The following is a 288,358-nucleotide window of genomic DNA, read 5'->3' as shown; positions in this document are numbered from 1 at the left end:
TAGTTAAGTGGAAGATAGACTATAGATGGGGAGAGACTTAAGTCTGGGAGACCAATAAATAAGATTTTCCTCATTCTGTTCAACTTATAAAATCCTGACTTAAAGCCCTTCACCACCAAGACCCTTACTACCTTTCCAGTCTTTTTATTCTTTACTCCCCTCCATGTCAAACATGGCACTCCATATTGTGGCTGAATTTTCATTGGCTTTCCCCGAGGCATGGAATATTCTCCCTCCTCATTTTCAACTCCCAGCTTCTCTGGTTTCCTTCAAGTCTCAACTAAAATCCCATTGTCTATAAGAAGCTGCCTTTAATCCCCTTCATGCTAGTCTCTTCCTTTTGTGATTATCTCTAATTTATCCCAGATACATGTCATAGGTATTTAGGTGTTTGCCTCATTACACTTGTGAGCGCCCTGAGAGCAGAGACTGTCATTTTCCCTTTCTTTGAATCTCCAGTAGTTAGCATAGTGCGTGGTACATAGAATGAATGTAATAAATGCTTGTTTACTTGACTTGAATGTCTTCAGATAAGATGTAATACCAATTGTCTAGATTGGGGTTGGACTAGATTTCCCATGAGATCTCTTTCAACCTTTTTTAATATCTTTCTACTTCTTCATGTGTTTTGTTGTATTTTGTTGGGATAGAAAGCCAAGAACCCCAAAGGACTGTTGTGATACTCTGTACTCCAACTACTATTATGTAGTAATAGATTTTGCCCCTAAGGAATAGAATGGGCCAACCTAAAGTAAGCCAGATTCAATCATCTGGGATGGATGCCTGAAGAAAATTGAGCTTTTAGTGTAAGAGGTTAAGTGATCTTCCCAGGGTCACATAAGATGCCTTAAAAATAATCTGTTAGGTGGCAGCTAGGTGGTTCAGTGACTAGAGAGCCAGATCTGGAGATGGGAGGCCCTGGATTCAAATCTGGATGCAGATACTTCCTACCTGTGTGACCCTGGCAATCACTTGACCCCACTGCCTGGCTCTTCCAGCTTTTTTGCCTTGGAACCAGTACACAGTATTGATTCTAAGATGGAAGATAAGGATTAAAAAAAAAAAAGAAACAAGATATAAACCCAGGTTTTCAGGACTCCAAGTCCAACCATCTATCGACATCAGTGCCATGCTACTGAATTAAATGTTATTTCTATTGATATCTTTTCTTCCAGTTCTCTCAGGGACAAGTTTCATCAGGCTCAAACAATATATGACCCATAAGCTCTGAGTGCTTCACTTTATCAATGGTTCTATAAATTACTGGGAAAGCAAGTATCTGTAAGAAGAGTGCTCCAATTCCCTAGAAATGATGGTGAAGAATAGATAATGCAATATATAAAAAACTTCAAAATGGAAACTGCTTTGGGGCACTTGGATCCTCAATTACGGAAACTTCTTAGCAGCTTTTAAAGCATATTTTTGGCAGTTAGCCAACTTATAATGATATTTGTATCCTCTAGTTAGTTATGGGATACATTCATTGCTTATTTGCCTCTTGGCACCTTTACAAAATGATTTTTTTGTTTACTAAGGGCTCTTTCTTATGTTTACAGCTTTTGATCTGTAAATGCCAATATAAGAAAAAAAAAATTAATCCAACAAGAACCATAGGCGCATTTCATCCAACTCACAAAGTCCCAGAATTCTAAAAACCTCATTAGCCAAGCTTTTAAACTCTCACTTAGAAGACTGCTTGCTGGTGGAAAAAGTGAGTGAGCACCAGATGTTGACCCTGCAAAAAAGTGTCTGAAAAAAGCTTGAATTTGGTACAGGTTCAATCACTACTTTCAATAGCCATTCTAGGGGCCAAAGAGGAGGCTGAAAATGTGATGTCATGGTGTTGTATTACATCCACTGGTGTTCCAGGATGACTCACACCTGGAGCAGTGAAAGAGCCCATTGTCAGTGTTCTCCTGGGTGCAAGGGGAGCTGACTCACTGCTTAGTCTACCAATGCACACACCATTCTGTCTGCTGACATTAGCAGAGAAAGACAAGGGAATGCAACTGGGTGGAAAGTAAGAGGTGAAGAAAAGTGAAACTGGCCCATTTGGGTTAAATGATAGGTAGAAAGATAGATTTAGTGGGTTTGGGGAAATAATCAGTAAAATGAGGGGTTGGGACTGGGTGACCTCCAAAGTCTCTTCCAACTCCAGATCTATGATTGCATGTGATTTTATTCCTGTAGGGAATGCTGGAAGCTCTTGCCACTAAAGCCAATCAGCCATTAATCTGTAATTTCTAGCTATAGTAACTTGCCTGTAGCACTGAGAGCCTGAATGACTTGCCTGGGGTCAACACAACTGGTATGTGTCATAGGCAAGATTTAAACCCTAGTTTTCTTTCTGACTCCAAGGCCAATTCTCTGTCACCTATATTATACTAGGAGGATATATTGGAGGTTGTTCCAAGAGTCCTGGGAATGGCTCTTTTTCAAAGCCTGTGTTTTATTCTCATTCTCTCTTCTTCTATCTGTGACAAATTGGCTTAGTAGAAGTGATCTGGCTACTTACAAACCATCCTAGCCCTCTCCTTTTTTCACTGTGCTTGAAAAAAGTAAATGAAATTGAGAAGAAACAATCCTAGTCTTTTTAAGCATTCAGGTTCACTTACATAGCTTAGGGGAAAAGTCATCATCAGAGACAAGATATTTCAATAGTAACTTAACTTTTTAAAAAATCTCTTACCTTTTGTCTTAGTATCAAGTCTAAGACAGAAAAAATGTCAAGGGCTAGGCTATGGGGGTTAAGTGACTTGCCCAGAGTCAGACAACTAGGAAATGTCTGAGGCCTGATTTGAATTCAAAATCTCCCAACTCCAGGCCAGGTGCTCTATCAACTGGCTAACTAGCTGCTTTGTGCCTTAACTTAAAAATTATTTTCCTCACAGTTCTCTTGTGAGAGAAGTCATATGTGTGATTATTCCCATATATCTTTGTATTCATCCTGTGGGACCAATACTTTTTTTTAATCCAGTCCAAAGATCATTCTTCTTGGCATAGAGATCAGAAATAGAAGCCAAATAACAGCTGGGCACCTCTGACTTCCCCCCCCCCACCATCAGTGATCAAACTATCCCACCCCTTCTTTGATATTCTCCAAAATAGATGAAACACAATTTTTTGTCTTCCTTAGCTAATCTGAGTCAAATGAGCTAATTGAGTCTAAGTTTTCTTTAGCCATCCTTAGAACTTTAGCACACCTGGTATGATACTTATAAGGTGGTACCACTTGCATGATTCCTGTGCTCATCGAGTTAAAAGCTGGAAAGGACATTAGAGATCACATAGTTAATTTTCTCTCATTTAACAAATAAGGAGAATTAATTGTGAAAGGGGGAGTGACTTACCCAATATCAAACAGGTAATTAGTACTAAAGCTAGTTTTGATTTGGTTTTGTTTTGGTCCTCTTATCCCTTTTTTATCAAGGTGGTATAGTGGATTGAGTGCTGGACCTGGAGTCAGGGAAGACCTGAGTTCAAATCTAGTCTTAGACACTTATTAACTGTGTGATCTTGGACAAATAACTTAACCTCTGCTGCCGTGGTTTCCTCAACATTAAAACAGGGGAAAAAACTTCTTGCAAAGTTATGAGAATCAAATAAGATAATGCACGTAGCAGAATGTCTTAACAACATCATAGGTTCTTAATAAAAGCATATTCCCTTCTCTCAGATTGACTGTTTTTTCCATTACACCAAGTTACCTTTCTTGCTTTCATCTCCTGTACATGCCAGTAAACCTAAATTCATTGTTGAGGTCCCTGCATCTCCATTTCATTTTCTTTAGATGGGAATAAACCAGAGTCAGTTCGTACCAGCTCACAAAAGCTGATTATTAAATTTTCAGTGTGAGTATTTACACCTCAGAAATTGGCAAAGACTACAACTCAGAGTTTGATTTATTGTTTTATTGATTATCTCAACTTAAGAAAGTAATGGGGATGATGTTAGTATCTACAAATTAAACCTAAGAGTGTGCTGAGCCTACATAAAAAAATAATCCTCTGTTTTAAGTGTCAATTTAAGTATCGATTCTAAGACTAGTCAATTGGGGTTAAGTCACTTGTGTAAAAAATAGACATGAATCCTTTGCTCCACTTCCCCAGAGTGCTTTGTAATCACACTGAATTCTCCCCTGGGCGAGAATACAAATGATTATATAAAGGAGTTCTCCGCTTACTGAGGGGAATTTTGGACTTCCGTTTTGGATCAGACTTGGCTCTTTTCATAATGTAGGTGAGGTCTTGTCTAGGCCTCTCTGGCCTAGGCACATGTTTCTTATTCTGTATTTTCTTTAATAAACCTCATAAAAATATAATACTCCTTGCAAAGAGAAACTAATTTCTACCTGCTTCAGTTTCCTAAATTTTAACTGTTATACTTGCCACGGTCACACCACACAACTAGGAAATATTTGGGGCCATATTTGAATCTAGGACCTTCCCTCTCTAGTCCTAGCTTTCTATCTACAGATTGTCTAAGCTGCCCCTTGAGCATACATTTTTTTTCCTGGAGAGTCAATTATTAAACATTTACCCTCAAAATCCTGCTTTTAGAGAACTTTCCCCTTTTCTTACTCAACATGAGTGAATAATTTCTCTTTGTAACTCCCGAATATGCCTTCTTGAAAGTGTGCTACTACTTTTTAAAATTTTATTTAATTAATTAATTTAGAGCATTTTCCCAGTATTACAAAAATTATTTTCTTTCCCTACCCTGTCCCCAACCCCCTCCCATATCCAACATACAATTCCACATACATGTGTCTTTGGTCAAGAACTATTTCTATATTATTGATATTAACACTAGGGTGTGTGAATCTTTTTTTTTTTTGAGGGTTTTTTTTTAAACATTATTTTATTTGGTCGTTTCCATACATTATTCACTGGAAACAAAGATCATTTTCTTTTCCTCTCCTCCCCCCCCACCTTTTCCTCTCCCATAGCTGACGCACGATTCCACTGGTTATCACATGTGTTCTTGACTCGAACCCATTTCCCTGTTGTTGGAATTTGCATTATAGTGTTCATTTAGAGTCTCTCCTCAGTCTTACCTCCTCCAACCCTGTAGTCAAGCAGTTGCTTTTCATCGGTGTTTTTACTCCCACAGTTTATCCTCTGCTTGTGGGTAGTATTTTTTAGATCCCTGCAGATTATTCAGGGACATTGCATTGATACTAATGGAGAAGTCCATCACCTTCTATTGTACCACAATGTATCAGTCTCTGTGTACAATGTTTTTTTGGTTCTGCTCCTTTCGCTCTGCATCACTTCCTGGAGGTTGTTCCAGTCTCCATGGAATTCCTCTACTTTATTATTCCTTTTAGCACAATAGTATTCCATCACCAACATATACCACAATTTGTTCAGCCATTCCCCAATTGACAAGCATCCCCTTGTTTTCCAATTTTTGGCCATAGGGTGTGTGAATCTTAAAAATTCTCAGACCCTACTTTATAACATTTGGTTAAGACCATTCCCCATTTAAAACAATGAAGGTACTTGATCAGGGATGTGAGAACTCTACTCCACCCATACTTAAGCATACTTTAGGGGAAGATAAAGTTGTAAACTCCTTACTGAACAATGAAAAGTACTTAACCCATACTTATAGTGAGGCCAAGCACTTAAGCTAAGTCTATTTTTAGATCTAATACAAAAAGGTGCTAAGTACCTATGAAGGTCAAATTAATCACTAAAAGGTCAAGCAACTTGCAAACTTGCAAGGGGCAAAGAGGTGTGAACTTACTCAGAGGTTTTAGTCTACTCAGGTATGAATTACTCAAAAGTTTAGTCTACTCAGGTGTGAATTAAGAATGGTCTGTCCTTTGGAAAACCTCTACTGTGATTGGTAGATGTGAGAACTTAGGGGAGGTGACATAGGAGAAAATTCTCTTTAAAAGGAGCTCAAAAGAGGTGGCTGGGTGGAGATTCAGTTTGCCAAAGCTGAATTGGAGAGAGGTAGCTTGGCAGAGCTGCCTTGAAGGGCTTGGTGGCTGGCTGAAACTTCAGTTTGCCAAAACTGAATTGGAGCTCAGACTAGTTGGAGTAGCTGGGTTTCTCTGAACACTAGAATCTTGCTTGGGACAAATCTTGTGGTGAGTGGATTAAAGACTGACTGATCTCTCTTAGGGCTTGGGCCGAGGCTGGCCTAGGCTGGCCTGGGCTGGCCTACCCCTTTTCTCATTATTTCCCCTTACTCTCTCTCTCTCTTTCATTAATTCCTTAATTTGTATAATTAAAATCTCCATAAAAATCCAGCTGACTTGGGTATATTTCATATTTGGGAATTTTCCCCTGGTGACCACTTTATATTTGATTTAACTCAAGACAATATCTTGAAACCATATTTCTGTGGTCACAGTTTATACCAACCACTCTTTTAATTGTTACAGGTGATCATTTAGGGTGTATAACCCCAATCATATCCCCATTGACACATGTGATCAAGCAGTTGTTTTTCTTCTGTGTTTCTACTCCCACAGATTTTCCTCTGAACGTGGATAGTGTTCTTTCTCATAAGTCCTTCAGAAATGTCCTGGATCATTGCATTGCTGCTAGGAGATAAGTTCATTACATTTGATTGTACCACAATGTATACATCTCTGTGTATAATGTTCTCCTGGTTCTGCTCCTTTCATTCTGCACCAATTCCTGGAGCTTGTTCCAGTTCCCATGGAATTCCTCCACTTTATTATTCCTTTGAGCACAATAGTAGTCCATCACCAACAGATACCACAATTTGTTCAGCCATTCCCCAATTGGAGGGCATCCCCACATTTTCCAATTTTTTTGCCACCACAAAAAGCACAGCTATGAATATTCTTGTACAAGTCTTTTTCCTATTATCTCTTTTGGGGTACAAATACAGCAGTGCTATGACTAGATCAAAGGGTAGGTAGTCTTTTAGCATCCTTTGGGCATAGTTCCAAATTGCCTTCCAGAATTGTTGGATTAATTCACAACTCTACCAGTCATGCATTAATGTCCCAATTTTGCCACATCCCCTCCAACATTTATTTCTTACCTTTGCTGTCATGTTAGCCAATCTGCTAGGTATGAGGTGGTACCTCAGAGTTGTTTTGATTTGCATTTCTCTGATTACAAGAGATTTTTAACATTTTTTCATGTGTTTATTGATAGTTTTTATTTCTTCATCGGAAAATTGCCTATTCATGTCCCTTGCCCATTTGTCAATTAGGGAATGGCTTGATTTTTTTTGTACAATTGACTTAGCTCTTTATAAAATTGAGTAATTAGATCTTTGTCAGAGTTTTTTTGTTATGAATATTTTCCCCAATTTGTTTTTTCCTAATTTTAGTTGCATTGGTTTTGTTTGTACAAAACTTTTTAATTTAATGTAATCAAAATTATTTATTTCACATTTTATAATTTTTTCTAACTCTTGCTTGATCTTAAAATCTTTCCTTTCCCAAAGATCTGACAAGTATACTATTTTGTGTTCACATAATTTACTTATAGTTTCATTCTTTATATTCAAGTCATTCACCCTTTTTGAGTTTATCTTGGTGTAGGGTGTGAGAAGTTGATCTAAACCTAGTCTCTCCCATACTGTTTTCTAATTTTCTCAGCAGTTTTTGTCAAATAGTGGATTTTTGTCCCAAAGCTGGGAACTTTAGGTTTCTACCCAACTGCCCCTTGTGCATAGACTGTCTGGCTAAGATCACTTACCCCAAGACTATTCCACTGATCCTCCCTTTTGTCTATTAGCCAGTACCATATTGTTTTGATGACCACTGCTTTAGAGTATAGTTGGAGGTCTGGTACTGCTAGACCACCTTCCTTCACATTTTTTAAAATAATTCCCTTGATATTCTTGATTTTTTGTTCTTCCAAATGAACTTTATTATAATTTTTTCTAATTCAGTAAAAAAAATGTTTCTTGGTAGGTTAATGGGTATGGCATCAAATAAGTAAATTAGTTTAGGTAGAATTGTTATTTTTATTATGTTAGCTCATCCTACCAATGAGCAATTAATGTTTTTCCAATTATTCAGATCTGGTTTTAATTGGGTGGAGAGTGTTTTTTAGTTGTGTTCAAATAGTTCCTGTATTTGTCTTGGCAGATAGATTCCTAAGTATTTCACATTGTCTAGGGTGATTTTAAATGGAATTTATCTTTCTAACTCTTGCTGCTACAGAAAAAGCCTTTGACAAAATACAATACTCAGTCCTATTGAAAATACTAGAAAGCATAGGAATAGGAGGGCCTTTCCTAAGAATAATAAACAGTATTTATCTAAAACCATCAGCAAGCATCATCTGCAATGGGAATAAACTAGAAGCCTTCCTAATAAGATCAGGAGTGAAACAAGGATGCCCATTATCACCTTTATTATTTAACATTGTACTAGAAATGCTAGCATGATACCCAGTGGAATCGTGCGTTGGCTATGGGAGGGGTGTTGGGAGGGGGGAAGGAAAAGAAAATGACCTTTGTTTCCAATGAATAATGTTTGAAAATGACCAAATAAAATAAACATTCTAAGCTGAACCTATTAAAAAAAAAGTAAAATAAAGGTTTTCTTTACTTATAAGAGTCCCATGACCCCCTTTCTCTAAAAATGGTCACCACCACCAGATTTGGCTTTGAATGGTATGTCTACTGCATATGAGGATAGGGTATGTATCTATATATATATAATAAATATGTACAGGTCAGAGTACAGAGTACAGAGTCAACTTCCCTCATGATAAATATTATGTTTTTTATTAAGATCATATTAACTCTTTGACTGTTGTGTCATAAGGTTGACTCAAGCTTATAGTTGACTAAAATTGACACAACATTTCTCATAAATAGACTATTACCTTTTTTCTCTTACTCCTTTCTTACCTTTAATGGTTTAGCTCTGATCCTTTCTAACTCACTCTCATTAGGCCAATAACCTGAGAAACTCCCAGAGAGTGATCACACCTGAGGTATGGCAAGACTAGGATAGTTAAAAGACCCTGTGTCTGTTGTAATAGGCCTTAACTCAGTATTTTAGTTCATTGAAGCTGGAAGGAGCCTTAAATGTCCTACGGTTCAACCTGCCCATTTTTCAGTGGAAGAAATAGAAACTCACTAAAATGAAGTGAATCCACATTCCAAGAATCCATAGCAAAGAGAGAGCCTGTAGAGCCTGAATGAGGAATTTTAAGGTCAAAGAAATAAATTTCCCAGAATTCACATAATAGACATTGGTACAAAGTTACAGTTGCACCAACTGATTTGTAGGTATCAAAAAGCCATTGATCCTGCTCCTGTCTGTTCATCCCATGCAAGTAGATCAAGCATTTATTAAATTGAATAAATATTGATCATCTCGGACACATCTCATCATGTTGACAATGAAAAATGTTCCATGTCGGTAGAACCAGGATTAGAGTCTAGATTACCTTTCATTTCTAATTCACAGACCTAGGGGGACCTTCTTGGGAAGAGACACCCACCTTCTAGTTATCCAAAACAACTGATGATAATGATCACTTTTTTTTAATATGATCACTTATATGAGTTACATGAACAAGACAGAAAATATCAAGATGACTAAAGCCAATTGTATTCTACACTAATACAATGTCTTCTCCACACCCCAGAAGCCTGAAGGGTTTAAGAACCAATATTGAACTATACTTTATGTCTAATCTGTGTTTGAATTCCAGCTTTGGCATCTGTTAGCTATCAGAGCCATTTTTAGCAAGTCATTTTGATTTTCTGATCTTTGGTTTCTTTATCCTATAAAATGAGGAAAATGATAAGTAAAGTAGTTATCTCCTTTCTGGATTCCAGTATCCACAACCATAAAATGATAGTGTTAGACAATATGGTTTCCAAGAGTCTAGAAAATCATTAATGTTCTGCTGTTACCTTCCTTGGTTTTTAACAAAGGTATCTTTATTTAGCTGTGTCAATTCTTTCAAACCATGGAAATATAAGTACATTAGCATATATACCCCATTTTTACATGATATCAGTTTATAGTTGAGTGATTACTTTTTTTTAACCCTTGCCTTCTATCTCGGAATCAATGCTATGTATTGGTTCTGTAAAAATGGAGATTTGAACCCCGGACTTCAACCCCCAGAAGTCCTTGCTCTAGTTCCCAAGATGCCCTCTAATCTCACTGAGATTCCCACCTGGGCAAGATCAAAATTTCTATTTAAACTGGCTGTAAAGCCTACTTAACTCTCTCTTCCTGCTTCTGCTTCCAAAGACTCTCTCTCTTGGCTTCCGCGTCTGGGAACACATGGCTCTACCAGGTAGGATGTAGAGTGAGTGATTGTGAATGGGCTCTCTGGGCCTAGACACGTGCTTTCTTATTTTGTATTCTCTTTATTTCTTAATCTTTAATAAATCTCTAAAATATATAATACTTTTAGCAGAGAAACTAATTTTAACTGTTACAGTTCTGAGACAGAAGAATGGTAAGAACTAGGCAATTGGAGTTAAGTGACTTGCCCAGGGTAACACAGCTAAGAAGTATCTGAGGTCATATTTGAGCCCTAGACCTCCTGTCTCTAGGCCCGGCTCTCCATCCACTGAGCCATTTAGCTTCCCCCAGATAATACCTTTTTTAACAAAAAGGATAAACTTCAACAAAAGATACAAATATATTATTACTACTACCTAACATTTATATTACTCTTACTATGTGCCAGGTACTATATATACTCAGCACTATAATTAGAGCTTCATGCTTTTAAAGTTTGTTTGTTCGTTTTCTGATAGGGATTCACAAAAGAATTTAAAGACTATTGTTTAGATACTAGAGGAATCTGGATCATTAGGAAAAGGCAAAAGCAAGAACTGGACCCTTTGATTTCATTCCCTTGAAAGCACCTCCATGTTTTGCACTAATTCCCCTGACATACGATGTTCAGCAAAAGCATGAAAGTCACCTTACTTATGATGGCCAGGGGGCTTTGTTCAGAATGATGAATTTCTAGAGTTGACCTGCTAATTGGGATGACTGTATAGGGTTAGAATAGGAACATATTGTTGAGGAGCTCCTAACATTTCATGTCTTAAGCAGGTCTATAAACCCACTATGTATAGCCTTGGTGGAATCTATCATGGCATTTTATCCACATTATCTCCCCTTAGGGATCTTCCATACTATTTCAAAATACTCCATATAAATGTATCATTTTTTGGTTTGTTTTATACATTTATCTTTTGTCTTAGAATTGATACTAAGTTTTGGTTCCAAGGCAGACTTGCCCATGGTCACACAGCTAGGAAGTGTCTGAAGCCAGTTTTGAACTCAGGATCTCCCACCTCTAGACCTAGCTCTCAATCCACTGAGCACCTAGTTGCACTCAGATACATGTATCTTTAAAGTTCATAGCCAGTAATAGATGATTTGCTCTATGATATTTGTCTAGGGTAAGCTTAGGAAAGCAACAACAAAACAATGTTCATTTTAGTCGCATTGGTTTCCTCCTGTCACTAACCAGCATTGCCTTTGTAGATCCATCCTAAAAGTGTTTACAGCTGAGGAGAGACAAAATGATGAAAACAATTTACCTAAAGTGACCTCAGTCAGTTCATGTATGGAGCCAGGATTAGAAAGAAGTGTCACTTCTGTTTTCTATTTAATTATGTTTCAGAAACTTTAAAAATCAATTAAAAATTGAGTATTGATGACAGGAATATTTTAATGACTCTGAATATGAAAATAAAGAATGAAAAATAGGAGAACTGTTAGATGAAACCTATCACAGTGGATAAATTGCTAATGGTGGAGTAAGGAAGTTTGGGGTTCAGATCCTACCTTCAATACTTACAGGCTATTTGGCCCTAAACAAATCTCCTAACTTCTATCCTCCTAAAAAACTGAGGATTAAAAATAGCACCTATCTCATAGGTTTGAGAGATAAATGAGATCATGATGCTCCCCATGGAGCACTATGCAAATAGAAACCATTTTACATATAATTGGACAATAGTCAATCATTATTAAGTTTCTATTATGAATAAAGAGCTTTCTCAGTATGTGAAGAAGACACAAAGATAATAAAAATAGGTTACATGGGCTGGTGGATAGAGTACCAGGCTTGAAGTCAGTAAGACTCGCCTTCCTGAGTTCAGATCTAGCTTCAGACACATTCAAGTCACTTCACCCAGTTTGCTTAAGTTTCCTCATCTGTAAAATGAGCTGGAAAAGGAAATGGGAAACCACTCCAGTATCTTTGCCAAGAAAACTCTCAAGGAGGTCATGAAGAATTAGACACTGAAAAACAACTGAACCCACATCTTCCTTCAAAGGCCTTCTAATCTAGTTGGAGAAGCTCTGACATAAAAGGAGCACTTCAAAAGTGATGTCTTCATTCAGAAAGTTTATTAACAACTATTTATTTTCTGTCATTTACAACATTTTAAGTGGTAGCATAGGCATTGTCTTTATTTTGCAATAATTCTAATAGCTGGAATTTTTTTTTATAACTCTTTAAGGTTTGCAAAACACTGTATGTGTCATCTCATTTGATCCTCACAATGACTCTGAGAAGTTAGTCCTACTATTATGGTCTCCATTTTATAAAGAAACTGAGTCAGAGTCATTTGAGTCATATTGGTTTTCTCCTTTCACTAACCAGCATCTTCTTTGTAGATCCTGAAAGTGTTTACAGCCAAGGAGAGACAAAAAGATGAAAATCTACCTAAAGTGACTCTAGTCATGGCTGATAAATGTTTAAGATAGGATTCAAACTCAGGTCTTGTTGATTCCAAGTCTTTTGTTCTAACTACCGTGCCACCTACCTATGAGAAGAGAAACAAAACCAAAGTTGATTTGCCCAAGATCCCCTCATTAAGTGCTAGAATCATAATTTAAATCTATCACTTCTGTGCCCCACACCCTAGCACTACTTCTGACATTTTTTGAGGGGCCCTGAGAAGATGGAGCACTCCCAGAAGATGATGAGGGGACATGAAATGATGTCATATGAGGATTGAGTGAAGAAATTATGGATAGTCAACTTGAAGAAGGAATAAATGCCATCATTTATATCACATGTTAAAATACAAAGCATCTAACATATTTTGTCTCATTTGATTCTCACAACAATCCTGGCAGGGAGATACTTCTGCTCCCTCATTTTACAGATGAAGAAATTGAAGGTGGCAGAGTGACTTGCCCAGAGTAACACAGCTAGTAAGTGTCTGAGGCAAGATTCTTCCTAAAAATATATTTTTCCAATTTTACATGATGCATTTTCTCTCCCTCCCCTCTTCCTTCCCCCTTCCTAGAGCCAACAAGAAATTTCACAGGGTTGTACAACTGTTATCATTTGATACCTATTTCCATACCATTCATTTTTGCAATAGAGCAATCTTTTGAAACCAAAACCCCAAATCATGTACCCATATATACACGTGATTAGTCATATGTTTTTCTTCTGTGTTTCTACTCTCACAGTTCTTCCTCTGAATGTGAATAGCATTCTTTCTCATAAGTCCCTCAGAATTGTCCTGGATCATTGCATTGCTACTAGTAGAGAAGTCCATTACATTCTATCATTCCACAATGTCTCACTTTCTGTGTACAAATTTCTTCTGGTTCTTCTAGTTCATGTGGAAATCTTCCAGTTCTTCATTCCTTTGAGCACAATAGTATTCCATCACCATCATTTACCACAATTTGTTCAGCCATTCCCCAATTGAAGGGCATCCCCTCATTTTCCAGTTTTCTGCCACCACAAAGATCGCAGCAATGAATATTCTTGTACAAGTCTTTTTCCTTATTGTCCCTTTGGGGTATAAACCCAGCAGTGCTATGGCTGGATCAAAGGACACAGTCTTTTAAAGTCCTTTGGGCATAATTCCAAATCGCCTTCCAGAATGGTTGGATCAATTCACAACTCCACCAGCAGTGTATTAGTGTACTCTATCCACTGGGGTAGATTTCCTTCAAGGATCTAGAATTTCAACTGTATCCGCCCTACTACAACTTAATAGACAATGTTCAACAGTTGTTGAGATCACACTCAGGATCATCAAACTGAGGCCAATCTGGTGAGTCTCTCCTAAACTTATCTTGGACAGTCCTCAGAACACTTGGCATGCAGTCTCTCAGTGGATCCATTCTCAAAACTTTCTATAACTCCCCTCTACTTTTTTTTTTAAAGACTGGGCTTTTCTATCTTGCCCAGGCTGAAAAGTACAATACTAGTTGGTATGGGAGTTCCATTTCCACCCTGGGATAGTTTGCTCTTGCTTCAGGAATCTGATGGCCTCTCTTCCCTCTCCCTCCCCATCACAGGTTTGTCATATTGGTGTCAGACCTAGTGTAGACCCCAAATTAGCTTAGCATACTACAATTTAGAACTACTGAGCTGAAGAGATTCCACCATCCTTATCCTTCCATCTCCCATTGCTACCACACACAGGCACCAGCTGGCATTACAGGTGGGCATCATTGCCACACCTGGCTCATTCTCAAAATGTTCCCTGTTTGGTAGTATTCTCCAGAGTTTGGGACCCTATTGAAGTTTAGTAACCAGGACTACCTCCTGGCCATAACTGAGAACTAAGAAGAAGACTTTCATGAAGGAAGGAGAGGACAGACTATACAGGCCTTCCAAGGATACAGGCCAGGAGACCATACAGATATTTGAATGTCTATCACAGAGAAGAATTAAGTTCATTCTATGTATGTCCAAAATTCAGAGCCAGGACCCCTGAAAGTCAGCAGGAGACAAATTTTTGTTCAGGGTAAGGAAGAATTGCCTTACAATCTGGGCCACCTGATAATAGGATGAGCAGCTTTGAGATAATGAATTTAGTCATTATGAGTGGTTTAGAAGGGGCCTTGGAAGCCATCTAAAAATTCAACTTCTTCGTTTTATAAATGAGTAAATTGAAGTCTAGCAGATAGCCAGTATTCTGTGAGAACTATTTTTATATACTATATTAATTTCTATATATTAGAAAGAATTACTGTGTACCCCTATGTCTGGGATCTGGGTCAGAGATAGCATCTAGTCTTCTGATTTTTGCATTATTTTAGGCCTTGGGAATCTCAAAGAATGTCTAACTTGATAACAGTATTTGGTTAGTAAATGGAGACAAGAGTTCTTTTCCTGTGAATTTGACTATCTATCTGTCAATTTGGGGGAGGGCTGAAGGATTTGATGGAACAACTCTTAATTAGCTATCACCAATTAAAGATGTCTTAGAATGGCCAAGGGAGGGGCTGAATAATAAATTCCTAAAATATATTTATTATACAGCCTGTTCTAGCTTAGGTCTTCACTGGTTATGAGAGACAACCATGGAGATCTATATTACTTTTTCAGTTGTGATTTTGATCTAACCAATAAATTTGATGTAATCAATAAACATATTCTTACCCAAAAATCAGTCTCAAGATAATTTTAATTATAACAATTCAAACATGGGTTTTAAATTCCAAATCCTTTGATCTTACCATGAGGTCATGATGTTTACAAAGAAGCTGGATAATAACTTGTTGAGGAAGTTGTAGAAGAATCCACGAAGTGAAGTGGATAACCTAAATTGCCAGTAAGCCCCTTTCAACTCTTAAAAGTCTAAGAAACTGTTGACAAATTCTCATTTGTTTCTAATCTGTTTTTTTAATGTACTGTAAGACCATCTGACCTTTCATAGTTCCATTCATGCTTACAATTTGTTTATTGAAAATTTGCCTGGAGTCAAGCACAGATTATGCATAACAAAAACCATTCTTGAATCTTAGAAATAAAAAGACTTTCAAGAGATTTTAGTATAACAAAGCTCGCATTCCTGCTTGGAAATTTATAATTATGCCAATGTGCATTTTTAAGAATAATCATGTGAGAACTGTAAAGTTCAAGGAGGTATGGTCAACCATTTTCTCTGGGACCTTTGAAATCAAGCTCTTGATTTAAAGCACATAACAACCTCAAACTGCTAAGGATAAACTTTGTCTCTCATTCCCCCTCCCCTCAAGAGTTATCTCTTTTAAGATTCGTTTTAAGTTTTTCTTTACACAATTACAAATAAACCAGAAAGATGACGTAAGCAGACATTTTATACCAGGATGATTTAGTAGCCCTATTTGAAACTCTAGTTAAAGTAGGGAAGGTATATTCTGGATGGAGAAGAAAGACAGATCCAAATGCTGAATAAGATGCTAGATGAGTGAGCCTTGGGAGATATCCTGGGAGACATCTGCAAATCGTATAAATAATGATGGGAAAAGAAGGATGAAGTATGATTTAGCTACCGCTTTGTTTCTGAAGTGCTTTATACATCATCAGAATAAACTTGCACATACTACCACTGTCTGCTTCTAATTATACAGTTATACAGAAATGCAATTTAACGTTGTGACTCCTGATCACTATCTCCTGCCCTCTCGCAGTACCACTCCCCTCCCCACTTCTCTTGATGCCCCCTTTTAAAAACACATCCAAGACAGAAAGGAGGAGAGCATGGGCGGCTATGGTTCTCTGAATTTCCTGAATTCAGAGTTAGAGCAGCTGAAAGGAATAAAGGCATTGGCTACAATAACTAGGGAAAGGGTTGAAACTTTGGAACCACATAGAAAGGATTTTAGTCCATTAAATTTACTTCATCTTTAATTCCTTTAGGTATGACCCACATGTGGGGCAAAAGACCTATGACTTGTAGGGTATGGAGTCAGAGACAAAGGTCTAGAAGTTTTCCATCAATTTACTTTCTTTCACTTATTTTTTCATTGTTTATGCACTTTTTCCATACACTCCAATTATCTTTTTTTTCTTGTTCCTTAGTAGAGAGAATCATGAGAAGAAAAAAATAAGACATGTCAGAGATTTTCACAGGGTCTTTTCACTTCATGTCCTACCTGATTGTAGAGAAAAGTAATTTATTTTGCTCTTAGTATATGCCAAGCACTGTGCTAAACTCCAGGGATATGGTAAGTAAATAGTCACTGCCCTCAGGGAGCTTACATTTTAACAGGGGAAGGTGATTCAGGAAGGATATTTGGAAACAAATGAGGTAGAGTAATAAGGCTAGTAAAAGAAGCCATGGCAAGAAATAACCAAGAATATAGGTAGAAACCTGGAATCCAGCTAGATGTAGCCAAAGTTGACCTTTCAAAATCCAGGGTGCCTTCCAGGGACAATCTCATTCTTAGATGGAAAGGGGATGGAGAAGACAGTCTAAACAAAGGTCAGACAGCATGACTAGAGGTGCTTAACTGTTTGGGAAATGCATTAAATCTGTCAGGGTACCATGACCTCTAATTCAAAGAGAATAGAAAAAGATTCACAAAGGATGAATTCATTGATGACCTCATAATATATACAAAATCTTCATCACCCAGGCCTTTGGTATATTCTGTTCCTAAGACTTCCAACAGCTTATAGGAAATCTCAATATTCAACATTTTCCCAGGGATACATATGACAAAGGATAATATAAATGCAGACACATAGGGAAAATCAGCTATTGGATAAGGCACTGGACTTGGTGTCAGGAAAACTTGAGCTCAAATCTGGCCCCAGAAACTCACTAGCTATGAATCCCTGAACAGTCATTTAATTACTATTTGCCTCAGTTTCCTCATCTATAAAATTGGAATAATAGTAGCATCTACCTCCCAGAAGAATTATGAGGATAAAATGAGATCATATTCATAAGGTGCTTCAGAAACCTTAAAGTCTTATATAAATGTTAGTTATGATGATTATTATAATCACCCAGGTAAAGCCAAATTCTTCAGATCTATTCTATTCTACCACAACAAAGTATTACCTGATTTTTTTTCTCTCCCACATGGCAGTATACTTAACACTAAAGCCAAAATATAAGTGATAATGTAGAAACTGAGTCCAGACTTGAGCTTAACTTCCTTTTATTTGGAAGAGTGGCTGATAGTCTTCTGAAGCTATTGGCAAGAGCTGCTGCCTTCCTTTTCCTATAGTTCAAATGATCACAATAATAACCAATTATAATATTATATTATATTATTACATAACTGACAATAGCAAATAATTATTGTGAAAATAATTGTGACAAAGTGTGGCAATAGCTGATTCTATGTGATAATAGTTATTTATATATCACATGATTAGGTAATAATTATTGTGGCAATCAACTAATTTTCTGATTATGATAAAAATTAGTTATTTATATAAAATTATTATGTAATAATAATAATTGTGAAATAATTAATTCTCTGTGATAGCAATTTATTTATATTATTTTATATAATTTTAAATAATTGTGTAAAATAATAAATGGCAATCAACTGATTTTCTGATTGTGATAATAATTAGTTATTTATATAAAATTATTATGTAATAATAATAACAATTATGAAATAAATTCTCCATGATAGCAATTTATTTATATTATTTTATATAATTTTAAATAATTGTGTAAAATAATAAATGGCAATCAACTGATTTTCTGATTGTGATAATAATTGTTTATATAAAATTATTATGTAATAATAATAACAATTATGAAATAAATTCTCCGTGATAGCAATTTATTTATATTATTTTACATAATTTTAAATAATTGTGTAAAATAATAAATAATTTACAATAATCAACTGATTCTCTAATTTATATTATGTTACATTATATAATAATTATTGTGACAACCAACAGATTCTCTGTGATAATCTATTATTCATATTATATTAAATTAGTATGTAATAATAATGCTATAGATTCTCTAATTGTGACAATAATTTTATCTTAAAGGTCTGGGTTTTCTGCCTTACATGTGCTTTCAACCATATCAATTTGCAATCTCCAGCTCCTCTCAGGTGACTGACTTCTTTGTGTTCCTATGCCATTTCCACTGCCATTAAAAATGTTTCATCCTTTACCTTTATCCCACAGCTATGTACCTTGTGATGCCTCTTCTGACTAGTTCTCGGCAGAACAGCAAAGCCTGGTTAATGAGATTCATCAGATCAATATCCAAGCTAATATCAACAAAGAACTAAGACCTAGCAGTCTGGTGTAGAAGGTCCTTCGTCATATACATATGGAAGGGAGAGACCAAACTCAAGAAAATGAGCTATTATAGAAAACCAGGTGTTTGGGCTGGTGCCCAGAATTTGTTGTTTTTTCTTCAGTTGAATGTTTTTACTTTTCAGGGCAAATTCCATTTACTAAAATGATGTCTGGGGGGCATTTTTCATATATCTCTGATATAACTAAATTCTAAGCAGAGAAATGAAGCCAGAAAAATTAACAGGCTTCTTTTGTCTACATGTTGCAAGTATGCTTTGGAAATGTGGAATTCTTCCAGAATGTTTCTACTAGAACCTCACTGCCCTCAAACTACACCTTGTTATAAAAATATTTATATTAAGGGGAGCCTGAATATACCTTTTCTATCCTAAAAGTAAGCAGTGCTAGCTGAAATTCCACTTTAAGGCCCCAAACCAAAATGGTGATAAGCATATGGATTTTTTGATTAGGTAGGAATTTATCTCCTAAGCAAATCTCATATTTGAGGGTAGTTAGCTTTAAAAAAAAAAGCCACCCCTATGAAAAGGACTGATGTAAACTCAGGGGTTGTCAGTAAGCTGTTTTTCATAGAATTTTCCAATTTAGATATTTTATTAAAAATATTTTTTCTTTTAGATCTAGTATTTCTCCTTCCTCTTCCCTCTCTCCCCCAAGTCCCACTGTTGGAGAAAGCCAGGAAAACAAAATCAAAATCCCTATTACAAACATTTATAGTCAAACAAAAATATTCCTAGAACGAAATCACATGATGCACATGGGAGCCCCTTTGGATTCCAAGGGAGCTGTGTGTATAAGTGTTCACATGTGTAGTTTTTCATCAGATTCCATGTAAGTTAATTCTAAACATCCTCTCAATAAAGGTTTATTAATAAATTATCTTTATATTAACAGAACCTGATGACTAAACACTTTGAACCCTCTTCTCCTACATTTGCCTATAAATACAAATACACAATTATGGAAAAAACTAAAAGACTGGATTAGTCACATTCTTTCTTCTTTGACAATCATGGCGGTGATAAGAATCCCAAAGAAACTCAAATATATTTTTGGAAAAGAATGAATAGTAGCTATTTAATATACAAGTAATTTGTGGTTTCATCAGTTTGGGTATCTCCCAATGTGGTAATCTCCCTCTGCCAAGACAAATAGCAACCTGTCTATGACTTCTTGTCATAGACTCGAAGGAGTAGAGTGACTCAAACAGACTAACACAGTAAAGGTCAAAGGTAGAATTTGAACCCAGACCTCTACACATCCTACCACCCTGCTTCTCATCTATTAAATGGAAAATATTGAAATAACTATCATGTGAATGTAGAAAGTAAATGGATTGGGGCCGTTAGGTAGCACAGTGGATAAAGAACCAAGAGACCCTGGGTTCAAATTTGGCCTCAGACACTTCTATAGCTGTGTGACCATGGACAAATCACTTAATCTCAATTTCCTCGCCCTTATTGCTTTGGGACTGATACTTAGTATAGATTCTAACACAGAAGGTGAGGGTTTAAAAAAATAAAAAAGGGGGGCAGCTGGGTGGCTCAGTGGATTGAGAGCCAGGTCTAGAGACAGGAGGTCCTAGGTTCAAATCTGACCTCAGACACTTCCCAACTGTGTGACCCTGGGCACTCTTCTGCCTTGGAGCCAATATACAGTATTGACTCCAAGACGGAAGGTAAGAGTTTAAAAATAAAAAAATAAAAATAAAAAAGGAAATGTATTGTCTGCTGCTCCTTAGAAGTGAGGTATCCTACACTGACGGTATTCAGATAACAGCCTCACTGCCTACTAAACCAAACCCCTTGTTCTGGGATTCAAATCCACCTCCAATCCATCTTTCAAGTCTTAGCTGTATCAGTCCTCTTGACACACTCCTTGTCACCCTGACAATCTGCATTAATCATATTCCTTGCATTCACTGTTTCCTGCTCCCAAGCATTTGCTCACAATGTCCCTGATGTGTAGAATGGAGATTCATTTACCTCCATCCCTATCTCTACCTGGAGAAATTCTGCCCATTTTCCAAGGTCTATCTGGGCAAGTAGAGAGAATTCTAGACCAGAAATCGGGCAGAACTCATTTAAATCCTATCTCTGATACTTACTAGGGGTCTAACCTTGGGAGTCTGTCTAATCATTCAAACGGAGAGCCGGAAGTCAGGGGCCTCCAAGCCCCTTTCCAGCTATAAATCCCTGGTTGTCCATTAAATTTTTCCTGATTAAAAATACTTTTTCTTCTGCCTTGGATCCAATTAAGAATAACAATAGTAACTGACTTTAACAGGCCACTTACAGATTTGATTCTCACAACAACCCTCTGAGGTAGATGCTATTTTTACCTCCATTTTTGCATAGAAGGAAACTGAAGCATGGATAGGTTATATGACTTGCTCAAGGCCATCTAGCAAATAAGCCTCGAAGGTGAAAGAGAGGAATTTAGCCAATCTGTGCAAGAAGAAATCTCTGATAGAAATCAGCTGCAGAGAGAGAGCAGGGGAGGTGCAAGAAGAAAAAATTCAAGATTCCAGTCAGAGAACCAGAAGCTGGGAGAACTCCGACTGCTCTTTCACTCCTTCAGCTGGGAGCCAGAGAGAAGGGGCAGATCTCCTAAGCTGGGAGGAAGGTTGGGTCTCTCTGGAGATCAACTGCTTTCTCTTTGAACCCTGAGTACCTCTCATTCAGCTTAACAACAGCAGTCAGAGCCATCTGAGGACATTGTGGACTGGGACTTTGAAGGAAGCCGTCCACAGAGTCCTCTCTCCCAAGATTTATTCTTCATCTCTCTCCCTGACCTGTTCCTGGACTCCTGAATTCAAAGCTAGTTAACTTAGGAATAGGGATCAGCTGGCAGCTAGCAAGAAAAGGGATCAGGGCTGAAAGTTTTGAACCCCAAGACTTTGGTGGGCTGACTTGCCAGAGGGGACAAGTTTTAGGGATTCCTGCTCATCCACTTCCCTTGCCTGACACTTAACTCTCCATTTCCTGTGTGAACCCAAAGCGTCTACTACTTAGAATAGTTTCTGAGACTAGGAAGGGGGACAGAATATTTGGGGAGAACCATACCTCTCCCCAAAAAGGAGGGTTAGCTCAGGATCCCACGGATCCAAATAACCAGATCCAAGGAGCAACCATTTCTCCTGGGCTGTGGAGTAATCCAAGGTTTGGGGGTGGGGTGGGGTGGCAGTTGGTGTACCTGAAAGATCCAGAGGCAGAAGAGTCCATCCTGCCTCTCAACAATGACTGCGACCAAAAGGGAGGCAGTGTGTCATCTTACCAAAGCTTATCCCTCTAGTTATTATCCCCCATCTCCCAGAACCATTCTCTGAGGAGACACCCTCTCTCAGGGAGATAAGACTGGGCTACCTTCCCCAAAGGGAAGAGAGAGGAAGGTCAATCTTTCCCCTCTTCTATCTCTCAACTCTTTCTCTCTCTCCCTCCATTTCCCCTGTGCTTATGTTTCCCTTTAGTCCTTACATTACAGAGGCTAGAATCAAATTATGTCTTCCTAATTCCAAGTCCCAGTGTTCTATACTCTGTACCACCTAATTGCCAGTTCAATTTGATAATGATTTTTTTTGCTTCAATTCTGGGTAAGATACTGAGTATATCACAGAACTTTGTACTTCCATTTCATGTTTATGACATCTTGTTTTGTATTATACAGTTTCTCAAAAGTCTTAGTGCAGTTTTAAGGTTTAATACCTTTATATTCAATCTTTATTATTGTTAAATGTTGATATATTTATGTTAAGTAGCTTTATATATTTTTTAAGCTTTCATATCTTAAAAACTATACTAGGACTTCTGAGAACTCCTATATATAAATGTAGGCATGTCTTATCTTCCCCCAATAGATTAAAAACTCTTTGTGGGTAGGGACTATGTTTAACTCCTCCACTGTAGTCCAGGTGCCCAACACAGATCTTTGCACATTGGAGGTACTTAATAACAGTCAAAATACAGAGTAATTCTGTTGTTAGGAACATGTGAAAGAGCTAGCAAAAACAAAAATAGAATTTTCTGTCCTAAGGTTTTCATGGCGGCATTCTCTATAAATGTCAAAAAAAATTTTTAACACAGAACAAAAACTGGAAGAAACCTAAATATGCAACAGCAGAAAAATGGTTAAGTAAATTTGGCTATATTCATAAAACAGAATAATATAGTGTGATTAAGAATAACAAGGACAAAGAATAGAAAGAAATCTAAAACTATTTATAGGCATATGGAAAAAAAAAAGCTCCAAATCAGAACTGATTAGAGAAATGCTAATTAAAGCAACTCTGAAATACCACCTTTACACCTACCAGATTGACTAACATGACTAGAAAGGAAAATGATAAATGTTGAAGGGCATATGGGAAAATTGGGAAATTGATGGTGGAATTGTGAATTGATACAACCATTCTGGAGATCAATAATGAAGTAGGCTCAAGGGCTCACAAAACTATGCCTACCCTTTGATACCCAACAATACCACTATTGGTTCAGTATCCCAAAGATATCAGAGATAAGGGGAAAGTACCTATCTGTACCAAGATATTTTTAGCAGCAATTTCTTTATAGTGGCAAAGAATTGGAAACTGAGGGGTTGTCCATCACTTGGGGATTGGATGAACAAGTAGTAATATGGCTGTAATGGAATACAATTGCAGCATAAGGAACAATGAACAAGACAAGTTCAGAAAAACCTTGAAAGATTCATATGAATTGATGCAAAGTGAAGTGAGCAGAACCAGGAGAACAATGTATACAGTAAGAGAAATACTATACAATGCTCAATTGTGAAGGATTAAATATTTATCAGCAAGGCAAGTCTCCAAGATAACCACATTAAGAAAAGACTATCCATAACCAAAGAAGGCCTATTAGAATCCGAGTGAAGATCAAAACATGCCATCTTCCACTATTCCACTATATATCCTTCATGATATTTCTATTGTCTCTGTGATATGTCTTCTATCATGACATGAGCAATATGGAAATGTGTTCAATGAAAGTATGGGTATAACCTATATCAGAATATTCACCACCTTAGGGAAGGGATAGAGAAAATTTTCATTGTAAAATATCAGAAAACAATTGTCAGAAATTGTTTCTATATGACAATGGAAAAAAGTTTTTAAAATTAAAAAGAATATAAAGAAATCTGGAAAGAACTTTTTGAAATAAAGCAGAATGAAGAAGAATGAGACTAACTATAACCATATGAGGTTACCTTTGGTTTTTTCCCTTCTCATCATCTTTCTTTGTTGTTCATTCATGTCCAACTCTTTGAGACTCCATTTGGTGTTTTCTTGGCAAAGATACTGAAATGATTTGCCGTTTCCTTCTCTAGCTTATTTTACAGATGAGGAAATTGAGGCACACATTAAATTACTTGCTCGGGGTCACACAGCTTCTAAGTGTCTGAGGTCAGATTTGTACTCAGGAACATGAGCCTTCCTGACTTTGGGCTTAGCTCTCTCTCTGCCGCCCCTTTGGCAGTGGACAAAGTTATGGATTCTTGCAACACTAAAGCTGGAGGAAGTCTTATAGGTCACTGAATCTGAGCCTCTCACTTTAGAGAGACTTAAATTGTGCCTCACACCAAATATACATTATTAACATTTGTTGAATGAAGAAATTAACTTTACAGAGACCTGGGTAGCTTATATGACTTGTCAACAGTTAAATGGCTAGTTAGCGGTAGAGTTGAGATTAGATTGCCCATTGGGCTGTTTCCACTACATCATCCTGGATTTACTAAGCTCTAATCTCTTAACCCAAGGTTGGAAATGCCAGTTTGACCATCTGGACTTAATGTCAGAGAAGTGACTAATGGCCCATTACCTAAGCAGATACTCCCTGGAGGTCAAAGACAGACAGAAAGGCCCCATGTATTCCAAAATATTCATTGCAGCATTTTCTTGTAACAGTAAAAAGGAATAATAATAATAAATGGAAACAAAAATAGGAACATATCTATTGGGATGGTACTAAAAAAATTGTGGTATATGAATGTAATGCACTATTATTGTTCCATGAGACATAACAAGCATGATAAATTCAAAGATTCATGGAGAGCCTGAATAATAAGGAGTCAAGAGAGAGGAATCAGGAAGACAATAAACATAATGACTAACTAAATGAAAAAGAAAGAAAAGAAACCCTAAAAAGAAGGGAATTCTAAGTAACTGTAATGGGCCATCTTGGTATTGGAGAAAAGATAATGAAATATGAGATCATAGAATAATGGGTAAAGATGGAAGGGACCCTTGAGTTCATCAACACCTTCACTTTATAATTCAGAAAACTGATGTTCTTCAGAGTTAAATGACTTGGCAAAGGCCACTGAAGTAACCAGTGGCAGAATGAGGATTTTATTTCCTCCATGGGATCACACAACTAGATTTGGAAGAGATTTCCAAGTCCAAGTCCAATGCCTTCAATGTATGGATAAGGAATCCAAGGCAAAAGGAAGTTAGGTAACTTGCTCAAGATCATATAGGAAGTATCAGAGGTGGAAAGTGTCAACCTGAAAAATAATTAGAACAACCAGAGTAATATTAAAATCAAGTTTTTAATCAGGACAAGAAAGACAAATGATCTAAGACACCATCGGGGAGATCATCCTAAGATCGCCACATCTCAGGGAAGACCAGCAGTAATATAATTACAAGGAATTTCCACTGAACTAGAGAATGAAGGGTGCTTATATAATTTTAGGGATAATAAGGGATGGGCGGTATATGAGTTTGCAAAAGCTTGGAAACTAAGGGATAGCTAGTCCCAGATGCTTGGGGGGAAATGCATTGGCCTAGTCCTAAGTTTTGGGGTGATTGAGGTGTGATTGCAGATGTTTAAGAGTTAATGGTTTCTCTTAAACTCAGTCCCTGGGAAAGAAGTAAATCTGATTTATAAACTTTTTCCTGAAGAGTGGCAAGAGAGGCTTGGAGTGGTTCTCTGGTACTTCACATTTGATTGTCTTCTTTGAAATTCAGTCTTCCAGTTTCTGGGGACCAGGTAGAACGGATTCATTGCTAATTTACTCAATTGATTACTTTGTTTCAACCTTTGGGAAAGTAAGGAATGGGATTAACTAAAATAAGGTTATCATTGATGAACCTAGGTTCTCTGACTCCAAATCCACTGCCCTTTCTCCTACAAAAAGGTGGGGATTTTGGAGTTGTTTGCAGAATGTTGCACTAGGTCAGTGATGGTGAACCTATGACACAGGTACCAAATATAGCATGCTGAGTGTTCTCTGTGGGCACACAGTTGCCCTCCCTACCCCCCAAGTTTATTACTAGAAAGACAGAGTGACTCCGGTGGAGCTGCTCCCCTCCTTGTCTCCACCATGCCTGATGACATTTTTTCATATCCCCTGCCCCTCTGCTCAGCAGCCAATGGGAGTGCATGACAGGTAAGGTGGGCTGCTCACAGGAAGCAGAGCTGGAGGGGAGCAGAGCACACAGGTCACCCCTCCTCCTCTTCTGTACACTTGCTGAGGACATTCCTCACTTCACCCACCCCTCTGAACAGCAGCTCAATGGGAGTGCTTCTTCCCTCCCCTGTATGGTATAAGAGGGGGGCAGGGAGGAAGGGAAATGAGGGGACATGGTATTCAGTCTATGGGGGAGGTGGGCATGGCATTCAGTCTGGGTGTGGGGGGGGTAGGACTTGGCACTCTGTCTCTAAAAGTTTTGCCACTACTGCACTAAGGTATCAGATTTAGTTGGCATATTAATTGGTTTTATTGTTCTTATTGTTGCTATTCAGTTGTATTTGACTCTTTGAAAATCCATTTGGGATACTGAAGCAATTTGCATTTTCCTTCTCCAGTTCATTTTATAGCTGAGGAAACTCAGGCAAACAAGGTGAAGTGACTTGCCCAGGGTCACACAGTCAGCAGGTATCTGAGTCCAGATTTGAACTCATAAAGATGAGTCTCCCTGACTGTAGGTCTAGTACTTTATTCACTGATCACTTAGCTGACTATAGTTGGCTTTATTTATTTGTTTTCCTTTGATGCAAGAGAGGGTTAATTCAGTAGAGCTGGGGGTATGTCCAGAAATTACTGTGGTATAAAAACGAGTCATATTTTTTTTAATAATTCAGGTTTGGAAAGATATACTAAGTGCTCTAGATGGTTCAGTTTTCTTTTCTTTTAAAGCCTTTGATGAATGAAGTTTTCCTTGTTCTGAAGAACTAAGCCCCTAGTGTAATCATTTTAGTTCCCTAGAAGCAATTGTTATAAATAAGACTTTCACAAGATTTCTCTTGTACTCTGTTTTCATTCCATTTAGCTCTTCTTTAATAAAGTAACACTATTTAATGGACAGAAAAAACAACAACAACAACCAAGGCTAAGAGGCATGGGCTTGTCTCCACCTACTTTGGGCTTCCGGTGGGAACTGAAGTCCTTCAGCTTCTTTGAGACCCCCTCTTCCAATCTGTAAACTCCATATGTGGGAGGTAGTGGAAAGAGTGCTGACCTTCGGTTGAGGAAGATCTGGATTCAAGTTCTTAATAGAAACATAATTACTTAAACTGTCCACCTTAGTTTCTTACCCTATAGGGTTTTAGAAGAATGAAATCATAGGTATATGGAACTTTGCAAACTTCAAAATATTAAATAAATGCCAGTTATCGTAAGAATAGGGACTGTACCTATAATTTAATTTGTATAGGGAACTCTCAGGTTAGGAAACTCCCTCCATCGGTGCAGGTTGACCTTCTCTGCAATGTATACTCTTAAAGACAGAGACAGTTAGTTTCCAGAATTAAACACAGTAATATGTATCAGAGAGAACTTGAACTCAGGTCTTCCTAGTGCCAAGGCTGGCAATCTAGCACTAATGATAAAAACAGCTAACATTTACATGATGCTTTAAGGTTGAAAAGTGATTTTACATCTGTTTCCTCATTTGACCTTCATTTACCTGTAAGCCAGGTACCTTCATTATCATCTCCATTTTATAGGACCAAGGACAAACAATATATATATTTATAAACTGAGGCTGAGAGATTGAGTGACTTTTCTTTCCCAGAATAAGTTGATCATCCTCACCAGTGCTGTTTAACTCCACCTCAAAGACTCAACACCTTCCCCACCTTGCCCACCTCCCTTAGCTCCCTTTCCCCTCTGAGCACTAGATTCCTCTCCAAGCTTTCTTTTATGGAGGGCAGGAGCTTTCAACTCACTCTTCTCTTTCCATTTACAGTTCTGCTCAATTTGAACTACTTGGAACAAGCTATCCCTAAGCCAGATACCCCCTGGTTCAGCATCCCCATTTCCATATTGCTTTTGTGTATTGTCATTCCAGCATTTGTTTGTGACCTCCTTGAGGGAAGACTGGCTCTCTTTTTCTTATTTGTATCCCCAGTTTTAGCACAAAGTGGTACTTAAGAAATGTTTATTAAATTGAATTGCCAGGGAGATACCAAGAGTTTATAAAATAGGATTTGAACTCAGATCTTCCTCATTCCAAGCCCAGTGCTTTATCCCCTGTGCCTCCAAGCTACCTTGGAGTACATAATAAATATGTAATAATGCCTCTAATTGTATGATATTTTATATTTCTCTATACACTCTATAAAGCTATTATTATATTATACTTTATATTTTCCCATTGTCTCTAAAATTCCTTATATCACCACCTTTAAAGATTCTCAATTTCTTACATTTTTTTAAAACCCTTACCTTCCATCTTGGAGTCAATCAAGGCAGAAGAGTGGTAAGGGCTAGGCAATGGGGGTCAAGTGACTTGCCCAGGGTCACACAGCTGGAAAGTGTCTGAAGTAAGATTTGAACCTAGGACCTCCTGTCTCTAGACCTGACTCTCAATCCACTGAGCCACCCAGCTGCCTCCTAATTTCTTACATTTTCCAGGATGTTATTTCACCTTTACCTAATCTTTCTTTAACTCACTGTCTTTTCTTTCTTCCTTTCCTTCTTCTCTTCTTCCTTCTTTCCTTCCTTCCTTCTTGTCTATCTCTCTCTTCCTCTCTTACCTTCTGTTTTAGAATCAATTCTATGTACTGGTTCCAAGGCAGAAGAGTAGAAAGGGCTAGGCAATGGGGGTTAGGTGACTTGCCCAGGGTCACACAGCTGGGAAATGTTTGAACACAGGACCTCTTTTCTCTAGTAGTGCTCTCATTCCACTGAGCCACTTAGCTGCCTCCCTCCCTCTCTTTTCTGTTACTTCTTGGGTCATCCTTTTCAGCAAGAAGATATGGACCTAATAATTACTTCCTACCCCATCATCCTTTCAGATCTGTATCCCTGCCTTTGATGTTCTTGTTCACTGTCCTACAATGTGTTTAATCCTGGTAGTAGTTCTCAGTTCAAAGTCCCTTTAAATTTTCTATAATTTAGAGGCTTCTCTATAAAACCCCTCATAGAGTGTCCATCCAAAATATTTTCTTCTTAGACACAAAACTCACTCCAGAGAAAATTGAATTATTGGGGGCAGCTGGGTGGCTCAGTGGATTGAGAGCCAGGCCCAGAGACAGGAGGTTCTGGGTTCAAATCTGGCCTCAGACACTTCCCAGCTGTGTGACCCTGGGCAAGTCACTTGACCCCCATTGCCTAGCCCTTACCCCTCTTCTGCCTTGGAGCCAATACAATTGACTCCAAGACAGAAGGTAAGGGTTTAAAAAAAAAGAAAATTGAATTATTCATATACTACACTTGCCCTTATAGAATAAAGGAAAGGACAGAGGAGAGATTTTGCAAGGCAAAGGTATTAAAAGGGAGATCACATGGCTGCAGCAGAAAGATTGCCTTGCTTTAGAGTCAAGAAAGCCTTCTCACCTTTGTCTCATATTACCTGTGTTACCTTGAACAAATATTGCCACTTCTCTGGGTTCCCATTTCCTCATCTGTAAAATAATAGCATCAGCCTGACAGGCTTCCTAAGTCCCTTCTAGCTCAGTAATGGAACCGGGGTCTCTAAAGGTTGCTTGGCCAAAGCTTCAGTATCCAGAGGACCACAGATGCTCTCTGAAGGCTTGGATGTCTCCTGCGATCAGCTTATTCTAAATATATCATTGGCAAGAACACCAGCGACTGGCTCCCTTAGGTCCTATACAGTTAAGGCAGCAAAGGATATGGAATAAACAAGAGGAGGGAAGAAAAGCCACTTGATTAATAGTAATACTGTGACTATGCCTCCTCTCCATCACTGACCTACTAATGCAATCGTTCTTATACATTTTGTCTAGGCACCCTGCCCATCCAACCTCCTCTCGATGCTGCTTGTTCCAAGCAGTTACTATCAGGAGATGCTTTGGTTCATCAGCTCTGTGTCTCAGGACGCCTGTTATGTTTTCATTTCACTTGATGGGAAACAGCTGGGAAACCAGAACGCTTAAGTAACCTTGCGATGATGCAGAAGGAAAGTATTTTAGCAGTGACATCACCACCACTCACCACTCTGGTTTCCTTCACGAGGAGAAGGCTCTGCTTTTGATTCAGTCTCAGAATCATGAATCCAAAACCCTGCTTCCTTGCAATCTTTATCTCAGGACATTTGGACAGCTTAATGCCACTGCCCTGCCTTTGATGTCATAGGATTACACAATGAGTTACTAACTTCCATATTTTGTTTACCAGTGCCTGTAAGAGCCATTCGTGCCACTATCAGATCGCTAATGATCCCAAGAACAAAACAGCTATCAGGCCAAGGGAGGATGAGAAGGTGGTGATGCCCAGAGGCAGATAAGTAGGTCAAATACTGATGGATGTTGCCATAATCAGGAAGGTGGTGGGAGAAAGAGAATAAATATTTATTAAGCACCTTCTATGTGCCAGGCATGTGCTAAACACTTTACAAATATTACCTCCCAATAACACTCTGAGGTAGATGTTATTCTTATCTCTATTAGACAGTTTAAGAACCTCAGGTGAACAGAAGTTAAATGACTTGCCCATGGTCACACAGCTAGTGAGTGTCTCAGGTTGGATCTTAACTCAGGTCTTCTTGACTCCAGGTCCAAGGCTCTCTCCACTGTGCCACCTAACAGATGAATTATGAGGACAGAAAGAAAGCAGCCTTTGTCAATGGTTATAACAACTTTACAAATTATTCTCCTATTCATGACTTTCCATTAAGGCAGTAAATAAAAGTTGGAGGGAGGCCAAGAATTTCTAGGTATTTATTTACATTATGACTTGTAGATCAGGGTGTGGTGAAAGGCAAAAGAGCAAGAGACATCTTGTCAGAGTGTAGCAGTGTGACTCTGGAGTGTCTGGTTACTTAGTTCCCTATATGTGTCTCTGTTTATATTCCTCTGGGGTATATGCTCCTTGAAAATGCCTTCTGTGCTGGGCTCTGCTCTGTGCTGCCTGAGGCATATAGAATATCAAAAGGTTGGCTGATGGTAATGTGCCACAATACAAGTGACAGCTATTTCCTTGCCAAACATTTTTAAAACCTATTTCATTTATTATTTTTTTTTACTTTTACAACACCTTTATTTCCAAATAAATCTCTCATTCCCCTATTTGGCCAGCTACCTCTTATAAGAATAAAAAATAACCAAAAAAATTATTCAGCAAAATTAACCAGCACACCATCTAAGTCTGATAATATACAGAATGCTCTATATACATAGCCCTCTACCTCTGTGAAACAGGGAATAAGCTATATTATTTCACATATATTCATAGGATATAATTTTGGTCATTATATACCATTCAATTTAGAATAATTTGTTAATTTTAGTTTGTTTTTTTTCCATTTAAAAATAGTGTAGTCACTATTATAATGTTTTCCTGGCTCTTTATTCTGTATCATTTCATAATCTTTTTCTGATACATATTCAAAATTTCATATAGTATGATATTTTATTATATCCTATCCAACAATTTGCCTAGTTTTTTCCACAATCAACTGACATCTACTTTATTTTGAAGTCTTTTCTACAACCCCAAGTGCTACAATAAATTATGTGTTTGAGACATTTTTTTTCCTTCCATCTTTAACATCCACAGGTTATATATATCCAGCAGTGGGACCTCTGTGTCTAAAGATATGGATATTTAGTTACTTGTTAAGTATAATTCCAAATTGTTTCTGAACAGTTGGATCAATTTAAAGTTCTATTAACAATGCATTAAAGTGGTCCTATCTTTTGCAGCAGTTCAATATAGACTATTCCATATTTTGTCATCTTTGTGAAGTTTCTGATAGTGAGATGAAACCTCAGAGTTGTTTTGATTTGCATTTCTACATTTTTTGGTGGGGGATGGTTAAATTTATCTAGTTCTGAGGGACAAATTGAGGTTCTCCCAATTATACCATTACTATCTATATTTCCTTGAAAATTATTTAACTTAACTAACTTAATTTAAATGTTATTCCATTCATTGCATATATGTTTAGTATTGATATTAATTTGTGATCTGTAGTATCTTTAGTACAATGAAGTTTTTGTTTCTCTTTTTTCATTAGGTCAGTTTTTATCATTGCTCTATCATTGAAATCCTGATTACTATCCTAGCCTTTTTTTTTAACTTCATCTGAAGCAACATAGCTTCTCTTTTTTTTTCTTTTTTCTTTTTTTTTAAATATATTTTATTTGATCATTTCCAAGCATTATTCGTTAAAGACATAGATCATTTTCTTTTCCTCGCCCCCCCCACCCCCCATAGCCGACGCGTAAGTCCACTGGGCATTAGATGTTTTCTTGATTTGAACCCATTGCTTTGTTGATAGTATTTGCATTAGAGTGTTCATTTAGAGTCTATCCTCTGTCATGTCCCCTCAACCTCTGTATTCAGGCAGTTGCTTTTTCTCGATGTTTCCACTCCCATAGTTTATCCTTTGCTTATGAATGGTGTTTTTTTCTCCTGGATCCCTGCAAGTTGTTCAGGGACATTACACCACCACTAATGGAGAAGTCCATTACTTTCGATGATACCACAGTGTATTAGTCTCTGTGTACAATGTTCTCCTGGTTCTGCTCCTCTCGCTCTGCATCACTTCCTGGAGGTTGTTCCAGTCTCCATGGAACTTCTCCACTTTATTATTCCTTTTAGCACAATAGTACTCCATCACCAACATATACCACAGTTTGTTCAGCCATTCCCCAATTGATGGGCATCCCCTCATTTTCCAGTTTTGGGCCACCACAAAGAGCGCAGCTATGAATATTTTTGTACAAGTCTTTGTGTCCATTATCTCTTTGGGGTACAGACCCAGCAGTGCTATGGCTGGGTCAAAGGGTAGATATTCTTTTAGCACCCTTTGGGCATAGTTCCAAATTGCCCTCCAGAATGGTTGGATCAGTTCACAGCTCCACCAGCAATGAATTAATGTCCCTATTTTGCCACATCCCCTCCAGCATTCATTACTTTCCTTTGCTGTTATGTTAGCCAATCTGCTAGGTGTGAGGTGATACCTCAGAGTTGTTTTGATTTGCATCTCTCTGATTATAAGAGATGTAGAACACTTCTTCATGTGCTTGTTAATAGTTTTGATTTCTTTATCTGAGAACTGCCTATCCATTTCCCTTGCCCATTTATCAATTGGAGAATGGCTTGATTTTTTGTACAATTGATTTAGCTCATTATAAATATGAGTAATTAAACCTTTGTCAGAGGTTTCTATGAAGATTTTTTCCCAATTTGTTGTTTCCCTTCTGATTTTAGTTATATTGGTTTTGTTTGTACAAAAGCTTTTTAGTTTGATGTAGTCAAAATTATTTATTTTACATTTTGTGATTCTTTCTATATCTTGCTTGGTTTTAAAGCCTTTCCCCTCCCAAAGGTCTGACATGTATACTATTCTGTGTTTACCCAATTTACTTATGGTTTCCTTCTTTATGTTTAAGTCACTCACCCATTTTGAATTTATCTTGGTGTAGGGTGTGAGGTGTTGATCTATTCCTAGTCTCTCCCACACTGTCTTCCAATTTTCCCAGCAGTTTTTATCGAATAGTGGATTTTTGTCCCAAAAGCTGGGATCTTTGGGTTTATCGTATACTGTCTTGCTGAGGTCACTTTCCCCCAGTCTATTCCACTGATCTTCCTTTCTGTTTCTTAGGCAGTACCAAATTGTTTTGATGACTGCTGCTTTGTAATATAGTTTTAGGTCAGGGACTGCAAGGCCCCCATCATATGTGTTTTTTTTCATTATTTCCCTGGATATCCTTGATCTTTTGTTCTTCCAAATGAACTTTGTTATGGTTTTTTCTAAATCAGTGAAGAAGTATTTTGGTAGTTCAATGGGTATGGCACTAAATAGATAAATAAGTTTGGGTAGGATAGTCATTTTTATTATATTGGCTCGTCCTATCCATGAGCAGTTAATGTTTTTCCATTTGTTCAAGTCTAGTTTTAGTTGTGTGGCGAGTGTTTTGTAGTTGTGTTCATATAGTTCCTGTGTTTGTCTTGGGAGGTAGATTCCTAGGTATTTTATTTTGTCTAAGGTGATTTTGAATGGGATTTCTCTTTCTAGTTCTTGCTGCTGAGCTGTGTTGGAGATATATAGAAAAGCTGATGATTTATGTGGGTTTATTTTGTATCCTGCAACTTTGCTAAAGTTGTTGATTATTTCAATTAGCTTTTTGGTTGAATCTCTAGGATTCTTTAAGTAGACCATCATGTCATCCGCAAAGAGTGATAACTTGGTCTCCTCCTTGCCTATTTTGATGCCTTCAATTCCTTTATCTTCTCTAATTGCTACTGCTAGTGTTTCTAGTACAATGTCAAATAGTAGAGGTGATAATGGGCATCCTTGTTTCACTCCTGATCTTATTGGGAATGCATCTAGTTTATCCCCATTGCAGATGATATTAGCTGTTGGTTTTAGATATATACTGTTTATTATTTTTAGGAATGACCCTTCTATTCCTATGCTTTCTAGTGTTTTTAATAGGAATGGGTGTTGTATTTTATCAAAGGCTTTTTCTGCATCTATTGAAATAATCATGTGATTCTTGCTAGTTTGCTTGTTGATGTGGTCAATTATGTGGATGGTTTTCCTAATGTTGAACCAGCCCTGCATCCCTGGTATGAATCCTACTTGATCATGGTGAATGATCCTTCTGATCACTTGCTGGAGTCTTTTTGCTAGTATCCTATTTAAGATTTTTGCATCTATATTCATTAGGGAGATTGGCCTATAGTTTTCTTTCTCTGTTTTTGACCTGCCTGGTTTTGGAATCAGTACCATGTTTGTGTCGTAAAAGGAGTTTGGTAGAACTCCCTCTTTGCTTATTATGTCAAATAGTTTGTATAGTATTGGGATTAACTGTTCTCTGAATGTTTGATAGAATTCACAGGTGAATCCATCAGGCCCTGGGGACTTTTTCTTAGGAAGTTCTTTGATGGCTTGTTGGATTTCAATTTCTGATATGGGATTATTTAGGAATTCTATTTCCTCTTCTGTTAGTCTAGGCAGTTTGTATTTTTGTATATATTCATCCATTTCTCCTAAATTGGTGTATTTATTGCCATATAATTGGGCAAAGTAATTTCTAATGATTGCCTTAATTTCCTCCTCATTGGAGGTGCTGTCCCCCTTTTCATCTTTAATGCTGTGAATTTGCTTTTCTTCCTTCCTTTTTTTAACTAGATTGACCAGTACCTTGTCTATTTTGTTTGTTTTTTCAAAGTACCAGCTTCTTGTCTCATTTATTAAATCAATAGTTCTATCACTTTCGATTTTATTAATTTCTCCCTTAATTTTTAGGATTTCTAATTTGGTTTTCTGCTGGGGGTTTTTAATTTGATCGCTTTCCAGTTTTTTCATTTGCATTTCCAATTGATTGATCTCTGCTCTCCCTTGTTTGTTAATATAAGCATTCAGGGATATGAATTTACCTCTGATTACCTCTTTGGCTGCATCCCAAAAGGTTTGAAAGGATGTTTCGCCATTGTCATTTTCCTCGATGAAATTATTAATTGTTTCTATGATTTCTTCTTTAACTAAACGGTTTTGGAGTATCATATTGTTTAATTTCCAATTGGTTTTAGATTTGGTTTTCCATGTACCATTACTAATCATTATTTTTATTGCCTTGTGATCTGAGAAGGCTGCATTCATTATTTCTGCTTTTCTGCATTTGTGTGCTATGTTTCTGTGACCTAATGTATGGTCAATTTTTGTGAATGTGCCATGTGGTGCTGAGAAGAAGGTGTATTCCTTTTTATCCCTATTTATTTTTCTCCATATGTCTATTAATTCTAATTTTTCTAAGATTTCATTCACTTCTTTTACCTCTTTCTTATTTATTTTTTGATTTGATTTATCTAAATTTGATAATGGTTGGTTTAAGTCTCCCACTAGTATGGTTTTATTGTCTATTTCTTCCTTCAATTCTCCTAGTTTCTCCATTAGAAATTTGGGTGCTATATTATTTGGTGCATACATATTGATTAATGATATTTCCTCATTGTCTATAGTCCCTTTTAACAAAATATAATTACCTTCCCTATCCCTTTTGATCAGGTCTATTTTTGCATTGGCTTTATCAGATATCATGATTACCACTCCTGCCTTCTTTCTATCAGTTGAAGCCCAGAAGGTCTTACTCCATCCTTTAATTCTGACCTTGTGGGTGTCAACCCGCCTCATGTGTGTTTCTTGAAGACAACATATGGTAGGGTTTTGGATTCTAATCCATTCTGCTATTTGTCTACGTTTTATGGGTGAGTTCATCCCATTCACGTTCAAAGTTATGATTGTCATTTGTGGACTCCCTGGCATTTTGATTGCCTTCCCTAATTCTAACCTTTTCTTCTTCGGCTCTACCTTTTAGTCCAGTGATTTACTTTGAAACAGTCCCCCTTGTCCCCTCCCTTGATGTTTCCCTTTTTAGTCCCTCCCTTTTTGTTCCCTCCCCCTCCCCCCTCTCTTTCCCTCCCTTTTTGTTCTCCCTCTCCCCCTCCCCCCCTTGGTTTTCCCTTCTCCTTACCCTTGTTGGGTAAGATAGAATTCAAGATCCCAATGGATCTGGATGTTTTTCCCTCTCAGAGCTGATTTCCCTGAGATTGAGGTTTAAGTAACCCCCCCCCCCCTCTCTTCCTCTCCTTCTTATAGGAGTTTTCTTCCCCTCCCCTTCCCATGTGAATCTTTGTGTGAGAAAGATTATTCTATTTGGTCTTTCTTTACCCCCTATTTATACATTACATTTTCCCCACATGTTAGTATACATAGGTTGATATAAATGTAGTCCTTATAGAAGAGAGTTTGAGTAAAAGAAGAAGATAACATTTTCCCCTTTCCTTAATATTTACCTTTTCAGGTATTCCTTGCTCTTTGATTTTCGGTATCAAACTTTCCACAGAGCTCTGGTCTTTTCTTTGCAAAAAGTTGGAAGTCTTCTATTTTGTTGAATGCCCATACTTTCCCTTGGAAGTATATAGTCAGTTTTGCTGGGTAGCTGATTCTTGGTTGGAGACCCAGCTCTCTTGCCTTTCTGAAGATCATGTTCCATGCCTTACGATCATTCAGAGTAGAACTTGCAAGGTCTTGGGTGACCCTGATTGGCATTCCTTTATATCTAAATTGTCTTTTTCTGGCTTCCTGTAGGATTTTTTCTTTTGTTTGATAGCTTTGGAATTTGGCAATTACATTCCTGGGAGTTGTCTTTTGGGGGTTTAGTGTAGAAGGTGTTCTGTGAGCTCTGTCAGTGGCTGTATTGCCCCCTTGTTCTAGAATCTCTGGGCAATTTTCTTTGATTATATCTTGTATCACCATGTCCAGTTTGGTGTTTATTTCTGGCTTTTCTGGGAGTCCAATTATTCTTAAATTATCCCTTCTCCCCCTATTTTCCAGATCTATCACCTTGTCGGTGAGATATTTTATGTTCTCTTCTAATTTCTTGGTATTTTGGCTTTGCTTTATTAATTCTTGCTCTTTTACACGATCGTTGTCTTCCAGCTGCCTGATTCTGGCCTTTAAAGCCTGGTTTTCTTTTACAGTTTGGTCAAACTGGTTTTGTAGATGCGTGAATTTCTTTTGCATTATTTCCAACTTTTCCTCCCAGAAGGCTTCCATCTTTTTGGTCATTTCTGATTCAAATTCTTCATAGGTTTGTGGAGAGTTTCCATTTCCTTTGGAAGGTTTTGGAGCATTTTCTTTTATATTATCTTCTGTCTGCTCTGTATTTTGTATTTTGGCTCCATAGAATGTGTCCAAAGTCGCCCCTTTCTTCTTATTTTTCTTGGTATTTTGGGGCTTCTGTGGTTCTGTGGAGTTTGCCATTTCTGAATGTGGAGGATTAGTTTTTCTTGTCTCTGTCTGGTGTTCAGAGGCTTTAGTCCTGGGCAGATGGTTCTATGAGCTTTCCCTGGGTTAAACTGAATATGCCTCACTGGAACTGGAATGGAAGGGTGGGACCACGAGGCCACACTCTCCCCCCGGCTCGCTTTCCGGAAGTTGCCTTCAGAATCGCTAGCCGTGAGGCTGTTTCGTCAGCCTGCGGGGGGATGGGCTGCAGCTTTCCCAAGCTCTAGGGCAAGGACTTTCACTGAGACTTGGATAGCAGGATCCAGCCCGTGAGGCTGTCTTGCCCGCCCTGAGGGTTGCTGTTGTTTCGACCAGCTCTCTGCAGCGGAAGCCCCAGGCAGTAACTTTCACCGGGACTGTAGAAGGCCCTGAGGGTTCTGCTCTCTGAGCCCGGCTGGGCTGAGGCTTCCGGGAGCCTTGGACTCTGCGCTCCTACCCCTGAGGTCCGAGGGATCTCGGGTTCTGGCTTTTAAGGGGAGCCGTACCTTTTGATCCGGGTCCAGGTCCAGGAGGAGGGTTCCCAGGGTCTGTGCTGTTGATCGTTTTGAATTTCGGCGCCTTAGGAGCTTATCGTTTGAGATCGGTCGGGAAGGGTTTTCAGGAGATCTGAGCTTTAGCTTTCTCTAAGCCGCCATCTTAACCGGAAGTGCAACATAGCTTCTCTAGCCTCTTATTTTAACTCTGTGTGCATCTTCCTGTTTCAAGTGTGATTCTTGCAAACAACTTATTGCAGGATTTTGGTTTCTAATCCAATTTGCTATTTTCTTCCATTTCATGGGTGAGTTCATACCATTCACATTCACAGTTAGAATTATTAGTTGTGTTTTTCCTTGAATTCTATTCTCTTATACTTTTCCTTCCTTTTTATTTCTCACTCCCTCTTTATGAGTTTGTTTTATTTAGGGATAATTCTTCCCTAAATTTATTCTTTATAGTTCCCATTTTCTTCCAATACCTCTCCCTTCACTGTTAAATGAAATCCATTTCTATACTCATCTGTGTGTATTCTTCCCTACTTTAAATCAGTTCAGATAAGAGGGAAATTCAAATGTCTGCCCAACACCACTTGCTCTTTGTTTGTATAGACTTCTAATTATGTACCCCAATTATGTGAGATAATTTCCCCATCATTTCCCTCGCTTCTCCCTCAAGGTATTCCTCTTTCTATCCCTAACCATTCTTCATTGTAATATAACCAAAGCATAACAGTACAATCTCCATACCCAAATTGTTAATTCTCTTTCCATATTTTTCTTCCAAAGCTCTTATTTTATTGCCCTTTTTTTCTTCTAGCATTTTCACTTGTTGTTTTTTTAATTTTTAATTTATCTCTTAAAAATTTTTTATTTATCTGTTCAAGCTGTGTTTATTGTTGAGGATTTGCTTATAGACATTTTAGAGTTATTTTCTTCTTCTGAGTTTGTATCTTGACTATATCTGACACCACAATAGAGCTTTATGTTGGGATTCTTTTTCCTTTGCTCATTCTTCCAACCTATTTCCCAAATTTGGACTTTATATGAGGACCAAGCTTTGTGCAGGAAGTGGTGAAGATGTGTGGGCAGAATAGAACTGTAATAACTAAAATTAGTTGCCATATGTAATAATAATGGTTAAAAAAATAGAATTGTGGTCAGCATATATAAAATTAACTTCTTAAGTCAAACTGTTGTTAGTAGCTCTTAATAATTTAATTTAATATAAATATAGAAAATGGAGGGAAATATATGAGGGAAATAGAAAATATTTCCTAACCTACCACCCTAGAGCTCCTATCTAAAGAAATTCAGCTCACTCCCCAGCAGAGTTCCAATCTCCATATGGACATCCAGTAGTCTCTTCAACAACGGTCTCACCAGTGTAAGCCTCTTCCTTCAGCTCGAATCACAACCCTGAATCTATGCAGCGCAGAATGCTTCTTCAGCCCAACTCACCAATGCTGAATGTATCTTCATAAAGTTCCTCACAGAATGAATAGCAGAAAATCCTCCTCTTCAGCCAAATTCTTCCTAAAATGTCCCCTCAGGAGTCCTTTGGTTGGCCTTTTATAAGCAGTTTCTCTATCACTTCCTGTCTCTCTCCCACTTCACAGGAACCAATCACAGCCTCCCAATTTGCCTGGCACTGCCCAGAGTGAGGGTGGGAGTACAGTACTTGTGGCCTTTGCAAGATTTAAATTAATGTGCAGTACTTCAAGTAATATTTTTATAAAGTTTATTATCTGACAAAATAGAACCACATGACTAAGTTTTTCTACTTGCTCAAAAATCCCCACTCCACCAAAGCCTCAACAGGAAGGAAAAGTGCCAGCGATAGAACTACACCCACTTTATATCCTGTCTACATCAGCACATAAGACAGGAAGTGAGTAGGGTGCTGGGAATCGTTGTTTTGCTGGGGATCCTAGGCTTTAGGTAACAGGTTCTAATTATACACTTTTAAGACATGAACTTTCTTGTTAGTGACTTACTAAGTATTAAGTAGGGTTACTTTAAGTTCATGGTTGATTAACTTAAAATAGACAAAGGGAATAAAAATTCCCTTTCACAGGACATTGGATATCTAAGCTAAGATTATGTCCTCTTGGATTCTTCTGTAACTTTCTTGGGGGGTTGGGGGGGGGGGGGTTGAGTGTTGTGATTCCAGGATCACAAAGGCAACTTAGACTGGGGTCTGGTAAGTTTTTAATGCCCCCAGAGTTGAGTGATTCAGGGCAAAGTCTGATCATTGCTCTCTTGGTCTGAGCCAAAAGTTCCTGGCCTGAGTTTGAGTCTGAGCATCATGGCTGTGAGCTTGTCCCCACTTGGAAGATCAGTTGACTGTTGCTGTATTCAGGAACTATCAAACCTCTGGAAGGCTCTGCAGATTCAGCATGGTAGAACTGCATGCTCCCCTGTTGGGATTCCTAACCTGGTTATTACACCATAGGCTTCAGACTAAATTGTTCCTGTGGTCAGAATCACACAGCTACTCATTGCTTCTGAACTAGCTCCTTTGCTCAGTGTTCAGCCTAAGGTTCTCAACCACTCTTCATTCCAGACTAATCTTCACCCTAGAATACTACCCCTACGTACAGGTCCCATTCTCAGGCCACATTATATCTGTACCTTGAAATGGATGGTGAACAAAAGAGCTTCCAATGGGCAGCTTTTCTGTTTCCCACACAAGACTAGGGTTCCCTCTACTTAGGGACCTTTTACTGCCTCAATGCTTCTTGCCTCAATGCATAGCTTATGTATTCTTTCAGTTCCTGAGACTGTAATACTCAATAAATATACTGCTGGCCAGATCCATCCCCAATAACTACAGACCTCTCTATCTGTGTTTATCTGCAAATCTTGGCTAGCAAAATGACTCACTGTGATTTTCCCCCCCTTGGATTGCCTAATCTGGACTTGCTCTGGTCTTCTAGATCTTTGTGGAAATATTGTTTGGGAGAAATTAACCTATATCTCTTTTTACTACTTTGTCATCTTGAATGTTCCCTAATTTCCATTTCTTTATATTATTCATCATCTAGAGTGACCTTTTATATTGATTTTAATAATTTGTATTTCTTTTTTTAGAGAATTATTTGTTCAAATCCAATGAAGAATGTCTCTTGGTCTTATGTAGTTGTGTTGGTTTCCTGACTATCTTGGATATCATAACCTTTTTAGAAATATTTGATGCAGGATTTCTTACCATTTGAAAAAGTTTCCTTTTTCATTATCATTGCAATGATTGTGTTTTTGCAAAAGCCTTCTAATAGCACACAATAGAAGTTATCAATTTTACCTTTTTTGGTCAGTGCTATTCCTTCTTTTGAATAAAATATTTCCCTTACCATAACTGTGAAAAGTACCTAAGTTCTACTAATATTTTAGGGTATGGCCTTTTATATTCAGTTGAATATCTATTTTGAGCTTGTTGTTGTATATGGTATAAGATATTGGCCTATATATAATTTCTGCCAAAATATTTCCCCCTTTTCCTAACAGCTCTTGTCAAATAAGGAGTTCTTCCCTGAAGTAATTTATGTTCTCAGTTGTCAAATACTGAGTTCTTGAGTTAAATAATTTTTGGTTTTTCTTCTCTCATCTGTTCCACTTATATAATTTTCTGTTTTTTAACCAGTACCAGATAGTTTTGATAGTCACTACTTTATAATGTAATTTGAGATCTAGAAGCACTATTCTTCCTTTCATTCCGTCTCTTTCTTTCCCCATTATTTCTTTTGAGATTCCAAACCTTTTATTCCTCCAAATGAAAATTATTATTACTTATTCATAATAACTTTTTTCAGTTTCCCTTTGTTCTATCAGGCAGGCCCACATCAGAGGTTTTGGGCCCTGAAATTCAGGCCTAAAGAAAAAGAAAATTTATGTGTGACTGATTTTCTGACCCTGCCTCCAAATGTTAGTAAGGCAGAGTGTACGACTCAGCTGGAAGATTATGATGAAGCCTAAAGCAGCTATCCCAACTATACCCAGGTGTCCCATACCTATTATGTCCCTGGCAGGAGGCTGCACTCTAATTCTGCTAAATTACCTAACTCTACAAATTGGCCTTATAAATGCATTTAACAATGTTTTATCCATTCATTGATCCATCCCAAAATTGAAGTAATGTTTTTTCTAGTCCCATATAGTAATCCTATAGATGTATAAAATGACAAATGAAAATTGATTGTCCCTATGATCAGAAATTTTCCAGAAATGATATACAAGTTATTAATCATTCACTGCCTTACAATTAGTAGGAAGCAGGAAGTAGGGAATTTAGTAGAATTCTGTTGACTGAGAAGCCTCAGTCACTCAACACTGGAGCAAACTGAGTCCTGGGTAGTGAGGCAGGTTCTCATTCATCCTCTTTTCCTCTCTCTCTCTGTCTGTCTGTCTCTTTCTGTCTCTGTCTCTCTGTCTCTCTCTGTTTGTCTGTCTCTGTCTCTGTCTCTCTCTGTCTCTCTCTCTGTCTGTCTTTCTCTGTCTCTCTCTGTCTCTCTCTGTCTCTCTCTGTCTCTGTCTCTGTCTCTCTGTCTCTCTGTCTCTCTGTCTCTCTCTCTCAGCACTCCTGACTGAATGTAGCCACTTCTTCCACTTAGAAGGTTGTAAAAAAGGATTCTTTCTTTAGGTAATGGATTGGACAGGTAATAACCAAAGTCCTTTCCAGAACTAAGAGACCATATCTATTTTTATCTGTATTTTTTGTGCCTCAAAATGTTTAAATGCAACACCCCTGAAAGTAGGAACTTCATTATTAAATCGCAAGCATGTTTCTTTCCAGCCAGATGATGAAATGGACACAGAATAAGCATCTGGATGGTGAGGAATGGGACACCAGAAGTGGGGAAGCAGTGCTGAAAGGGGTTGGGAGGGCTTTAAAGGGAAAATTCACCTAATTCTCCTTTTTGTTGACCTCAACCCTGGCAAAGCTTTTGACAAGTCAGTCAAGAGTTCATCAATAAACATTTATTAAGCATTTACTATTTGTCATGAACAGTGCTAAGGATAGAGCTTCAAAGAAAGTTAAGAGCCAGATCCCTACCATCCAGGAGCTCAGAGTTTAGTGGAAAGGGTTACATGAAAACAATGTCATACACAGCAGAAATGGCAGGTAATCTAAGAGAGAAGTCATTAGCATTAGAGACCTTGCAGAAGATGAAATCTGAGCGGAGTCTTGAAGGAGGACAAGGAAGCCAACAGCTGAGGGTGAGGAGGGAGAGTATTCTAGATATGGAGGACAGCCAGTGAAAATGCAGAGTTGGAAGATGGAAGATAATAAAGAACATCAAAAAGGCACATCTCATTGGATTACAGAATAAACAGAAAAGAGTAAAGTACAAAAACACCAGAAAGGTAGGAAGGGGCCAGATGTTGAAAGGCTTTAAATGTCAAATGAAGGATTTTATATTTAATCCCAGGAAGAATGGAAGGCCACTAGAGTTTATTGAGTAGGGGGATGGCATAGTCCACCATCTCTCTCCATGAGTTATCTGTCTCAGCCCTTGCACTGTCTAGAGGTGGGTTAAACTTTGTTAACTTCCCTATGAGAGAGAGCTTCTTAACATCAGAGATAAATGCTCTTTACTTGATTCAAGCTTGATTTGGGTCACCCAAAATGATGGCATTAGTTACTTTTGGAAGAAATCCTTATACTTTAAGTAATTAATTAGCACTGGATCTTTATTCTTGGGTAATAGAGACATTAATTTGTCCCTAAAAGGAATAATTTTTCTGAGGAAATAAGAGCTAATAAAAATTGCCAAGAAAATATTATGCACCATTAATTCTGTCCTATCTTGACCTACAAATATATAGGGCCATCAAATGTGTCAGCGTCAGAGGGGTGGGGGTAGGAAACAGCTAGTAAAGTTTTTCAAAAATAATAAAAAGTCAAGAGAGAGAATGATGTGGATAGAGAGATAGCCTTGGAATATCACTGACACTAACTTTGTGACCATGGGCAAGGGACTTTACCACATCATCTAAGACTATAAGCATAGAGAAATGGCTTTTCTGTCTCATGGATGATGAAAAGAGTTTCCACACCAGGAGTTCTTTAAACCAATATGAAATTATAAATCATATCAGTCAAGATATAGATCTGGATCCTTCCTCCTACCCAATACATGAAATTCCTATTGTGCTTTTGTTTTTAAAACACCTACATAGATGTTATCTCACAATAACCTGTGCAAAACAGGTATCATATCCACTTTATAGATGAGAAAGCTGAGGTTTGGAATGGTAAAGTCCATTTCCCAAGGTAATGTGGCTAGCAAGTGGCAGAACTGGGACTTGAAAGCAGGTTTCCTGACTTTGCAACTCGTGAACTTAGGGGCCAAAATTGATGTTCTGAATCTGTCAGAGACTGATTTGCCCAATTTTTTTCCCCTGACTGACCTAATTGCCTTTTTGGTGTATTTGGAACTCAACAATGTTTGATAGAGCCAGCATGACATAAGGTATCCAAAGGCCCTAGATCTATTCTTGGACATTCTATTAATTTACATGATGACCTTGGTGAATCTCACAAGCATTCTGCTGTTCTGAATTTGTGTCTTACGCTTTCTCCATGCTTCGGACTTTGTAGCCACACCATGCACATAATTACGTTTGCTAATTATATAACACTTTATATTTTGCAAAATGCCTTACAAATATCATCTCATTTTATCCTCACAACAATTTTGGAGGTAGGGCTATTAATCATCTACCCTTTACAGATAAAAAAAACTGAGGCTAGGAAAAGTTAAATGACTTAGCCTAGATCACACAACTAGTAAAGGTCTTATACCAGTTGTAAACTCAAATCTTTCTGACTCCAGGTTCAGTACTCTATCCACTATGCCACCTAGGTGGTTACTATAAATTTGGAGAACTTCTGACTATTGATAGGAAATTTTATTTAAAATATCATTAGGGTGGCAGAAATTTTGTTGTTTAACTGTTTCACTCATGTCTGACCCTTTTGAGGTTTTCTTGGCAAAGAGAGTGGAATGGTTTGCCAGTTCCTTCTCCAGCTCATTTGATAGATGAGGAAACGAAAGTGAACAGAGTTAAGTGACTTTCCTAGGGTCACACAGTTAGTAAGGGTCTGAGGCCAAGGAGATAAGACTTCCTGACTCCAAGGCTGGCTCTCTTCCATCGTGCCACTTCAATTTTATTTTCAAAGATGTGGCAATGTGAGGAATGTCATTGTTTAGCTTCAGAAAGAACATTAGAAGTGTTCTTTGGCAAAGCAACAATTTTTAGGGAACTGAAAGATGTCGTTTTTTTCCCCGTCTGAGTTCATGCACCCCCTGAATTCTATTGGTTTCCTTTTCAGGTTCAGATCCTCTGCAGTAGTTTTCTTCAGGTTCCCACCAAAGGGGAGGCAAGAGCAAAGAGAGGCAGTTAGGTTCAAGGTCTTTGTTTCATGTCTGTGATAAGAGAAGACATTATAGGGTGTGATGATGGAAACAGAATTCTGATTACTTGTGTGTTATATAGAGTCATGCTTTTTCATAGATAATTAGGATTCAGTGTGTAATACAAGTGGGACCTACTTTTAGGATGCCATGCATTCCTTGACTTATCATCCTTGCCTCCTTACTTCCTTTCACCCCACTCCATATCTAATTAGTTGCCAAACTCTATAATATCCCTTGTATGCACCCCCTTCTCTCCTCTGACCACTCTGGTACAGGCTCTCATCACTCTACCCCTGGACTACTGCAATAGCTTCTGATTGGTCTTCTGACCTCAAATCTCTCATCAGTTTAGACCATCTTCCACTCACTCAGCTCATCTTCCTAAAAGCTTGATCATGTCATCCATACCACTTCTACCATCATTAAATAAACACCCTTGGCTCCCTACTACCTCCAAGAGCAAACTTCTGTATGATGTTCAAAGTCCTTTATAACCTGCTCTTCTCCACCTGTCCAACCTTCTTATACCTATGCCCTTGCTCCCTCTTTACCAGGTCCTCTGTGATTCAGTGAAACTGGCTTCTTTGTTCATCCTCCTGAAACACACCATCTCCTAATTCTAAGCATTTTGAGTGAATGTCCCCCATGCCTAGAACTCTATTTCTCTTTATCTCCATTTCCTGGCTTCCTTACTTCTTTCAAATCTCAGATAAAGTCCTACCTTCCACAAGAAGCCTTTCCCAGTTTTCCTTAATGCTAATACCTTCTCTCTGAGATTGTCTCCAATTTATCCTGTTTACATCTTGGGAGGGCAGAGTTTTGTGCTTATATGCACATGCATTAGAAGTAGATGGTAGTACAGTGGATAGAGTGCTAGTCTGTAATCAGAAAGATCCAAGGTCAAATCCTTCCTTAAATATTTATTAATGTATATGACCCTAGGCAAATCATTTAGCCTCAGTTTCCTCAACTGGGATAATAATAGCACCTACCTTTTTTTAAATTTTAATTTAATTTTTTTTAAGTTTTCCCATGGTTACATGATTCTTATTGTCTCCCTCCCCATTCCCAGAACTGACAAGAAATTCCACTGGGGAATCAGGCATTGGCTATGGGGGGTGGGGGGGAGGAAAAGAAAATGATCTTTGTCTTTAATGAATAATGCTTGGAAATGATCAAATAAAATATTATTTAAAAAAAAGAAATTCCACTGGGTTATACATGTATTATCACTCAAAACCTATTTCTATATTATTCATTTTTATAATAAAGTAATCTTTTAAAACTAAAATCCCCAATCCTATACCCATATAAACAAGTGATAAATCATATGTTTTTCTTCTGTGTTTCTACTCCCACAGTTCTTTCTCTAGATGTGGATGACATTCTTTCTCAAAAGTCCCTTAGAATTGTCCTGGATCACTGCATTGTAATAGCACCTATCTTGTAAAGATTGAACGAGATGACATTTGCAAAAAGCATTTAGTACAATGTCAGGCACAAAGAAATATTTTCATCCTTCCCTTTATTAGACTTGGAGTTCCTTGAGAGCAGGAGACTTTTTTTGTCATTCTTTGAATTCCCAAATTTTAGCATAGTGGCTGGTATACATAAGGCCCTTATTAGATACTCATTGACTTAAAATGCCATCATACAGCAGATCTCTGTCAAAGGAACTAAGCATGAGCTCTCTGTCTTGTTTAGGGATTCATGTCACCAACAAAGACCCAGAAATGAATAGGGTAAAGGCAGCATAAATTGAGACAAAGCTAAACTGCTCAATAGTGATTGATCATGGAGGCTTCCTAGGTAATGAAGGTGACATAAAGCTCAGAAAGGCCACCACCAGGTAGAACCACCCAGGAAACAGAAATAATGCCCTGCTATACAGAAAATATAGAAAAAATTTAGAGTTCTGACAAAGGTAATACAACATTATGGCCATTAAGTGGTGAGTGAATAGGGTGTTGTACATAGAATCAGAAAGACCTAAGTTCAAATCTAGCCTCAGGTACTTACTAGCTAGAATACACTGGACAAGTCATTTAACCTTCCTCAGCCTCAGTTTCTTCAACTGTAAACATATATAAAATGGGGTTGATAATGCCTCTCTGTAAGGGTAAAATGATATAATATATACAAAGTATATTACAAACCTTTAAGTGTGACAGGAATGCTAGTTAATCTTGTTATTAACATTAACACTAGAGATGAGGTTACAGACTCTTCATCTTGGTATTTAAAACTCTTCAAAATCTAGCCCCAACCCACCTGATAGGTCTTGTTACACATCATTCCCCTTTGTGTACTCTATGTTCCTGCCAAACTGGACTACTTGCTATTCTCTGAATGCATCATCATCATCATCATCATCATCATCATCATCATCACCATCATCACCATCTTCATCACAATCATCATCTTCTCCATCATCCACATCATCATTATCAACAAAACTACCATATATATGGCACTTTAATGTAATCCTCACAACTACCCTGTGAAACAGATATTGTTATACTTATTTTTCAGATAAGGAAACTGAGGCTAAGAAAAAAGGTTTAGTGGTTTGCCCAAAGTCATGCAGTTGCTAAGTGTCCATCCCCTGCCTCCATGCTCTTCTGAACCATAATCCTTTCTCATGTATGTCTCTTCAAATCCCCACCTTCCTTCAGGTCTTAGCTCATGTCTTCATTTTCCTCTGGGAAGCCTTTTCTGAACCTACCCCCACCAAAATATCTCTTCTTCTACCTCGATTGATCACAAATATATTTATATTTTGTGTGTTTTTACCACCCTCTCCCCTAATAACCTCTTGGAGGCAGAGGGGCTCTATTCAGTTTTGTCTTTCTATTCCCAGAACTTCATATGGCACCTTGAATCTAATAGGTACTCAAGAAATGCTTGTTGGACTGGACAGGACCAGACTGGATTAGAAGAATTCAAGCCATTGTAGCAATAATCACTATATATAAATACAAGAGAAGGTGGGGGAAGGGGAATTATTTAGTATGGTACAAAGCTGTATAAATTAAGCCAAATAGATGAGCTGAATCATGGTATAATTAGGGCCAAATGATGAGAAACTCAATTAAATCATGGAAGTTTCCCAAGGGTAATGATGGAAACACCATTACTCAGAACTGGGAAAATATTATTATTGCTGAATATGTTATAAAAAACTATTCCACATTGACTACAAGGGACTAAATGAAAGTCCACTTGCATGTTTAATTTCTCTCTGTCTCTAAATGCCACAATTCTGTAACATCTGTGATCTTTGCTTGTCCATTTGCCACAATTATAAGAATTAAAATTTTCTCATTGTCCTAATTGGAATACTGAAGAACAAAAGCCTTAATAACTCAGCTGCAGGGATCCAGATTATAAAAATCACATGTAGCAGTTCAATTTTTCATTCTTTGAAAAAATAAGAATATAGCCACTTGATGCTACCTTAGTTAAGAGTGTCAGTCTAAAGCAATGGATGATGAGCCCTTACCACATAGTCAACAAGCAACAGATGCATCAGAATCTACTGGGTCTTAGATGCATGTTTTATGACTACAGGGATCATATCCTCACACTCTTATGAATGTGAATGTCAGTGTAGCCAGGTGGCTCAGTGGATAGAGAGCTGGGCCTGGAGAAAGGAGGTTCTGGGATTCAATTTGGCCTCAGCCACTTCCTAGCTGGGTGACCATGGGTGAGTCACTTAACTCTAATTGCCTAGCCCTTCCTATTCTGCTTTGGGACTGATACTTGATATCAGTTCTAAGACAGAAAGTATGGATTAAAAATAAATAAATATGAATGTCCTCTGCTTGAGTCCCTGTGACCAGCCTCTCTGCCCAGGAGAGGAGTCTGGAGTCTGGGAGTATTTCTCTCCTTTTCCGAACACATCTCTTCTTCCAGAAAAGGTGACCCTATCAGAGGAGGATGAGAAGTCTAATCAACCAACTGTAAAAATCCTTTACTTGCAAGAGACTGACTGGATAAAGCTTTGTTGTTATTCAATTGTTCATAATTGTGTCTGACTCTTCATGACCCCATGAACAATAGCAGGCAGATCCATTTCTAAGATCTAAGCTGCTCACACTTTGAGGTGGCAAAAAAATTGGAAAATGAGGGGAATGGCTGAACAAATTGTGGTATCTGTTGGTGATGGAACACTATTATGCTCAAAGAAATAATGAACTGGAGGAATTCCATGTGAACTGGAACAACCTCCAGGAATTGATACAGATTGAAAGGAGCAGAACCAGGAGAACATTGTACACAAAGACTGATACACTGTGGCACAATTGAATGTAATGTACTTCTCTACTAATATCAGTGCAATGATCCAGGACAATTCTAAGGAACTTATGAGAAAGAACATTATCCACATCCAGAGAAAGAACTGTGGGAGTAGAATCACAGAAGAAAAACAACTGCTTGATCACACAGTCTCTAAATGATTACCCTAATGCAAATATCAATAATATGGAAATAGGTCTTGATCAATGACACATGTAAAACCCAGAGGAATTGCTCATTGGCTATGGGAGGGAGTTGGGGGAAGGGGAGGGAAAGAACATGAATCTTGTAACCATGGAAAAATATTCTAAATTAATTAATTTAAAAAATTTTTCCAAATTAAAAAAAAAAAAGATCTAAGCTGCTCTTGTCTATGATGAAGTAGTTCTCAGATGGCTTTTTTCTCACCTAAAGGCTCAAATGAATCTAATATAAGAGGATATTGAATATAATCTTATGGGTTTGATTCCTTGTGTAGCCCTCAGACAGCTCAGTCAGAGTATAGTCAAGATAAATTAATTCATTTATACTGACTACTATACACTATACTATAGTGACTATAGCATATACACCTAGTATATACATCTACTATTATACTATATAACATTCCCTCTAGGGTTGCAAAGAGACAAAAACAGCCCTTCTTTTCAAGGAGTTCAGTCTAATGTGGTGGACAAAATGCAAACAACATGTAGAAACAATGGACCAAACTGGAGAGACTCAACTGAGGGTAGGTGCTAAAATTTAAAAGGATCAGTAAAGGCTTCTTTTGGAAGGTGGGGACATGAGGGAAGTCCAAAAAAAAAAGGAGGCAGAGAAAAGGAGGGAGAGAATTCCAGACTTAGGGACCAACCAGGGAAAATGTCCTAAGTGAGAAGAATGTCTTGTGCAAAAAAAACCCCAAAAACCTCTCCTTGGGCACTAAAGATTTCAAAGTACCCTTCAAACCCCCCAAATTCCACTTAGCTGGGCTTGTAAAGTCCAAATGCTTATTGAGGGCCACCACAACCTTAGGATCTCAGGGGAAATCTGCCTGGGTGAAGCCTTGTCCCAAATGCTTCCTTTGAACAAGACTGAACACCAGAGCCCCAGAAATAGTGACAATAGTCTTTTCCCTCTGCCAACCATAGGTATTCTCAATTGACCAAAGACAATCTAATCACTTTGTTCTCCCTCTGGGTTTTTTCCACTTGCAGTTTTTTTCTGTCTTCCTCACCAGGGAACCTAAGGTCAAGAAGGCAACAACGAACCTTATTCTTTGCTCTCCCTTGTTTGATCCACAGGTCTGGCAAGAAACAGTCAAGTCATGTCTAAATGTCATTTGAATCAGCAGAGCTGAAAGCATTTGACTTCCCTTCTAGGAGTGAGTATCAGGATAGGCATTGTCATATGACCTTCTGAGATGACTCTCCTTTTATTTATTTCCTCACTTTGGCCGCCATTCAAGGCTTCAAGAGTGGATTAACAACATTCAGCAAGCAGCAAGTATCAAGCAAAGCAGCAAAGGGAAGAGTCTGGCAGGACATGACAAGATTTCTATCGGCATGTTTGAAAGGTCTCCAATGTTTGGTGGGAGAGAGCAACACTCTGGATGCCTCAACTGCTCCCCACGTCTGGCTTCAAGATGAGTTAGTCTGCAAATAGCTAGGATTGTATCGAATGAGCACGAAACCTAAGACTACAGTGCAGTTTCCTTCAGCCTTAGCAGCGCAAGGACAAATGCAGGTTATCATTCTTCTAATCATAATTGTGTACATATTATAGATATAAAAATTCTATATAAAATATATACACATAAAAATACATATGTACACACATTAAATATATATATATATATGTGCATAGGTGCATATGTTTAACCTAAAATCATTGTGGAGGTGTCAGGAATTATTATTTTTTATTAATATCTATAATAGCCAGCCAGGAAAAATAGTCAAATAAATATGTTAAATAAGAAGTAGCATCTTACATAAAACTCTAACCATATTAGAGTCAAAGTGACAAATGAACAAGCAAACCAAAAAATGGATTCCTTTTTTTATCCCCTCTAGATTCCATCTGAAATTTTTTTGCCTCTGACTTTTCTTTTCCTTTTTTTATAGTTGGAATTATCGGGTCAAGCTATTAGATTAAAAGCTAGTAATTCCGAATTAATTAGAATAATAATTAGTAAATAACAAGAATAATTAATGTAATTAGAAATTATTTAACCCCCTAATTTTATAGATGAAGAAACGGAGGTTGAGATTATATTATCAGAGAATAAGTAAAAGGGTCATGATTCCCAGTATATGAGGCTCTTGATTTCCATCATTTCAAAGTCACTTAATAAGTGCTTACTGATTGATTAAGGCATTTAAGTATTTCCATATTCCTATGTAGGGATATCTAGGAGACATAGGGGAAAGAGCATTGGGTTTGGAATCAGGAAGACTCATCTTCCAGAGTTCAAATCTCTTCTCAGACACTAGCTGTATGACCCTGGGCAAGTCACCTGACCCTGTTTGTCTCAGTTTCCTCATCTGTAGAATGAGCTGGAGAATGGTAAACCACTCCAGTACCTTTTCCAAGAAAACCCCAGATGAGGTCATGAAGAGTCAGACACAACCAAAATAAATGAATAACAAAAAGAAGTGTGTATGATTGATTGGGGAGAACTTTTACCAGGTTATTGCAAGGACCCATCTAGAGTCAGGGTTATGCCTTCAATAAAACAATGTTTAGGAAAAATATGGAGCCAAGAAAAGGTTGTAAATTATTTGAATATAAGTTTAATTAGTTTGGAAAAGCTTGGATGGTTCCAAAATGAATGTTTATGGAAAATTGAAAATTCCCTAATTCCATTCCTTGTTCTTTTTTCTCTCTCCCATCTAAAAGAAATGTGTCTATGTGTTTCTAGTAACTAATGTTTATAAATAATCACCAGATTAAGAAGTTTCTCTAAGTTTGTTTCTTCTTTTCTCACTGGTCTATTCCTTTTTCCTAATTCTTTGCAAATCAAAGTGGTCAAAAACCCAAACAAACGCATACTAAAGTAATGCACTCAGTAACCCTGGAAACTGAAAAGGAAATATAATTTATCACTTTTACAGGCTCTACTGATGTATTAGTAGCCCTTATCAACATTCTAATCATTCATTAAACAAACCAATAAATTGAAAACGTGCCATCTGAGGCACTTTCTAAGTTCTTTAGCCTCCTTGCTATGCTGACAATTTTGCATAGGTGTTGATACAGTCAGTGTCTTTACACTTGTCTATTTTCCATTCTTTTCAGAGTTGAGATATTTTTAAATAGATCTGGTTTAAATAAAGCAGCTCTAATCACATGAACTGTCTTATCATCTTTATCTTTTCTTCTAAGACAGTCTTGATTTTTACCTTTGCTTTACCTATCAACTGACTGCACAAAGACTGATAATCCTGAAAAGTCTCACACTAGTAATCAACATTGTGTCTCTCAGGGCTATGACTAGAACAAGATATGACATGGGGAAGAGGCAAGGTTTTTTTCACCAGACATATACTATGGATACCACTTTCTGAAGAGGGTGCTGTATTTTCCCTATTGTGGAAGGGATATCTTGGGATCTCCAGGACTCTGTGGAAGAGGAAATTGGCCTCTGGAGAAGGAAGAACTCTTCTCTGGACCAAATGTTTCAATAGAGAGGGACAGAGCATCCCCCAGGTAGTTTAAGGGAAAATGGTAGGTGTGATACAGTGACCCAAGGAGAGAGGCAGCACAGGGAACACCTCATGATTTATAGTGGCCTCAAGTATCTTTGGTCAGTGGAGAGGATGCCCAGATAAGGCTATCTTGCAACATGTTCCACTCCCATGGACAAATGAGAATATGTGAAAGAAATAAAAAAGCACTTAGCAAACCTTGAAATGCTATATAAATTCTGATGGTTATTAGTGGGCACTTGGTGGGTGGTGGGTAATTTTTTTAAAATTTTATTTAATTAATTTGGAATATTTTTCCAACAAGATTCATGTTCTTTCCCTGCTGTCCCCCAAATCCCTTCCCAATGTGTAATTCCTCTGGGTTTTACATGTGTCACTGATCAAGATCTATTTCCATATAGAGTGATTGTTTAAAGTCTACATCCCCAGTCATATCCCCATTGATCCATGTGATCAAGCAGTTGTTTTTCTTCTGTGTTTCTGCTCCCACAGTTCTTCCTCTGAATGTGGATAGTATTCTTTCTCACAAGTCCCTCAGAATTGTCCTGGATCATTGCATTGCTGCTAGGAGATAAGTAATGACATTTGATTGTGCCACAGTGTATACATCTCTGTGTATAATGTTCTCCTGGTTCTGCTCCTTTCACTCTGCATCAGTTCCTGGAGGTTGCTCCAGTTCACATGGAATTCCTCCACTTCATTATTCCTTTGAGCACAATAGTATTCCATCACCAACAGACACCACAATTTGTTCAGTCATTCCCCAATTGAAGGGCATCCCTTCATTTATCAATTTTTTGACACCACAAAGAGCTCAGCTATGAATATTTTAGTACATGCCTTTTTCCTTATGATCTCTTTAGGGTACAAACCCATCAGTGCTATGGCTGGATCAAAGAGCAGGCATTCTTTTAGCACCTTTTGGGCATAGTTCCAAATTGCCATCCAAAATGGCTGGATCAATTCACAACTTTGGAGGGTAATTTTGAAGAGAAACCAGATTGTTTGAAAGGACAACAGTATTTTTTATTAAAGTTCTCAAGTATGACGGCTGGGGTTGGGATAGAAAGGAAGATGTCAATTCAGGCATTGAACTCTGAACAAAGAGGAATAATGAATAGCAACTTGCTGGAAACAGCTATTAGGATCTTGATAAGATGACATATGAAGAGATGTGGTGAACTTGAAAGGAGGCATTGAGCAATGGCAGTAGAGAAACAGGAGATAGGAGTGAGGAACAGGAAGATACTGTCTCCTCTTCCTTGTCCTCCTCCCCTTCCTCCTGGATCATTGTGTTAGTGAGAACAAAAGATAGTACATCTGGTATAATCAATCAACCTTTATTAAGCACCCACTATGTGCCAGACTCTGTGCTAGATAATAGCATGGGTGGGGGAAGTTTGTTAATAATAGAATGGGGTGATGAAGTGGACAGTTTCAAAGTAAACTGGTAAGACCTTTATGCACTAATTCAGAGTGAACAGAACCAGGAGAACCACTTATAAAGTGACAGTTCTGTAGGCCATGTCCAAAGATGCAGAAATGAATACTGCATCAACTGGGTGAGAGAAAACTATTAAAAAAATGTTATACAGAAATACAATTTTTTAAAACTTTAGAATTCAGATCTATGCAATGACATATTGTAATTCTACAAGACTAAAGATGAAGCATCCTTCCTATCTCCTGAAAGAGAAGCCATGAACTCCTATTGAAAAATGAAACATAAATTTTGGGGCATAGCTAATGTGGGAATTAGCTTTGCCCAACTCTGCATATTTCTAAGGTTATTTGTCTTTCCCTTTCTCTCCTCAAACTTAGTCTCTATCTACTCTATTCCATCCTCTACATAGTCACCAAAATGTTATGCTTAAGTGTGAATCTGACCATGCTACTTCCTATTTCTAGGATAAAATACAAGCTCTTCTCTGGATAGAATGATGGATCTGGAGTCAGGAAGACCCTAGTTCAAATCTGGCCTCAGATACTTATTAGCTGTATGAACCTGGGCAAGTCACTTAACCCCTTTTTGCCTCAGTTTCCTCATCTATTAAATGCACTAGAGAAGGAACTGGCAAACCACTCCACTCTCTTTGCCAAGAAAACCCAAAAAATCAGTCACAAAGAGTCATACATGACTGAAAACAACTAAACAATAAACTCCTATGTTTAATTTTTAAAGCTCTTTACAATCAACACCAACCTCTTTTTCCAAACTTTTGCACATTACTCCCACCACAACCTTATATTCCATGCTTTAGTCAAACTGTCCTTTCTGTTCAACACACACCACATTTGATCCCCTAATTCCATGGCTTGTTGCTAGCTGTCCCCACGCCTGGGATGCCATCCCTCTCCACTTCCATCTCATAGAATCTTTCCTTCCTCAAGATGTATCTCAAGAATCACCATCTGTATAAGACCTTTTCTTAGTATCCTCCCCACCAATTACTTTATATTTAAGTACTCCCTATCTCTCCATTTCTCTTTTTTAAAAAAAATGTAAACTCTTACCTTCCATCTTGGAATCAATCAATCAATACTGTGTATTGGTTCCAAGGCAGAAGAGTGGTAAGGGCTAGGCAATGTGGATCAAGTGACTTGCCCAGGGTCACACAGCTGGGAAGTGTCTGAGGCCAGATTTGAACCTAGGACCTCCCATCTCTAGGCCTGTCTCTCCTTCCACTGAGCCACCCAGCTGTCCCTTCTTTTTTAATTTTTAAAACCCTTACATTCCATCTTAGAATCAATACTAAGTATTGGTTCCAAGGCAGAAGAGTGGTAAGGGCTGGACAATGGAGATTAAATGACTTATCTAGGATCATACAGCTGGGAAGTGTCAGAGGTCAGATTTGAACCCAGGATCTCCCATCTCTGGGCCTGTCTGTATTACTTCTATTTATTCTGTACATGCTTTAATATGTACTTGTGTCCTCCTTAAAAATACAAACTCATTATGAGCAGGGATTGCTTCATTCTTTATGTTTATATGTCTAATACCTAGCACCATGCCTGGTCCTTAATGAACACTTGTTAATTAATTGACAATAAACCATTAACTGTGTTAGAGTAGAAAAGAGCAATAGAGTAATGATCTGGATCTCTACCCAACTGGTAGAAAATCTGAAAATGATTCATATTTTGAATTTATTTTTCTTGTAGAAGATTTCACATCATAACTGTTTAAATATAAGCTTTCTGCAAAAACTGACTGTTTCACTTTATTTTTGTGTCCCCAGTGCCCAGCACAGTTCCAGGCACATAGTAAATAAGTCATTACTAAATGTTTCATGACTGAATTGGATTTCTTTAAGATTAATATTGAACTTTATGTGCATTCTTTGAACACAGATTTATTCAAGTTGGGGAATTAAGTTGGAAGTTTGCTGGAAAATGACAGAACAGCATCTCAGTGTTTAAAAAAAAAAAACAAACTGCTGGAGGCTAATCTACAAAGGTTATAATTAGAAGTAGACCACATGTTGAGTGACTGCAAACCAATAAAACTGGTCTTCATGTGGGCATGGGTTACAAACTAAAAATTACGGTTCTTTGCATCACAAAAAAAGACTTTAACAAAAGGGTTATCATATTAATTATTTCTCATGACAGTTACTTACATACTGGGTTATCTAATCTAATCTAAGCTATATTATATACTCTAATATAAGCAAAACCATCCCCCCAGTTTGTGTCATTTGCAAATGTGATGGGCAAGCTATCCAAGTCTTTTTCCAAGTCATTGATTAAAGCATTTAACGGAAGAGAATCAAATATAAAATCCTTGTGTCCTCCACTGGAGACCTCTCACCACATTAATAATAAGCGACTACTCTTTTGAGTCTCGCCATTCATCTAGCTATGAATCTACCTAATTGTACCATTTAGTCCACATCTCTCTAGGATTTCGTGAATCAACATAGGAGAGGACAGTTGGGGAAATCTCGCACCAACACAGCTGAACCACCACAAGGTTCTAGGATCCTTCTCTGATACCAACAATGCCACTTTCTTCTCAACTCATGGAGACTTTTGTAAGGGTTGAAGTCAGTCTGACCAGAGTACACCAATATTAAAGGCAAAAAAGAGAATGTTCCATGTGCCTGGAGTTGTCTTTGGTGCATAACCACTCACTCAGTTGAGTTCCTTTACCCCCTTGTTATTAGTTTCATTCATTTTGAATACTCAAGTTCACTCCGGATCACATCTAAGACAATCCAAGCTGAGCTCCTCCACCCATATATGTTGCTGGAATAAGCTCAGTTAATATTAGTGAGATGGACAACTTTAGACTGTATTTAGGCAGAGCTCTCCGCATTACTCGCTTTGCCAACTTCTGCACACATTATCTGTGGACATTGAAATAGCATGAAACGCTAGTCTGGACTGACCCCGCTTCAACTTGTGTCTCGTTAGTATTTGCCCCTATTTCTTACTTCTAGGTGTGGACTTGTTTGAGCAAAATGTAACGCTGATCATTTTCTGTCTTCTCTTAAATGCTCCCAGTTACAGTAATAATTTAATTCTCTTTAATTTATGTTTGCTATGTGGAGCATCCCAAGAGGATCTATAGTGCTCTGCCTAGATGAAGGACAATGTGGTATAAGGGATGGAGTATTGCACTTGGAGTCAGAATGCTGGGGTAGATTCTTAATTCTCACCTGAAGAAAACACTTCACTTCTCTGGGTCTCGATTTTTTCATCTGTAAAACAAAGGGCCTTGGATTCAGTGACCTCTAATGTCTTTTCCAACTTAAATCTATGATTCCATGATCCTCAGTTTCCACACTTCAATCAGTGCCTTCTATTTCTAGTTCATACATATTGGTTCCATACTGATACATTCAACCATATGCAATTCTTTTAAGATCTTATCTTTTATTGTTTTATTCCCTTAATTATATGTAGAGACAATTTTTAACATTTGTTTTCTGATATTTTGTGATCCAAGTTTTCTCCCTCTTTCCTCCCCTCCCCTGTCCAAGATGGCAAGCAAACTGACAAAAGTTAAACATTTGCTATTGTGTAACACATATTTCCTTATTGATCATGTGAAAGAAAAAACAAATCACACATAAAAGAAAAACTTGTGAAGTTATTAGTAAAGTGAAAAATGTTATGCTTCCACCTGCATTTAGACTCCATCAAGTCCTTCTGTGGTGGTAGATAGCATTTTTCATCATGAATCTCTTAGAGTTGTCTTATACTCAAACTGTTATATATATATATATATATATATATATATATATATGTATGTATATATAATTTAAAAATTTTAAACTCTTACCTTCTGTCTTAGAATCAATACTGTATATTGATTCCAAGGCAGAAGAATGGTAAGGACTAGGCAATGGGGATTGAGTGACTCAGCCAGGTTCATATAGCCAGGAAATGTCTGAGACCAGATTTGATTTTAGGATTTCTCATCTCTAGGTCTGGCTGACAAATGACGGAGCCACCTGACTGTCTCTCTCCCACTCGTCCTCTACACTTCATCCTGATAATATATTGCTAAGTCATTCACATCAATTTTATATAATGCAAAAAACATTAAAGTGTCTGCTATTTAGAGGGAATTGCACTAGGCAGGGATCAAAGATTTATAGTAATCTTTGCCCTCAAGAAGCTTATAATCTAAAATTAGGATAAAAAGTGTCATAAATGAATATATATTACAAAGATAAGATATATATCTTATTATATATGTAACAAAGATAAAAGTGAAAGCCAGAAAAAGTGTTTAAATAAAATTTCGGGAGAGGTCCCTTGGAGCTATAAACATTTTTTCTTTATATATATATATATATATATATATATATATATATATATATATGTTTGTATGTGACTGATTCATTCTAAAGTTTAGTTTATTCATGCCTTGTTGGCTTGAACTGATGGACATTGCTACAAACTAGCTTCTCCATCAAGACTACAGCCTCCTTTGCTACCTATGAATCTCATCTCTCATTCTACATCTACACACAGAGCCAGTAGCAAATGATTTGTTATTTCAGTTGTCTCCAACTCTTCATGACCCCATTTGAGGTTTTGTTGGCAAAGATACCGGAGTGGTTTTCCATTTCCTTCTCCAGCTCATTTTACAGATGGGGAAACTGAGGGAAACAAGGCTAAATGACTTACCAAGGTCACACAGCTAGTGTCTGAGGACAGATTTGAATTGATGAAAAGCTGAATCTTCCTGACTCTAGCACCAGGACCTCCACTGTGATGCTAGCTGCCTACACCAAGAGTGTCAAACAAATAGATATGATGGACCACTAAACCACATGTGGGGATCCCTGAATGGCATGTTGACTTAGCAAACCACATGCTAATGTGGTCTATATTTTATTTTATTTTTATTTCTTCTCAAAAATATTTTCCACAGTCTATGGTGACACGTTTGTACTATACTCTGATAAATGTCTGCTAAGGGAGCTGTTTCAGATAGAAGACCAAGAAAGAGCTTCACTCCATGCAGTCTTATCAAAAGTTCTCAGACTTGCACCTCTTCCCATCACCTGCATGAACATTCTCCTCTAGATTCTGACTCTAGCTCTCTACCACTCCTAGAATCTATCTTGTATTGTAAAAGGATACACCAGAAGCATCTTTTTCCTGGTCTTCATTCACTGTGTTCCCCAACTCCTCCCATGGTGCCAATAGGAATTTTAAGAACAATTCACATTTGATGTCAATTAAGACTCTCTCTAGTATTGTGGATATCTCTGTAGCTGGTTTATTGGGAAGATCAAAGGACTGAAACTAGGATCTAGTTCTCAAACTACATGTCCCAATATTTAAGGGATTCCATCAACATTGTTGCCAAGAAGAAAAAACTATAGAAGAATAGTGATGATGGGATCTAGCTGACAGGATTTTAGAAGAAGCTGGAGGAGAGGTCTCACAATCTAGATTTTTCAATAAAATCATGAATACACAACAGTGTAGAAAATTAAGTAAACTCATTGTCAAGCTCCATATTTTATGCCTTGTTTCAGGATGAAAGTGTTGAAATTTGCATCTCAGGCTTCACCTTTTGTTTATCTTGTCTCTCAGTTTGTAGTGTACTTGGTATATATCACTTTGGGCACCACTTAATACCCCGAGCTTTTCTGGTTCCGTGACTCCTATTCCTGGTTTTTAATCTTGAGTTTTCTCACTCTATAGTTCTATCTTCTATTTGTGAAGGAGATTCCCAGCTCATTTTCCAAACTAAGGAATCAACTTTGATCAACACCACAGAACTCAACTAGGCAAAAGCCCTTGACATACCTTGATATTGGGGCTGAGAGTCACAGTATAAATTTTAGATCTGGATAGTTAAAAGGAAAAAATATATATATGTATGTTATATATATGTGTAACATACATATATATATAGATATGTGTGGAAAATCAGTATAAAATTTTTGACCTTTCCTTCATATCAGAGAAGCCTGAATTTTTTCTTTTTCTTTCATGGGGCATTTACAGTATATTATATATATTTATGAGTTACTAAACTTTCCAAGATTCTCTGCATTTCTGGCTTTTGTGTATCATCTGATGGCTTTCATGTTCTTTTCACAAATTTTAATTGTTTTACCTATTTTAACTTAAAAAAGAAACTGTGTATATCCATGGTATTAAAAGATAAAATATGTTGATACATAATATTATAATATATTTTATGTATTTCTGAGTTTCTAAACTTTTTCTGTATCATCTGCTAGTCTTTTGTGTGTCATCTGTGATTTCTGCAAAACTCCCCACAAATTCTCGTTTAATTTCTTAGGCTGACCCATAATATATCAAAGCCACATTTAGGAAAATTGTTAAGTGGAAGGGCTACCTGTATATAGACATACATATATTTATGTACACACATAGATAAATATGTGTATCACTATGCATATATGTGTGTGTATTTATATATAAATGTATATATGTATATCTATATAAATAAAAATCTTAAATGCCATACATGATTTAAAATTTAGGCTAAACTTGGTTTCATGATTTTGTATGTGTTTATTTAGAACTTTACAAGTAACCCCAGGGGAGGTCTACTATCTTTGTTTTTGTTTGTCTGGTTAGCCCCCATGGCAAGTACTCTTGCCAAGTGAAAAAGTTATTCCAGACTTTGGAAGACCCAAACTTTGAGAAAGTTAAGAGCCAATGCAACATGAGATTTTGAGCTCCTGGGTCCCCTTCTGATTTTCAAATCAATATTGAAGAAAAATTGAGTTCTTATTTTGAAAGATTTTCTATCCCAAGTGTCTACATTGCAAACAATTTACAGTTTCCTACATCAGTGAAATCAAAGACTCATTCCCTATCCCCATATACCTGTACTCAATAAACTTCAGTAGTTCTATATTACTATGAGGATTGAATATATATACCTCTATTTAGCATTTAAAGCTTTTTGAAAAATTTGGGTTTGTTGAGTAGAATAGTAGATAGAGTGCTGGACTTGGAATTTGGAAGACCCGAATACAGATCCTGCCCTAGTTACAAATTGTGTAACCCTAGGCAAATAATTTAACTTTACTCAGCCTCAGTTTTCCCATCTGTAAAATGAGGATAATAATAGTACTGACTTTGCAGAGTTGCTATGAAAATAAAATGAGATACTATAAAGTATCTTACAAACCTTAAAATACTATGCAAGTATATACATATATACACATAAATATATACTAGCTATTATGATTATTCTTCTGGATCTTCTACAATTCAACCACAATAGAGTCTACTTGCTATTTCTCACAAAAAACATTGTGTGCCCTATCTTTGTATCTCAGTGCTGGCTGCCCCTATGACTGGAATGCTCTCATTATTTACCTCCACCTCTGATAATCTCTGGCTTCTTTAAAGACTTAACTGAAGACTTAGTGGATAGAAAGGCAGGTCTAGAGACAGGGGCCCTGAATTCAAATCTGGCTTCAGACACTGCCAAGTGTATGATCCCAGGCAAGTCACTTAATGCCAATTGCCTATCCCTTACCACTCTTTCACTTTGGAACTGATATTAGTAAAGATTCTAAGACAGAAAATAAGAATTATTTTTTAAAAAGAGGAAAAAAAGACTCAACTGAGCTACCATCTTCTATGTGATATTCCTTGGCAACAACTCACTCTAAAGGGTGATAGTCAAAACAAATGTTACAAATGATTAGTTAGCACTGAAGTTTTTAAGGTATATCAAATCTGCTTTGTACACATTTATATATTCCTACAAATAAGCAAATTGCATCCCTTATTAGAACGTAAAGTCCTTGAGATCAAGAACTAGTCCATATTTGTCTCTGTGTTCCAGGCACCTAATGTATAGGAACTTGATAAATTCTATGTGTACACACACAAACACACATATAATTGTAAATAAAATTTTATCTTTAGACTCCAACAAAAGTAAATCTAAAACAGAGAAGGGCTTTTGGTCTGTAAGAACGTGACTCAACCAAAATAGGCTGTGAGCCATTATTTATTATAAGACAGAAGAAAGCTTGGTAGGACATGGTATCAGAATGTCATTGAATAATTTAAAGAACTCTTTTGCAAACCTACAGGTCCAACTCTGATGTCTCATCATGGCATAGAAGTGATCCAGACCAGGAAATTTCTACAAGCTTTACCAAACAAATCTTCACTTGGAAAGGTCTCCAGTATAGGTTCAACTACAGATTGCCATCCAAAGTCTATTGAGTCAACAGCAATTTATGAAGCGTGTACCATGTGCCTAGCTATCCTATGTGAAGGTTAAAACTGGAGGGCTGACCATGAAGAAAGAAACATTTCATCCATAGTAACCTATGAAGACCATCTTTTAAAGCCTGGGGGTGGGAGTCTGGGATATGGACAGAGAGAGGACTGGTCTGCCTCTGATTACTTGTGGGGCTTTGGAAAAATGAGTTATTCACTCTACTTTGTTGATTCCTCATCTGCAAAGTGAGTGGGGTTGGATTAAATGTTCTCTAAATTTTCTTCTAGCACTAGATCTAGGTTCCTGTGATCCTCTGTCTGGCCTGTATCAGGGGAAAGATTTAGAATCTTTTGAAGAATTGAATTATTTTCAAACCACCTGGGCTTTACCTGGAGTCAAGTTTGGAAGAGTGTTAAGTTTCACCATTGACTCTTGGGTGTGGTAGACCATTATGGACTGGGGGTGCATGCTCAGAACAATCTTTGATTTTCTTCCTTTCTCAGGTATGGATATGCTGGCACAATGACAGTTTTAATTTTATTATCTTTCAGGTCTTTGCATATTTTGCGAAATGTTTTTTCCTTTTTATTTAAGGAACTGTCACTTGTGTCTTAGAGGGAAAGAAGAGGTTTTTTTTTTAGTCATGGGAATGGAAATCATTATTTGAGATGATGATAGTGAAGATGACGATGATGATGAATAACTAGGATTTATTAAACACTTGAAGATTTGCAAAATTCTTTACACATCCTTTTTCTTTTGATTATCACAGCATCTGTGAGATGGGTGCTATTAATATTATTCTAATTTTACATATGAGAAAACTGAGGTGCAGAGATATTAAGTGACTTTCCCAAGATAATATAGCTAGTGAGCATTTAAAGCAGACTTTGGCCTCAGGTCTTTCAACTCCAAGCAGAAGCACTTTATATGGTGTCCCTAGAGTGATGTTTACCACATATCCTAAATTTTGGGAGAGCAGATTTCAAGGGATTCAGAGAAAGGACTTACAACTGTTTTTTAGTAAAATAGAAAGCCTCATTATTGAGAGAAATGAGTGAAACAAAGACAGATAGAGAGTCAGAATCAGATTTAGAGATCTAGCTAAACTAGCTGATATGAAAGTAGTTTTAGAGTTCACCAGTAAAAAAAAATCCAAAAATATTCATAAGCAAAAGAGCTTTCTTGTCTGATTAATGATAAGATATATTTTACTACTGGAGAGAGAGCTCAGAAGTTATCAGAAGGTTCTGAGGGTATCTTTTTTTTTGGAAGGGGAAATCTTTAAAGCAGCCCCCCCCCATTTATTTTTTAAAAATAAAACCTTTTACCTTCTTTCTTGGAAGCAATATTAAGTATGGCTTCCAAGACAGAAGAACTGTAAGGGCTAGGCAATGTGGGTTAAGTGATTTGCCCAGGCTTCATAGCTAGGAAATGTCTGAAATTTGAATGCAGAACCTCTCATCTCCAGGCCATATTCCCTATCTACTGAGCCACCTAACCACCGCAATAAATGTTTGTTGAATGGAATAGCATCCATTGGAAACCCTGGGGGTATGTGATCACATTCATATGGTTTATTGCAACAAGTCAACTCATCCTCTGCATCCAACCAAGATCAATGATTCCTCTTTACAGCAATGCTAAATAGTTTCTTGGTTTTGCTTCTCATTTCTTTCTTAACCTTCTGTACTTTACTTAAGAGACAGAAGGATCATCTGCAATCAAGAAAGCAGATGAAATCCTCTGCATCTTCTTGGAAATACTTATGGCTGCCTAGGCTTCTGGTGGGGAGTATCCAACTTCCACTAATGTTCTGTAGAAAGCGAGGGATTGAAAAGGCAGTGATCTCTATTGGGTGCCTCATCAAAGAGCTCAAGCAGAGTAACTGGAATGCTGGAAAGGAATCTGGTAGCAATGGGAATCATATACTCGGGCTGGTTTAAATAAAGTTGGATACCAAAAGATGCTGATGAAGCTAAAGCTGGAAGCAAAAGACAGAAAATGGGGAAATCCAGTTTTGAGGAGCCAAGAGTTAAAATACACAAGGGAGGTAGGATGTGTGGGTTGGTCACTCTGGGAAAAAATAAAAGTCACATGACAGGATTAGCCTCTTTTAACTAAGACTGCAACTCAAAGAAGGTGTTAGGTTGTTGTTGGGGTTTTTTTATTTTTATTTAACAACTGATAACCTAGAGAACTGACAGAGTAGGGTATAGACTAAGACAGTGACAATTCTCATTTTTTAAAAATGATTACAATAAAAGAATCTTTCCAAAGAAAATCTTTTAATGATTCTCTCTTCCCACTGATCAAAAAAATTAATTCATCAGAATTTCCTGACTAGCTGAAACTTTCATAGGAGAAAAGAAGCTCAAGATAGTAACAACAATGATTTCTTTCAATCATACCCAGAAAGAAAATTGATTTGTATTCAGAAGGTGCATCATGAGATGTTCCTGTTATTCATAGGAGGGTTAATGGGGATCTTTCATTCAAAGCAAGATGGTGGGTCACTTCAGGCATGGGTTATCAGTTGCAATTCATTCACAACTGAAACAATCACATCTAAAGCATCCCTGACCTTGCATGGCTCCCAAGATACAAAAGAGGGCAGCAGAGGGCTACCACAAAGGGTATAATTATGCCCTCTCAGATTTTCCATTTTTCTTTGCTTCTGCTGATGCAGGGGAAAAACGAAAACAACGCCAAACCAAATGGAAAGTTGATGGGGTTTTTTTTTTTTAATTTTAAATCAAGACATTTCTGTCTTACATATGTAAAGCTGCCTTCTGTGGCCGCTTCTGACAAACCTCATGAAACAATGTTGTCTGAGTAACTGGGGACTGGCTGAGATTTGGAAAAACCACTCGCAGAATCCATGCTACTTGTTCCTAATTAGAGTTCAATGAGAAGAGATAACCAGCAAAACCTATCAAGTGAACATTACTGGAAAGTTCAAACACACTTTTCATCTTTCTGGAAAAATGAAATACTTATTTATGCTCAAGTAAACAAACAAAGGAGATGCTAACCCAAAAGATGACGAAAGATGGCATGATCAGCAATTTTTTAAAAATCCCCCAGTAGCAGGGAAGTTCCTTGAAAGCAAGAACTAATTTTTTCCACTTTTTCTTTTGTATTCTTAGTGGTATCCACATAGTAGGCACTTAAATGCTGGCTGAATTAAATTGGATAGATGCTTGCTTTAACCTTAAGTCTTAGGTTTACCAGGCTGGCTTTAGAGAACTCACTGGTTTTCTCTTTTCAGTATTCTTGATGTTCAGATAGCTGTTCTCTGTTAAACTCTGGCTCATTAAGATATGGTTGCATAAACCAAGTATCTAAAGCTTTCCATAAGTCTGGATAATTGAGAAAAAATAGGAAGAGAGCAGAATCTATTAAAAAATAGAACTTTTTTTAAATGACTAAAAAATTTGCTAAAGAATTACTCAAATTTGCCCCTCTCCACACTGTCTATAACATTTAATTAGTCCCATTAAAGTCCTCCCCAGATGCCTATTTGTGACATGAAGGTGCACCCAACTTCCTAATAGAAGAATATAAGCGCTGGCCCATCCTGCCAAGCCAGAAGAGCCTTTGGTACGACGAGAAGGGCTGTGTGTCTATTTTCAGAAATCCAGTCTGGCTAAGTGTAAAGAGGCTCATTACCACTTTGGTCATAAGTTTATGAGTTTTAAAACCACAGCAACCCATGAAGACCATCTCCTAAGTCACAGAGGGGTGCCATAAACTACATTGATGGACAAAGCATTTCCTACTTAAATCACAACTCTTTGAAGTATGGGAGTAAAATATTTCATATTGAAGTGTAATAGAGACAAAGATTTAAAGTAATACAAATGTCTAGGCATAGTTTAGTGTCTGTCCTGTCTACTAAGTTTCCTTGTCTTCTATTATTTTTCAGTTCTGGTTCTCTTTACTTGAACCTTTTCATTAAGAATTCTAAATCATCCAGGCTGGCTCTAGTGATAAAAATAATAACAATACATTTATTTTAATGCTTACTATATGTTAAGCAATTTACAATGATTATTTAATTTGATCCCCATAGCAACTCTGGGAGGAGAAGTATTGTTGTTACTCCCATTTTAAAGATGAGGAAATTGAAGCAAATAGGTAGGGAAAAAAATTGCTCAGGGTCTCACAGCCAATAAGTGTTGGAGGCTGGATTTAAGCTCAGGTCTTCCTGACTCCAGGTCCAGAGTGCTGGCCATTACATCATACTGTTTTTGAGCTCTGGATAGTTTGGACTGGCAACACAGTTTCTTTCTTTTCTTCCTAAGAAGGTTTAAGTACTTACTTGCTTTCATTGTTGTGTTGTTCAGGCATTTTGGTCTTATAGTATTCTTCATGACCTCTTTTGGGGTTTTCTTGGTAAAGATACTGGAGTGGTTTGCCATTTCCTTCTCCAGTTCATTTTACAGATGAGGAAACCGAGGCAAACAGGGTTAAGTGACTTACCCAAGATCACACAGCTATTAAGTGTCTGAAGTCAGATTTGAACTCTGGAACATGAGTCTTCCTGACTGCCTAGCACTCTAACAGTTATTACACCTAGTTACCCTATTCAAATTACCAAGTCGTTATTATTATTATTATTATTATTATTATTATTTTATAGTTTCCCACTGATATCAGGAATCTAAAGCCCCTAGGGATGTCTGTCCTTCCTCCATCTAGTTAATTTCTGCTCTAAGTCCCTTCAAATTCTCTTTCTCCTTTTTCCCTCTCCATGACAATTGTATACAAAATTATTTGCAACTTCTGAAATAAAACAACAACAACTATCTTATTACCAGGGACTTTTTAAGGGGGCCCAACTTGTTCTCTACTTTTATGAATATTTAAAAAACACAGCTGGATAAAACAAAACAGTTTGGGGCCAAAGTTTATACAGTGACTTCCTCAAAATGTCCATTTATGTTTTCTAGACAGGTATCTTGGGAGTTTTGTAGAAATTTTGCTTATATTGTACACAAGTCTTCAAAATTTCAGTCCATCAAGGTGATGATCCTTCCATTTATATAGACTGCAACTCATCTACACCTTCTAACCTGTTTAAGTCTTTTCTCTGCCTTCCCACAAAGCCTTGACTTTTTGTAACCCTATTTGGAGTTTTCTTGGCCAAGATGCTGGAATTGTTTGTCAATTCCTTCTCTAGTTCATTTCACAGATGAGAAAACTGAGGCAAACAGGATTAAGGGACATGCCCAGGGTCACAGAGCTAGTAAGTGTCTGAGGCCAGATTTGAACTCCTGATTCCAGACCCTACGTGTATCCACTTGGCCCCCAGCTGCCCCTAGTATGTATATATATATATATACATATATATATACATATATATATACATATATACAAACACATACATATATACATATATACATATATACAAACACATACATATATACATATATATACACATATATTTATATTTACATAAGTATTAATATATAATAGAATAAATCATATATCATAAATATATTTAATGTGACATTTTATATGTAATTTAATATATTATATAATAGAACATGTATCATATTGTACATGTATCATATTATTTTTATTATATTACATTCTGTTATATTATATTATATTACATTACATTATTATATTTTATTCTGCCTCTTATTTTAGCAACTTAGTTTTATCTTAGAGTCTTGAAGCCCTGGAGTATTTAAATAACTCGCCAATAGCCATCAGAAGTGGGATATGAACCTATCTTTTCCTGACCCTAAGTCCAGCCCTTTTATTTCTATCCCCTGGGCCTAGCAGAGGTTCTGGTAAATAGTATGAGCGTAATAAATGCTTATTGTATGATGTATCTCATTCATTTATTTCATTTAGTTTAACAAATTTATTTAATCTTCCATCACCAATAGCAAAAGGCACGTGAGGGTATGCATTTTGCCACCTGAGAAAAGAAGCTTAAGTTACTTGTCTAAAGTTGTTTTGAAATTCCCAAGGAATTGTGAGCAGAATAGAATTTACCATTCTGAGTCAGAGGCTTTAACTATCAATCTATTTTTTTCCTAAAAGAATTATTTTTTAAAAGAAATTCTTTGTAAGAAAAATTCTTCGCCAGTTGTCCCATGTTTAAAGGTGGCCTGAAAATAAGGTTAACCAGAAGCTAGTTACCAAAACTTCAGAATTATCAGCATATGCTAAATATCACCAACAGTAAAGGAGGCTGGCCGGTGTCTGTAGGCAGCCACGATTTCATTTCCCTGCCACAGCTCTCAAAGTGCAGACTCTTGGCTCTTGCTGACACTCCTCGCTGTCATAGAATTCTCTGCTTTGGAACTCTGCTTAAGTGCTTGAGGCCAAGTTCTCCTCTCTGTCTCTAAAGGACAGCGTGTTCTTTGGCTGGGTGGCACATCGTTTTTTCAACCCTGCAGACTTTTACACCTTTATGTTCAAGCTGGGTTATAAGGTTTGTGCAATTATTCAGAAAAGGAAGCAGGGCCAAGAAAGACCAACTTTCACCAATGGGGAGGGCATGCTTCAGTAGAGCAATTTGGGTTTGAGGAGTTGGTTGTTGGTTGGTTGTTTTTTTTTTTTAAGGCAAACCACAAGATTTCTCCAAGAATGTCACAGAACAAAATCATACAAATTATAGCTACAGCTTCTCCTTAGAGATGGCAAATCGTAGCATAGCAGGAGGGCTAGGGAAGTTCTTTTCTGTCTCAGAGAGCTGATCCACACAGCTATAGAATAAAATATTTTTTAGCAAGTGAGAAGTTCATGCAAATAAAAAGGAATAATGTATTTTGAAAGAGAAATACAAAATAAGTCGCATTAAAAATTAAAAACAAAAATAATTTTTAAAATTAAAATGATTAATTAAATTATTCTTTATGCTTCTTATGATGGTCAGTTTAAATAAACTAAAGAAAATAAAACTTATCAAGGTTCTATTCTCATCACTCCTCCATAGTTCTCACTCCACTATCTTTTTTTTTTACTTTGTCCTCTCTCTCTTTTTTTTCTTTCTTCTTAAACTCTTACCTTCTGTCTTAGAATGGATACTAAGAATTGGTTCCAAGGCAGAAGAGTGGCAAAGGCTAGGCAATTGGGGTTAAATGACTTGCCTGGCCTCACCCAACTAGGAAGTATTTTATGACAGATTTGAACCCAGAACCTCCCATCTCCACTCTGAGTCTTTATCCACTGAGTCATCTATCTGCCTCATGTTCCCTTTCTATTAATTTCATATAATCTTTTGGCTTTCCTTATTGCCAATATGTGGGTGACTCTAAAATCCCCTCTTTAGCACTGATACTTTTTTCTGACCCTACTTGCTAATTGATAAAAAGGATAATCTATCCCCTAGCTGCATGCTCTTGCATTGGCTGTCCTCTAGTATGAAATCCAAGATAAATGAACATCCAGCCTTTACTGAAAACCTCCAGTTGTTTGTTGTTGTTGTTGTTTTCCCCAGTGGAAAGCCCAGTTTTTCCCATTCCTTTAGGGGGAAACACAAAGTGGTAAGAGGTCCACATGATGAGAAGAAATCTGCCTCCATAATAAATAAACTGAAGCTTCCTCTATTCTTGTAATTCCTATATGACCGCCAGTTGTCTTGCCTTTTGTCTTACCACTGGACTTCAATGACTCTGGAAGAGTGTGAGGCTGATGGCTTTTTATAGCACTGCCTCATTTAATCCAAATCACGCATAAGACAAAACATCACTCTGTGATGTCATTGGCTCTTTTCAAAAATGAAAGACAAACAACAATTCCTATAGCCATTGCTTCTAGTTGTGGTTTCTGGAAAGAAAACAAATAAGCCTAATTCAGATATTCTTAAGTTTTTCTGTCTTAGACCCTTTGGAAGGCTGGTAAAGGTTATTGACCCCTTTTCAGAATAATGCTTTTAAATAATTGAAGGAAATACTAAATTCTTGTTAGAGATTAATGAAAATTAAGATGTAATTCCCACACTCCTCCAAGATCATGGATCTCTGAAATCTATCCATGGGAATCCATGGACCTCACATTAGAAACAAACTCAGAATGCAGTCTGGCAAAAACTAGATATAGCCCAATAGCTCACACCAAATACAAAGAAAAGTCCTGAATGGGTATGATTTTAGTAAGAAAAAGGTGATATCCTAAGGAAATTATAGGATCAAGGAAGAAATTACCTGTAAGATCTATGGATAGAGGAAAAGTTCCAACAAGAGAAAGAGAAGTTCACAGGAGGTAAAATGGACAGTTTTGACTGCATTAAAGTAAAAAATTTTTCACAAACAAAGCCAATGCAGCTAAAATTAGAAGAGAAGCAAACAAATGGGGGAAAATCTTTGCAATAAGTTTATCTGATAATGGTCCCATTTTTAAGATCTACAGGGAACTGATTCAAATTTACAAAGGGTTACTCCCTAGTTGATAGGCAGTTTTCAAAGGAAAAAATCCAAACAAGCCATCAAAAAACTATATGAAAAGAAGTTATAAATCATTAATAAAGAGAAATGCAAATTAAAACTGTTCTGTGGCTCCACTTCCTACCCTTTGGATAAGCTAAAATGACAAATGCTACAGGGGCTATAGGAAAACAGGCATATTAATGCACTGGTGGTGGAACTTATGAATTGTCCCAGTCATTCTGAGAAGTAATTTGGAACAATGCCCCCAAAGCTCTTAAACAGTGCATATCCTTTGGTCCATTTGTATACCACTACTAGCTATTCCTCAAAAATATAATTTTTTCATATGGCTATACACAAAAAATTTTATAATTATTCTTTTTATGGTGCCAAAGAATGGAATGCTGAGTGGGTGACTATCAACTGGGGAATAGCTGAACTAGTTAGGATATAAGATTGTAATAGAATACTATTATTCTATAAGAAAAGATGAAAGGGATGGTTTGAGAGAAACCAAAGAAGAATTCTATGATCTGATATAAAGTAAGAAGAACCAAGAGAACAATTTATAGAAAAGCATATGTGTGTGTATCTATGTGCACGTATAAATGAATGTATATTTAGATATGGTCAATGTAGGAATTTGTTTCTGCTTCATTGTAAACATTCATAACAAGGGCATGTTTTTCTTGCTTTCTCAATGGTGGCAGGAAGAGGGTGTAGGAGGGAGAGAATGTAGACTAGAAAATTAGGTAAAATTCAGTTTTGAAAGGAAAAAATAAAAGAACTAATCCTTGGTCTATTCTCTTTTAGTTATGACAGCTCTTCAAATATCTTAAGAAAGAAGATATGCCCCCCTCCCTTTCTTCCCTAGTCAAAATTTAGGCTTATTTGGATTTAAAAGTGAAAAGTGATTTTAGATATCATCTAATCCAAACTCTCTCATTTTACAAATAGGGAAACCTGAAGCTGAACTATTTAGGGATTTGTTCAAACTCACACATCTAGTAAGTAATCAAACTAGGATTCAAGCCTAGAGCCTGCATTTCCAAATCCAGATACCTCATAATTTCTCCAATTCCTTCAACCAATCTGCCTACAGCATTATTTGATGACCCTTTCTGATCTTGGTCACTCTCCCCCAAATGTAATGTATCTAAAAATGCAGTAACCAAGAGAGAATATAAAACTCTAGATGAGATCTGATCGCAGGAGAGTAAAGTGGATCTATTACTTCATTTTTAGTGGCCAATGACCTTTCATTCATTCAGCCAAGGTTTTTTAGCTTGATAGATTTTACTGCTGACTCATACTGCATTTGTTGTCTGCTAAAATATTCAGGTTCTTTGTTATATGAACTATCTAATTATATCTCCTCCATCATGAACTTGTGGTTTATTTCTTTCAATCTAAATGCCAAAGTGCATATTTATTCCTATTAAAATTCATCTTATTTTATTTAGTATAGTATTTGTTCATAATGAATCCATTCTGATTCATAGTGATTACTACTTCCTTTTCTAAATATTCAAAAATCAACTTCCTTGGAGGCTTCCATCTTTTTCCTCAAAGGATCCCTTCTCCAAATTGCCAAAAATAATACCATTTTTAGAGGCAGTAAAATATTTATGAGATGAGGTTTTTTAAATTGTACTTAGCTTAGTAAAGAGCAGACAGAGTTATTTATTGTCTTTGAATAAGTAAAGTATTATTATTCAGAGGGTGGTGACCAGAAGTTTATTATCTGTGTTGAAAAAATAAAGGGAATCCTATAGAAGGTTAAATACAAGAAAGCAGAGGTCACTAAACATTGGAGTTAGTTATTAAGTAATTTTGTGGACTCTCCTTTCTTTAAGATCTTTTAAAGAGTAAGTACCAGGTGGCAATAGCTGGTAGCAAAATAAAGGTATATGAGACAAGGATAAAAAGTAGTAGAATCAAAGGGAAAACTTTATATTGCTTCATAGAAATTAGAAATGGTTAAATAAATTATAATACATGAATGTAATGGAATTTACTGCACTATGATAAAAGGCAAAATAATTGATTCAGAGGCTCCTGCATAGTACCAGTTTGCACAATGTGAAGTGGTCAGAACAGAACCAGGAGAATAATTTATAAAAGGACAACAATGCTATAAAAAAAAATCTTGAAAAACTTAACTGATGAATGCAATGATCAACCATGTCTCTAGAGGAAGAAGAATTACCTCCTGACAGATGATGGATGCAAGGTGCAGAAAGAGACAAACATGTTTGGAAATAACTGCCAAGGGAATTCATTTTGCTTGAATATTTTTATTTGATAGCATTTGTCTTCCTTCCTCCCTTCCTTCCTTCCTTTCTTCCTTCCTTCCTTCCTTCCTTCCTTCCTTCCTTCCTTCCTTCCTTCCTTCCTTCCTTCCTTCCTTCCTTCCTTCCTTCCTTCCTTCTTTCTTTCTCCCTTCTTTCCTTCCTTCCTTTCTTCCTTCCTGCCTATTCCATAAAATGGGATGATATTTGTAAAACACTTTACAAACCTCAAAATGCTAAATAAATGTTAACCATTAATATTACTACATATTTTAGCTGGGATAAAGCAAGTGGTATGAAATGGAAATTCACAGTGTTACAGAGAATCTTCTTGTTGTTTTCTGCTGGATGTATGGAAATGTTCTTTTTGTGGTGTTTAAGTTCAGAATTTAAAAAAAGAAAAGCTTCTTATCTTTCAGGGCTTAGGTGATATTATCCAAGGCAGCCAGGAGATAGATTATAGATTATTTAAATGGGTTTTCCAATCCTTTCATCCTTAATCAAGACAGGAAGACCCCAAATCAAAATGAAATACCTTATCGTAGAAAGAAATTATTCTGGATTTTGTACCATGTCGTTTGGATATAGTATGGGGACCTAAATAATGATTACTCAAGCTCCAATGGTTCTCCGATATCTCTAAGATTAAGATACACCTTTATGACTTTTAAATATCTTGATAACCTTATGTTTTGTTACACTCCCTCTCCACACATGATACACACAAGCCAGCTGTGCTAGCCACTCCCAGATGCCTGGTATTCTCTCCCTTCTCACTTACCTGAATTTCCTGGGCTTCCTTCAAGCTTCAGCTCAATTCTATGATCTATATATCATAGGCTCTTCCTAATTCTTCTAGCTGCTGGTGCCTTTTGCTCTACAATTATTTCCCATTTATCCTTTATGTATCTTATATGTTTCTAATTAGTGACGTGTCTCCCTCATTAGAATGTGAGTTCCTTGAGGGCAGAGATTATTTTTTATCTTCATTTGTATTGCCAGCACTTAGTACAAGGCAAGCACAGAATAAACACTCAATAAATGGTTTTTAATTAATCAATTCATGTCTACCAACCTGATAGAGACCTATGACCTAGGATTGCAAAAGGCTTTTAATTTCTCTGTTGAAGACCACGAATAATGTCACATGCTACATCTAAAATGAGTACTGGTCTTAGAGTCACAATATCTGTGTAAGTCCAACATTTAGTGGCCACATGGTGACAGTCTCTCTGGTTCCCATTTTCTTCATCAGTAAAATGGAACTAAAATATTTATTCTACCTACTTCACAAAATAATTGTAGGGGAAATGCATTAAAAACCTAAAATACTAGAGGAAACACAATGACATGATAGATATGACTCTGGACCTGGAGTAAAGAAGACCTGTGCTCAGATCTCATCTCTAAAACCTACCAGTTGTCTGATCATAAGAAAGTATGTCATTTAGCCTCTCTAAATCTAAGTATTTTCATTTGTTAAAATGGAAAGAATAATAATTGGCTTATAATGAATGGACGATTCTCAAATGAATTTCTATTGGAGTGACTTAGAAGAAATCTTGATAGATTTAGGATCCATCCTGATTCTTATTCCTAATATTAACTAGCTCTGAGACCTGAGTTAATCACTTAATCTCTGAGATTAAGTTCTTTGATCAGCAAAATAGAAATAATAATATTTACACTCTTGGTAGCCAGCAGGACCCAAGTTTGACTCCTTGCTAAAATAATTATTAGGGCAAGTCTCTTAACTCTTCTCAGTTTCTGTTTCTAAAAAAACACCTTACCTTTAGCCTTAGTATCAATTCTTTTTTTTTTTTTAAACATTATTTTATTTAGTCATTTACAAACATTATTCATTGGAAACAATGATCATTTTCTTTTCTTCCCCCCACCCCCCTCCCACCACCTCTCCCATAGCCGATGCATGATTCCACTGGGTTTCACATGTGTTCTTGATTCGAACCCATTTCCATGTTGTTGGTATTTGCACTAGACTGTTCATTTAGTCTCTCCTCAGTCATTTCCCCTCAGCCCCTGTAGTCAAGCAGTTGCTTTTCATTGGTGTTTTTACTCCCACAGTTTATCCTCTGCTTGTGGATAGTGTTTTTTAGATCCCTGCAAGTTGTTCTGGGACATTGTATTGTCCCTAGTGGAGGAGTCCATTACCTTCGATTGTACCACAGTGTATCAGTCTCTGTGTACAATGTTTTCCTGGTTCTGCTCCTCTCACTCTGCATCACTTCCTGAAGGTCGTTCCAGTCTCCATGGAATTCCTCCACTTTATTATTCCTTTTAGCACAATAATATTCCATCACCAACAGATACCACAATTTGTTCAGCCATTCCCCAATTGAAGGGCATTCCCTCATTTTCCAATTTTTGGCCACCACAAAGAGTGCAGCTATGAATATTCTTGTACAAGTCTTTTTCCTTCTTAGTATCAATTCTAAGAGAGAAGAGTGGTAAGAGCTAGGCAGTTGAGGTTAAGTGATTTGCCCAGGGTCACAGAGCTAGGAACTATCTGATGCCAGATTTGAACCCACATCCTCTCCACTCCAGGTCTAGTGCTTTATATTGTACTATTGTACCATTGTACTATTAGTGCTTTATCCATTGTACTACCTAGCTGTCCCACAAACTCTTTATCTAATCCGTAAAATGGGGATAATAATGGTACTGACTTCACAAGTTTTTACGAGGAAAAAGTGCTTGGAAAACTTTAAAATACTATATAATTATGAATTAATATTACCAAATCAGTTCCTTCCTTTTGTTATTCAAAATAGTTCTAACATCATAGAGAATTAGTAAGGCTATATGAATAAATTACTAATCCACTTCCCAATAAAGTCAACTGAGGAAAAGCCATATATTTATATATATATGTGTGTGTGTGTGTGTGTGTGTGTGTGTGTACACACCGCTATATGTGTGTGTATATATATATATATGTATATGTATATTATACACATATACACACATTTCTCCAATGTGTTGGAGAAATTTGATTCAGGCAAGAAGAATTTTACTAAGGCTTTCCTCTCTACCTGCTGATATTTTGGTGACCATTACATCCATTATCTAAGCTTTGGAACTCACATCCTTGTGAGCAGATGTTGGCCTCCTGACCCCATATTCCCTTGGCAGCTCCCATGCCACACAGTGTCCAGCCTTACAATACTCAATGTTGCACCGATAACAGTGGACTGGCATTCTAAGAATTCTTGAAAGACAAGAGGAGAGAGCTTGAAGTCCCAGCTCTGCCAACAACCTTCCGGTGGGACCGCCATGATTCCATCTCTCCTTAGTCTATCCTCCACTCAACTGCTCATCCATCTTCCCAAAGGGACTCTCTATCACCTCCAGGAGCAAATAAAAATCCTCTGTTTGGCTCATAAAGTCCTCCATAACCTCGTCCGTTCAGACTCTTCCAGGCTTTTTTACACTTTACCTTCTGCCCCACACACCATATATTCTCTCTCCCAAATCTATGAGTTTATACTCACAATTCCCCATGTCTGGACGCCTCTCCCTCCTCATCCCTCCTAGCTTCCCTGGGTTACTTCCAGGTCTCTGCTAAAGCCTAAGCCTTTCCTAGTTACCCTCAACACAAACACCTTCCATCTGGAGATTCTCCCCAATTCTTCCTGTATATATCTTGTTTGTATGTTGCTTCCCCCCTGAGAACGGGAGCTGCTTGAGGACAGGGTCATCCTTTGCCTCTTTGTACCCCCAAGCCCTTCACACAGCGCCCAACACAGGGCAGGTGCCTAATAAATGTTAAAGGACTGTCTGCCTGCTATTCAGTAACTGTAATAAAGGACCCGTTTCTGGTGAGTTCTGTCTGCGTTCTCCTCATCTCTGGTATCAGCATGATAGTGTTTTCATGTTCAATTCCTCTAACTAACCAATAAGCTCATAGGAGGAAGGGATGTGTTGAGGTGGTCTGAGGATGCCAGAGAGCTGGAGCAGAGCTCACAGCCTGTTGGGAGCAGGGGGAAATCAGAGACGCTACATCGCCTCTATGTTAGGTCTTCAAAGAAGGGCAGCATTTTGATAAATCTAGAGAGGAAAGAGCGCCGTTCCAGGGTAAGGGGATGGATGGCATGAATTAAGTCACAGAGAGAAGAGAGCAAGACAAGGACAAAGAACAGAGAGACATCCAGTTGGACAAGAATACTGGATATACAAAGAAAAGTAGTACGAAGCAAGACCAGGGACATGACTTAGAATTCAATTGTGAAGGGCTTTGAGTGGTGACATCAGTTTATAATTTATTTAGAAGGCATAGGCACCTGTGTGGCTCAGTAGATGTGATACAATCGAATGTAATGGACTTCTCCATTAGTGGCAATGCAGAGATCCTGAACAACTTGGAGGGATCTAAGAGAAAAACCACTATCCACATTCAGAGGAAGAACTGTGGGAGTGGAAACACAAAAGAAAAACAGTTGCTTGCTCACATGGGTCGATGGGGATGTGACTGGGGATGTAGACTCTAAATGAACATCCTAGTGCAAACATCAACAACATGGAAATGGGTTCTGATCAAGGTCACATGTAAAACCCAGTGGAATTGCGCAGTTGGTTATGGGAAGGGGTGGGGGGAGGGGAGGGACAGAAAGAATATGATCCTTGTAACCAAGGAATAATGTTCTGAATTGACTAATTAAATAAAACTTCAAAAAATAAAAAATAAAAATATTTAACAGTAGGTGGATCAGTGGATAGAATGCCAGGCCTGGAGATGGGAGATCCTGAGTTCAAATCTGGCCTCACATACTTCCTTAGCTGTGTGACCCTGGAAAAGTCACTTAACTCCAATTGCCTAGCCCTTAGTGCTTTTCTGACTTGGAAATGATACATAGTATTGATTCTCAGTCAGAAAAAAGGTAGCAGGTCCACAAGGTTTTCAACCAAAAGAAGGCATCATCTGAGCCATTTGCTGGGAAGATTATTAGTATAACAATGTGAAGAATCACCCAGAGAGACAACATGATGTAAAGTTAGGATTAGTCATACATTTAGAGCTGGAAGGAGCCACAAAGATTGTTGCTGTTGTTTAGTAGTTTCAATCATGTTTAACTGTTTGGGGGTTTTGTGGCAAAGATCTTAGAGTGGTTTGCCATTTCCTTCTCCAGCTCATTTTACAGATAAGGAAACTGAGGCAAACAGGTTTAAGTGACTTGCCCAAGGTCACCCACCAATAAGTGTCTGAAGTCAGACTCTGGTCTTCCTAATTCCAGGCCTCATGCTCTATCCACTGCACCATAGTGCCTCAGAGATTATCTATTGCAAAAAGAAATAGCAAGGGAGATAGCTGGGTAGCTCAGTGGATTGAGAGCCAGGAGGTCCTGGGTTCAAATCTGACCTCAGCCACTTCCTAGCTATGTGACTCTGGGTAAGCCACTTAATCCCAATTGCCTAGCACTTGCCGCTCTTCTGCCTTAGAACCAATACATAATATTGATTCTGAGGTGGAAAATAAAGGTTTTAAAAAAGAAAGAAATAGGGGACCAGATCTAAGTGATCAATGGGCAAAGAAAGAAGAGAGCTTCAAATTATATTGCTGATGCATCCTCATTAGGAGTCAGCAACTGAGAGGCTGGGGGAATGAAGAAAAGGAAAGAATTAGACATGACAGAGGTCCTCCGTCATATGGGGTGACCAGGAGTGGCCAGTTGGGATAATAATTTGAAGTGAAACCAAAAGATCATATTTTTGTTTGTTTTGTTTTAGAATAGTTGGGACTGGAGCATGTTTATAAGCTCACAGGAAGGAGACAAAGAAATAAGAGGGTTCGAAGATGCCTTAGTGATGACTGATGGAACAAGGTCTGAGAGAAGGCAGAACAGCAATGCCATTGAGAGAACATGTGAAAGGGTTAGGAAGACCAACTCTTCCTCTGTTGTTGCAAAGACTAGGAAGAGAATGAATATAAAGCCTGAATGAATGATTCAATGCATTTCACTTGTGTACAACTCTTCATGACTCTATTTGGGGTTTTCTTGGCCATTTCCTTCTCCAGCTTATTTTACAAATGAGGAAATTAAGGCAAACAGGTTTAAAAACATGCCCAGAGCCACTCAGCTAGGAAGTGTCTGAGGGTAGATTTTTAACAGTTAAAATTTAGGAATATGGGGAGACTGAGGCAGGTAGAAATTAGTTTCTCTCTGCAAGGAGTATTATATTTTTAGAGGTTTATTAAAGGTTAAAGATTAAAGAAAATACAGAATAAGAAAAAACACGTGCCTAAGACGCATCTGCTCCAAAACGGAAGTCCAAAAGAAGACCCAAAAACCTTTGCCACCAGCTTAAATCCTTCCTCGATCTCGGTCCACCTCAGAATTCCCGTGAGATCACAAAGCATTTTGGGGAAGTGGATCAAAGGCTTGTGGGAATTGTAGTCCTGTATTCGAGTCTATTTTTTATAGATTTGAACTTGGGAAGATGAGTCTACCTGACTCCAAGCCTGGTACTCTATCTGCTGAGCCACCTAGCTCACTACGTGCCAAACATTGCTAAGTGCTAGATATATGAAGACCAAAGTGTCACAGTGCTGGCCTTGAAGGAGTTGATAATATAATAGAGGAAGAAAATAAATAGAGAGAGGATTGAAGGAGCTCACAGATGATGGCCTCAATCTACTGAGTAAAGCTAGGAGAAATGGACATATAATGAGATGAAAGATGAAGGATGTGCAATTAGTACAAAAGGAGAGAAGATAAAGTATAGAAGAAGATTACAGAGAATATAGTAGAGAGTCAATAGAAGATGAATCAATCAAAGGCATGGGGAACTAAAATTCTGTGCTCAAGGTCACCCAGATAGTATGTAGCAGAGATAAGATTTAAATTCAACTCTTCTAACACTCTTTCCATTGTCATATTATATCGCCTCTTCCAATCACTGTATTATTTCATATAATTTTTCAGAGCAAAACTAGGAAAAAGTAGAATATAAATGGGGATAGGTTTTAGTTCAGCACAGGGAGTTTCTTTTTTCTTTTTTAACTTGGAAAATTTATTTAATTAATTAATTTAGAATATCTTTCCATGGCTACAAGATTCTTGTTCTTTCCTTCCCCTCCTCCCACCCACCCCCATTGCCAATGAGCAATTGTACTGGGTTTTACATGTGTCATTGATCAAGACCTATTTCCATATTATTGATATTTGCAGTAGGGTGATCGTTTAGAGTCTACATCCCCAATCATATCCCCATCAACCCATGTGATCAAGCAGTTGTTTTTTGTCTGTGTTTCTACTCCCACGGTTCTTTCTTCTGCATCCCTCACAATTATCTTGGATCATTGCATTGCTGCTAGTAGAGAAGTAGCATAGGGAATTTTTAAAATGATTTTTGTTGTTGTTCAGTTGTGCCAAACTCTCCATGACCCCCTTAGAGTTTTCTTGGCAAAGATACTGGAGAGGGTTGCCATTTCCTTCTCCAGCTCATTTTATAGATGAGGAAACTGAGGCAAACAGGGTTAAGTTACTTGGTCAGGGTCACACAGCTAGTAAGTATCAGCCAAAGCTATCCAAAAAGATAATAGGCTTCCTTGGAAGTCAGTGAGTTCCTCCATCATTGAAGATATTTAAGTGAAGGTTGGGTTCCCATGTATTGAGATACTAGAGATTTTATGTACAGAGTAGGGAGCTGATGACCTTAAGTGTGCCTTCCAACATCAAGATTCTGGAATTCTATTACATTTAATAAACTGGCATTTGGGATCCATATTTAACCCCAGGCAATATTCAACTGTAAGCATAAATAAAACTCTAAAAAGTCAGATGTTCCTACATTCAATTATGGAACTGAGAGGTAAATAAGAATCTGCTCACAGTTTTCTCAGACTGTTAAGAGTTGGAAGGGCCCTCTGGGGTCATCTATGCTAACTCTATCTATACTTAATGCAGAAATTCACTGTATACCACCCCCAATCAGAGATCATCCAATTTTCAATTAGACACAGTATAATGAAAAAGTATCTCATTTGGTGTTAGAAAACCTGAATTTGAACCCAATTCTGTCACTTATTCTTATGTGACCTTGAATAAGTCATGTTAGCGCTAAGGGACTCAGTAAAAATAGAAGTTTGAATCTTAATCTTTAATTAATCTAATTTTTAATCAATTAATCTAAAATCAATTTAATTTAATATTTTTGCAGCTATGAATCCTATGACCCTCAATCATTTTTCTCCAGATTAAGCATCATGAGTTCCTGCAATTGATCTTCCTAAGACATGGTTTCAAGCATCTTCATCATCCTTGGTCACCCATGCTCCAGCTTATCAATGTCCCTTCTAAAATGTCAGAACTGAATCCAATGTGGAGTACCACAGGAATATGCCTCCCTTCTTCAGGACATCAGTTTCCTGTGAATCCAACTTAAAACATTACTAACTCCAAAAAAAAAAATGGGGGAGGGGTGGACAGCTAGGTAGCAGAGTGGAAAATTGCCACACCTAGAGTCTAGAAGGCCTGAGTTCAAATCTGCCCTCAGATATTTCCTAGCTGTGGGAACTTGGCAAGGGATTTAACCACAATTGCCTAGCCCTTGCCCTTCTGTCTTTGGGTTGTTATTAATACAGAAAGTAAAGGTTTAAAAGAAAAAGACTTCATTAGCTTTTTTGCCATCTAATCCCACTGGCGACTCATATTCAGTTTGCATTTCCCTTTGGTGTGCTCCTTCCAATCAATTCCTTGGGAGTTACCTGGAACTTTTAGATTCTAGTTGCTAGAATCTGAAAGCCAAATCTCTGATAGATAATCAAATTACTTGAGCCCTGAATGGGTCTCCAAGTTTATAGATGATCCACTGGGCTTAACTAAATTTCCTCATCCAATCTAAACATTCTTCTCATCAGCTATTTCATACTTTTTTATTTTTATTTATTTTTATTCCTTGACATACATTTATATTCTGCCTACTCATCTAATTTAGATTATAGAATCATGACAAAGGTTGTAGGTCACTCTGTGTTTCACATATGTCTTGTGCTTCTTAGCACACAGACACTTAAGATAACAACAAATAAGAATGTTAGATAGACTATGGGACTTCAGGTTCAAATATGTGGTTTCAGACCTCATCTCAGAGACTTACCACCAGCTGTGTGATTATGGGCCAATCTTTTAAACTCTTGAAGCCTTGTTTCCTCATCTCACAAATAAAAAGCCAGCATTATATAGTGCTTTAAGGTTTCAAATCCCTTTATAAATTTATATTTGACCTTCAAAACCACCCTAAAAGATGGTGCTATCATTTTCATTTTATAGGTGGAGAAACCAAGCAGACCAAGATTAAGTGACTTGCCCAAAAGTTACACAACTATTAAGTGCTGGGGTTAGATTTGAACTCAGGTCTTCCTGACTTGGGTTCAAGCCTGTATGCAAAGTGCCACCTAGTTGTATGAAGAAAACAAAATTTGAACACAATTTGTAAACAATATTTGTCTCACAAGTGTAAAATGAGAAGGGCAGGGAGGTAGTACAGTGGACAGAGCACCAGACCTGAATTTGGGAGGATTAAGGTTCGATCTGGCCTCAGACACTTCCTAGCTGTGTGACCCTGACCAAGTCACTTAACTCCAATTATGTAATCTTTACTGCTGTGTGACCCTGACCAAGTCACTTAACTACAATTGGAGTTACTACTCTTCTGTCTTAGGACTGATATTAAGATAGAAGGTAAGAGTTTGGGGGGTTTCTTAAGAGTAATATGAGAAAAGCAGTTTTTGAACCTTAAAGTGCTATAAACATGAGCTTTTTTTCTCAGTACAGACATGTATTTTGTAGTGATTGTACATAATTTCTAGTTCCTCTTTCCAATTATTTTCATAACCATGTTCTCTAATGAGAAAATGATAGTTTCTCATTAATCTCGACTACACTATAAATCCATCAATTATCAGATGTCTGTTGTTACCAAGTTACATGTTATTAAGAGTAGTAATTTTACATTTAGGTATTATTGGACTAAGGTTTTCTGCAGATTGGATGACGTAAAAACAAGAAAAATAATTTATAAGTATTAGAGTAGATAAAAAATAAGAACCTTTTTGTCGAATGTCTCAGATAATCTAAATCCAAATAGTTTCTTTCATACTAGAAGAATGTGGGGCAAGGAGAGACTAAGATTAAGGGACTAGTTCAAACTCATACTGCTACAAACTAAAAGCTAAATGTAGGTCTCCTGCCTGTCATCTATTCTAACACTCTTGCAGTCCCCAATTATCTTTTCACGTGTGACCAAGAGGAAAGAAGCCTGGATCTGGAGACAGAGGACCGAGTTTAAACCCCTCACCTGTGATTTTTACAAAAATCAATTCACTTCTTGGAGTTTCCTTCAGCCTCCTCACACATAAAATCGAGGATGTGGAAGGAGCATTAGAGATCCAGCTTTAAAATACTAGGATTCATGAAGAAGCAGAGTTTGAGGTACAATGAGATGTTTTCTACTTTTATATTTTGGAAAGTTATTTCATTTTTTCAAAGAACAATCTGATTTCCTTGACTCATTTCCATGTAACTTGTAGATTATCTGCATGCGTTATTGTCCAGCAAGTCAATATTCTCATTATGTTTTCATCTCCTTCCCACTCCCCTAAGCCTTGGACTGGGATCTACTTGGCTTTCTTAATGACTAATCTTTATTCAAAAGATGCAAGCTAAAACCCTACACAACCAAAGAGACATATTTTGGAGAAATCTATTCAAACACTTCTGAGGTTTAATATTCAAAGAATAAGCCTTCATGTGACCTTACATATTTTAAAAGAAAATACCTAATCACTTGAAATTTGATTTTATGCAAAGGCAGCTTTCTAATTATTGGCATTTTTCTGACTTTCAGCCCCCTTTCTGAATAAAATCCTTTAAATAAGACCCTCCAGTATAAAGGTGATTCTTTCCAAGTGCCCAGTGATGTTTTAAAAAATTAGTATTATAGAAATTCATTTGTTAAAAGACTGACTGAAATTCTACCCTCAAAGTCATCAATGCTAAAGTTTTGTTACATGGGGGAAAAAAAGTCCTAAGCAGTGACTTACCAGGATTGTCAGCTTCCTGTAGCCTTGGAAAAGTATCTTTTTGTGGTATCAGAAACTTCCAGTATCAGACGCATCCCTCTAAAGCTGCCTGGTGTTAGAGACTTTGTTTGTTCCAATGAATTTCACCAACAGAGCAAAAACTCAGTGGTAGGCATTTCTTCTTTTGGTAGAGCTTTTCTTTCTCATCCCTCTTCATTTGTCTCCATTTAAAAGCCATGGAGAAGGACATGAAAACAAAAACTTGGCTCCCTTGTCAGTAGGAAGGACAAAAAGGTGTAGAGTGTACATGCCACTAAGCTAGTTAGAAGTCTGTCATCTGCAGGATTCTCATGGAGGGCTCCCGGAAATGGCCATGGTTAGCCCCCTCAGCTGCTTGTAAACACTTGGGAAGAGAGTAAGTTTCACAATTGCTAGGGTGATGTAAATGCAGCAAGGGACGCCTCTGTGAGCTGGGCGTTAGGGGTGGGGGGTGGGGGAAAGGACAGGGTAATAGGACCCTTCCTTCAGACAGCTAATCCAAAGCACATTCCAGGAAGTGCACTGGTTGGTTAAAGTTAGAGAAACAGTGGCCTCTTATGGAGCCCTGATCATATACGGTGTGGCGATCCTTGTGGTTTGCTTTGATAGTAACATGAGTTGAAAACAAGGGATAAGGTGGGGCCCCAAGGAAAGTCATCCTATACACATTTCTTGCTTTGATTATAAAGAAGGTCAAAATGTTTTACTCTGTTACCATCCTGAGCCCTTCTTCCTTTTACACTGTTTATCTTCCTTCTTCTCCAGGCATTTTATGGACATAAGATAACTCTGCAGGAAGACAGGGCTACTCTGGATAGTTACAACTTCAGTGTAGTTTCCCAAGGGCTGCTGATTTCCTTTGGCATCTCACAGTGTTTATACCATGCCCACTAAAAATGTAAAGAATGGCTAAAAGGTGAATTTCTTTTAAAAATATATTATTTTATAATGAGCTTTTGTCATTTTGCTTTAGGAAAAAAGTCATTGAAATCAGAGGCATTTGATTGAGGATGAGAGCTTTCAAGCACTTCTATGAATCTAGTTCTCACACTGATTTTTTTCTGTCTTTTGATGCTGCTGCTTTGGGCTGTTTTTATGACTTAGAGCTTTGTTAGGGGAGTTAAGCTCCTTGAGGTCAGCCAGGACTGGTCTGAAAAGAAAATACTGTAATTAAACAGTAACTAATAAGTGCTATCTTTTTTTTTTTTGCCATGATACTCTATTTTTCACTTGGGGATTCATGGAACTTCATGCATAGCTTGTAAGAAAAATGGTCTCTTTTCACTGAACACTCGGAGGGTTCAGAGTGAACATAGCAAGGTGTGGTAGGGGGAGAAAGCTGGACTGGGAGTTAGGAAGACCTGGTTTTAATCACACTGGTTGACTAGGAAACATCACTTTATCTCTCAGTCCCTCTAGGCAACTCTCAGAGATTATAAATTGCCTAAATTTGCTGATCTGCATCAGTAGGGAACATCCCTTTGCAACTGAAATCACAGATCCAGAAAGGAAAAACAATAACAAACGAGGTTGAGGGGCTGTGGGGTCACCGATAATTACAGGCAAGTGATGTCAATTGGAAGGGGGCAAAAAAATGTTTGGAGAAAATTTTGTGAGCTTTGGCTATATACAGTGTTTGGTAGACACAACTAAAGGCAACACAAAAGGGAAGCCAATAGTACTAATCTCCATAAAGTTCCCTGGTTCCAAATCTCCTTTAACAGATAATTAATGTGGGTTTTACTTTGGACAATAGCAGGCAATTAATTCCTATTAAGATATATGTGACGCAAGAATGACATGTGGCAAAAGGTAAGAAGAAAGATTAGTTTACAACATCAGTTTCCCAACTATGGAAGCTGGTCCTAAACAACTCTATAATTTCTGTGCTATGTGCTGTCTCCTCCAATGCACCAGGAATCTTATTCTTGAGACAATTATTAGTGGTTTAAAACAAGCATCTCCTTAAAAGCAAATAAGAGTACTAACTTCCTAGTTTTGTTTATGCAATTTATAAATAATTATTTTTAAAACCTACAAATGATTCATGATGCACGGTATCAGTCACACCCAAACTGATGAAGACAATGATGAAGATTATTATCTATGAGGCTTATAGATGAAAACGAATATTATACTTAAATTTTCCTCCTGTAAAAATACTTTCCAAATTTAGGGGCCACCCATAGGATCACTGCAAATATCTCCTCCCCATTATTGAATCAGTATCTTCTGAAATATCTCTTACAATAAAGCATTGTTTGGTGCTGTGGCAAAACTCTATTCTTAATTTATGTCTGAGCTCTAAATCAAGTCCCAAAGACCAGATCCCTGCTCTTGAGGTTAAGAAGAGGAACACTTCTCCTCATAGCTTAAGGCATTTCTCTGCAATCTGAGATTAAAAAGCTTTATCTTCTCTGATTCCCCTGTTCCCCTGAAGGTTTTATTTCCCTTGCTTTTTTTTAAATAACCCTTATGTTCCATTTTAGAATCAATACTATGTATTGCTTCCAAGGCAGAAGAGGGGTAAGGACTAGGCAATGGGGGTTAAGTGACTTACCCAGGGTCACACAGCTAGGAAATATCTGAGGTCTGATTTGAACTTAGGACCACCAGTCTCTGCCTGGCTCTCAATCCACTGAGCCACCTAGACACCCCCTATCTTTCCCTTCCTAACACACCTTCCTGTCTATTATTTCATTGACCTGTTCTAAGCCAGAGAGAAAGGACTGATTATCATTACATATTTTTTAAAACCTTTACTTTCTGTCAGTCACACTCTAAAAGGTGTTAAACAGTTAAATATACTTAAATGATTTGCTTAGGGCTAGGAAGTGTCTGAGACCAGATTTGAACCCAGGTCCTTCCAACTCCAGTCTAGTACTCTATCCACATTGTTGCCGAGCTATTCCAGGCATTATCTATCATTAATTATTTTTCTTTTGCTTTGAACTAGTTGAAAGAGTGGAATTAACATCTCCAAGGATTTTTTACAATTATGATATTGTCTCCTTTCTGTTGTCCTGCTAAATGTCCTTAGAGGTTGAAAGCAATGGTTGTAGCTAAAGGAATAGATAGTTGTATCAATCAATTCCTTATGACTGCATTCATCATCTTGGGAACTTCTCATACCAAAACACCCTCTCCCCAGCCAGCTCTTCTACAGGGGTTGCCTTCCCATATTCCAGTGTGAGCTCCTTGAGGGCTAAGACTTGTCTTTGTTTTTGTACTTGTATCTCATGCCTGATGATAGTAAGGCACATAGTAGGTGCCTAATAAATGCCTTTTCTTTCCTCTTTTCTTAAAGAGCTCCAAGTATATCAGGGAGGATTGCCCTTCTAGATTTGGAGATTCCACCTAAACCTTCAATTGCACATGCAAATAACGGTGTTAGATATTAGAGGAGACAGAGAAAGAATACATGGTCTCTATCTTCTAGGGGTTATAGTCTAAGAGAGAAGATGAATGAACCAATCAGCAAGCATTTCCTTAAAAAAAAAAACCCTTACCTTCTGTTTTAGTATTAATACTAAGTATCAGTTCCAAGGCAGAAGACAGGGGTTTAAAAAGAAAAGAAAAAGAAAAAGTACCATATGTACAAAAATATTTAAAGCAACTCTATTTATGGTAGCAAAAAATTGGAAACTGAGGGTATGTCCATCAGTTAGGGAATAGTTGAACAAGTTTTGATATATAACAATGATGAAGGGAATGGTTTCAGAAAAATATGAGAAGACTTATGTAACAGTTAAAATTTAGGAACATGGGGAGACTGAGGCAGGTAGAAATTAGTTTCTCTCTGCAAGGAGCGTTATATTTTTTAGAGGTTTATTACGGATTAAGGATTAAAGAAAATACAGGATAAGGAAAACGTGCCTAGGCCAGAGGCCTAGACAAGATCTCACCTACATTATGGAAACAGCCACATCTGCTCCAAAATGGAAGTCCAAAAAAAAGAGAAAGAGACCCCAAAATCTTTGCTATCAGCTTAAATCCTTTCTCGATCTCAGCCCACCTCAGAATTCCTGTGAGATTACAAAGAATTTTGGGGAAGTGGAGCAAGGGCTTGTGGGGATTGAAGTCCTGTATTCGAGCCTATTTTTTACAATCCCCCATTTTATCCTTTGAAAAAAATTAATTTTTTTCCAAAGGATCATGAAAACATAATCAATTTAAAGATTACAATAATTTGATGATAAGAGAAAAAAACAAAAACAATAATTGCTGAACGCATTGACAGAAAGCCAGTTAGGGGGCAGTCCCCTTTGGCATGAAAGTATACATACAAATAAATGTTCAATCAACTACACCCAAAGTTCATTTTTGTGTAGCTTGTGGTCTGGGAGCTTCTTCATGGTGGCTTCTCCAACAGTTCAGTTTCTGGATTCAGAATTTAGCAAGCTTTCTTTACCTAAAATTCTTCTCAAAAGGAATTTAAACTTTGCAATTTAAATAATGATATTTTTTACATTTCCCCCATTAAGAGGGTGATTGAAAAAAAAAAGGATCACTTATGGATGCATGGCTGAGGTATGAGGTATATGAATCAATTGGCAAGAGATATTAAAAGGATATCAGAAAAATCGAAATAAAAAAAGAAAAATTTCTGGACGAAAATATAGACTATCAAAGCCTTATGTGTAAAAATTCCAAGTAAAAAGAAAAATAAATCTATAACAGGTCCTTGAATCAGGGCCCAATCAAAATGATCTAAGCAATGATGCATTTACCCAGTCAATAGCCAGGACTACAGAAAGGTGCCACACTATGAGAGGCAGAAAAGGGGACCAGATTATATGAGCCAAAGTTGGGGGATATTCGTCTGTGAGTATCTTCAGAGTGAGTGTGGACACAAGGAAAGCCTTTGTCTAGCAATGATAAACACAGTAAACTCGAGTCTTCACACTAGGTTCAAGACCTTTGTATTGGCCTAGGAGTGCATCAATCCATCCTGGATTGGCTTTTCTTTGGCTCTGTGAAATGGCTCTTGTGTATATCTTGTCCTGGAATCAGACAGAATCATTAAGCAAAGTCCCATAATTTATTTAAATAATTAGTGGCATTGTTTTTATAGTCTTCTAGCTTTTGGGGTATGCATTAGCAAATGTATTTCAAACTTATATTATTGAAAAGTCAAAAAGTTAAAGAAAATCTTAATGCTGGTGACATGTGCTTCAAATATAAAAAAGAGAGAAAAAATTAAAAAAATAGTATATTGCACATGCAAGAAAAATATAATAAAAGTCTTAAAAAAATTCCAAAATATAGCTTATAATCATTGACATACTGTGTCAGCTAAGAAAATAAAGATTACAAGGCTTTCTCACCAAAAATGAGATCCATTTCCTCTTTGTATCTGGCCATGCTCACTGTGAGTAGAAGGCAAATGAATTGAACAGTAGTACAAATATGTAGATATCAATATCCCCAAAATTCTCAATAGCCCAATTAATTACAATAGCAAACAAACACACTTTCATATTTCACATAAGTTGCTGTATGGCATTTTTAAAAGCCTATGAATTGATGGACATTTGTCGCAAGTTTTTACAAACGTAGCAATCTTTCAACCTTGGTATTTCAACATATTTTTTAAACAAAGTAAAACTCATCTTCAGTTAAGAACATAATCAAGAAATCTATATATTCTGGTGGAAGTAAAGTAGTGAGCTGAAGAGTACAAATAAAGGGGTGCTCCTTTTTTGGAGGCTTATTTAGGGGTACAAATGCCCTGAGATTAACTGCCCCAACTTCCATTCACATATTTAGAAATGTGGGAAGGTTGTGGGTTATAAAATGTATTTCACTTAAGCTACTAGAATGGGCCTTACCTCGTGGTAGGGGCAGGCAAAAATAACCAGAGATTGTTAAAAAAAATTTTCAAAATCATATTTAAAAAAACCCTTAAAATCATTTGAGATATTTAGCACAATTAAATTTTTCAAAGGTTGTTATACAATTATAACCAGTTCTGAAGAAGTCCATCTACCTCTATGTGACAATTTACAAAGGCAAAATAGAAAGGCTGTTTTTTCATATATGGGCTTAAATTAACCTATGAATTTTTTCAATGTGGTCATAGGGGTAAAGCAACAGAATTTTAAAACTCAGTACATTAAATGAACAGTATAACAGAATAATATTGAATCCAGTACTATATGAACTTAAAATCACAAGGTTATAAAATGCAATAGAATACAGAGATTTTTATAAACCATTGGAGTCTGAAATGCCTTTGAACCTCCAGTCTTTAAGTTTCTTGGGGTTTTTTGTTTGTTTGTTTTTAATTATCCATTTAAATGTCTATTGTCAGAAGGCAGAGTGGTAAGGGCTTGATTAATGATCATTTATTTTTAATTTTTCCCACATTTCTCTCATCTGGAAAAAAGAAAAGAAAAATGAAATTCTTTTAAACAAAATGCATAGTCAAGCAAAACAAATTTCTGCATTGACCATGTCAATATACATATGCCTCATTCTGTATCTTGAATCCATCACCTCTCTGTTAAGAAATGTATATAGCATTCCCTGCAAAAGGTCCCCTGGAATGGTGAACAACCCTTTTTGTTTGCTTTTTTAGTCATGTCTGACTCTTTATAGTCCCATTTTGGGGTTTTCTTCACAAAGATACTGAAGTGGTTTGCCATTTCCTCTGCCAGCTCATATTTAGAACTGAGGCAAACAGGGTTAAATGACTTGCCCAGGGTCACACAACTAGCAAGTTATCTGGGTCAGTCACATTTGAATTCATGAAGATGAGGCTTCCAAGCTCAGTGCTCTATCCACTGCACCACCAAGCTGTCCTGAACATCCCATCATTATTATTAACTCTTAAATATGGAATATTAACTAAAGAAGAAGACAAAACCAGGAATAGTCAAAACATAATAGTTCACCCATAGGCCTAGATCATTTTTTCCCACTAATGCCCCTGGTGTCTGAGGTAGGGGCTAGAATAAGTTCAAACTTAAAGAAACCTGGCAGGGAGCCACATGAATAAGAAAACTCATGTGTCTGGGACAACACAGGAGACAACTCCAAACAGAAGGCCTGGGTGTCTTTAGTTTCCACATGTCACTTCTAGATGGGGCCATTGCTCTTCTTACCCTTTTTGTTCACTTGCTGCATCAACCCACTTCTTTCTTATTCCTAGGTCACTGAATCAGAGGTCAGCTCTTTTAGCAAATATCAGCCATCAGCTGAGGATCTGCAGAGCTTCCTGGGGCTATTCACTTGCCTTGGCATTGAAACCACATGATACTCATTCAGTGAAAAATGTAGTTCCTTTTGACCTTGGAATCTTTAATGCTATTCAGGTCTGTTCTCTAAAGGCTTTAAAGACCTTCCTTAAACCTTACAGAGCAGCATAAAGAGTAACATGGACAGACCTCTGAGGAGTTTCCACTTTTTTTTTTAAACTCCTACCTTCTGTATTGGTTCCAAGGTAGAAGAATGGTAAGGGCTAGGTAATGGGTGTTAAGTGACTTGCCCAGGGTCACACAGCTAGGAAGTGTCTGAGTCCAGATCTTAATCCAGGACCTTCCAGCTCTAGGCCTGGCTCTCCATTCACCCAGCTGCCCCTTGGCTAAACAGCTCTTCAAACAGTATAGGATACTGCTTTGTCCAATTAGCTCCCAGAAACCCAATATAATCAGCTCCCTTCATCAACTACAAAAACTATCTGACTCTCATCAGATGGTCTCACATTCTATCAACTTTTGTACCTCAATAGCTCCTGTGTTCTGGTTTCTGATTTTGGATGTATTAGCATCTTTAAACATTTTGTCTTATATAGTTTGTCAAGCTGGCTTCTTATTCAGCTTCTCAACCACAAATTAGTATTTCCTCACAAGTAGTGCCACCTCTCTCAAATGAATTTTAAAAGCCCAAGTTCCTCTTTCTGTCAGCTAGGACACAAATTGTCAGTATAAAATAGTCTCAAGGTTCCAAAATAGTTTCTTGATTTGGAGTTTCTAAGCAAGAAACTTCTAGTCCCTTAAAACAGTCATAATGAAACTGGAAACAATAACTAGATTACCTTGACAATCAATCGGTACTCTGAGGGGCATGCTTTCACTCCAGGCTTTTAAGAATGTTATTTTTCTCCTTAAGAACTTTCATCTGAGGGACTGTCTTTCAAGTTCTCTCAGAATTGATTGTGTTACTTCTCAGACTACTTCTCTCCGGGTTTTCCATGACATGTTCTTTTCTAATTTTTTCAGTAAATGAAATGTTTACAAAAGAAAGGATCACAACCCTATTTCTTTATCTCAGTAAACATTTGAAGTCCCTTATACTATGAAAATTATTTGTGGGACAGTCTGTTTCTTGGGATATATTAAGGGAAGTGGCATTAAATAAGCCTAGAAAGGTAGCAGCATATTGTGGAGGTTCCTGAATGAAAAAGCACTGGACCTCATTCAGTTGGCCATTGTTTCTCAAATAGTCAGTGGTGTCACTGTTATGTCAACCCAGGGAAGCTGAAACCTGACCTCAATGGGTGTGTGATCAACCATTAAGAAGATGGGAAGTTGGTTTGAAGCCCATCTTTTTGGTCATGGGTAATCCCTAGCCAATTAGAGAATTTGTCTCCAACACAACTATACCTACCTTTATTTCCTATCACTATGCCCTTTTTATCCTTTTATGTAGGTTCCATTTTCCTCCCTTGTAAGTCAGGCATTTCCCTTCAGGAGTAATTAAAACCTAAACTAACCTCTCTCCAGGTTGCTAAGCAGATGCCATTAAGAAAATGTTATCCTCCCCTCCTGACCCCCAGATTATTTCATCAATATGACAGATCCCCATTGGAGAGTACTTCAAGTCCAAGACTAATAAATAAAAGCTTCACCTCCCCCTACAAACATTTGATTTTGAATGGGACAGAATGAGTCACCTCAGATAAGCAAGTATTCATGGCTTGTGATCTGGATAGATGATATTCCATTATTTTTCTCCCCAAATCCACTGGTCTTTCAAGCTTCCCTATTATTGTGAAAGGTACCTCCATTCTTCCAGGGTTTTCACAGCTCCATGTCATCTTCACTCCTTATTTTTCTTCACCCAATATCCACATATCTAATCAATCATCAAATCAGTCTTACCTTCACATTCCTCACATCTGTCCCTTTCTTTCTATTCATAAAGCTATCACTCTGGTTGAATGAGGAAAGGAAACTTTTATTAAACCATTACTATATGCACTCTAAGCACTGTGATGAACAAAAAGAAAAGATAATCACTACTCTCAAAGAGCTCACAATCTAATAGAGAGATATTTGGAAGATTTCAGCTGCAAGTCAGGTGGAAAGGGGTCCCATGTTCCTTAGGGTACAATGGCAAAACAGATGGGAATTTCTCTTCTTCAAAGTCATTTCCACTAATGAAGTGACTTCTGTTTTTGAAGTTGAACCATTTGACAGTGTCAAGAACTTTGGTAGCAAAAACTTTCCTCTTTGGGTCTTCAGTAGCCATGGCTGCAGCATCTGCAGGAGGAGTTGCCAGGCTGCATCTTCAAATGGATGATGGAAGAGAACAATGGCTTTTGTTTTCTGTTTTGTTGTTGTTGTTTGTTTGTTGGGGGGGGGGGTTGCACTAACCAAGTGCACTAAGCACTTAAAAAATAAGGAGCAGTTGGGATTAAGTCCCATGCCTGGGAGCCTGCCTAGGAGTGGGCAGCATTTGCTGAGGGTCTTCAAAAGAGGAGCTTAAATGGAGAAGACAGGGTGACCTGGTAAAGAGAGAAGTGTAAGGAGCAATGCTGAGGGCTTGTAACCTCTTAGTGGGTGGTGAGCATCCTATGTGAGGAGAGAGAAAGGAGGAGGAAGAGGAAAAGTAGGTTTCCAGGAGGAAGCGGCTGCGCACTGTGGGTACTAAGCTCGTGCTGAGAGGCCTCGAGGCTGTAGGACCGGAAAGGCTCCAAAGGCTCAGGTTGGCGGTTGATCTGGAGTTCTAGGTGTCTGTCTCGCTGGCGGAATGGCGAGGGAGAGAGGTTGTAGTTGACCCAAAGGCAAGGATCCAAGCATAGCTGAAGGGAGAGGGCTTGACAAAGCCCCGGATGGCCTATAAGAGCCCCTCGGGTCCATCACCGGCCCGGGCAGGTTCCGCGAGTTTATCTCAGTTACAAGAGAGGCTGCTGCAGGTGAGCTTGAAGGACCTGGGGCAGTTAATGAGATTACGGGGCTTGGAAGCGTTGGAGCAGCTGGAGGCGCACTTCGGAGGCGTTTCTGGGTTGTGCCTGCTACTGCAGACGAACCCCGAGTTCGGGCTCCCCCTGGACCCTGTCGAACTGAGCCGTAGGCGAGAACAGTTCGGCACCAATGAGGTGCCAAAACCCCGGGGCAAATATTTTTTGGAACTGGTATGGGACTCGCTGCAGGACACTACGCTCATTTTCCTGGAGGTGGCCGCTGTACTGTCACTAGCCGTGGCCTTCTATGAGCTCAAGATCAACAGAGAGACCAAAGGTTGCGACGTTGGCGGGGTCGTAGCAGGCTCTGAGAAGGAGGCAGAAGATGAGTTGGTAAGGTGGCTGGAGGGCACTGTCCTGCTGATATCCGTGGCTTTGGTGGTTCTGGCCACAGCCTTAAGTGACTGGAACAAGGAAAAGCAGTTCAGGAATCTGGAAGACCGAGTGGTCCAAAGTCAGAAAGGAAAGGTATTTCGGAATGGCCAGATCCTGGAGGTACCTGTCAAGGACATCGTGGTGGGTGACGTGGTCCCGGTGTCATATGGGGATATGCTGCCTGCAGATGGGGTATTACTCCATGGGCTAAACTTAAAAATGGACGAGAGTTCCTTGACCGGAGAACTGAACATGGTGAATAAGTCCTTGGACCGGGACCCAATTCTTCTGTCTGGAACCTACGTGAGGGAGGGCTGGGGCAAAATCATAGTAACAGCTGTAGGGCCCAATTCACAAACTGGGATCATCCTGACCTTGCTTGATGCTAGTGCCCAGCAAGGAAACCTGGAAGCTCAGAGGAAAGCGCAGCAGTGGGAAAGTCATTGCAAAAGTATATTAAAACTAAAACATTCTTACTCCAAAGAAAAGTTAGTGCTACAAAAGAAACTGTCAAAATTAGCAGTTTTGATTACAAAGTGTAGTATGCTTATGGCTTCAATCACAGTAGTCACCCTTGTGACTCACTTTGTCATTAATACTTTTGTGATCGAGGGACAAAAATGGACTTTGGATTGTACTTCAGTTTATACCCGATACTTTATTAAATTTTTCATTATTGGAATAACAATCTTGGTGGTGTCTATACCTGAAGGTCTTCCTCTTGCAGTTACACTGTCTTTGGCTTACTGGGTAAAGAGAATGATGAAGGACAATAACCTAGTAAGGCATTTGGATGTTTATGAGTCAGTAAGAAATGCCACAACTATTTGTTTAGACAAAACTGGAACGCTGACCATGAACAGAATGACTGTAGTCCAAGCGTATATTGGTGAGAATCATTACCAAAGGCTTCCCAAAACCAATTCTATCCCAGACCCCATCCTGGAGTACCTTTTAAAAGGTATTACTATTAATTGTTCTTATACTTCCAATGTCATTCTTCCCAAAGGTGGTCAGAAGTCAGTACAACAAATTGGCAATAAGACCGAATGTGCCTTATTGGGATTTCTCCTGCATTTGGACTTGGATTATGAAACAGAAAGAAACAAAATACCACAGCAGAGTTTGTATAAAGTATATACCTTCAACTCAGATAGAAAATACATGAGCACTGTATTAAAATTGTCCAGCGGAGGTTTCCTGATGTTTAGTAAAGGTCGTTCTGAAATAGTATTAGAGAAGTGTTGTAAAATCCTGGACAAAATGGGAGAGCCTGTGGAATTGACAGAAACCAAAAAAGAAGAGATCTTTCATAATATTATTGAGCCAATGACTTCTGAGGGACTTCAAACCATTTGTCTAGCCTTCAGAGAATTCTCAGACCAGGAAATGGAACCAGACTGGGACAGAGAAGAGGATATCATTACAGAACTTACTTGTATTGCCCTTGTAGGCATTGAAGATCCTGTTAGACCTGAGGTTCCAAGTGCCATTAAGGAATGCCAGCAAGCTGGAATTACTGTACGGATGGTCACTGGGGATAACCTCAATACTGCACGGGCTATAGCATTCAAATGTGGCATCTTGAACCTCCATGACAATTATTTGTCTCTAGAAGGCAGAGATTTCAATAGACTAATACGTAATAAATATGGGAAGATTGAACAGACACTTTTAGATAAGATTTGGCCAAGGCTTCGTGTGCTTGCAAGCTCTTCCCCCTCTGACAAGTACGCTCTTGTAAAGGGTATAATTGACAGTGATGTTTTGGGAGTGAGGCAGATTGTAGCTGTAACAGGGGATGGCACTAATGATGGCCCAGTGTTAAAAGTGGCAGATGTTGGGTTTGCCTTGGGTATCATTGGAACAGATATCGCTAGAGAAGCTTCAGACATCATTCTCATGGACGAGAACTTCACAAGCATTATGAAAGCAATTATGTGTGGAAGGAGCATTTATGACAACATCTCCAAGTTCCTCCAGTTTCAGCTTACTCTTAGTATAGTAGCAACAACAGTGGCTTTTATAGGGGCATGTGTGACACAGGATTCACCATTTAAAGCGGTACAAATGCTATGGATTAACCTCATAATGGATACATTTGCTTCCTTGGCCTTAGTCACTGAAAAGCCAACAAAGACGCTTCTGCTAAGAGACTTTCCTGAAAAGAAACAGCATCTCTTGTCCAGCTCCATGGTAAAGTATATTTTGGGCCATGCAGTGTACCAGCTTACAGTCACTTTTGTTCTTATGTTTGTTGGTGAAGAGCTGTTTGGTTTTGAGAGTGGAAGAAAAGCTCTTCTCCACGCCTCTCCTTCTACCCACTACACAATGATTTTCAACACTTTCGTTATGATGCAACTTTTCAATGAAATTAATGCCCGAAAGATTCATGGGGAGAGAAATGTTTTGGAAGGAATGCGTAGCAATAATTTCTTTTGCATCATTGTGGGGGGAACCTTTGCCTTTCAGTTCCTCATTGTACAATTTGGTGGAAATATTTTCTGTTGTACCAGTCTTAGTCCAGACTTGTGGCTGTGGTGCATTTTCCTAGGAGCAGGGATATTAGTGTGGGGTCAGTTTGTAACCAACATTCCCAACAAGTGTGTGGAACCCCTCATCAGGTTGATGGGTGGGAGATCAGAAGAAAAGGTTGAGACTATATGTCCTACAATATCAATGACTGAGGACCTGTGGTGGGTTCAGAACCCAAGCAGAATCCAGAATCAGAAAAGACTCATAAAAACATATCATTCTTACTTTCGTAGGAGTTTGTCCCAAATTCTCCACTGACTGAGATTCAATGGCAGGACAGGGATTTTTTTTTCAAATATTGTTGTTTATTTTCAGTACCCTTCTCTAAACAAAGTACAGATTCATTCCTTCATCTTTTCCCAGATACAAGGCTTTACAATGAATGTGAAGCTATGCTTCCTGTATTGGCAAAAACAAGCAAACAAAACCTCTTAAGGGATGTTCTTTGGGATTGGACAATGTGAACATGGTCAGAAACAAATTAATTAGATGGAGAGTTTATAGAAGAAATATCTAAAGAAACAGCCAAGGGGCATTATTGGCATCATTTTTATTTCAATTTAATTTTCCTTTTTTTAAAAAACAGCCTCATGGGTAAAGAATAAATGTATACATTAATTTTTGCTGTTAATCACAAGACTGGGTTGTATATATCATAAAGGATAAAGGCCTTTTGAGAAGGTGTAGATTCTAACTATTCTTGTTCTGCTGTAAATAACAAAGATTTGTTCAGCTTCCCTTGGAGCCTATATTGACTTCTTCCTTGTCGTATATTATATAAAAATAATAAATGATATTACAAAAACATAGGCAACATGAGTGCTTTGTAAAAAAAACACACACACAAGTAGCTGAAAGTACTGCCTTTTTCATTAGTTTCACTAATTAGTCCACCAGCTTATATTTATTTCTTAAAAGTCAAGTCACAAAAATGACGATCATCATGTTAAATTCAAACAACCTTTGCAGTCTTTGCTAAGTGGCCCAAATGACAAATGGAACAGAGGTATTTCAGCATATCTAAAATATGACCAAGTCTCTACTGCCAAAAAGATTTGGAAAGTGAAAGGAAGCAGAAGGGAGAAAGAAATAAGGGCCTACTAAGTGCCTGTCACTGTGCTAAGTGCTTTTACAAATTTTTCATTTGATCAACAATTCCAGGAAGTGGGTACTATTATCTACATTTTACAGATGTGACAAAGCAAGGTTAAATGACTTGTTCAGGGTCACAGTAAGTGTCTGAAGCTGGATTTTAACTCATCTTCTTGACTGTAGGCCCCTAGAAAAATTGAGGCAAAGAATTGATTTTTGCCTATGATACAAAGATATGCATTAATCTGCTTTATTTTGACTGGATCCTTTTATACAAATAAAGGGAAGCTATATTGAGAATTTTATGTTCTTTTCCTCCTTGTATGTATCATTGATATACTCAATAATACAATCATAGTACTTAGTCCAAGAAATTATGCTCTAAATTCTGCAACTGCAAGTTGTTTGGAGGAAGGGGGAGCACTGAGGGGTGCTAGGAAGAATTAAGTCTCTAACCATCCTTTACCACAGTCCTGTGTGTTCATTTTCTTGTAGAAGTTGAAATTGATGTTTAAAAGGCTCTACATTTTTTAAAAAGATATCTAACAAGTGTTGGAAAATTAAGAATTGGATCCAGTAGTTTTTGTTCCATAATTAAGGTGTACTCACCTCTTAAATCCTCCTCATTCAAGTAGCCAGTCAATCAATAAGCATCTTTTAGACATATCAGACTGTGAGTTCCTTGAGGGCAGGGGCTGTCTTTTCCCCTTTTTTATGTATCCCCATTGCTCAGCACAGTACCTGGTACATAGAAGGTGCTTTAAAAAATGGTTATTGACTAACCGGCATCTGTGGTGTGCATAAACACTAGATGATGCTGAAGGGGATAAGAGAAAGTAAAAGGCATGCCTCCTGTATTCAGTGAACTTTGGCAAACATTGAACCTGGAAGAGCATTGATTAAAAAAGTTTTAAAATATTAAATCATATTAATAATAAAATATATATTTGGTTTCTTGATCTATAATTGTCCTAACCCATCTGAGCTAACAAGCCAACGTTTGTTGTCCTTTAGCCATTTTAGTCATTTCCAACCCTTCCTTTATGATACCATTTGGAGTTTTCTTGGTAGAGACCCTGGAATGGTTTGCCATTTCCTTCTCTAACTCATTTTACAGATGAGGAAACTGAGGCCAAAAGGGTTAAGTCACTTGCCCAAGGTTAGATAGCTAGTAAGTGTCCAAGGTCAAATTTGAATTCAGGAAGATAAGTCTTCCTGACTCTAGGTCTGGCACTCTATCCACTGCACCATAGCGAACAAGCCAGCTACTTATCCAGGAATTCCCAATTACCTTATCTTTGATAACTTCATCTATATTCTAGAGACAGTGCTGTTAGAAATTGAAATCAACTTCCTGAGCTTTTCATAGGGGGGTGTATGTATGTATGGTGTGGGGGGTGGGTTGGGGGTGAGTGGGGTTGAGGAAAATGTAAGGAAAAACTTGGAATGCAATACATGAGCTTTGTAATATCCTGAAAAGTGTGTTGCATCCCTCTCAGGAAGATGATTACCTCTATTTGATGTGTAACATGGGAGCAGATTACAGACCAAAGGGTAGTGATCTGGTTACTCTTGATCATAGAAAAACTTGAGTGACTTTGGGTAAGTCACCTAACCTCTTATGGCCTTAATAACTTTATCTCTAAAATGAGAGAGTTGGACTGGAAAGCCTTTGAAATCCCTTCCAGCTGTATATTTTTGATCCTATGCAACTTAGGAGGGGAAAGAAAATTGTATTCTTAAGGGAAAAAGCAAAGGGAATTATGTAAAGTATCCCAAGAACATTTGAAAAGTATGATAACTGGTATTATACATCTTTTGAAAAATGCAGTGTTTTCAGACACCAACACATCAACACTCTGCAAATTTATATTATTAATGGTATTCTGGAAAAAATATTTTTAAGGAAAACTCGAGAAATGTAGTAACTAGCTTTATAGTTAACAATTTAGAAGAATTGTTAAATATCAGGCAGGTTCATATATGATGCAATATGTTTGAAAATTGTGCTTTTTATGTTAAGAATCATCATGAATATGCTTTAGGTTTCTTTTTAACATGGTTACTCTTACTCTTGTAAAGAGTAGGAACCAGTTGATGTTATGAAGCAATTGACTTCTCTAATAAATTCTTAGAAACTTTCATACATCATACATTCACAATTTGAAAAAAAGTAGTAAGATAGTACTTGGTTCTCCTCTTTGTCTCCAAAATGTTGATGACTATATAACCTTAAGAGAAGGGAGAAGAAAGCACTATAAGTCCTCTCTTCCCTGTCCTTTCCACTACTCTCCTGAAATTTCCCTAGCCTCTGTACAAAAAGAATTACTTTCCAGCTGCTTGCAGACTCAGTGGGCAGAGCAGTGTGAGACCGTGAGAATCAAGGTGATTGTCACAAGTCCACAACCCACCCTGGTACCTTTGCATGGTATGGTGAAAACAGCATTCAAATCAGAACATTCAATTTTTCTAGCCCAGATATTTATGAATTGTGTGGCTGTGGCTGAGTCATTTTACCTCTCTCAGAGTCAGTTCCCTTCTCTGTAAAGTGGAGATCATTATATAGCATCTGTCTTACAAGACTATTGGGGAGAAAATCCTTTATAAATCTCAAATCACTATATAAGTGTGAATTACTATAGCAGAGATCAGCCAACTGGTAGCTGGACATTGATTCAAGAATTCAAATGCTAAGGGAGATAGAAATGATTCAGCTAATGCTAATAACTCTAGAAATTCACTGCAAATCAATCAGTCATGAATCCCCATTTTTACCAGGGTAAATTAGGGAGGACTGTCACTTCTCTTTTTCACAGCATCATGCTGGCATCCCTTCCTGGTTTGCTTCAACACTGCTTAGATATTTCTTTTAACCTCAAATATTTTGCCTGTATAGACATTGCAGGAGCTCTATAGTGCCTTGCAATGCCTTGGTTTGTCCACCCTTGGGGAGGGTTGTGTTGGTAGTCCCTACAAAGGAGTTTAGGTCACTTCTTAGGTACATTGTCAAATCATTGTCTATATGGGTAGCACAGATTGAAGAATGAACCTCAGATGCTGGTTCATCTTCACCCTTTTCCCAGCCTGGCTTATCCCTAGGTAAGCTCTATGGCTTCAGTACTGTGTGGGCAAATACCCTTCAGGTATAACATTTACCTTCAGACCTCTTCCTAGTAGTAATCTGGTCTGTACCCTGCTACCGGAGTAATCTTCCTCAAACACATTTCTCTTCTGCCCAAAAACCTTGAGCATCTCCATACCACATGAAGGTGAAACCCTGATGCTTGGTTTTAAAATTCTTCATAATCTGGATGGATGCTCATTTTCTACTGCTCCCCAGTGTAGATTCTCATAGTGCCCAGGCACATCTTTATCACTGGCATCATACATGCTCACCACTGCTTTGGTCTTTTTGCTAATGCTTTCTTGGCAGGTAAAACTTTCCTGTTTTCCCCAGAGCTATTTAATTCTTACCCATTCTATTACCATCCAATTTTCAAAGTAAAATTCAGATCTCATGTCCTCCATGATGCCTTTTAAAAATTTTCTGCAGATCTCACTGATACCCCTTCTCTGAACTCCAGCTGTGTTTCTAGGCTTTACTGCCATTTCAGCATGCAGAGCCTTACCTTTCATGTTCAGTCTTCTCTCTCCAACTAGACTATGAGGTTGACAGCAGAGATCACACACTCTTCTTCTGCCTCCCCACAGCGCCGAGATAACGGAATTCTAGGGAATAGGACAATCAGCCTAATGATGATTATGATGATTGTTTATTAAATGATCATGAACAATTATAGGGAAGGAAGCAAATGATAGATAAAGTAAATGATAATGATAAACATTTTTAAATGATAAATTGATGGCAATAGGGGTCTATGTTTATTGGTCATAAATGATCATTTGCTGAATGCTAAAAGGCTAGTACTCATTATTAATCATTCATACCTGCCCAAACTATAATAATGAGACCAGCTTCCAAAACAGCAAGCCCAGGAACCTCGAGATAGTAGGATGGGGTCAAAACTCACAGGCAATTCCCAAAAGGAAATCTAAGGGGAGCCACCAAAGGCTCTGAGGCTTTATCTGAGAGTCTTAACCAGGGCATCTGGAAACCAAGGTAACTATCCGTGACCTATACTGTGCTATGTTTATCTTCCTGCTAAAGCCAATTGACCAACTCTGTGTATGTTAAATGGAACTTAGTCTGGTGACTTAGGAAAGTAACATCCTGGTTGCAAAAGCCCTTGCTTGATGTTACAATAGACTTTGGTAGAGGGAAGTCAAAAGCCTCATAGATGTGCTTATGAGTTCTTTTCTTTGGGATGCCACATGTTGAAATACTACTTTATGGTATATAGAAGTAGGAAAATGAACTTCTATACAAAAAGATTCTAACAAGGGGATTCACATCTTATTTTTTATTATAATGTTAAAATCTTTTCCATGGTTACATGATTCATGTTTTCTTTCTCCCTTTCTCCCTCCCCCCTCCCAGGCAGAGTTAACAAGCAATTCCACTGGGATATATATATATATATATACACATACATGTGTATATATATGTGTGTGTGTATATATATATATATATATACCTGCTCTTTTACAAAAATGAATAATATGGGAATGGGACTTGAACCCATTCTCTTAATATATTATTCATTTTTGTAAAAGAGTAGGGATTAAAATCTTATTAACTTATTAATATCACATTAATGCAAACCCTGGGAGTGATCTGAGACTATTGTGATTTTTAAATTTTATTCCTGAGAATTCTTGAAAGGATATGCATAGACTTGGAAGTATGCTCTGAGAAGGACCACAGAAATGGGGAAAAAAGCATTCCTGCACCTAGGATTTAATGAGTTGAACAGAAAGGGGTAGCTAAGTGACTCAGTGCCAGGCCTGGAGAAGGGAGGTCCTAAGTTCAAATGTGGCCTCAGACACTTCATAGTTGTGTGATCCTGGACAAGTCGCTTATGGCTTGTTTGCCTTGAACCAATATTCAATTCAATAGTAAGACAGAAAGTAAGGGTTAAAAAAAAAAAGAATTTGTGGCAAAGGAGCAACAGGCAAAAGAAAAACTGAAAAGCTTATGGCAGAGAATTACCAGTTCAAGGAGGACTCTAAACCCCACTAAAAGTGTCCTGGAGCAGAAGACCCAGGCAAAAGCTGCTCCTTAGTTGTATTGATCTTTTCAAACTGAGGAAAATTAAAAAAAAAAAAGATTTACTTTTTTCCCCCTAACTTCTTACCTTTTCCAAGCTGGTCCATTTACAGAAACTGTCCATTTCTTTAACTTAAAGTTAATAATATCCTGATTTTTTGCCTTAAAAAGGCCAGCGGTAAACAGATTTTTTTTTTAATTAAGGGAGTCAAATTTATGTCTTAATGTTTGGAATTTCCTAAGTCAACTCAAGTCAACTCACATTTATTGAATGCCTCCTATGTTCCAGGAACTGTGCTGAGTTTTGGAGATACAAAGACAAGGAGCTCATAGCCTGAAGGGAGAGACAATAAAACAGTTATATATAAACAGTATCACCCTATGAATCAATGTATCTATGCTTGCATCTATGTAAATTTGTATATATGTATTTATCTCTAAACAGGATAAATTGGAGATAATCAACAGAGAAGGCACTAGCATTAGGAAAGTCAAGGGAAAATGCTCCAAGTTGGGATGATGTGTCATGTTCAAAGAATAACAAGGAGGCCAGTATCATCATTCTGCAGTGAGAATTGTTGGGGAATAAAGAATATGAAGAATGGAAAGGCAGGAAGAAGGTCTTTAAAATCCAAAGGGAGGGATGGCTAAGTGGTTCAGTGTATAGAGAGGCAGACCTGGAGATGGGAAATTCTGGATTCAAATCTGGCCTTAGGTACTTCCTAGCTGTGACCCTGGGCAAAAGTCACTTAACCCCCAAAGCCTATCCCTTTCCACTCTCCTGCCTTGGATCCAATGCTTATATTGATTCTAAGACAGAAAATAAGGGTTAAAAAAAAGTCACAAATAGAACTAGATTTAAACAATTGGAAAAACACTAATTGCTCATGGGTGGGGTGAGCTAATATAATAAAAATGACAATTCTATCTAAATTACTTATTCAGTGCCATACCTATCAAACTACCAAAAAACTTTTTCATAGAATTAGAAAAAAACTGTAATAAAGTTTATCTGGAAGAATAAAAGATCAAGAATATCAAGGGAAATAATGAAAAAATGTAAATAATGGGGGCCTAGCAGTACCAGATCTTAAACTGTACTATAAAGCAGTTGTCATCATAACAATATGGTACTGGCTAAGAGACAGAAGGAAGGATCAATGGAATAGACTAGGGGTAAATGACCTCAATAAACTAGTATTTGATAAACCCCAAAACCCTAGCTTTTGGGACAATAACTATTTAACAAAAACTGCTGGGAAAAATGGAAAACAGTATGGGGAAAATTAGGCTTAGATCAACATCTTACACCCTATACCAAGATAAATTCAAAATGGGTAAATGACTTAAATATAAAGAGTGAAATCATAAATAAATTAGGTGAACATAGATTAGTATACCTGTCAGATCTGAAGGAAAAGAAGGAACTTAAGACCAAGCAAGAGATAGAGAACATTGCAAAATGTAAAATGAATGATTTTGATTATATCAAATTAAAAAGGTTCTGTACAAACAAAACCAATGCAACAAAAATAAGAAGGAAAGCAACAAACTGGGAGAGCATTTTTATAACAAAATTCTCTGATAAAGGTTTAATTTCCCAAATATATAAGGAATTAATTCAAATCTACAAAAAAAAAGGGGCATTCTCCAATCGACAAATGATCAGGGGACATGAATAGGCAGTTTTCATAGGATGAAATCAAAACATCAATAAGCACATGAAAAAGTGTTCTAAATCCCTCCTGATTAGAGAAATGCAAATTAAAACAACTCTGAAGTACGACCTCATACCAAGTGGATTTGCCAATATGACAGCAAAGGAAAGCAATAAATGTTGGAGGGGATGTGGCAAAATTGGGACACTAATATATTGCTGGTGGAGTTGTGAATTGGTCCAACCATTCTGGAGGGCAATTTGGAACTATGCATAAAGGGCTTTAAAAGAATGCATACCCTTTGACCCAACAATATCACTACTAGGTTTGAACCCTAAAGAGATAATGATGAAAAATGTTTGTACAAAAATATTCATAGCCACACTTTTTGTGGTGGCAAAAAAAATGGAAAATGAGGGGATGTTCCTCAATTGGGGAATGGCTGAACAAATTGTGGTATATGATGGTAAAGACCTTCATAAACTGATGTGGATGAAATGAGCAGAACCAAGAGAATATTGTACACAAAAAGTGAAACATTGTGGAACAATCAAACGTAATAGACTTCTCTACTAGTAGCAATGCAATGATCCAGGATCCAATGGATCCAATGATCCATAAGTCCCTGAGGGACTTATGAGGAAGAATGCTGTCCACATGGAGAGAAAGAACTGTGGGAGTAGAAACACAGAAGAAAAGTATATGATTTATCACTTGTTTATATGGGTATATGATGTGGGGTTTTAGTTTTTTTAATTATTCTATTACCAATTTATAAAAAATTTTAAAAGAAAAAGAAAAAAGTCAAAGGGAAGATTTTACATCTGATCCTGGAAGTGAGAAAGAGCTACTAGAGTTCTTTTTTATATTGAGGTTGTGTTTGTGACATGATCAGATCTGAGTTTCAGGAGGGATAGTTTACTATACTACATATATATATATATATATATATATATATATATATATATATAGAGAGAGAGAGAGAGAGAGAGAGAGAGAGAGAGAGAGAGAGAGAGAAATATATACTATACTTCAGTAGAGTGAGACCTAAAGCAGGGAGTTCAAGCAGAGAACACTTGCCTGGAGATGATGAGGGTGGTAGCACTTTCAGAGGAGAAAAGGGAGCATAACAAGAGATATCATGAAGGTAGAATCTACAGGACCTGGCAAATTAGATCTGGAAGATGAGAGAGAATGGAGTAGCAAATGACAACTCCATGTGCATGCATGACTGGTGACTAGGAGAATGGTGTCACCCTAGGCACTGTCAGGGAAATTTAGGAAGAGGAGAGAAATTGAAGGCACAGATAATGAGTTTCATCTGGGACATGTTGAGTTAAAGATATCTATGGGACATCCAGTTCAACATGTCCAACACACAGTTTGAAATGAGAGGCTAGCAGTCAGGAGAGAGGTGAATTGTTCAGTTATTTTCAGTTGTATCCAAATCTTTGTGACCCCATTAAGTGTCGCCTTGGCAAGAATACTGGACTGGTTTGCTATTTCCTTTTCCAGTTCCTTTAATAGGTGAGGAAATTGAGGCAAATAGGATTAAATAACTTGCCAGGGCCCCAAGTTCATAAGTGTCTGAGGCTAGATTTGAATTCAGGAAGATGAATCTTCCTGACTCCAGTCCTGGCCCTCCACTGTAATCAACTAGCTGCCCAAAGAGGTGAGGACTCCTAGCTATTATGATTATATTATATATATATAACACTGGGAAGGGAAAAAAAAGGAATGATTAGCAAGCATACTCAGCAAGGATGACAATCTATAGAAAGCACTAATCAGGACATCAGAGTCAAATGAGGGTAGGGTAGGCAGGAATCAAAGCATCCAAGAAAGTTGGGATTCAGACTAATTCCATTCTCCCTGTACTCTTGGCTTCCTGAACTTTGTCAGATATTACTTAAAGAATTTCCACACTGGGAGTTCACCACAGCAAAAAAAAAAAAAAAGAAAAGAAATTAAAGGACCAAGTCTAACGAACACAAGATAATAGCAGTATTATCAGTGAAAATCCCTAACTGCTCTGGGCCTCAGTTTCTTCATCTGTAAAATGAGAGGATTGGACTATTTGACCTACAGGATCCCTTCTAGCTCTAAATCTATAATCCTCTGACCTTTGTCTTTTTCCCTGAGCTTTTCAACTCTCCAACCAGAAATTAATTCCTCCACTTTTTCTTAAACCTTTAGAATTTGCAGCCCACAGTTACTTTGATATCTGACTTGATGGAATATTTGGAAAATGTCATCCTTCTGTCTTGAGCCTTCTATCTTCTTCTCCAGTTTAGGATAATGTCCCCTATTAGGGACTTCTGATTCCTGGAACTAGCTGGGCCCCAAGAGCCAATTCTTATCGTGATAACATCTAGACCTCCCTGAAATGGACCAAGTCCCAATGATTTCTGAGTAACATTCATTTCATGACAGGTTCTTTCCAAAAGTGTCATTGATACATCCAGGATCTCAGCAATTGCCATCCCATGACAGTAGAAATCCTCTCTGCTAATCACTAAGCCATCTTTGCTGTGTGCTTGCTGCTCATTGCTTTCTTTCCCCCGGTGTCATATCAGAAAGAAAAAAAAATGTTACTAATATAATAGAATTTGCCCTGATTGGCAGCTATGATCTTTGGAGCTTTCAAATCTCCAGTAGCCTTGTCCTGGGGGCCTCCCTTTGGGGTTTCATGACAGCTGCCTACATGGCTGTCCCAGGAGCATCTTTTCCAGCTGGATAAGTATTTGGTCAACGTCTCAGTAGCTGTCTGCTCTCTGCCTCCTCCTACTTCTCCTCCTCCTCCCTGTGTGAAAAGAATGGCTGACTTTTACTGATTTCTTTCCTCCCCACTGTGAACAGATTTAAGTATCCCTTTGAGAAAAGCCTTTAAGACCCAAATCATTAAATAATTGAAGACCTGAATTAGAGTCATTTTAAGAATCATTTGATATTCTGGCACATAAAAAAAGGTTCAGTTCTTAGGAACCACTGGGAAAGGATCAAGGCAATTCCATTAAGGACAATTGACTAGAGAGAAAACTATAGATCTCAGCAAGTGCCTAGTTCACAACTTTACTTTGAGCCTGACCAGCTTTTCTTTATCTGTGAGCAATCCAATTAGAAGTCGGAACAAGGCCAGTTCTCTTCCTACTCAGGTCTATACCTAAGAGCAACATAGCTTGTAGGAATTGGATTTGGAAATAAGATTCTTGAGCAGCTCAGCCTCAGAATGTTGGTGGAAAATGGCTCTCAGGAGGTGGAAGATCATCAGCACCTTTACAGCATTCCTAATAGTAACTTTATGATTTGGGGAGATAGATATGTGGCAGAGTGGATAGACTGTCAGACCTGAAGTCAGGAAGACATCAAATCTGGCCTTAGATACTTCGCTGGGTGACATTAGATAAGTCACTTAATCCCTGTTTACCTCAGTTTCCCCATATGTAAAGTGAGTCAGAGAAGGAAATGGTAAACTACTCCCAGTATCTTTGCCAAGAAAACTCTAAATGGGGTCATGAAGGATCAGACGTGTCCAAAAAAATGACTTAACTTTTTGATAGATAAAAATTCCTGATTTTTGTATATTGCCTCCAACTGCAAATAACAGTTGTGTATATTTTATCTCAGTCCTCAAAACAATCTTTGAAATAGGGAATTCAAGTTTTATTATTTTTTTGGTTTCTAACAATAATAATCAAATCACAAACATTTCATGCTACAAAAAACTGAGAAGAGGACTATGTAAGAAACTATGAACTTGTATGTAATTTTAATTAAAGAAAAAGATGATAGATAAATATTAGGTTTAAAAAGGTAAGTAATAACATCATTGCTCTGAGTTGACTTCTATACTTCTTTCTGTTCCTATTCATTTAAAGAATACATTATTGATCTGTTTTCAAATCTTTCACTATCTACTAACCCATCCATTTCATCCTAAGTTGAACACTCTTTTCCCATAACAATTATGTGTACTCAAATGAAACAAATTAATATATTGGCCATATCTGAAAATGCATTGTAGATTCTGTATTTTGAGTCCCTCACCTTAATTCCAGAAGATTGGAGGTGTATTTTATTATCAGGGTTTTGAAATTACAAAAAACAGAAAAGCAAAAACAAAAACAAAAACACAATACCTTTCCTTCCATCTTAGAATCAATACTTAGGAGAGAGTTTAGGGTTGGATAAATTGATCTGGAAGGCATGTAGACAGGCATAATAATTAAAGACATGAAGTCCAATGAATTCAACATGAAAGGGAAGATAAAGAGAGAAGAGGACCCAGGAGAGAGTCCTGGTGTCTACCCATTTTTGCAGGCATAACACTGCTTAATGATAATCTAACAAAGAAGACTGAGGAGTGATCAGATAGAAGAACAAGGAGAGAGCAGTGTCCAAATATTTCAGAGAGGAGAGGGAATCTATGAAGAAAGAATATCCAGGAGATCAACAGTGTCAAATGCAGGAGAAAAGAGAACTGCTTTAGTAGAGTGACAAAATAGGAAACTATACTGGAAGGGACTGAACTGAGGAGTGAGTCAAGAGAGTAGAGGCACTGATTATTAACATTTTGTAGAGGTTTCACCTAGAAAGGGAGGAGAGATAATAACCAGAAGAGATTATAGGTTGAGTAAAGGATTTTTAAGAATGAGAGATTGTTTGTAGACAACAGGAATGGAACCAGTAAACACTTAATAAGCATTTGTTAGATTTAATTGAACCCATTTATCCTGACTCCAGATAGATTATGCTTTCAATACTAGATTATAGCACATCTCTCAAAAGATGGTGCAAAATTCTTTAAAAAAAAAAAACCAAAACTTCAGTTTCCAGGTCTTTCTCACCACAAAAAGAGCTGCTGTAAATATTTGTGTATCTTTGATCTCTTTGGGATCTAGACCTAGTGGTGGAATTGCTGGGTCACAGGATTCTAGTTACAGACCCTACCCCGATCACCCTGGAGGCAAGTTTGAGAGTCCCAGGTATTTCAGGAATCATAAAGCTTCCCTGATTTATGTGACCATAGGCAACACAATAGAGGAGTGGAATATTAGTGATCCTACCAAAAAAGGAGGGACAATGCAGTTCAGAATCATCATGGTGTAATGGAGAGAGTACTAGATGAAGTAAGAAAGAGTTGAATTCAAATTCAGTCTCAGATATTTAGTTGTTCAATCTGGGCAAGGTCACTTGAGTGTTCTGACCCTCAGTTTTCTCATCCAACAATGACTGGGTCATTCCATTTTGTTCTGTCTTCATTTCTTCCGAGAAAATGGTGTGCTATGTCATTTATTTAGCAGAAATGAGATAATAAAATGAGATTCTCCCTCTCCTTTGTAATTGATGAAACTTCTTTGGGTGAATGAATAATAAAGGAGTCAACATAGGAATCTGTTTATTGAAAAGAATGTCACCTATTTCTTATCAAATGGAGAGAACTCAGAATTCAAAGTCATAGGATCTGGGTTTAAATTCTAAGTCTTCCACTAACTACTTATATCATCTTGGGCAAGACACCTCCACAACTCAGTTTCCTTCTTTATAAAAGGAAGAGTTTGGATTTAATGATTTGTGAGATTCCATAATAATATGCAGTACTGATGGCCTTATTAATCAAAGCAGTATAAAACAAAATGAATTTCCGCATGTAAAAATAATCTTCCATTCATTAATTAAATATTTATTACTTGTTAGGCTAATATTTGTAAATCACTTAGCACATTCCCCAAGATCAGGGAGTTTATAGGTTAACTGGAGAGATAAGACTGCCACAAATGAAACAAAAGCAAATAATAAAGACAATTCAAAATTAAGTGATAGTTATGTGTTCAAATGATACATGCTATTGGAATTTAGAGGAGACAACAATCAATAGTGGTAGTAATAGTCAGGAAAAACCAATAGGCAAAGTAAGAATTGAGTTGGGCATTTAAAAACAGGTTGAGAGGAGTTTTGATTGGATTTAAATAGGACTGAGAAGATGGTATAATATGTTTTTATATGTTACTCTTTTCTGATTACATTGAAAAACAATTTTTAACATTCTTTTAAAAAATTTTTGAGTTCCAAATTCTCTCCTCTCACTCCCCTCCCTCCTTTCTAAGAAGGCAACAATTCGATATTTGCTATAGACTATACACATGCAGCAATGTAAAAGGTTTCCATATTAAACAGTTTGAAAGGAAACACAGACCAAACCAAAAAAAAAAAGATTTTTTAAAATGCTTTGATCATGCAGTACTTTTCAGAATAAGAATGAAGATGATATGTGTGTGGGACAAGTAGGAAGACAATCCAAATAGAACACAGGGTAGAGGTTGGGAAATGAGGTTGGCTAGGTTGGGCAGGACCAGATTTTGGTAAGCCTTGATAATCAGGCTTTCCAGACTGTACAGAGCTAAATCAATGGACACTTATTAAGTGGCATTAGGTTCCAGGCACTACAGGGCATACAAATAAGAAATAGTCCCTGCCCCCAAGGGGCTTGCAGTCTAATGAAGGAAGAAAATATACAAAAGGAGACTGAAAAGGGGATGGAGGGAGAGAAGATACCCAGCATGAGGATATGATAGAATCTTCAGGAGTACAGCTGAATGGCAAATGAAGAGGTGGATCACCTGAGCCCCTTCTTAACTGGAGGCTTTGGGAAGGGCTTTTTCATTTATCCTCTAATCAGAAGAATCACGGGATAGAGGGTACTGATGAGGCTGAAAAACCAAGGTTGATTCAGCCTTGCAGAATGATGAGGTTCAGGTTGATAAGGTTCTTGGGTATATGATGGCGAAATCCAAAGGAGAACAACCAAGGGGGAAATAAGATAAAGTGATCAAGCAGATTCTTCTTGTTCTTCCTCCAGGGACTTTGAGATCAATTCAAGAAAAAGCTAGTTTTTCTGCCCTTTAGACTTAGTTCCCTAATGATTCTTCCAACAACAGTAATAATATCTCATCTTTGTGTAGTGATTTGCAATTTATAAAGAGCTTCCCCATAGTTGTTGCATTTAATTCTCACTATACCATGAAGGAAGTATTATCCCCCATTTATAGTTGTGAAAACAAGTAGAGATGAAGTGACTTGCCAGGGTCACAGGCCCACTGATTGGAAGTGTTAGCAATTTGAACCTCATTCTTGGGCTCATTGATTTGAAGCGAGAAGGACCAGGTACTCTGGTCCAATTCCCTCCCTTGACAGATGAGAAAATTGAGGCCCAAGAAGGTTGCTCAGATAACAGAGCTGAGATTTGAACTACACTGTGATTCATAGTCCAGGGTCTTTCCACTACATTCAGCATGCTTCCAATGATTCGAGAGAGACATATGCCATTAGGGAATCTCTGCAGTTCTAGACACCTTGGAATCAGGATGCATGGTGATACAGTGGAGAGGACCCTGGGTCTGGAGTCAGGAAAACTCATCTTCATGAGTTCAAATCTTGACTCAGAAACTTACTAGTTATGTGACTCTGAGCAAATCACTTAACCCTGTTTACCTCAGTTTCCTTATCTGCAAAATGAGCTGGAGAAGGAAAGGGCAAACCTCTCCAGTATCTTTGCCAAGAAAACTCCCAAAGGGGTTGGACACAACCAAAAAACTAAACCACAACTCTGTCATTAGGGAACTCCAGACTCATTGGAAGCAGGACCCATGCACCAGGGTAGGGGCACCAGGTTATCTCAGGGTTATCTTGCCAGAATCACTGGAAAAGTAGAACAGCAGCAGCTCTGAGGTTGTCAACAAAACTTTGCCCTCAAAAAAGCACAATTAGGGGCTTAGTCTAGCCTGGGACTCTGACCCAGGAAATATTTTTGAAAATAATTCTCTGAAATACCTTCATACTCTTTTCTTTTTTTCTCCTTTTTTTGGTCTTTAAAATCTTTTATTTAATTAATTAATTTAGAATATTTCTCCATGGTAACATGATTTATGTTCTTTCTCTCCCTTCCTCCCCTCCTTCCACCCCCCTCCCGTAGCCAACAAGCAATTCCACAAGCTCTTTTCTGTGGACATTCCTTCATCAAACTAAAATTAAAAAGGAAAGAGAATAATGCAACGCTATTTAGACTATGAAGACTACATTAGAACATTATACTTTCCATCCAGAAGATTTAGTATCTACTGTCCCAGAATACCTGGAAACACTGATTTGTGTTGATAATTACTTTTTATCTACCATTAAGCCCCTCCCCTGATGTCTCATCACTTTAAGGAGTTGAATCTGAGTCCTCAGAAAATCCCAGAAACCCAGAGGAGACCTCAGAGATCATTTCACCCAACCCTCTCTATATCATCTTCCATGAGTGCTAATCCAGCCACTTCCTGAATTCCTGGAGTTAAAGGGAATCCATTGTTTCCCCAGGCAATTTATTCACTGTTGGATATCAGAAATTATCAGTTAACTAAAGGGAAATGGGAACAGGGGGAGGGATTCTTGGCAATTCCCACCCATTGCTTCTAGGACTGCCTTCCAGAGCCAAGCAGAGCAATTCTAGTCCCTTTATCTACATGATATCCTTTTAGACAATCATATTCTCCATACACCTCCCTTCTTCAGGTTAAATAATCCCTGGATTTTTAGATGATTCTTCCAACGCACAGCCTAGGGGTTACCATATAGAAAAGATGCTAGACATGCTCTGCTTTGCCCCAGAAGGCAAAACTCTCAGGAACAGGTGGAATTCACAGAGAGAAAACTAAAGCACTGAACTTGGAGTCAGGAAGACCTCAATTCAAATCCTACCTAGGACACCTTCTAGCTATGTAGTCCCTAGGCAAATCAATTAGCTTCTGGGAGCCTTGATTTCTTCATCTATAAAATGGGGGTGCTAACAGCACTTACCTCCCAATATTATTATGAGGATCAAATAAGATAATATTTGTAAGACATTTTATAGTGTTTTGTTTATTTGTAGTGTATTTATATAGCACATTAAGTATTATGTATTAATTATCATTTAAAATTGTTGACACATTTAAATATTTCATGTATAAATATATGATTACACACATTTAATAAATTTTAATTGGTTTTATATTAAAATTCTATAAATAATGGAATTATTATTATTCTGGTTGCCCTCCTCTGAACATAGCACAGGATTTTCAATGATGTTTCTAAAATATGAATGCAGCACCTTAGATGTGAACTGACAAGGATATAGTACGGAAGACAATCACTTTCCTAGTTTTTTTTTTTTTTTATACTATGTCTGTCTTAATGCAAAGTAAAATCGCATTGCCTTTTTTCTTTTTACCAAGTCTATTGATTCATACTACATTTTAGTCTAATAAATTCCAGCCTTTTCAGACTGCTATCTACACCTTCCCTATTTTGTATTTGTAGGGTTGATTTTTTGATTTGACTTTACATTTATTCCTATTAAATATGCTCTTTTTAGGTTTGGTCCTTTTTTCTGTCCTGTCAGGATCTTTTTGGATCTTGACTTCCACTATTAGCTATTTTTCCTAGTTTATTTTATCTGAAAGTTTGATTCACATGCTATCTATGCTTTTATCCAAGGCCTGGAAATTTCAGGAGGCATAAATGTAAAAGCACATACTTGGGCAAAAAAGAAAAAAAATATATATACACACACACACACACACACACATAAATAGTCATTCAAATGCAGATAAGGAAAACCCTTAAAAAAAAAAAAAGCAGTTGTTAATTGTCCTGGAGGAAGAGGGTTCTGCCTATCTATCTCATATATACATATCTCTATTTGTTCTCTCACTCATTAGACCGTGAGCTCTTTGAAGGCAGGACATAAGCAGTTCTTGCCTTCTTTGCATTCCCAGCACTTCAGAGTAGAAATTTAACAAATGATCACTGACTGACTAATAAAAATACTAAGTAATATAAGGCCAAAGACAGATTCCTGGCTTTATGCCTTTGGAGACCTTTCTCCAAATAGACACTGGGCCCATAAAGAATGACTACTCTTTGGGACTATTCATTTAGCTGCATCTAAATCCATGCAACTGCATTAGCCCTTAGCCCATTTCTCCTCCTATTCTAAACAATGGTAACATTCAAGATTTTGTCATATGTTTTTGCTGAAATCTAATCACAGTATGGTTATAGCATTTCATTGATCTCCATTCTAAAAGCCCTGTCAAAAAAATGAATTTTGCTTAGTCTGGCAGGACCTTGAAGAAGTCATGCTGGTTCTCAGTGATCATTGCTTCCTATTTTAAATCCTCACAAGCCATCCTTTTAAAAATACATTCTGGAATTTTGCCAAGAATCAAATGAAGTTAAGCAGCCTATCATTTCCAAATTCTCTTTTCTCCTCAAACCCTGACATGACCCACCTAGGATGAAAACACTTTGGATATGGGCTCAGGAACAGATCAGACAGTGAATTTTCTTATCCACAGTCATTTATAAATTCAGGTCAATCCAACAAACATTTACTTAACACTATGTATGGGGCACTCTGTAGAGCACTGGAAATCTTTTAGAGTTCTTTTTTGGGTAACCATTTTTATTTTATTTTTACATATAACCATATAATATGTAAATAATAACATAATATATATGATTTCTTACAAATGATGACATTTATATAATTATAATAACTATCCTTAGATAAGTGATTTAAGTATAAATATGAGTATAACATATAAGTATAAATATACTTATTATAAATTAGAATAAATATACTTATCCAAGAGAAAAAAATTCCCACATAAGTTATATTCAAAAATCTATGAATTTTGTCCCCTTCCACCTTCCCCAAGAAAGCAGGTAGTATGGTATAGGTTGTGTATATATATATATATATATATATATATATATATATATATATATTATCACATAATAAATATTTCCCTCTTTGTCATATTGAGGAACAAGACACATATTGGTTACACTAGAGAAAAATTCTAGGAGGAAATAAAGAACAGTATACTTCAATCTGCATTCAAACTTCATCATCTCCTTCCTTAGCAGTAGATTTCCTTTTTCATCATGAGACCCTTGGAGTTGTCTTAGGTCCTTGCCTTGTTAATAAAAGGATTATGAAAGATAGAAAATGAGGATCGAGTGCATTCCAGACCTAGGAAGTAGCTAATTCAAATGCAGGAGACCCTGGGAGTCTGGAAACAGAGTATCTACTCTGGGGAATGAAATAGCTACTGGCCAATTTGGCTAGAATGCAGAATTTATAGGGAATAGTATAAAATAAGGCTGGACAGATTAGTGGATATCAGATTGAGGAAAACCTTAAGTGCCAGACTAAGGACTTTGTATTTTATTCTATAGCCAATGAATCGAGAGCCATTAGAGACCTTTCAGCGAGGGAATGAAATAATCAAACCTCTGCCATAGAAAGATTATTTATGAACGCTCTTCACTGAGACACAGATATATTGATCGTATCAAAGAATTCTCAGTTCAGCCATGGACTGTAAATTTTTTTCTATTTCTCCAAAGGACCATTGTACTTAAAAGTTCATGTCTTGAATTTGCATATTTATCTTGAAATGACTGACAGCTTTGGAAGGTTAACTTTGAAATTTTAATAGACATAAATGTAAAAGCATATACTTGGGTCAAAAAAAAAAATACAAAATCCAGCCATTCAAATGCAGCTAAAAAAAAAAAAAACAACCCACAGTTATCAAGTGTCCAGGTGTAGGAGGGGTCATAGGAGACTGAGTTCTTATTCTCCCAAAGTCAAGATTGACCAGAATGACCCAGCAAATTGGCGAATAGTAAGCCCCAAATAAGCCCGGATGAATCCATGGATTATGGCCAAGAAAAGGGGGTAGGAGGGGTGAGTGTTTGCTTCCTTGATGTGTTTCAGTATTGAAGCCATGCTGGTTGGTCTGACTCCTGAATCCACAGCATAGGAGAAATAGAGTCCTTTAGTGCCACCTACAGTAAGGAAATATTTTAGTTCACATGACTGATGAATGATTAAGTATTGAACAAGTTTGGAGAGCATCAACAACAACCTTTAGTTTGTGGTGATCATTATTTTCCATACTCCAAACTGGGACACATTTTCTCACAAAGGGCATTTGATTTATGCAGATGATAGAAAAGTATACTAAAGAATAGGATTGTCATGGAAAATCTCTGATCTGTGGGCCACCAGATTTATAAACCAGACTCACAAAAATGCCCAAGTATACACACATTTCATGCCTCTCCCTTTTTGAGGCAAATAAATAGGACTGGCCATGAAACAGGACAACTCCTGAAATGTGAGATAAAAACGGGCTCTAAATAGAGGCTTTGTCTAAAGTTACCAGAGGATATGATGCTTTGTGGATCACCCTTCCTTGTCCCCCTTAATGCTAGTGCCTTCCAAAATTATCTCCAATGTCCTGTCTATATCTATTTTACCTCATTGTTTAAGGTTGCCCTTTCTCACCTTGCTTGCCTTTTGTGAGCTCTGAGGAGGCAGACATGATTGTTTTTGCCCTTCTTATATACCTACCACTTAGCACAGTACCTGGAACATAGTAGGTGCTTAACAAGTGTTTGTTGATCTGACTTAGAAGAGAGTCCAATTTCCATCAGTCCTCTCTAAAATAACCACTGATAATTAATTAAATAAAAAATTTCAATTAAAATAAAATAAGATAAAATAACCACCAAGTAGCTTATAGAATAGAAAACCATCTTCTTCCCAGTAGCAGATATTACTGGTATGGTTCTGGCAATTTGGGGAGGGAGAAAGTGAAAGAATAATAAAAGTTTACATTTATGTGGCTCTCTCAAATTTAGCAAAATATTTTGTATATGATATGTGTTTATATATTCCATTTTTGCCCTCATTTTGTAAATGAGGAAACAAGCTCAGGAAGTTCCAGTGACTTACCCAACATTACACAGACATAAGCAAGATTAGAAGATGCTTTTAAGTCTTACATACTATGCATAACACCCTATGCCCCTCTTAGAAAATACATAATTTCAGAGACTGGGATATGACCCTAAAACAGTCATTTCCCACATAAGAATTTTTTTCTTTAAATGTGGTATAATTATCTATTTTTAAAAATGAAAAGTATCAAATTTTTTCATTTTTAAAAATAGATTTTTATGAATATCTTTAGTTTTTACATGGTCTAGGATTTTTTCTTGTTTCCTCAAGAACCATCTCTAAGGACAAGACAAAACAAAACAAAATGTAAAGAAAAAGCATGGAGTAAGAAAAAAATTTCAACCAAATGTGAATTGTAAAAACTACTCAGACTGTACTTTAGAAGATTTGATTTAGCTATTTCCTTATTGTAACAATGGAGATACTTGGTCTAAGAAAATCAGGAATGTATTGGGAACTTTTAAAATTACTCCACCCTAATTAGACATACTTTAGGGGAAGATAAAGTTGTAAACTCCTAATTGAACAATGAAGGTACTTAACTCATACCTTATAGTGAAGCTAGAACCTTAAGCTAAGTCTAATTTTAGATCTAATACAAAAAAAGTGTTAAGTACCTATAAAGATTAAATTAATCACAAAAAGGTCAAGTAACTAAGAAAAGGTAAGCTTAACAAAGAAGTGTAAAGTACCTCAGAAGATATAATCTAACCAGAGAAGGTGAGAACTAAAGAGTGGTGAGAACTAAGAATGGGCAGTCCTGGAAAAAGCGTCTACTGTGATTGGTAGACGTGAAAATTTAGGGGAGGTGACATAAGAGAAAATTTCTTTAAGAGGAGGCTAAAAAAGTCAGTTCAGGAAATTGAACTCAGTTCAGGAGATTGAGTTCAGTGGAGGACTGGACCTCCCTTGGAGACGGTCTCGTGGTGAGTGATAAGATTGACTCCCTTTCCTTTAGACTCAGGAAGGCCACTTTGGCCAAGGCCTTTAACTACTACCTGGCTCAGCCTGAGTCAGAGCAGTTTAAATTAATTCTCTCTCTGTCTCTGTCTCTCTCTTTCTCTCTCTCTCTTAATTCCTTCTCTCTATATTAATTAAAATCTCCATAATTCCCAGCTGAATTGGGTATTTTATTATTTGGGAATCATCCCTGGTGACCAATTATTTAGAGTTCAAGTCACAATGCTAAAATTATCTTACACAAATCAGTCAATGCACTGAAAAAAAAATCTGCCATTATAGGCAAAGTTCTGACTAAGGATGGGAGGAGTTGTCTTCTCCTGTTCTTAATTTGAAGGTAGGCCTTTTCTTTATAATTTTACAACATTCATTTCATATTGTTTTGTGGTGGTTGTTCCTTGGATTTGTATTGCTATGGTCACTATGGATATTGTTTTCTTGGCTCTGCTTATTTCCCTTTGCATCTATTCATGTAAATCTTTCTATGATCTTTCATATTTTTTAAACCCTTATCTTCTATCCTAATAACAACTCTAAGACAGAAGGGCAAGGGCTAGGCAAATAGGGTTTAAGTGACCTGTCCAGGGTCACAGAGCTAGAAAGTGTCTGAAGTCATATTTGAACCCAGGTCCACCTGTCTCCAAGTCTGGCTCTCTATTCATTGAGAGTGACCTCACTGCTGCCTCCTCTGTATTTTTTTTAAACCCTTACCTCCTGTCTTAGAATCAATATTGTGTATTGGTTCCAAGGCAGGAGAGTGGTAAGGACTAGGCAATGGGGGTTAAGTGACTTTCCCAGGGTCATGCAGCTAGGAAGTGTCTGAGGCCACATTTGAGCCTAGGCCCTCCTATCTCTAGGTATGGCTCTCAATCCACTAAGACACCCAGATGCCCCCTGTATTTTTCTCATGTTTCTTATGGGACAGTAACATTCTATTCCACTTAGGAATCTAAATTTCTTTAAGTATTCCCCAGTCATGGCATTGACTTTTGTTTAGAGTTACCAAACAAAATAAGTGCTCCCATATTTTAGTGTATATGGAAAGCCTTGAACTTATTTCTTTATCTGAAATTTTCATCTTCTGACACATAATACATAATCGGGGCTTAATAAATGTTTGTTGAATTAAATTTTCCCTTCTATGTACTTTTTTGTTTCTCGGGATATTGGAATTTTTATGGGGGTCTCTGGACAGCCACATAGAACTAGTCCTCCTCCTCCTCTTCAAATCCTGCCTCTGTCACTTAATAGTTTTCTGGCCATGGGTAAGTCACTAGTGTCTCTGAACCTCAGTTTCCATATCTATAAAATGGAAATGATGATAATATCTATAGTAACTGCTTTGCAGAGTTGTTGTTGGGCTCACCTGATGTCAATTCATTGTAGTATTACCATGCTGATTGCATATGGTGGTGCTTATTAAGTGTTGGATTAAAGTAAATATGGAAGCTCCTCATGAGTAGAGATAGTTTCCTTTGTGTTTGTATCCCCAAGCCTAGGAAGAATAACTAATGTTTATATAGTGCTGGGCACTGTTCTAAGTGCTTTACAATTATTATCTCATTTGAGCCTCACAGCAACCCTGGGAGTTAAGTGCTATTATTATATCCATTTTATAGATGAGGAAACTGAGGCAAACTGAGGCTAAGTGACTTACTTTGAGTCATATAACTAGTAACTGAGGCTAAATTTGAACTCAGGTCTTCCTCACACCAAGCCTGGACTCTATCCACAGCAACACCTAACTGCCTCCAGGAAAAGAGTTGTGGATCCGAAATCAGGATGATCTATGTTCAAATCCAACTTTAGACACTGCTTTTCTGACTCTGGACAAGTTGATTAATAATCTCTCTCAAACTCAGATTCCTCTTCTGTAAAATGGGGATAAGAGGACCTAGCTCCCCACACTGTTGTGACATTAAAATGACATGTAAGGTGCTTTGGACTCATAGGATATAATTTCAAATCCTAGCTCTGTTGCTGTGATCTTATGGTCTTGGTCTGACTTTAACTTTACTGGATCTTAGTTGTTCCCTATGTAAAATGAGATACATTATCTCTGTGATCCCTCCTGGCTATAAACTTTATGGACCTATGACAAGTGCGGGCTTTGGGGAGCATCATTTATTTTTTTTTTCATTATTTATTTATTTATTTATTTTAATAAATTAATTTATTTAGTCAATTTAGAACATGATTCCTTGGTTACAAGAATCATATTATTTCCCTCCCTCCCCTTCCCTCACCCCTCCTGTAGCCAAAGCACAATTTCATTGGGTTTTACATGTGTCCTTGATCAGAACCTATTTCCATGTTGTTGGTGTTTGAATTGGGGTGTTCATTTAGAGTCTACATCCCCAACCATATCCCCTTCAACCCATGTAATCAAGCAGTTGTTTTTCTTCAGTGTTTCTGCTCCCACAGTTTTTTCTCTGAATGTGGATAGTGTTCTTTTTCGTAGATCTCTCTGGGTTGTTCAGGATCACTGCATTGCCATTAATGGAGAAGTCCATTACATTATATTGTACCACAGTGTATCAGTCTCTGTGTACAATGTTGTCCTGGTTCTGCTCCTTTCACTCTGTATCACTTCCTTGAGGTTGTTCCAGTCTCCATGGAATTCCTCCACTTTATTATTCCTTTTAGCACAATAGTATTCCATCACCAACATATGCCACAGTTTGTTCAGCCATTCCCCAATTGATGGGCATCCCCTCATTTTCCAATTTTTGGCCACCACAAAGAGTGAAGCTATGAATATTCTTGTACAACTTTTTTTCCTTATTATCCCTGTGGGGTACAAACCCAGCAGTTTTATGGCTGGATCAAAGGGCAGGCAGTATTTTACCGTCCTTTGGGCATAGTTCCAAATTGCCCTACTGAATAGTTGGATCAATTCACAACTCCAACAGCAATGCATTAATGTTGCAACTTTGCCACATCCCCTCCAGCATTCATTACTTTCCATTGCTGTCATATTAGTCAATCTGCTAGGTGTGAGGTGATACCTCAGAGTTGTTTTGATTTGCATCTCTCTGATTATAAGAGATTTAGAACACTTTTTCATGTGCTTATTAATAGTTTTGATTTCTTTGACTGAAAATTGCCTATTCATGTCCCTTGCCCATTTATCAATTGGAGAATGGCATGATTTTTGGTACAATTGGTTTAGCTCTTTATAAATTTGAGTAATTACACCTTTGTCAGAAGTTTTTGTTATGAAGATTGCTTCCTAATTTGTTGCTTCCTTTCTAATTTTGGTTGCATTGGTTTTGTTTGTACAAAACCTTTTTAATTTGATGTCATCAAAATTATTGATTTTATATTTTGTGATTTTTTTTAGCTCTTCCTTGGTTTTAAAATCTTTCCTTCCCCAAAGATCTGACAAGTATACTACACTGTGTTCATCTAATTTGCTTAGATTCCTTCATTATATTCAAGTCATTCACCCATTCTGAGTTTATCTTGGTGTAGGATGTGAGATGTTGATCCAAATCTGATCTCTCCCATACTGTCTTCCAATTTTCCCGGCAGTTTTTGTCAAATAGTGGGTTTTGGACCCAAAAGCTGGGATCTTTGGGCTTGTCATAGACTGTCTTGCTGAGGTCACTTACCCCAAGTCTATTCCACTGATTCTACTTTCTGTCTGTTAGCCAGTACCAAATTGTTTTGATGACCACTGCTTTATAGTATAGTTTGAGATCTGGAACTGCAATGCCTCCTTCCTTCACATTTTTTTCATTATTTCCCTGTGATCTTTTTTGCTTCCAAATGAACTTTGTTATGTTTTTTTCTAATTCAGTAAAAAAGTTTTTTGGTAGTTCAATGGGTATGGCATTAAATAAGTAAATTAAGTAGGATTGTCATTTTTATTATGCTAGCTCATTCTACCCATGAGCAGTTAATGTTTTTCCAATTGTTTAGATCTAGTTTTAATTGTGTGGAGATTGTTTTGTAGTTGTGTTCATATAGTTCCTGTGTTTGTCTTGGCAGATAGATTCCTAAGTATTTTATATTGTCTAGGGTGATTTTTAAATGGAATTTCTCTTCCTAATTCTTGCTGCTGAGATGTGTTAGAGATATATAGAAATGCTGATGACTTATGTGTATTTATTTTGTATCCTGCAACTTTGCTAAAGTTGTTGATTATTTCCACTAGCTTTTTGGTTGATTCTCTGGGGTTCTTTAAGCAGACCAGCATATCATCTACAAAGAGTGATAGCTTGGTCATCTCATTGCCCATTTTAATGCCTTCAATTTCTTTTTCTTCTCTAATTGCTACAGCTAGTGTTTCTAGTACAATGTTAAATACTAGAGGTGATAATGGGCATCCTTGTTTTATTCCTGATCTTATTGGGAAAGCTTCTAGTTTGTCCCCATTGCAGATGATGTTGGCTGATGATTTTAGATATATACTATTTATTATTTTTAGGAAAGGCCCTTCTATTCCTGTGCTTTTTAATGTTTTCAATAGGAATGAATATTGTATTTTGTCAAAGGCTTTTTCTGCATTTATTGAAATAATCATGTGATTTTTGTTGGTTTGCTTGTTGATATGGTCAATTATGTGGATGGTTTTCCTAATACTGAACCATCCTTGCATTCCTGATATGAATCCTACCTGGTAATAGTGAATAACCCTCTTCATCACTCCCTGGAGTCTTTTTGCTAGTATCCTATTTAAGATTTTTGCATCTATATTCATTAAGGAGATTGGTCTATAGTTTTCTTTCTCTATTTTTGAACTGCCTGACTTTGGAATCAGTACCATATTTGTGTCATAAAAGGAGTTTCGTAGAACTCCTTCTTTGCTTATTCTATCAAATAGTTTATATAATATTGGGATTAGTTGTTCTTTGAATGTTTGATAGAATTCATTTGTAAATCCATCTGGACCTGGGGATTTTTTCTTAGGGAGTTCTTTGATGACTTGTACAATTTCTTTTTCTGATATGGGGTTGTTTAGATAGTCTATTTCTTCCACTATTAATCTAGGCAATTAGTATTTTTGTAAATATTCATCCATATCACCTAGATTGCCATATTTATTGCCATGTAATTGGGCATAAACATTTTTAATGATTGCCTTAATTTCCTCTTCATTAGAGGTGAGGTCTCCCTTTTCATCTTGGATACTGTCAATTTGGCTTTCTACTTCCCTTTTTAAAATTAGATTGACCAGTACTTTGTCTATTTTATTTGTTTTTTCAAAGTACCAGCTTCTAGTCTTATTTATTAAATCAATAGTTCTTTGACTTTCAATTTTATTAATTTCTCCTTTGATTTTTAGGATATCTATTTTAGTCTTCATCTGAGGATTTTAAATTTGTTCACTTTCTAGTTTTTTAATTTGCAGGCTCAAATCATTGACCTCTGCCCTCTCTAATTTGTTAATATATGAACTCAAGGATATGAATTTCCCCCTGAGTATTTCTTTGACTGCATCCCATAGATTTTGAAAGGATGTCTCATCATTGTCATTTTCTTCTATGAAGTTATTAATTATTTCTATGATTTGTTCTTTAACCAATTTTGGAGAATCATGTTGTTTAATTTCCAATTAATTTTTGATTTGCCTCTCCATGTACCCTTACTAATTATTATTTTCAGTGCATTGTGATCTGAGAAGGTTGCATTTATTATTTCTGCTATTTTCACTTGTTTGCAATGCTTTTATGCCCTAATACATGGTCAGTCTTTGTGAATATACCATGTGCTGCTGAAAAGAAGGTGTTTTCCTTTTTGTCCCTATTTATTTTTCTCCACATATCTATTAACTTTAATTTTTCTAAGATTTCATTCACTTCTCTTACCTCTTTCTTATTTTTTTTTTTTTTTGGTTTGATTTATCTACTTCTGATAGAGGAAGGTTCAGGTCTCCCACTAGTATAGTTTTTCCATCTATTTCATCCTTGAGCTCCACTAGTTTCTCCTTTAGAAATTTGGATGCTATGCCATTTAGTGCATACATGTTGAGTACTGATATTTCCTCATTGTCTATACTGCCTTTTATCAGGATGTAATTACCTTCCCTATCTCTTTTAACTAGATCTATTTTTACTTTGGCTTTGTCAGATATCCTACCTTCTTTTTATCAGTTGATGCCCAATAGATTTGGCTCCATCCTCTTACTTTTACCCTCTGCATATCTATCTTCCTCAAGTGTTTTTCTTGTAGACAGCATATGGTAGTGTTTCCATTTCTAATCTACTCTGCTATTCGCTTGTGTTTTATGGGTGAGTTCATTCACATTCAGAGTTATGATTACTAGCTGTGTATTTCCCAGCATTTTGATTTCTACTTTTAGTCCTGCCTTTTCTTCTTTCAATATTTCCTTCTACATCAATATTTTGTTTTTAATTAGTCCCCCTAATTCCCACCCTTATTTTACCTCCCTTTCTACCCCCTTCCCTTCTTATTCCCCCCTTATTTTCTTTACATTCTTTTTAAACTATCCCCTCACCCTCTCCCTCCCTTGTATTGCTTCCTTCCCCACCAGTCCGTTTGTTACCCTTCTACTTTCCTATAGGGTGCAAATCAATTCTCTGCCCCAGTGTATTTGATTGTTCTTCCCTCTTTGATTCAATTTCAATGCATGTGAGAGTTGAGTATTTCCTATCTCCAACCTCTTTACCCCTACAGTGTATTGATGTTCTCCCCCTTCCCACCATGAGCTTCTTTGTGACATATAAAATTTCCCCCTTTTGTTCCTTTTTCCATTCTTTTAGTATTAACCTCTTTTTTTAGATCTATACATAGATATGTATTTATGCATACATATATCTATATACATATTTATGTCTTAGCATTTCATCCTGTACAGTTTGTCACTGTTCCCTCTAAGTGTAATTCTTCTAGCTGCCCAGGTGATAACAATTTTTAAGAGTTACCAATGACCTCTTTTGATGATTCTCTTGAGTTCTGTGCTTGGGCATCAAATTTTCTGTTCAGGTCTGGTCGTTTCTTTACAAATGCTTGGAATTCTTCTATTTTGTTAAATGATCATACTTTCCCCTGTAAGAATATAGTCAGTTTTGCTGGGTAATTGATTTTTGGTTGTAGTCCTAGTTCCCTTGCTTTCCGGAATATTATATTCCATGCCCTTCGGTCCTTCAGTGTAGATGTAGTCAGACCCTATGTTATCCTCACTGTGGTTCCATGGTATCTGAATGACTTCTTCTTAGCAGCTTGTAATATTTTTTCCTTGGTCTGATAGTTCTTGAATTTGGCTATAACATTCCTGGGTGTGGTCAGTTGAGGATTAAGTACAGGAAGTGATCTGTGAATTCTTTCAATCTCCACTTTTCCCTCTTGTTCTAGAATATTGGGGCAGTTTTCTTGGATGATTTCCTGTAGTATGATGTCCAGGCTTTTTCTTTTGTCATGGTCTTCTGGTAGACCCTTAAATTGTCTCTGCTCAAATGATTTTCTAAATCCTCTGTTTTGTGAATGAGGTGCTTCATATTTTCCTCAATTTTTTCATTCTTTTTGTTTTGTTTTATAGTGTTCTGCTGCCTTGTGAAGTCGCCTGTTTCTAGTTGCTGTATTCTGTTTCTTAAAGACTGGATTTCATCCCTGGCTTTTTGGTCATCCTTCTCCTTCTGGTCTGATTTTCTTTGGAGGTCACCTTTCATTCTCTTTACCTCATCTTTCATCTCCTTTGCCTCATTTTCAAGCTGGTTGATTTTGGCTATCAAGACATTATTTTCTTGTTTTAGTTCAACTGCCTCTGTTTCCAGATGACTTATCTTAGTTTTTAAGTTCTTTTCCCAATTGTCTTCAACCTCTCTTAATTGTGTTTTGAATTGTATTTTGAGTTCTTCCAGAGCCTGTATCCAATTCACTAGGGTTTCTGTTTTTTGGCTTGGTGTTCCCTCATCCTTTTCTGTTCCATTTGCTCTTTGTTCATTGCCTGTATAGAAGCTGTTGATTGAAATTTCTTTTTTCTTTTTTTGTTTGCTCATATTTACCACTTCTTTACTCCCTGCAGTGGCCTGAGCTATAGCTCCTCTCATTTTTTTTTTTTGGTGGTATGGGGCTTTTCTTTCAGCCTTCATCCTTGGAGCTTTATCAGCAAATCTCTTAGCACAGTCTGTGTGAGAGGGGTGTTGGAGTTTGAGCTTCCCTGCCCTCTGAAGGCTTTGATGGGATTAAGTCCAGCTGGGTTGCTCGATGTGTCCTGAGGTCAAAATCTCGAGAAGGGGGGAGAACCACTGCTGGAACTAGGCTTCCCACACCAAGCTCTGCATTTCTTCTCTAACTGCTTCCCCACTGCCTGTGTTGGATACTCTGAGACTGACACAGCTTTGCCCGCAGGGTACTCCAGAGCAGAGCCTTCACCTGCCCAGAGGTTCCAGCTGCCACTGGAGGCTTGGTACTCTAGGTGGGGGAGGGATCCCTGGACCTTCCTTCTTCCTTCCCCTTAAATCAGAGTGTTCTCGAATTCCAGCTTTTGGGGGGCATTACTTTTAGGTTGAGTCCAGCAGGAGGGTTCCTTTGCTTTGTCTTGTTGTTAGGTTTCATTTTCAGTCCCCTCGGAGCATTTAGTTTGTAATAAGTAAGGAAGGGTTTTCAGAGGTCTGAACTTTTGCAGCTTCTACACAGCCATCTTAACTCCACTTCAGCTCACTCGGAAAACATCTTTTAAAACTTAGAGGAAAATCCTCCCCACTTTTTCCTCACCCTCAGTGTAAAAGGACCTTTGGGACCACTATGAATCCACGCTGCTGAAACAAGGTGGATAACATGTCCCATTTGAGTTACCTGTCATCACTTTGCCTCATCTGTTCAGTGGGTATAACATAGTATCAGAGAATCTAAGACCTAGAAGAGAATTCAGAGGTTAGAAGGGTTGTGAACCTTAGCAAGATTCTCTTCTATAGTATCTCTACTAAGTAGTCTTCCAGGCTCTGTTTGAAAATTTACAATGGGAAGAAAGCCATTGTCTCCCAAAGCAACACCTTTTCTATTCTACTTTTGTATAGCTCTATTTATAAGGGTAGATAAAGCACCAGACCCAGAGTCAAGAAGACTCGAGTTCAAATCTGGCCTCAGATATTTAGTTACTCTGTAACCCTGGGTAAGTCACTTGTCCTGTTTGCCTCAGTTTCCTAATCTGCAAAATGAGCTAGAGAAGGAACTCGCAAACTACTCTAGTATTTTTGCCAAAAGTAAACAAACCCCAAAACTCAAAAGGAGTCATGGAGAGTTGTGTACAACCAAAAATAACTGAATAACAACAGTTGTGTCATCATGGACAAATCACTTAAGCTTTCAGTGTCCTGAGAAAATTATATAAGACTCTGAGTTATAAACTATTTACCTATCTCTTTGGGAGAAGGGCATTCCCTACATTGATGAAATCCTAGGTCCCATATGCTCTCTACCTATCTTCACAGAAATGAATGAAGAGGATGTCATACTTGATCCCAGAATTCATTGGAAGTCATTGTAGTTTATTGAATAGAGAAGCAACATGATCAGATCTGTAATTTAGAAATATTAATTTGACATCTGAGTGAAAGATAGTCTGGCTTGGGGAGGAATTTGAGGCAGGTAATGCCACCAGTATGCTATCGTCATAGTCCAAGCCTGAGATGAGGTGGGTCTACATCAGAGTGGTGTGGCATTATCAGAGGAGAGAAGGGGGCATATGTAAGAAATAACATGAAAGTAAAATTGACAGCAACAAATCAGATGTGGTATATAAGAGAGAGTGAGGGGTAGCCAGGGAACCTAGGAGGACAGAGTACCCTTGGAAGGCAATGAAGAAGAGGAAGATTTGGGGGGGGAAGACAACTTCAGTTTTGGAGATGTTGAGTTTAAGATGACTATGGAACATCCAATATGAGTTACTTAATAGACAAAAGAAGGATAGTAGATGCTGCCTGCAGTGATTTGGGAAAAGGAGCTGAGTAAGTCTGAAGAGGTGCAGATTTTGTTTTTTTCTAATTCTGAACATAGTTTGCTAAGGTAAGATAGTTTCAAACTTCATGAGAGAGTGTAAAGACTGGGTTTTTGCCACTGCTGTACCTTAGTCCTGTCCTAACTCTGTCCTTTCTAGAAAATCTCTTTGTAAGGTATATTATAACCACCTTACCTTAAAATGTAAAAAATAGTACTTAAAGGGCTTCAATACTTTAAGATCTAAGATTGAGTCTGTGAATCTACTTCCTCCATTGATGCAGATTGCAGTCCCTTTGCAATTTATTGGATGGTTTCAAGAGTTGGCCTTTGGCCAACCTGGGTCCTTAAACAGCAGAAACCCATAGTCTTATGTTCTTTCATCCCCAAAGCTCCCTGCGCTTACTCTCCACTGAAATAGTCTTCAGGAGCTTGGGGTTTAACCCTTACCATGATGAGAATCAGTATAGCAGAGTGGCATAAGGGATGACCTTGGAGACGAAGAGAACCCCAATCTCAAATCCCACTGCTGACACTTAGTGTGAACCCTGAGTAGATTACTTAACCACTCTGAAACTGTCTCCTCATCTGTAAAAAAAAGGGAAAATAATAACTAGGAATAGGGCCTGGATATGTGCTGGGACATTGATACTGGGAGCTCCCAATGAAACATGTTCTCTACCATGATTGCTCCGTATTTTCTTTGCAGTTTATTATCGTAGAGAACTGCCTAGAATACCAAGACTTGATGACTTGCCTAGGGTCACACAGTCAGTATGTTTCAAAGGTAGGACTTGGACCCAGGTCTTTATAGCTTCTAGGATGACTTGTCCTCCACTACGCTATACTGTCTCTCCTAAAAAGCCATGGAGTAAAGAGTTAAGGAGAGAAGGCATTGCCTCAAACTGTCCTGAAAAAATGGAGGCCATTTGCCATATACTCTCTTTTCTTTCTTTCTTTCTTTCTTTCTTTCTTTCTTTCTTTCTTTCTTTCTTTCTTTCTTTCTTTCTTTCTTTCTTTCTTTCTTTCTTTCTTTCTTTCTTTCTTTCTTTCTTTCTTTCTTTCTTTCTTTCTTTCTTTCTTTCTTTCTTTCTTTCTTTCTTTCTTCTTTTTTTTAAACCCTTATCTTCCATGTTGGAATCAAGGAAGAAGAGAAATAAGGGATAGGCAACTGGAGTTAAGGGACCTACTTGGGAACACACAGCTAGGAAGTGTCTGAGGCCAAATTTGATACCAACTCCAGGCCTGGGACTCTGTCCACTGTGCTACCTAATTGCCTTTCCCATTTCTCTTCCAACCTACAGCCTCAGAACCTTTGATCATGTTCCCCCTTGTCCATTCTCCTTCCTTGCTCTGGTGTTCAGGTGGTCTTTCTCTTTAACTCTCCTTAACTCCTCTATTTCTTAGCTTGATGCTGTCACTTCCTTCTTACCTTCTGACAACTGGATATCACCATGGATAGAGTGCTAGGCCTAGAATCAGAACAGCCTGAATCCAAATTTAAACTCAGACACTTAATAGCTATGGGCAAGTTCTTAACCCTCTTTGCCTTAGTTCCCTCCTCTGTAAAATGGGGATAAAAACAGCACCTATCTTGCAGGGTCATTGTTAGGATCAAATAAAATCATATCATAAAGCATTTAGCACAGTGCTTATTCCTTTCTCTTTCACCCCATCAACTATCTGCTCTAGATCTAATTTTCAATCACTTCTTATCTACTAGCTCCCATGGGCCACAGGGGTTGGTGATGGTTATGCCAACATCTTAATAGAGGGTTGAAATTCATGAATGTTTAAGATATGGAAGACAGAAGTTGATGTTAGGTTGACCTGAGAAGTGGGCATCAGGAGGCACAAATGGGATGAGATGGACAGTGGGCCAGACCAAGATGCCTCACCCAAGCTGGAAAGCTAAGTGTCAAAGGCAAGGAAGGAAAGAACCTTAGAACTGGTGAACTGAGGTTGGTGATTTGTTTTGTTTTGGGGTTGTTTTGTTTTTGTTTGTTTGTTTGTTTTTTGTTTAGTCATGTCTGATGCTTCATGACCCCATTTGGGGTTTTCTTGGCAAAGATCTTGGGCTAGTTTTCCATTTCCTGCTCCAGGTCACTTTACAGATAAGGAAACAGAGACAAACAAAGTTGACTTGCCCAGGGTCACACAACTCTTAAGTATTTGAGGTCAGATTTGCACTGAGGAAGACTCATCTTCCTGACTCCTAGCCCAATGTTCTATGTGGGGATAATATGAGACATAGCCAATGTAACAGTTAAAATTAGTTTCTCTATAAAAAGAGTTATATTTTTAGAGGTTTATTAAATATTAAGAAATAAAGAAAATACAAATAAGAAAGCACATGTCTAGGAGGGCTGAAAAGCCCATTCACAGCCACTTACTCTACATCTTGAGAGATGCGTGTGCTTAGAAGCGGAAGCAGGGAGAGGGCCAAAGTAGGCGGAGAGTCAGTTTAAATACAAATTGTGTTCCCACACTCAGGTGAGGAGTCAGGGTAATATTATAGGGAATTCTGGGAACTACCAAGGACTTCTAGGAATTTAAGTCTGGGGTTCAAATCTCCATTTTACATTCCCTTGTTTGATCCTATTGGGAAGAGTTTCCCCAAAAGGGTCATGAAAACATAATCAACTTAAAGATTACAATAATTTGAGGATAAGAGGAAAAAAGAACAAAACCAATAATTGCTAGACGCATTGACAAAAAAATCCAGTTAGGGGGCAGTCCCCTTTGGCATGAAAGTATAGATACAAATAAATGTTCAATCAACCACACCCAAAGTTCATTCTTGATCTTCTTGTGCAGCTTGTGATCTGGAGGCATCTTCATGGTGTCTTCTCCAAACAGTTCAGTTTCTGGATTGGAAAGGTAGCATGTTTCTTAACCTAAAATTCTTCTCAAAAGGAATTTAAACTTTGCAACTTAAAATAATATTTTTACATTCCCCTCTTGAAGAAGGTGATTGAAAAACACAGGATCACTTAGGGATGCATGACTAAGTTATGAGGTATATGAATCAATTGGCAAGAGAAATTAAAAAGACATCAGAAAAATCCAAATAAAAAAGGTAATTTCTGGATGAAAATGTAGACTATCAAAATCTTATGTGTAAAAATTCCAAGTAAAGGAAAAATAAATCTATAACAGGTCCTTGAATCAGGGCCCAATTAAAATGATATAAACAAGTAAGCATTTACCCTAGAATGAACCTTGGGGTGCAGTTGATTGAACTGTAGGTTGATTGAACATTTATTTTGAATGTACACTCTTATGCCAAAGGGGAATGCACCCTAATTGGTTTTTGTCAATGTGCCCAGCAAAAACCCCTCTATTTCCCCCTCATCTATAACTATTGTAGTTTTCCTCTTAGAAGGTAAAATTTTGTATACACCTGCAGTTAGAATTTTTGGGGGTACAGGATGTTTATTTTTAGTCATCAATTGAGGAGACTAATCCCCCAATCATCATCAGGGGGATTGTGATTTTTAAATTTCCTCCATCTTTCTTGGTCTAGCACCCAAGAATGTGCACACCCACACTACATGGGCATGTGCTAGCTAATGACAAATCAGAAACAACTAACTGCCTCCCTGGGATGTCCTAAGCCAAGCTTGAGCTACCATTGGCACACGTGAGACACAGAAGTGAGGTAGAGAACAGCCTCTGGAGTTTGCTCACTTCCTGTGGACAGGGCTAGATGCCAGTTCGATCCTGGAGCTCGAGATTGGAGGAGGCTCGCAGACAGCTTTCCTTCAGATAGGTCACATGAGTGATAAGGACTCCTTCTCTGCCTTAGCTCTCCAAGGCCTTGAGCTCCCACTTGGCTCAGCCTGAGCCACAGCAGTAGAGCTAACCTCTTTTCTTCTCTCTCTCTTTCCTTCTCTCCCTCTAATAATCTCTCCCTCCTGCTGTAATTAAATCACCATAAAACTCCATACTGACTTGAGTGTTTCATTTAGGATTTTACAAGTGAAATCCTTGGAGACCTTTAATGAATATATTCAGTCTTTAATCCTAAAATTAACATTAACACCAACAAGTCATGCGCCTTCTAGAGAAACCAAAGGATTGGGGAGACGAAGCAGGGGTCATGAAATAGGGCTAAGCTGAAGTTAGAAGCAACAAACCAGAGTCTTCCCTTCAATGGTAAGTTTGACTACAGCACATGTGGAAAGGCTGTCCTTTCAATACACTGCTGGAGGCTTTTAGAGTAGGGTGCCAAGCTGCCTTCGCCTTGGGAGTTTTCAGTGGAGCGAGGCTGAGATAAATTAGAACATTATTTTTATCTCCCAGGCTCCTAGGAATACTCCAAGAGTCTTGCAGGGCTATGTAGACAGCTCTCCTGGGGCTAAGAATGGGCTAATGTCTTCTGGATTATCAGAGCTTGAAAGAACAGATGTGTCCTTGTGGGGATATTGAGAAGGTAGTCTAGTGGAGAGCAGACTGGACTTGGATTTGAATCCTAGTTAGACCAATTAGCCAACTGTGAACCAGGGCACGTTACTGAATGTCCGGAGTCAGTTTACTCCTCTGAAAAAGAATAAGAAAATGCTTGCATTAGCCACTTAACAAGTGGCCATAATAAATGCTCCGTAAACCTTAAAGTGCTCTACAAATGCAAGTCGTTATGTACATGGTATTGGGCCAGGCATTGGGGAGGAGGCTATAGAAGTTTCAGATATGGTCCCTGTCTTCAATTTTATAATCTTATAGGGGTTCATAGGCAGTGCAATGAAAATAGAGTACTAGGCCTAGAGTCATGAAGAAATGAATTAAAATATGGGCTCAGACACTTAGTAGCTATGGGATCCTGGGCAAGTCACTTAACTCCTATTTGCCTCTATTCCTCTTCTATATAATGGGGATAAATTGGAAGAAAATGATAAAACACTTGAGTATTTTTTTAACTCTTACCTTCCTTCTTAGAATCAATACTGTGTATTGGATCCAAGGCAGAAGAGCAGTAAGAGTTAGGCAATGGGGGTTAAGTGACTTGCCCAGGGTCACACATCTGGGAAGTGTCTGAGGCCAGATTTGAACCCACGACCTCTGGGTCTGTCTGGCTCTCAATGCACTGAGCCACTCGGCTGTTCCCCAACTTGAGTATTTTTGCCAATAAAATCCCCTGGATCAGTCCAAGAAGTCACAAAGAGTTGGATGTGAGTGAACAATTGAATAACCACAACAAATATTAATAGATGAATAAAGAGAGAGGAGAGAGAGGTTAAGAATGAATTTATTAAGCCCTATATATATAGCAAGACAGCTCTGTCCCTCGGGGAACTCACCCATTTTCATTCTACTGGGGGAGAATCAAAATATTAGAGGAGTCAAGAGCCAGGAAGGAATGGGGCAGGTGGTAGGGAAGTGAGGTGGCGGCCAATTTGAGGGCAAGACAAGATGAACAGTTACCTAGCAGAGCTTACAGTGGTTTGGGGCAGATAGTCTAAGAGTCCTCTGGGGAAGAGGCAGGTGAAGTAGAGCTGGCCTGGCTTGGAGCTGGCCAGAATGCCGGGACAGAGGAATAAGAGGAGAGAAGAAAGGGAGGAGAGACAGAAGGAGTACAGTTGCAAGCACAATGAAAGATGACCCTGGGCAGGAGGGGCTGAGGCAGAAAACGCACGCAACCGGGTGGCAGTGATGTAAAAGAAATTGAGTTCTCACTCAGGCCCCTATTCCACTTTCCATTGAAGGTCCCGGGAGAAGCGGCTCAGATCCCGATGCAAACTCGTCGTGCTCATTTTGATTTATCTGAGAAATCTCCATCCTGGGCTCAGAGCCTGCCATGCTGTGCTCCGCTGCTGCCATCTCTCTGGAAGGGAGCAGGGACCTACTGAGTCAGCTGAGCCCTCTTTTTCTCTGGTGCCCTTGCCAGCTTTTGAGTCTTTTCGCTCTTCACCTTCGGCTGGCATTCAGCCTCTTTTCCTGCGCTATTGAATGTGGTTTCAATTACATTCAGAAGACTCTGAAGTCTCAGTTGGCACTTCAGTGTATTTGAGCCCAGGGGTGGCAGTGGTGGTGGTGGATGTTTTTATGATAAATTCTGGTCTTTCCCAGGAACGGTGGCCTCGATGTGCATTACTATGGAGATGGGGCTGAGAATATTTCATTCTATTGTCAGACTAAAGGGAGAGGAGAAGGGAGCGAGCATTTCTTAATCACCTACTATGTGCCAGGCACTGTGTTAAGCACTTTACATATATGAAGGGACTGACTCTTCCATCCCAACAGTTTAGGTTTAATTTAGCTGTAATTTAAGGTTTGCAAAGGGCTTATGTTATCTTATTTTATCTCAAAGATCATTGCATTTTATCCTCATACCAACCCAGGGAAGTAGGTGTTATTCTGTCATTGTTGAGTCATTTTTTCAGTCATGTCTGACTCTCAAAGACACTGGAGTGATTTGCCTTTTCCTTCTTCATCTCCATAGATTAAGTATCTATATATACAGGATTAAGTAATTTGCCAAGGGCCACACAACTAGAAAACATATGAGGCCAGATTTGAACTCATGACGATGAGGAAATGGAGGCACACAGGGTTAAGTAACTTGCCAAGGGCCACACAACTAGAAAACATATGAAGCCAGATTTGAACTCATGAAGATGAGGAAATGGAGGCACACAGGGTTAAGTAACTTGCCAAGGGCCACACAACTAGAAAACATATGAAGCCAGATTTGAACTCATGATGATGAGTCTTCTTGCCCCCAGGCTTGGCATTCTATCCATTGGGGCACCTAGCTGCACAGATGCTGTTATCATCTCCATCTTACAAAGGAGAAAACTGAGACTTGCAGTGATTAAATGGCTTGCCTAATTCACACTGCTAGTATCTGAGGCTGGATTTGAATTCAGATCTTCCTGACTCTATCCATTGCCACACCTATCTACTATATTTCAGCTTGCCTAGAGGCAAGAGATTACTTAAAAAGGCTACTGAAATAACTAATAACTGATATTTATGTCATCCTTTAAAGTTTACAAAGTACTTTAAAATGTTACCTCATTCAGCACAACCCAGACAAATAGGCAAGGGTGGCTGCATCAAGAATGAATAGGAGGGGAGAGATGTAAAACAGAAATTATGCAAAGGGCATCTCCATGGGACTTGGTAAATGATTGGATGTGGGAGCTCAGGAAGAAGATTCTGAGGCATCTAGCATGGTATCACTCACAGAAAGAGGGAAGTCGGGAGGAAGCATAAGCACAATGGGTTAGAGGAGAAGCAAGATGGGTTAGTTTTAGAGGCATTAAACATGATTGTCCAGTAAATCATCTGTAGTCATCAGTGCCAAACAGATAGTTGGAGATATGTGTCTAGTGCTCAGTCGAAAGGCCAGGGTCAAAGAGAGAAATGATCATTGACATTAGAGAGGGGAAGAGATTGCCAAGGGATAAAGAGAGAAGGTGGCCAAGTCTTGGGGGAAGCTGACATTTAAGTGGTAGAAAGAGGAAAGGGAATCAGTGAAGGAGATCTAAAAGAAATAATCACATAAACTTGAGCATGGCAGTTTGGCATGGTGGACAGAGAACTGGACTTTGAGTCATGAGTTTTTGTTATTATTGTTGTTGAGTTATTTTCAGTTGTTTCTATCCCTTCTTGACTCCACTGGGGTTTTCTCAGCAAAGATACTAAAGAGGTTTGCCATTCTTCCTCCAGCTAATTTTATAAATGAGAAAACAGAGGGAAATAGGGTTAAGTGACTTGTCCAGAATCATACTACTAGGAAGTATCTGAGGCCAGATTTTATCTCAGGGAGACTCATCTTCCTAACACCAGGGACAGTGCTCTCCATTGTGCTGTCTAGTCAGGAATACTTGAGTTCAGATACTTCCTGGGCAAGCCACTTAACCTTTCTCAGCTTCAGTTTGCCTATCTGAAGAGTGGGATTTATAGTAGCATCTCCCCCAAAGATTGTTAGGATGATCAAATGAGAAAATAAAGATAAGATGCTTTGAAAATCTTAAGGGGTTATATGACTGTTAGCTATTTGGAGAACCGGGAGAATATGGCATCATGGAAGAAAGAAATTTGTCTATAGTACTGTCAGCTGCTGTAGAAAGACCCAGAGGAGTTCAGTAATTTGATTGCAGGGTACCTGTCAGTTCTTCAAGGAAGGTAGAACAGCTGATTTGTGGAAATGAGAAGGAAATAATAGTCCTGAGGAGGGTACCAGCTTTTCTCCCATTCTGAAGCTGCTGGGAGCTAGTAAAAGCAGCAGAAACTTCACTGCTGCCACGTGGAATTAAGTCAATACAATCATGGGGCAGCTAGGTTAGCATAATGATAGAATGCCAGGTCCAGGGTCAGAAAGACTGGAGTTCAAATTTGACTTCAGATACTAGCTGTGTGACCTTGGGCAAGTCCCTTAACCCATGGCTGCATCAAACTGGAGAAGGAAATGGCAAATCAGTATCTTTGCCAAGAATACCCCATGGACAGATAGCCCATGGGATCATAAAGAATAGGACACAACTCAACAAATAAACAACAACAAATGAGATAATGTTAATAGAGAGACTTTTAGTGATTGAGGTTCATGAGACATCATCAGCCATAGAATTTGAAAGTCAGAAGAGACCTCTAGACCATATAATACAATTAATATTCCAGAGGACTTCCCTTATCACATACCCAACAAATGTTCAGCCACTTTCCTGAAGCTTTCAAAGGAGGAGGAACCCATTGCCTCTCAAGGCAGATCATGATACTCTCCAACAGCTTTGATTCTTAGAAAGTTTTTCTTTTGACAAATCTGCTTGCTATCCAAAACATATAATATGTTCAGGCTTGCCTATGAATGTTCATGCATGTCATTCCTTCCTAACTGAAATGCACAGAATTCCTCAGTAAATCATATTCCTCTTCTTTAAAATCTTGCTCAAACACTCCTCCAAGCAACCTTCCATGATTACCCTACCAAATGTGATTATATTACTCCTAAAAGACAGTCTCAATATTTCCATAAATGCCTCTGTAAGTATATGAGTTTTCTCCTAGAATATTAGAGCTATATTTGGGTATTCCTTCAGTGATACAGGTCTGAACATATGTATGTTTGCCCTTCCTGTTTGATCTTGGGAAAGTCACTTAAAAAAAAAAAATCTCAATTTGCCTCAGTTTCCCTCATCTGTAAAACAGGGATAATAAGATCATTGTGAGTATCAAATGAGATATTTGTAAAGTGCTTAGTCTGTAACACATAGGAAGTGCTTAATAAATACTTGTTCCTTCTCCCTTTTATCTGCCCTCCCCCATTTCTCAAGAAGAGGTGGCCATTTTCCTTGTCAAGGCAAGCACATGTATATGCAGCCTTGATATTATTCTTTACCATCTTTCCTAGCAAATTGCCCCCTCTATCGCTCCTGCTGTCTCTCCAGTCTTCAATATTTCTCCATCTACTGGCTGCTTCCCTGCTTCTGACAAACACATGCATATTTTAGCCATCCTTTTAAAACCCTATTTGATTTTACAATCCCTACTATTGTTCCGTATTTCTTTTATTTTTCAGCTAAATTCCTTGAGAAACCTGTCTACACCTCTTGTCTCTACTTCATCTCTTCTCTTCTAAACCTTCTGCAGCCTGACTTCCAACTGTATTCAACTGAAATTGCCATCCCCAAAGTCACCAGTGATCACTTAATTGCCAACCACTAAACTCTTTTTGTGAATCCTCATCCTTCTTGAATCCTCTTTTGAATACTTTCTTTTTGCCATATTTTTGTGATACTACTCTTTCCAGCTTCTCCTCTTGCCTATCTGGCTGCTTCTTCTCAGTCTCCTTTGCTGATCCTTTGCTTTACCTTCATCTAGGTCATGCCCAGTAACAATGGGTAATCCCCTAAGATCTATTCTGGGTTCTCTTCTCTTGTTCCACTATGCTTTCTCATTTGGTGATTTTCATCAACCCTTATAGGTCCAAGACTCATCTCCATGTAGATGATTCACAGATTTATTTGTCCTTCCCTAACATCTCTCCTGAACTCAGGTAACATGCTGCCATCTATGTTTTGGACATTTGAAGTGGATGTCTTTTAGATATCTTGAACTCAAAATAGAACTTAACATGTTTTCCCCTAATCCTTCACCTTTTCTGTTATGACTAAAATTCTATGGAGACCATATCTTAATTTATAATTAATTATTAGATATAAGAAGTGGGCCAGAGAAAGCCACCAGCAATTTGTGGCTGGTATCTCCCTTATTCGATCCCCAAGAGCTATCCAGAGCCTGACAACATACCTACTTAGTCCAGGATTCCAAAGAGAGATATCATACTTTTTCTCCATACTCCAATTTATACTCCTAAACCCCATTGATTGGGGCACTCCCACCTCACTCTGAACAAAGAGTCATGAGCATTTTGGAATAGCTGCCCAGTGTGAATGTCCACTTTCCTCTGCTACAGTATCTTAAAAGGCTTGTTTACAGATAAAGAGCTTGTCTCCACCCTTATTCAGCAAGGGGGTGAGTGTGGGAAAGGAAAGAAACTCTTTGTAGCTTCAATCTTTAGATTAATTTTTTTCTTTGAAATCCAAAGGTTGTCTTGGGGTGCCAAAAAAGAGTAAAGGCTAGTATTAAATTTCTACACTTCTAAATTTCACTATTACCATTGAGAATACCACCATCTCCAATTTAACTAGGCTCAAATCCTGAGTATCATCTTGGACTCCCTTCTTTCATTCACTCTACATATTCCACCTGTTGCCAAGTGTTGTCACTTGTATCCTTGTAACATCTTCTGTATGTATCCCCTTCTCTCCACTCCCACAAACCACCACTCTGGTGCAGGCTCTCATTATCTCACACCTAGAAAAAAATGTGATTATCTGTCTTAAAATCCTTTCTACACTTTGCTCCCTGACTTTTTAGGTTACATTGCTTAATATTTTTTCTCTATTGTATCACCAATTATTGACACTAAAGATGGCAGAGAAAATTAGGTGAAAGCCAAAGGATAGAGAAATAATAGTGATATTATCATGGAAGCATATTACATACCACTGGGTCAAGTTTAATAAGATGAAATTTAATAAAGAGAAATATAAAATCCTACATATGAGTTTTAAAAAATTAATATCTCAAGGATAAGATCAAGGGGAGACTTCATCAAATAACAGTTGTTGTCAAGCAGAAGGAGCACTTTTTAGATTGTATGTTATGTGTGAATCAACAATGTATGCAATGTGGTAAACAGAAATGACAATATGATTATAGATTGCATTAAAAAAAGCACAATAGATAGAACAAGCATTAAAGATGGTCCTACATTCCTCTGCTGTAGTCAAATCAGATCTAGAAAACTGTGCTTATTTCTAGGTTCCACATTTTAGGAGGGTAGCCAGGATGTCGAGGATGTGAGAACATGACAAAGATCAATTAAATGAACTAGAAAAGAGCTAGGAAGTGCAATAATCATAAATATCTGCAGGACGGTCATGTGAATTGGGTATTAGATTTGTTTGATTCAACAATAAATCCTTCTTAACTAAGGCTACTAAAAAGTGAAAAGGAATACCCTGTTGGTGGAACTGTGAACTCATCTGACCATTTTGACCAGCAATTTGGAAATATTGTCAGAGAATTATAAAATGGTGTCAACTATCCTTCATCTTATTCAAACTCTAATGTACCTTTTCTTATTTATGGAGCACTCTCAACTACTGATACTCAATTCGGAGCAGAGGTTTTCAGCCTTTCTCAGAGTGACCAATCAAAAAGCAAGATAATATTTTAGATGATTTAAACCTAGCAATATTATTAATAGGCCTGTTTCTCAGAGATTAGGGAGAAAGGAAAAGAATCTATATGTTCCAAAATATTTATAGCATCTCTCTGGTGCTAAAGAGCTGGAAATTGAGGGGATGCCCATCAATTGAGGAATGGCTGGACAAATCGTGGTATATGGTCATGATGGAATATTACAGTGTCATAAGAGAAAATGAGCAGGTTAATTTAAAAAAAAACAGATCTATGAGAAGTAATGGAAAGTGAAATGAGTAGCACCAATAGAACATTATATACAGCTATAGAACTAATATTTGAAGAATAATTTGTGAAAAATCCACCTTCAGAGAATGAAATAAAAAACTGAAACACAAAAGACACAATCTATATATTTTTAAAAAGTAAAAAAAAATGTTGCCTTGGAAAATAATGGGTTCTCTCACACTAGGGAATCTTAAAGCAGAGATTGAATGATACATGTTGGAAATATTTTCGAGTGGATTCCTATAAAGGCATGAGTTATATTGATGGCCTTTGTATTTTATTCTAACTCTCACATCCTATGATTCATCAACATCCAATTTTAATGGTATAACAGAAACAATAAAAGGAAGTCTTGTGGAGAGAAGGAGAATAATGTTCCAATCTCCTTCCTTTTGTCTATATTATTAAATTTTAGTACCTGGTAGTCAAGTCTAGCCTCTTTACTTAGGTGACCATCACAACTAGACTGCTACCACCTATGCAGAGTTGACCACTGACTTTCTCATGAACCTTTGCACTGTACCATGAATCTCTCAACAACTTCATGAAAGCACCCTGTCTATCCTAAGTGCTTACAACTTTGGGAGCTCTTTTTTAGTAGTAGAGAGCCCCAATTGTTTCTCTATCCCATTATGCATTGCAAATAGAAATCAATTCTATCTCATTCACCTAACCTGAATTTGCTGAGCACCTACTTTATGTGATGAATTATAAGGGGTATCAAAAAGAAACACATGGGGGATGGGGGGGTGGGAGGTACAGCTGGGTGGCTCAGTGGATTGAGAGCCAGATGTAGAGATGTCAGGTCCTGGGTTCAAATCTGATCTCAGACATTTCCTAGCTATGTGATCCTGGGCAAGTCACTTAATCCCCATTGCTTAGCCCTAACTTCTCTTCTGCCTTGGAACCAATACATAGTATTGATTCTAAGATGGAAAGTAAAGATTTAAAAAAAGAAAGAAATACATAGTAGTTCCTAACACCAAGAAGCTTAAAAATCTACTTTGTTAGGCAAATATATATATATATATAATTATAAAAAATATTTTAAATTTATAAACAATTTATTTATGTAATATATTATATCATATTACAAATATATTTATAAAATATATAAAATATTTAATAAATAAAAATAATTACATACATGTTTTCATCAGAAATGAAGGTAGGGAGATTTTTATTTCATTTTGTTTATTTTCTGTTTTTCTTTAGCCACAATGTTTTGCTTTGTTGTTGTTCAATTGTTGAGTCATATCTGACTCTTCATGACCCCATGTGCCATACTATCCCTGGGGTTTTCTTGACAAAAAAACTGGAGTGATTTCCCATTTCCTTCTTCAGTGGATGAAGGCAAATAGAAAATTAAGTGACTTGCCTAGAGTCACACAGCTAGTGTCTGAGGTCAAATTTGAACTCAGATCTTCTTGACTCCAGTTCCAGTGCTCTATCTACTGAGCCATCTATCTGCTTCTATAACTGTTGCCTCCCATTCAATAACTCATGATTTTTGAGTATTCCCATTTTTAACCATTTAGCAACCATTTGATTTGTCATTTTCCCCATTCAAGAACTGCATGATTTAATAAAAGTAGGATATTAAACAGTGAACTCTAACTAAGCTTGCTTCATAGTCTTTGTCAAATATTTATGTCTGGTAAGCCTAATTTTCCAGTTATGTTCAATAACAACTTGAATAGCACCTTCATTCCAAGGAGATCAAAGAGTTCAGAAGCTCTTAAAGGAAAAGTGCCTTATCTGATGGCAGCCCCAAACCAGTTGGGCTGCTTCATGTCTCTGCAAATTCACTGGTTTGGAAGGTATTTGTTCCAACCAAGTGCTCACATCATTACTAATTCTGGGGAACTCTTGCTCTTTTCTGGCCAGGGTAGGAAGTATTCCTGGAAGAAGAATGCAGTTTTCTTTAAAGATTTCAAGATGATTTACAGAAACAAGATGAATGGGGAAATGCCAAGGAGAATCAAAAACTTTCTGATGTAAGAGAAGTTGAAAGAGAGAGTATGGCTTGGTGGTTAAAGAGCTCTTGGAGTTAGGACTTGCCTCTAGCAAATTCTGGCTGGGAGACCATGGACAAGTCAGAGCCTCACAGAGCCCTTTGGCAGTGGATAATCTGTTGTTCAGTCGTTTTTCAGTCATGGCTGACTCTGTGACTCCATTTGGGGTTTTCTTGGTAAAGATACTAGAGTGGTTTGTTACTTTCTTCTCTAGCTCATTTGATAGATGGGGAAACTAAAGCAAACAGGGTTAAATGACTTCCCCAAGATCACACAGCAAGTAAGTGCCTGAAACGGAATCTGAACTCAGGTCTTCCTGACTCCGGTCTTGGTGCTCTATTCACTGAACCACTTAGTTGCTTCCTGCTAGTCTATAGAAATTCATCATACTGATGAAATTACCGCTATAGACAAAAACAAGAGGCAGAAAGAAAGAAAAAAGAAGAAAAGGAAGGGAGGAAGGAAGAGAAAATGATTGTTTCAACTGATTTTTCATGGATATAATACATGCACAAATATATAGAACTATATTCTCTGCATAATCCCCAGAGTCATATACAGCTGTATGGAATAGCTAAGGAGATAATAACTATTTGGGAGAGGAATAAAATATATTTTATGGGCACTATATGCAATCTGCAAACTATTTCTATGTGAATGTCTGATTATATCATAAAGTTTATTATTCCTCATCAACCTGCAAGGTCAACCTTCAGAGAAGAAGTAATGGAATGATTTGTTGACTTGACTTAGCGTGACATCATTTGAACCAGTTTCTCTGTTCCAAAAGTACTCAGAAGAGCAAGGGGAAGCAGCAATGTGCTTTGGTGTCAGGGGATTCAAGATAGTCAAGGATAGGATAGTTTCAGTTCTCCCTCCCCTCTGTAGGGACAAGGTATCCCGGGAAACCATACTAGCTAGTTTGTGGAGGTTATTCACATCTCCCTCCCTGACCTTCCTATACACATGTAATACCAGGTAATTTCACAAAGCTTTGTTGAAAATGCAGTGAGTTATGGAAGAGATAAGAGAAAGATCCTGGGCTCTTGGTTCTAAGATCTGATATTAACACCTGTAAAATTGAGATTTGAACTCTGGACTTCAATCCCCACAAGCCCTTGCTCCACTTCCCCAAAATGCTTTGTAATATCACAGGAATCCTGAGGTGGGCCAAGATCGAGGAAGGATTTAAGCTGATTGAAAAGGTTTTTGGCTCTTTTTTTGGACTTCCATTTTGGGGCAGACGTGGCTCTTTCCATAATGTAGGTGAGGTCTTGTCTAGGCCTCTGGCCTAGGCACGTGTTTTTTCTTACTTGTATATTCTTAAATTCTCAATCCTTAATAAACCTCTAAAAAATATAATACTCCTTGCAGAGAGAAACTAATTTCTACCTGTCTCAGTCTCCCCATACTCCTAAATTTTAACTGTTACACACCCCCCATTTGACTTTTAAAGCCCTTCAAACCCGGCCCCCTCCTACTTTCCCAGACTTCTCACACCTCACTCCTCTCAAGTGTCACTGGTCTCTTTGCTGTTCCTCTGATGGGAAATTCCATCTCCCAACTCTGAACTGTCCCCCTGGCTGATTCCTATGCCTGCAATTCTCTCCTCATTGCTGATTCCTGGCTTCCTTCAAATCTCACTTAAAACTTCCTGCAAAAAAGCTGGGGAAAAAACTTTTATAGTAAATTTATCCAGTAAAGGCCTTATTTCTTGAATTTATAAAAATTGAGTCAAATATATAAAAATATAAGTCATTCCTCATTTGATAAATGGTCAAAGGATATGAACAGGCAGTTTTCAGACAGAGAAGTCAAAGCTATCTATAGCGATATGAAAAATGCTTTAAATCACTTGATTAGAGAAATGCAAACTAAAACAACTTTGAGGGACTACCTCGTTCCAGTCATATTGGTTCATATGAAAGTAAAGGAAAATGACAATGTTTGAGGGGATGCTGGAAAATTGAGACACTAATCCATTGTCGGTGGTTGTAAAAGGATGCGACAGTTCTGGAGAGCAATTTGAAACTGTGCCCAAAGTGCTATAAACTGTGCATTCCTTCAGTCAAGCAATATCAGTCTGTATCCAAAAGGGATTTTTCAAAAGGGCCTAATTTTATATAAGTTTTTATAGCAGTTCATTTTGTGGTAGCAAATGGAAATTGTTGGAATTCTGTGAGAATTTCCCAGAAGTCCTTGTTCAATTTCCAATTGTCATTCTTACCTCATGCAACTGTTGAGTTCTTAACATCCATTTCCCCCAATGGTTCTTTTGTTCTACTCCCCATCATTACAGTATCTTGGAATAAGGAGATACCTAGGTTCAAATCTTGCATCCTGTACTTGGTTACATGACTACTAGCAGGTCTCTTAATGTCTTTATACCTGTTTCCTCATCTGCAAAATAAAGATAATACTTCTATTTATATCCCAAAGTTGCCAGAATCAAATGGGTCCATGAATGTAGTACATTTTACAAATCTTAATGCCCCCAAAGTCTTCATACAGTTTTAAGCTGTATAATAAAATATAATAAAGAGATTATTATTCAGAATTTCAACAGTATAGGAACTATCTCCACAGATGCAGTTAACAATCCTTCCATGTCTTCCCTTACAGAGATCCCTCTTAATCATAAAAGCATCATTCATTTGGGGGGGAGCTAGTTGGTTCAGCATCAAGAAGACCTGAGTTCAAATTTGACCTTAATCATTTATTCAATGAGAGACCCTGAGTAAGTCACTTAACTCTGTTTGCCTCAGTATCCTTATCTGTAAAATGAGCTGGAGAAGGAAATGGCAAACCTCTCTGGTGTCTTTGCCAAGAAAGTCCCAAATGGGATCAAGAAGAGTCCAACATGATTGAAAACAACTGACCACCAATGATAACCATCCTTTCTTTGGTGCTTAATGGTATACAGGATGTGTATCTGTAAACTTTCACTTGATCCTCACAACTATTATGTGAGCTATTGTCCCCATTTTACAGATAGGGAAAATGAGATCGAAAGATTAAGCGACTTGCCTCAGGTTACAAAGCTAATAAGCATTTAGACCAGATTTGCACTCAGATCTTCCTGTCCACAAGTCTGGACATCTATCCATTAGGCCATCAGCTGCCTCCACTCTTGTCCAGGTTTTCTCATAAATATTCCATAGGAGACTTAGGGTGTATTCCTAGGCTCTGTTATTCCGAGGATCTAGTGTACTGTTACTACTGTGTAAATCTTTGTCAGTGATAAAATAAAGTTGAATTAAACCTATTTAGATGATCTTTAGGAGAAACAAACAATAAAAAAAATTAAAAACATATTTGAGAGGCACACCCTTGTTCAGTGACACAACCAGAATTTCTAGCCCTGTTTCATTCCATACTCAAACCAGCTCACTTGGGATGCCTGACTTGCAGGAGGAAATGCAAACCTCAGTTTAAATGGGTGGTCCCGTCAGCCCTGATGGCTTCTTGTCTGAGGGTGAGGCAGCTCTCTGAGCTCCTTTTACTCTGGGCAGATGTGTTTGGAACAATCCCTGCTGACCAATCAATCATCTTTTTCACCCTTTCTCCTGAAGGGAGTGTCCTTAGGTTTGTGGTGATGAGAAACTATTTGTGGAGTCTGGGGCTCATCTGGATTCTACTTCCCAGCTTTAAGACTGCCTTACACTGAAGGATCAGATTGGGCATCAGAGGATCTGGGAAAGAGAAAGAGGGAGAAAATAGGTAAATACTTTGGGCACTGGTAGGCGGAATCTGAAGCCAGTGTTTTTTTTGAGCACTGGCCCCAAATCAGAAAGACCTGAGCTCAAATCTAGCCTTAGATTCTGACTAGGGAAAGTCACAATCTCCATCTGCCTTGGTTTCCTCAACTCTAAAATGAGGATAATAAAAGCACCCAGATCCCAAAGTTGCACTATGCCCAGCACATAGTAGATGTTTAATAAATCCTTATTCCCTTCCCCCTCCCAGATTTGTTTTTAGTTGTTGTGAGCATGTGTGCAATACTCAGTGGAACCAGGAAGTCCATTGTTGAGATGCCTTTGATTCACTTAAGATTCCTATTCCAGGACCAACAGTTTCTTAGCTTCTATTATTTGACCTGAAAAGGACCTTAGGAATCACCAGATGCAACCCCTTCATTTTAGCAATAAGGAAGTAACGTGTCCGACATCACGGGACAAGGTAGCAGTAGAACTGGGAGTCGATTGCTGTTCTCCCACTGCACAGACGAAAGTCAGAGGTGGAAAGACTCCAACTCCCATCTCCCTTTCAGCTATGGGTTGGCTTCATGCAAAGGCATGCCTAGAGCATGGGTCAGGTATTTCCAGGTGTGTTGGCACGCCCTGGGGCAAGCATTACCATTAACCCTTCCCCTGTGCCATGCAAGTCCACGGATCCATGAAGGAAAAGAGTGTGGACAACAGAAAAAAAATTTCCTAAAAGTAGCTGAACAAAAAGAAGTCAGGAATTTTTTTCAACTAAAGTTACTAAGTAAACAATTATCAAAAATTTCAAATTTAGAGATAGGGTTGGTTCATTGATCTTGAAGATAACTAATTTTGAGTTCCAAATTCTCTCCCTCTCTCCTCTCTCCCTCCCTTTCTCACCCTTCTCCATCCATTGAGAAGGTAATATGATAGCAATATATGAGGTCAATTCTCTACTTCTAATGGGCAAGCAGTCCTCTCTTTCTTCCCTAGTGTTAGAGAGACAAGGCAGCAAAAGTGTACTATTAAGAATGGAGCATGGGGGCAGCTGGATAGCTCAGTGGATTGAGAGGTAGGCCTAGAGACAGTAGGTCCTGGGTTCAAATCTGCCCTCAGATACTTCCCAGATATGTGACCCTGGGAAAGTCACTTAACCCCCATTGCCTAGTCCTTACCACTCTTCTTCCTTGGAGCCAATATATAATATTCACTCTAAGACAGAAGGTAAGAGTTTTTATTAAAAAAAAAATAAAAAAATGGAGCAGCTAGGTGGCTCAGTGGATTGAGAGCCAGGCTTAAAGACAGGAGGTCTTGGGTTCAAATGTGACCCCAGGGTAAGCACTTAACCTCCAGTGCCTACTCTTTACCTCTTCTGCCTTGGAACCAATATACAGTAAGACAGAAGGTGAGGGATTTAAAAAATGGAATGGGCCTTGGCAGACAATACTTATAAGCTCTGACTCAAAGGTCATTCATTACCTTTTAACCCATAAGAGCTTATTCCATGACCAACCAATACCTCATTACCTTCTAGCCAAGTATTTTCAGTTCACCCAAGGTTGCATCATTTCTACTTCAAAGTTAACAATTCCTTCTGCCATCTAGTGATGATACCACTTCCGGAGGGAAGGGATTAGGAAAAAGGAAGGCAAGCATCATACTCATTCTTTTCTTATTATTTCACAGAACATGGGAGATGGGACCAACACATATCTCCAAGTCTAGAGTTTTGTTTTGTTTTTAACAATACTAATTACACTGAATGGAAAGAATTCTTTTTTTTAAATTTGTGAAGTGGAACTTAGTTACACTTTACACCTCACCATGAAACACAGTTACAATTTGCACCCACTGCCTTGCTAACCTCATTGTTTTATACTGGTAAAAATATCACTACCTCATTTCTGAAAAACAAAGCCAAATGATATATATCAAAAATTAGCTGCATAGACAAAATGCCATCTGAAAGAAGAAATTAATAATAAATAGGATGGTACAAAATCATAGGAAATTATCTGTTTAAGCACTGCAAAATCTAGGTTGGGAATCAAATATATTGGTCTTCCAATAGATATGGCAGATTTAGATAGATTTAGATATGGCAGGTGGCAATGAAATTTAGGAGAAATAATCAACTATGAAGGACTAACAGCAGTCCTTAAAACAGATAAGCAACACTACATAAAGAAATAAGAACAAGGAGAGGGAGAGGAAAAATATAAGAAAAAATAATTCTTAAGGTATATTCATATGTGAAATGAATGATTATTATGATCAAAATCAACAGAAAGGACAAAACTGTAAAATGATTTTGAGATGCAATGTGACAATTTATTCTCTAAAGAGAAAGCTAACCATCTAGTTCATATTTGTCACACATAGATCCATTTCCTCAAAATAAAATTAGGGCAACTTCCCTATACAAGGCTTTAAGAAAGACACTTGCACTAACAGAGATCCAAAACCAGATGAATCATAAATAGCCGATGCCTAGAAGCTGGAAAAGATCTCAGAAATGTTTAGTCCAATCTTCTCATTTTACAAATGGGAGAAACTGAGGTTCAGAGGGGTAAGGTGATTTGCCCAACATCACACAAATATTGACAGAGTGGCAGAGTTGTGATTTGAACTCAGATCCTCTGGTTCAATACTATTTTCTGTGTGTCATAATACCTGATATGCAAAAATATAACAGGATAAGATAAGGAAAATTAGGGGCAGCTAGTTGATGCAATGGATAGAGTAGAGGAGGCTGGAGTCAAGAAGAACCATCTTCTTGAGTTCAAATCTAGACTCAGACACTAACTATGTGACCCTAGGCAAATCACTTAACACTATTTGCCTCAATTTCCTCACCTGTAAAATGCTGCAGAGGCAAACCACTTCAGTAACCCCCTGCCAAAACTCTAAATATATTCAAAAAGAGGCAAACACAAAGGTAAGAAGAACAAGAAGGCATAGATGGTGTTCAAATGTCCTTAAATGTAGCAATGACCCCAAAGCATCCTGTGTGATTATGATTCCAGCCCAACATGTCCTAGAGGTCTATCCAAGGCCAGTGTATATATCCTGGAGAACTTCACACTAGAACAGTTTCAGAAATGGGGTAGGAAAGAAAGAGAAAATGAAAAAAAGAGGGGGGGGATAGGAAGATAGACCAAAAATCTTATAATAATGTGGGAAGCAATGTGATTTAGTAGAAAAAACACTGGATCCTGAATCAGAGAACCAGGGTTTCATTTCAGCTTTACCATTCACTAGTTGTATTATCTTAGTCAAGTCATTTAACTTCAGTGGATTTCAATTTCATCATCAAATAAGGGCTTAGAAAAAGTGACCTCAAGGGGCCTTCCAACCCTAAATGCACAAATCTCTTTGTAGTTCTTGACTGCAACCTTATATTTCAGCTTAAAGCTAACTCTAAAATGGGATTCAATCATACTTGTGTAATGCTGAATAGGTGCCATGTACCCAAGGTATGATTAATAAATATTCATTGAGTTGAATGTTATGCAAATATAAACAATCAAGGTGTGGGCTTTTATCAATGGGAGGAACACTACTAAAAATAGAATATTATACTTCTACCTATCAACAAGCATTCATTAGATATCTACTATGTGCTAGGCACTAAAGTATGTTTTGTTGTTATCCAGTTGTGTCTGACACCTTGTGACGCTGTGCATGCTGTCCAGGAGATTATCTTGGCAAAGATACTGGAGTGGTTAGCCATTTCCTTCTATGATGGATTAAGGCAAACAGAGAGTAAGTGACTTGCCCAGAGTTACCCAGCTACTAAGCATCTGAGGTTAGATTTGAATTCAGGTCTTCTTGTCTCCAGGTCCAGAGCTCTATCCACTCAGCCACCAAGCTGCTCCAACTGTGGTATGTACTGGAATATAAATCAAAGAATGAAGTAATCTAGACTCACAAGAAGTTTATATTCTAGGAGAACAAACAACAAAGACATAGTATCAGCCTATACAAAATAGATAAAAAGAGGTTAAATATAAAACACCTAAATGCAAGGTAGTTCACGAGGGAGGGTGTTAATGGTTGGGATCAAGAACGACTTTATTTAAGCTACACCTTGAAGAAAGAGAGGGATTCTATGATGTAAAGGTGAGGAGGACAGCCAGTGGAAAAGCAGAGACATAAACGCTTGGGTGCCATGTCTGAAGAATAGCCGAAAGGGCTTTTTGGCTGGCTCATAGAGAGTGAGAGGGGGAGTTATCCACGGTGATGCTAGAAAGATCGGTTGGTGCCAGGTTATGATGAGTTTTAAAAGCTAACCAGAGGAGCTTATATTTGATTCTAGAGGACATAGGGAGCCCCCAGAGTTTGTTGAGTAGGGCATATTCCTTATTTGTTCTTAAGGAAATTCACTTTGTCAGTAGTGTTGAGGACCCATTGGAATGGAGGAAGATGAGACAGGAAGACCAAATAGGCTGTCATCATAAGAGATGACTGGGGTCTGCTTTCATATGGTAGCAGTGTAACCAGAAAGAAAGAGTTGGGTGCAAAAGATACCATGGTGGTAGAAATGGAAGGAATTGGCAAATGATTGGATAGGTATGGTGAAGGAGAATGAGGAGTTAATGTTTCAAAACTAAGAGGCTAAAAGAATGGTGGTGTGTGACAGGAAAAGAGAAAGATGGAAGAGTCATTCATTCAAAGAGAAATATTTTCCCTCATCATCCTATTGAGTTTAAATGTACCCAAGACCATCCAGTTCAAAAGTCCTAAAAGATAGTTGGTGAAGAGACAACATGATTCTATGGCCAAATCATAAAGCAGAATTATTGAGGAGTCCCTTAATCCATTCTCTCCCTTTCTTCAAAGTGGAGACTTCACTACGGAAGAGAAATAGGAGGTCTCAGAATTAGATACTTTGTGCTCAGGTTTGGACTTAACTCCACAAAGCATGTAGGGTAATTTCTAGACTTTTCCCACCAGCATCTTAATTTCTTAGTTACAGAGATGGTTTCTACTCATCATCATCCTCCTTCCCAAATGGGCAGGGGAAGGGAGGAGGGTAGAGAGGAAGAAGAAAAGAAAGAAGATAAATGTGTGTTGACTGAAAATGTATAAAAAACATTTAAAATACTCCTCCCCTTTAGAACAGTTTTCTGAAAAAGTCAGGAAAATATTCATTTCTTCTATGGGTTAATATAGCTTTGGCCAAGATAGATTTTTCCTTAAGACAGTATAGTTTAAGAGGGAGAACATTCTTAATTAGAAGCCATAATTCTAAATTTAATTCTCCCACTAACTTAATATAGAGCATTAGGGAAATGGCATGACCTCACTATCTCAATTTTCTTATATGCCGCACAAGAATAACATCACTTAGCTCAGGATTTATTGGAAGAATAAGAGATATGAAAGTGTCCCACAAATCTAAACTTTTGCATCTTGTATTTCCCAACAATGATTACATTGGTATGACTAGGAAGCAATGGAGTATATTATGGAGAGAAGCTCAGCCTTTGAGTTAAGAAGTCCCAGGTTTGAGTCTTGCTTCTGACAAATTCTAGTTGTGTGACTATGGGCAAGATATTTAGCTCCTCAGTGTCCTGGGTTACTCTTTTTTAAACTTTTACTTTATGTCTTAGTATCAATTCTAAGACAAAAGAGCAGAAAGTGCTTGGAAATCAGGGTTAAGTGACTTGCCCAGGGTCACACAGCTAGGAAGGATTTGAGGCCAGATTTGACTCCAGGTCTACACAACATCAACCAGGTGCTCTATCCACTGTGCTACCTAGCTGCCCCACCAGTCAATTTTTAAAGACTATAAGTTTTAGGTGAATTGCCCCTGGGCATTTATAGAGGAATTTTCCATACTAAGAACTGTTATGAAATCACAAATCTAGACCTCAATTCACCCTCTTGCTTTCAAATAGGGATAAGGAAGCAAAGGAAATCAACATTTATTAGTCATCTACTATGTGCCCAAACACCGTGCTAAGTGCTTTATAAATACCTCATTCAATTTTACAACAACCCTGGGAGGTAGGTTCTATTATTATACTCATTTTGGAGCTGAAGAAATTGAGGCAAAAAGTGGTAAAGTGACTTGTCCAGAGTCATATAGCAAGTAGTGTCTGAGACTGGATTTGAACTCAACTTCTCTTTTTATTAAACTTTATTTTCTGCCTTAGTAATAACTCTAAGACAAAAGGTCAAGTTGCCCATCACCTGGGGAATGGCTCAACAAATTATGGTATGTAATTATAAAGGAATACTATTCTGACATAAGAAATGTAGAACAAGATGATCACAAAATAACTGGAAGAGACTTATATGAAGCAAAGAGAAGAGAGCAGAACATAATATATGATTCTTAACTATGAATGATCAGCAAGGCAAGGATCTAGGATAGCTGAAAGGAACTCATGATGAAAAAGGAGATCCACCACCATAGAGGAACAGAGTCTGAAAGAAGATAGAAGCGTACCATTCTTCACTTTACTGCCTCCATGAATTTTTCTCTAGTGTAAGAAGCACTTTGTGTCTTGTTTCACCACATGATAAACATGGAAATATATATTACATGATAATATATGTACAATCTATGCCATATTACCTGCCTTTTTGGGGAGGGCACCAGGGTAAGAGAGAGAGAACATGGATTGCAAAATGCCAGAAAATGAATATTAAAAATTGCATTAATGTGTAATCCGGAAAAATAAAATTAAAAGGAAAAAAAAGACAGAAGGGCATAGCAAATGGGTTTAAGTGACTTGCTCAGGGTCATACAACTAGGAAGTATCTAAAAAAGTATGTAAAAAAGCCATGTTTGAACCCAGGACTTCTGGTCTCCAGGTCTAAAGCTCTCTCTATTGTGCTACTTAGTTGCTCAGAACGAAGGTCATTCTGGCTTCAGACCCAATGCACTAACCATTCTACCACCTAGCTTATTCAAATAGTGTTAGATCATAAATTCAAAGAGAGAGAGTTTTAATAGTATAACTAAGAGTTTATTTAGAGGCAGTTAGGTGGTTTGCTGTATAAAGAGCCAGGCCTGGAGTCTGGAGGGCCTGGATTCAAATTTGGCCTCAGACACTGGGCAAATCACTTTATCTCAATGGCCTGCCCCTTACCACTCTTCTGCCTTAGAATGGATAGGAAGGTAAAGGTTATTATTTAAAAGTAAATAATCAAATAAATAAGAAGAGTTTATTTAAAGTTTGGTGCTCTAATCTTTTAGATAAAAAAAATGGGACTAGATAAAGTCAAATGATTTGCCTTTAATTTGCAAATGACTAGCTCCCAAAGCTAGTAAGCTACAGAGCCCATTTTCAAACCCAGGCCCTCTGCCTCCAAACTCAGACTATTTGACATTTCATATCATCTTTTTAGTGCCATTTAGCTTCCTAAATAGAACTCAGTATTTTTATTTTTTTAAAAAAAACCAATATGATATATTTCTTTTATCTGGAAATTTAATTAGAAACTCATTCAGCCAACATAGGACAGCTGCTGAATGTGTAGCATAAAAAACAATAGTATTCTCATTTATGAGACCTCCTTTCAACAGGAATTCCACTTCATGCATTGAGGACTTTAAAAATCATTTCCTGATGCCAAAGACATTCTTTCTTTCTCTCCTTTATGAAGAATTCACTATCAAGTGAGCAGAATATATTTGATTTATTTGACTTTCAGTGTTGGAAATCAGATAACATCTACTAAAATGAAAGAAAAACTAATTAAACAAAAAACAATAGAGCTGTTCATTTTTTTAAAAATCAACTTCACCATCTCAGAATTTGTCTCTGTATTCTTCTCCCCATTTTTCATTTTCCCTCTGTTTTCCTCTCTCCCTTTTTTTATCTTTCCTCAAGCAGTCAGGCTTTTCACTAACTAAATACTGGGATGTGTTGTTGGTAGGGAGTCATTAAGTTATTCACCCTTGAAAGGATACCCAGCCAGTATCTTTGAATTATCCAGGGAGATTTTAATCCAAACTACTTGCGTGGATTCTTCAAGAACTTTGTAATGAGCCCCCCAGAACCTCCACAACAAGCACTGGAAGTATATAATGAATAACTTGGCCTCTGACTAATGCAGTCCTGGGTACTAGCCTGCCCACTCACCCAGAGAGTTGGGATTGGTATTCCCCGTCTACACCTCTCTTAAAGCATCTGATTTGAACTTGTGGGAATCCCCAAATTAGATTGTAAACTCCAGCAGACAGCAACTCTCTCCTCGTTTTTATATCTTCTTTAGGCTATTCAGCAGAAGCAAGAACCTCTAGGGCACTGATGTCAAACTCAAATAGAAACAGGGGCCACTAATACCTGTGGCCATATACCAACTTAGCTTTAAAAGGTAGTATTATCTAGGTTTTGTTATATTTTTATTTCTTTTGTTAAATCTCTCCCAATTACATTTTAAACTGCATTGGAGGACATTCAAGATTGTTGCACCCTTATTGGATGCCTCAGACCTAGAGGACTTTGTCATCTTTAAAGAATCCTTCTTGGATGCATATTCTAAGCTGGGTCTCCTCTATGGCAGTTGCCAACACCTTTAGGGAGCCAATGGGCAGATAGGTGGCACAGTGGATAGAGAATTGGGCTTAGGTTATGCAAGACTCTTCTAAATCCAGCTTCAGATATTTACTAGCTGTGTGACCCTGGACAAGTCACTCAACTTTGTTTGCCTCAGTTTCCACATCTATAAAAAGAGCTGGAGAAGGAAATGGCCAATGACTTCAGTGACTTTGCCAAGAAAACATAAAAGTGAAGTCATAAGCATTGGATATGGGGGCCAGCTGGGTGACTCAGTGGATTGAGAGCTTCTAGGTTCAAATCTGGCCTTAGACACTTCCTAGCTATGTGATCCTGGGCAAGTCATTTGACCCCCATTGCCTAGTCCTTACCACTCTTCTCCCTTGGAACCAATAATACCCAGTATTGATTCTAAGACATAAGGTAAGGGTTTAAAAAAAAAAAAACTAATTGGATATGACTGAACACACACTTAAGGATTCAATATCTTCATGTTTTCTCTTTGCTCATGTTAATTAACAGAGGCTTATAAAAGTTATCTCTGCTAGTATATCTTTTATGGAATCTCATGTGCTTTAGACATTTGCATGAGATGCAGTTTGTTGGAGGAGAATTTTAAAGAACATTTTAATTGTCCAAATCAAGTTGTATTTTTTTTTTATAGTCATCAGGCACAATAAGATCTCATATTTTCTGGATTTTCCAGCAAATAGAGCACTATAAACACATCTGCTATGGAATATTATTTGCAAAAGCCTATATTCTCCCTAGTTGGACCTTCAACAAGGACGACTTCAGGTGTGTAAGTAGATTTCCCTTCCTTAGAGTTTTGTAGAAATGGGAAAGTTGGAATACAGATGAGGAGTTTTTAAGAATAACAGTTATTAATTGTTTAACTTAAATGAGTAATAGTTATTAATATTACTTTTGGAAAGTAACAATAAGATCTTTCCTCCCAAGTCTTTGGTATACACTTCTCTTAAAGATACTTTGAGAACTGATTTCTTTATATTCTCAAAACTATATTTCCTCCAGCATGGGCTTCTCCTTTATATGCTCAGTGTATTTAGTCCAGCTGCTCTCTTTCCACCTTGCTTTTTGTATATGCCATTTCTACTTCCTCATGAATATGTTATAATCACCCAAGATGTGACAGATGATAGAATTTTATTTGACAGAATTCAGATAATTAATATCAAGAGAGTCATAAAGCAATGAACTTGATTCCCACTAAGCATGTGTAGTATTGTCTCAGAAGGTGCTCTGTTCAAATATAAGAGGGATTTCCCATGGATGGTGAGGTCCTCCATATGCTCTTGTTTGGGATGACATTGTGTAGACTACATTAAGAGTCATAATATCACAAGGAGATCCATAATAACACAAGAAAAACCAAGTGGATGAAAAATGTCTATTGCCTGGACTACGATACTCATTTGGATAGATAACTCATACAATTCATCCATAAGTATCTAGATCTTGGATAAACACTGAGGTAAACAACAAATTGACTTTAGAATTGGATAAGGGGGAAGAATAGCATGTATTACTTAGAGACAATTATGAAATAAATTGAGTGATTTCATGCTTTTCCCTGAAACAATGGACTATCTTTTCTTAATGTCAGTATTACTTTGGTGATAACTTGGAGTGTAAATCAGAGAATACCACGGTCTCCAAAGCATTCAATTTGCAGGGCACTTAAACTCTGAGAAGGAAGAGGGAAGAGAGAGAGAGGAAGACAATTTGAATCATGTGACTTTGGAAAATTTACATGGAAAATTATCATTACATGTAATGGTTTAAAAATCAATTATCTTTATAATAAAAATTAAATTAATTTTTTTTAATTGCAAGGCACTTAAAGAGAAATAGAGAGGCATATGGCAAGTTAAAAAGTATAACTAATGATGAATGGCAAAGGAGAAGCTGCATAAAAATATACCAGATAGCAAAGAATTAGAAACAAAGTAAAATACCTGTTCAATGAGGAATGGCTAAAGAAATTACAGTGCGTGAATGTAATGGAATATTGTTTTGCTCTAAGAAATTAAGGATATGATGAATACAGAGGAGCATGTACATGAACTAAAGCAAAGTGAAGTAAACAGAAACAAAAACTAATATATACAATGATTAGAACCATATAAATCAGCAGTTCTCAACCTGTGGGTCGCAACCCCAGTGGGGGTTGAACGCCCAAAACACAGGGGTTGCCTAAAGCCATGGGAAAATACATATTTCCGATGGCTTTAGCCGCTGAGAAATCACACTACTTTACAGCAAGATCTCAGAAAGAACAGGGACCCAGCTGCCCGCACATTGTACTAATATTAGTTACTTATCAGCAGCCCTCCCAGTGTGAGGGGCGATAGATTTACCCTGTTGCCTGGAGACTGGACTCAAACAGAGACCCAGAGAGAGCACCAGGGCGCTGGCTCCAGAGGGGTTAAGAACGAGTCCTGGAGCAGATAACTCCTGGAGTGGATAACGGAGCTGAGTAACCCCAGCAAAGTGAAGCCTCAGCTCGAGCTGGAGGGAGACAACAGGAAGAAGAAGGCAGCATCTGCAGACCCCCTCCCCAGGCAGGACTTACCTCCTGCCCCAGCACTCAGGCTGCCTCCTGCTGGATTAATATTTCTCAACATATAATTTAATATTGTTTTTGTGATTAATCACTATGTTTAAATTATGTTTGATTTGTAGCAATGAGAATACATAATGCATATCAGGTATTTACATTCCAAGTCATAACTGTAGCAAAATTACAGTTTTGAAGTAGCCACCAAAATAATTTTTTGGTTTGGGGTCACCACAACATGAGGAACTGTATTGCGGGGTCACAGCATTAGAAAGGTTGAGAACTACTGATAAAAATGAAAAAAACAACCACACACATTCTAATGTAAATGTTGTAAAAAATACAAAAAGCAAGCATGGCTCAAAAGAAGAGATGAGAAGACAATTCCATCTCACCCCTTGAAAGAGGTGGGAGGTCCACAAGACTGCTACATTGTGCATCTTTTTAAGATGTTTTTGAGAAATTTTAATGTATTTTATTGCGACATTTTCAATGGATTGATAAGCTTTGTTGACCTCTCTCTCTTTTTTCCTTTTTTTTTAATCTTTAAAAATATTGTTATGTGGGATGGCTCTCTGATAGGAAGAAGTAGAAGTATGCCAGGTGAACTATTGGTGATTAAAGGTTATATCAACAACAACTAATTTTTTAAAAATCATCAGAGACGTATTATTAGAAAATGAGGCAAAACAGTCATGTTACAAGAGCAAAAGACAACCAATGGTTGGCCTTTATGTTCCATTAGCATTTATAGTGTCAAGAGATTTGGAGTAAAATCCTAGCCCATTGTGTATAGTCTCTGTGGTGGATTTTTAGGGAGATAAAAGTTGTATGTGATCAGAAGCATGGGGTAGTTGTACACTACTTCCACCAGAGGAAGTATTAATTATTGAAATTTATTAACACTTGCAATTTTAATAATATTTTATATGCATTATCTCATTTGTACCTTACAACACACAACTTTTACAGGTGTGGAAACCGAGGTTGTGGCTAGATAACTTATTTATGGTTGGTCATATAGCTGGTAAATGTGGGGCATAGTTTAAACCCAGCTCTTCCTGACTCATGTTGCAACTGGAGTTGCAGTTATTACCATGGGACATTGCCTCTCCAGCACCACTGATAAGACCACAGAGCCACTGAAATTTGGCCGTATCCAATACTTCCTTCTGGCAGAGACTGAACATGCCCATAGACCTTGGGTTGGCACATCTCCTGGGTCACAATCAGTGACCAGTGTTCTAAAGTGCCCTGCCTCCTATTTGAATTCAGAAACAAAGCAGTGAAAAGAGAATAGGGTACTATTAGCAGCAGACAAAATGGACTTTGAGAGAAAAATTCTACTCTAGGACTCCTTGAGTAAATGTACAAAGAATGATCAAAATAATCGAGGAAAATGTATTAAAAACATTATCCATTTTTCTTTTTTTAAGTAAAATTAAGATGAAAAAACTATCACAGTGTCATAAAAATGCAAAAAGATAAGAATAACTTCAGTGACAGTTGAGCTTATATTGTTACACATTTACTAATTTATTTAGCTTTTATTTAGACTAAATTAGATTTGTTTTTGAGATTTATGTCATTGGAAAAGGAAATAAGCATAGAAGAAATACAGAGGAAGATACAGAGCGATATCTGGGAATCTGAGGCAAGTACCACCCACTGCAGGCCATGCAAGGGACTCAGAAGGTACCCTTGGCGGGTAGATGGGTTATAGGAAGAGGCTGACATTACCCCTGTAACTCCAAGAGGCCACCGGTAGTGAGGATGCATCTAAAGTCACCCTAGGAAATAGATAATCTGGTTGCTTCCTATTTTAAAAAAAAAATTATTCTTGAGAATTTGGCATCTAAGAAATCTAATTAAAAGAGAAGGTAGGAGTAGAGTTGGGAAAGCAGTAACCCTTATATCAAAGAGATAGGTGCTAATGGAGAAATGGCTAAAAGGAGAGGGTGGGAATAGGAAAGGGAATAAGCATTTATATATAGCCTTCCCTGTTCCATGCATTATGCTAAGCACTTTTTACAAATATTATCTCATGTGATCCTCACCATAACCCTGGGAGATAAGTGCTGTTATTAGTTACATTTGATAGTTGAGAAAATGGAGGCAAACAAATAATTTAAGTCACTTGCTCAGGGTCACACAGTTGGGAAGTATCTGAGGTTAGATCTGAACTTAGGACTTTTTTATTACAGTCCCAGTGATCTATCTACTATGCCAACTAGATGCCTAAGAAGGGAAAGCACAAAGGAGATGTAATTATTTCCTCCATTCCTTCCAAGTATCATATTAGAACTAAAAAAGAGACTTTAGTAGGAACCCATCAGTTGAGCCATTTTATGGAGGTGTAAATTGAGGTTTTATTGATGGGAATCACATTTCCTAAGGTCAAGGTTTATTTATTTCTTACTGAAAGTGAAGCTGAACTGAAGAATAGTCTCTTTCTCTCTCCCTCTCCCTGTCTGTCTATTCATCTATCTGTCTGTCTGTATCTCTGTCTGTTTACCTATCTATCTCAAAGATTTACAAACTCTTAGAGCTTTAAAAGACCTCAAATACCACTTCATCCCACACTCTTATTTTACAGAGGAGACATAGACCTGAAACTGCTGCCACAATAAGGACTAGAACCAAGGTCTCCTGGCTCTCATTCCAGTGTTCTTTCATCCAGGTTATTAAAACATTGCCTCTCTTAAGGGTAGCTCTTATAGAATAGTGATCCCTTGTCTCTTTCCTCAGGACAAATTGTTAAGCAGGAAAGGAGTATCCCTTCAGTATTTCCAGTTGCATATCAGACTTAGACTTATCCCATCCCTGGGCTTTATGTGGAATCAAAATTTGAGAAGGGGAGAAGGGAAGATAAAACTTTAAGGGAAAGAAAAGTTCCCAATAGTGGAGTAGGAAATATAGGTGCTATTATCACCCTCATATTAGAATTGAGGAAACCAAAGCAGATGAAAAGGAAGTGTCTTCCCCAGAGTCACACAGCCAGCAAGTAGCTGAAGTCATATATAAAATCAGGTCCCTCTGACTCCAGGGTGAGTACTCTATCTCCTATGCCACCTAGCTCCCCTGTGTCTCTTTCCAGCCTTACTCTGACCTTGTTGTTTTTTTAATCATTTCAGTCTTATGACCCCATTTGGAATTTTCTTGGCGAAGATATTGGAGTGGTTTGCCATTTCCTTCTTCAGGTCACTTTACAGATGAGGAAACTGAGGCAAATGAGGGTTAAGTGAGTTACCTAGGGTCACATAGCTAGAGTAAGTATTTGAGGTCAGATTTAAATTCAATTCTTCCTGACTCCAGGTGTGGTGCCACCTAGCCTGCTATAGGACTCCTACTCTCTGAGTGAGAGGCTTTGAACTATTTCCTCAATCATGGTGACTGTTAGGCTATGGGCTCCTATAATGTCTCCTCTCCCATTTTCCCAGGGAGAACACACCATGAAACAGTCCCTAAGCTGTTGGCCCTAAATTAGAGACTGACTTACTAGTCCAAACCTTCCTCTTGACACTTAGGACTGCCTGAAGCTCATGTCCTTCCAGCCAGCTGTGGTCTCCATCCTTCCTCTGCCTTCTCTTAGAAAACTCTTACAAGATGCAGCTGGAATTCGACCATTTTCTCCCTTAGTCTCACTATCTTGTCACTCTAATCTCCAGACTCCACTCCAACTCTCTTCCTTAGAGGACCACAAATACTTTCCATAACATTATCCCACCTTGGGTGAAGGCAATCCACTTTGAAAAATAGAAGTGTTAACTGAAATACATTAATAAATTTAGCAGTTGTTTAAAAAAAAAAAAACCATGGCATTCAAGCCTGGACTTCTTTTGTTTAATTGAAAAATTTTATTTAATTAATTAATTTAGAATATTTTTCCATAGTTACATGGTTCATGTTCTTTCCCTCCCCTTCCACCACCCTGTAATTCCACTGGGCTTTTCTTGTGTTATTGATCAAGACCATATTATTGATAATTGCACTAGGGTGATCCTTTAGAGTCTACATCCCCAATCATATCCTCATAGACCCATGTGATCAAGCAGTTGTTTTTCTTCTGTGTTTCTACTCCCACAGATCTTGCTCTGAATGTAGATAGTGATCTTTCTCATGAGTCCCTCAGAATTGTCCTGGATCATTGCATTGCTGCTAGTAGAGAAGTCCATTACGTTCGATTGTACCACAAAATATCCGTCTCTGTGTATAATGTTCTCCTGGTTCAGCTCCTTTCACTCTGCATCAATTTCTAGAGGTCTTTCTAGTTCACATGGAATTCCTCCAGTTCATTATTCCTTTTAGCACAATAGTATACCATCACTTCAGATACCACAATTTGTTCAGCCATTCCCCATTTGAAGGGCATGCCCTCATTTTCCATTTTTTTTGCCACCCCAAAGAATGTGCAAGCCCCAACTTCTACATGAAGTCTTTTTTGATAGCCTCAGCAGTTAATGCCTGCCTCCCAAATTACTTTGTATTTAACTACATTGTGTTTTCTGTATTTATTCTCTTTAAGTCTTTGTATATACTTATGTGACTGTCCAGTCTGTCAAGACTTCGACTTGCCACAGAAGGTTACATATCCATCGTTTCTTCCTTTCCTCATTAGAGAGCAAACTCCTTAAAAGTAGGGATTATTCTCCCAATTAGAGAAATGCAAATAAAAACAACTCTGAGATACCACCTCACACCTAGCAGACTGGCCAAAATGGCAGCAAAGGAAAATGATAAATGTTGGAAGGGATGTGGAAAAATTGGTATGTTAATGCACTGCTGGTAGAGTTGTAAATGTATCCAACCATTCTGGAGGGCAATATGGAATTATGTGCAAAGGACTTTAAAAGAATGCTTGCTCATTGATCCAGCCATACCACTGCCCGGTTTGTATCCCAAAGAGATAATAAGGGGGGGGGGAGGGGAACTCTTACAAAGTATTTATAGCTGCACTCTTTGTGGTGGCAAAAAATCAGAAAACGAAGGGGTTTCCATCAATTGTGGAATGGCTGAACAAATTGTGGTATCTGTTGGTGATGGAATACTATTGTGCCTAAAAGAATAATGAACTGGAATGACCTCCAGGAATTGATGCAGAGTGAAAGGAACAGAACCAGGAGAACATTATACACAGAGACTGATACATTGTGGCACAATCAAATGTAATAGAATTTTCTACTAGCAATAATGCAATTATCCAAGACAATTCTGAGGGACTTATGAGAAAGAACATTATCCACATCCAGAGAAAGAACTGTGGGAACAGAAACGCAAAAGAAAAACATATGATTGATCTTGTGTTTCGATGGAGATATGATTGTGGTTTTGTTGCTAAAAGATCACTCTATTGCAAATATGAATAACATGGAAATAGGTTTTGAACAATGATACATGTATAAACCAATGGAATTGCTTGTCAGCTCTGGGATAGGGGAGGGAAGAGAAGTAGGAAAAATCATGAATCATGTAACCATGGAAAAATATTCTAAATAATTTTTTTAAGTATAGATTGTTTCATTCTTTTGACCCCCTCAGTACACAGGACAGAGTCTAACAGTTGTCATGGAAGCTATTAGGTACTTTACAATGATTATTGATAAATTGATTGGGGATTGATGTAAGGGAAACTTCCTAACAATTATGGTTATATGAAAGTAAGATGGGTTACTTTGGGAGGGAATTGTTTCTACTCATTGAAAATCTTTACACTGAGACTGAATGATGAATTGAAGTATTTTTTTATTCTAAATTTGCGTTGGCTCAGTTGCTAGTTAGTATATGAGCCAACTTTAATCATATGTATAACTGAATTCAATAGGAATATAATTTTTGATTACATGAAAGAACTTTAAAACAGTAAGTTCAAAATCCAAGTACTAATTATCAACCAGCAAGCATGTATTAAGTGCCTACTGTATGATGGGCACTGGGAAAGGTTCTAGGGATCCAGAAACAAAAATGAAACAATCCCAGGCCTCAAGGATCTCAAATTTTACAAAGGGAGACAACAAATACATAAATAAAAATAGGCAAAATATATCCAAAATAATTAAAAGGTGAAGGAAGGGAATAAACATTTCTAGAGCACCTACTATATGCCTAGTTCTGTGCCATGTGTTTTTTTTTAAATAAATATTATATCATTTATTCCTCATAACAACCCTGGGAGGTAGGTGCTATTATGTATTCCCATTTTATAGCTGAATAAACTGAGGCAAACCAGTTAGTTTATTTGGCCTAGGTCACAAAGCTAGTGAGGCTGGATTTGAACTTATGTTTTCTTGATTCCAGACCCACAACCAGCTGCCTCCAATATAAAATGATACAAGGAAATTTGGGGAAGAACAGTACTAGGACCTTGGGGGATCTGGAAGTTTTCATAAGGTCTTTTTTTAATTTTTGAAGAAACTTTTACATTTTGTCTTAAAAATCAATTTTATGTATTGCTTTCAGGGCAGAAGAGTAGTAAGGGCTAGCCAATGGGGTTTGAATGGGGCTTGCCCAGGGTCACACAGCTAAGAAATGTCTGAGCTTAGATTTGAACCCAAGACACCAGATCTCTAGGCCTGGCTCTTAATATAATGAGCCACCTAACTGCCCCCTTCATAAAAGAAACAGAATTATCAGAGATAGGATGGAGTGTGTGTGTGTGTGGGGGGGGGGAATTGGGATGAAGAAGATAATAGCAAAGGCACTGAAAAGAGATATAGAATGTCTTCTGTAAAGATCAACAAGAAGGCAAATTTAGCTGAATTTTTTAATGTAGGAGGGGAAGAGAGTAATATATAATAAGGTTGGAAAAATAGGTTGTTTATTGTATCCGAATGTGAAAGAAATTATTCACACTGGTCTTTCTCAGATGTCTCAGAAGCTTTCACTCTTGAAAAATAAAGGTCAAGGTAGTTTTTTTTCTCCTTTCAGGTATTTATTTTTCCATGGTGTTCATAATTGCATATACATGGCAACTGAATTTTTCCTCTTTGGGATATTGGAGGTACAGTCAACAAACATTTATTAAATGCCTACTATGTGCTAGGCATTGTGCTAAGCACAGGATGAGGAAGATCACTAGACAAAGGAAGCCCTAGTGTGAGTCACCTTCCTCCTTTTCTGATTCCTTCAAAGTTTAACTGCCTGAAACTATATATATCCTGTCAGCCTTAGTCCTCATTTTCTTATTTCTCCATCAAGACTGGAAAGTTGTTTTGTTTTGTTTTTTTTCAACCTAGGGTCAATGATTGACTGGTGGAGGACATACAAGAAACAATTGAAGGTTACATGAAAGACAATTTTATTTACTTTTTTTTCCTCAGAATCACTTTAAAAAATTACAAACTAGGAACAAGTTAGAACTAGGGCTGTAAAGATTACCTCTCCCCATTTAAAAGTGAGTTACCAGGGACAAGTAGATGGCTCTGGGAATGGAGATCCAGCCCTGGAGATTAGAGGTCCTGGGTTTAAATGTGACCTCAGATACTTTCTACCTGTGTGACCTTGGGCAAGTCACATTTGACCTCCATTGCCTAGTCCTTAAAACTGCTCTTCTGCAGTTTGTTTGTTTGGGTTTTTTTTTTTTTAAGTGGATTACCTTGGTTAGAAAAGAATGTTTCTTGATACAGGCAAATTGAACTAGGTGTGACCAAGGCCTAGACAACCCCTTATGGACAAAAGATAACTTTTCAATTAGTTGCCAAGGAAGTTGGTTTTGATTTGGGGAGGGGCTTATTCTTACCCCTCAAAAGCTTGTATAAAATCAGAAGGGAGTACAGCCCCCTCAAAGCTTCAAAGTTCTGGGAAAATGGATGGAATTGAAACTTCAAAAGTTGAGCTGGAAAAAATTGGCAGCAAAGGGGCAACATGTGAAAGGGGAAAAAAATGTGGAACTGCACTTTGGCAGAGGGGAGATGGAGGAGCCTGGAGGTCTCAGTACACAAAACTTGGGCTGCTGCCATCAGTCCAGTCTTCCTTCTCAAAGACTGAAAGAAGTTCTAAAAAGAGGTCTGCTCTTTCCTCAACTTTCCTTCTGGTACCTGCCTATTAACAGATACTGTCAAATATTAAATTTTTTTAAATTTGCATATAATTGAGAAAAATATAAATGTGAAAGGACACTGTAGTATTCTCTTTTGCTTCTTTACACAAATGTTTCCAATAACCTGGATCTTGCTTCAAGCATGAAGTGGCCAATGGTTGATAAACCTAAGTATAAATTAAGACACAGAGCCATTCCTCTGCCTAAATGTTAGGAATTTTCCTAACTGGAAGCTTGAGCGTTTGGAATTATACTTCTAACTTTTTTGCTTAAACTCCCTAAAGCAGCAAAAACAGAACCATAATAGACTCCTAGCCTTAAAATAAGTTAATTATTATAATATTGTAAATATTTACCAAAATGTACAATTACAAAAAATGTACAATATTATAAAATATTATAAAAAGGCATTACAAACATTACATATAAAACTTAAAAACACACAGCTAAAACCATAGTTATGTCTAGTTGAGGGAGCATTGCTAGGAATAGGGGAAATGGAAAGAACTGAAAGGAGGGATAAAAGACTTAGGTAGAAGGAAATGAGAAAAGAGGCAAGAAAGGGGGAAGGAAAGAGAGAAAATACAGGAAGAAAGGGAAAGAGAGGAAGAGAAGAAAAAGATAAGAAAACAGAGAGAAGGACTTAGAAAGTTATAAGGTACATTGCTTGTGATTCATGTTAGTAACTGAGTTGGGTTTTAATAGCCTTTCATTGGACATCTATCATGTCAGGTGCTATGTAGTATAAAACATTGTACCAGAAAGTCTTTGCAAGCAAGGAATCTAAAAAGTAGTAAGTGGAATTCTAAATATACACAAATATCTTCAGTTCAAGACAGCATGAGAAAAATAAAGTAAGTCAGTTTGGTTGGATTGTAGACTGAATTGAGGGGGGGTGTGTGATGATTAAATAAAGGTAGGTTTAAGCAAGGTGTATCAGTGCAGCTTGGAATCAGGAAGACTCACCTTCATGAATTCTAATCTGGCTTCAGCCACTTATAAACCATGCAACTCTGGGTAACTATTTGCCTCAGTTCCTCATCTGTAAAATGAGTTGGAGAAAGAAATGACAAACCACCCCAGTATTTTTGCCAACAAAACCCCAAAATGGGGTCATGAAGATTCAGATAGGACTGAAATACTCAACAGCAAGTGAAGGACTTGAAGAACAAACAGGAGAATCCAAAGCTGACCCAAGAGCCAGCAGGGGGACTGCAGTTTAGTGAACTGGAGAATAACACAGTGGAGTGCTTAAATAATCTGATCTAACTCCATCATTTAAAGGAAAAGGAAACAGAAGCCTAGAAAAAGTAAAGGGCTTGTTCAAGGTCACTCAGGTCATATTGTATTTGAATCCAGGCCCTTGGAATATACAGAATTTAGTCACTCTACCATAAATTAATTGGATAGTGATAATATAATGAATTACCCTCACTGGAAGAAGTTACTTGAAAGCTGTATGACTTTATTCAGAGGAGAGATATTTATGTTTTTCAGAAGGATTAGCCTAGATTCCTATGCTGTCCCTTTCAATTTTGAGATTCTAAGATTTTGATTCTGTACCATCTTGTCCTTAATTTTCTGAACATGATATAAAGAAATGAAGTGAAAACATTTCCTCAATTTTTCCCTTTTCTTAGCGTACCTTCCTTTTTGTTTTTTTAATTCTTCTCCACTAGGTTCTAATTGTGTCTCTTAATTTCATACATTTATAGCTTTTGAGTTATCAACTGTAGATTAAAGGTCAGCATAAAAGCAAATAATTAGAATCTGGAACACAGAGCAGAACTGAAGACTGAACTGATTTGAAATATCTCCTGAATAAGTCCAATCTCTAAAAGGTCCTGTTTCAGCAGCTACCCTTCTCTGCATTAGAACAACAGCACTTATATATAGTCCTTTGATGTTTGCAAAGTGCTTTGCAAATGTTATTTTATTTAATCTTCATAACTGTTCATTGAAGCAGCCTCGGCTTCATTTTACAAAAGAGGAAATTCAGGCTGAGAGAGGCTAAAGGACTTGTCCAGGCTCACAAGTTTGTTTTAGTCAGAATCTGAACTCAGGTCTTCCCAATTCCAAGTCCAGCACTCTATCCACTAAACTATCATTCCTAACTTTCATGGAATCACGAGGTCTGGAATGTCTGAAAGAGTCCCACAGATATAAATAAATATCTTAGGTACAGGAAAATGGCAAGGCAAGTTAACCACATCAGAGAGACCTAAAGGAGTGGCTGTCAGAGGACACCAATAATTTGCTAGTATGGGAAGCAAGGGAAAGGTTCACTTTACTCCTTTCAGATCAAAAACACCAAAAGTCGCTGCATTAGGGTCAGCGGTGATTCAAAGCCAGATACTAGCCAGTCTAGGAGTCGGCAGAGCTAAGGCAACTGTTGCCTCCGCCAGCAGTTTGGGACTTTTCAAGAGGCAGGGGTGGGGCTGACGAGCTCCAAGTCATCTGGGTGTGTGCGACCTGGTCCCGGGAGACGCAAGCAGGGAAGGGGTTTTGCTTGTTCTGCTTTTGGGATTTAATTGTTTTGATCCTGCTGAACTCTACCACCAGCCACTGCCAGTCTTCCTCTCTCCCCAGGTCTGAGTTCCTCTGACAGCCCAAACCGAAAGACTCAGGTGCTTGGGTCATCCCTGCGCAGGTGAGTTCGGGATTGCAACCCGGGCTGGCAGTGCCGAGAAAGAGTTAGAGGGGACTGATAAATCGGAGAGGGGAGAAAGAATGGAACACGTGAGGGAGGGGAAGCAACTGGGAGTGGGTGGCGAGCAATGGAGTGTTCTTGGGAGTGAGACTAAAAGTTGTGGCTGGGGGAGGGGGAATGAAGTCAGCAGAAAGGCTGCCTCGGACCTCAGGCTGGGGAAAGAAAGAGGGTTTAGTCTCCTATCCGTGGCAGAGATCTGGGTGGGAGCCGGTGAGGTGAGGTGAGGTGAGGTGAGAAGGGCACTGTGGATGGTAGAGGTCTGTATTCAGCTAGCACTTCTCCCAACCTCTGGTACCTCCAAACTCCATAGCATTCCGCACCCCATCCGCCCTCCTCTCGGTCCTTCCCCATGTCCCCCCTCCACCATCCCCCTCAAGGTGCTGGCGCTTGGAAAAGCTCAGGTGTGTGGTGTAGGCTGGGGCAGGATGTGGCTGGCGGACAGGTGTCCAATGTCTGATATTTGGTGTCTGGTGTCCGCCGCCGCAGGCAGGCAGGCTGGCTGGCTGGGTGGGTGAGCAACAGGTCCCTGACGGTTGTGGGGGAGGGGAAAGGAAGGAGGACAAGGAGGTGGTGGTTAGCGCTCGCAGGAGGTGGAAGGAACTCCTGAAGAAGTCCGGCGGATCTGGTGTGGCAACTCTGGGTTAGTGATCTTGTGTGCGTGCCTGCGTGCGTGCGTGCTCATGTGCCGGGAGCCAGGGCTGCTCCAAGCCGGCTCAACCCTTCCCGGGACAGGCGGGCGGGAACCTGTGGTGTCAGAAAAACACTGGGCTGGGGCAGCGGCGAAAAGCTGACTGGACACCTAGCCTGGGGCCAGCTTCTCAGGCGCGCGCACGCGGCGCACGCCAGTACACATACTCCTAAGGCTCAGGGGAGAACGCATACATACATTCCCTTGTTGGGCACGGCATCTCATCTTCCTCTTACCCCATTACCCAGATGTCTCATACACACACACACACACACACACACACACACACACAAGGCAGTGGATTTGCAGCTGGGGAACTGGGTTCTGGGTTCGAATTCCGCGGGGGGGGACACAGATTGTATTCGCCTGAAGCTGGACAAGTCCTTTTACCTTTCTGGAGGACCTCATTTGCCTTATCTGTAAAATGAGGGTTTGGAATGAGATAATCTCTTTTAAAGTCCTTTCAATCTCTAAATACTTTTACTACACGCCCTGCATTTTCCCTGGTGCCTCTCTGATTGATTTAAGGGAGTACTACCGACCCGACACGCTTGGTACCCTCTTTGAAAAGCCAGTCCTTTGCTGTGCCCCAGTGCTTTGGCTCCAAGTGTGCCAGAGAGCCCAACGGTCCATCGTAGGCGGCCTAGAGGACGAGAGCCTTTCCTAGATGGCGGGTGGCTGGCTAACTGGGCCAGCAGGCCGTGGGCGGTGTTCTTAGGCAGGGGGCCAAGCCCCTTGAGAGCAAGTGGCGGGGGCGGAATGCCCAAGAAAGCCCCAGGCAGGCAGCTTCAGGACTTTCTCAATCTGGAAGGTCACCCGCTAGGTGCCCTGGGGGTGGGAGTGAAGGTGCTTGTTCTAGAAGACGGCACCTTTGCTTGGATACACACTGCCAGTTTGTGTCAGAGGAGGGATTTGAACCCACCTCTTTCCAACTTCTTGGGTGACTGTCCATCTCTCAGCTAAATTTACCTCCATTTAAAAGTTGCATTTTCCTAACTACTGCCTGGTAGGTAGCTACCTGGGTTCTCAGGGTTATAGATTAGAATTTGCATTAGAAAGAGGAGTGTAATGGAGGAGAGGAGAGAAGCAAATTAGCTGTATGAATAGACTTGCAGTTTACTCTACAATTCTTAATTCTTGCATATGGAAATGTACCTGTTTATGAATTTCTGTCAAATGCAGAATAACAAATTAAAATCCTGAAAAAGGGAGGAAAAAAGCTGAGGGGGAGGATTGGAGGAATCTCCTTTGACTTGATTTCTGTTCAATGAATTGATCCTAAATTGATAATTGTTTACTTTCTTCTTGAATCAAGAGAAGACACTTGGTTTAGAATGGTGGAGCTGCAGATATTCGGGCCTCTGTTGGCTGTCCTTGAAGCCTTTTCACCTTATTATGATCTGCCAAAGCTTAAACTCCAGGACTGTGACATTCCAGAACCCAGGATCACCTTCCAACTCCCTAACTGGAAACCTTGGCAGAGTACTTCAGTGGGTCGGGAAATCAGAGTGGGGAAAACCCTTGTTAGTCACAGGTCTATTTCCTTATTTTTAAACTCTGGTCTCACCATAGTTATCTGGTAAATACTATAAAAGTTTAAATGTCATTCTCTTCCTATTTCATAGCATACCAGAATTTTTGAGCAGGAGGGAGCTTTGGAAATAATTTAGTTCAACCTGATCATTTTTGCAGAGGAGGAAAATGAAGCCTTGGAAGGTTTTGTTAAATGCCTTGTCTTTGGACAAAGTTAGTGATGTTTTTAATATTTTATAATTTTAAAATTTTGTAGTTGTTTTGTTTGAGTTTATGCAGTTAGGAAAGGTCAGAGGCAGTGTTCCTTGTCATACTCCATTCTGCCCTATCAGATTCCCAGAACCTACCTTCCATAGTGAAGTTTCACAGTAGATATTTAATAAATGCTCTCATTGACCTTTGAGGAAACTGAGGGCCTGTTAACATTCTGTTAAATGACTTGCCTGAGGTCACACAGCCAGTGATATTCTTTGAAACTATTTTTAAAATCTTATAATTGTTCTCTTGACTATCTCATGGCTTGTAGAAAGATGACTGCTCATTTTATTAATAAGTGGGGAAACTAAGACACAAAGGATTCAAGTAATTTATCTAGAGTCATTTAGTGAATCATTTTATACAATGCACATTATTCATAAGACAGTTATAAGGACCAAAGTGTCATTTGAGATCCCTGGAAGAAATATATGAACTCATGGTATTAATATTATAATATTTAAAAAGATATTTGCAACAGTGAATGGGCTTTCTACATAAGAGTTCCTTATATAGAATTTTAAAAATCACAGGCCCAGACCCCCATTCCCCCAAAAATAAAACAGAGAAATTATTTGGATAGATTAAATTTGAACAGAAGGAGTTAATGTAAGAAACAGAATCCCATTCTTAATTATCTTTCAGTCTCCTCCAGCACCAAGGTTAATAAATGTTAAATGAATGAATGAACAAATGAATGTGTAAAGTAGAAGATAATTGAAACTGGGACAAGGGAATTAGGAAGTCTGTAGAATTAAAGAGGAAAAGGCAGGTTTCAGAGACTTATTCAATAAATAAGTGTCTGTATTTTATGATGGTATGTAGCTAGATCATATATACCTGAATGATAAAGTGGTTGACATGGATGTCCTGTTGAAATTTTCCCTTTTTGTTCCTGCTTGCTCTCTCTACATACTTCTAGCCAAAGATACTTGTTATGGGATCATACCTTTAGAGCATTAAAAGATCTTGAATTGAATCCAACTCCCTAACTTTCTAGATGAAAGAACTGAGGCTTATAGAAATTAACTGACTTATTTAAGATAGGTAGGGGTAGAAGTCAAATTCAAACCCAGGTCCACTGACTCCAAATCCAGCATTCTTTCCAATGTATCATGTTATCTGTTTTGGCCAATGGGATGATGCAACGATGATGACAACTAACTATATAAGATTTGAAGGTTTGCAAAACACTTCACACATCTCATTTCATCCTTAAAACAATACTGTGAGGTGGGTGTTATTATTATCAGCATTTTACAGATGAGGAAACTGAGGTTCACAGATATTAAATGATTTGGTCAGGGTCACACAGCTAGTGAGTTTCTTAGAGGAAATTCAAACTCAGGTCTTCCTGACTCCCAGTATGCACTGCACTACCTAGTTGCTGATAATTCTACTATTAAAAGACACATTGAATGATTAGGGCTTATAGTTTAACCCACTAGATAAAGTAAAACACACAGCCTTCCCCTTCACTTAAACATTGGCATAATTATCTATTTTGCATGCTTGATATATAGCCACAGCCTAAAAAGCCCCATTGACTGGTCTGTTTGCTTTTAATGATTACTTTCATGAGGTGATTTGGTGTACAATAGCATGGGAGATAATGCTTCTTTCTGTCAGAGATTCCTTAATCTTCTCAATCTTCTCTCTTTGACAGTTGGGGCTTTTTTCATTCAGATTTATCTCTTTTTTAAAATTTAATAACCCTTATCTTTTGCCTTAGAATCAAGACTATGTATTGGTTCTGAGGCAGAAGAGTGATAAGGTCTAGGAGATGGGGGTTAAGAGACTTGCCCAGGCTCAGACCCCTTAGGAAGTACTTCGAGATCACATTTGAATGCAGGGCCTCTTGTCTTCAGACCTGGCCCTTGATCCTCTGAGCCACCTAGCTGCCTCTCATATTTGCCCTTTGATTCACAATTCAGAAGCTGAGGTCAGGCTATTATTATTAAAAGGGGCCATTGCTTTTGATTTCTCCAAAGGGACTGTCACTCTTTGTGGTTCATAATACATATGTATTTCAAGGGGACATGATTCTATTTGATAGAGTAATTTTGTTAGATAACTGGTTGCCCAGAAGATAGAGTGCTGGCCCTAGAGCCAGGAAAACGAGTTCAAATCTGGCCTCAAATATTTGTTAGCTGCATGACTTTGACCAAGTGATTTAACCTCTGTTTGCCTCAATTTCTTCAACTGCAAAATGAGGATAATACAATTACTTGCCATAAAGAGTTGTTCTAAAGATCAAATGATTTGATTTTTTTTAAGGTGCTAAACACAGTGCTCAACAAATAGGGCATTGTATTAGTGCTTATTTCCTTCCCTTACTCCCACCATGGTCCTTTCCTCTATAAATGTCAAAACTTTTCACCTAGAACTTCTTCGCCTTTTTTGTGCCATGAACCTTTTTGTTAGTCTTGAAAAAAATCTATGTATCACTTCTCAGAAAAGCATTTTTTAAAATTCATAATCAAAGGGAATGTTCATTTAAGTTAGAAATTAGTGAAAATAAGGGCATAAAGTAGCAAAACCAAGCTGGACTGGTAGCAAGAGGAAGTATAACTAGACTCTAACCTACATTCATTCAAATAGATATAGAAAATGTGCCAAACTGAGACCTGATTGGGAAATGCAAGAAAAAACTAGTTTTCCTAGCCAAGGTTGTCACAGAGAGATAGATGTGGGCATTGTGGATGAGATCTACACAACAATGAAGTTGGAATATGCCAGTACAGGAAAAGTCTGTGCACCAGCAAGATAAAGAGGTCCTAGATCTAGCACAGAGAGAGCTAAACAGGACAGGGTTGCCTGAGGAGGGAACATGCACATAAGGGTAGAACCCAGAGCAAGAAGTGGTTATGGAGGCCATGGACTGTGTTCCAGGCATGAAGCAAGTCTGAAAGTGAGCATCAACTGAAAGGGAGCTTCTGACTTCAAAAGGGGAGTGGGGTCTCATTTCCAACTTCTAGCCCACTTTTGGAGCTTGCATCAGAATAACCATGAAAGGGAGCATGCAATTCTGTCTCTCTGAACAAGCAGAACCTTCCAGTATATGATTGTGGTTGAGTAGAACAGCAGTCTATTGGAAATCAAAATAAGGCATGCTTAGATCCAAACCAGTCAAGAACTTTTAGAGCTCAGACCAAGAGGACATTGGATCAGATTTTGTCTTGAATTGAGAACAATGAAAGTGTGTTGGTTTCTACCAGAGTTTTCCCTGAGATCATGGAATTATACAATAGAAGAGCTTGGATCTAGCATAAAATCTAGAGTCAGGAACTAGGCCAGAAGAATAAGCAAACACAGTAAGAACTGTGCCATTAAAACAAATAACCCTTTTCAAAACTGTTATGATAATAGGGAAACTCAAAATACAAAACTAGAAAATAATGACTCCAAAGTATGTACAAGATAAACATACAGCTTTAGGCACAAGTAAAACGAGAAGTCCTAAAAGAGATAAAGCATGAGTTTTTTATTTATTTTCTTTTTTAAAATTTCCACATAAATTTTCCAAAGTTCTATAATCAATATTATCTCCTTCCCTTCTTCCCTCTCCCCCTCAGAGTTGACAAGAAATTCAATCTGTGTTATATTTGTATTATCATGTAAAACATTTCCATATTATTCATTTTTGAAAGCAAATAATCTCATAAAACCCAAAGCCCAAATCATATACTCAAAATAAACAAGTGATAAATCATGTTTTCATCTGCATTTCTACTCCAATAGTTCTCTCTCTGGAGGTGGATAGCATTCATTTTTATAAGTCCTCAGAACTGTCCTGGATCATTATATTGCTGTTAGTAGCAAAATCTGTCACATTTGATCATTCTATGATATTGCAGTTACTGTGTACAATGTTCTCCTGCCTCTGCTTATTTCACTCTGTATCAGTTCATGTCAGTCTTTCCATTTCTTTCTGAAATCATCCTGTTCATTATTTCTGATGGCACAATAGAATTCCATCACCATCATATACCACATTTTGTTCAGTCATTCCTCAATTGAGGGACATCCCTTTAGTTTCCAATCCTTTGCCACCACAAAAAGAGCAGCTATGAATATTTTTGCATAAACGGGTCCTTTCCCAATATTTTTATTTGCTATGGGATACAGACTTAGTAGTGGTATTACTGGATCAAAGAGTATGCATTGTTTTATAGCCCTTTGGGCATAATTCCAAATTGCCCTCTACAATGATTGGAAGAGTTCACAACTCCATCAGCAATGCATTAGTGTTTATCATTTTCCTTTACTGTCATATTGGCCAATCTAATAGATGTGAAGTGATACCTCAGAGTTGTTTTAATTTGCATTTCTCTAATTAAGAGGGATTTAGAACATTTTTTCATATGATTATTGATAGCTTTGATTTCTTTATCTGAAAACTGCCTATTCATATCCTTTGACCATTTACCAACTGGGGAATGACTTGGATTCTTATAAATCTGACTTATTTTTTTATACATTTGAGAAATGAGACCTTTAAAAGTGTAATTTTTTAAAAATAGAGTTAAATTTAAAATTAAATGAGAGTACAAGAGAAAATAATTAGAAAATAAATGAGAGTCATGGAAAAAAGAATTGGAAAGAGAATTATTAGTGTGGCACAAACATTAGTTTGGCAAAACCAAACATAAGCAACAAACTCCTTGATACTTCAGATATTCCAAATAGAGGACAATGACTCCATGAAACAACAAGAAATATTGAAACAAACTAAAACAACTAAAATGTTAGAAAAATATAAAGTATCTCATTGCAAAAACAACTAACCTGGAAAACAGATTGATGGGAGGGAGTTTAAGAATCATTGGACAAAGCCTACACATTATATTTCAATAATTCATAAAAGAAAACTGTCCAAATCTCTTAGTACTAGAAGGCAAAATAGAAATAGAAAAAAAAATATATTAGTTGCCTTCTGAAAGAAATCCCTAAACGAAAACTCCCAGGAGCAAATTTTGGAGTTTCTAGGTCAAACAAACAAACAAAAAAATACTGCAAGCAGCCAGAAAGAAAGGGTTCAGGTACTGAGGAGCCACAGTCAGGACTACACATGATTTAGTTGCCATAACCATAAAAAGATCAGAGAGTTTGTAATTTGATATTCCAGAAAGCAAAATATATAGAACTATAATTGAAAAACTTTCTCAGAAAAACTGAATAGTTTCCTACTAAGAGAAAATGAGCCTTTAAATAAAGAACTTCCAAACATTTCTGATGAAAAGACTAGAGCTATATAGAAACTTTGAAGTACAATCACAGTAGTCAAGAGTAACATAAAGCAAACATGCATGAACTATCATAAGAGATAAGTAAGGGATAAACTGCTTACATTTTGATATAAGGAGATGATACATATATTCCCCCAGAATCCTCTCAGCATCAGGGGTCATAGAGTATAACAGAGTGTATCTAGAAGTGATTCAGTTATGTTATAATTTTGAAAGAAGAATGGAAAGAAGGGAAGAAGCATGCACTAGGAAGGGGAAAAGGGAAAAGGATGGGGAAAATTATCTCAAATAACCAGGTCCACAAAAAAGAAACCCATATAAACAAGAAGGAAGTACATGATACTTGAACTTTATTAGAATCTTTACTAGTGAAAGACACCAAACCACACACACACACACACACACACACACACACACACACACACACACACACAGAGTCATAGAGTTGAGTACAGAAATCAGAAGGAAAAGAGAAGGGAAAATTACTGGAAGGGTAGATTACAGGAGAATTAAGTCCTAAATGAAACACTTTAATGAAAAGATGCACAAAATATTTTAGAAGTTATTTCTGTAGTAGCTAGCTAAGAATTGGAATAGTGAGGGGGCACTACCAATTGGGCAATAGTTGAACAAATTATGGTATATAAATGTGATGAAATGTTAGTGTACTGCAAGAAATGATAGAGGAGATGGTTTCAGATAAACTTTGGAAGGCTTATGGGCTGATACAGAGTGAGGTGATCAGAACCAGGAGAATTCTTATGTGGTGACAATATTATAAAGACAAGCAACTCTGAAAATCTTAGAAATTCTGATCAGCGAAATGACTGATTCCCAAGTACACATGATGAAGTACACCTCCTGATAGAGAGGTAATAGGCTCAAAGTTCAGATAGAGGAATATTTTTGGCAATGGCCAATTCAGGAATTTTTTATTTTGCTTGATCATACATGTTTATAACACAATACTATTTTTCTTTCTTTCTAAATTGGGGAAGAGGTGAGAGAAAGAAAAGGTAGATTGTTGTTGAATAAAAAAAATTAATTTACAAAAAAGGAAATATAAATATAATTTTTCATCCAAGTTCACAGGCCCTTTTGAATTTCTCCATGAATCTCCCATTCCAAATCCTATATTAAGAAGCCCTGTTCTATATAGCCAAAGTTGGTTTTTGAGAACTGCTCTGATAGAAAAATTATAACTCTCATGTATATAACTTCAATATATTTGTAATAATTAGATACATGACAATATCTTAAGGCAGAGGGTGAAAAATAATACTCTAATTATGAAGATACTAATAAGGACTATTTCATGTTTAAATTGGCATTTTATGACATAGGTTTAAATCTAACCAAAAAAAAAGAATTGGACAGTTTTTTCTGAATTGGACATTTTTTTAAGGCTACTTGTAAACCTTAAAATTTCTTAGACTTATAAATGTTGGAAATTTCACCATTGGGAAATTTCATACTTGAAAAATTTCCTACTGATAGTCTATTGGAATGTGAACCCCTTTGGCATGGGAGGGTCCTTCTTGTCCCTACTTAAGATTACTTTAGGACAGAAACCTTTTGCTGAACAATGGAAAGGGCTTTGACCTATGCTTAAGCATAGAACAGGAAGTTCTTTGAGTCACGATTGATTTTAGAATTGATACAATAGAGATACTTAGAATGACAGAACCAGGTCTTGGAGCTTCCAATCTCCACCCTACTCAGGGTAACAGGATTTAGGAAGGGCTGCAGCAAAGGATCAAGATTTAATTATTTGAGAGTATGACCTTCAACATATATGTGCAAAGCCACAGACCTCTGAGCGGTCCTGGGTTAATCTAGAGCCACCATTGGCACAGGGAAGACATGGACAGTGATTGGTAGATGTGAGAACTGAAGGGAGGGAGCTTGGATGCCTTAAAGATAGCGGGGTCTGAGGACTGAGGAGGAGGTTGGAGAGGTTTTGCTCTGAGATGCTTGCTCTGAAGGAAGCTGGAGGTGGAGGCCCCTGAGACTGTTTCTCCATTTTGGTCACGTGAGTGATAGGGACTGATCTCTTTTCTTTGCCTCAGCTATCTAAGGGCTTGGGTCTTTTGGCCCAGCCTAAACAGAGGGGGTATTTAAGCCCTATTCCCTTCTCTCCCCTTTCTCTCTCTCTCTCTCTCTCTCTCTCTCTCTCTCTCTCTCTCTCTCTCTCTCTCTCTTATACCTTTCTTCCTCCTGTTTGTAATTAAAAACTCCATAAAAGGTTGACTGCTGACTTGAGTTTAATTTAGGAATTACATAGCTGAATTCCTTGGCGACCTTAAATTAATATATATCAGTCTTTTAAAGTGATTTCCTTGTCACATACTTGAGCAGGTAGTATTCAACAATGAACCAATATTTTCCCTTTCAATTCCTTTCTTGATTGACACTATTAAATATTAATTAACACTATTAAAAATCTTTTTTTTTTTCAGTTAATGTCATTCCTATGGTCAGAAATGGTTTTCAAATGATAGGACAGAGATGAATTTGTCGGTGTGAGACTTTTTACATTTTGGGACAGTGGAGGTCATAGTAAGGATAAGAACATGAGCTAACTCCTTATTCATTCACCCAGTGCCTCCTTGAATTCCTAGGAGAGTACCTTCTGCATCTGACAAGCACTATAAGGATAGAAGCTGAACAGTCAGTCAACAAATATACAACCCCTGCTTTCTATGAGTTCATAGTCCAATGAAGGAGATAAGATGCAAATAACTATGTAAATACAAAACAAATGCAGAATAAATGAGACATAATCAAGTGAGGGAAGACACTACCATTAAGAGGGGTCAGGAAAGTTTTTTGCAAAAGGTAGAATTAAATTGGATGGCTTAGCAAAGAGCCAGTTACAGACTGCAAAATCAAGATGTGAGTGCATCCGAGCCCTAGCTCTAAGTAACCATACTGTGTGACTTTCCCATTTAATCTCTTTATGTCTTTTTTTTCCACTTAAAAATGAAGATGATATATGTTATCTGGTTGAGAGGCACAAATGAAATAATATATGTGACAGCTTTTAAGAAATAAAGAAACTTAGAAATATAGAGTATTATTACCATAAGTTGTAAGAGCTGCTATTCCCCCTCAACCCTCCACCTCCACCTTAAGTTGGAGGAACAACATGGCATAATAGAGTTTTATGGTTAGAATAAGGAAGACCTCAGTTTCCATCCTGTCTCTCAAACTTAACTAGGAATTTGAAAATGGGCAAGTCATTTTAACTACTATGACCCTCAGTTTCTTCATCTGTAAATAGGGATGGATAATAATGCCTGTAGTAGCAATTTCATAGGGATTTTATGAGACTCAAATAATATATTACAAAGCATCCTCAAAAGCTTTAAGCTTGAGTCTTTAGGGACACCTATTATATAGAAAGGACTTTTGCAAACTTTAAAATGTTATATTTGTATCTATTATTATGATGTAATAATCAGCAGTATATTTTGACACTTGATCTCTTTTTCTAGCTTTCCTATTGTTTGCCCTTGATTTTTGAAGGCCAATGACATCATGAGATGATTTCTTGACTTGTGCATGAATTGGAATTAAGCGAGGCAGAGTTGCACAAAGTCATCAGCCTCCCCTCTCTCTTTCAGAATTATTGAAATCTAGTGGCAAGATAAAAATCAGGATGACTGATGTTGATCCAGAATGCATCTTTGATGTCTAACCAGGCTCTTAGGAGCTCCACAATACCTTTTTCAGTTATTTTCCTGGTCATTGGAATAAATTGTTCTCATCCACCCATTCTATTGGGGGAAGTTTTCACATGCTTGAAATAGACACCTCCCTAAATCACTGAAGGGCTGTGGCCCATTGGTTACCCTCAACCTGGTTTAGTGCATCTGCTGATATGGTTTACCCAGGTGTGGCCACTATGCTTCCGTCTTGGAGTCAATAGGGCTCCAAGGCAGAAGAGTGGTAAGGGCTAGGCAATGGGGGTCAAGTGACTTGCCCAGGGTCACACAGCTAGGAAGTGGCTGAGGCCAGATTTGAACCCAGGACCTCCCGTCTCTAGGGCTGACTCTTAATCCACTGAGCTACCCAGCTGCCCCCGGTACTATGCATTCTAAAGCTTCTTGGAGCCACAAATGAGAATTGAGTGCAAGGTGGCCACCAAAGGTGGATGAGCAGCTCTGAAAAGGATTGGCAAGCCCTCACACCAGAGATGCTCATCCTCCTTGGATACCCACATACTCCTTTCATATGAACAATCTTTCCTATTGTAAACCTCAAAATTCCTTAGACTTATAAATGTTGGAAATTTCACCATTGGGATATTTCATACTTGGAAAATTTCTTACTGATAGTCTATTGGAATGGGAACCCCATTGGCATGGGAGGTTCCTTCTCTTCCCTTCTTAAGATTACTTTAGGACAGAAACCCTTTGCTGAACAATGGAAAGGACTTTGACCTATGCTTAAGCATAGAACAGGAATTTCTTTGAGTCTTGATTGATTTTAGAATTGATACAATGGAGATACTTGGAATAAATCTCCACCCTATTCAGTCCTAATAGGATTGAGTAAGGGCTGCAGCCTAGATCAAAATTTAATTATTCCAATCTCTACCATACTCAAGTTAACAGGATTTAGAAAGGGCTGTAGCAAAGGAGTAAAGATTTAATCATTTGAAAATATGACCTTCAACAGACATGTGCAAAAGCCAGAAACCTCTGGGCGGTCCTGGGTTAAGCGAGAGCCTCCATTGGCACAGGGAAATTGATGAACAGTGATTGGTAGATGGGAGAAAGGAGGGGAGGAACTTGGATGGTTTCCTTAAAGATAGGGGTTCTGAAGACTCCGGGGAGGGGGTTGAGGTTTTGGTCGGTGTGGTTCCTGGGCTCTGAGAAGGCTTGCTCTGAAGGAAGCTGGAGGTGGAGGCCCCTGAGACTGTTTCTCCATTTTGGACACGTGAGTAATAGGGACTGATCTCTTTTCTTTGCCCCAGCTATCTAAGGGCTTGGGCCTTTTGGCCCAGCCTAAACAGAAGGGGTATTTAAGCCCTATTCCCTTCTCTCCCTTTTTCTCTCTCTCTATCTCTAATTCCTTTCTTACTCCTATTGTAATTAAACTCCAAAAAAGGCTGACGAGTTTTTCATTTAGGAATTACATAGCTGATTCCTTGGCGACCTTAAATTAATATATATCAGTCTTTTAAAGTGATTCCCTTGTCACACTATCGGACCCCTGTAGACATTAAATACCCTTGTCAGAGGAATCTATATCTTGCAATGGACTGGAAATCAGAAAACATAGGCTCTGATTTTGGTTCTGTAAAGTAATTTTAGCTTTCTAACTTTGAACAAGTCACCTGCCATCTTTGGGTCTGTAAAATGTTGGGGTCAGCTTAAATGGTCCCTTACAACTCCAAATTTTGTGACCTTTGTAATGAATGAAAATATCTTTGTATATTATACAGGTGTGACTCACTTCAAGGAACCTGAATGTTTCTGAAAAGTTGTTGGGATTTGGGGGAGGATATATATTTTGGGGGGATATAAACTAAGGGACTTCATTCTTTCGAGGACTCTGCAGTAAAAAAAAAGCAATTCTAATTCAGATAAAGAGAGTGTGGGCTAAGGGGCAGAGAGTGGGCCATGAACCTAGGAAGTCCCATATTCAAGTCCTGCCTCTCTCACATTATTATCAGTGTTATTTTGAACAAATGATTTAACTTCTCCTTGCTTTAGGCTACTCTCAGGCCCTGAATTTCAGAGAAGGTGCTGACCTGCATTGAGAAAGGGAATTTTTTAACTTAGACATTCCCTACCTATTAATGAAATCACAGACTCAGTCCCTATTCCTAGCAAATCTGCCTACTATTTTCTCATTTATTTCCAAAGTTCAAATTCTAGCATATTTCCTGTATTTTGTAAAGTATATCTTGAAGAAGGTCACCCCTATATCCTTTTAGTTCTTAAGAACAAATGTTTACTAGGCTGAAAGACAACAGGACTCTGATTGGTGCATCAATGATGACCTGAGAATATGGATGATAAAGCATGCCTTCCATCATCTGCTGAGAGGTGGTAGGTGCAGTAAGAGTCAAAAGTTGTTAAACATGCTTGGCCAACATGTTGATTTGTTTTGCTTAACTATATTTCTTTGTTAAAAGGAATATTCTTGGGGTCCAGAAAATCATTAGAAAGTGACCTTGATAATAATTAAAAAAAAAAAGTATCCGCAAGCTTTTTGAAAACAGAAAATAACCATAGCAATAAAAAGGGAACTTTGATAAGCATTGGCCTATATAGCCTGTCATTAAACTTGATAAGAAAGTTCCAGTAATCTCTAATAGACAAACGGTCAAAGAATATAAACAATTATTTCTCAGATAAGAAATTGTGAACAAATAAGAGCTAATAAGCATATGAATGAATATTCCAAATAATTAATAAGAGAAATGAAAAAAAAAATTCAAACCCAGGAATTTCACCTCACAACCAGCAAACTGTGAAAGGTGACTAAAGATGGGGATAGTTAGTCTTGGAGGGGTTGTGGAAAGAGAGGCATACTGATACATTGCTGGTAGAGCTGCAAATTGGTATAATTATTTTGGAAAAGTTTGGAATCATACAAATTAATAGACCAAAATGTCAATATCTTTTGACCTAAATATTCCCCAGCTGATCATATATGTCCAAGGAGTTCAAAATTTTTTAAGCTCCATATATACCAAAATATTTATACTAGTAGTGTGTTTGTGTATGATAGCAAAGAATCAGAAACAAACTAGATACACATCAATTAGAGAATAGCTAAGCAAATTGCAGTGTATGAATTTTTTAAAACCGTTATTCTTTGTCTTAGAGTCAATACTAAATATCAGTTCTAAGGAAAAAATGTTTTGAAGGGCTTTGGGTTAAGTGACCTGCCCAAGATCACACAATTAGAAAGTGAGGCCATATTTGCACTCAGGACCTTCTTTTCCTAGGCCTGACTTTTTATATACCTAGTTGCTCTGTGACATGAATTTAATGAAATATTACTGTTTATAAAATTGGAATATTAAGAACAACAAACTTGAGACAGCCATCTCCACCCCCACCCCCCAAGATGGAGGTCTATCACTATAGATCATTGAGTACTGAGTGTGAAACATTACATATGACCTTGGACTTTTTCCAATCTATCAATTGGTTTTGCTGATTTTTTTTTCTCTTTTGTTTTTTAAATTTTTTGTTCTAAGTGATACTCTCTGGAAGGAACCAAGAGGAGACAGAAAGAAATGTTGGTGATGTAAAAATAAAAGATAACTTTAGAAAAGCCAATTCAGAATTAAAAAAAAAACTAGAGAAATAGGGCTTGTGGAGACATTAATTAAGATGATCATCAAAAGTATAAATGTTTGAAAAGGCTTACCATTATGTTTGTGCTCATTAACCTGTAGCAACTGAACTTTGGGTGACTGTATAAATAGAAATGAAAGAGTGAATTAGCATGAATTAAATTTTGTAGTTAACAAATTTTTTTTAAAACAACAAAAAAGAATAGAAATGTTTTCCCTGTGTTTTCACCTCCTCATTGGGTCAGTGTGGAAATTAAATCATTCCTTCTATAAATAAAATATTAACATATTTATTATTTAGTAGCACCCCTGAGGAGTAAAAATTATGTCTTATAGTTTCGTTTTCCTTCTTTAAGGATTAAGACATAACTTATTTTAGGGATATAATTTAAGGTAATAACTTTTAAAGGAAATATGCTTAAGTGTAACCACAAAATATTTAGTTACTTTTAAAATGAATCAACTGTAACTTTCTTCCTCTAACTTTTTTTCTTCATTAGCTAGCCAAATAGATGACTGGTTTGGCTCTGAGTGTTTACTCAGTGAGGAGTAAGCCACACCTCTGTTTAAGTTTTTTGTTTTCTTAGAATCAATTGGTTTGGAGTGAGTTTCTTTGATACAGTATCTCTGGAAATCAGAAGGATAAAGGTAACACTAACTCACCAAACTTGCCTCAATTTTCTTTTGCTTGTAGTTCCCTCCAAGCTTTATTTTCTTTACAAACCTGTTTGAGTGTGACTTCCGCACACTGGAATCATGGGGTTTAAGTGTCCTGCCTCCTTTTTGGTTGTGTCTTGCAGATCGAATGACAGACACTTTGAGTGAGTGGATGGTGCCTAGCTGCAGAGACCAGCTTCCCTGACTCAAGGCATACCTACATCGCTGGTGCCCCAGAGTGTGTGTCTCACGTGCAAGTTTTGGGGCATTCCACGAATACCAGTTTAGGAAGAGCCCAAGTCTGGAGGCCATTCTCAGATCCTTGCCATAAGGGTAGGAGTGTCGGGGAGCTGCCATCATGCTGAAGCAGATACTGGCAGACATGTACATTGATCCTGAATTGTTGGCTGAGCTCAGTGAAGAACAGAAGCAAATCCTGTTCCTCAAGATGAGGGAGGAGCAGATCCGCAGGTGGAAAGAGAGAGAAGCAGCTCTGGAAAAAAAAGAGGCGGGATCCCCGGGGAAATCCAGACCCAAGAAAGGTAAGTTCTCTCCTGGCCTTCCTTGTTGGAAGGCGAGGGCTCGTTTCTGTGAGTGCCTTGGTGGAAGAGCACACTTGACTTGTTTTTAAATTGTAGACAAGTCAGGAACATGTCCTGGGCAAGCCAGAAGCTATTTCCAGGTGAGTTGCAAATTACTCGATGTGAGCTGGTCTTTAATAGTGTAATTTATCAACTTGTCCTTTGCACTCACACCGGTATATGTACACATAAAATAGCACTTATCGTGGCAGTTATTCACCCTTGAGCAGAAGATACTTGAGACCAAAATTGACTTTATGTACAAGTCTGAATGCTCTTGAGCAAGTGTGATGAGTGCCAGGCAAAGTGGTTATGGGAAAGACATTGTCAAAATCCTCTCTCCTTTGCTCCTTAAAATGCTTCCATTTCTTAGTTCTGAGAGCTAAAATAAGAAGACTTTCTGTCTTAACACATAAACTGTCTCTTTCTTAAATAAAGGAACTTGGGATAGGGGTGGGTGTACATTGTCACAGACACTTCTCCATTCATTAATTTACCTGATCCATTTCCTCTGTGAATTGAGGAGAACTTCAGGTAACTGGGTCATTTGATCATAGAGTCAGATCTGGAAGGGACCTCAAAGATAATCTGGTTGCAGACTAGTCCAAAGGGGTTAAATGACTTGTCTATGTAATAAATAGTAGAACTAGGATTTGAATCTAGATCTTTTGACTTCCTTTTTCACTGAACCACACTTTCTTGGTCAATTTCAAGCTTTACCAAAAGCCTACCAAATTGGAGAGTATTTGAATCCCAGCCGGCCACAGAGGAGGGCAGGCTTCTGAACAAGAATTAGAGACACAGCTTTGCCCAAGACACAGTCCTATTAGAAACTTTTAAAATGACACATGTGCCACCTTCTTTTTTACTTTCATGTCATTGATACTTTATTATCAGAAAATAGAATATTATTATTGAAATCAGGAGTAAATTGCTGTGAATTGTACTAGAGCAAAGGAAGCCTTCTTTAACCCCTCCTAATTTCAGTGCATTTCCTCTGTTAATTATTTCCTATTTATCCTGTATGTAGCTTGTTTTGTGTATATATAGGTATGTATTTGTGTATATGTACATGTGTATATATAAAGTCTTTCCCATTGGATTGTAAACTCCCTGAGGACAAAGACTGTCTTTTGCCTCTTTTTATGTCACCAGCTATTAGTTCAGTGTCTGGTACATAGTAGGTGCTTAAGAAATATTTATTAATTTAAACTGTGTGTAAGGTGTTTTATAAACTTTAATTCACATTTATATGGTGCTTCATATAACAGAGATATAAGCATATTGTCTGAAAAATAAACTTTTGATTGTCAGGAGCTCAGCCTTTTCTCCTTCAGTGTATTTATGGTGCTCTCTGTACCCTGGTGAATGCATCTTATTGATTTGACTGATTTTCTTTCATTATTAAGTAACTTTATAAAAAGAGAGAAAGAAAAAAGAACTGATAAGGTTATCCAGGATTTCAGAATAGAAGTTATGAATTTCAAATGGCTTTAGGAAGCCTCTTCCTCTGTTAATTATTTATAATTAATTCCTGTTTTTAGCTTGCTTTTACACAGTGGTTTGAATGTTGTAATTTCCACTAAACTATGAGCTTCTTGAAATTTAGGGACTGGCTGTTACCATTCTTTGTGTGTCCTCAGCACTTAGCACAGTACCTAGTACACAGTAGGCATTTATTAAATGTTTTATTGACTGACTTACTGCTATTTGCATAATTTCCCCTAGTTTTTAAAAAAATGTGCTTTTCTTATTTTTGGAGATAAAAAACTAAAACATCTAGAGAATATATTATTTTGCTTTTTTTTCTTACAAGTACTGTATTTTTGGAAATGTGAAATAATTTTTTCGATAAAATAATGTTTAGGCTTTTTAAAAATAGACCTGTGGTGTTACGGTATTGGAAATTTCCAGTGGAGACACTTCCTTTACCAATACAGTTTGGGTCCTGCTTTGTAACTTCTAATCTTGAGAAAGTTATTTGGGAGTATATTGAGAGATTAAGTAATTAAATTAGGTTTATATAGTGAGTATATATGAAAGGCAGGACTTCAATTCATGTCTTTTGCCCTCTGAAGTCAGTTCTCTATCACTACATCATGCCTGTCTCTCAGAAATGTCAGAAAACACATATTAAAATTTTGTTTCTGAGTGCAATTGGCGGGGGGGGGGGGGGGGGGGGGAATTACAATAAAAAATGGACCAGAAAACCAGTGTTTGGAGAATTCAGTTTTTCCACACAAGTGAATTTTTGAGATCATAGGTTTCAACACCACACTTTACATTTGAGCAAATTTGCCAAGTTGACTAAGGTAGCAGGATATAAGATAAACCCACAAATATAATCTGCAGTGCTACTGGCCACCAACAAGAATAAAATAAAACTTTCAGAGAAAAATAACTTTATAATAGCAGTAAAATACATTAAAATATTTGGGTATTAACTTGTAAAGATGTGCAAAAGATAGAACTAAAAACAATTTTGATAGAAATCAAAGTAAAACTGAAAATGGAGAAGGCTCTTCCTTGCTCATGGTTAGGTCAAGGAAATCTAGTAAAATTCTCAATACTTCTCAAAACTAATATATAGACCGTGTAATAATAGTCAAAATATCAAAATATATTTCATGGAGTCAGATTAAGCCATAGTAGAATTAATATAGAAAAGTAGAGAAGCTAGAATATTAAAAAAAAAATGTGGAAAGAAAACTGGGAAACAATAAGTGTTCCTTCTAGAGTTAGAAGGGGTGTAGAAAAGGCAGATATTTTGAGGCAAGGAGACCAGGCTGTACTAAGTGCGTGATGTAGAGCAAAAAGGCAATCAATTTCTTTGCATTTCTGTTTCTTCATAAGTAAAATGGGAATAATAATGCCTTACTATCTACACTTTTTAAATTACAAAGTGCTTGCAACATTATATACATTTTAGGTGTTATTGTGAAATTTTAGATGTTGTAAATGTGAACACTTAAAAAGTTTGGCACTATAAAAAAACTAGCAAAACCATGTGAGCAGAATAGAAAACCCAGTGTTAAGTCAGGCTTTTATTAGTATAGAGACCTCTCCATTGGGAAATTCCCTCCATCCATGCCACTTGGCACCTCCTTAGCAATTGTTAAGCTTAGAGCATTTCCTGTGGGCAATGAGAGGTTACTTGCTCAGGGTGACACAGCCACTATTTGTCACAGATGGGACTTGAAGTCAAGTCTTCCTAGCTAGAGGCTACATTGCTTCATATATAAGGATAGTTGTTGATAAATCCATGCTTTAAAATAAAGGAGAATGCAGTTATGATTGAATAAAATCTGTTGAGGAAATTGCATAGCCGGATGGCAAAAATGACTTTTGATCCAAGTCTAGTAACTTTATGTGGCACAATAATTGAATCAGTGATATCCACAATAATTAAAAATGGGGGCTAGAAAGACCTTTTATTTCAACTACAGAGAGGAAGAAAATGCTTATCAATCAAAAAGAGGAAGAAATTATTAAAAACAAATCTGATGGGTTTACCAAACAAAGTTAAAAGATTTTTAAAAAATTAAATACAATAATAAGCAATATCCTTAAAATTCAATGAACTGAAATTGATGGGGGGAAATATTTGCAGTCAGTATGTCAGGTAAATGTCTGACATCAAAGATTTATGAAGCATAAAACTAGATGACACAATAGATAGACACAGTGGATACAATGGAAGGGATCGGAGTCAGGAAGACTCATTTTCCAAAGTTTAGATTGACCTCAGACACTTACTATTATGACCCTACCCTAGGCAAATCTTTTAACTCTATTTGCATCATTTCCTCATCTGTAAAATGAACTGGAGATAGAGATGGCAAACCATTCTAGTATCTTTGCCAGTAAAACCCCAAGTTGGGTCATGAAAAGTCAGACATGACTGAAATTACTGAACAACAATAATAGTATGTGTGTGAATATACATACATATATGTATGTATGTATATATATTTATACATAAAAGCAATACTCCCCAGTGCATCAAAGGATATGATCTGATAATTTGTGATGGTCAAAATACAAACTAGATAACAAATTCCCTCATAATCAGAGAAATACAAATGAAAACAACATTAGGATTCTATGGGATGCCTAGTAGAATGAAAGGTGTAGCTAAGGACAATAAAATTAAAATGTTAGCATGACTGAAGAAATCTGCCCTCAAATACATTATTGGTTAAATGTTAAGTTGTTGGATCCCGTTTGAACAGCAATATTCTACAAGTTAAGCTGGTGGATCCCGTTTGAACAGCAATATTCTACAATAAATTTTTAAAAATCATTATATCCTTGGATGGATCGATTCATTGGCCAATATTTTACACGAAAAATGTCCTCTACATGTACAAAAATACTCATAGCTACTGTTTTTGTAATAGCAAGAACAATAAAAAACCTTGGAAATATACTATATATACAATATTTGGAAAATGGATGAATATAGCATGGCATATTAATTTAGCAGTATGGTATGGTAGAGCAAAAGCCAGTATCAGAAGTTTTGAGAGGTCACTTGCTCAGAGTGACACAGCCAGTATTTATCAGAGGTGGGATTTGAAGCCAAATCTTCTTTGCTAGAAGCTACATTGTTTCATATATTTAGGATAGCTGTTGATAAATTCATACTTTAAAATAAAGGCAAATGCAGTTATGATTTAATAAAAACTGTTGGGGAAATTGAATAGTTGGATGGCGAAAAATTGCTTTGGATCCATACTTAACTTTGAATGGTACAATGACTAATTGGATCAGTGATTACCACTTTTTCCCCCGCTATATAGGAGAACATGTTTATCAATTTAAAAGATGGAAATCAGTATATAAATATTTTTTATGGGACTCTGGCCAAGTCATTTAAGCCCCCATAAGACTGAAAAGTTGAAGGAAAATTGCCTTCTGTTTTAAAGATGTTTCTTTATGGGAAGTGTGGTACACTGGAAAAAAGCTCTAGTAGTTAGTGGTCAAATCTCATTTCTAACGATTGCTTCCTTTATGAAACTGGCCAAGTCCTGTAACACCCTTGGCTAGAGAGCTACAGTAGGAAGACATAGGAGAGGCAGTGGTGCTGTAGTGGGCAGAGTAATTTTTGTGCATTCTGGAAGATAAGAGTTCAAATTTCAACTTTGATATTTACTAGCAATGTGAAGTGGGCAAGTCAATTAAACTCTTTGAGTCTCAGTTTCTCCATCTGGTTTCCCTTCTACTAGTAATGTTTCATGTTCTATATTCTTAGGTATCTTTCATTTATTCCATGTTCTATGTTCTTCTAGTGTCAATATTCCATGTTCCATGTCCTAAGGTCCCATCCAGTGGTAATATTCCATGTTCTGTGTTCTAAGGTATCTTCATTTATTCCATGTTCTATGTTCTAAGGTCCCTTCTGTGATATGGAAATTTTAAAAGACTGATATATATTAATTTAAGGTCGCCAAGGAATTCAGCTATGTAATTCCTAAATGAAAAAGGGCCCTTCTCGCTCTAGAACTATAGCTATGGTTTCAGATTAGGAGTCAGAGTCAGAAGGTCTTACATTCAAATCCTTGTTCTTCCCCTTACTACCTGTGCTACTCTGGGCAAATCACTTACCTTCTCTGGGATTCAGTTTCCTCACCTATAAAATCAGAGGATTAGGATAGGGATTCTCCAGGGTGTTCCTTCCAGTTGTTGATTTATGAAACTGAAATCACAGTTTGGGACCATTTTCTTTAAAAAAAATACAATATTTTGTCCTCAGAAAAAATATATTTGAAGAATATGAGAAATTATAGAAAAATGTATATAAGATATTGCAAGAAAGATGAAGAAAACAAAATTAATATTTATATTGACTCCAAGCCAAAAATATATTATGGGGGAAGCTAGGTAGCTCAGTGGATAAAAAAAGCCAGGCTTGGAGATGGGAAGTCCTGGGTTCAAATCTGACCTCAGATACTTCCTAGCTATAATGACTCTGGGCAAGTCACTTCAACCCAACTGTCTAACCCTTACTGCTCTTCTGCCTTGGAACCAATACATAGTATTGATTCTAAGGAAGAAGGTAAGGGTTTAAATATATTAAATGTATATACATACAAATATATCTGTCTATGCACATATAAAACACATATAATGTCAAGTTAATAGGATCATCGATTTAGAACTGGAAGAGACCTAAATGTCATTCCTCATTTTATAGATGAGGAAATTGAGGCCTAAGGAAATGTTGACTAGGATCTTGACTAGGATCACAAAGTAATAATAATAATAATAATCATAAAGTTATATAGTGCTTTAAGTTCTGCAAAGCATTTTACCTCATTTTATCCTCATAACATCCCTGGAAGGTAGGTGCTATTATTTCTTCCCATTTTGCTGAATAGGACACTGGGAAAAGAAAGGGTACTTTCCCAGGGACATAGAGCTTATCAGTTTCTAAGACAGGATTTGTTCTCAGGTCTTCCTGACTCCAGTTACAGTGCTCTATCGACTGAGCCACTTAGTTGTTGTTAGAGGAAGAGCAAGAATTAAAGCCTTTTGAACCAAATGGAACACTAATACCACCCTGTCTCATGCATGTGTGTGCATATATGTTGGGGAGTATACATTTCATATATGTGTACATATACATATATATACCACAGTCAAAGGGAGGGAACAATAGACTTGGAAGGACATTTAAAACTAATCCATGGTTTTCTTGTTAATTTGTCCCTGCTTTAATAAATACTAAGGCTTTTGTGTAAGATTTTATTACTTACTCTATAAGATTATTTGTTTTTTATAATGGCTATTATATTCATTAAAATATATTTTTTTAATTTAACTATATTGAAGGAGTTTGGAGATAGGTAATGACTTCTATTTGAAGAAGCCTTTCTTACTTGAGCTATTTTTAAATAATAAACATTGTGCAGGTAGTAAAATCTAATTGAAACTACACATGGTAAAACCTCATTAGTTCTTGTTTCACCAATTTATAATTCTCAATAATTCAACTACTCAGTATGTCAAGGATCTATTATTTTATTAGAGTACACTGACGCAAACTGTAACCTGTTTATAATTAATTTCATTCCCATATGCATTAGAGTTGCCTGAAAAACAGAGGGATGAGATAACTTCCTGGTAGTTACACAACTAATGCATATCTGAGGTGGGATTTGAACCCAGGTCTTTTCTACTTCAAATCCATCACTTTATTTTTGCTATTTTTTTTTACTTTTGTGCTCTTAATTTTCAAATTATTGGTTTAAACAAGGCTTTAAAGGGAATGTTTAACCTACTTAAAATAACAAAATTTGTAAAGGACATGCATACCATAAATGTTTAAATCTTCTAGATCAGTGATGGTGAACCTTTTAGAGACTAGGTACCCAAACTGCATCTTAATGCCCCATATGAGCTGCTCCCTTACCCCAGACAGGGAAAGGAGGAAGCACTCCCATTGGGCTGCTGGGCAGAGGGGCGGATGATGGGAGAAATGTCCTCAGATTGTGTGAAGAAGGCAAAGGGAGCAGCCCCCTCCAGCACACATGCCATAGGTTCACCAACTTTGTCCTAGATGGCAATAATTGTAAAATGCCTTCTCTAATTAAAAGCAAGCCTGCATGTCCTCTTTGTCAGGACCCCACAATTTCTGACTGAGGGGATCCTATAATATAAGGGGAAAAATAAAAATACAAAGGGAAAGGTATCCAGATAATCAGACTCCCCATAGTACAACTGCTCAGGGTCATATAACTTATAAGATTCTAAGACAGGATTTGATTGATTTATTTTGAGATATTATATCAATTTATTTTAAGAAATGTTGATTTATTTTAAGATATATGCCCTTAAAGTAGTTTTATTTATTTTCAATAATATTTCATAATTGATATCTACCATATTAGAAATTAAAATGGAAAATCTATTTTTTGTTTAGTTGATTATATTAATAATTATTATATCATCATAATAAGTCCTATAATGGAGTTTAAAATATATTTTCTAAACAAAAAAATAAGAGAAATAAATATCATTGTTTTACTTTTTTTATAAATCTAGTTAGTGTCTGATCTAATAGGAGACAATTGGATTCTCATATCTGCTTCTGGGTTCAATCTGTCTTGATTGGTTGAAGCTTTTGAAGAAAATCTGGATTCACAGATATGTGGTTGGGGTAACTAATATGTGATGAAGTGTATAGAGTGCTAGACCCGGAGTCAGAAAGACTAGTCAAAACCTACCCTTAAATACTTAGTTGTGTGACCCTGGGGCAGTTGATTAACCTTTGCCTGCCTCAGTTTCCTCTCCTCCAAAATGAGGATGGTGATAATATCTAATAACGTTGTTATGGGGACAAAAATGAAATTATATTTTTAAAACTCTTTGAAAACCTTAAAACACTGAATATTATTATTATTAATATTAGTTGTAAAAGAAAAGAGTATTTAAATGGACAAATAATATTTTAATAGTATTATGAATTTTTTACTTGGGCAACTCTCTGAAAGGATCTCAGGAGCCCTGAGTAGTCTATGAACCAAACTGAGAGAATGGCTACTTTAGAACATTTATTTTTTTTATAGGAATTTAATGTTTTGCTGACATTCCCTCACTTATCTTGAGAACATTCTGGTCATGGCTACATAGCATGGCTACTGATCCTTGGGGAAACAGAGGCAGAATGAATCTTGGTAGGCATGGTCATATGGCAAGATACCACAAGTGTGTCCCATGGAGGTTGATGATATTAAAATATTTTCAAAATATCACTAAGATTTTTTTTGTTTATTAAAATACCTTTTCCAACTAATAAAACAGTTAACCTTTAAGGTTTTGCAAAGAGCTTTCTAAATGTATTCTCATCTTGGATATATGTGCTTTTTACAAATGAATCTCACATGTGGGGCTGAAAGTGGGCCACATACCAACAGTACTGGAGACAAGGTTGTACAAAAGAATAAAATTTAGATCTGAGTCTTTATCCTTAGGAGAAACGGATCCATTTATCTAATGGTTCTTTTGCAAAATAGCATTTACAATGGTAATCCCCTTAAATTTCAGAAACCAGAGAGTGAGAAGTACTTTTCCATGTCCATTGCCTTGGATCAGGAGGGAGAAAAAAAGAGTGGCAAAGGAATTACGAGAAGACTATTGTGTGGTTCAACTAGGTGATTCAACAGATAGGTGATTCAACAGGACCTGGAATCAGGAAGATTTGCATTCAAATCCTTCCTTAGACATTAAGTAATTATGTGACCCTGAGATAGTCATTTAACCATTGCCTGCCTCAGTTTCTTATCTGTAAAATGGATATAATAATAGCACCTACTTCTCAGTATAGTTGTGAGAATCAAGTGATAATATTTGTAAAGCACTACAGAAACCTTAAAATGCTTCATAAATGCTAGTTGTTGTTATTATTATCCTATCTGCTGTTTAAAAATTACTTGTGATGTGTAAGTTGAAGCTATAAAGGAAACCCCAAAGACCTGGTTAGTAGCAACATACTGCAGAGTATTCTGTAACGAGCACTTCTATTTGCAAGTTGACCTAAATGAGGTTCACTGCAGAGATAAAAATGTGGCTGCTGTCCGTGGTAGCTCTTATCTTCCATGCAGAGTCTGATATGATCACTCCCATGTCTCAGTGTTGGAGTTCATGCTCAGTTGTAACTACAATTAGCTCACAGCCTTAGCTGTTTGCTAAGTAATTATTCAGGTCTTGTTTCATGTCTTTCCATTCTTTCTGGTGTTGCTCTCTGGCCTCCATTGGAGAACTTGGTTGGATGACCAGTCAATCAATGGGAAGAGTATTGTGTATGCAAAGGGTATCTTATATTTAGGAGTAGAAGATTGTAGATTTAGAGCCAAAAGGGCCATCTTCTCATTTTGCAGATGGGGAAACTGAGGCCAAGAGCACACAAAGAGTGAGTAGCAAAACTGGAATTTTTAGGTCCTAGAGACTTGTAAGAAAGATTTTGTGAAGATAAAGTATTGGCCCTGAGCCATGAGAAGAACCAGATAGAAAGTGAGATGAAAACCACAAATATCTGATTAAGTCGGATGCCAGATGCCAAAGGAGTGGAGTGAATATAGTATTGGACTTGCAATCAAGAAGACCTGGGTTTAAATCATCACTCAAAAGTTACTAGCTGTGTAACTATGGGAAAACAACTTAATCTTTCTGGGCTTCAGAATCTTCATCAGTAAAATGGAGACAATGACTTTCTAAAATTCCTATCTCCTAGGGTTGTTATGAGGCCTAAATGAGATGAATTACTTAAAGAACTTTGCAAATCTTGAGGTATTACATATTAACCACTGTTATAACTTCATTAGTGTTGTTCAGTTGTTTCAGTTGTACCCAGCTCTTTGAGACTCCGTTTGGGGTTTTCTTGGCAAAGTTACTGGAGTGTGATTTGCCATTTTCTTCTCCAGCTCATTTTGTGGATTAAGAAGTTGAGGCAAACAGGATTAAGTGACTTGTCCAGGGTCATGTTGTTATTAAGTATATGAGGTCAGATTTGAATTTATGAAAGTTTAGTTTTCTTGACTTCAGGCCTGACACTTTATCCACTGTACCAACCTAACTGCCCATACTCTGTACATGTTAATAATTATGTTGCATTTGATTATTAGTTTTAATAGTTATATACTGGCTATCCCAGAAATTTTAATGTAGGTTTAATCTTTAATAGTTTTAAAATAGCTTTATAAACAGTATTGGTTATTGTTATGAATGGTTTGTGCAGAGCCTTAGGTTTGCAACGTGCTTTAAATATTTTGACTCAGTTGGACTCTATGACATCAAAATAATTATTCATTTACTACTTCTCTATTCAGCATTAGCCTATATTTCAAGTTTTATGATATATTTTCTGTCTCTTTTTATACCCCACAATCATTTTTTGCATTTAAAATTTTTAACTAACATTTTCCCCTAATTACATATAAAATAATTAACATTCTTTTTTAAGCTTTGAGTTCCAGATTTTTCCCTTCTTTCCACCTTCCCTCCCTCACTCCCTCCTACCTTTTCCCACTCCCTGAGAATGTAAGCAATCTAATATAGATTTTACATGTGCAATCATGTAAAACATTTTTCCTATTTTAGTCATTTTGACTCCACAACCACTTTAAGGTCATGGCCATTTCCCCTCAAGTACCCTCACCATTCTGAACTGCTCTTCATTTTTCCAGTCATTTTGTGTCTTCCTTCATCCTCCCTTCTCTCTCATGCCTCCAATTCCTTTCTCATTGTCACATGAAACCACATTTTCAGTCCCTGAAATTAATTAATTGCCCTGCTGTATATATCATGCATCTGAAAGGGGACCTCCATTTAGGAAACTTGCAAGTTTGGTAGTGTTAGCAATACATTCCAAACAGAGCAAATTCCTATTTCACTGAGTACTCCATTTACTTTTTCATCTTTTATTTGTCTTCTGCTGCCCTCTCTTTTGTGGTAAAGAAAGAGAAACAAAAAAGAAAAAATTTAAATGTGCTGATAGTAATCCCCAGATAAAGAATAAGTCTGTGAGAGACAAATGTAATGTAAGCATTTTATTAACTACAGAAAGAATGAATGTCCCAAAGAGAAATTTATTAGATATAGTGGTTTTCTAAGGTCAATCAACTCTTTGGAGATCATTAAAACACTAAAAGGAGCTTGGCGGCATGGACACAGAAGTTATTATCTTCAGTAGATCATATGTAAGAATTCAAGTATCCTTGGTTATTTTAGCTTTTTGGTACCTTTCTTCTTTCATAGACCCCTTTCATGAAGTCTTCAACAGGAAGTTCTCTCCTGGATGATAATGTAACTAATTTAGGATGTTCATTTACAGAAAAGAATGTGAATTTGTGTTCTTTTCTATCTTTTTCTGGGTACTCCTATCTTTATAGGTTCATTGCAAAGTACTAGGTGTCTGTTGCACAAAAAACAAGTCTTAGTTTTAGGAGCCTGCTGTCCAAAAGTCTCTTGGAATAAGAATTAGAAGGAGCTCAAATGTATCAGTGGACAAAGTTACATGAGGACATTGCAACTGGCACACTTCTCTTATGTAATATGTTGAATGCTGGATCCTGGTATAAACTTTTATCTTTAAAGTTAAAGAACTGCTTCCTTTATGCCCAGTGGGCTATAAAACAATATATACCCTTCAATCCAGTAATACAACTACTAGGTCTGTATCCCAAAGAGATAAAACAAATGGGAAAGGACATGCCTATAGAAAACTATTTAGCATCTCTTTTTTGTAGAGGCAAAGAATTGGAAATTGAGGGGATGTTCAGCAATTGGGGAATGGCTGAACAAATTGTGGTCTATGGTAGTGATGGAATACTATTGTGCTATAAGGAATGATGAGCAAGATGATTTCAGAAATATCTGGAAAGACCTACATGAACTGATGCAGAGTGAAATAAACAGAACTAGGAAAGCATTATACAAAGTAAGAGCAATAATGTGGAATGATCAACTGTGACAGGCTTAGCTATTATCTGCAATATGATGAGTCAGGGCAATTCTTAGGGATTTATGGGAAAGAATGCTATCCACCCCCAGAGAAACAACTGTTGGGAGACAGAATGCAGATGAAAGCATATGATTTATCATTTGTTTATTTGGGTATGTGTTTTGGGGATTTAGAATGGGGATTTAGAGATTAGAGAGATGTTCCTCTAGGTAGGTTTTCCAGGCACATAGTATAGTGAATGAGCTAAGCAGGAGCACCAGAAAGCAAATAATGAAGCCTGGGAAGACAACCCTAGAAAAAGAAGGGACTCTATGACTTTGAGACATAAAGGGCTGCCAGTTCTCATTTCAGCTCGATTAACCTGTGTCACCTTGTGCAAGATGTTGGACTTCTTCATGCAGAAACCAACACTTACAAAATGACAATATCAACATGAAGAAAAGCCATAGACTGTTTCATAAATAGATGCTAATAGTAGCACAGTGCCTGGAACATAGTGTTTAATGATCTACTTATCATGCATCATTGAGAGGCAGCTAGGAGTCAGGAAGACCTGAACACAAATCTGGCCTCAGATACTTACTAGCTGTGTGACCATGGGCAAGTCGTTTTACCTCTGTTTTGCCTTAGTTTCCTCAACTATAAAATTAGGATAATAATGGCACCTGCTTCCAGGGCTATTCTCAGGATCATAATGAGATGTTTGTTAAGCACTTAGCCCAGTGACTGACACATTATATACAGAGACAGAAATATTGTTTGAAGAATGACTTGTGTACGTCCACCATCAGAGAAAGAACTGATAAATAGAAACAAGCAAGACATAGTTTTATAGATACATATAGCTTTTTCTCAAATGATACCTTCTCTAATGTAGGGAGGGGAAGGAGGGAGTTACTTGGGAATTTGTCACAAACAAATAAATAAGTAGATTTAAAAAATGTTTAAAACAAAATAAGCGTTCTATAAATGTTGGCTACTGTTATTATTATTCACTTTGTATAGTACCTAGCACATAGAAGGCTATATAATGTTAGCTATTATCATTATCTAACTTTCTTTTTTATGCCTATCCTGTGTATTCTGCTAATATATTTTATGCATAGCAAGTTGTAAACAAAAATAAAAGGAAATCTGTGATGTCTTAACTAATCTTCCAACCCTTTTAAAGGACTAGATATAGTAGCTTTGTTCAGTCATTTCAGTCATGCTCCACTCTTCATGACCCCATTTGGGGTTTTCTTGGCAAAGAAATTGGTTTGCTATTTTCTTCTCCACTTCATTTTGCAGATAAAAAAACTGAGGCAAATGGAGGTAAGTGACTTGCCCAGGGTCACACAGCAAGGACATGTCTGAGGTTAGATTTGAACTCTCTCTTCTTCTCTATCCACTGTGCTATCTTGCTGCCCATTATAGTAGCAGGGAATAACAATGTACAGTTGAATATATCTACTCTTTGAAGTAGATATATTTACTTTTTTATTTATTTAATTTATACATCTATTTATTATGTAATGTTTTAGCATATTTTTTACTTATGTGTCTTTTTGTTTTTTTTTTTTGCAGAGAACAGAAAAACCGTAAATTGGAAGCTTGGTGCAGATAAAGAAGTCTGGGTATGGGTAATGGGAGAACACAAACTCGATAAACCTTATGATGTCATCTGTGATGAAATCATTGCTGAGCGGGCGAAGCAGCAGCAAGCCCAGGAAGAAGATGAGGAGCTCAGGTATGGGATTTCCCCCCTCTGAGAGAGAAGATGCGTCTGTCTCAGGTGCTTTATTATTCAGAAGTGGACAGAGTTTCAGGGAAGATGGAAAGATGTTTTTTGCTCTTACCTACAGCTGGGGAGGGCAATAGAGATGAAAAACCTGGCCAGATGGTTGGCCAAAGAGGCTTTTGGAGAAGTGTCTCCTAATGCTTGAGACTGTGGGGCATCAGAGCAATGGCTCCAGGAGGGCTCTGTTTACATTCAAAGGGACTTTTCAGTCCTTGTGCACATAAGATTGCCCATGCGCTTTCACAGAGACGCAGCACTGGGTTCGTTTAAAGAGCAAGTCCACAAAAACGAAGCAGAGTGTGAACAATATATGCAGTATGCAGTGAGCTCTGGCCCAGAGACCTGTCTCACCCTCATGGTTGTTGGCTTCCAGCAGTCTCGTGTGGAAGGCCAGCCTGTAGTAGCAGCTACTCTGGTGCTCATCGTACAACATGGTCTCTGTTGGCTCCAAGATGTTGACCTCCATCGTTCCTTCCTCCACTGCCCTGTTGGTGTTAAGGTTCATTCTGCCAATAGTCCTCTATCCAACTAGGAATTCTGCAAAAGGAAAGATAATGGAGCAGATTTGGGGAGACTCCAGCTCTGTCTCAAAAGGCTGACAATGCTATGCACAGTTCCTTTGACTCCTATAAAAATAACTGGTCCCTTGGTTCCAAAGGAATCATTTATCTTATTAAGGAAGGTTGCCTTTTGGCATGAGAGAAGGGTTGCTAAGTTAAACTTTAGACTTGCCAGGCATTTACTTCATTCAAACACGGACAGCCAGTTTTGAATAGCCCAGAAGGTTCAAAGACTTAAAAAAAAAAAGATAATTCCTCTATTGTTTCTTTTCAGACAAACTCAAGCAAAAGAATCCTCTAAGACTTCCAGGCCTCAGTCGCTGCATTCTGATTCAAAAGCACTGAAAAATTGGGAGGTCCCCAATGCTTCTAAAAGAATAGACAATGATAAGGAATCAGGGCCAGAAACTAGGAAAGCTTCAACGCCAGAAGAAGAGAAAATTCAGGTGAGTGTTTTCATTCTATGAATGCTAAAAAGTAGAATTCAGGAAGATAGAGGAAAGGAAGCATAGTGGACAGAAAGCTGGCTTTAGAGCCAATAAAACCTGAGTTCAAGTCCCACCTCTGGAATATACTGACTGTGATGCTAGGCAAGTCATTTACCCTCTCAGACCCCATTCAGGTCTTCAACCTCTTAAGCAGCAGAAAAGTTAACCTTCTGAATTGGTAGGAGTTTTCTCAGTGGGAATTCACTTTGCCAAAGAAACCACAGATCCAGAGTTCAAAAAAAGAAAAAGACCATCTGAACATACAAGGTGAACAAGGCCAGAGTTTGATCACAGAATGTCTGAAGACCTAAAAGCTCTATATAAATAAAGCTATTGTCATTGGACTAGAGCTAATTCCATGGATTATAGAAGTTCCTAAACATTTAATCTTTTAAATTTGATTTTTTGCTGCTTATGGAGAACAGACACTGACATCCATTTTTCCTAGGTGGCATTTCACAAAGGCTTCTAAGTATTACAAGGCAACTTCAAGAATAAAATTTGGAATTCCTTTGGTTTGAAGTTGAGATGAGAATTCGGGTCCCTCAGAATACAAAGACCAGGGGCTTAGCTCCTGCCAAACATTGCCTCTGGAAGTCTAGTTTGTAGGCTAGAACAAAAGGAATGATAGGAATGATGGGAAGGAAAATAGGCAGAATAACACTGAGGACCAGCTTCCCAAGGAGTGCAGAGCTGAGTGACTTCTGAGCCTGAGCTACTAGGAGGAACTTTGGAAGCTATGAGGCTTTCCTCCTTATTTCTCTATATCCTGGGACTGGAGAACTTGAGTTCTGCATTATAATTACCTGGGGAACACTTCTGGGTATTCAGTTATTAAGTAGCCAGAAAACTGGTTTTAAAATGGATTTTGAAGTAGTTGGAAGTTAGACTAGGTATGAGAACAAGGGAAAGGCAGTGGTTATAATACATGATTTGGATGTGGCCTGAAGAAAGAGTTGTTGGCCCCAGTTTGAGATGGGAAAAGTGAGTCTGTGGGTAAGTCTAAGAAAGAGAGAAGTGAAGAATATTTTTTAAAAAAGCACTGCCAGGTGCTGTGGGAATATAATTAAAAGCAAGCAAGTCCTCAAATTCACTTAGAGAAAAACAACACATAAAGGAGAGCTGGGGAGAAAAGGCAGGGAAGAGGGTACAGACTGATAGGTGTGACTTTTTTTTTTTAAACCCTTACCTTCCATCTTGGAGTCAATACTGTGTATTGGCTCCAAGGCAGAAGAGTGGTAAGGGCTAGGCAATGGGGGTCAAGTGACTTGCCCAGGGTCACACAGCTGGGAAGTGTCTGAGGCCAGACTTGAACCTAGGACTTCCCATCTCTAGGCCTGACTCTCAATCCACTGAGCCACCCAGCTGCCCCCTGATTGGTGTGACTTTAAGGTATGGGTAGAAGCTTGGCATCCAACAAGATAAGTTCAAATCTGGTCTATCAAAATACTAGCTTTGGGGGGCAGAGTCTCTTTCTCTGGCAGTGAGGGAGTAAAGATAAAAAAAATCCCACCAAGTCCACATCCAGAGAAAGAACCCTGGAAGTAGAAACACAGAAGAAAAACAACTGCTTGATCACATGGGTCGATGGGGACATGACTGGGCATGTAGACTCTAAATGATCACCCTAGCACAAATATCATTAATATGGAAATAGGTCTAGATCAATAATACATGTAAAACCCAGTGGAATTGTTTGTTTGTTACAGGAGGGAGTGGGAGGAGGGGAGAGAAAGAACATGAATCATGTAACCATGGAAAAATATTCTTAATTAATTAAATAAATAAACTTAAAAAAAAAAACTACAAAGCATCACTCCAGAAATCTCCACTTAATTTTCCATTGAGGGAGATCTTCAAACAATTGACCAACTTGGCCACATTGTAGGGAAAAGATTCTTGGTCAGGAATGAGTTGGAATAGATCATCTGAGTTCCCATCCAATGCCAAGATCTTATTTCCCTCAAGTATAGCTATACTGGTATCAGGTGGACCCATATTTTTGATGTGAGGGCCCAAGTCGCCCTACCACCCTTGCCATGATTGGAACTCAAGGCAGTGCCCGTCACCCAGGTTCAGAGGGGAGGGCCCACGATCCTCTTTCTGCAACAGCTTCAGGAGCTTGAGTGCACATGAAGAAAGAGGCTGAACCAGATGAGTGGGAACTCACCAACCAACATCTTTCTTACTCTGAGGATGAAGGCCCAGAGGTGAGAAAGAAAATCTAATGAGAAGGACGTACAAATTCAGGATTCCATCCCAGATAGACATAGCCAAGAAAAGATAGAATGATTGAACTGGCCCTCGAAATCTTTGAAAGAAAGGTAGAACAAATGGTCAACAAAAAGATCTAGAGAGCTGTGGGCCACAGAGTACTGAGACAAACCATCAGGACATTTTAAGCTACAGACCCAACAATGCAGCAGAGGACAATAAAGCGGCAGATGGTCAATTCTCTCAGCAGCAGCAATCTTTGAAAGAACCAAGTAATTTCTTCTCTCAAGTTTGCAGAGAGATGACACCGTCCCCCTATCATACCTTCTCCAGAAAGAAATGAAGGAATGAGATTTTTAGACATAGTAGGGGAAACTTTTGTCAGGAATTTGAAATGCTGCTGGATGAATAGACAAATGTAGTACCCCTTGAACAGGAAGATTTCTTCACTATCACTTGTTGCAGGGGGAAACTTGGTTATGGTTCCATAGGGACGTATTTTAGGATAGGGTATTGGAGTGGGTGAGTGTGCATGTGTGTGTGTGTGTGTGTGTGTGTGTGTGTGTGTGTGTGTGTGTGTGTGTGTGTGTGTGTGTATGTATATGTATGTGTGGGTGTTTTGGGGGTGCCTGGAGCCCAGCCTGAGTGATCTAAATGCAGCAGCGTGGAGAGAGAGCAAGTAGCTGCTGTGTGTTTTGATTATGCATTTGGCATGAGAACAGAGGGTGACTAAAGGTACAGGCAGTGCTGGTGGTCAGTGTGAGTTTTGCCTACAAACTGAAAGGATCCATCCGGGTGGGTCTGAAGGCTGAGAGCCAGAGCCCATGACTCTGTGTTTGGGGAATGACTTGACCAGAAAGAAGGAAGTAGGCATGGCTGAGTTCAGAGGCTTGAAAAAGCCCTTGGCATTTTAGGGCTTGCTGGGAAGCTACGTTCATGCAGCTGGATACCAAGATACTGTGCATCCATGCGTGTGTGCGTGCATGTGTGTGTGTGTGTGTGTGTGTTTTCAGTCATTTCAGACTCTTCATGCCCCCCATTTGGGTGGTCTGCCATTTACTCCTCTAGCTCATTTCACAGATGAGGAAACAGAAGCAAACAGGGTTAAATGACTTGCCCAGGGTCACACAGCTAGCAAGAGTCCAAGGCCACATTTATACTCAGGAAGATGAGTCTTCCTGACTTCAAGCCTAGCACTCTATCCACTGTGCCACTTAGCTACCTGTGTGTTTATGGAAAAATGGCTAGTGCCAATCTTCCTCCCCCAACATGTACCAGTACAGATGAAATTCATCAAACAACAACAAACCTTTCCCCCCAGTATTTTTGTTTTGTTTTAAATCTTTATCCCCCAAATGCTAATTCACTTAAACTCAAAATCTTGTCTGTTTCTGTTTATTGATTTTTCTTTCACTCCAGTGGGTTCCACTGCTACCTCTATGGAAATGCCTCTCAAACTTTCATTTATTCCCTAAACTTTCATGAAGTTCCAAATCTCTTTTTCCAACTTTTTTTTTTCCATTTTACTGATTCTCCTTACCAAAAAAACTAGAACCCAGCAGTCCCTAGGCATGCTACAGTGGAAAGAAGGTTGAATTTGTAGTCAAAGAACCCGGGTTTGGATTCTGATTCAGCACTGCTTTGGTCCCTACATTTTCTTACCTGTAGAATGAGGGAGTTGGACTGGGCAATCATTAAAAGTTCTTCCCAGTTCTAGATATGATCTTGGATTGAAAATTGAATTAACCATTGCTCCAAAATTTGGTTTCCTTTTTGACTACCACAGCTCTGTTAAAAAATCAATTAAACAGAGGGCAGCTGGGTCACTCAGTGAATAGAAAACCAAGCCTAAAGATAGGAGGAGGTCCTGGGTTCAAATTTGACTTTAAAGACTTCCTAATTGTGTAACCCTGGGCTAATAACCCCCATTGCTTTTAAACCTTAGAATTCTTCTGCTTTGGAACCAATTGGTTCTAAAATATAAGATAAGGGCTTTAAAAAATAAATTAAACACTTATGCCTTGGAACTGATATGTAATAGCAGTTCTAAGATAGAAGTTATAGGTTTTAATATTTTAAAATCAGTTAAACAATCACTAAGCATTAATTCAACACCTACTATGTGCCGGGTATTGGGTCAATAGCTGGTGATTCAAGTAAAATAAAGAGTTTGTATTCTAAGGAAAAAGACAAAATGGATGTTCTTAAATATGTGCAGGGGCAGCTAGATGTGGCTAGAATACCAGGCCTGCAGTCCGGAAGACTCATCTTCCTGAGTTTAAATCTGTCCTTAAACACATATTAGCTGTGTATCTGTTAAGTCACTTAACCCCATTTTGCCTTAGTTTCTTCACCTTTCAAATGAGTTTGAGAAGAAGGTAACCCATTCTAGTGTCTTTGCCAAGAAAACCCCAAATAGGGTCACAAAGAGACAGACGTGACCAAAATCACTGACCAACAACAACAAAAGTAAATGCAGATTAATATTATGAGAATAAATACAAAGAAAAATCAAGAAATTAAGTACAAGGTAGTTTGCGAGGGACAGCACTAGCAGTTGAGAGGATCAGGAAAGTCTTCATGAGGAAGGTGGTCCTTGAGCAGTGTCTTGAAAGAAGAGAGGGATTCTTTGGGGCAGAAGTAAGGAGGGAGTGCATTCCAGGCAAGGGGAACGGAGGACAGAGACAGGGTGTTTTGTGTGAGGAACAAAGAGAAGGCAATTTTGGTTGGATCTCTAAGTGAAGGGAGGAAAGTAATATGTAATGATACTGGAAAAATACTTTGGGTTGAAGTTACAAAAGGCTTTAATGCCAACACAGAAAAGTTGATGCTTGATTTTATTTTATTTTTAAACCCTTACCTTCCGTCTTCGGAGTCAATACTGTGTATTGGCTCCAAGGCAAAAGAGTGGTAAGGGCTAGGCAATGGGGATGAAGTGACTTGCCCAGGGCCACACAGCTGGGAAGTGTCTGGGCCCAGATTTGAACCCAGGACCTCCCATCTCTAGGCCTGACTCTCAATCCACTGAGCCACCCAGCTGCTCCCTTTGATGCTTGATTTTAGACATTCTAGGAAACCACTAAAATTGACTGAGTAGGGAAGTCAAATGGTTAGATCTACACATAAGGAAAATCATTACAAAAAAGGGACTGGAGGCAGGAGAGACTATATATATATATAAGAAGGAAACCAATTAGGAGGAGATTGTTACAATTATCTAGGAAAAAGGTGATGAGGACCTGAACTGAGGTGGTAGCCAGTTGTGGAGATAGAGAGAAGAGATCAGTGCTGATGATGCTTTTGACAGAAACAGGAAAGTTTGGGAAGAGAGATGGGTTTGGGTGGGTGGTTGGGAAATAATGAATTCTGCTAGCAGCACAAAATATTCACAGCAATCTCTATGCTTACATGGGTCACAGGACTGCATAAGGAAAAACAAAATCTCCAACAGGAGAATAAAGGAAGAAAACTGAAACTAAAATATACATTATACTTACCATTGCGCCCTATAAGAAATGTCCTAGAGAGGGTAAATTCCATTTGTTAGAATTCTATTAAGCTGTCAGATAAAAAAAAAAAGCAGAAGATAAATGCATGTAGGTGAATTATAGGGAGACAGGAAATTTTGTGATTGGAGGCTTTTAAAAAATGTAGAACTATTCCAGCTCTTGTGCCCTACTTCTATCACATATAAAATGTCATCATAATTTGAGTATAACATATTGAGGCCCCTCTCTCACCCACTACAGTACTTTTATGAGAGTTAAAGGCAACATTTTTAGGAATCAAGAACAGCCTTGAAAAGAATCAGTCTGGAAGACTACTGACCTCTCTGGCTTCCCTCAAGTCCCAACTAAAATCCCACCTTTTATAGGAAGTCTTCCCCAATTCTTCTTAATTCCTGTGCTTTCCTTTTGTTAATTATTCCTTATTTATCCCATAGCTTGCTTTGTACATATTTGTTTGTTTGCATGTTGACTCTTTCATTTTAGATTGCAAACTCCTCAAAGGCAGGGATTGTCTTTTGTCCCCTTTAGTATCTCCAGAACTTAGCAACAATGCCCTGCTTATAGTAGAAACTTAATAAATGTTTGTTAATTGATTAATTGATTATATATGGAAAATAAGGAGGGCTAGGATCACTTCCTATGCTTTCCATGATGGAAATAGGGACTTTCTCCAGGAGAAGGGAGGTAGAAGCTGATTGGATTGCATGGAAATTAAGGGCAAAATTATTGCTTTATGACACAGTCTGTTCTCAGAGCAGGCTGGGAGAATATTTTCAAGCCTATTTAAACACCAAAATTTTCCATTACTTGTACATTTACATATGGATACATCAGTCAGTCAATTAATAAATTTTGATTAAGCATTGTGCTAAGTGTATCGATTCAAAGACAGGCAAAAAAGCAGTTGCTTCTCTCAGGGACCTCACAGTCTAATGGAGACCACATAAAAACAACCCCATACAAACCATATAAGGGTAAACTGGAAATAATCAATAAAGGGAAGGCACTAGAATTAAAGAAGATGGGGAAGTCTATAGAAGGTGAGATTAGGAGACTTCTGAAGGAAGTCAGAGAAGCAAGAGGTAAAGATGAGGAGGGAGAGCATTCCAGTCATGAGGGAGAGCCAGGGAAAATCTTCAGATTCAGAAGATAAGGAGCCTTGTTCTAGGAATAGCAAGGAGGACAATGCAACTGGATCACACAATTTCTATTATGGTACAAAGTCCAAGAACAATAAAAAGGTGTGTGTGTGTGTGTGTGTGTGTGTGTGTGTGTGTGTGTGAGTGAGTGAGAAAGGGAAAGTTTATGAAGAGCTTTGAATGAAGCAGAGGATTTTATATGTGATTCTGGTGTTTATAAGGAGCTCCTGGAGTTTATCGAGAAGCAGGGTGACGTAGTCAGGCTTAGGAAGCTTAGAGGCAGCTTTGTTACCTTGTGACACAAGGGCAGCTTTAGGAAGCCTTTGTAACTTAGTGGAGAATGCACAGGAGTGGGGAGAGCTTTGTGGCAGAGAGAGCAACCAGTAGGTTATTTCAATGATCTAGATGTGTGATAAGAGCCTGTACCAGAATGGTGCCAGTATGAGAAGAGAGAAGGCAGTGTATTCGAGAGGTGTTCTAAAGGTAAAATTGATAGGCCTTGCCAACAGATTGGATGGGGAGGATAGTGAGAGAGAGAGTGAGCAGTCAAGGGTGATGCCTAGGTTGTAAGTTTGGGGTGACTAGGGATAGCAGCAGAATAAGGAAGAAGGCATGGTTTGGGGCAGGAGTGGAGGAATAGTAAATTCCATTTTGGATGTGTTAAGTTTAAGATTTCTTTGGGTATTCAATTTGAAATGTCCAATAGTTATTGGAGATAGGAGAGAAAATAGATCTGGATAAATAGATCTGAAAATCATCAGCTTAGATCTGTTTGAATCCATGGGATCTGATGAGGTCATCAAGTGAAATAGTATAAAGTGAGAAAAGAAAGATTCCAGGACATCACCCTGGCCAAATGTCATGCCCACAATTAGTGAGTATGACCAAAATGAAGATTCAGCAAAGGAGACTGAGAAGGGGAGCTAGGTAGGCAGAGATCCAAATAGTGTCATGAAAATCTAGAGGGAAGAAAATATCAAAGAGAAGAGGGTAGTTGACAGGGTCAAAGGCTACTGAGATATCAAGAAGGATGAGGATTGAGAAAAAGATCTGGCAAAAAGATTTGGCAATTAAGAGAACATTAGAGAGGCAAGCTAGGAGCACAGTGGATAGAGACAGGTCTGGTGTTGGGGGTTCAAGGTTTGACCTCAGACAATTTCTAGCTATGTGACTTTAGGGAAGTTACTTAACTCCAGTTGCATAGCCCTCACCCTTTTATCTTGGAGTTGGTTATCTAACTCTAAAACAGAAGGCAAGGGTTTAACAAGAGAGAGATCATTAGTAATTGTGGAGAAAGTGATTGGAGGTAAATGATGAGTTGGAAGTTAGACTACAGAAAATTAAGAGGGCAAGAGGAAAGAAAGCAGAGCCACCTTCTGTAGAGAGCCTTATCAGGGAGTTTAGCTTTAAAGAAAGGAGAGATTTGGGACATCAGCTAGCAAGAATGGACAGAGGAGACATGTACATGTTTATAGGCAATCAGCCACTAGACAAGAGTGAAGATAGATGAAGTGGGAACAGAGGAAATCTGCCTGAGAAGATGGGAGGGAATGGGTTCACATGTGCATGGAGAGGGGTTTGCCTTGGCAAGGCAAAGAGCCACCTCATTACGTGAGATAGGAATGAAGGAGATAGTAGCAGAAGACATCTAGGTGAAGTGAGATGAGAAGGAAGGGAGAAGAGGGAGCTTTCAGCAAATGATATCAATTATTTTCAATAAAATCTGAGATTAAGTTCTCAGTTGAGAGGGTGGAGTAGAAGGAACCATGAGAGATTTGAAGAGGGATAAAAAGGTTTGGACTAACCACTGTGATGAATGGGATGGTGAGTTAATTAGGTAAGTGTAAAAGAATTGCTTTGCTGTAGTGAGTTATGCAATATGAATTTCTAGTAGACCCAATCAGCACAGTTTCATGATTTTCTCCAGCTTTGTTCAGCAGTATGTAGAGGAGTTAAGGCAGGATATGGTTGGAATGATTCAAGACTGAAGCTTGGCAGCATAATATTGGCAATATGATAAGGGGGTAAGGGACTTAAGAGAAGCAGACAGTGTAAAGTCAAACTGGTGTCCTGGGTATTAACAATAGTAATACTTTGTCACATGATTTTCTTTAAGTCATTATTATATAAACCATATAAATAGTGAACTAAAAGCATTCCTGTTTTTAGTTTTTCAAATATTGGGCACAATACTATGGTAAGAATATAGGGTTTGGAGGAGAAAGAAAAGCCATAAATTCCCATTGATATTCTGAACCTGGGTAATAGGGAGAAATGTACAATTGGTCAAAATTGCTAAGCAGGAGAAGGAGTTCATTTTGGGGAAGATGATTAGGTTGACTTTAGATTTGTCAAGTTTGAAGTAATAGCAGGACAACCAACTAGATATTGTGGACCAACATTTAACATTTCATCACTGAAATCTGGAAGCGATTCCAAGGCTGGGAATCCACGTAGTCGATTTTGAAGACCTTCAAACGGAACTCTTCAAATTGTTTTCCAGACCTGAGCAGGAAACATCTGACAGATTTCCACAAATGAATTTCAGTCTTTGGAAATCTTCAGAATTTAATAAACTCTGATAAATTAATAATATAAAAATAAGACTTTCCTCCTTTCCTACCCCACCACTACCCCTCTCTGTCTAGTCCAAGTAGAATGTAAGTTCTTTGGAGACTAGGACTCGGGCATATTTCACTTTTGTCTCCTCGGGGTCTAATGTAGTGTTCTATACATAGTAGACACCAGAAGTTCATCTCCACCTCAGAATTTAAATAAAATAGTTAGGTTTTCCCCCAACTCATCATAATTTAAATGCATGTTAACTTCAATTAAAACAACTCAGAGACTTCATTTATTCATTCTGCAAACAGTAACTTGGTGTCTACTGGATGAAAAGGTAGGTTTTGGAAAGGGCTAAAAAACTGGTTCATTTCAGCAAAGTTATTTTTTGATTTGATTAAAAAAATTTTTATTATCATGCAAAATAATCTTCTATATTGGTCAGTGCTTCTATATTGGTCAGGTCATGTAAGAGCATAGCCATACAAAACCCTAAAATAAAATAGTAAATACTCTGATGTGAAAGATCCATCCCATTCCAATAGTTTTTTCTCTGGAAGTGGATTCCAGTCTGTAACACAGGGGAGAATTTTGGCAATATTTTTCACTTAGAATGTTAGTGTTGAAAGAACTGGTGAGATGTGTGCTATTTAGATATTATCATAGGCTCTCTAGAACAGAAGGGGACCACAAGGCCATCTAGTTCCCCCTTCCCCTATTTTACAGATGAAGAAATTGAGACCCAGGAAGGTTCAGTGATCTGCCTAAGGACACACAGGTAGTATTAGATGTGGGAGTACTTCTGGAATTTCATTTGTGTAGGTACTCTTTCCAGGAACAGACTTTCATGAATTCTCCAAAGAAACTCTTCTTAACATGCCAAAAGCTCCCTTTTGAGTTTGTAAGTGTTTCTTATAATTTTTGGGTTAATCATCACTCCAGCTCCCAATGCAGGTCATCATCTTCCTTTCAATTTCCGTGCCTGGAGAGTTGTTTTGGTTATAAAGAAGTAGAATGATTTGTCCAGAAACAGGGAACCATTATGTCTTCAAGTCTCATTCCTGAGACTTAAACTCAGGTCTTTCTGACTCTGACACCAGCTCAGTATTCCCATAGCCACAATGCCTCTCCAATTTACTTCTTCAAAACTCAACAAATTATGCATCGGCTTTTTATTTAATGAGAACATGAGTATTACGATGAGTATTTGATCCTAGAGCATCCTTCTCAGACTGGAGGTGATGCTTTCCATTAGAGTCTAGCTGTTATCTTTTGAAAGTGGAGTGCTGGCTGTCACTGTGGAAGAAAGAAAAATCTGAAGAGGATCCCCTAATCCTCAAAGAAGTCTATTTCTTGCTGGGGAGAAAGGGAGTAGAGAAAGCACTACATGTGGTTTCTAATATGGGAGCCAGTCAGTGTTAGACACTATGTTAAATACTGAGGATACCAAAGAAAAGTAAAAAATAATCCCTGTTTTCAAGGAGTTCACAGTCTAATGGGGGGACAAGTATATACAAGCAAGCTAGCTAGCTGAACGGACAGATGGACAGACAGACACAGACAGATAGATTGATGATAAATTGGAGACAATCTCAAAGAGAAGGTACTTCTTGCTGAAGGTAAGGTGTCCAAGGTGCCAGAGAAGCCAGCAGGCAATGGTAAGGAAGGAAGGGAGAGAGTCCCAGGCGTGGGACTAGGGGGCAGCAAATGAAAATGCCCCAAGTTGAGAGAGAATATATTGAAGGAGAATAATAGCAAGGAAACCAATATCACTGGATTCCATAGCACATGAAGGGCAATAAAGTGTGAAATGACTGGAAAGGTAGGAAGGGGCCAGGTTATGAAGGGCTTTAAAAGGCAGAGCTGGATTTTTCTTGGGAATAGAATGAAGGTCATCCCAAGCACTCTGAAAGTGGGCTTGTGATTCTATCCTCTGGAGAGTAATACAAGAGAGGAAAAAAGGAGGCTGGTCTCCAGTATAGATGGGAGAAATGGCAGTCTGTGTTTTAATTCAAAGATTAGCTTCATTCTGCTTTTCCGGTCACCAGTAGTATGTAGGTTGAGACCTCATTCATCAGTAGGCAGACTTTGTCCTTGTCTGTGAAGGGGCCTTGAGTAATATTTTATCTTTTAGCTCTTAGATGTTTATCTCCAAAGGATTATATATTTATTTTGAAAAAAAGAAAAGTGGCCTTCATGGTGGACCACACAGCACAAATGTGCAGATAAAAAAATTGGAACACAAACATCTGGGATTTAAAATCTAAGAAAGACCTTGCAGTTGGCAGATAAAGAGCCAGAAGCTTGCTTCTCACCTTTTCATATCTTCCTAAGTAAATGGGACAGAAAACTGCCCTTGGATCTCTCCTGAGGCGATATGTTTCAAGAAGCGGGTAGAAAGTACTAGGAGAAGATCTGGCACTGCCTGTTTAGAAATCTGTTACATAAATGCAAACCTGCTGATAAAACCAAGACAGCATTTAAAATGTATTTTTCCTAATGGAAATGATAAGTTTCACTTGGGTTTTTTTTTTGTTTTGTTTTGTTTTAACTCTTACCTTCTGTCAGGATGAGTTCTAAGAAGAAGGTTAGGGCTAGGCAATGTATATTAAATTAAGTGACTTGCCCAGGATTGCATAACTAGGAAGTGTCTGAGGTCAGATTTGAACCACTGGGACCTCCCAATTCCAAGACCTATGCTCTGTCCACTGGACTATTTGTCCTGCCCCTCTATTTTATTTATTTAAAGTTTCACTTGGTTTTGCAAAGCAGAATCACCAAACTCTACTGGCCCAATTCCAGTTGTATTTCTCAATGGTTTTTTGTGTGTACTTTTCAGTAACAAATTTAAATTTTTTTATGTTTTTAAGAAATCTACAGTGAATGAATCCCCAGCTAGGTTCTTCTATTTTCTTTGCTTCATGCAATGCATATAAACTTGCTGTCTACAAGTCATTAGTGTTATTCTTTTGAAAATAACTGGTTGAGGGAGCAGCTAGATAGTTCAGTGGATTGAGATCCAGGCCTAGAGATGGTCCTAGGTTCAAAGCTGGATTCAGACATTTCCCAGCTGTGTGACCCTGGGCAATTATTTAGCCCCCATTGCCTAGCCCTTATTACACTTCTAGTATTGATTCTAGAGGAAGGAAAGGATGGAAGGAGGGAGGGAGGGAGGGAGGGAAGGCAAGAGAGAGAAAGAGATAGAGGAAGGAAGGAAGGAAGAAAGGAAGGAAGGAAGGAAGGAAGGAAGGAAGGAAGGAAGGACGGACATCTGGTTGACTTTATGAAGCACAGTGTCAGAACTGAGTTGCTAAAAACAAACCATCTCTCAGAAAGGCAACATAACAAAGAGGATGGAGAGCTGGACTCAAAAGCCAGGAGGACTTAAATTTGAGTCCTACCTCTAATACATATTGGCTTTGTGACCTGGCAAGTCACAGGAAAATTCTAAGACTTTACAAGTCTCAGGAAGGCTACAGAAATACATGAATGTCTACACCTGGCTTATGCCAATGAAGGCAGAGATTATGTCTCTCATTCTCTGTTCTATGAATCTATGGATGGGTGGGCAGCATGAGAGTGGAGAAAAAGCTAGATTTACAGTAAGACCTAGAGTCACATCCTGCTTCTGACATATCATGGTTGTTGTTTAACTTCTCTGTGTGCATCAGTTTCTTTGTTGGTAAAACTGGAATAATGAACTTGTTTATGCCTACCTTACATGACATAGTGAGGCCGGATGGAGGGAATGTATATAAAGGAATTTGTAAACTAAATCGCTACATAAATGTCAGTAGTTTTTATTATGAACTTCATTTGTGATTTTATTCTTCCCAACATTCTACTACAATGCATAGTTGTAGGTAAAGGTTTGGCTTTGTAATTGTCTGGGTTTTCTGGGAAATAAAAAAGGAATGGGCTTCTTGGATTATACTCTGCCGAAGGTTACATAAAGCCAAGATGAATCCAGTGACTAAATGGGCTGGTTATGACCCAGAAGCTGCTTTTCTAGTCCCACCAAGTGAAATGATGGCTGCCTTTTGCCAGCTCCAGAGAAACCCAAAATGGATAATTTTGTTCACTCTACTGTAACCGACCTTCTTCTATTAGGGCTGCACATAAAACTTAACTGCTCATTCTTGATAATAAGTTAAAAAATAAATTTGATAATAATTTAAAAAAAACAACTGAATTAGATGCTTCTTGGGTCCCAAGAGAATAATAATGTACAGAATACCAGAAGAGATCAAAGATTAGGTAAGATGTGATCTGTGCCAACCAAGAAACTTAAAAACTAGTAAATAGGGAGCTTTGACACATACATAAATAACTGAAATTTGCAATAAATGTATCAGAAAAGTTTATAATTAAGTGGCATATCAGATCTATTACTATGTGCTCACATGAATTAAATCTATTACAGTATCCTTGGAAGGTGTAGATGGAAATTCCCTGTTGGGTCTATAACCCAAGAGAAAATGCCACTGTATTCTTCCTGAGGAAGAATTCCATTGTGAAGTAATCTGGATCCTGAACTTCTCTGCCAACCTTGGTACCCTCTGGTTTGCCGCCTATCATTCCATCTTCACCAAGATTGAACAAGTCATTCAATTCTTGTCGAGACATTGCCAGTCCATCTTTGTCATCCCCTCGACTGATAATGCCTACCATTAGCAACCTCTTGAGCCATCCCTAAAATAGCAGAACTTCTTGGGAATGATCACTCAGGGAAGAGCTATCTTAACCATATATAAATATATGTTTGTGTGTATGCATATATACACATGTGCACACACACACGTGTGTGTGTGTGTGTGTGTGTGTGTGTGTGTGTGTGTGTGTGTGTGTGTGTGTGTGAGAGAGAGAGAGAGAGAGAGAGAAAGAGAGAGAGAGAAAGAGAGAGACAGAGAGACAGAATGAGAATCAATCCATCCTGGAATCTTTTCTAGGTCTTCTACATTGCAATTTTGCCATTTCTCAGAAGATGATTCTCAAATCTACATAGAAAACCCTCTTCTCTCTTCTGAGTTTCAGACTTAAATTAATAAATGCCTTCTAGATATCCCCACTTGGATGTCCCATAGGTATCTCAAATTCTACATCTCAAACTTCGCAAAACAGAAAAATTTCATCTCTTTCAAGTTTACTTCTTGCTATAAAGAACACCACCACCCTTCCAAGGCCTGGGAGATTGAGTTGGGTTCCCAACCTCAGAATCAGTCTTGATTCTGCCCTTACCTGCCATATCTGATCAATTGCCAAGTCTTGGCATTTCTACTTTTGCTATATCTCTTGCTTCTGTCTCTTTCCACTCATGAAGCAACCATCCTGCTTCAGGCCTGGATCACCTTTTGCCTACACTACTACAAAAGTCTCTTAATTAGCCTTCCTACTTCTAGGTTTTCTTTTCACTAAAGCATCCTCCACACCAGAGATGTCAAACAGGCTCTTGGCCTTAGGTCTGCAACAGTCCTCAGTGGGTCTGAACCAGATTAAAATGTAAATCTTTAATAATATTTAACAAAAATTGTAAATATTTTTTAAAATTTATATTCAATAAACAAATATTTAATAAAATACAACAGAATATAGATTATGTAAATGAGTCATTTTTCATATGATAATATGCTATGGTGGAGATTCCTTTTTTATTAGAATATCAGTTTTTATTTATTTAATTAGTTAGAATATTTTTCCATGGTTACATGATTCATGATTACTGCCCCCCCTCTTTCTTCCCTTCTCCTGAAGCTGACAAGCAGTTCCATTGGGTTACACATGTATTCAAAACCTATTTCCATGTTATTCATATTTGCAGTAGAGTGATATTTTAACATCAAAACCCCAATCACATCACTATTGCACTACATCATCAATCATATATTTTTCTAATGCATTTCTGCTCCCACAGTTCTTTCTCTGGATGTGGATAGCATTCTTCCTCATAAGTCCCTCTGGATAGTCCTGGGTCATTGCATTGCTGCTAGTAGAAAAGTCTATTACACTTGATTGTGCCACAATGTATCCATCTCTATGTATAATGATCTCCTGGTTCTGCTCCTTTTGCTCTGCATCACTTCCTGGAGGTTGTTCCAATTCATATGGAATTCCTCCAGTTCATTATTCTTTTCAGTACAATTTTAATATGCCATCACTATCATATACCACAATTTGTTCAGCCATTTCTCAATTGATGGACACCCTTTATTTTCCAATTTTTTGCCACCACAAAGAGAACATCTATAAATATTTTTGTATGTCTTTTTCCTTATTATCTCTTTGGGGTACAAACCCAACAGTGGTATGGCTGGGTCAAAGGGAAGGCATTCTTTTAAAGCCTCTTGGACATAGTTCCAAATTGACCCCTAGAATGGTTGTACCAATTCACAACTTCACCAGTGGTGTATTAGTGTCCCAGTTTTGCCACATCCCCTTCAATATTTATCACTTTCCTTTGCTGCCATATTGGCCAGTCCCCTAGGTGTAAGATGGTGCCTCAGAGTTATTTTAATTTGCATTTCTCTAACAGCAATTCTTATGTATAGTTTTTAATGGCTCTCTTTCTATTTGAGGTGGACATCATTGCTCCGCACAGTTGCCAAATTGATATTTCTAAAGCATGTCTTTCCCCAGTACAAGAATGAATGAATTAATGGATAATTGAATGGATAAAAAACCATTTATTAAACACTTCCATTATGCTAAATACTGGGAATACAGAGACGAAAGAAAGACAATTCCTGCCCTAAAGGATATTACATTCAAATGAGGGAAGACAATACACATTAATATCCAGTAAGGGGTGTTTTGGTCCAGGAAGTGACAGGTATAGAGATTAGAATTGTAAAGCAATTGATCAAAGCTTCAGTGGCTCCCTTATTATCCCCAATTTGAAATATATATTCTTTTTTTTTCTTTAAATCCTTACCTTATGTCTTAGAATGTATATCAAGTATAGTTTCCAACACAGAGGAGCAATAAGGGCTTGGCAACTGGAGCTAAGAGACTTGCTCAGCATCACACAGCTAAGAAATATCTGAGGCCAGTTTTAAACCTGAGATCTCCCTTCCCCAAGCCTGGCTCACTATCCACTGAGCCCCCTAGCTACTCCATTAAATATAAATTCTATTGCTTGACCCTTAAGACCCTTCACACAATAGACCTAACCATAATTTCAGCAGAATTGGGATAACCACTCATCTAATGTATTGTAATGGGGATTCCTTTCAGTTATAAGTTATGCTAGATGGTTGCTAAACCCCCTTTCTACCTCTATAGTCTGTGATTCCATTTTTCTAGACTTTTAGTATTATCTGCCTTGATGCATATTACATTCTGTCTCCTGCCTCCATTCATGTAACACTTTGTCTTCTTACCTCCACCTCTTTGAATAAAAAATCTCTTTAATGTTCACCTCATGTGCCACCTGGCCTTTCATGATCCCCTCAGTTTTTAGAGCCCCCAATTAATTTACATTACTTGATTCACATCTTGCATTTTCTTATTTATGTATACATTGCCTCCTCCCCAGTAGAATGTATGTGTGTGTTTATATCACCATTTCCTAGCATGGTGTCTTGCACATATCAGGTAGTTAATAAATGCTTGTTGAATTAAATTATTGGAGGACATGCCAGATATATGCATGTTTATGTGAAGAAAATGATAGATTCTATTATCCCTGACTTCTCATTAGGTTCATTACATAGACTTTATTGTTTCTAACCAGGGTGGGTGAAGAGAGAGATAGAGAGAGAAAAGAAAAAAGGGATAGAGAAAGGGAAAGAGGTGGGGGGGGGGAGAAGGGAGGGAAGAGAGGGGGAAATAAAGAGAGAAGAGAGGGAGAAGTTAAGAGAAATGGGGAAAGAAAGAGTAGAGGGAAGGAGGAGAGAGGAGGACAAGAGAGAGATAGAGACAGAAAGGCACAGAGAAAAGAGACAGAATTAGAGGATAGGGAAAGACCTCCAGGATACTTTAGAAGATTTATCTCTACTACCCCTGTCTCTTCCCTCTCCCCCACTCCCCCTCACTGCAAGCTCAGACAGTGCTCCTGTCTTTCATTGTTGAGGAAAGAAAGATGACAGCTTAGAGTACTGCATCAAAGGTACTATTAGCAACTGATGTCCCTTTCCTTTCATCTCTGTATTATTTCAGAAACTAAAAGGGAGTCCTAACCAATCAAATCAGACTTAGGAAAGGCAGTACAATGGAGCAGGAATAACATTAGATTTGGAGAAAGATTAGTGTTCAATCCCTAGTTTTGCTCTTTACAACATGAGTGATTTGCAAGTCACTCAAACTCTATTTGACTTAGTTTACTCATCTGTTAAAATGAAGGGATAGGACTCTATTGTTTAAAGGTTTTCTTCCAAAGAACTACAGATATAAATGTAATCTTCTGCATAAAGGAGTGATAGTTAAAGCCTTGGAAGTGAATGAGATTGTCAAAGGATAGAGTGGAGAGAGAGACAAGATGGTCTATATTTCCTTTCTTGAAATATTGAGGAGGGATGATATGCATAAAGCTAGGAAGCAAGAATATTTCTGACAGGTGAGCTAAAAATGAAAGGTTTGAGTGAAGTAGGAATAAATTCCTAATTCACACCCAGAAAGAGGCTCAGCTATTTTTTGAATAGACTTATTTCAGCATCATTTTTGTGTGTATTGGAGTGTAGGTACATGTGTGGGTGGGGAGGGGAATCAGTGAGAAGAGTGAGACAAATATTCCCCCAAACAGGTAAGAACAGAGAAGGAATTATTGATTCTGTTAATCAAACCACAGAACCTCAGTCAACAGAGTTCTTGGTTAAAATAGGGTCATAGGATCATGGAATTTTAAGCTTAAATGAACCATTAGATATTGTCTAGCCAATCCCTTCATTTTTCAGGTGAGGAAACTCAAGCTTCAAATGCTTTATCCAGGTAGCAAATAGCTGAGCTGAGATTTGAACTTACCTCCTGCGACTCTAAGCCATAGCTCTTTCTATTAGATAAAATATTTCAGATAGTTCATACAGTAGAATCTCATATAATGCCATAATTATGGTTTATGTAAAACAATCCTTTATATGAAAATACAAACTTAATGATGAGTTGAAAAATAGCATTATATTCTTGAATGACAAAATCATAGAATCAAAGAGTCTTAGACTTGGAAGGGCTTTAAGACCAACTCATACCTTGCATAGGAATTCTGTCTACAGAATTCCCGTCAAGTGATAAATTCCATTTGAAAATCTCCAGTGAGAGAGACTCACTGGAGCATGAGTGGACTGCAGCTACAGAATCATCAGAATAGGAATTTAGTGAATGAAAAAGGACAAGATATTAATGTTGAGAGTCCCAAGAAAAGATATACAGATGTGCAAGGAAGTCTCAGATAACTGTCCAAAATCCACCAGGGTATTCTTTAATGGAAATATTTTATTTTGAGGTGTCAGGCATTGCCCTAACAGCACTCTAAATCCCCCCAGTCCAAAGCTTAATAATAGTGATGGTGGTTGATAGCACACGTTACTTTTCATAGTTTACCCCTGAGCTATTTGACACTGATATAGTTTGTCATGGCTGGCTCTTCCCCACCATTCATGATGGGATGAGGGTAGCATGGTTATTGAGTGAGGGAAGTTGAATGTGGAGCTAGACAGAGAACAAAGCATGGAATAGCTATTGAGTGTTTGGAGAATAGGTGTCAAAAACTAAGGAGGTGAGTGTAAAGAAGGAAGAACATCTGATTCTAACTGGCATGTAGGGAGAAAACATAGGTGATTCCTGCCTGTGAAGATGGTTGAATAAGAAATGGCCTTAGGTCCCAGTGCTAATCCATATGGAACAATACCAGTATGGTGACCAAGGTGTAAATATCTGATTGGTCAAGTTACCTATACATTTGAAAAGACAATACTTGGGGGAAAGTAGACCCTGAAGCAGCTAGGTAAGACAATGGATGATGCATCAGGCCTAAAGTCAGGAGGACCTGGGTTCAAATTTGGCCTTAGACACATCCTAACTGTGTGACCCTAGGCAAGTCATTTAACCCCCTTTGCCTAGCCCTTACTGCTCTTCTGTTGTAGAACTGAAACTATAAAGTTTAGAGTTTGAAAAGAAAAGAAAACGTAGGCTCCAAGTCTAGATGTGAGGGCATATATGTAGGAGTCTGTGTCACATAGAGCATATTTTATAGATAGATATATTAATATATAGATAGATTTACTTATGTATTTATCTTTTTACATCTTAAAACATGTTCTACCCCTCACGGCTCTTCTCCAGAAATTGATTAATCACATAGACAAGTTTATTAAGTATCGATATTTCCAATGGTACTGGGGTACCAATACAAAAGAAATAATAGAGACCCTGATAGCTGTCCTCAAAGAGGTTACAATATAATACAATGAAATCAGTACATGGATTGAGGGCTTGAGGTAGTTAGTGATACAAGATTTCTTTGTTTTATCAACAGTGATTTACATAATCCATGAAAGACTAATGTTTCATCTGCAGGCTATATGTCATCTGTAGGCTTTGCTTCTCGTATTTGCTTCCATAATAGCACCTCGATGTTCAAGAGTGTACAAATACTGTCTAAAATCTAAAGAGGGTTAGGCAATGACTTTTTTTTTTCTGCTTTGGTTTTTGTCTTGGATCTGTATATCTGCTTCTCACTCACTTCTTAGTGACTCTAGATGTGAGTTTGACTTCTTCCCTGTACTTTCTTCCCTCTCTGAAAATCTCCCATCTCCAAATTCCTGAGACTGAAATTTCCTCTCACCCTTTCCATTTGGTGTCAGAGGCAGAGGAGTGTAATTGCCTTGTTGGGCAGATAAGCTGGCATGCCATGCAGTTTAAAAACACCACCCACTTAGCAAATGTAGGTGCTAAAGGAAAACTGTTGTTTCAAAAAAAAATAAGTATTATATAAATATATGCCATGTATGAGTTTACTGTTAATTTTTAAATGAATGCCTGCTGATTATGTGCCTTGTGTAGATTCCCAGGAACCATGTCCAAGAAATGAAAGCTATAGGGGGAAAAATGCCCAAGGGGACCCACTGGCCTCATTTACTTCTCCAGAAAACTATCTATGAGTTTATACTCTATTGTCAGCTTAGTAAATTGTGTTTTTCAGTTGTTCCATCCTACTAACCAGCAGCTTTAGGAGAATCACTGCCTGTGCCTTATTGGTATGAAGATTCTCTATAACTTTATCAAAATACAATCCCATTAGGCTCGCAAAGCAAGACCTGTAGTCATTGATTTCTCCCCTTAGTTTAAACCCAGACGTGGTCCAAAATACAATATTTTATTTGTTACAACAAACTTGCCTTTATGCACACTACTAAAGGGATAGGCATTATGGTTAATAGTCAATTTAACAGAATATGTAGTTTCCCACTATAAATGAATTACTAATTTTTAGAAAATTCAAGTAAAATCTACTTAAAATTTAAAATATGTTGAATGTAACTTAATCTTGTGCTAGTCTTTATGGACTTCAGTTTCCTTATTTGCAAAATGAGAAGTTAGATGAAATGACCTCTAAGTTCCCCTTATAGGATCCTGTGATTCAAAAGGTAGTTTATGAACTTAACTTTATTAAAAGTAGCCAGCCTGGAGCAGCTAGGTAGCACAGTGGAAGAGCACCAAGTTTGAGGCTGGAAGGACCCAGAGTCAAATCTGGCCTCAGATGCTTCCTAGTTATGTGACTTGGGGCAAGTCACTGAACCCCAGTTGCCTAACCCTCATTGATCTTCTGCCTAAGAAGCCTTACTTTGTACTCTAAATCAGAACCATTCTAAGTATTCTAAGACAGAAGGTATGGGTTTAAAAAGATAAACCATCCCTAATGTTATTTACCATTCTACAGTACCATAGATATAGAAGATGGAGGAGATTGGGATGAATAGATATTTCTATGTGGCATTTTAAGGGTTATAAAGTGATTTCCTCACAACTCTTTGAACAAGGTGGGGTGGATTGGCTCCTGGCCGTGTCCTCAAACTGTTTTGCTTGTTTTTAAAAATAAATCCTTTAGAAGGCCAGAAAAAAAATCTCAAAAAAGCAGGGCAGCCTTGGAAGTAACATGTTGAATTTATTATGTATCTTAAAAGAAAAAGCAAGCTATCCAGAATAAAATTTCACAGTTTCATCTCCAATTCTTTTTTCCCCCTTCTGGTTCTTCTATGTATGTCTATGGAAATTCTGATTTTATTTGGTGTTTGTTAAATTCAGATAAGATATATTTTTAAAAAAATAACTAAACCCTTTGTAGTGGTTTGCCATTTAATCATTCTGCTAAAAATGATGATTTGACCTTTAGGCTGTGTATTACCTAGAATTTTCTGTAAAAAGCTTTGGTATTTAAGAATGTAGGATGTTAGAAAGAAATAATTTATTTGCATATTGCCTTTGAAATGACTAGGGCCAATACCCACATCATCTTTATAATAAGGCTGAGTTGAAATGGAGAGTTGTTAGGAACCTTCAGAGGTCATCTCTGGACCTTGCCCTGATGCTTCTGCTGCCTCCTGCCCCCTGCATCTTCCTTCTTCCACTGGTGAGTTCCTTGCAGAGCCTCAATTTTGAGGAAAGGTCCTTACCAGATGGACTTTACCACCACGTCCCTCAGGGGAATTTCCTCCCTCATCCCTTCCTTTCAGCTCCCTTTTCTATATTGTCTTTCCTCATTAGAAGGTGAGTTCCTTGAAGGAAAGGACCATCTTTCTGTTGTGCCTACCACAGAGTAAGTCTTAATAACTGATTGTTGACTTGACTAATCTATTCCTGATCGATCATTTAAGAGATAAAGAAACTAGAGTCCAAAAGAGGTGGCTTGATTTGCCTAAGGCCACTCATTTAGTCAGTAGAAAAATTATGCCAAGATTCGTATTCTTTCTATTGCTGTTTCCACTGTTTCAAGGATCAAGGAATCTCAGAGTAGGAAAGGATCTCCAAGGGACTCGAGCCTAATCCATATTTGAAACAAGAATCCTTTCTCTAGCATCCCTAACAAATAATCAACCAGCTTCTATTTGGAGACATCCAGTGATAGGAGTGAGTCCCTCCTGAGATGGGGCATGGTTTCAGTTACATCAGAAAAGAAGTGTGAGGGATTGAAATCAATAAAGCAAGCTAGCATTTATTAAACACCTAATAGGCACCAGGCTTGGGCAGTAGGTGGCACAGAGGATAGAACACCAGACTTGGAGTTGGAAAGACTGGTCTTTGTGAGTACAAATCCCACCTCAGACACTTAATAGCTCTGTGACCCTGGGCAAGTCACATCACCCTGTTTGCCTCAGTTTCCTCATCTATAAAATGAGCAGGAGATGGAAATGACAAATCACTCTGGTCCCTTTTCCAAGAAAACCTCAAAATGGGGTCATGAAGAATTAGATATGACTGAACAACAGTAGGCACTGGACTAAATGATGAGAATATAAAGACAAGAGTGAAGCATTTCCTTCCTTTGAGGATTTTACATTCTTTTGGAGGGGAACTGTATGTGTATGCATATATACACATATGTGTATATTTACATGGGTGGGTATACACATGTAAATATATATGCATAATATATAAATAAATGTATAAAATATAATATATAAAATGTAAAGAATATTTATGTATATAAAATACATAGATATATAAATACATACATATGTATGTGGTGCATATATATTTTTTAACCCCTCTTTTTCTGGGACCACTTTCCTTGGGATAGAGGAAACTCTTAGTGAGGAACTTCATTTGCCATTGCATCTTCCTATCTTCTTTGCACCTTAGTTACCCCAGGCACTAAGAGGGGCCTTGTGGATAAAGTTCTGGAGTCAGGAAGAGCTGAGTTCAAACTTGACTTCAGACATTTACTAGCTATGTGACCCTGGGCAAGTTACTTAACCTCTGTTTGCCTCAGTTTCCTCCTCTGAATAATGTAGCTAATGATAGCACTTGCCCCCTGCCCAAGTTCTAGTGAGAATCAAATGAGGCCAGATTTATAAAATGCTTAGCAAAATGTCTGAAATGTAGTAAGTGCTATATAATAAAGGTTAATTATCTTGCCCAGCATCACTAGGCAAGTATATGCAACTTGAACCCAAGTGTTCTGAATTGAGCTGTTTATTCCTTAGTTCATGCTGCTTCTGGACATATAAAAGCAAACACAGAATATACATAACATGAAAACAAAGTACTTTTACAAAGAGGCTCTCATCATGAGGTGGGGAGGAATGGGCATGAGGAAAGGCAGTATGAGCCTACAACTTTCAGCTAAAAATAAATGTGAGGTCGATTTTAAAAAATAATCACCAAACCATTTTCAGATAAGCTGTTCCTTTGTCGAGCAGTTAGATTAATTATCTAAAAAAGTCATGATACCCAGTTGTAAAGTGAAAAATTCAGTGAGATCTGTTAGTCAACCCCACGTAGAATGAGAGAAAAATGGGTTTTGCCAAGATTTAACCTTTGAAGAAACAACTCCAAGAAAAAAAAAAACCTAACTAAAATTGGTTTGCATGCGTGCAGGAGTAGCTGAAGAATACATTTCTATGTGCTAGGGCTTAACCAGGCCTCTCTTATTTAGCATGCCAAACCATTGTTATGACTACATTTAATAAATTATGATATATTAGGTTAGCACATAATAGTCGGAAGGGACATTAGATTATATAGTCCAGCCTCCACAATTTGTAGGTTAGGAAACTGAATGAATCCCTAAGAGAAAAAAGTGACTTACCTGAGATCTCATAATTAAAGAAAGATGATCTGTGACACACATCAGTTCATTTCAGTCAATCTCTCAGTCAATGGCATTTATTCAGACCTCTATGTGTGTGGCATGAAAAAACCACTCAACCTCCCATGCCTCAGTTTTCTCATCTGTAAAATTGGGTATTTGACCACATGGCCCTCTGAGGTTCCTTCTAGTTCTAAACATATAATCCTATGGTCTTATTTGTCGGGCATATACTATTGTTCATTCATTTCAGTTGTGTACAAATCTTTGTAATCCCATTTGGGGTTTTCATGGTAAAGATACCTGGAGTGGTTTATTATTTCCTTTTCTGGCTCATTTAACAGCTGAGGAAACTGAGGCAGAGTTAATGAACTCTCCCAGGGCCACACAGCTGGTAAAGCCAGATTTGATCTCACGAAGATGAGTCTTCCTGACTCCAGTACTCTATTTACTTAGTTACCTTTATTAGTATATATTAAGGGCTCATTAGAGCAAGACAATGGGGAGTCAAAGATATAATGGTCCTTGCCCTCAAGTAGTCAGCCTAACCCACTCTGCCTTGCCCTACACAGGCAGCGGCCAAGGGAGCTGAAGACCAAAGATGCAGCAGTGTGCCATCTAACTTCAGAAGCACAAAATTTAAGCCACCTGGAAAAGGAGTTGTCAGGCATGTGGCATTGTTGCATTTGTCTGCCTACTAAAAGTCATTCTGAAAAATCATGGGATAAAAAGAATCAGAGGGCATTAATTTAATGGATAACTTAGAAGTCAGAGATAAACTATTTCTCAAACCAGTTTTAAAAATGAATATAATGAGACCGATCCATCTTTCATGACAAAGGGTCTACAGGGGAGAGATAATATTTTAAGCATACAATATTAACTGCATCTTTTTATAGCCCAATTTCTTAAATATGTTTGAGCTGTCACATTTGTAAGTTTAACACTCATTAAATTTTTACAGAAATATAAGACTAAGTCCCCAAACAGTTGCTGATCTGCATTTTCAGAAGGTTTTTCCCTTACCAAGAGCTCTCTATGCAAATGAAAGGAAAGACCCAGAAATAACAAAATTATTGTTGTTGTCATCATTATTATTTTTATTAATATCAGAACAGATTAAAGTCATAGAAATGTGTTAGAGCAAGTTATTCTGGAATGGTAGTTTAGCAGCAATATGGTCCAATGGATAGAGTCCTAGATTTAGCTGGTAGAGCCTTAGTATGGTAGATAACCAATATCATGAAGATTGAGGTTCAAATTACTCCTCTGATACTTAGTAGCTTTGTGACGACTGCCTTATCTCTTCATTTTTCTGTGTCTAGACCTTGCTGGCTAAGTAATAAATGGTTTCCATCTTGGGGAGGGAGTTAGGGAGAAAGTCTTTTGTCGTACCTTGTTGAAGAAATCATTAATCCTTCCTTTATTCTGCCATGGCATTTGTAGCAAATCTGTCTGTTTCTGGATTTATTAGCTTCCAAATTTGGGGTTTCTTTGACATTTATAGCAAGTTTTAGATAACTATTCCATGATGGTGCCACATTTATTTCTTTACTAATGGAAACTAACAAGTTTGCATGAAGTCTTTGCCCATAGAAATGAAGCTACCCCAAGAGAGGGAATCAGAAGACTTGGATTCTTTCTGGTCATGCTTCTGCCACTCATATTTATTGTATGACCTTGGGCAAGTTACTTCTCCTCTCTCTAATTCCCTCATTTATAAAAATGAGAAATGAAAAGAATATCAAATAATATATGTAAAGCCCTTTGCAAACCTTAAAGCTCTCTGTGTAAGCCCTTATCTTGAAGGCCCTTTCAGCTCCAAATTTTGAGTTCAGGAGAATCAGCAGCAGTGTATTTTAATATGGCAGCTAGGACAGAATTACAATGCAATCCTTTTTTTAAAAATTTCCATTCTTGGCTGCTTTGTCCTTCATTTTAAAAGCAAGAATGTGGTTTGTGTTCCCTTGAAAGCATATCAAGAGTGATGTTTAGAGACAGCATGGGGTTCAATGTCTTTGTTCTCTTAGTATGCAAAGGTATACCTTAACTGTAAGAACCCCCCTTCTGATAATGGCAGAATAAATCATATTTTTACCTTCAAAAAGTCCATTAGTCCAACTGTTTTTTAAACTCTCTGTAGAACTATGTTTTAACTCAAAATAAAACTTTGGTTCATTACGTAATCAGGGGATGTTTTAAAGGATGGCTGTAAGGAGGCTGGAGCATGTTTCCAAAGACCACTTATATGTATGAAGTATCATTAAAGATCTCCCTCCATTGCAAAAGAACAAACCCATCATGTAATGAAAATGAAAGATGATGAATGGATTGACAGTCTGTAAACCTCAAAATTTCTTAGACTTATAAATGTTGGAAATTTCACCATTGGGAAATTTCATACTTGAAAAATTTCCTATTGATAGTGGGTCTTGACTATTGGAATGTGAATCCCATTGGCATGGGAGGTTCCTTCTCCTTCCCTTCTCAGAAACCCTTTGCTGAACAATGGAAAGGACTTTGACTTATGCTTAAGCATAGAACAGGAATTTCTTTGAGTCATGATTGATTTTAGAATTGATACAATGGAGATACTTGGAATCAATCTCCACCCTATTCAGTCCTAACAGGATTGAGTAAGGGCTGCAGCCTAGATCAAAATTTAATTATTCCAATCTCTACCCTACTCCCAATGGTGAAATTTTCAACATTTATAAGTCTAAGAAATTTTGAGGTTTACAATTCAAAGAACTCATCAATTTTTGTAAATGTATGTTTTATTTTTTAGGGTTTTTTCCAGATTACATATAGAAATAATTTTAATAATTTTCTGACATTTTGTTATTGATCCATATTCTCTCCTGAACCTCCCACGATATCCATGTTTTCTCAAAAACTAAAGGTCATCAGTAGATAGGGAGTCAGGCCTGAAGATGGGTGGTCCTGGGTTCAAATCTGGTCTCAAACACTTCCTAGCTGTGTGACCCTGAGCAAATCACTTAACTCTCATTGCCTAGTCCTTACTGCTCTTCTGTCTTAAAGCCAATACATGGTATTGATTCTAAGATGGAGGATAAAAGTTTAAAAAAAATTAAACTAAAAGTTATATAGGAAGACCACTTTGGGGAAATCCTCCATGCATGAACTTTGGAAGGCTCATAGCATCGTAAATCTAGAACTGGGAGTGATCTCAAGGGCCATTTGTACAACCTTATTTTATAGATGAGGAAACTAAGATTAACCTAGTATATAGGTAGTAATTATTGGCATCTGCCTTTGAACTTCAGTCCTCCTTGGCAAGAATCCTATGGAATGAACAGGCATGGATAGATTGTGATTTGTTCTCTTAGAAGTACCCAGAATAATAATGTCATAAAATTATTAAAGATCCTATTGAAATATTTTATGATATTATTTAGAGAGATTATAAAGAGAATAATATATTATTCTCTCCACAGAATGTATTATATATGTACACTTTCTCTATAGTTATTCTATAATTTTATTATATTTATATTTGCCATAATATAACATATTATAAGCAGTATTTATATATTCTGTACATATATAATGCAGTAAGATATTGTTTGTATATATAATATAACCATTTTATATGTGTGACTGCCTTCCATAAAAACCTCAATTCAATAAAAAAAGATCATTGTTGGTATAGCTGCTTAACATTAGTTTATTATTTTGGACTGCTAACACATTTTTAAAGGTGATTAAAGTAACAGATTTATTATAAATTATGATACAGTATGGCATGGTGGGTAGAAGGCCAGTCTTAGAGTCAGAAGGAAAAAAAAATAGTCACATTTCTATAGGAGTCCTTTAAATGACCTCATTTGACTCAAACAAGTCTGTGCTATAGGTGCTATTGTGTACAGCTTACACAGGAAAAAACCGAGGCTCAGAGAGGCTGTGACCCAGATTACTCTGCCAGTAAATATTTCAGGCAGGATTTTGACCCAGGCATTCTTTGGTTCCTGACTCTAGTATTTTGTCCACTCTTCTATAGAGCTGCTAGGGAGTAGAGTAGCCAGAGCACCACTCCTGGAGTCAGAGAAGACTCATTTCTTTTGTGAGTTCAAATCCAGACTCGGGTTCTTACAAGCTCTGTAGCTCTGGGCAAGTCCATTAACCATGTTTGCCTCAGTTTTCTCCAACTGTAAAAATGAGCTGGAGAAGGAAATAATAAACCAGTCCAGTATCTTTGTCAAGAAAACCTCAATGGAGTCTTGAAGAATCAGACACAACTGAACAACAACACTTTTCTATGCTGTTTTCAGTCTTTTCTCTGAGTGGCCAGGGGCAAATCACCTAAACTCTCGGGGACTCTGAGACTTGAAATTACTGACAGTTGATGATGGACATTGGTGGAAGAAGTTGCCACATGGAAATTTCCCTGTGGGGAGAAAATCCCAAGTTCAGACAAAAAAATGTGCACACAGCATTGCTTAGGACTTAAAATAATAGATCCTACTTCATCAATATGAGGGGGCAGAATAGGCTAATTCAGGGATGGCCAACCTACAAGGGAATCTGAAGTCTCAGCAGGGTTGAGCTTGTGGAATGTGAGCACAGTTCCAGGTGGATAAATGTGTGTATTTTTTTTAACAATGAAAAAAAAGGATAAATCCCTGAAACCTTTTCAAAATTGTGTGTGTGTGCACTGTCTTTGAAGCAAAACTCCAAGTTTATTTTTGAAAACATCAAATATTTCACTCTTTTCACATAGAAAAAGGGTCTAGATCTGTGATTAATTGGTATAGAGAACTCCCGGATGAGGAAATTTCCTCCCTCAATGCAGTCAACATATTCTCTGTAACTTATATTTTGTAGAGAGCTGCCTAGGTTAATGCAGTGTGGAAACATTAAGTGGTTTGCTCAGAGTTTATGATAAATGCCGAGGGATTTATGTTCCTGTGAATGTTGCATGCCCAGCAAATCAAATAGCCTGTAATCAATGCTAGAGTAGCTTTGGTAGCCCCTCTGTCAGGTCATCACTGGTTTTGTTCTTTCCATTTATACTATTCCATTAGCCATAGAAGTCATGATCCCGTAGTGTCTTCTTGCTTCTCATTGTTCAGTGGTTTCAGTCATACCCAATTCTTGGTCATCCCATTTGGAATTTTCTTGGCAAAGATACTGGAGAAGTAAACAGGGTGAAATGACTTACATGGGGTCACAGAGATAGTAAATACAGTTGTTGCTTATTGTACTCTATCCTGCATAACAGAATTTAGAAGTGAAAAAACCTTATATGCCATCTAATCCAAATCCCTCATTTTATAGATGAGGAAACTGAAACCCAAAGGGTTAAGTTGAGCTCATTTTCACTACCCCAAACTTCTATAATCAGGTCCCTTGAGGCACAGAGCAATTTGAACAATTTAGGTAAGAATGTGATACAGCTTTATTCACTTCTCAGTACTAGTCCTAAGCCTATGACTGAAGCCCAAGTCATCATTCAGTTAACAAGCACCAATTAAGTACCTGCTGCTGGTGGCAGGTGCTGCTGGTGCTAGGTGGTGGAGACACAAAGGCAAAAGTGAAGCAGCTTCTGCCCTTGAAGAGCTTACATTCTACAGGAAAATCAAGGAATATTCCCATACTTGTATAACTTGTATAAGGAGGATACTTCTGACTATATGCTAGGATATACTAAGCTTAGAATTCATTGAGAATTCCAAGGTCAAGGGAAGAAGGGAATGCATTTCAGATATGGGGAGAATCTATGCAAGGACATAGAATGTGAGATCCTATATCACATCTCATGTGTCATGTAGGAAGCCTGTTGAGCATAAAGTAGAGGCTATTTAAGTGGATATTAGATAGATAGATAGATAGATAGATAGATAGATAGATAGATAGATAGAAGGATGAATGGATAGATAGATGGAGGGGGAGGGGAGAGAGACAGAGAGAGAGACACACACACAGACACAGAGAGAGAGAGGGAGAGAGAGACACAGACAGAGAGACAGAGACAGAGACAGAGAGAGAGAGAGAGAGAGAGAGAGAGACAGAGAGACAGAGAGAGAGAGAAAGAGAGAGAGAGACAGAGAGACAGAGAGACAGAGACAGAGACAGAGAGAGACAGAGAGAGAGAGAGAGAGATGGGGAGAAGTGGGGTACATAACAGGCAGGGAGGTAGTACAGTGGATAAAATTCTGGTCCTGGCATTAGGAAGACTAAGTTCAAATCTGACCTCAGATGCTTCCTAGCTGTGTGACATAGGGCAAGTCACTTAACTGTTTATCTTAGTTTCCTCATCTATCAAATGAACTGGAGAGAGAAATGGCAAACTACTCCATTATCTTTGCCAAGAAACTCCAAAGAAGATCACAAAGAGTTATACACAACTAATCTATTAAACATATATAAAATATTTTAAAAGGGAGCTTCTCAAAAAGAGTACTTATTTCATTCTAGATGTACTAATGAGCTGCTAGAGTTTATTGAGGAAGAAGATTGCTATTACTGAATCTGTATTTTATCCTTAAATCTTAAAGTATCACTTTGATAGTTGTATGGAAGATAACTTGGGGGGAGGGGTTAAGACAGAGACACCAATTATGAGGCTATTGTAGTTGAGAGGAGGGGAGGAATGTGAAAAATGTGATAAAATTGACATGATTTGGCAGTTGGTTGAATATGGAGCATTTGCAAAAGTGAGAAGCTGAAGGTGGCAAAGTCTCAAACCTTAAAGGGTCATAGAACATAACATCCTAGCTTTAAGGCTCAAAGGGACCCTAGAGGCCATTTAGTACAACCCTTTGATTCATCAGATGAACAAACTGAGGCCAAGTATGGATTTGCTAGAGGTCATACAGATAGAATACAGTTTTGCTCACTCTTTTAGTCAGTAAATATTATCTCCAAGGACTTGTAAATCTCCCTTGGAATACTAAAAGCTGATATGTATTTAGCACATTAAGGGTTGCCTAGTGCTTTTACATATATATGTTTATATTTGTATGTATATATTTATATTTGCATGTATGTATACCCCAATAATATTTCAAAACAATTTTAACATTTATTTTAAATTTTGAATTCCAAATTCTCTCTCCTTCCCACCCTTTCTTCTTCATTCTCTTCCATTTCTCTCTCCTCCTTGAGACAGTAAGCAATCTTATGTAGATTTTTACATATGCAATCATGTAAAGCATTTTTTTTTCCATTTTTGTCAACTTGTGGAAGAGATCTCAAAAAAAAGTGAAAAAAAATATGTTTCAGTCTGTATTCAGACTCCACCAGTTCTTTTTTTGGAAGGCAGATGGCATTTTTCATAATGAATCTCTGGAATTGTCTCAGACCACCACTGCATTGCTGAGAATAACTAGGTCATTGACAGTTAATTCATCAAAAAATATTGCTGTTCAAGGTGTACAGTATTCTTCTGGTTCTGTTCACTTTGCTTTGCACCTGTTCAAATTTTTTCCAGATTTTCCTGAAATCATCCAGCTTATCACTCCTTATATCACAATAGTATTCCATCACAATTATATACCACAATTTGTTCAGCCATTCCCAAATGAGGAACATCCCTTTAGTTTTCAATTCTTTGCCACCACAAAAAGAGCAGCTATAAATATTTTTGTATAAGTAGGCCCTTTTCCCACTTTTTTTTTATCTCTTTGGGACACAGACTGCTCTTTTAAATTTTCTTCCTGAGCCTTGCCTCAGTTGATCTATTTGGTCTATAAAACTCCCTTTGCTATAAACAGGAAAGGAAGAAGCATAGAGCTAATGGCATAAAGTATATAGCTTCCCTCTTACTGTAGATGCCATTTATACCCCCATCCATGGCTAGGATTCTTTTTGCCATCATCTTTCCTTCCTTTCTTTTCTCCTTCCCTTTTAAGTCCATCACATTTACAAATAATCCTACAAGTGTTACCATAAAAAGAGCTGGGAAGAAAGTGGGGGATAAATTCTCACAGCTTTTCTTAAGCAATCAGTTATCTCTGCTTTTATCTTGGGCTTCACCTGTCTTTTTCCCAGGCCTGTGTTCCTTCTGTCCAGCTTTCTAATACTTCAACCCCATTCTAGACCTGACTCAGCAAATACCTCAATGGTTTACTATGATATTGGAACAAAATGAAGTGTGGAATGCCCCACATTCTTCCATCATGCTAACAGTTAACAAAGGGAGACTGGCTTAACCATAGTAGAAGGATATTCCACAGGGATTTGCACTGAAGGACACTGGGAGTTGATAATTTGATAGTTGATAGCTTTTCCCACTGTGATTCACCCCCCAACTTGGTCCTCATTTTTTCTCTTGTACTCAGGTGAGGAGGAAGTAATGTCAGCACATATTTAATGTATTAATAACTGACACATATAATTCTTAAATACTTGTCAGCATGTATTTACCGTAATAATAACTGACATTTATATAATTCTTAAATACTTGTCAGCATGTATTTAATGTAATAATAACTAATATTTATATAATTCTTTAAGTTTTACAGTGTCTTAGGTATATGATCTCAGTTGACCCTCACCACAGTCTTATGAAATACTGTGGGTATTATTGTTCCTGTTAAAGTTAAAGTTGAAAGAACTTGGCTATGGTCACAAATCTAGGAAACTTTTTTTAATGGATTGTCTTTTTTTCTTCTTCTGGTAATAATCTATTTTTCCCAATTACGTATAGAAACAATTTTTAACATTTGCTTTCTAATGTTTTGAGTCCCCAGTTCTCTTTGTGTCATCCTTTTCTTGAGAGAGTAAGCAATTTTGTAAAGGTTATACTTGTTCTATCATTCAATATCTTTTTTCATATTTGTCATATTGTGGAAGAAAATACATAGTTCTAAAAAAGAAAAGAACTCATGAAGAAAATAAAGTGAAGAATAGTGTATTTTGATCTTTATTCTGACTCTTATCATTTCTTTCTCTGGAGGCAAATAGCATTTTTCATCATGAGTCCTTTGGAGTTGCCTTCTTTTTTAAACCCTTACCTTCCATCTTAGAATTAATAGTGTGTATTGGTTCCAAGATAGAAGAGTGATAAAGACTAGGCAATGGAGATTGTTAAGTGACTTTCCAAGAGTCACACAGCTAGGAAATAGTCTAAGGCCGTATTTGAACCCATCTCTAAATCCACTGAGCCACCTAGCTTCAACCTGGTATTGTCTTGAATCACTATTTTGCTGATAATATAGCTAAGAAATATTGAAAGCAGGATTTGAATTTCAAGTCCTAGACTCTTTGCATTCCCCCAGACTGCCTTCACATGGAAACCACTGGAGGAAGGATTAGAGAACCGGTAGACACTCTTTAAAGCAATTTGTCCTGTAATGATGCTTCTGTACCTAGGAGTGTGTGACATTTCACAGGCAGCAGGTCTTCATTGCTGTTATTTTATTTAAATAATGAAGAAGTGACTCATCAGTCTCAACCTTGTCTATTGATGGCAAAAGTAAGTGAGGGACCCACTGAAGGCAAACCCACATCCCCAAAACACCATTCAACCTTGTTGATTCTTGTAGGGAGCCCTATCCCATTAAACTCTATCCTCAGGCATAGGCAATTATCTTCCCCTCCTTTTTTCCTTCATTACTTTTTTCAGGCTAATTCCAATTGGTTTTCTTTTCTCCTTACTGAGCTAGAGGAGAACGTTCTTTTTTTTTTTTTAATTTTATTTAGTCAATTTAGAACATTATTCTGTGGTTACAAGAATCGTATTCTTTCCCTCCCTCCCCTAACCCTACCCTTTCCATAGCTAATGGACAATTCCACTGGGTATTACTTAGGAGCACATTCTTTTGCCACAATCCATGTAGCCAATAGGTGTACATTATTTATTTATTTCAGAGATCTATATGGGATCCATGGTTTTTAAAAAATTAACTGTATTTCAACACAATTTATTTACTTTGTAATCTGATGTACTTTATTTCATGCCTTTAAACCATTAATCTGAAAAAAGATCCTAAGAATTCATGGAGCCATAAAAAAAGTTAAGATCCCATGATCTATACAGTCCTTAAAGTTGAGCTTCTTTATAAACAGCAGAGGAAGACAATGACAATATAAAGTTTATCATTGGCTTTTGAGATCTCACACACACATATGCACTTACATTTGTCTGGACATCAGCTTTTTCTACGGATACAAAGCAGCCACTGTCCTGCTACTTGTGGTCTGGGGAATTGCTTTATATTTATATATTTCCATTGAAAATCTCTTGTGTGCCCAATGGAGGCTGAACTTCCTTTAAACTTATCTTAACAATCAAATTCTTCTCATAATTTTTGGGTCTTATAACCTAATTCATTCTTAGTACAAAGCTAATACCACTTCATAACTTTTGAGGGAACACAGAAGGGAAGTAGAAAGAGCACTGGCTTGGAAGTCAGAGAACTTGGGTTCAAATCTTGCCTTTGACATGTACTACTTGTGTGACATTGAGCAAATTTTCTATCCTCTCTGGGTCTCAATTTCCTCTGTAAAATAAGAAGATTGGAACTCTTTGAGGTCTCACTGTCTCTAGATCTATGATCTTTTAATTGTATGGGCTGTTTGTAGATTCTAAAAACTATGCTAAATACTGTGACTCATCCTATGTCCTACAATTAGTAGGGAGAGAAGCTGGATTTGAATACTGGTTTTCTAATCTAGGTGAAATTCTCTTTTGATTAAACCATACAGTACTCTTTACCCTATCCCCAACTGCTGAGCTTTTACTAATAATTTCTTGACTATCTCTATTAAAAATGGAGTGCTCAATCAAATAATAATAGTAAATCTGATCATTAAATCCTTAGTCACCCTCCAGTTCATCAAGAAATATCCAGCAGATGTTGGCAGATTCCATCAATCGTATGAAAACCTATGGATTTCAACAGGTAAGAAAAACTCTGAAAAGTCTTATATCAATGACTGTCTCTAAAGTAATTTTTGCATATCAATAAATTGTTTCAGGTGAAATTAAAGCTGTAGGCAAAATTCAAAAACGATTACAAAAAGCAATATTCAACTTTACTGAACAAAATCCTACAATTGGCACACAGAATAAATCCATTTAAAAAGTATAAATACATATAGAGTAAAAATGAGGAATTGGAACAATATTTTATACTTTAAAAGACTCTTAGAAAGCAAGAATTTGCCATCTTGATTTCAAAGAAAATAACAATAAAAGTTGATAATGTTGAGAGAGATAAAGAGGTTAATTACAGTATTCTTAAAGGCAACAAAGCCAATGACATGATATCATTGTAAAATGTACACACACACACACACACACACACACATGCACACAGTCAGGAACACCTGGGTTTGAATCTCAACTTTTATTGTTATTTTCTTTGAAATCAAGATTGCACCCATTTTAAAGTTGAGGAAATTGGGGCAAATTCTTGCCAAGGATCAGATAGCTACTAGGTGTCTGAGGTCAGATTAGAACCGTAGGTCTTCCTGACTGCATACCTAATGCCCTATCACTGCAACAATTAGCTGCTTCCAATGGGGATAATGTCAACGGCTGTGGGGTGGGCCAGCCTCCCATAGGGGATGGGGTCTTGGAGGTAGGATGGTGTTGGAGAAATAATGGATAGGACACAGCTTTCACATTCAACCTGCAGCACAGGTTTCACAGGATAAACTGCCTCGCCTTGGCTGAGGCCTGGCTTTATTTTATACCTTCATGATCACACATCTACTTGGCACACAGTTTCATTCTCAACATACATGTTTCCATGGAACCTAACAACAGACAGGAAGCCTAGGGAGATAGTCAACAAAACACTGTTGCTAAGGGCAGGATCAGTGGGTAGAATCAACATGACCCAGATATAGGTTAGGGAATTCAGAGCACAGATTTGCCAGAAGTTTTTATGCCTAGAAAAGAGGGTCCTATCTAAGTCGGTATATGAGAATCCTTAGGTTTAATTTTGTAAGTGGTCTCTCCTAGTAATATCCTGGGGGGACAGAGTGGGACATCTGTATTAACCCTGCAAGCATGTTGCTCTCATCTATTTTTCCTGGGGCTAAGTAAGAATAATAATCATGGTAATTCCAATAATAAGGGGATATTAATAATGAAAGTCACTTAGGGGAGTTTCAGTAGGTGTTTCCATGCTTCCTGGGGGCTGCTAGCAATACTTATATGTTACCTAGTGGCATAGCATCTAGTTCCAAACATTGACAATAACTGTGATAATAACATAATTAATCATAGGAGCTGGATAAAACCAAAAGAAAAATAAACAAGAATGAAAACATAAAGCTGAAAAAAATGTTGTAAATGTTAAAGACTGATGGCAATTTCTGTTGGATAACATACCTATTTTTTAACACCACATGTTACATTTAAAAATTGATCTTGTGGGGGGGAGGGGCAACTGAGTGGATTAATGGATGGAGAGCCAGGCTTAGAGATGGGAGGTCCTGGGTTCAAATCTGGCCTCAGACATTTCCTAGCTATTTTCCCCCTCTAGCTGTGTGCCCACTTAACCCCCATTGCCTAGCTCTTACCACTCTTCTGTCTTGGAACTAATAAAGTATTGATTCTAAGACAGAAGGGTAAGTTTTTTTTTTTAATTTGATTTTGTGCTAAAGCAGAAAGAAATCTCAAAGAATTATTACAAAATAGAAATAATAAACATCCTCTAAAGACTCTGATATAATGAAATGCTAACTAATAAAGGAAATGTGAGGGAAAGATATAAATCTAAACTGAGATTAAGTGATGACAGCCTAAATAATGGGTGGTCAAAGAAAAAAGATCATAGAAGCTTTAAATATGTTAGATAACACCAACAGTGGAATGTCATGCCAATATTGCTGACACATTCCTTAGAGGAAAATACTTATCCTTAAAAACATGTTTCCAAAAGAGAGGATTAAAGAACTGACTGTGCAATTCATAAAAATTAAAAAGAAACAGCCTCAACCCCCAAGAACAGATGAAGAAAAATTTAAAATTCAGGATACGTCAACAAAATTGAAGAAAAAAATACTATAAATTGACAAACAAAACTAAAAGGTGATGTTTTGAAAAGACTGATAATGAATAAGCCATTAGAAAATGAAAATGATATTTTTAACAAAGAAAGAAGAAAACCAGCTCATCAAAAGTAAAAAATAAACAAAATGATTCACAACAGAAAAAAACTAGAGGATTATTGGAAACTACTATATACAATTATATGCCATCAAACTGCCAACTTAGAGAAAATGGATATTTGTCAAAAATATATAAAGTATTGAATTATTAAAACAAATATAGATATCTTAAACAATCCAATGTCGTAAAAGAAAGTGAATTAACTGGAAATGAAATGACAAAAGGAAAGGAAAATCTCTACTCATAAGAGATTTGTGAGTGAGTGCCACTAAGCATTTAAAGAACATTATACATATGCTGCAAATGTTCTCAAAGATTGAGAAAGAAGGCACTTTACCAAAGTCCTTTTATGAATCAAATAGAATTCTGATTCCCAAACCAGGGAATGATGAAGCAGAGAAAGTGATAATAGTTCAATTTTACTAATATATAAATGCAAAAATTTTAAATAAAATCATAGCAAAGAGATTACAATAGTATATGTTAAAAATCAGTGTGGCTAAGTTGAATGCATACTAGGAATGTAAAGGTGATTCATAACAAAAACCATATAATCCATCATATTAAAAAGCTGTGATTATATCTACAGTGTAAAAAAGGAGCTTTCAACAAAAAAAACATTCATTCATGTCAAAAACCGTAAAATGTTAGGCATAGAAGAGCCCATTAATCTCAACAAAATTGTGTGTATGTGTGTGTGTGTGGTAGCCAAGAATTAGCATTATTTATTTGCATTAGGAAAATACTGGAATCTTTCCTTGTTCAAATAAGAGTAAAGCAAAGATGCCCCCATAATCCATTTTTATAATTGACAATGTTCTGGAAATTCCAGTTGCAGCAAAAGAAGAGAAAAGGAATGAATGAAAAAATTTATTAAGAATAAAACATCGTTATTATGCCCTAGCACAACACCAATTTTTAAATGTAAAATGTGGTGCTGAAGAAAATATATATTATTCAACATTTTCTTTCAAAATTTGCCATCAGTCTTTAACATTTACAGTTTTTTCAGTTTTATGTTGTTATGCTTGTTTATCTCTCAGATTTATTTAGCTTCTATAATATTAATATTATTATTACTATTAAATGTTTAATACGTGCCAAGTACAGTCCTAAGTGATGGGAATACAAATTCAAGAGCAAAATAGGCTCCGCCCTCCAGAAACTCACATTTGCATAGGAAGAGTGAACAGACATTGGAGAGTGATGGCCACAAGGGGATATTTTGGTCCTAAAAGTTACAGGGATAATGAGTAGGATCCCAGGACTGAAACTCTTCATCCAGGAATGGTGGCAGAGTTAATTTGATCATAATTTCTGAACTGGAGATAAAGAGCAGGATTGGAAAAAGTTCAAATATAACAGCAAGGACATTGGCAAATTCATGCAGAAGATGACTAGAAAGTATGGAGTGAAAATTACAGTCATAGACATCAGCAAAAAGAAGACCAATAAATTCTATTATGCAGATAACACAATTATTTACATAGAAAAAACTGAGAGAAAAGCCAAGAAATTAATTGAGATGATTGATAACTTCAATGAAATATTTGGATACAAAACAAACCTATAAAAAATCATCATTTCTCTATAGTACTAACAAACACCAGAAGGAGATTCTTCTATCAGAAATTCATTTCAAAATGTAAACTATCTGGGAGTTAAAATACGAAGTCTGACTTAGAATAGGTAACTACAAATCACTGCTTAAAGACCTCAGTAATGGAAGAATTATTCATTGCCCTGGGTGGGCCCTGCCAATATAATAAAAATGATGGCTCTCTAAATAAATAGGCATATTTAGGTTGGATGCCAGGAAAAACTTTGTAAAAATTAAAACTGTTTTCAAGAGGAAGTAAGTTCTTCCTCCATGGTGATCTTCAAGGAGGCTCTGGATATCCACATATCCCATTATAGTGTAGTGGGGATTCCTTTCATGTTTTGGTTGGACTACATGACCCACAAAAGCCTTTCCAACTCTCAAATTCTATATTTCTATGATATATAGATTTAATATTATACCAATCAAACTACCCAAGGGATAATTCATAAATCCACACAAAATAATTATAAATTTCAATTGGAGGAATAAGAAGGTGAGAATCTTAAGGGAAATAAGGAAAATGAAAGTAGGAATTAAGGGGAAAGAGCATTTCCAGACATCAAACTGCATTATTAAAGTAGTAATCATCAAAACTATTTCCTAATGGTTTAAAAATAGAAAAGTAGGCCAGTTAACAAACTAGGCCAAATGAGCAATACCTAGAATCAATCTAATAAGATAGTCCAAATAAACCCAAGAACATAAACTACTGGGCCAAGTAGAAAACAGTTTAACAAAAATTAGATTTAGGTCCGCATTTTGCAACATTTAATGCAATAACCTTTAAATGGATTTGTAACCTAAATATGGGAGGTCATTTCCAAATCCTACAGAGAATTAAATGCATAAGGTCAGGAATCAATAGGTAGTTAAAGGATATGAACAATTTTCAAATGAAGAATTGTAAACTAAAAATGATCATGTGATAACATGCTTGCTTAAAAAAGTACAAATTAGAAAAATTACAGGGTTCTACTTTTTGTGAAAACAAAGAATTGGAATCAGAGGGTGCCCTTCAATAGGGAACTTGCTGAACAAACTGTGGCATAGGAATGTGATATAACTTTATTGTGTAGTAAGAAGTGGTGAATAAGGAGAACCAAAAGAATAACCTATACAATGACCACTACAATGTAAATGAAAAGGAAACCAGAACTGTGAAAATTAAAAAAAAAAATGAATGTTGGTAGAATATAGAGAATAGAATGAAATAGTTCCTTCCAAACAGGATTTAGGTGGGGAGACTACAAGGTCAGAATGTTATATAGGTATGATCTCTATAGCAAATATTTTTCTTTGTTTTCTTTGTTTTCTTTGTTACAAAGAGTTCATTTTGGGGGATTTAGAAGGAATACTTCCCCCAAAAATGACTGGTATAAAAACAGGTCACTAAGTGGATAGAGTGTGTCTTCCTCTTGAATTCAAATTTGACCTCAGACATTTCCTAGCTGTGTGACCTTGGGAAAGTCACTTAATCCCAATTGCCTAGTCCTCACCACTCTTTTCTGCCTTGGAACCAATACCTAGTAATAATTTAAAGACAGAAGGTAAGGATTTTTTTAAAGGAAGAACAAAGAAAAGAAAATGATTCAACAACAAGAGAAATGCAAATTAAAATACCAGAGGGCTTTACTTCACTCCCGTGAAATTGCAAAGATAGAAAAATATTGGAGGAAATATTAAAAGATAACCACATTAATACACTCTATTGAAAATGTGACTTGTTAGATCATTTGGAGAAAAAAACTAGAATTAAGTGAGAGAAGTCCTTAAACTATTTGTTCCCTTAACCTATGAAATCTTCTATTGGGCATGTACCATAAGGAGGTCAAAGATAGAAACAAATTTTCAAATATAAAAAATATTTATAGCACTGCTTTTTTGTGGTTAAAAAATGCAAACAAACTAGGTGCCTATTGATTAAAGAAAGATTGAATAATTTGTAGTATGTAAACATAATGGGGGAAAGGTTTTTCAATGTAGAAAGACATGGATGAAATGATGAAGAGCAAAGTGAGCAGAACCAGAAAAGATCTATGCACAAGGAATATAAAATAATATAACAACATAAATGAAAGAAAGCCAAACTAAGTAATTGTATTGACCAATCGCATTTCCCAAGAACAGTAAATGAGCCAGAAGAGAGGAGGGATACTGCTTTGAGATGAAGCATACAGACAATCACTGTTCTGGTTGATTTTGCTTAATGATTTTTCTTGGTTATAAGAGAGGACGAATGGGGACAAGTGGAGAGGCTTTATTTGGAAATGACTGTGCTTAAAAAATAAAAAGCATCAATAAAATTTAATTAGAAAGAAAAAAACAAAGACCTGTAGAAAGATCTCTAACATATTGATTAGGAGGATATGATCTGAGCTAGAATTTCTTGGGATGAGAAGGTGGGGTTGGGTTATGATTAAACCAGTGGAGGGATTTCCTGGGTAATTGAAGTCATTGATCCACCCCTGTGTTAAAGCATACATCATCACTTGGGGTAGATCTAGCTTTGAGATGTTGCAAATGTTACATGAAAAAGTTAACAGTTTAGAAATGAGCAGTTTCATGGCTCCATCTGATATCTATAATCAGCATTATAATGGAGTATGATAGAATATCAACCTAGCCAACTTAAATTAAATTGTATTTGGTAGCAAATATGTATACAACATACTTCATTCATCATATAAAATTTAAAAATCATCCATTAAAGACATATTAAGCACTGTATACCCTATCCCACAGCAGGATGGTTCTTGGAAAAAAATGAATCCTTATGCTAGCCTGTGGATTCAGGATTGGGAAAGGGTAAGAATTAGAATTGGGATGAGAGCTGAATGTTCTGTTTTCTGATTCCTAGAGGTGCTTAAGCAAGCTGATTCAATAGACTTACCATTTGTTACTTGAACCTTGTTTTGGAATTTATACTCAAATTTCCCCCTCATTTTCTTTTACTTCTAGCTCATATACCCTCCTTCAAGCAACAAATGTTAAGGATGGACTTCCTTAAGTACCTTTTAGTTCATTTGGTTAAAGCAAATATTAGCAAGACCCAGATCGTAGCTTCACCCCCTGTATTACCTTCACAAATGTTGCACAACCACCATCTCACAAGAGGAAAAGAACAAATAAATAGATTGGCACAAATCATCATTGGAATCACAACTAAGTGTGCACGCCCCACTAATTGTAGGCAAATAGTCTATTTAAGGCGAGAGTCCCCCCTGGGAAGAGTAAAGAGCTTCCTGCATGAAGCAGATATTGTCCTAGAGTCTGCATCTCTTGTCTTGGTGCATTTTGACTGTCTTTGCCCTTCCGATTGCTTTAACCAACTACTGAATCTTGACTCTTGGCTTCTTGTGTGATTCCTGACTTTTTCCTGCTTCCTTGTCTTGGTCTCATTTCTCTACCTTCATTGCTAGACCTAGACTGTTTCTTTCATCTATTCATTATTCCCAGCCTTCACCATCGTTCTTGTTCCTGGCTTACAATCTTGTGTTCTTTAATTCATTATTTTAAATTATTTGAGGTGGAAAACTTAAAAAAAAAAAGCACTTGTTATCTATGTAGGAAATATAATGATAAATTATCAAAGATGGTGATGAAAATTCATTTTCCAGAGATATTAAAATGATAAATACTATAATTTTGTAGAACAACATACTATAATTCTTTAAAGCTAACACCATAGTCAAAAACAAAATCTTGTGGGGCAGCTGGGTGGCTCAGTGGATTGAGAGCCAGGCTCAGAAACAGAAGGTCCTAGTTAAAATCCGACCTCAGAAACTTCTTGGCTGTGTGACCCTGGGCAAGTCATTTAACCCCCATTGCCTAGCCTTTACTGCTCTTCTGCCTTAGAATTAATACACAGTATTAATTCTAATTCTAAGACAGAAGGTAACAGCTAATATATACATATATATATCATATATCATCTATCCTTTATCTATGAAGCTTGTTTTATGTTATTTCCAATTCACTAAGCAAAGTAAAATCGAATAAGAATCTTTTAAAGAAATTTCTAGATCACACAGAGGATCCATTAGGATTTATCCAACAACTAATGACATTTGTCTTTAGTTGGTCAAATAATCATATTCCACCTCTGACCTTGTCCACAGCAGTATTCCTCTTCCATCCACACCACACTGGCTACTAGCCAAGTAATTAATGGATAACTAATGCATTGCAGATAGCAAGTTATTATTCATTTTTGTCATGGATTTGACTTCCTTTGTTTCTGTGAGAGAGTTTTGATTTCCAAAAATCTTTGATCAGGATATCAAAAGTAGCTTGTCAAAGACAAAGTTACATTGACATTGGGGTTCATTTTCATGTTTCCCCCCATTATTTCGTGAAAAACTAAAAAGAAACATATTCTACGTGGACCGTAGTGTTCTTGTGCTTTCTCTATGTAGATTCTAGAGTATTTGAATCAGTTACCAAGATTGAATCTGTTGTTGCTACTTTTTAAAGCAGAAGAAAGAAACAATAAGGAAAAAACAAGATGATGAGTTGAGACAAGTGGAAGAAGAGAAAACCAGACAGATTTGTAAGAATTGGAAAGAAACCCAGAAGTCCAACAAGGAAGAACGAGAGTGGCAGGAGTCTCGTAAGTACATAAGGGTCCAGAAAGCACCTTCTTCTCTTCCTAACCAATTCATTCATTAAAATGACATGGCCTGAAACATGGAGTAGGAGGGATACAGGAAGCATATTATAACTTATTGGGTTCTTTTGAAGAGATATGGCTTCCTTCAAGACTCAGCTCTTCCTTTTGTGGGAGACCTTCCTCAGTCTCTCCTAGCTGCTAGACTTTCCCCTACAATACTTTATTTCTACTTTGTATGTATATTTGATGTAGTTTTTTATTTACATGTTGTCTTCTCTTGTAGAGTGTAAGGACCTTGAAGATAGAGACTGTAGATTTTGCCTTTTGTTGTATTTGAAATGGAATGTGTTCTCAGTTCCTTCTAAAACTAGCCTGGACTCAGAACATTGAATTCCCACTACTAGATTATCCTTTTATTAGTATCTTGGGCAAGATGAAACTGGGAATTGAAGCCTTTTATAGAACAGAAAGTCCTGGTAGGAGCTCTTGGGTTTAAAACTGTCCTCAGACACATCCTAGTTGTGTGACCCTGGGTAAGTCACTTAACCCCCATTGCCTAGCCTTTACTGCTTTTCTGTCTCGGAACCAACAGTATTGATTCTAAGACAAAAGGTAATTTTAAAAAAGGAGAGAAAGTCCTAAATATTACTTGAATACCATTACAGAGAGATTACAATGAAAATCTTGGTATATTTAAACACTTTATTTAAATGGACCTGTAATCAAATCAATGTGGGTTTCCTATTAAATGGTACAGAATACAATCTATACATATGTTACCCTATTACCCATGTTCTCCCATAAATCTTTAGGGCTGAATGATAGAAGAGAAGACACACCCAACATTGGGGGCTTTATATATCTGGGCACTAGTGTGACATACATCTGTCTTTCCTCTCTTTTGATACATTGCATGACTTGCCTCTCATCTCTTTTTCTAATCCTATGAGATCTCTGTTTCATGATATCTTTTATATCACTTCTTGCAATGCAACTCGTTTTTATAACTGATATTACATCTTAAGATCCAAACAATTTCTCATTTGTCCTGCACAGTGAAATCCCAGGATAATTAAACATGATTAATTAATTTGGACATCCCTATGAGCTCCATCGGCGAAATACACTCAATTTTTTAAAAAAATTCTTAAACTTTACATTAGGGTTAAAGAAATGTTATAGTAGGAGAAATGCAGCATTATTAGATGTTATAAAGAATTATATTTTATAAAAGCAAAGACCTAAAGTGTTCTCAGGATTTCTTTGTATAAATCAACCTACCTTGAAATTAGGTCTGTTCAAAAAGAACTATTTTTCTTTACTGGGATGTTTTCACATATAGGAACTTAATCTGCCAAGTAAGTATTTATTAGGCACTCAGTATATGCCAGACAGTGTGCTTCGTCCTCAGGATTCAAAAAAAAACACAAAAGCTATAGACCCTGCCTCAAGTTCACAATCTAGTGGGGAAACAGCATGTAATTAAATAGTTACATAATACAAGATACAGAGTAGATGGAAGATAATCTTAGATGGGAAGGCTCTGATAGCCAAGGAAAATGGGTAAAGCTTTCTGCAAAAAGTAGAATATGAGCTGGGTCCTAAAGGAAGCCAAGGATTCCAAAGATGGTGGTGAAGAAGGAGAGTATTCTGGGTATCCAGTGCAAAGATACAGGGATGGAAAATAGAGCATCACATATAAGGAGCCCCGAGTAGCCTAAAATAGCTATATCACTGAGTGTGGAGAGAGGAGTAAAGTATCAGACTAGAACAGCTTTTTACTAGGGTAGAGCCACATTTCTTTCACTCTACCCTGAGCCATAAACTATCAGAGGTTCCCTGTTGCCTCCTACTAGCCCGTGACTCAGTGCTATATTGCATCCCAAACATTTTTCATGATGGATCAGATAATTACCTCTTCCTCTTAAAATTCTAGAGTAATAATTGCACAATGGAATTAATTACACTGATGGTGACTCACTGCTCTTAACTTTGCCAGCTCCAGGATATCCTTAACAGAGAGGATTCCAAATATCCTTCTTATTCTTTCCCCACTACTCAGAAAAATCCCTTAGACACAAGATCATACACAACTCTCATTGCAGCAGAAGCTGGGTAGAGTGTACACCAGAAACGAGTCGTGGCTGCCTAGGTTTTCAGAAAGATTTTTAAGAGGGAGGCTTTGTCTCCCCAGAGGCTTAGGCAATACTTATTTATTTGGTGATATTTCTTGGCCATGAAGCCTCATGCATTCATCATGCCCCAGTGGGTAGTCTCCTTGTGGGTGGATGAGAGTTTTTTCCTCCTTTTTTTTATCCCTTAGTGCGGAGATCCAAAGCAGCTGATGAGAAGAGGCGTTCTATTGCTAAACAAGCTAGAGATGACTATAAGAGGTTATCCCTGGCTGCCCAGAAAGGGAAGAATGATGGAACCCAGAGCTCCCAAGGTGTTGCACAGAAACCAAGAAGACCTCCTCTTCCTCCAAAACCTCAATTGCTCAATCCAACAGGTCTGCCTGGAAAAAAGCCTCACAGGTAAGCCAGAAGTCAGAACAAAGCAGGAGTACCAAAATCAGAATCCATATAAAACAGAGATCAAAGGACCAGTTGGGTCATACCCAGAAGGAAATCCAGGGTAGTCAGCTGCTGTCTATATTAATTAAATTACCATAAATTTCCAGACTGACTTGGGTATTTTATTTGAGATTTCCCTTGGCAACCAATTAAATCTAGATTTAAGTCACAACCCTAAAATTATCTTTACAATAATAAATACATCTTCATTTGGTGCAGGGAAGAAACTCCCTCTACCAAGCAGATCAACAATTTTGCAACTTATAGAAATAGAGAGTCGCCTGGGAAATTAAGAGTGACTCACCCAGTGTCTTGAAGCTAGTATATATCAGAGGTGGGAATAAAACCAAGGTGTTGTGACTCTGAGAATGGTTTTTTACCTCTTATGCCTCAGTGCCTTTTAAAAATGAAATCACAGCCTGAGATAATGGCTTAGAAAGTGAAATTCAATCTTGCCTCTAGTACCACCTCCTTGAGTAGCCTTGGTGACTGCTTTTAATATCATTATGATTAACCCTCAGTTACCTAGTACCTGGCAGACAGAGTGGTTTTGGATGGTCTCTCCCTTTTTACCGCCTGGTCCTTAATATCTCCCATCAAAGAAAAATAGAGGAGCTTCTTTGTCTAAGGAATGAAAGGAAAAGAGAATTAGAGGTAAAAAGTTTTCCATTTCCATTTCTATCAGTGGCCCTTAGTGAAAAAAGCAAATCAATCTCCAATTTTCAAAATATAATAGTATATTTTCTATACTACTTCAAAATTTACCAAAAAATCACTTTCTTCATGACCTATGAGGGAAGTAGTTCAAGTATCATCATTCCCATTTTATAAATGAGGAAACCAAGGTTCAGAAAATTTAACAGACTTTCCTGAGGTCACACAGATTTCTTCACTCCAAATCTACTGCTTTCTACCAAACTGCCCCCTCAGAAACCAAGGCAAAGAGACGAAAATGGTCTTAGGAGAGATTCATGAGTGGCTATAAAAATGACTTTATCCCACCACCTTATTTTACCAAGTCACTAAATCTGAGAGTAGGAAAGAGACCTCAGTCACCATCTAGTCCAACCCATACCCAAATGACATATACCTGACAGGGATTCAATCTGGCCCATGTTTGAAGACCTCCAAAGAGGGAACTCTCTACTTTTTGAGGCAGCCCATTTCACAGGTTTGATTGTCTTTTCTGATATCAAGTCTCACTTGACCTCTTTCTGGCTTTTGTCCTTGGTTCCCAGGGTTCTGTTCTCTGAGGTGGAACAGAACAAATGGAATCTTTATTCTAGATGGAAGCCTTTCCAGTACCTGAAGATAGCTACCCTATCTGCCTCGCATCCCCAACTCTCCCTTTTAGTTTCCTACAATTCAAACATTCCCAGTCCTTTCATTTAATCCTCATGTGTCAGAAGTCAAGATCCTTTGCATCAGGTGAAGAAACTGAGGCTCGAAAAGATCAGGACTTCACCTAAACTCAAACAGCTACTTAGTAATAATGGTTAAAATTACAAGCAGATTTCTTAACTTTCAGTTTGGTGGCACAATGGCTAGAGTGCCAGACTTAGTGTCAAGAAGACTAGGTCTAAACTCTACCTCAAATACTTCCTAGTTGTATGACTTTGGGCTAGTCACTTAATCTGTCTACCTCCCTTTCCTCATCTGTAAAATGAAGATAATAATAGCACCTACCTCCCAGGGTAATTGTGAGTACCAAACGAGAGAATATTTGTAAAGTACTTTACAGGGGAAAACTAGATAGTTCAGTGGGCAGAGAACTAGGCTTGGAGACAGAAAGTCCTGGGTTTCAAATCTGGTCTCAGATAGTTCCCAGCTGTGTGGCCCTGGGCAAGTCACTTAACTCCCATTGCCTGGCCCTTACTGCTCTTCTGCCATGGAAGCAATATGTTGATTCTAAAATGGAAGGTAAGGGTTTGAATTTCTTTTTTAAAAAGGCAAAAGACTGTTCCTGTCTTTGAGGAGTTCACATCTAAAAGAGGAAACAACATGCAATCAACTAAACACAAACAAGCTAACTACAGGAAAAATAGGAAATAATCAATAAAGGGAAGGTATGAGAAAGAAGAGAGATAGTAAAAGAGAGATTGGAAAAGCCTTCCTGTAGAATATAGGATTTTAGCTGGGACTTGAAGGAAATCAGGGGGGCCAGGAGGTAGAGATGAGAAAGGAGAGTGCTCTAGGCATGGGGATGGCAAGAGAAAGTGGCCGTGGTCGGGAGATGGAGTGCCTTGCTTGAGGAACCTCCAGTAGGCCAGTGCCACTGGAGTGAAGAGCATGTGGAGTGTGGGCTATAAGAGGATTATAAACATGGGGTAGCTGGGCTAGGGAGAGCAGATTAGGAAGGACTTTGAATGCTGGAGAACTTCCTGATTTGATCCTGGAGAACTTCCTGATTTGATCCTGGACTTCATAGGGAGACACTTGTTTATGGAGTAGGGAGGAAACTTACATATCTAACTCACCTTGGGAGCTACCTGGAGGTTGAAGTAGAATAGGGAGAGACTTGTGGTGGGCAGACCATTCAGTGGGCTACTGCTAGATGCAAGGTGATGAGGGTCTGTGCCAGGGTGATGGCAGTATCAGATAAGAGAATGGAACAGATTTGGAAGACTGGAGGTCAAGAGAAAGCTCCATACTGGAATGTGTAGTTCAGTGATTGATATCTTAACTGTAGCCATCATTTTCAGATTACTTCATTTCACTAGTGGACTGTAGTTGGGGAAATACCATTATTTTTTTCATGGGCTGGGGTCAGGTGATCAGGACATGAGGGTTTCCTGTTTCCCTGTGAACTTAATGCCCAACAAGATGTGTTGAACATTATTTTGGGTACCATGGCTCGCACTTCCTACATGGCTGACATTTTCCTGCCACTAATATAGGTTTTTCACCTAATTGGTATGTGTTATCTGCATGTGGCCTTTAATCCAGATCATACTGGGAAGATAAACACATTTTGGAATCTATCCATTTCCACAGTTACTTGGTATATTATACATGGAGAACAGCAAAGGTAGCGTCTTTTATTTTATTTTATACTTGGAATTTTAAATTTAGAAGGGACTCTTAAGTACTGTCTAGTCCAACTCCTCCATTTTATAGATAAGGAAAGTCACAGGGATAGAAAAAAGCAGAGCCAGGTTTTTTAACCCAGATTCTCCAACTCTAAATTGCTTTTTGCTCTACAACATCGCTACTCTTTTTCATTTAAAAAGTTTTATTATTACCCTTTGTTTTTACACCACAGTCATGTCCCCTTATATCTTTCTGATGGGAGCCTTCCTTATAACAAAGGAAAATATTTAAGCAAAGTCAACCCCTCCAGCAGCCATGTTCGAGAGCATCTCTTTTCTTCCATATCTTTAGTACCCCATCTCTCTACTGAGAAGAATGAGGTGAGTTTCATAATCAGTTCTGTGGTACTGGGATTGTTCATTTTAATTCATCAGATTTTGACTGCCTTTTATGGTTATTGCTTATATAATTGTAGTTTTGTGGAGACTGTTATCTTGGTTCTTCTGCTTATTCCCCTCTTCAGTTTATTGATCAGTGAAAATCATTTATTAAGTACTTATTATGTACGACAGATACAGGACTGGGCATTGGAAATATAAAGAAAAAGGAAAAACAAATGCTGCTTTCAAAAAGCATACATTCAAATGGGAAAGTATGCACAGATAGATGTATTATATATACATATATATATGTATATGAAATATAGGGTAGAAGTTAGGTTACCTTATAAGTAAAGGCATCAACTGCTAAAGGGGCTAGGAGAGATCTCCTATAGAATTTGGCATTGAGCTGAATCTTGAAGGAAACCAGGAATTCTAAAATATGGTGGTGAGAAAGGAGAGAATTCTAAGCATGGGAAAACAGACAGTGAAAAAACATGGAAATGGAAAGGGGAGTGTCATGTGTGTAAACATCAGCAAGTTTGCAACCAGAAGGTAATAATCTTTCCTAAGCCAACAAATCTCCATACGAATACAGACTTTAAAATACTCTCAAGAGTTTAATAGATAAGTGATGCTAGAATTAAAACATTATTATAGTCAGAAGAGTTGCACACAATCACCTGGAAATAAGACCGATTGACAAAAATTTAAAAGCAGTATTTGGAATAGATGCCATTGTAGCAATGTGGAATGAAAATTTTTCAAAAATTTCCATAAAAGTCTTTTAAGAAACTTTCATATGTCTTCCTACATGAATTCTAACAATTTATAATTCATAAGGGTGCAATAACACTATATTAATAAGTGATAACTTTTCCAGTCATTTCATTTTAAGCATTTTTAGCATTCTTTCCTTTTAAAATTTTGAGTTCTAAATTCTTACCATTCTTCTCTCCCCCATCCACTGAGAAGAGAGGCAATATGAAATCAATTATTCATGTGAAATCATGCAAAACATTATTTCCACATAAGTCATATTTCCAAAGAAAAGGGAAGAAAAATAAAGAAAATTATTCTTCAATATGCACTCAGAATTCATCAGTTCTCTCTCTGGAATGAATAGCATTTTTCTATCAAGAGTCTTTTAGAATGTTCCTGGATCATTGTATTGATCAAAGTAGCCAAGTCTTTCACATTTGGTCCTCATCACAACATTACTGGTATGGTGCACAGTGATTTTATGGTTCTTCTTACTTTGCTTTGCATTAGTTCATATAAGTCTTGCCATGTCTTTTTATCAGTTCTTGCTCCAGAAATGGCCATTCACAAACAATATTTCTGTTGCTGTATATAATGTTCTCTTGGTTCTGCTCATTTCACACTTTGACATGTGAAAGGTGCTAAATCTTGGGTGATCCTGACTATGGCTTCCCAATATTTGAACTGTTTCTGGCTCCTTGAAGCATTTTCTCTTTTACTTGTTCTTTCTAGAATTTGCCTATAATATTCTTTAGTCTTTTCATTTGGGGATCTCTTTCAGGAGGGAATTGGTGGATTCTTTCCATTTCTATTTTACCCTCTGAATCTAAGGCATTGGGACAGTTTTCCTTATTAATTTCTTGAAATATGATCTTTCTTTGATTGTAGCTTTCAGGTGGTCCCATGATTCTTAAATGATCTCTCCATGTCAGACATTTTTTCCATACCAGACATTTTTTGGATGAGATACTTCACATTTTCTTCTATTTTTTTCATCCTTTTGACTCTGTTTTATTGTCTTTTGATGTTTCATGGAATCTTTAGTTTCTACTTTCCCAATTCTAATTTATAAGGAATTATTTTTCTTGAAATTTAATATCTCTTTTCATTTGGCCAACTCTTTTTAAGAAATTCTTTTCTTCTCTGAATTTTTGTGCCTCTTTTAAAACCATTAGGCCAATTTTTGTCCCTATTTATTTTTCTCCATATGTCTATTAACTCTAATTTTTCTAAGATTTCATTCACATCTTTTACCTCTTTCTTATTTATTTATTTATATTTATTATTATTATTTTTTTAACCCTTACCTTCCGTCTTGGAGTCAATACTGTGTATTGGCTCCAAGGCAGAAGAGTGGTAAGGGCTAGGCAATGGGGGTCAAGTGACTTGCTCAGGGTCACACAGCTGGGAAGTGTCTGAGGCCAGATTTGAACCTAAGACCTCCCATCTCTAGGCCTGGCTCTCAATCCACTGAGCTACCCAGCTGCCCCCTTTTATTTATTTTTTGATTTGATTTATCTAAATTTGATAGTGGTTGGTTCAGGTCTCCCACTAATATGGTTTTACTGTCTATTTCCTCCTTCAAATTCTCCTAGTTTCTCCATTAGAAATTTGGGTGCTATACCATTTGGTGCAGACATGTTGATTAGTGAAATTTCCTCATTGTCTATACTCCCTTTTATCCCTATCCCTTTTAATCAGGTATATTTTTGCTTTGGCTTTGTCAGATATCATTATTGCAACTCCTGCCTTCTTTCTATCAGTTGAGGCCCAAAAGGTCTTACTCCATCCTTTAATTCTGACCTTGTGAGTATCTACCCGCCTCATGTGTGTTTCTTTTTTTTTACTTTTTTTTTACTTTTAAACGTTATTTTATTTGGTCATTTTCAAACATTATTCCTTGGAAACAAAGATCATTTTCTTTTCCTCCCCCACCTCCCACCACCCCTCCCATAGCTGACACTCAATTCCACTGGGTATCACATGTGTCCTTGATTCGAACCCATTTCCATGTTGTTGGTATTTGCATTAGTGTTCATTTAGAGTCTCTCCTCAGTCATATCCCCTCAACCCCCGTAGTCAAGCAGTTGCTTTTCCTCGGTGTTTTTACTTCCACAATTTGTCCTCTTTTTGTGGATAGTGTTTTTTCTCCTAGATCCCTGCAGAATGTTCAAGGTCATTGTATTGACACTAATGGAGAAGTCCATTATATTCGATTATACCACAGTGGATCATCAGTCTCTGTGTACAATGTTTTCCTGGTTCTGCTCCTTTCGCTCTTCATGACTTCCTGGAGGTTGTTCCAATCTCCATGGAATTCCTCCACTTTATTATTCCTTTGAGCATAATAGTATTCCATCACCAACATATACCACAATTTGTTCAGCCATTCCCCAATTGAAGGGCATTCTCTCATTTTCCAATTTTTTGTCACCACAAAGAGAGTAGCTATAAATATTCTTGCACAAGTCTTTTTCCTTATTATCTCTTTGGGGTACAAACCCACCAGTGCTATGGCTGGATCAAAGGGCAGACAGTCTTTTATTGCCCTTTGGGCATAGTTCCAAATTGCCCTCCAGAATGGTTGGATCAATTCACAACTCCACCAGCAATGAATTAGTGTCCCCACTTAGCCATATCCCCTTCAGCATTCATTACTTTCCTTTGCTGTCATGTTGGCCAATCTCCTAGGTGTGAGGTGATACCTCAAAGTTGTTTTGATTTGCATCTCTGATTATAAGAGATTTAGAGTACTTTTTCATGTGCTTATTAATAGTTTTGATTTCTTTGGCTGAAAACTGCCTGTACATGTCCCTTGCCTCATGTATGTTTCTTGAAGACAACATATGGTAGGGTTTTGGATTCTAATCCATTCTGCTATTCATCTACATTTTATGGGTGATTTCATCCCATTCACGTTCAAAGTTATGATTGTCACTTGTGGATTCCCTGGCATTTTGATATCCTCCCCTAATTCTGACCATTCTTTTTTATCTATAACCTTTTAAACCAGTGATTTACTTTGATCAGTCCCCCTAGTCCCCTCCCTTGATATGTTTCCCTTTCTAGCTCCTCCCTTTTTGTTCCCTTCTTGTTTGTTGGTTGGTTTTTGGGTTGTTTTTTGTTGTTGTTGTTGTTTTAGGGTCTGCTAAGTTCCCTCCCCCCTCTCCTTCCCTCCCTTTTTATACTCCCTCCCCCCTCTCCCTCCTTAATTTCCCCTTCTCTCTTACCCTGTTGGATAAGCCAGAATTCAAGATCCCAATGGATCTAGATGTTCTTCCCTCTCAGAGTTGATTTCACTGAGAGTAAGGTTTAAGTAATACCAACTCGCACTTTCTTCCTCTCCTTCTTATAGGTGAATTCTTCCCCTCCCCTTCCCATGTGTATCTTTGTGTGAGAAAGATTATTCTATTTAGTTTTTTCTATTTATTGAAGTATATCTTAGTACCACCAACAATTCCCCCTCTCACTTTTTCTTTCTCCCCCCCCCTTTCTCCATATCGTCTTGATGCCCCAATCTTTCCCTATGCATGATTCTTCTAACTATTCTAATGATGCATAGTTTTTGAGAGTTACACATTACATTTTCCCCACATATTAATATATATAATTTGATATAAATGTAGTCCTTATAGAAGAGAATTTGAATAAAAGAAAAAGATAACATTTTTTTCCTTTTCCCTTTCCTTCATATTTACCTTTTCATGTTTCTCTTGCGCTTTGTGTTTGGACGTCAAACTTTCCACAGAGCTCTGGTCTTTTCTTTACAAATACTTGGAAATCTTCTATTTTGTTGAATGCCCATATTTTCCCCTGGAAGTATATAGTCAGTTTTGATGGATAGCTGATTCTTGGTTGAAGACCCTTGCCTTTCTTGCCTTTCTGAATATCATGTTCCAGGCCTTACAGTCGTTCAGTGTGGAAATTGCTAGGTCTTGTATGACCCTGATTGGCATTCCTTTATATCCAAATTGTCTTTTTCTGGCTTCTTACAAGATTTTTTCTTTTGCTTGAAAACTTTGGAATTTGGCAATTACATTCCTGGGAGTTGTCTTTTGGGGATTTAGCATAGAGGGTGTTCTGTGAACTCTTTCAATGCCTATTTTTCCTCCTTGTTCTCGAATCTCTGGGCAGTTTTCTTGAATTATATCTCGTATTATCATATCAAGATTACTGTTTATTTCTGGCTTTTCTGGTAGACCAATGATTCTCAGATTGTCTCTCCTTCCTCCGTTTTCCAGGTCTGTCACCTTGTCAGTGAGATATTTTATGTTATCTTCTAATTCCTTAGTCTTTTGACTTTGCTTTATTAATTCTTGCTCTTTTGCAAGATCATTGTCTTCTAGTTGTCTGATTCTGACCTTTAAAGACTGGTTTTCCTTTTCAGTTTGGTCTGTCCTGCTTTTTGAGGCTTCAAGCTGTTTCTGCAATTGCGTGTTTTTGTCCCTCAGATTGCTGAGTTCCTTTTGCATTATTTCCCATTTTTCTTGCCAAAAGGCTTCCATCTTTTTTATAACTTCCAATTTAAATTCTTCAAGAGCTTGTGGACAATTTCCATTTCTTTTGGAAGGTTTTGGAGCATTTGTTTGTGTTTCCTCTTCTATTTCCTCTGTATTCTGTATTTTCCTTCCATAAAATGTATCCAAAGTCATCCCCTTCTTCTTGCTTTTCTTTGTGTTGAGAGGCTGTTCCTGAGCATTGTTTGCCATCTCTATGTTTTTTTCTCCCCTTTCCAGTCAGAAATCTGAGTGAGAGGGGCTTGCTGTCAGTGGAAGAGTCTAATGATCAAGGCTTTAGCCTTGGGCAAATTCTCGGTTATCTGAAGCTGCGCTGTCTTCCCAGGGGAGCCCAGGGTCTGCCCTCCCATGCCTGCTGGCGTTTCGGGTGTTACTGATCTCAGGTGTAGATCTTTGGTGGTCTTAGTTAACTCCCAAGACCTGTTGGTGCCCCTTGCTCACTTCAGGGGATCCCTTCACTCACTCGTTGATTATAGCGCGCTAGTTCTGGGCACCCGAGATTTGAGTTCCCCTTGCCCGCCTGCCAGGGTTTGGGGTGTTACTACTCACAGGAGTAGGTCCTTGGTTGTCTTAGTTAGGTCCCCAGACCTGGGGCTACTCTTTGTTCAGTCCTGGGGTGCCCCTCCCTCACTTGTTGATTCTGGCCAGTGCTGACTTTAACTCTGGCTCCGTCGGTGTGGTCGGTGGGGGAGGGTAGGTCAGCTTTTTGGTCCCTTATATTGTGGAAATGCTGGAATCCCACCTACCTTCAGTGCTGCACCTTAGTGTGGGGTCCCTATGTTCTTATGAGGATGGTTGCTTTTTGGGGGGGGTCTTTTTAGGTCGTCTGTGTCGTTGGGTCTGAGGAGAGGAAGCAAGCCGCATCTACTCTGCAGCCATGCTTACCCAGAAGTCCTAGGCCAATTTTTTAAGGTGTTGCTTTTCTCTTTTCATAATTTTCTTGCATCATTCTCATTTCCTCTCCCAACTTTTTCTCAGCCATTATTATCTCTTTCTTTAATTCTTTCAGGAATTCTTCTTCGGTTTGAGTCTGATTTTTTTAGTCTATTTCTTGCCTTTGAACTTTATGTTTAAATTGGTATGGGTGTGGAGAGACACTTTCAAAAGCTTCAGGCTTTTTTTTTTTTGTGCTGCCATTTTCAGAGTGGGGAATCTGAAATTTTTTTAGTGCTTCTAAGGTAGTATAACTCTGGGAGAGGTATAGTTAAAGTTTTCCTGGTCTGCAATCTAGCCTTTGCCAGCCCCTGCTTTCTTGTAACTGACCACCAGCACTCCTTTCTGATTGGAACTGGGACCCATTGCATATGGGCAATAGAATTGTCAATCAGTGCCACCTGTATGCTGTGCCAGTAAAGATCCCCTGTAATCTCAGACCAGTTGACTGACTCCCTTACTATCTCTGGACTGAGCTCCAAAAACAGCTGTCCCCATATCCAATAAATTAGTCTTTACTTCAGTGTCATAGATCTTTTTTTGCTGACCTCTTAAGTTTTCTTAGGCAAGAAAAATTACTCATCCTGACCTTTTGCTTTCTCTGCCACTCCAAATTTGATATGAGGCATTATTTAAAAGTTGTTTGGAGAGGAATGTTGTGTTCAGCTGAGTTGCTGTTTCTAATTCACCATCTTGGCTCTGCCCCTTTTTCATTTTTTCCCCAATTGATGGATACCATATTTACTATTACAAAAAGTGCTAAGATGAGCATTTTGTCATATATAGTAGTTTTCTTTCTAGGAAAGCACTTGGAGCTATAAAAAATAGTGAGGAAAAACACTTAATAAAGTCTTGGAAAATGAATTTAGCACTTGCAAATTCCAGTTCCATTAGTGTCAATAGGACTTTGGAGTTGTTTCTAATAATTTTTCAGAGAAGCCTTTTAGATACTCATAGCATCATTCAAGCCTGTTAAGAATAGTTAGTACCCAAATGTATTTGTATATTCTACTACAGTCTGTGTTAACCAAGTCAAACATAACACAATCTATAGATTCGGGGTATAAAGCTGGCATCGTTAGTTAGGGTCTATAGATTATACTGCCATAATAAAATACTGTTATAATAAGATAGAAAATTACAAAGGATGAACTAAATTCCTTTGGTACTATCAAACTTTGGTTCATGTTGACTTTTGGTCAAAGTCATGATCTTCAATACAGAGATTATCATTGTTAGTCCCTTCTGTCTTTCAACAGACATGGAGAGGTGGTGAGGTGTTGTGAATAGAGAGCAGGCTTCAGAGTTAGTAAATCCTACCTTTGACACAAACTGATTGGGTGACCCTACACTAGTCACTTAAACTCTCTGTGTCCCCAGCAACTGTTAACACTATAAATTGCAAAAAAGATACCAACTTGTATTTGTAAAGGGAGTTTCTTCACCTGGGATTTCTTCATACTAATGTTTTCAGATGTTTAGTCCATTTTATACTGGCAAAGGTTGTTTACTCACCATGAGATCCCTAGAGTGAAATCCTATGTTTCATCCAACAAAATTTATGAAACATCTAAACTCCCTTCAGGTCAAGAAACACCTTGAATGCCATAGTCATTTTGCATTACACATTTTAGGAGGGCATTGATAAATGGAATTGTATCCAGAGAAGGGTGGCCAGGATAGTGAAGGGATTAGAGACCATCCATATGAAGATTGTTTAAATTAATTAGGAATGTGTAGCCTAGGGGACAAGAGATTTTGGGAAGGCAGGATGGGAACACTATTTCTGACTTCAAGAATTTAAAGACCTGCACTACCAAAAAAAGGGATTAATTTATTTGCTTGCCCCCAGAGCATAGGAAGATTAATGAGTTAGAAGTTGAAAAGAGGCAGATTTAAATCTATTTTGAGAATAACTCCAGCTTCCTAACAGTTACCCCCAAATGGATTGGACTTCCTCAAGAGATATTAGGTTTCCCTCATTGGAAGCTTTAAAACAGAGGCCATTTATTAGGATTATGGAAGAGTAGATATTTATTCAAGAGTGTATTGGACCAGATGGTCTTAGAGATATTGAAGTTGTGGGAATAGATGAGATCACTAAGGAGAAGAGTAGACAAAGAGAAGAGTATTGTGTAGGGAGTTGAGGGTTTATAATGAGGGTAAAAATGGAAGAAGAGCCATTGAAAGAGATAAAAGAAATGGGAAGAGGTAAGGAAATCAGAAGAGTGCAGTATTACTGAGAAGGAAAATATTTAAGAGTTAGTTATGAGGGGGTAGCTCAGTGATTGAGAGCCAGGCCTAGAGACAGGAGGTCCTAGGTTCAAATCTGGATTTAGACACTTCCCAGCTGTGTGACCCTGTGACACTTAACCCCCATTGCCTAGCCCTTACTGCTCTTCTTCCTTGGAACCAATACACAGTATTGATTACAAGACGGATGGTAAGGGTTTAAATAAAAAAAAAAGATTTAGTTATGAGACTCAGTGGATAGAACAATGAATCTGATGGTCTGAAAGATCTGGGTTCAAATTTGGGTTTCAGGCACTTTCTAGCTGTTTGAGCTTGGGAAAGTCATTTAAAATCTGTCAACCTCAACCTCTTCAATTATAAAATGGGGATTATAATACTATCTTCCTCTCTGGGTCGTTTTGAAGAGCAAATTAGATAATTTTTTTATAAATCACTCAACATATTAGCTGGCATATAATTGTGCTTAATAAATACTTCCTTCCTTCCTTTAAGAAGGGAGTATTTAACAAGGTCAGAGACTATAAAGGTCAAGGAAGATGAGGATCTTTTGATTAAGGAATTAGGAGGTATCCTTTAAGGCAATGGTTTCAACAGAGTGATGAGAGAATAATCCAGCTTCTAAGTGATTTTGGGTAAATAGAAGTCAGGAGGTAGAAGGAATGAGTGGTATATTATTAGGGTTTTAAAAAAGAAATTGGTGGTCAAAAGAAGCAGAAGTAGCACTGTAGCTCAGTGGGTAAGAGAGTCTAGGGAAGGTATTTGAGAGTGGGGAAACCTCCACCTCTTGGGGATATAACAAGTTTTTTATAGGCTGAGGAAAAGGAGCTAGTTGTGAAAAAAAAAGATCAAAGGCATAGAGATAGAAGTACATGTTCAGGACACAACCCAGAGAGTGGGAGGTAACTGGTAGATCAATCAGAACAGATGGGAGGAGCAGGGATGGAAGACACAGATAGAAATACTAATCTTGGAAAGAAGACACTTCCTCCTCTGAGAAATAAAATAAAGAAAAAAAGGCTAAATATAGCTATATAGAGAAATTAGGATGTAGGTCTGAAGAAGTTGCAAAAGTTACCAATGGATGGCGATCATCTTCCCTTGGTAAGTTTTTTTTCTCAATAGAGTTTTTTAAGTGAAGAGGGAATGACTACTTAATGGGGATATTTTATTTTATTTTTAAAATTTAAAATATTATTCCAGGATTACATGATTCATTTTCTTTCTCTCCCTTCTTCCCTCTCCCCTCCCAAATCTGACAAACAATTCCACTGGTTTGCACAAATGTTATCATTTGATACCTACTTAATGGGAATATTTTGGAAAACATTCTTGGTCATATATTGGTTGGACACTCTCAGGTCCCCTTCAACTCTGATTCTTTTATTTTGAGTACAGGTCATTGGGATTAGGGATGATGTTGGGGGTTTGAAAAAAATGGATTTGCAATGGTCACTGCAGAGAATGAAAAATGGAGACTAATTGATATGAATAAAAGAATTTCTAAGTAGCACTAAGAATCCAGATAGTTATAGAGAATTAGTGTTCTTGGAATCAATTAGCACCATTATATGACTTGACAATATGAGAGTAGAATTGGAGGTAGCAAATAGTTGCTATTCAAAGATGATACTGAATTTCTTGTTTCCTAATGACCAATTCAAGTGAAACAATAAAGACCTGATTAACTGGAAGAAAAGGTTGAGTAGGAGAATGAAGGTCATAATAAGGGTAAAGACCAGATTTAGTAGAATTGTGGAAGAGGGAGAGGTGAATGGATAGGATCAAACAATGGCATTTTAAACTTTAAAATCTTGGAGAAGAGCAATTCTGAGTGGTAACAGGATCTAAGTCATGGCTCTGCTTATGGGTAGCTGAAAAGGAGTGAACATGAAGAGTTGAGAAGGTGAAGCAATGAGCCAACGTGCTGAGAAGATCATCAGCATGTGAAGTCATTAAAAAAGTAGCGGGGATGTGCTAGGGAGTTATAGCTGAATTTAATAAGGAAGAGAAAGAGGCTGGTGTCAACTACCATAGAATTCAAAAGAGGGAGCATAACAAAACCTTTGCCCTAGTCAGCCTATCATCAAGTATTTATTGAGAACTTGCTATGTTCCAGGCACCATGCTAAGCACTGGGAATACAAGGAAAGGGAAAGAATAATCCCTGCCTTCAAAAAGCAGGAATTTGAATGGAGAATAAATTACTAGGTACATACAAGATCTATACAGAGTAGCCAGAATGTATTCTTGGATGGGAAGGCATTAGCAAGTTGAGAAAGCTTTGAGCTGAGTCTTGAAGGAAGTCAGGGAAATTAAGTCAGGGATGAGGGAGAAGAGCATGTAAGGCATGAGGGATAACCAGTGCAAAGCCAGAGAGAAGAGTGACAGTGACAGGGTCACGTTTGAGGAACTGCAAGAAAGTTTTACTACCAAGCTTTAATTCAATACCTGCTTTGTCCTTTTTGTATCAATCTTCAAACACCCTCATTTTTGAAGATATCTTTTAACTGAACTAAAACCCTTCAAAGTAGAGAAGAAAGAGAAGGGAAGTGAGCCAGAGAGACTAGTGGAAGCAGAGAGGAAAAAAGGAAACAGACAGATGAAAAGGTTGGGTAGAAACTGACTTAATTTGATTTGAATGCTTTGCTTACAAATAGATCCTCTCCAGGAAATTTGTGCTGGAGGCAGTCTCCATGTATTAATACTTAATTTCTCAGATTTTAATTGAGAGTTAATGAAGCTCCCAGATAATATTAAAAATGAATTAAAGTCAACACAGCAGTTGGTCATACGCATGGCTCACTTAAATTTTCATGGCATTTTTGTCAGGTGCATTTATCAAGATGGCTGGAAAGATGAGGAAAAGGATTCCTTTTCTGGCCATGAGGGATAGGATGGAAAAACAAATTCCATAGTACCTCTAACTGGATAGCTTGGGCTTTTAAGTGCATATTGTATCCCTTTAGAAGATTCTAGATTTATCAATAGTATTAAATTTAACTGAAAATCAATCCTTTGCAAATGACAGAAATCAAGGAGTGAAGAGATCTGTGTCCCACTCAGCCCAAGAAAACATCGTCACATGGTTTAAGGAGGAGCAGATCCCACTGCGAGCTGGCTTTGAGAAAAATTCAGACACGATTGCTCCATGGTTCCATGGTGAGTACTGGAATACCTTTAACATGGTCTCCGCTACTAGCAGAAGAAACTATAATCCACAGAGACCATAGTTACAGAAAGTGTTCTTTTCAACAGTAGACCAAGAAATTTTCAAAACAGTTGTCTATTCAAAGATGAGTCCAGGTTTCCTTGTAATCTTCGTTTCCTAGAGACCATTAGTTTCCTGTGAAATGTATTAATAATCAGTGAGTAATTTTATGATTTCAGCACATACAGGGTTAATTTGACAGTCCAAACAAATCATTTCTGGGTGAGTGAAGAGATCTATTCACATAGCCTTTCCCATGAAGTCCCTTAGGAGAAAGTTCCATCACAAAAGAATTGGGGTAGTCAAAACAATGCTGACCTAGGATTCACAAAATAAACATGTTCATCCTGGATCTGCCCTGAGCCATTTTTATACCTCTTAATAGATCATTTCCTTCCTTAGCTCAAGTCCTAGTTTTCTTACCTAGAAAAGGTATTGATTAGACTTTATGATTTCTCAGATTTTTTTTTCCATTTCTATGATTAAAAGACCCTGAGTTCTGTGTAGTTAAGGCTGCAACTAGTGATAGAGGCTGAGTTTGCTGGCTTGCCAAGAAACTACCACCATGAACACAATTACTGTGGGCTGTCTGAAAAACTATAAGTCAGTGCCGACTTGGTCAACTTAGTTCAGGCTTTGCTGCATTCTCTTTTCTAATGTTTTGGGTTTCAGGGGCAGAGATAGCTGACCAGAGTGCTTGGCCCAGATGTTATTTCTCTATTAGCTTATTACCTGACCAGCTGTGCATACAGAAAGGATGCGTTTGAGTAAAGGCTGAAGATGGAGGTGCTATCATTCATGTATTTTTCTTCTAAACCAAACCATCATATATGTTAGGAACAAGGAGGCTGTTCAGGGTCCTCCCAGGATTCTCCACTTTGGAAACAAAACAGCTGTGAGCCTAGCTTCCTGAACTGGGAGTCAGAAAAACCTGAGTTCAATCCCATCTTGCAAACTTACTGCCTAAGTGACCCAGCCCTGTCACTTCAATTGATGTTGATCCTCAGTTTTTTAATCTTTAAAACAGAGATAATAATAGTACCTGCCTTCACTATACCATCTAGAGAGAGTTGTTGAATGGTGAAGTCATAAGACAGATGACCAAAGGTTAAGGAGTGAGAGGAGAGGAAGTGGGAACAGTGAAAGTAATGCCTCTCTGTAAATAAAGACAGTTTCTACTAACTAGCACAGTGATTTGCCACTAGGTCACAGGTCAAATATTAACTAATTTTTTCTTTCTTTTGTGGGGCATGTCAGGTATTAGAGATTGAAACCCTGGTCCTAGGATGAATTCTTAGAGCAAGAATCTTGGTGTCTTAAGTCCTTGATGGTTATGCTGTCATCCATGTTTACATGTTTCCTTATAGCATCATGGTTTATTTAGTTCATTTGATTTTTTTAAAATAAACAATGAATTTAGCAGTGAATACCAATGAACCTAGTAGAGTCTGGGTGGCCATTTTTCAAAGATGTCATAGAGGGAAGCCATGCTTCAGGTGGGTTTGAACTAGATGACCTCTGAGATCCCTTTCAACTCTGAGACTCTGATTCTATGCATTCAGAGTTTTGACTGACATGAAAAAATGTATTTCAACCATCAGTTCTGTTTGAAGCATCACTTAGCAATAAGAATATGTGTAAGTCAGAAGCCTAATAGAAACTTACAAATACTACTTGGAATTTTTGCTATTCTGGTCTAAAAAATACAGAAAACAAAAAAAAGCAAAAATTTTTGTATTTTATATACAGACACTGTATTGATGTACCATTGTCATAGTGTCCTTGTTGTTTACTCGAACATTTATCATGCTCATGTTGCCAGAGAAAAAAAGAGCTCTGTGCCATAAATCATTATCTTCACTTTGAGTGAGTTAATCAAATTTCACAGCTTTCTACAGAAAAGGAAAGATGGATCACATCTAAATAATTCATTCTACCTTTAGCCCTTACATTTATTCACTTTACAACACGATTGTTTCTTCATTGATGTTTTGAAATCTTAGCTGGTGGCCTTTCTGTATTGATTTATCATCTTTCTTCCTCTGTCCTTTAGTCTGTGAATTATACTTTTTGGAGTTATTACTTAAATTATCTCAAGCCATACTTTTTCATATTTTCCTTTTCTCTTAATTAAGCAGAAGTTTCTAATGGAAAAATTTAACCATTTAACTAAAATTTGAATGAAAATGATGTTAAAAGACCAGTAGAGTCCCCCCTTCCATTTTTTTTTTTGCCTGTTATAACTCTAAGTTTAAAAGGAGTAAATAATTCAATCTGTCTTGTGGTAATTATTAAATTTCTACTTTATCCACAGACTCATACAAGATAGTTTAATGTAACCAAAAGTACTTAATTCAATTTACCTTACATGTGTTGAGCATCACTATGTGCCATTTACTGTGCTGGGGATAAAAAGGAAAAAAAGGAAACAATCTCAGGTATCAAGAACTTATATTCTATTAGAATGATAAGATGTAATAAAGGGAGATGTTCAATTCTTCAAAGTAGAATAAAAATATTTATAAAAAAATTATCTATACATTTATTATTTCTGCACTCATTTTTAAAAGGCAAACTAGAAATAGTTTCCTCTTCCATCTCAACCTGTGTCATCTTAAACCATTAATTTCAGAGCAAAGTAATTTCATTATAGATCAAATCCTGTTTCACTAAATTTGTATGAATGTGTATGAAAGTTCTAACTTTTATACTAGATATCTATCTATCTATCTATCTATCTATCTGTCTGTCTGTCTGTCTGTCTGTCTGATTATCGATCTTTCTACCTATTTAATCTATCTATGCCAGATACTGTGCTAAGTGTTTTATACCTGTTATTACCTACCTGGGAGGTAGGTAATTATTATTCCCATCTTACAGATTCTTCATTAATTGACTTTCTAATTAGTCTCAGAGTACAATTAGTCTTTAAACAGTCATCATCATCACATGATCACTTTCATCGTTATCACCGCTGACATTCAGGTTGCATTTGATGCTCTATGACATTAACAAAGCATTTTACATCGATGATCTCATTGGATTCTCCTAATAGCTCTGCGACTTGGGCATGGAAGGTACGGATGCCCCCATTAGACGGATCACAAAACTGAGGCTCGGAGCGGTTCCGTAATTTGCCCGAGGCCGCCCAGCGGCTTAGAGCAGGCTCTCTCCGTGTGCATGTGGTGGTTCATTAGGACCCTTCTAGAAAGTGATGGACATTTTATTAACATGTATTTAAAGCAATTACAGGATGAGTCCATCCTCCGCTTTCCCCAAGGACCTTCGTGACTATCTTAGCAGGTAATTGAGCTTGTCCTTGTCCAAGTGCATTAGCATCTGGATGTGATTTTCCCAGCTGCTCAGAACCGTATTGATTGCTTCTCGTTTGGGCACATCCCTGAAGTTTCCCACTCTCCTCAGGGGTAAATCCTATTAGTTTCTGTGAAAGCAATTATTCTCTGAAAGCCGAGTTCCCTCGAGGTCGTTTGCTTTGTGGATTCCTATTTCCCGACTCTCCTCCCACACACAGCGTAGAGCTACAGCTCGTGTGTGCGCATGTGTGCGTGTGTGCGTGTGCGTGTGGAGAGAGAGGAAATGTCCACACCGAGACCAAACATTTATAAATACAGTAGCTAGTACGCAAGAAGATACATTGAGGACCTCCCTCGGCTTCCTTAAACTATGCATTAGCCTAAATCAGGAGTAATAACTCAAACACATATATGCATACGTGGATGTGGATGTATGTCCCTATAGATGCACAAGCATTCACACTGGATGTATATACAATACACGGTCTGTATAATAGGCATTATATACTCTAGTAGCTAGTTTAAGGAAGACATATCAAATACTTTCTGAATTTTCCTTTGGAATTAGCTCAAGTGAAAAGTAATAGCTCCCAAACTTCCCTCCAAAATGTGTATGAAAACACATATGTATACATGCACACATGGTAGATACATGTGTCTAGTGTGTATTATATATTAAAGTTGCTAGTTTAAAGATATATTGAATTGCATGCCTCCCTGATTTTCCTTAACCTATGAAATAGTCTCTGTCAGAAGTAATGACTCTCAAACATATATGTAATATGTATACACCTATACACATGTCTATGTATATATACACAAACACCCAATTATATAATGTATGTTGTATATGTGTGCCTATATGTATTTTCTATATTGCACATAGATGACCATATAAACATATAATACATGTTATATATGTACATGTCTGCACTTTCTATATTACATATGCATGAACACATAAGTATATAACACATGTTGTATAGGTGCATATGTCTGCATTTTCTATATTACCTATATATGAACACATAAATATATACATAATACATGTTATATATGTACACGTCTACATTCTCTATATTACATGTGCATGAACACATAAGTATATAACACATGTTGTATAGGTGCATATGTCTGCATTTTCTATATTACATATACATGAACACATAAATATATAATACATGTTCTATATGTGCATATTCTGCATTTTCTATATTATAATAGTCTTAAGGAAGACTTATCAAATGCCTTCCAAATTTTCCTTAACTTACAAATTAGCCCATTGGAAATAATAGCTCTCAAACAAGCTCACATGCATACAAATGCATGTATGTTCATGTATTTGTATGTATACACATGTAAACATACATACATGCATGTTGCCTATATAGATCCAGTCGTTTCCTATTAACTTTAGGATTGAACATGGAAATGCTTTGTTGAGGAACTGGAAGCCTTTTCACTGACTGTCCCCCATCCTGGAAAGTGTCCGTATGGCTACGTAAAAAGCCCTCCGTTTTCTGTCGCCTTTACAAGGACTTCATTTCACTTTATCTATTCAGAAGCCGGTCAAAAAGGGTCTAAGAAAGACGTGGGGAGGCTTATGCTTTCAGTATCAAACTGGTTCAAAGCAACTCCAACGCTGCCACTTCCTGTCAGGTCCACAGACAGGATTATGGTGTTCCTCTCCCTGAGAATCTTCAATGGACCCTCAGCGCCTGCTGAATAAAGAACATTTTCGGCTGGCATTTGAAGCCTGCTACAGTCTGGCTCCATTCTACCTTTATTTATGCCGCCCCATTCCCTTGATCCACACCGTATTCCAGCAGAGTTGAAGTTCTCACCATCCCCAGGGACTGCCCCGTGCTTTCTAGCCTGAGCCCCTTTGCCCACCTGTATCATTACACAAGGAATGACCTCATTTTCTTGCCAAGCTCTACCTGTTGACCTCCTTCCCATCCTTCAAGACCCAAATGCAATGACTCTTCCTCAGGGAAGTGACTTCTCTCTTCCCTGATCTTACTGTCCTGTAAAGTCCCTCCATGCCCTTCCATTCTGATTTGTAGCTTATTTATGCATGTACCCCAGCCGTTTCTCCCTGAGAACAGTCATCCCCTGATTTTTCTTTATGTTTCTTGCAGTGGCTTCCAACAGTGAATTATACATATGGCAGGTGCTTATACAGATGTATTTAAATGAGTGACAAAATGAAATCTGGTACTTTAGTTATCCAACTTGCCTTCCCTGTTTTATAATGTTTTCCCTGACGTCTCACTCCCCAAGCCAGACAGCATTGAGTACTCTTCCTTTAGAAGGAAATGAGGAGAGAACAAGGAATAGGAAGCCCTGTCCTGCGATAAGGAAGCCCCTTATTTAGGCTCCTCTATCTGGCTCAAGCTAGGGCAGAGAGGTAGTACAGTGGATAGAAAGTTGGGATTAGAATCAGGAAGACTCATCTTCACTAACTGATGCTAGGCAAGTCATTTAATCCTATTTACCTCAGTTTCCTCATCTATAAAATGAGCTGAAGAAGGAAATGGCAAACCACTCTAATATCTTTGCCAAGAAAACCCCAATGGGGTCATGGAGAATCTACAACTGAACAACAAAAAAACTACAGCTCAGAGAGAAGGCAAGGGGACTATTAAGAACTTACTTCTCCTGAAAAGAACACTTGACAAATGATGTTTCTGCTTTTTTTCTCAACGCTCTCCAGATGAGGAAGGAACACTCTTTGGGAAGATAATATTCATATTTAATTTTCAAGCTAAATGTATTTATTCAGCAGAAAAATTATTGAGCGTTTTCATTCTGTCTGAGATATTGTTCTAAGTGCTGGGAGAGGGAGTGCTAAATGAAAAATAAAACAAAAAATGAACCTTGCCTTCAATGAATTTGTGCTCTTTGAGTACAGAAAATAATCTGGTCGATTCTAACGAGTGGCCTGAAAGAGGTTTGAAGGGAGGGAAGTTTGTTTCAAACTCAGTGGGTAGAATTAATGCATAAAAGGAGGAGGGCATTTCAGGCGAGAGAAATAGCAAAGACAATGGCATAGATGTGAGTAAACATAGGTGGCACTCAGAAAAGAGCAAGGAGTTTGATTTGGCTGGAACCTGCGATGTGTGAGTTCTAGGTAACAAGTCTGTAAGGGCAGTTTGGAGGCTGACTATGAAAGCCTTTGAATGCCTGTGTAAGGGATGCGAACTTTAGACAGTAGGGATCCACCAAAAGCTTTTAGATAGGAGGCCGATCAGTTATAGTTTAGAAAGATTATTCTGGCAGTGATGGATAAAATGGATTAGAAGAGGAAGATGATAGTGATAACAACTACTATTTATATGATATTAACTTTATAAATTTATATAAATTTTAAAGTTTACATATCACTTTACAAAAATTATTTCACTTTAACCTCACAACAGCTCTGGGAGGTAGGTGGTATAATCATTCCCATTTTATAGAAGAGAAAGATAAGGTAAATAGAGGCTAACTGACTTACCTGGGAGAGGAGAGAGGTTACTAAGAATAATCCTGATTCTTGTCAGTGTACAAAAACTAATTAACTGATGATACATAAACTATGAAATCTTTGTCCAATAGCCAATGAGTTTCTTGGCCTTTGGAGGAACTGAACTGCATCCACATTGATATTCTCACTATAAATAAAACCAGAAAACATGAAGGTATGGTGGTCAAATGGAAGGACAACTTATGAGTTCAGAGAGCTTATTAGAGGAGCTGGTAGTTTGTTATATCGTGTTCCCAAAGGGAGAAAGGAGTGTTATTTTGTGGGGACATTTGCTAATCTCCCCTCACCATGCTTATGATTAATGTAAGCACAATCTGTCATATAGGGGAAAGCTGAGAAATTCTATATAGAATTGACAGGATATTCCAAACCCAGTCAACAGTTCTCAAATGCCAGTGACTTCCTTGTAAAAGGGGACTTTGGAAGATATGAACAAAAGGATTAGAAAATAGGATTCAGGATTTAGAAATTGAAAGATTCCTGTGTGACAAATTTATTAATTTCTTGATAAAGTCAGAAAATACTGGACATATTGAACACCAAAACATTACCTGCTTCCTCACCCTCTTCCCTACACCCCCCTACCAAAAAACCCCAATTTAATAGATTCTGTCTGGCAAGAAATAGCTGCTAACTGATGTGGGAGTAATTTTAGAATCAGTGTTCTGTGTGTAGTTAAGGATGTTGACTGCTGAGAATAAAGTCAAAATCAACTCCAAACTAGGAAAAAAAGATGAAAATTAAAAGACTTTAATACTTTGATAGCTTCATAATCACATCAATCAACACTTTCTCAAATAATGACTATGCAACAGTTAGTGTGCATAATTAGACAATTCCAACCTGACCTTCTAGATACTGAAATATAGCATTGGAAGGAGAGGGGGAAGGAAGCGGAGGTGGGGAGAAGGAGAGAAATGAGAGCGAGGCAGAGAAAGACAGGAGGAAAGAGGGATAGGAGAGAGAAACAGACAGATGGAAAGAGAGAGAGAGAGACAGAGAGAATTGCACTTCATATTTCAGGGGGGAAAAAGGAAATATATACTTGCCCTTGAGAATCACAGAAACTGAGAGTTGCAAAGAAACTCAGCAACCATCTAGTTTACCCCATATTGACCGCTTCTCAGACTTAGAGGTCATGGTTCCTTAGAGGTATCTTGTGAGAAAGAACTTTGAACTTCAATGTAGTACATTAGTACAACCTCCTGTAACTAACTCTAGGGCAGTGATGGCTAACCTTACCTTCTAAAGACTGAGTGCCCAAACTGCAACCCTCATGCAGCCCCCTGTGAGCCCCCTGCCTTATCCCAGATAGGGGAGGGAGGAAGCATTCCCATTGGGCTACTGGGCAGAGAGGTGAGTCATGTGAGAATTGTCCTCAGGTGAGGAGGAGAGGGGACAGGAGCAGCACCCTCCAGCACATACTCTAGTATGTGTGCCATAAGTTCGCCAACATGGCTCTAGGGAACCCTTTAGGAAGTATCTTCCAACTTGAACCATCTATAGGTCTTATAATCCACAGCTCCTACTTATGGGACAGAGCTCAAGGCCATAATCAGAGAACATATCACCCAAGTCCCTCAGTAACCCAGTGTTACTCCCTTTATATCCTGTCATGTAGCCTCTATATTAGAGCTCCCTCAGAGCTAACTCATATTAGAGCTAACTCAGAGCTCTTTCAAGAAACTTCACTTCTGGTTGATCCTTCAGTGTCCCTGAGGCTGTGTCTCCCCACACTGTGTCTTTGTATTAGCTACACTGCAGATCAGGTCTCATTAGCGTATAGCAGTCTAAACAAAGTTTGTTGGGGTCCCAGGGATACTTGGACTTTCATAAGAATTTCAAGGGAAATGGGGAACACAAATGCCTCTGATCACTTGACAGGGTTGTGTACTTCTATATAGATATGATCAACATCCCCTGGCTTTTACTTGGCTATTGTACCAGTGCAGCATTGTTACTGCCCTCATTTCTTCCTACCCAACCTGCTCACCTACAAAGGATTCCTCCTCCTATATCAACACCCTATCTTTGTCTCTGATACTATTTTTTCCTTTCTCCCTTCTATGTAACTTCAACATTTGTAAATCAACAAGAGGTATAGGAAAGAATCCTGGGCTTGGTGTCAGGCAAGACCTGAGTTCTAATTCTAGCTCTGATATTTGCTTGTGGAGTAATTCTAGTTGTCCCTCACTGCCTCAGTTTCATCATCCATAAAATGGAAGGATACTTATATCACCTATCTCACTAAGAAATTGTGAAGAAAGTACTTTGTGAACCGTAAATTGCTTCATAAAAGTGACTCATTCTCTGAATTTTTATGTCATCCCCAATAACGTCAAAGATAATTAGAGAATTTGTTTTTTTTTTTAATACATACATATATATATATATTTAATTATTCCTATATCTGGAGTTTGGGATTAGAAGCCCAAATCAGTTCATTGACTTTTGCATACATTTCCCTTATTCTTAGGAACCCCAAGAAATGTCTCCCCACCAATAAAACCCAATTCATAGATAACGAAGATAATGAAGCTCTTCCTGCAAGACATGGGACTACTCACTATTTGAAGGACCACTGGCAATTAGCTATTTATGAATTAGAGATGTCTTGGGATTTCCAATGGGGGAGCTGAATAATGAGCTCCCACAATTATATTTATGGATTCGGTCCAGGGAACTGCCTGGTTTTTGATTACTGAGAGAAGCATTTGACCAAATTAAGTTGACTTGATCAGACAATTAATAAATTAATATCCAGAAATAGTGCCTCTTGAAATTTCAGCCATCACAATAATGAAATAAGAATAATCAATGGTAGAAAAGATTATTGAAAGATGAGCATATTAATACATTGTTGGTAGAGCTGTGGATTGGTTAATTAGAAAACAATTTGAAATTAGGAGAAGAAAATGACTAAGTGTACATTTCTTTTACTGTAAGATTCCACTGCTAGACATATGACCAAGGATGTCAGGGGTACAAAATTAAGGTCCCATACACACCAAAATATTTAAAGTAGCTTATGATGAGGTAGTGAAGAATTAAAAATGAAGTGGGTCCCCACTGATTGGGAAATGACTAAATAAGTTGTGCATGAATGTAATGGAACCTTACTGTATTATAATAAACAACGAGTAGGATGAATATAAAAGAGCATTGGAATTCTTATATGAACTTATGCAAAATAAGTCAAGGCTGCTCAGTGGATAGGGCACCAGACCTAGAGTCAGGAAGACCTGACTTTAAATCTAGCCCTAGACACTTACTAGCTTTGTGACCTTGAGGAAGTCACTTAGCCCTGTTTGCCTCAGTGTCCTCATCTATAAAATGAGCGAGAGAAGAAAACAGTAAACTACTCCAGTATTTCTGCTAAAGAAACTCTAAATGGGGTCACAGAGAGCTAGACACTATTGAAACAACTGAACAACAACAACAACCAAAAAAGAGGAAAGGAGAGGAGAGGAGAGGAGAGGAGAGGAGAGGAGAGGAGAGGAGAGGAGAGGAGAGGAGAGGAGAGGAGAGGAGAGGAGAGGAGAGGAGAGGAGAGGAGAGGAGAGGAGAGGAGAGGAGAGGAGAGGAGAGGAGAAGAGAGGAGAGGAGAGGAGAGGAGAGGAGAGGAGAGGAGAGGAGAGGAGAGGAGAAGAGAGGAGAGGAGAAGAGAGGAGAGGAGAAGAGAGGAGAGGAGAGGAGAGGAGAGGAGAGGAGAGGAGAGGAGAGGAGAGGAAAAGAAAGAACATTAATGCAATCAAACCTGAAAGCTATGAAATTATAATGATAAAATAGAATTTTGCTGATCTCTTCCTGTCCCCCCTGCTACTCTCTGACTTTTAAAATTCCTTATTATAAAGCATGACTCTCTGGGAGGGACTGGGGGAAGGATATACTGGGAAATGTAGAGTCTAAAAAACAAAAGCCATCAATAACATGTATTTTTTAAATAATACATTATAGACCTTAAAGATGTAATCATTTTTTATATTAGCTGACTTTTTCTTTTTTAAAAAAAAATCTTTTAAAAAATCTTATTTTCTCCAATTACATGTAAAAAAATGTTTAACATTCATTTTCTTTAAAATTTTGAGTTCCAAATTCTCTCCCTCCTTCCCCACCCTCTTTTCCTCACTCACTCCCACCCTACCCCCATCCCTGAGACAGTAAGCAATATGATTTACATCTTTACATATAAGTTATTTTGTTGAAGAGATCTCAAACAAACAAGAAAAAAATGTGAAATATGGTATGTTTCAGTTTGCATTCAGATCCCATCGATTCTTTCTTGTGGGGCAGATAGCATTTTCCATTATGAGTCTCTGGAATTGTCTTAGATCTCTGTATTGCTGAGAATAACTAGGTGATTCACAGTTGTTCATCAAAAAAAATTGCTGTCACTATGCACAATGTTCTGATTCTGGTTACTTCACTTTGCGTCAGTTTATATGTCTTTTCAGATTTTTCTGAAACTGTCCTGCTCATCATTTCTTATAGAACAACAGTTACATACCATAATTTGTTTGGACATTCCCCAATTGATCAATATCCCCTTAATTTTCAATCCTTTGCCACCAGAAAAAGGCGGCAATAAATATTTTTGCACAAATAGGTTTTTTTCTCCCCTCTTTTTAAAAAAATTTCTTTGGGGTTAGTAAATAGTATTGATGGATCAAAGACTATGCACAGTTTTAGAGCCCTTTGGGCATAGTTCCATATTGCTCTCCAGAATGGTTGGATCAGATCATAACTCCACCAAAAGTATATTAGTAAGACCTAATCATTTTTAAACAGTACTAATAAAGGAAACACCTTTTCATTCCCCCTTTCCCATTGCTGTGTAATGCCCATAAAGACAAATGAAGTGATGACTGTTCTCTAGGAGACAAGGTGGGGATACACGAGTAAATAAACTGCAAATTAGAATATAAGGACATAAAGGGAGCACAAAGAACTCTAAGAACAGATAAAAGAAATCTCTTCCAACTGGGGAGATCACTAACAACAGCTGCATCAGATGATCAGAGGCATTTGTGTTCCCTTCTTCTCTTGCAATTCTTATGAAGTTCAAGCATCCCTGGGACCCCTCCAGACTATATTTGGACTTCTTTAGACTTAGGAGACCTGATTTGGAGCTAACACAAAGACACAATGTAGGAGACTTGGGGAAACTGGCAGGAAGGAGAAACAAGCAGAATTAAAGTTTCCTATAAGGGTGCAGAATCTCCAAGGGAGCCTTATATGAGAAGACAAAATGACCCTAATTTGGGAAGCACCAAGAGATAATCAGAATGACTCTGGGTGTTGAAGAGGTTGGGTAAGATGTTCTCTGAGTCTGGCTTTGAGCCCTGTCCCATAAGGAAGAGCTGTGGGTTACAAAAAGCTTCCTAAAGGATTCCATAGTGTCAGTTCCAGGAAGAAGTTGTGCTAAAAACCTAGAGGGCTTTTTGAAGGTGGTAGGTATGGCGTTGAAGAATAAAATATCATTATTGCCTAATTATTGGGGAGGGGGCAAGGCTTTGATAACTACTGGGGGGACTTCTAAAGGTTGCACCTGGAAAAACTTGTGACAATGCATATTACAAAGAATTCACCAAACCCTACAACTGAACAATTTCTAGTCTTGAACGTTTACTTAATTTTTGGAAGCCCCTTTCTATGTAGATCTAATTCGAGTTTTTATAGCAAGTATATTTATGAAAAATTGCATATATTTTTGTAAATAAAATTCTATTTTAAATACAGTAGAGTTTGCCTCTATAGAGGAATTCTTTTTCATAAAGTTTAATATAAATATGCATAGGTGTACATACACACTACATAGCTTTTTAAAATCCCTTACTTTCTGTCTTCATAACAACACTAAGGCCAAAGAGCAAGGGCTAGGGAATTGAGGTTAAGTGACTTGCCCCAGGTTGTATAGCTAGGAAGTTTAAACCTAGGTCCTCCCAACTCCCCATCTGGCCCTCTATCCACTATGTTACCTAGCTGCCCTCACAATACACAATACTTTTTTTATGCCTTTATCTTCTGTCTCAGAATCAATAATGGGGGGCAGCTGGGTAGCTCAGTGAATTGAGAGCCAGGCCCAGAGATGGGAGGTCCTGGCTTCAAATTTGGCCTCAGACACTTCCTAGCTGTGTGACCCTGGGCAAGTCACTTAACCCCCATTGCCTAGCCCTTACCACTCTTCTGCCTTGGAAGTAATACTGTTACTGTTGCTGTAGTCTGAAGATATCTCTGAGGATTAAAAAGCAAACTGCTCAGAATTTGAAAGGACACAGTGTTATCTTCAGTTAAGACATCAATACAATCATTTTGTTTATGTTGATCTATCATTTCAGTGTTTTGGGTGGCAAAATGTAACTCTGTCACTATCCCAAGTATTGAGACTCTTGTCCTTTATGAGTTTCTATGAGTCTTCAATAAAAGTTGTATCCAATAAAAAAAATACTGGAACACAGTATTGATTCTAAGACAGAAGGTAAAGGTTTAAAAAAAAGAATCAATATTGTGTATTGGTTCTTTTTTATTTTTTTTTAAACCCTTACCTTCCATCTTGGAGTCAGTACTGTGTATTGGCTCCAAGGCAGAAGAGTGGTAAGGGCTAGGCAATGGGGGTCAAGTGACTTGCCCAGGGTCACACAGCTGGGAAATGTCTGAGGTGATATTTGAACCCAAGCCCAGCTCTTAATCCACTAAACCACCCAACTGCCCCCCACCATACATATCTTTTAAATTTAAAATTAATTTACAAGTTTTAAAAACTAATTTCTTTTTAAACCCTTCTCTCCTTTCTCAGTCCTCTTCATGGCCTCCCAAGTAAATATTCCTAAACCGAATATGATTCAATGACACTACTACTGTATCTACCCCAGTACCCCAAAGCAATCAAAGAAAGAAAAAAAGATTCAGATGAAAGCATTTTTGTAGCAGACTCAATATAACTTTGTGTGTGTGGACAGTTTTAGATACGAGGCTTGCTTGAAGAGGGTCAAAGCCTCACAGTCTTGAATTCTTTGGAATCACTGCCAACACAGTTTAGCCATTATTGGTGATTCACCATGAAATTTATTTCATTATGATCCAAGTATGGAATGTGGCTTTAGATTGCCAGCCAACAGATGGGCTCTTTTGATAATCTTCCTAGATGATAATCTAATCAGATCTACAACCTGACCTGTTTTCGGGGGGACTTTGACCTTCGACATGGATTTGGCTGTTCCTTTGCATTATGATTTTCTTCTCAGGATGCAAGAGAATCACTGTCAAATGTGACATTCTACTTCATCCATAGAAGTAACGAGAAATTTCAGGTTTGAGATGCAGGAGTCTTTATCAGATTTTTTGCTTTTTATCCACCAATATCCACCTTTCTGCTGGGTTGTGTTTGAAAAAGCTCTGGCATTTGGTGTCAGAAAAATCTGGCCTTGAATCCTTGACTATTGGCAAATTCTTTAAATGCTATAGAATCTAATAATACTTATACTCCCTACCTAATAGAAGATGTGTAAGGAAAATAATGTGTGAAAGTTAAATGCTCTAGAATTGTGAAATGTTTTTTTTTTAATTATTGGATAATAATAGCAATAATTAGGGTTGCTATGAAGATCAAATGAGACTATATTTGTAAAGTGCTTAGTGCCATCCTTGGCACATATTAGGTGCTTTTAAAAATGGTTGTGTCTTTCTTTCCTTCCTGGTAAGAAAATACCATTATTTAACTAGAGTTTGGAGTTGGGGAGAGACATGGAAAGTGAGGAAGGGTAAGAGTTAAAGAATGCCAGGATATTTGAGTGTGACTTTGAAGGATGGGAAGGAATTCAGAAGGGGATAAGTATAATGTTCTAAATATGAGGAACACAGTGAGCAAAAGGAACAAGGCAGAAAAGTCTAAGTTTTGGCAGAGTTGCACCAGGGTATCTGGTTTAGCTTCATATAGAATTCACTGGAGGGGATTATTTTGTTTTTTTGTTTTGTTTTGTTTTTTAAATATTTAATTAATTTAGAATTTTTTTCTATGGTTATGCGATTCATGTTCTTTCCCTCCCCTCCCCCCAACCCCCTCACATAGCTGACACACAATTCCACTGGGTTTTACATGTATCATTGAACAAGACCCAGTTCTATATTATTGATAATAATTGCACTAGGGTGATCGTTTAGAGTCTACATCCCCAATAATATCCCCATTGACCCATGTGATCAAGCAGTTGTTTTTCTTCTGGATTTCTACTCCCACAGTTCTTTCTCTGAATGTGAATAGCATTCTTTCTCATAAGTCCCTCAGAATTATCCTGGATCTTTGCATTGTTGCTAGTAGAGAAGTCCATTACATTCAATTGTGCCACAGTGTATCAGTCTCTGTGTACAAAGTTCTCCTGGTTCTGTTCCTCTTACTCTGCATCAATTCCTGGAGGTTGTTCCAGTTCACATGGAATTCCTCCAGTTCATTATTCCTTTCAGCCCAATAGTATTCCATCAATAATATATACCACAATTTGTTCAGCCATTCCCCAATCAGAAGGCATCCCTTCATTTTCCAAATTTTTGCCACCACAAGGAGTGCAGCTATAAATATTTTTGTACAAGTATTTTCCCCTATTATTTCTTTGGGGTATAAACTCAGCAGTGCTATGGCTGAATCAAAGGGCAGTCTTTTAGCATCCTTTAAGCATAGTTCTAAATTGCCCTCCAGAATGGTTGGGTCAATTCACAATTCCACCAGCAATGTATTAATGTCCCAATTTTGCCACATCTGGAGGGTACTATTTTGAAAGGAGGTTAGACTACAAGTCTTTATGCCAAGCCAAGGAGTTTCAACTTCATGCAGCAGACATTAAAGAGTGACCAAAATTATTTGAGCAAGGTATTTATTAGGCATCAATCACTGTGTCAGTGCAAGGGACCTGCTCCTGTCCCTCCATCGCTACAGTCTCCTCATCCTGTAAGATCCTTCTGTCCCATATTCTTTTCTTCTCATTGGTGAGTCCCTCCTGGAACCTTTCATTTACAGAAGTGCCCAAGACAGCCATACTTCCTCCTTTCCTGTCCCCTTTCCCTCTTTTCTGCCCGTTTTATGTGTTGTCTTTCCCCTCTAAAATGTAATCTTCTGAGGGCAGGAACTTTCTTTTTCTTCTGTTTGTATCCCCAGTGTTTAACACAGTGCCTGGAATATAGTAGGTCTTAATGGATGTTTATTGACTACAATGGAAACCCCAAGAAGAGGAAGGGAAGAAGAAACACCTTACACTTTTTGCCACTCCATGGATTTTTCTTGACTCTAAGAGGAAATGATTATTACTGATTCTTTAGCCTTCACCCAATATTCCTCTACTCTAGGAAGGAAGCATTTTTTAAGTGCTTACAATGGACCAGCCTCCCCATATTGCAAATGTCATCTCATTTGATCCTCACAACAACCTTGGGAAATAGATGCCATTATTATTCCCATTTTACAGTTGGAGAAATTGAGGCAAACAGAGGCAAACTGGCTTGCCCAGGGTCATACAGCTTCTAAGTGTCTAAAGCCAAATTTGGACTACAGCCTCCTTAATTCTAGTACTCTACCCATTACCTCACTGCCTTAAGTTGCAAATATGAAACTCTAAATATGTGATTAGATTTGGAGGGACCAGCTCTTCTATGATATTGGACACATCACATCATTTCTCTGCACCTCGGGTCTTCACATGCAAAATGAGTATGGACTAGAGTCTTCCAAGAACCCTTTCTCCTGTTGTTAAGATTAAAATGCTCAGAAGACTATATAACTCATAATTATTTACTAAATAACAAAAAGTAGGACACAGAGAGAAAAGGCACCAGTCACATGCAGCTAGACCTTCCCTTAGCAGCCTCCTCCCCAAAGCTAGTCCATGTCCACAACCAGACATTGGGCTCTCCTGTGCTCCTTGAGCCAGCTCCCTGACCCTGGCACTCTGCTAGCCACCTCCCCCCCCCCCCCCCTCCCCAAGATTCCGAGGCAAGAAGCCCCTACTTCCTTCTCCCACTCTGATTGGAGGACTCTGACCTCACTCTAGGCAAGAGACAAGGGTCTTTCTGAGGTCGAGTCACTTGAGATCTTTAGAGAGGCTACAGAGTGTGCATGCCCATTTTCTCTACCCTGTCATCTTTCCTCTCCCCTACTGTCTTAAGAGGCTTGTTTACAGATAAAAAACAGGCTTTCCATTCTTATTCAACCAGGCTAGCATTAAATTTCCATATTCTATGGCAATTCCATATTGTCATGATCTCATGACTAAATTTTCCCTTTCAGATGGACTTGGAAAGAGTTTGACTGCCATTACTCCCACATATTTCTGTACCTCTTATATCCCCAATGGGAGCCATACCTATTCACTGACAATCTATGGTCCCAACAGAAATTTGGAGAACTGACCCTTAATTTGATATTCATCCCTTTTATATCTGAAAAAAAAAGGAAAGTAAATGTTAGCCTGGGTACCATCGAGTATCTCGGGAATTAGGAAATAACTGAATTGGGCTCCATTTGAATTTTGAATGCCCAGACTTCATGAAACATAATAAATAGCTACAATTTGGTGGTGGGAGTCAGGAAGTGGAAGCTGGTCCTTTTCTACTCTTGTAATTAAAGGTCTTTTATCAAGAAAAGAAATGGAAATTTTTTCCTGTTTTATGTGGAACAGCCTTTCTCTACAGTGACTGCTTGAGCAGCCAAGTACAATTCCCAATTAAAAGTGGGGAACTCTTTTACCAGGGGTCTTGATTGCATTGAGAAATATTAACTATGGTCTAAGAAAGAGACATAGAGTGTCAATAGGGTGCTGTGGGTGATAGGTGCAGGATGAAAAAGGACTTTCTTTGTTCTGGAAAATGAAATGTGCATTCTCCTAACAAATTGAAGCCTTGAATAATTCAGTGCCCTAGGTCCTGTGGTCCCATGCTTTTACTGCAGTGTCTGTGTATGGATTAAAGCTATTAAATGATGATAAGAATTCAAAGGGGGAATGGAAAGAAGCCTGGGTGAAACCTTGTTCACTGGGGAGAAGGCTGATCAGAAGTATTCAAAAGTCTAAATTACAGAAAAAAATCAATAGTTTTATATTTTCTGAAGGTAGTGAGATGTTAGGAGGCCATGAGTAGTAGACAATGGAGTAGAACTGTTAGATGACTGTGGTTCTTGACTTGGCTTCTCACTAGATCAAATTCTTGTCATCATAACAGAAAACAACCATTAAATCTCAAGTTTGTATTTCTTATGTCACCCACCGAAGCCTTATCTATTCACTGACAGTCTGGGGTCCTAACAGAAAATTGGAGAACTGACCCATAATCTGATATTCATCTCTTTTATATCTGAAAAAAAAGTCCAATTTCTCATTTTCCTCATCCCTCAAATTAGGGGGTTATTGTGTTCTCTTCCTAACAACTGAAGGACAAGCAGGACTATTTGCAATTACTATATCCTAGTAAGCAATTGATCAACAAGCATTTTAAAAATTCAACTTTATTTTTCATTTTTGATTTTTTGATCATTTATATTATTTATAAATTCTCTCTCCCCATCCATTGAGAAGGCCAAAAAAAAAAATCAAAGCCCTTAACAAATATATATCTATATACATATAGATGCATGTGACTATATATATATATATATATATATATATATATATATATATATATATATATATATATATATCCATGTCCCAAAAAAGTTTTAATCTGCCCTCTGGCTCTCTATCTGGAGGTGGCTAGCACTTAATATGTGCCAGGTGCCTTACACTTATTATCTCATTTGATCCTCATAGAAATTCTGAGAGATAGGTGCTATTATGGGGAAACTGAGGCAAAAGGAGATGAAATGAATTACCCAGGGTCACCGAGCTAGTGTCAGAAGACAGCTTTGAACGTGGATCTTTCTGACTTCAGACCCACTGTGCCACTTAAGAGCCAGGTTTTATCCTGAGTCCTTCAGAATTATGATGGATGGCTTGTGTTGGTAGTTGACCTTTCCAAGTTGATTATCTTTAACAATAGGCATTATCAGGCATTTCCTATAGTTGAGGCCCTACATCATCAAACAAAGCCAGGATTCATTGTAAGCAATACTATCAGTGTTCTCTTGTAAAGTGGGAATGGCTCACATTTCTTATTTTGTACAGAGTGCATCTGCTTAGAAGCTCCTTTTTATTTAAAAAATGTAAGCAGGAAAGACAGCTGAGAAAATAATACGTTAAATTTGTTGTTGTAGACTTGGAGGAACAAGCAATCTGTCCTTGGAACCGATTCACAGCATACAGGAGCGTTTTCTTTCTCACTTTGTATAGAAATTTGTTCACCTTATTTGGGGTTTGAGACGTTTAGAACTTTTTTTTTTAAGGAAATGAAATTTTAAAAAAAAGGAAATCTCATAGATTTCCTCCCTGCCTAATGATCACCAATTCTTAAGACTAATGACTAGGATTATGATAAGGATAAACAATAGATGAGGAGGATATAATAAGGATCTTTACTACATTTCAGGGGAGAATTAAAAAAGGAAGGTACGGGTAAAGTGGCCTTGTTTTTTTGTTTGAAACTCACCCGAGTGGGGTGGGGAAAACTATTGGCTTTTTCTGGTGTGAGGTACCAGTTGTGTTTCTTCTACAGGAATTCTTACTCAAAAGAGAGCAAATGAGCTCTTGAGTACCCAAGTCCCTGGCAGCTTTCTGATCCGAGTCAGTGAGAAGATAAAAGGCTATGCTCTGTCCTACCTCTCCAAGGAGGGCACCAAACACTTCCTGATTGATGCCTCCACCGATTCCTACAGCTTCCTGGGAGTGGACCAGCTACAGCATTGCACTCTGGCAGATTTGGTCGAATATCACAAGGTAAACCTTTACATCATCGTTTCCTTTACGAAGTAATGAAGCATTCCAGGTAATTCGGTGGCTATTTACTAAGCACTTACTATGTGCAAAGGGATGTATTGGGTTCCAGGAATATAGAAATATGGGAGAAACTGTCCCTGCTCACAAGGAAACAGATGGGGTACTACATTAATAGAGACACAAATGCTTACTTACAAAGTAAGACAGAGCAATTTCCCCAGGTAGAGGGTACTAAGAGCTGGGATTCTCAGCAAAGATTTCAGGGAAGGACACGGGTGGATCAACAGTTAGAGATCCAAGCCTAGAGATGGGAGGTCCTGGGTCCAAATCTGACCTCAGACACTTCCTAGCTGTGTGACCCTGGGCAAGTCACTTAACCCCCATTGCCTAGCCCTTACTGCTCTTCTCCCTTAGAACCACTACACAGTATTTGAATCTAAGACAGAAGATAAGAGTTTTTTTTTTTAAAAAAAAAAGGAAAAAGAATCAGGTCTGGAGTCAGGAGGACTTGGGTTCAAATTTAACATCACTTAACCCCATTGCCTAGCCCTCACCACTCTTCTGCCTTGGAACCAATACACAGTATTGATTCTAAGATGGAAGGGAAGGGGTTAAAAAAACGCGATATCCTTTAAAATGAAGATAATTGTGGGAGGGACAAATGGGAACTGAAATCCTCCACGAATGCCTCGTCCACCCGGTGTCATCACTCAGCACGTGGGTGTGCATACAAACACACACCTGAATATCGTGTGCTCTGTTTACAGGAAGAGCCCATCACGTCCCTGGGGAAAGAGCTTCTGCTCTACCCCTGCGGCCAGCAGGACCAGCCGCCCGACTATCTGGATCTCTTTGAGTGACACACCGACCAGTCTCTGTCCTTCGGCGTGTGGCTCAGAGCGCGGATTTCTTCAGTCTGCAGAAAGGCCCCCGACGATGCTGGACGACGCTGTTCCCTCAGACTCCAAAGACTGATGTCGGGGGAAGTCGCCTTCTGTTCCTCGTGTTCTCCAGGGAAGCCGGAAGACTTCAAGTAGCTAAGCACGCAGAGAGCAGCCTCGCTGAGCCCCATGAAGGAAAACAGAGCCCGAGGGGAAGCCCTGGGAAGTAAGATGTCTTTCAAAAGCCAGACTGACCCCATGATCGTCTCCTCTTGGCACGAGTTCAAAAGGCTGCGGGGTTCCTCAGGGCTGCTCACTCGAACTCAAATTGCTTTTTAAAAAATAATAAAGGCGGGCCGTGTAGTATTGTGGAAAGGCGGGCTGGGTTAGAGTCACCAAGGCGGAGGGTCAACTCTGCCTCCGACACGTCTCCTCTCCGTGCCCGGGCAGCTCTCTAAGGCCAGACGAGGTCCCTGAAAAGCATTTTCATGCTGGGAGTTCCCTCGTCCGTCGAAATTATAAATCCTGACCAAAAAAAAAAAGAATAGAAGAAGCCAAAAGCTCCCTTTGGTGTTGATAGTCTTTGGAATCCTGTAGGAAAGAAAGATGGAAAAAATTCAGACGTGGAAAGACAGAAATTTGAACTGAATGGTGGAAAACTTTGCCTCGTTTGTAAATGCGCGTGAATTTCAGGTGAGTCCCTTAAGGTCCCTCAGCCACAGCCTCCCGTCTTCCAAGGGGACGTAGAAACAGACGCCTGCCCGCCTACCTCCCGGAGCTGTTCGAGATCAGAGGAGCTGCGTGGAGTGCCAGCATTGGAAAGCGCGCTTTCCCACGGGTGCGCTTCCATGTCTGGGCGCCTAGTGGAGAATGGCCGGGTGCGTGAGTGGGAGTCATGCTTTCATGCTGCTTCCGGTCACACGCGCTCTTCAGGAGCCCCCTTTGAGTGAATGAGGACGAAGTCCGTCTAGCCTCAGGAGGCCAGTAGACACTGACGCCCTCAGGGAGATGAATTTCTGCCCTCTCATCCTCCCACCCAGGCGTGGCCTCCAGGGCCAGGGGTCCAGGCTACCTCGGAGCCCCCTGGAGAGGAGGCTTTCCAGGCTCCCAGAATATCCGAGCAGGAAAGGACCTCGGACACGATCCAGTGCAGCCCATAGTGCAACAAGAATCCCAACGCCAAGAGGGAGTCAAGAAGGCCTCTCCCAGCTTTTTCTCCGAAGCCCTCCAGGAAGGAAAAGATGCTACAGGAAATAGAGTTCTGGGTCTAGCGTTAGGCACTCCTGAGTTCAAATCCAGCCTCACACATGAACTGTATGACCTTGGGCAAGTGACTGAATCTCTATTTGCCTCAGTTTCCCCATCTTTTAAATGGGGATCATAATCACACCTACCTCCCAGGGTTGTTGAAAGGATCAAAAAAGATAATCATTATAAAGCATTTAGCACAGAGAAGAATGCATAGTAAATGCTAAATGAATGTTATCTATTATTATTATTTAGGCAGCCCATTTCCACGTTTTGGGGATGTCTTGTTTTTGAACTTTCCTTCCTTCATCGAGCCTAGATCTGACCCTTATCTTCTGTCTTAGAATCACTACTATGTATTGGCTCCAAGGCAGAAGAGTGGTAAGGGCTAGGCAATGGGGGTCAAGTGACTTGCCCAGGGTCACACAGCTGGGAAGCGTCTGAGGCCAGATTTGAACCCAGAATCTTCTGTCTCTAGGCCTGACACTCAATCCACTGAGCTACCCAGCTGCCCCACAGATCTGATTTTTTTTTTTGCCATTTGCAGCTAAGTTCTACTCCCACCTCAAGATTAAATGAGACAAATCTATTTTCATTTTCACCTAATGGGCTTTCAAATGCTTTAACAGAGCCAGCATGGCTCCCCTGAGCATCTTCAATTCTTTGAACCGGTCGTCCTCTGGCACAGACTCCAGACCCCTTCACCCCCATGAGATAACCAGCCCTCCTCCAGATAGACCAATCCATGTCCTCCCTTTGTGTCACCTAAAAGAATTTCTTCAGGGGACAGCTGAGTGGATGGAGAGTCAGGCCTAGAGACAGGAAGTCCTGGGTTCAAATCTGCCCTCAGACACTTCCCAGCTGTGTGACCCTGGGCAAGTCACTTGACCCCCATTGCCTAGCCCTCACCTCTCTCTGCCTTGGAACCAATACACAGTATTAACTCCAAGACAGAAGGTAAGGGTTTAAAAAAATAATAATAATAAATAAGCATTCCTTCACCAACAATTGGGAATTGCTAGCTACCTCAGAATCAGAATTGTCTATCCGAAGGAACAGCAGAGATCCTGGAATTGAGCCCCCCTCATTGAAGACATGAAGAAACTGAAGTCACCCAAGGGGGAGTGACTTGCTTAAGGTCACCCCCACAACCTATCCTGGCACTCCTGTCAAGGAGCCTCTTTGTACCAACGGAATGGCTTGTCATTGATAGTTAAAATGCCTTTTTAACAGGATGAAGCACAGTTAGGCAAGGAAGCTTTAGGTATTTATTTGCTTTTAATAAAGAAAGTTTTCAATTCCAATCCATTGTGAAGTTTTCCCTGAATCATTCCATGTAGATAATAAATACATACACACATAGAAAACCTTTTCCTTCTATCTTAAAACCAATACTGCTCATGGATTCTAAGTCAGAAGAGTGGTAAGGACTATGCAATTAGGGAAGTGCCTTGCCTAGGAGCACCTAGCTAAGCAGCATCTGAGGCCAGATTTGAACCCAGGACCTCCTCTATCTCAGACCGGCTCTCTCTCCACTGAGCTACCTAGCCATCCCCATTCCATATTTTTTTTTAAACCCTTACCTTCCATCTTGGAGTCAATACTGTGCATTGGCTCCAAGGCAGAAGAGTGGTAAGGGCTAGGCAATGGGGATCAAGTGACTTGCCCAGGGTCACACAGCTGGGAAGTGTCTGAGGCTAGATTTGAACCTAGGACCTCCCATCTCTAGGCCTGGCTCTCAATCCACTGAGCTACCCAGCTGCCCCCTCATTCCATATATTTTTAAAGGAATTAAATTTGATTGATTTTAAAGAATTTAAACCTTTGCCTATTTACCTTAGCTTCTCTTTCTTAATACATCATCCTACAGGGTTGTATCATTACATGGACTCATAAATAGCCCCTGGCTAGCTGCCCTGGCCCCGAGAAAGATCTTTATCTTCTCCGGGCCTCCGTTTACTCATCTTTAAATGGGAAATTGGTCTGGATGGGCTTGAAGGTCATTTCTCGCCCTCACGGCTTATGCTCCTAGTGCTATTCCTTAACGGGGAAAAGATGAAGCGAGTCCATAACCTCCCTGCGGCCATTCATGAAAGGCACGTTCGTGAAAGGGGAAACAGCGCGTCCTCGCAGAGCCTTTCCGGGAGATCTGTGCAGTCACAGGAAAGGCGGAAGGGCTCCTGAGAGCCACTAGGTACCACATGAGGCGAGAAGGCACCACGCCCTGAAATGAATTATCCCCAGCTTCACCGCACCGGGGTTGGCCAGGGGGGCAGCCATGGTGATCCAGAAGAGTGAGCTGAGAGTTTGGCGAGCCTGGAAAACTTGCCTGGCCGCCATTGGCACGCTGGGGGCTGCTTAGTAGTCAGCAACAGGCGAAAAAACAAATGAATCCTGTCCAGGACCTGGACTCCAGTCTTGGCTCTTCGGCTAATCAATGCTATTTCGACGAGAGGCAAGTCACTTTGCCTTTTTTGGGCCTCAGTTTCCCCACCGATAAGCTACAGTTCGGTCATTAGAAAACCTTTGTGAGGAATGGAACCCAGTACAGAACGTGCGTGTGGAACCTCTCTAGAGATTCATTTGGGACATAATGAAGGGGTGTGTAGTGTATATATTTTACATGAGGATTTCATATGGACGAGAATGTGTTTATAAATAAAACACACACATATAAATATCATTTCACAGAAATATTTTTTGGCTGACGCCTATTTCAAGTGCGTGAGATTCTTATTTATATCATTGTTTTCTTTTGTTTTTACACCCCTCTCTTTTCTGAATATCTGCCTAGGCTCTGCTCTACTCAGTATGCCATTGAAGAGAATAAAAAGAAAAGGACAAAAAAGAAAAGAAAAAAGGCTCAGCAAAGGCCACCCATCCATTAATCGTGTTTGTCAGGATGTGCAGCCCCCCACTCTGCAAAGGAGGGACGTACATCTTCTAGACTCTTTGGGGCAGAACTTGGTTATTATAATTATACAGCATGCATTTTTCCCCCAAATCCTTACCCTCTGTCTTAGAAATGATACTAAGCATCAGTTCTAAGGCAAAAGAATGGTAAGGGCTAGGCAACTGGGGTCAGGTGACTTACCTAAGGTCACTCAGCTGGGATGTGTCTGAGGTCAGATTTGAATCTAGGTCCTCCCAACTCCAGGCCTGGTGCACGATCTACTCTGCAACCTAGCTGCCCCAACGGCATTGACTTTAATTATTTTATTCCATACTGTTCTTTAATAGAGTGTCTTCATTTTTGAGAAGTCATTTCTGTGTATTTGTGTAGTTGCCTCGGTGTCCTTGATCGGGGGAAGAAACTGGACTGGTCAGTTGGAAATGGCAATGCTGGGAAGTACTGGGATGGTTTCTGCCTGAAAGGGGAGCTGGGATGGTCTGGAATGGATAAAGAATATGGAGAATAAATAGACCCGAGGCATTTCATAAAAAAGGGGGGCCGTGTCGCGCCCTTCACGCTTAGGGTTCGACTATCACAAAATACCCTCGCCCTCTTCATCCATGAGTCCGGGGAGCTCAGAAGGGCAGTGCAGCACCTCCTGTGAGTGCTGCTATGGAAACAAGAACCTGAGGCAAAGGCTATCCCAGAGCTGACCAGGTAGTTTGGGGGGGGGTGTTCTCGGGGAGAAGAGGTAGAATGAGCAGCCCAGGGGCGGCTGGGTGATGCAGTGGAGAGAACTCTCTGGATCTGGAGTCTGGAAGACCTGAGCTACGCATCTCTAGGCAAGTCACAACCTCTGCTTGCCTCATTTTCCTCAGTCATCCAATGGGAACCATAATGGCGGTGGCTTCCCTGGGCTGCTGTAAGGATCCAATAAGATGCTATTTGTAAAGGGGCTGACAGATATTACAGATGCTGTAAAATCTTTTTATTCCTGTTACCCATTCTGAAGAGGAAGGCAGAAGGAGTGTCAGGGTACCAAACTGAGAGTGCTGGTCCCCCCCCAACCCCCACCACCTTCTTCCACAACCCAACAAACAAGCTGAAAGTTCTGGGAAGCAAA

At 37.9% G+C, this 288,358-nt stretch overlaps 3 protein-coding genes across 7 annotated transcripts in view; 2 read left to right on the top strand and 1 right to left on the bottom strand.

The window, feature by feature from the left end:
* PSD3 (pleckstrin and Sec7 domain containing 3) overlaps nt 1-85,941 on the bottom strand; it is a 784,568-nt gene extending 698,627 nt beyond the window's left edge. For 2 of the 4 annotated variants that reach the window (XR_008915561.1, XM_056813641.1), the window contains exon 1: nt 85,525-85,941. The gene's annotated coding sequence lies outside the window, so the exon portion shown is untranslated. The remainder of the gene's footprint in view (nt 1-85,524) is intronic. The other 2 variants (XR_008915562.1, XR_008915563.1) reach the window with 1 other exon arrangement.
* Nucleotides 85,942-95,447: 9,506 nt separating this feature from the next.
* Nucleotides 95,448-99,450, top strand: LOC100033060 (plasma membrane calcium-transporting ATPase 1-like). Its single transcript, XM_016432804.2, has one exon. It carries the CDS (start codon nt 95,600-95,602, stop codon nt 98,897-98,899), a length of 3,300 nt encoding a protein of 1,099 aa, XP_016288290.1. The 5' UTR covers nt 95,448-95,599; the 3' UTR covers nt 98,900-99,450.
* A 69,988-nt stretch (nt 99,451-169,438) lies between these two features.
* On the top strand, nt 169,439-287,020 carry SH2D4A (SH2 domain containing 4A). Of its 2 annotated transcripts, none has more exons than XM_007476431.3 (10): nt 169,439-169,769; nt 185,676-186,074; nt 200,143-200,305; nt 201,191-201,362; nt 236,353-236,433; nt 244,735-244,867; nt 247,191-247,401; nt 262,343-262,473; nt 281,993-282,213; nt 282,981-287,020. In XM_007476431.3, the coding sequence occupies exons 2-10, from the start codon at nt 185,891-185,893 to the stop codon at nt 283,071-283,073; spliced, it is 1,389 nt and encodes a 462-aa protein (XP_007476493.1). In that variant the 5' UTR covers nt 169,439-169,769; nt 185,676-185,890; the 3' UTR covers nt 283,074-287,020. The 2 variants fall into 2 exon arrangements, with proteins under 2 accessions (XP_007476493.1, XP_016288265.1); XM_016432779.2 differs by having other exon boundaries at nt 169,440-169,769; nt 244,732-244,867.
* The last annotated feature ends 1,338 nt before the right edge of the window (nt 287,021-288,358 follow it).

The sequence above is a fragment of the Monodelphis domestica genome, chromosome 1 (genome assembly GCF_027887165.1).
Source record: "Monodelphis domestica isolate mMonDom1 chromosome 1, mMonDom1.pri, whole genome shotgun sequence".
Taxonomy (NCBI): Eukaryota; Metazoa; Chordata; class Mammalia; order Didelphimorphia; family Didelphidae; genus Monodelphis; species Monodelphis domestica.
Note: the sequence above shows the minus strand (reverse complement) of the source record. Positions and strands in the feature narration are given on the sequence as shown.

What these genes read in the sequence shown, in the direction of transcription:
- SH2D4A (XM_016432779.2), top strand. Translation starts at nt 185,891, where the DNA reads ATGCTGAAGCAGATACTGGCAGACATGTACATTGATCCTGAATTGTTG. An exon ending in GAAATCCAGACCCAAGAAAG is followed by an intron (nt 186,075 to 200,142) that starts GTAAGTTCTCTC and finishes TTTTTTTTGCAG; the next exon opens with AGAACAGAAAAACCGTAAAT. An exon ending in GAAGAAGATGAGGAGCTCAG is followed by an intron (nt 200,306 to 201,190) that starts GTATGGGATTTC and finishes GTTTCTTTTCAG; the next exon opens with ACAAACTCAAGCAAAAGAAT.
- LOC100033060 (XM_016432804.2), top strand. Translation starts at nt 95,600, where the DNA reads ATGGCCTATAAGAGCCCCTCGGGTCCATCACCGGCCCGGGCAGGTTCC.